The sequence below is a fragment of the Dasypus novemcinctus genome, chromosome 1, assembly GCF_030445035.2.
Source record: "Dasypus novemcinctus isolate mDasNov1 chromosome 1, mDasNov1.1.hap2, whole genome shotgun sequence".
NCBI classification, from domain to species: Eukaryota; Metazoa; Chordata; class Mammalia; order Cingulata; family Dasypodidae; genus Dasypus; species Dasypus novemcinctus.
Genome location: NC_080673.1, coordinates 144246883 through 144535240, shown reverse-complemented (window position 1 = coordinate 144535240; position 288358 = coordinate 144246883). Strand labels below are relative to the sequence as shown.

The following is a 288358-nucleotide window of genomic DNA, read 5'->3' as shown; positions in this document are numbered from 1 at the left end:
GAACTTGGGAGATGTTCTAGGCACAGAGAACAGTATATACTGAGATTTTGGGGAACTTAAATAAGGTCAGAGGGACTGAGCATGGAGAAAGAGGGAGAGTGCCTTTGGAATGGGACTTTAGAGCTAAGAATGGGCTAGATATTAAAAGGCATTTTAGAGCAAGTTCCCAGGTCTCACTACTGAAGGGTTTTAGGCAGGGAATTAATATAATTTTATGTAAGTTTGAAAAAAATTGCTGTACTCTATCGCATTCCCCAATGGAACAGCAACAATCCCCAACTACAGTGGCAAAGACCAATAAAGAAGGATGGTCCAACAATGAGCCCTTGATACTGATGACTATGCTTATGAGCCTGTGTGCCTGAAATATGAACTAGGCCTAGAGCTGCAGGGTGCCTAAGAGTTACCACCTGAGAGCTTCCATGTCACTCAAATGTGGCCAGTCCCTAAACCAAACTCAGCATGTCAATGCATTACCTTCCCCGCAGTGTGGGACATGACTCCCAGGGATGAGCCTCCCTGGTGCTGAGGGATTACTACCAAGCACCAGCTGATGATGTAACTAGAAAAAGGCCTTGAATAAAAGGGCCAATTCAGACCAGCAGAATATCTCAGCCTACATATAGTATCAGGTGGTAAAAACAGCTTTTTGATCTTGAATAAAAGGAGGAAATGAAAAGGACAAATGAGTTTATATGGCTATGAGTCTCCAAAAAAGAGTCAGGAGGTCATCAGAGGTGTGATGCTTATGCACACCTCAGCAGGGTACCAGAGACAGTCAAGGTAGATGGAAACCCAGGTGCTGGTTCTCCTGAGGACTGCAGAGACCCAAGGGTTCTATGGTCATGGCAGATGGCTCTGGAGTTCATTGCCATGGCAGTTGACCCTACTTTGGAGTTTGCATTCCTTGAGTGTGATGGAGTTGGACTCAGATGTGACCTTTCTACACATGCTTTTTCTGTTACTTTTACCAGACCTGTGGTTGACACTGGGGTTGGTGTATACTCAGGAGACTGAATCTCTGGACTGTCCATGTGACAGCCAGGCCCTGATCCTCAGCAGACTTGCAACTCCAATCCTCTGGTTTATTGGGTTTACCCCAGACAGCTAAGAGGGAGGTGAAGAAGGTCAACCACAACACCAGGAAGCCAAGAGTGCCTACAACTGCAAGCAGGAGAATTGCATCCAACATCCATATGGAATCTAAGCCCCCTCTTGATATAGAGGTGGAGTGGACATAACCATCCCAGGGTCCACAGGATGGAGGAATAGAGTATGGATTAGATTGCACATACTGATATTCTACTATGGAACTATTGTGAGTAGTAATGGAAGAAGTTGTAGCATTGATATGGAAAAAGTGGCCATGGTAGTTGCTGAGGGCAGGGAGAGGGAAGAAGAGATATGAAGTAAGAGCATTTTCAGGACTTGGAGTTGTCCTGGGTGATACTGAAGGGACAGATGCTGGACATATGTTCTGCCTGGCCTGCTGGGTGGACTGGGGGAGAGTGTAAACTGCAATGTAAACCATTATCCATGTGGTACAGCAGTGCTCCAAAATGTATTCATCAAATTCAATGAAGGTGCCATGATGATGAAAGAGGTTGTTGATGTGGGAGGAATGCATTGAGAGAGGTGGAGGGTATATGTGGACCTCTTATATTTTTTGAATGTGACATTTTAAAAAAATAGAGAAAAAAAGTAAAAGTATTGGTAAACGAACAAACAAACAAAAGATTGTTGTGAAAATTACCTTTATCTGTTAAAAATCTTTGGTGGTTTCTTACAACCTGATTATTTCCTATAACAAGTCTTCATACTTTCTTCTGTATAACCCTACTGATTAAGAATATTCTATCAAGATTTATTTCCTAAGCCCCCTCTAAATTAGAATTGGAGTGGGCATCACCATCCCAGAATCCTCGGGATCACGGAAGGATTTATGGACTAGAGTGCACTTCTGGGTATCCTAGTATAGACTTATTGTGATTCTAGCAATGGAAGAACTTACATCATTGATGTGGAGGCAGTGGCCCCTGGAGGTTCTGCGGTCAGGGAGAGGGAAAACAGGTGTAATATGGGGGCAATTTCAGCACTTGGAAATTGCCCTGAATGACATTGCAATGACAGATACAGGCTATTATATATGCATTCATAACCTACAGAATTGTGTGGGAGAGAATGTAAACTACAACGTAAACTGTAATCCATGCTTAGTGGCTATGCTCCAAAATGTGTTCATCAATTGCAATGAATGTGCTACCCTAATGAAGGATGTTTTAATGGGTGTAAATGTGGGTGGTGTGGGGGGCAGGGCTTATGGGAATTTCCTATATTTTTCATGTAACATTTATGTAATCTAAATATCTTTAAAAAAATAAAAGAATTTTAAAAAAGATTTATTTTCTATAGTTTTTATTTTGGAGAATAAAGCAAATGTGTATCGACTATGCTTTTTCATATTTTGTAAAGCTCTCCAGTTGTGGATGTGTCCATTACCTCGCCTTCTTTTGCTCCACATTCTTCACCTTTCACACAAAGTATGCTCAATCTCTCTCTATCTCTCTGTCTCTGTCTCTCTTTCTCTCACACACATACACCTACACACACATGGACAATAGGAAAGCAGCAAAATAGACTATAAAGTATAAACTCATTAGGATTTCATTTCAGGTAATCTCCCATCTGCTCTTCAGTTGCTTTTGTAGCCTCATAGTTCACTATGGGCTTCTCTTTGTCAATACTTGATCTCAGCACACATTTTAGAATTCTCTTTATACATTATAAACCTCAGTACAAAAATGTTCAAGTATTTTCAACTGCGTTATTCTATCAACCTACATTAAAAGTTCAGTAGCTATATTAAATTCATTATTGTATAAATAATTTAACCCATGCATTTTCTTTGTCTTACACATTCTTAACTGAGTCTCTTAAATAATTGGTTAGTCTTGATCTCAGAGACATTGCATATATTGTCACAGATTGTAGTTTTCTTTGGGGTTTGCCATTAGAAAGATTATATTTATATTTGAAATCCAGTTTTAGCAGTTCTACTGATCCAATGAGGAATATTGTTATGTAAGTTACTCTTTCTGCTGAAATTATTTTCTCACCCATTTTTTTATTTTGCTAAGTCTACATAAAATATTATTTTCATCATCTGTTACTTCATGTTTCTGTAAAATCTATTACTATGTGATATGCTACAAATTATATGTAAAATGTAACACCCATATAATCACCTATTTACAATAAATATTACATTGCCAGTGCCCCAGAAACCCTTTGCCTGACCTTTTTCATTGACTACTGCTCCCTTCCACCTAAAGATAATGAATAACTTGATATTTAACCAATATTCTGACTTTCATAGGAAACATTTCATTACTTTTATTTATGTTTTTTACCTAAATAATTGGCATCTTTCAGTATGTATTCTTTTCTGTCTGGTTTTTCTTTCAATAAATATATTTATGTGATTTAATATTATTGCATTTAACATTTCTATAGCAGTTAATTTTCATTTATAATGTTCCATTTTATAGCTCTACATAATTTAATTTTCAGTTCAAGTTTTGCTTATTTCGCTTGTTGTCGGATGGGATTATTAAAACATGCTGCTCCAAGTATTTTGCCATATGACATTTGTTTAACATGTGTATTTCTCTCAAACATATAACTAGATGTAGAATTGCTAGGACATATGCATGCAAATCTTCATGTTGAGGAAGATAATACAGTGATAATGTAAAATTATTTTCCAAAATGATTTTATTGATTTTGATCTCATTAGAGATTAGAATTCTCTCAAAAAGAATTCCTTTGTTCCATAACCATGTCTACCCTTAATAATGTCAGACTTAAAAATTTTAGACATTACTGTCATAGTACCCCATTTCCCAAATTCCTAATTAATTTGAACACTTTTTAAAAGCTGAGTTGCCATTTAAATATCTTTATATCCTTTTTTCTTTTTCTTTTTTCGAAATAAGTATCTACATTTCTTGTGCATTTCTCTACTGGTTTTGCTTATCTTTTTCTTATTGCCCTGTAAGTTTCTTTAATATATTCTGGATGCAAACACTTTGTTATTTTTATGCTTTACAAACGTTTTTTCCCACTCTGTAGATAATCTTTTCACTTTCTTACTGGAGATTGTTAAATAGAAATTTTTAATTTTAGTGTAGTCAAATTTCCTCTAATTCTTTTTATATTGTTAGTTGCATGTGCTTGTAGGTCTGTGTCTCTGTGTGTTGTGGGTACCATTTAAGAAATATTTCCTGAAACTGAGATTATAAGTTTTTATTCCTATATTTTCTTATAAAAGTTTTATTCTTTAATCATTGACTGTTTTTATAAACTTATTTTTAATTGTATTTTTTGGAAGATACATAGATCACAAAAAATGTTACATTAAAAAGTATAAGAGGTTCCCATATACCCCACTCCCCACACCCCACTCCTCTCACATCAACAACCTCTTTAATCATTGTGGCACATTCATTTCATTTGGGGAATACATTTTCGTATGCCTATTCTTTCACCTTTACTGAACCTGTGGTTGGCGCTGGGGTTGGTGTATACTCTGGAGATTTGAATCTCTGGACTGGCCATGTGCCAGCCGGGCCCTGAAGCTCAGCAGAGTTGCAACTCTTACTCTCTGGTTCGACTAGTAATGGAGGAAGTTGTAGCATTGATGTGGAGAAAGTGGCCATGGTAGTTGCTGAGGGCAGGGAGAGCGAAGAAGAAATGTGTTGTGGGGGCATTTTCAGGACTTGGAGTTGTTCCAAATGATATTGCGGGGACAGATGCTGGACATTATATATCCTGCCGTAACCCACTGAAAGTACTGGGTGAGAGTATAACTACAATGTAAACTATTATCCATGTGGTGCAGCAGTGTTTCAAAATGTATTCATCAAGTCATTGACTGTTTATGCTTTAATCATTGACTGCATCCATTTTGAATTGATTTTATGCATAATATGAAATAGTAACATTCATTTTTATCTGTATGTAACTTTCCCAACAATTTTTATGAAAAGACCTTTATTCTTCCATTGATTTGCAGTATTAGAATTTTTAAATTTAAGTCTCTATTAGCGATTCTGTTTCAAAGCTCAATTCTCCTTTTCTTAGACAATTTTCCTAATGCTACAGCATTATCACCATTCACCATGTCTGAAATACTGAAACTCTGTGGTAAATGTTGATTCCTCTTAGAGCAAGTCTTAACACAGAGTGTGTTAGTGATCCCTGATCATTTGCATTCTCATATAAATTTTAGAATTTTTCATGATATTACACACATGCACACACACACACACACACAGAATTGAAAAAAATTAACTGGATTTAAGTGAAATCTAAGAATGCAATGGGGAGAATTAAGAATTAGCATCTGTAAAATACTGCATACTCAGATCAATGAATGAATTTATGCATTTTCTATACTTCTTTCTTTTTTTTTTTTTTTTGAGGTACCCTGGAGCCAGGGCTTGAACCTGGGACCTCATATGTGGGAAGCGGGCACTCAACCACTGAGCCACATCAGCTCCCCTGATGTGGCTTTGTTTCATTTGTTTGCTTGTTGTTTTTGTTTTATTTAGGAGGTGCTGAAACAGAGCCTGGGGCCTCCCATGTGGGAAGTAGGTGTTCAGCTGCCTGAGTCACATCTGCTCCCTATTATTATTATTTTTTTAAAGTTTTATCCCCCCCTCCTTTGTGACTCTTTTTTGAATGTTGTCTACTGTCTGTGTATCCCCCTCCCCCCCCCCGCCCCGGCAAAACTGTGGCTTGCTTGCTGTCTGTTCTCGGCGCCCATATGCTGTGTGCTTTTCTGCATTTTTGCTTGTCTCCCTTTTTGTTGTGTCATCTTGCTGAGTTGGCTCTTCATGGTATTTGAGGGCCTGGCAGCACTGTATGGCGCTTGCAGGCCGACAGCTCTCTGCAGCGTGTGGGTGAGCCTGCCTTCACAAGGAAGCCCCGGGACATGAACCCAGGACCTCCCATATGGGAGATGGGAGCCCAACTGACTGAGCCACAGCCACTTCCCTGCTCCCTATTATTTTCACATACTTATATATATGTATAAGATATACATATATATAAAGATATAGGTCTCTCTCTTTTATTGTTTTCTAGATAGATGCCTTTCAAATCAGTCATTAAATTTGTTTCTGGGTATTTCTAATAATTTATACAATTATATGTAATATTTTAAAACTTTATTTATTTTTCTAATTTTTTTCTTATATGGAATGCAGATTTTTCTAGTATAATGTCATTTGGAGATAGAGATAGTGGGCTTCTTTAACTTTGTTTTCAATTTAAAATTGAAAGCTTTTATTATTTCAACTCTAAGTATGAGATTTTGGTATAGGGTTCATTAGTACCTTTTAACAGATTAAGACTTTTGTGTTCTGGTTTAGTTTTTTTATTAGAGAATTTGTTGAGTTTACAAAACTATCATGTATAACCTATAGGGCTTCCATACACGACCCCAACACCAACATTGACACCTTGCATTGTTGTGAAATATTGGTTACAATTGATGAAGGAACATAAAAATATTACTACAGTAACTACAGTACTGCAGTCTGTGCCTTAAATTAGGTGTCTTTTTCCCATAAACCACCTTATTATCAATACTATGTACTAGTATAGTACATGTTTTTTTTTTATTTGAAACTATACAAAATACATGGTTTCTTTTTTTAACTTTTCTTTTTTAAAGATACATAGATCACACAAAATGTTACATTAAAAATATAAGGGGTTTCCATATACCCTACTCCCCACACCCCCCACCCCTCCCATACTAACAACTTCATTAGTGTGGTACATTCATTACATTTGATGGGTACATTTTGGAGCACAGCTACACTGCATGGATTATAGTTTACATTGTAGTTTACACTCTCCCCCAGTCCATACAGTGGGTTATGGTAGAATATATAATGTCCTGCATCTGTCCCTGCAAAATTATTGAGGACAACTCCAAGTCCCAAAAATGCCCCAATATTATACCTCTTTTTCCTCTCTCTCTGCCTTCAGCAACTCCCATGGCCACTCTCTCTACATCAATGATATAATTTCTTCCAGTGCTAGAGTCACAATCATTCTATAGTAGAACACGAGTAAGTCCACTCTAATCCATATTCTATTCTCCATCCTTAGGACCCTGGGATGGTATGTCCACTCCACCTCTACATCAAGAAGGGAGTTAGATCCCACATGACTGATGACTGGAGTTCTCCTGCTTGCAACTGTAGATGCTCTTGGTTCCCTAGTGTGGTGGTTAACCATCCTCTCCTCCCTGTTAGCTGACCTGAGTAAGTCCAGTGAACTGGAGAGTAGGTGTTGCAACTCTGCTGAGGCTCAGGGCCCATATAGTACATATAGTACATTTGCTATAGTTCATAAAAGAACATTTTCATCTTTGTACTGTTAATCACAGTCCATCATCCACCACAGGGTTCACTGTGTTATACAACCTCATGCCTTGTACAGTTCATCAAAACTATACACTCAATGGCTCTCAGTATCATCCCAGAGTTGTGCTATCATCATGTGACAGAGCCCATTTTAGAACATTTTCATTATTCCAAAAAGAAAAATGCCTTAATTCTTTATACCTCTTGCATTAGTAAGCCAAAGGGGTGCTGATGCAAAGCACAAGAAATATGCTGGTTTTTCTAAAGGGTATTTATTTAGGGTAAAAGCTTAACTTACAAAACCCTAAAGAGTCCAACTCAAAGCTGCTTTCTCACCAAATCTGTTGCCACGTGTTGAAGCAAGATGGCAGATGAGCTCCTAAGGCTCTGTGGGCCCAACTTCTTCTGATCTCAGCTGTAGACTGGCATAAGGCTCATCTCTCTTCCTGGGCTTTTGCTGTTCATACTTTCTCCTTCCTGTCACATGACAGGGTTGAAATGACCAAATGCTCTCCTTTTCTGTGTGTCTTCTTGAATGAGAGTTGATTTATGTCACCCCACCAACAGTGTAGGGACTCAACTGGAGTCATACCCTATTGACATGGTTCAATCAAAACCCTAATCTTAACAGGTAATTTAATCAAGACATATCAGCTGAATATAATGCATTCAAAGGGTATCACACCCACAGGAACAGATCAGCTTATAAACATAATATTTTTCTTTTTGGGGATTCATAAATAATATCAAAATGCCACACCTCCCTATTGTTGACCCTTTGCATTGATAAAGTACCTTCCTTACCATTGCTACAAAAATATTACAATATTATTGTTAACTAGAGTCCACAAGATACTCTTAGTTGTATTTTTCCTGCCACAATATTCTTAACACCTTGTAATAGTGAATACGTTTGTTCTAGTTAATGGGAAAACATTCTTGTATTTCTACTATTAACCATAATCCTAACCAAACACTGATTTCACTGTTATACAGTCCCAAGATTATCCCTTCACTTTCTTTCTACTGCTATTTACAACCCTAGATTACCCCTTCACCCACAATCACATTTATAAATTAGTGGAGCTAGTTATACATATTATAATGTGCTACCATCATCCCTATCCATTTCTAAACATTTAAAATCAATTCCCTACATTTTCTTATAGAAGCTTTATGGATCTAGCTTTTATTAGACCTTTGATCTATTTTGAGTTAATTTTGTATGAAGTGTGAGATAGGGGTCCTCTTTCTTTCTTTTGGATATGAATATCCAGTTCTCCCAGCACCATTTGTTGAAGAGACTGTTGTAACACAGCTGGGTGGTTTTGGCAGCCTTGTCAAAAATCACTTGACCAGGGAAGCAGACTTGGCCCAATGGACAGGCCATCCGTCTGCCCGTGCACAGTGCTGATGCACGAAGGAGTGCCATGCCTCTAAGGGGTGTTCCCCGTGTAGGGGAGCCCCACGTGCGAGGAGTGCGCCCTGTAAGGAGAGCCACCCGGCGTGAAAGAAAGTGCAGACTGCCCAGGAATGGCACCACACACACGAAGAGCTGATGCAGCAAGATGACACAACAACAAAGAGACACAGATTCCCGTGCCACTGACAACAACAGAAGCAGACAAGAACATGCAGCAAATGGACACAGAGAACAGACAAGTGGGGGCGGGGGGAGAAATTAAAAAAAAAAATCACTTGACCATAGATGTGAAGGTCTATTTCTGAACTCTCAGTTCTGTTCCATTCATTGATATATCTATCTTTATGCCAGTACCATGCTATTTTCACTGCTGGAACTAAGTTATATACTTGAAAGTCAGGAAGTAGGAGTCCTCCAACTTTGTTCTTTTAAAATATATTTTTGGCTATTTGGAGCTGATTACACTTCCAAACTAATTTGATTATTAGATTTTCTATTTCTTCAAAGTAGGCACTTGGAATTTTGATTGAAATTGCATTGAATCTGTAAGTCAGTATGGGAGAATTGATATCTTAATGATATGTAGTCTTCTAATCCATTAACATGGAATGTCCTTCCATTTATTTAGGTATTTAATTTTTTTAAGCAATCTTTTGTACATTTTTGAATACAGGTTCTTTGTGTCCTTAGTTAAGTTTATTCCTAAATATGTGATTTTTCTAGTCTTTATTATAAATGGAATTATTTTCTAAATTACTTCCTCAGATTGCTCATTACTATTGTATAGAAACATTACTAATTTTTGTGTATTAATCTTGCATCCTGACATTTTGATGAACTTGTTTATTAGCTCTATTAGCTGTGTTGTAGATTTTGAGGAGACTTTCTAGATATAGGATCATATACCTAGATGCTGCAAATAGTGAATGTTTAACTCATTTTCCAATTTGGATACATTTTATTTCCTTTATCTCACTAATTTCTCTTGCTAGAACTTCTAGCACAATATTGAATAACAGTGGTGTCAGCGGGCAAATTTTCCAATTTCATCAGGAAAGACTTCAGTCTTTAACCATTGAATACAATGTTAACTGTAAGGTTTTCATATATGCCCTTTATCATTTTGAGAAAGTTCCCTTCTATTCCTATCTTTTGGAGTGTTTTGTTTTGTTTTCATCAAGGAAGGATTCTAGATTTTGTCAAATGCCCTATCTGTGTAATTTGAGATGATCATGTGACTTTTCTCCTTTGATTTATTAAGGTGGTACATTACATTGATTGATTTCTTGTGTTGAACCACCCTGCATATGTGGGATAAATCCAATTGATATAATTATTTTAATATGCTGCTGGATTTTATTTGCATTCCTTTATTGAGGTTATTTGCATCTATATTCATTACAGATGTATAATAGATATATTTTATATATATATATATAGAGAGAGAGAGAGAGAGATTTCTTTTCTTGTAGTGTCTTTATCTGGGTTTGGTATTAGGGTGATGTTGGCTTCATAGAAAACATTTGTAACATTCCCTCCTGTGAAAATTTTTGCAAAGTTTGAGCAGAATTGGTATTAAATCTCCTTTGAATTATTGGTAGAACTCATGTCTGAAGTCATCTGGTCCTGGACTTCTCATTTTTGGGTGGGTTGTAATGACTGTTCAAATCTCTTTACTTGTGATTAGTTTGGTAAGATCTTCTATTTAATCTACAATCAGTGTAGGTTTTTTATTTTTTTTCTAAGAATTTGTCTACCTTGTCTAGTTTTCCTAGCATTCTCTTATGATCTCTTTTATATATCTGTGAGGTCAGTATTAAATGTCTCCCTTCTCAATTCTGGTTTTAATTATTTTCATCTTCTCTCTTTTGTTTTTTTGCCAGCCTAGCTAAAAATGTGTCAATTTTATTGATCTTTTCAAAGAACCAAATTTTTGTTTTGTTGATTATGTTTTTTTGTTTTTCTCAATTTTATGTATTTTTGCTCTAATCTTCATTAATTCTTTCATTTGCGATTAGTTTACTGTTCTTTTTCTAGTTCCTTCAGGTGTGTAGTTAGATCTTTGATTTTACCTCTTTCTTCCTTTTTAATGAAGGCCTTTAGGGCTATAAATTTCCTTCCCAACAATGCATTTGCTGAATTGCATAAGTTTTGGTATTTGTCTCCAAATACTGTTTTCTCTTGCAATTTCTTTTTTAGTCCACTGATTGTTTAAGAGTGTGTTATTTAACATCCATAAATTTTTGCATTTTCTATTTCTCTGCCTGTTATTGATTTCCAGCTTCTTTATTCCATTATGATAGAAGAAAGTACTTTGAATAATTTTAATTTTTTAAAATTTATTGAGGTCTGATTTGTGACCCAACATGAGGTCTATACTGGAGCCTGATCCGTGAGGACTTGAGAAGAATATGTATCCTGCTGTTTTGGGGTGCATTGTTCTTACATGTCTGTTAGGACTAGCTCATTTATCAAATTATTCAGGGTCTCTATTTCCTTATTCATATTTTCTATATGTTCTATCTCTTGATGTAAGTGGTGTATTGAAATTTCCAACTATTACTGTAGAGACATTTATTTTTTCCCTTCAGTTTTGACAATGTTTACCTCATGTATTTTAGGACACACTGATTAGGTGTATAGATATTTATGATTGCTATTTCTTCCTGGTGGATTGCCTGTTTTATTAATATACAATGTCCTTCTCTGGCTCTAATAATAGGTTTGCTTTTTAAGTATATTTTGTCCAATAAAATATTGCTATTCTGGCTTTTTTTGTTGTTGTTACTGTATGCATGGAATATCTTTTTCCAGCCTTTCACTTTCAAGTTATTTGTAGTCTTGGTTCTAAGGTGCATTTCAATGGCTCATATTTTTTATCCATTCCACCAGTCTGTGTCTTTTGATTGGGTATTTTAATTTGTTTTAATATTCAATATTTTTACTGTAAAAGCATTAGTTACTTTATCCATTTTATCCTTTGGCTTTTATATGTCATATCTTATTTATATCACCGTTTTTATACTTTTAGCTGCTTTTGCTGATAATCTTCATTTCTAGTGTCTCTCTGAAGTCTTGCTTTCCTATCTTTTCCTTTCACCCACAGACTCCCTATATTATTTCTTGTATGGGAGTTCTCTTGCTAATGAACTCTTTCAGTTTCTGTTTGTCTGTGAATATCTTAAGCTATCCCTGGTTTTTGAATGACAGTTTTATCAATTTTAGAATTCTTGACTGGCAGTTTTTCTCTTTCAGTGTCTTAAATATTTCATACCACTGACTTCTCAGCTCCACCATTTCAGATGAAAAATCAGTACTGAATCTTACTGGGCTTCCCTTGTATGTGATGAATCTCCTTTCTCTTTATGCTTTCAGGATTCTCTCTTTAATTATGACTTTTGATATTCTGATTAGTAAATATCTTATGATAGGTCTATTCCTATATATTCTTTTTGTAGTATGTTATACTTCTTGGACATGGGCATCTATGTCTTTCAAGAGAGTTGGGAAATCTTTGACCATTATTTCCTCAAACATTCTTTCTATCCTTCTGGGACACCCATAACACATGTTTTTGCATGCCTTTTGTTATTCCATTCCCTGAGGCCCTGCTCAATTTTTTCTTTTCTCTTCTCTATCTGTTCTTCTGTCTGTTCAATTTCAGAAGCCCTGTCTTCTAGTTCACTGATCATTTCTCCCACTTTTTCAATTCTGCTTTTCTATGCCTCCAGTGTATTTTTAATTTCATTTACAGTACCTCTCATTCCCATAAGATCTTTTATTTTCCTTTGTAGGCTTTAAGATTCTTCTTTGTGTTCACCCAATGACTTCTTAATATCCTTAATCTCTTTAGTCTTCTCACTGAATTTATTAATGTGGTTTGTTAAAACATACCTATACTTAGTTTTCTCAACACCTCTCTCTCACCTCAATAATCAATTTTTTCCTTACTGGGCAAGATCTTGTTTCTTAGTACAGATTGTAGTTTTTTGCTAATATCTCAGCATCTGATTTTCTTGATTTATTTATTCTAGGCTCAAGCTTTCTCTTTAACATAAGCCTTTCTTATTATTTGGCTTCTTGCCCAAGTTCCTTTTGACACTTGGTTCAACTTATTTTAGACATTTACAATAGCTTGTGGTTAACTAATCAGATTGTTTTTAGTCCCTATTCATGGATTCTTGTCTTGTATATATGGTACACTTTTTGTGATTGCCCTGTTGTACACTAGTTTCATCCCCATGAGAAAACTTCCTTTTCCCTGTTCCTCCTTCAGCAAAGTTAAACTGTTCTCATTCTTTCTGATTTACTTATATATATATATTTAAACACTGATTACCTTTTCTCTAGCTGTTAACCTCTGAGGGGGTAATTTTGGAAGTAGGGTCCCCCTGGAGACACACTTCCCAGATCCATTTTCCCTGCCAAAACTGGCCCAGGGACCACAAAGGGGTTGTTGATTATTTCCAATGTGCCCAGAGGAAGAAACCAAAAACGCACTGCTTTAGTTTGCTTAAAGCTGCTGGGAGCAATATACCAGAAATGGGTTCCCTTTTATAATGGGAAATTATTAGGTTAAAATTTTAAGTTCTGAGGCTATTAAAATATCCAATTCTAGGCTTCATCAGAGATTCTTTCTCACCAAAGTTTGACTGTTTCTAATCCTGGACTCCTGCAATGTGGCAAAACACAAATGGACATTCTGCTGTTATGGGTGGGTCTCTGCCTTCTCCTCCAGTCTTAATTTCTTCCCAAGCACAGTTGTAAATGATCAGGCAAATGGCTTATCTCTCCCCTATCCTCTGGACCTCATCTCTTTCAGTCTTTTGTGGGCTTCTTTCTGTGTCTCTCTGTTCTTTCTGTGCCTCTCTGTCCCAAGAGGCCTCAGGGACCTCTTTCTCAACCTCTCAGGGTTTCTTTGTCTCTCATCTTTTTCTTTGTCTCTTCATTTTTCTCCCCTTTATCAAGGACTCCATCAAGAGGACCAAGACCTACCCTGGATCATGCTTCACTGAAGTAATCCCACCAAAGACCCCCAACTGAACTTAATCTAATCAAGGGGCTCCACACCTACAGCAGTAGATTAGCTTCAAAGATGTGGTATTTTCTGGGATCCATAAAAAGCTTCAAACTCTCATTTCAAACTCTCATTTCAGCCTTGAAATTTCTCTTTGATGACTCTCTTAATCTGCAGTTTCTGACATGCCCAGCAGGTGGCACTCTTCAGCCAACTCTTCCTCAGAGCCCTAAGGTGGTGATATACCTTTAATTCTCAACCATTTCAGCTCCAGTTGGGGGCACTGTTGAGACTCTGACTGCTAGGCACGCTGGAATGAAACTGTTGCACGGATCCCAGTCTCTTTGATCTGCATTCTTTAATCAACTGTCACAACCTTTACTGAGCCTTGCCTCCCCTTTTCTTGGAAAAGCTGCCTTCAATAAGCTGTTTCTCACCAGTCCAAGAAGGCATTATGTCTCTTAACTCTGCCCCAGGCCCTCCTCTGCTGGAGGCAGTGTTGATTCAGAGGCTGCTGTTTGGGTAGATTTAAACTGGGTAGATTTAAATTGTCCATGTTTCCCCCCAAAACAGATCAAACACCACCTTCCTTCCTCTCCTGCTTAGTGCAATGTCAGTGGCTACAGATGTCTTTCTGTGTTGTGTGGATTTAAACTGTCCATATTTCTCCAAGAAAATGCTGAAATTTCAGATCTCTCCCTCTCCTGCCATGGGTCCTTTGGAGGAGTCCTTTGAGTTGGGCAGACCAAAACTGACCTTGTAACCCTAGAAATTGATTAAACTCCACCCACCTTTCTCTCCTGTCAGGGGCAGGATCAGAGCAATGGCTGGAGATACCCTTCTGTGGTGAGTGGGTTAAATCTGTCCATATTTACTCAAGTAACTTAGCAACTGCTAACACTTTAGCCCTTTCCTTACCCCATCAAGGTAGGGTTGGAGTCAAAGTTACTATGATTTTTAATGGGTCCTACTTCCATTCCTGTTGAGGTTATAGTTAAAATGGAGGCTGCAAACTTCTGACTGACAGGTTTAAAATATAGCTATGCTCAGAATTGTACTCTAGCTGGCTGAATTTGCTAATCAGTAGCTATAGTCTGTATCCAACTGTGTCCCACTCCCCTGCCTTTGGGAGATAGAGCTTCCAATTCCAGCCAGTGAGTGGTTCCTGATGTGGTCTACCATGCCAGTGGGGGATTGGTATCGGCCTCCACAGTGCAGAGGAATCTACTCAAAAATCTTCACTACATGTTATCAGTCTCTTCCTTCTGTTCTTCTGGTCTTCAGAGCCCCCAAACAGGTGAGTTAGACATTTCCTGCATGAATTCTAGCAGCCTTGGAGGGCAAGCTGAATCTTGGCACTCCTTACTCTGATACCATCTCGGATCTTATATTAGTAAGTCAAAGGGATGCTGATGTAAAGTACAAAAAATCTGTTAGCTTTTATAAAGGGTATTTATTTGGGGTAGAGCTTACAGTTATAAGGCCCTAAAGAGTCCAAGCGAAGGTACCATAAGAGGTACATTCTCACTAAATGTTTGTTGCCACATATTGAAGCAAGATGGCTTTCAATATATACTAGTGTTTAATCTTCCTCTTTCATCTCAAGGCTCCATGGGTCCAGCTTCTTCAGATCTCAGCTATAGATTGGAGGGCTTATTTCTTTCTGGGCTCAGCTACTCTCTTCTCTTCTGTAACCAGTTGTAACCTATCAGGTGAATGTCTCATCATTCTTTCTGGGGCCACAAGATCAAGCTGACAAGTTCTCTCCTCTTCCATGTCTATGGAGCTCTCTCTATTCCTGTCTCTTCTTCTCCCATGCTCTTCTTAACTGAGTGTCTGTATATATAGTCCATCAAGGCAACAAGGACTCAATCCTGAGTCGCCCTAATGACATGGTTGAATCAAAGCCCTAATCTTGGTTTAATCAAGTAAACATAAAACCTTTGAATTTAAAAGGTTATCATGCCCAGAGGAACAGGCCAGTTTACAAACAAGCTATATTTCTTTTTGGAATTCATAAATAATATCAAACTGTTACAGATCTTTTCTAGTTTAATTTTGCAGTGCATTTTTAAAACTTAATATTTCAATTTATCAGATATGTTTCAAGCAAACTTGCATTCTTCTAAAAATCCAACCTGGTTAAGAAGGATTATGCTATGTATGGATATATAGCTAGATTTTGTTGGCAAACAAATTGCTTTGGAGTTTTGCATCTATGTTCATGAGTGAATTTGTAATCAGTTTTACCCTTTTCCCATATTCCTTGTTCATTTTTTTATCAAAGGTATGATAGCCTTATATAATAGGTTGGGGAATAATTATTTTTCTACATAGTCTTTGCCTGTTTAACTTTGTTTCTTCTTTAAATGTTTGGTAGAACTTACTGATCATCATGTTATGAGTACATGGAATTTTCTTTGTGGAAAGATTTTAATTATAGGGTCAATTATTTAATAATTGTGGGACCCTGGGTTTTCTAGTTTTTCTTCTACTAGCCTTGAAAAATTGAGTTTTCCTAGAATTTCAGTTTTATTGCCAAAAGTTTCTTGTAATGAATGCTCTTAACTTTTTAATTTTTATAGGCTCTATAGTAATGCTACCTTTGATTTATTCCTGAGACTTACTATTTTTTTTCTTCTCTCTCTCTCTTTCTCTCTCTCTCTCATAATAATTGTGCAAGACTTTTATCATTTTTTTCACAGAGACAATTTTACACTTTCTAATGTATGCTTACTTTTCATGTCACTAATTTTCACTTCATTTGGTCAAACTTGCTCATTGTTTAATTCTTCTAAGTCATGACTTTTTTTCTGTGACTATTTTGTTAATATCTCTCAATATAACTATAGATTTATCTATTTCTTTTTGTAGATATGCTAATTCTTACTTTTTATAATTTGAACCATGATTCGGTACAAATCTATTCATTAACATCCTTCAGAAATATTTCTGGTGTTTCAAACATTTTATATCTCTGATAAAAGAGCCTTGTGGCAGTTTGAAGCTTTTGTGGACCCCAGAAAATCATGTCCTTTGAGAAAATCCATTTCTGTTCTTGTAAACTTATTGTAGGTGGTATCTTTTGATGAAATTATTTCAGTTGAGGATCTTTGATTGGATTTTGTGGCCCAGGTGGGTCTTAATTCTCTTACTGTAATCTTTTATAAGAGGAGGAATGAAAAAACACAGAAACAGAAAAAAACTGCAGAGACAGGGAAGAACCGAGAGGTTGAGACAGAAGGCCTTCAGAACCCAAAGCTGAAATCAATGGAACACGAAGCTGAGAGGAAGCCACTTTAGCCACAAGCAGAAAGCTGTGAGGAAAGGGTAGAAATAAGCAGATGTCTCCATATGCCTGATCTCCTGATAATGTCCTGATTTAGACATTTTCATGGCTTCAGAATTGTAAGCCTTTAAACTAATAAATCACCATTATAAAAGCCAAACCATATCACAAACTTTTGCATGGGAAATTTAGATCTTCTCGGATAGGCTGTAACTTCTAAAGTATCCAATCTATGGAGAAACAGAGGAAGAGCTTGCATGCTAGGCTTAGGGGTATAAATTGTGTCATTTTTCTTTGTTCGGTGTGCCAGCTATGTTTTTTGGTTGTGTGCCCCTTCTTGCAAGATCGAGAATAAATTCTTTTCTTCTCCAAAAAAAATAAAAAAAAAAAAAAAATAAAATAAAACAGAAACACCTGCAGACTGGTTTCTATGCCCTTAGGAGTAAAGGGTGAGGGGCAGTGAAGAAAAAAACTGCTAGTTGACTCTCAATATCCCTATTTCCATTCTTTGCAATATAATTTTTTTGGTAGGCACATGGCTGGTTAGCAAAACACTACATTCCCCTTCCTTGGCAACCAAGTGAGGCCACATGATAAGTCCTGGCCAAAGGGTTGTGAGTAGAAATAAAAGGTGCAACTTCCTATTTGTGCTCTTAGGATGGAGTGTGCCTGTCCCTTGCCCTTTACCTCTTCCCTCTGGCTTGAATAAAGACGTGGTAGTGAGCCATCTGGAATTATTTCAGAGAAGGGATGGCAGAACCAGATAGAAGGATCTTGGGTTTCTGACACAGAACCACCATTTTAGCTTTGGACTGTAATTTAAGAGAGAAATAATCTGAAACCTTATTTAATTCACCAATATTTTGGGTCTTGATTACACAGTTGAACCTATATCCTAAATAAATTTTTTTCTGCAAATGTATTACTGTTGTAAAGTTGTTAATTGTTCAGCAATTACAGGAAATTTTTTTAAATAAAAAAATATTTACATTTCAAATGAAATTTATTCTTAGTTGATCCCTATAACCCAAGTGCTTACATCCTCATGATTATTATTAATCATTCCATTTTGTCTATTCAACATGTGCATCCTGTATACTTACTAAGCAATTATTTGCACTTGCATTTTCTGTATCAGGTTTACTTTGATGTGTAGCTTCTTAAAAAATCTAACTGAATTTGTCCAAGCAAAAGCCTTATGTTTTTTGGAATACCAATTTTGCCATAGTTTACAGATCTGCCTCCAAAGCTGAATTTAGTTGTTGGCAGCTCCTCAAAAAGTTCAAATCTTTGGCTGAATTCATTTAATAACTCTTCCTTTGTCCAATTGCATGAGGTTATAGTTTAAATAATATATGTTAAAATAATGTTTGACTTAGCAATATGATTGAAAGAAATTTTGAGAAAAAGCAAAAAATCACCTATAATCTCACTCTTCTAATACAACCATCTTAAAATTTGTGTATTATCTTCTGAACCTCATTCACATGCAAATATTTTTTATGGGTTGACATAGCATCTGGTATTCTGCTTTTTATGCCTTAACCTTTATGCTGCATATTCTATGTTTTAACTTTCATAGTTACTTTTTAGTGGTTTTATACCTTATAAAGTGTTTCTGTAAAATAATTTACAAATCCATTGGAGGGGCACATTTTAAGAAATTATTTTTATTAGTGATCTGGTTGTTGATTTTCTGATGAATCTGGTTGGGTCTACCAGTGCCTCTTAAATGCTTAGCTTGAGCCTGGAATATATACTTGGTAAGAGATGAGTATAATAGACACTCATTAAATGTTTGGTGTCATTACTGTTATTGTTATTAGGATTGGACACCATTGTCTCTCCCTAGATGGGAAAGTTGAGAACAAGGTCTGGTTTTGAAATAGCAACTGGGGCAAGTTGTAGGACAATGTTGTACACAACTTTAATTGAGCTGTAGCCAATGAATGCTGATGTGCTACTTTGAAGACATCCAGTTGTAAGATTTGTGAGATGGGCCTATTCTTCAGATCTTCTGGGCTGGAATGCCAGATCAGCCTCCGTCAGTTCCTCCCCTTAACCCATATCACTTCTCCCTTTACTTTCCTTGCTTTGTCTTAAACATTTGATGTTTTCTTTGCTTAATGCTTTTGATGTCTTAATAAAGTCGGCTTTTAAAATTTTCAAAAAAAAAAAAAAAAGCCAAACCATTTCTAGTATATTGCTTAAAGCAAATTTTTAGCAAACTGAAACAATCCTCAAAATTTATTGCCATGTTTCTGAACGCCAAATGTGTTTTCTCTACCACTTTAATATGGTTATATGCATTTCTTTATTAGTTGCATGGTTTATCTTCTTCCATATTTTTTCAAATTTTCTTTATCATTATGTTTTGGAAGTATAATTCATGAACATTATTTTTTGTATACCATAGGACAATATTGTTTTTTAATGGAGTATTTATTCCATGCAATGTAATTAATAATATATTAGGTTAAGTCTTTCATCTTTTTTTTTTAAGCTTTATTTATTTATTTATTTTTCTCCCCTCCTCCTTCCCCCACCCCGGTTGTCTGTTCTCTGTGTCCATTTCCTGTGTCTTCTTTGTCTGCTTCTGTTGTTGTCAGCGGCACGGGAATCTGCGTTTCCTTTTATTGTGTCATGTTGTGTCAGTTCTCCATGTCTGTGGCACCATTCCTGGGCAGGCTGCACTTTTTTGCGCTGGGCAGCTCTCCCTGTGGGGCTCACTCCTTGCACGTGGGGCTCCCCTATGCGGGGGACACCCCTGCGTGGCAGGGCACTCCCTGCGAGCATCAGCACTGCACTTGGGCCAGCTTCCACATGGGTCAAGGAGGCCTGGGGTTTGAACTGCGGACCTCCCATGTGGTAGACAGATGCCCTAAACACTGGGCCAAGTCTGTCGCCAAGTCTTTCATCTTAATACTTACTTTTTATCTTTCTAAGTTCCATAACCTCTTAATTTTTGCTTTGTTTTGAACTGAATATTAGTATTCCATTTTTTCTTCTGTTAATTTGGAAATTATAAACTCTATTGATAATTGCTTTAGTAAATAAAACTTACTCCTCAATGTATCAAATTTAATATTAAATGTGTTCAACTACTCTCTGCATAACTCAGGGAATTTAGAACTATGCAACTGCAATTAAACCTCCCTGATTTAAGTGACATTTTGTGTATTTTAATCATATAAGTGTGTGAGCTAACAAAACATTAAAAGTATTATTATTGTACCAGTTGTCAGGAAAATAATGGCTCAAGATACAAATCTGGCTTTCTTCCTTTTTTATAAATAAAGTTTTACTGGAACACAGCCCTGTCCATTTACCTACATATTGTCTGTGGCTACTTTTATGCTACAGTGACAGAGTTGAGTAGTTGCAACAGAAACAATATAGCCTATAAAGCTTAAAATATTTACTATCTTGTCCTTAAAAAAAAGATTTCTGACCCCTATTTTATACCTTATATTCATTCGTATTTAATCATCTTTCTTTCACCTTTCTTCCATATTTTGTTCCTTACAGGATTATTTTCCTTCTAGCTTAAAAACATCATTTTATAGTTTTACATGTAGGAGTGCTATTGGCATACGAAGTTTATTTTATGAAAATTAATTTCCAAATTTTCTTTCAACTTTGTCAAAAATATAATTGTAAGTTGCACATTATTTTCTTTAAGTGCATTTATCATTCAACTGTTTTCTGGCTTCCATTTTTTTCTATTGGGAAGTCAACTGTCTGCCTCACTGTTGTTCTTTTGAAAGCAAATTGTTATTTCCACTCTCATCCCATGCACAGATGTTTTAAGATAGTCTTTTTGTACTTTTTTATGCAGTTATGATTTAATAGTTCTGGGTATAGACTTCTTGTTGCTTATCAAGCTGGGAAATTTTTCTTTCCTTGGAAACTGGCACTCAACCACAGCCATATCTACTTCCCAGTTTAAAATTAATTAATAATTTAATTTCTAATGTACATATTTCAACAAGTTTTGAAATGTCTCTGCCTTCTTGATATTACTAGTCCTCATTGATAAAAACAAGTTTTGATATAAATGGCTATTTTTTATTATGTAGTGAATATGGAGCTTGAAATTCATTTTAGAAATAATTTCAGGTATAGGATGATATTATCTTCCTCCAAAAATTGTTGCAGTTTGTTATAGTCTGGAAAACTAGTAACAGATCATCTAAATCCAATTTCAGGGCTTGAGATTTTCTGGGCTACTCAAATCACCCAGAGTGTACTCTGAACAAGAGCTGATTTATTTCTGGATCATTCTTATTCTCAGTGTGCCAAACCTTTGGAAGATTTACTTATTAGCTAAGGTTTCAGTTTCCTGGCTGCCAAAGCAAATAACATTGGTGGATTGGTTTAAACAATGGGAACTTATTGAATCAAGGTTTTGAGGCTAGGGAAAGACCAAAATTAAAGTGTCATCAAGGCAATGCTTTCTTCCAGAGACTGTTGCATTTTGGGGTAGACCGATGTCAATATTTGACTTTTCTGTCACATGACCATGCCCATTGGTGGCCTCTCCTGATTTCTCAGTTCCATTGTCTTCCAGCTTATGGCTGTTGCTGCTGGCTTTCTGTGACCTTCCTTATAAAGCATTCAATAATATAGCATTAAGACCCATCCTGATTCATCTAGTCTACACCTTAACTGAAGTAATCTCATCATATGGTCCTACTTATAATGGTTTACACCAGCAAGAATGGATTAAATTTAAAAACATGTTTTTCTGTGGTGCATAGCTCCAAACCACTCAAATAGAGATTGTGGTAGCTTCACCATTGTCTTAAGATGGATTCCAACTTTTGTCCCCTGAGCTCTACAAGTATGTCAAACATTTTTTCTAGCCTCTCTTGCATCTCTTTTGGATTATTGAATGACACCAATATAGAAGTGATCTAATTTTCATGTCTCACATTTCTGAGTTTTCAAATTCTTTGGACTATTGGTCCATTATTCTTTACAATCTTGTAATTTCTTTGAAGTCTTAGAGGTATGTATTATTTTCTATTTTTTTAGTTGGTTTCATTGGGAGCCGTTGTCTAATATACTTAGTTGACCATTACCAGAAGTGAGTCTAACTACTATATATATTCATATATTTCTGCTAACAATAACAAAAGCTTTGTTGAATGACAAGATTATATATGTGTGTGTTCTTCAATCTAACAAATAATTGCAGTGTCTATAGTATGCTAGGCATTCTGCTAATCACTTTAGGATACAGGAAAATAAGAGATTCAGTCATTAAGGAGTTGTTGCCTAATGACAGGACCTACTATATGTATTATACTAAAGTCTGATGGTATACAAGTAGTATATAATGTTATTAAGTTCAGAAACTTTTCAACTGAAGATTGTCATTCAAAATGTTCCTAGGATTGTATTATGATCGCTAAGTTAGTATTTTTAAAGGTCTGTTATCTCTTACTGCCAAAATAAAATTGTAGCAAATTTTGAGCAACAATCAGCATAAAAGGAGGTAGCATAGATTAGTGGTTGAGTACAAGACTCAAGAAACCAAGCAACTTATTTTTATGTTCTGTCTTAGCCATTCATGTGTAGTGTGTCATTGGGAATGTTACTTAAATTGAAGATACCTAAATGTTCTTGTGGTTGTTTGAAGTTGTATGAACCTCCAAAATACTGTTTTTAAATTTAATCCACTTCTGTGGGTGTGAACCCATTATAAGTAGGAACTTTTGATGTGGTTACTTCAGTTAAAGTGTGTGTGTCCCAGCACAATTAGGATGGCTACTTTATAAGCAGAATGAAATATAGTACTTTAAGAGAGCCACAGGAAGCAAGATCCTGAAGTGTAACCTGGAAGAGATGAATAAGCCAGAAGACATTACCATGTTCCTTGACCTGTGATAAGCTAAGGATCCCCAGGATCACTGGCAGTGAGCCCCAAAACACCACTGTCTTTGAGGAGAAAGCATTGCCCTGATGATACCTTGATTTTGACAGTTTTCCAGCCTCAAAACCATAAGTGAATAAATTTCCATTGTCTAAGCCAAACCATTGCATTAATATTTTCTTGAGCAGCCTCAGAAGTTTAAAAAGATATGGTACCAGAAAAGTGGGGTGCTGCTATTGGAAATACCAAAAATATGAAAATGGTTTTGGAACTGGTAAATCAGTAGAGGTTGGAAGAATTGTGAGGTGCCTGGTAGAAAAAAGTTAAATTGCAGTGGAGACCTTTGGCAGAAATATGGTTACTAAACGTACTTCTGATGAGGCCTTAAATGAATTAAAAACTGAAGAAAAGGTTGTCCTTGCTTTAAAGTGACAGAGAGCATGACAAATTTGGGTTCTGCTTCAGATGGTAGGTAGAACATGAAAGCAATGAACTTGAATATGTAGCCAAAGGAATTTCCAAACTATAGGTGCAAAGTGCAGCCTGGTTTCCCCTTGCAGCTTATAGTAAAACATGAGAGGAAAGGAATAGGCTGAGAAGTGAATTCCCGGGCATAAAGAAAGAAGAAATTGTTGGTTTGGAAATTTCTGAGCTTCTAGAAAGTGAGTAACCAGAGAATAGTGCTCCATGTGAGGGTTTAACTGAATATGGAACTAGTCAGCAATTTCTGTCCAAATCAGTACTGGATATTCACTTATCCAAGAAGTATCTGTGGATGGCGGTGGACTTGGCCCAGTGGTTAGGGCATCTGTCTACCACATGGGAGGTCTGCGGTTCAAACCCTGGGCCTCCTTGACCAGTTTGGAGCTGGCCCATGTGCAGTGCTGATGTGCGCAAGGAGTGCTGTGCCACACAGGGGTGTCCCCTGCCTAGGGGAGTCCCACGCACAAGGAGTGCGCCCTGTAAGGATTGCCGCCCAGCGCGAAAGAAAGTGCAGCCTGCCCAGGAATGGTGCCGCACACACGGAGAGCTGACACAAGATGATGCAACAAAAAGAAACACAGATTCCTGTTCCGCTGACAACAACAGAAGCGGACAAAGAAGACACAGCAAATGGACACAGAGAACAGACAACCAGGGTGGGGGAGGGGGAAGGGGAGAGAAATAAAAAAATAAATCTAAAAAAAAAAAAAAGGAAGTATCTGTGGAAAGTCCTAGAGTCTGGTAGTTTGGCTCCTGAGTATTACATGCAAAACTGACAAATATTTTCCTTAATCTTTATGAATTGAACATTTATGAATTCTAGCCTGGATTAAAAGGGACAGAGAAAGGACAAATTTAAGGAAATATCACTTCAAGGGAAGAGCATGGAACTGAGTTCTAGGCCAAAAACACCTTTTCAGGCCAAGAGAGTGGGTCCATCCATGTGTGTGGAGTGAGTGTCTGCCTCAGGCACTTGGAGAGGATGGGCTTTCTGTTCCATTGTTCAGGAAAAGTGTTGCCACAACAATGCCCAGAGAGTATGGAGCCTGGGCCCTGAGGATTGCAGAGAGGCTGTCCCACTACCACAGTGCTCTGAGAGGGTAACCCTATTTCCCAGTTTTAAAGAAGAGCATGGCCACTCGGCAAGCATTTGGAAAAGGTGGAGCTGCTATTGCTTTGGGACCAGAGGACAAAACATCATTCCATCCTTTACTCTTAGACTCTGAAATCTAATGGAGTATGCCCTGAAGGGTTTCAGTATTGCTTGGCGCCCATGGCCCCTGCTTTCTTTCCAATTTCAACCCATGGATTGAAAATGTTTATCCTATGTCTGTCCCTCCATTGTACATCAGAAGCATATAACTTGTTCTCTTGGTTTCCCATGTCCACAAAAGAGGAGACTTGTGACCCAGGACAGATCACACCCATAACCAATTTTGATGAGACTTTGTACTCAACATTCTTTATGTAATGATTTAGATTTTTGGGATATCGTGATGGAATGAATGATTTTTTTTGTGGAAATATCTTGTCTTTTGGGGGTTCAGAGGGTGGAGAGTGGTGTTGTGAAGCTATATGTACCCAGAAAAAGAGGTTCTGAAATTTAATTCATTACTGTGGATGTGAACCTATTATAAGCAGAACCTTTTGATGAAGCTACTTCAGTTAAGGTGTAACCTACCTCAGTCAGGGTCTTAATCCTCTTATTGGACTCTTTATAAGAGAATGAAATTCAGGCACAGACAGAGAAAGCCACAGAAGTAAGAAGCTGAAACCAATGGAACCCAGGAGAGAAGGGAGAGCCCACCAGATGTTACCATATCCATTACCTTGTGAAAGGGGAACAATGGGTCACTGGCAGGCAGCTTCAGAATAGCACAGTCTTCAAGTTGAAAGCATCACCTTGATGATCCCTTGATTTGGACATTTTTTTTGCATAAAAATTGTGAGCAAGTAAATTCACATTGTTTAACCAGATCCATTTTCAATTGTTTAAGCAGCCTTGGAGATTAAAGCTGTCCTCATGTATAAAAGAGGGTTTATAATATTAATAAAAATACTTGTTTCTCATGATGAACATTAAGTGAATTAATATTTATAATTAAATTAGTGTCTAGTACACAAAAGTCCTATATGAATATATGTTAAAGATAATAGTTAGGATTGTGGTAACGTGGTGTTGGATTAGGCAGATAAGACTCAGGGCTCTCACAAAAACAATGGAATCAGAGCCAAAATCTGCCTAAGGGACCTGCTTTGGCAGGTCTGGAACCAGAACAGTACTTCACAACTCTCAGGAAGGTGAAGGACCTAAGGATGAAGAAGCTGAAACAACAAACTATGGGTATTTAAACCTCCCAGCCATAGGAAAGGGTTTCTCTACCCCATGCCCAAGATATTCAGTGGGGGTGAAACTATTGGCACATTGCAGCTGACTGAGAGGAGAACAGATGTCTTCCTCCCTGCCAACTGTTACAAGGGAAAAGAGATGGAGAGTTGGGGGCTTTTCTTCAGTGAATTTGGACAATGAAGCCCACTTGGACTCTTGGCCTGACCAGATGAAAACAAAGGAAAACTGAGAGAGTTACACCTCTCCCAAAAGATGTACCAACAAATGTCATCTGCAGGCTGGTCTGGAAAATACATGAACAAAAACTGCTTTTAGAATCTTTTTACCCCACACCTGGGAGAAAGTCTGAGCCCCAGTAGTGAGTCCCTGGCATGATTTTGGTAACTTAAGCTGGGCAATTTTAAAGATTTAGGATAAGTTGAACCAAATATCAAAGCTGTGAAAAAAATAATAACAGTAGTCAAGAGAAAGAGATATGTTCTCCAACATATCAGATGCCTAGATATCAGCAGAAAATTACAAGCCATACTAGGAAACAGGAAGAGATGGCCCAGCCAATGGAACAAATCAAATACCCTGATGAGATTAAAGATTTAAGACAATTAATCAATGATAATCACACAATCCCTAAATCAATTTAAAGAATTGAAAGAAAATATGACTAGAGAGATAAAGGATATTAAGAAGACACTGGGTGAGCATTAAAAACAATTTGAAAGCCTGCAAAGGAAAGTAACAGACCCCATGGGAATGAAATACATGATAGATGAGATTAAAAATACATTAGCACAAAAGATCAGATTTGAATTGCTTGAAGACAGAATTAGTGATTTCAAGGACAGAATTTCTGAACTGGAAAAGACAGAAGAGAAATAGAAGAGAATGAAAAAAATGAAAAAGTCTCATGGAATTGAATGACAATGCAAAATACAAAAACATACACATTATCAGTATTCCAGAAGAAGAAAATGGAAAAGTGGCAGAAAGAATATTTGAGGAAATAATGGTGAAAATTTCCGTACCCTAATGAGAGACATAAATATCAATATCAAGGACAATGCACTTGAAACAGAATAACCATGAATAGACCTACCCTGAGTCACCTACTATTTGGAAAGACAAATATCAGTGATAAAGAGAAGATTTTGAAAGCAACAGGAGTAAAGCAAACCATCACATTCAAGGAAAACTTGATAAGATTAAATGCTGACCTCTCATCAGAAATCATGGAGGAAAGAAGATAGTGGTATGATGTGTTTAATATTTTGAAAGAGAAAAACTACCAACCAAGAATTCTTTATCTGGCAAAGCTCACCTTTCAAAATGAAGGTGAGTTCAAAGTCTTCACAAACAAAAACTGACAGAATATGTTACCAAAAGACCAGAATTATGACTGATATTAAAGTGAATGGTGCAAACTGAAAGGAAAAAACGAGGGCAAGAGACCTGAAGAAAAGTGTAGAAATGAAGAGTATTAGAAAGAGTAAAAAGAATATAGCATGATACAACAGAAAACCAAAGATAAAAATGGGTGAAGTAATGCCTTTACAATTATAACTGAATGTTAATGGCTTGAATTCCCCAATCAAAAAAACTGATAGAATGGATTAAAAAATGTGACCTATCTATATATTGTCTACAAGAGACTCACCTCAGACATAAGAACACAACCAAGTTAAAAGTGAAAGGTTGGGAAAAGATATTCCATGCAAATAGTAACCAAGGAAGAAGAGGAGTATTGATACTAATATCAGACAAAAATAGATTTTAAATGCAAAATTATTTTAAGAGATGAAGAAGGTCATTGTGTATTAATAAAAGAGGCCATTCAGCAAGAATAAATAACTATTCCAAATATTTATGCACCTAACTTCATTTACAGAAGATATATGAGGCCCACATTGGCAAAGCTGAAGGGAGAAATATATGTCTGTAAAGTAATAGTTGGAGACTTCAATACACCACTCTTAATATTGGATAGAACATCTGGCAGAGGATAAAGAGAACTTGAATAATATGATAGATGAACTAGACCTAACAGATATCTATACAGCATTGCACCCCAAAACAACAGAATATACATTCTTTTCTAGTGCTTATGCATCCTTCTCCAAGAGACACCATAAGTTGCATAAGTTGTGTCACAAAACAAGTCTCAATACATTTAAAAAGATTGAAATTATATAAAGCACTCTCTCTGATCATAATGGAATGAAGCTGGAAATCAATAATGAACAGAAATGGGGAAAATTCATAAATATTTATGGAAACTAAATAACATGCACTTAAACAGTCAGTGGGTGTGTCAAAGAAGAAATTGCAAGAGAATTCAGCAAATATCCTGAGACAAATGAATGAGAACACAACATATCCAAATCTATGCGACGTTGCAAAGGTGATGCTGAGAGGGAAATATATAGACCTCAATGCTTACGTTGAAAAGAAGAAAGAGTTAAATTGATGATCCAACTGCACACCTGGAAGGACTAGAAAAACAACAGCAAACTAATCCCAAACCAAACTGAAGGAAAGAAATAGTAAAGATCAGAGCAGAAATAAATGAAATCAAGAACAACAACAACAACAACAGAAATAGAGTTAACAAAACCAAAAGTTGATTCTTTGAGAAGATCAACAAAACTGACAAACCCTTAGCTAAACTGACAAAGAAAAAAAAAAAAGAGAAGACACACATAAATAAAATCAGAAATGGGAGGGGAGGGATTAAAAATGATCCCATAAAAATAAGAGGAATCATAACAGTATACTACGAATAACATATACCAAAAAACTGGAAAATATAGATGAGATGGACAAATTCCTGGAAACCAACAAACTAGGCCCAAGTCCAGAGAATGAAATAGTCATCAAAAATCTCCCAAAGATGAAAAGCCTGGGACCAGATAGCTTCACAGGTGAAGTCTACCAATCATCAGTGATGAACTAATTCTGATCTTACTCAAGTTCTTCCAAAAATTGAACAGAAAATATTACTACCAACTTATTCTATGACGTCAACATCATCCTAATACTAAAACCAGATAAACACACTATGAAAAAATGAAATTACAGACCAATATCTCTAATGAATATAGATACAAAAATCCCCAACAAAGTACTTACAAATAGAATCCAAAGTCACAGGAAAAGAATTAAAAACCTATAGTTATAATTATAATTATATAATTACAGTCTATCAAGTAGGTTTTACCCTAGGTATGCAAGGGTGGTTCAACACAAGAAAATAAATAAGCCACACTGATAAACTGAAGAAGAAAAATCACATGATCTCAATTGATGCAGAAAAGGCATTTGACAAAACACACACCCTTTCTTGATAAAAACACTCCAAAAGATAGGAATAGAAGGAAGATTTCCTAATATGGTAAAGTGCATATATGAAAAACTTACAGTTAATATTGTACTGAATGGTGAAAAACAGAAAGCTTTCCTGCTGAGATCAGGAACAAGACAAGGATGACAACTGTCAACATTATTATTTAAAATTATGCTAGAAGTTTAGCTAGAGCAATTAGGCTAGAAATAAAAGGTACCCAAATAGGAAAGGAAGATGTTAAACTTTCACTATTTGCTGATGACATGATCCTATAACTAGAAAATCCTGGAAAATCCACAACAAAGCTAATAGAATTAATAAATGAGTTCAGCAAAGTGGCAGGATGCAAGGTTAATATGCAAAAATCAATAGTGTTCCTATACACTACTGGTGTGGAATCTGAGGGGAAAATCAGAAAAAAAATTCCTTTTATAATAGCAAGTACTTTAATATAGTTTTTATATAAACACTTTTATATTGCACCTTTTTATATAAATATTATTTATTAATCAAATATTTAATTTATAAACAATCAAATATTTAGGAATAAACTTAACCAAGAACATAAATGGCCTGTATTCAGAAAACCACAAAACATTGCTGAAAGAAACTAAAGAAGACAGGACATTCTGTGTTCATGGACTGGAAGACTAAATATTGTTAAGATGTCAATTCTACCCAAACTGATTTACAGATTCAGTGCAATCCCAATAAAAATCCCAACAGCTTTTTTTTGTAGAAATCAAAAAGCCAATAATCAAATTCATTTGGAAAGGTAAGGAATACCAAATAGCCTAAAATGCCTTAATAAAGAAGAAAGAAGTTGGAGGACTCTCACATCTTGACTTTAAAGCATATTACTTAGTTACAGTGGTAAAAACAGCATGGTAGTGGCATAAGGACAGACAGATTGACAAATGGAAGTGAATCAAAACTGCAAAAATTGACCCTCACATCTACAGTCTAGTAATTTTTGACCAGGCTGGGCCAAAACTGTCTATTCAACAAATGGTGCTTGGAGAACTGGATAGTCATGTCTAAAACAAAGAAAGAAGACCCTTATCTCACACCTTATACAAAAATTAACTCAAAATGGATCAATGACTTAAATATTAAAAACAGCTTAAGACTCTTAGAAGAAAATATAGGAAAATATCTTCAAGATCTTATGGCAGGTGGTAGTTTCTTAAACCTTAGGCCCAAAGCACAAACAGCAAAAGAAAAAAATGTATAAATGGGACCTCCTCAAAATTCAACTCTTTTGCACTCCAAAGGCCTTTGTCAAAAGGGTGAAAAGTCAGCAACTCAATGGTAGAAAACACTTGGCAATCACATGTCCACTAAGGGTTTAATATCCATGATATATAAGGAGATCATACAAGTCAACAATAAAAAAGTATTCGATTATAAAATGGATAGAAGAGATGAAAAGTCGACCATCCAAAGAAGAAATACAAATAGTGAAGAAACACATGAAAAAAATATTTAACATCACTGGTGATTATGGAAATACAAATCAAAGCTACAATGAGATATCATTTAATACCTACTGGACTGGCCACTATTAAAAAGTCAGAAAACTGTAAATGTTGGAGAGGATATAGAGAGTTTGGAATGCTTGTTCACTGTTGGTGGGAAAGCAGAATGGTACAGCCACTGTGGAGGACTGTTGGGCAGTTCCTAAGGAAGTTGAATATAGACTTGCCATAGGACTGGCAATACCACTGCTAGGTATATACCCAAAAGAACAGAGATCAGTGACACAAACAGACATCTGCACACCAATGTTCATAGCAGCATTATTCATGATAGCCAAAATTTTGAAACAACTTAGGTGTCCATCTAGTGATGAATGAATAAGCAAATTGTGGAATATGCACACGATGAAATATTATGCAGCAGGAAGAAGAAATGAGATTGTGAAACAAAGGACACCATGGATGAACCTGGAGGGCATTATGTTGAGTGAAGCAACCAGACAAAAAAGGACAAATACTGTATGATTGCCCTATTATGAACTAAATATATTATGTGAAATATAAATATATTATATGAAATATGGGTAGAATTGTACACATAAGAATTTTTTCTTTGAAGGTGAACAAATATATTAATAGTACAAAATGTTGATATCAGACAAGAAAACCCCACATTATACTAAGTGAAGGAGACCAAGCACAGAGTACTACATATTGTGTGATTCTGTTTATATAAAATGTAAATATAAATCATTTTATAAAGATGAAAGGACATTAGTAGTTATGTAGGTCTGAGGAAGGAATGTTAAGGGGTATAGAGTTTTTCTTTTTGGAGTAATGAAATTGTTCTAAAATTTTTGAGATGATGAATGTACAATTGTGATTATACAAAAAACATTAATATACTTTGGATAGAATAGCTAGAAACAGCATCTTTGTACAGTGGGTGTAGCATAGAGAGATTGAGAAGTAGGAATTTTCTTGTTTGTTTTTTCTTTTTTTTTTTTTTAAAGATTTATTTTTTATTTATTTTCCTCCCCTTCCCTGCCCTCCCCCTCCCAGTTGTCTGCTCTCTGTGTCCATTCACTGTGTGTTCTTTTTTTTTTTTTAATTGACTTTGTAATAATATTACATTAAAAAAATATATGTGAGGTCCCATTCAACCCCACCCCCCCACCCCCCTCTCCCCCCCCCCCCAACAACACTCGTTCCCATCATCATGACACATCTATTGGATTTGGTAAGTACATCTTTGGGCACCTCTGCACCTCATAGACAATGGTTCACATCATGGCCCATACTCTCCTCCATTCCATCCAGTGGGCCCTGTGAGGATTTACAATGTCCGGTGATTACCTCTGAAGCACCATCCAGGGCAGCTCCATGTCCCAAAGACGCCTCCACCTCTCATCTCTTCCTGCCTTTCCCCATACCCATCGTCCACCATGTCCACTTTTCCCAATCCAATGCCACCTCTTCTATGTGGACATGTTTGTTTTTTCTTTATTATTATTATTATTATTATTGAAATAATGAAAATGCTCTAATAATGATTTAAGTGTGAACCCAAAACTATGTTGTGGCAGTTTGATATTACTGATGAATTCCAAAAAGCAATATTGGATTATGTTTGTAAATTGATCTTCTCCTCTGGGCATATTAGATTATATTGATTCATTGGTTTACTTGATTAAGGAATTGTGTAAACCTCTTGTGCCAGTAGGGCAATGAGACCCCACCTTTTGGTGGGTGGGGACTCACAGATAAAAGGCATGGCAAAGGACAGAGTTGGGGGTTCTTATTGTTGGAGTTTTGATGTTGGAGTTTGATGCTGAAGCCTTAAGCTGGAGCACCAGAAAGTAAGCTCACAGAGGAAAGAACAACAAGCCCCAGGAAGACAGGAACCCTGAACCCAGAGAGAAGCAAGGCCGCAGAAGGAAGGAACCCAGAAAGCCTGAACCCTCCCAGATGTTGTCAGCCATCCATCTTGCTCCAAATAAACTTTGATGAGGGAAGTAATTTCTGCTTTATGCCCTGGTATCTGTAAGCTCCTACCCCAAATAATACCCTTTATAAAAACCAACTGATTTCTGGTATTTTGCATCAGGACCCCTTTGGCTGCTTAATACATATGTGATTATAGCAAATACTTTGATCATATGCTTTGGATGAATTGTATGCTTTATTAATTTGCATCAAAAAATTTATTTGTTTTAAAAAAACCCTATCCTGTCTTGGAGTGAGTGTAACTCAGTGGTTGAGTGACTGCTTCACATGTATGAGGTCCTGGGTTCAATCCCTTGTACCGCAAATTAAAATAAATAAATAAATAAGTACTTAAGTAAATAACACCATTCTGTCTAAAAAAGATATGTATAAAATCTTATGAATTTTAATATTTCCATATATTTTTATTACTTTTCTAATAATGATGATGTGAGATTCAGTACTATGAAATACGGTATAACATTTTAAATTTATTAAGTTGTGCTTCAACCCCAAAATACTGTGGAAGATCATATCTTATACATTCTATTGATAATAACTTGTGCCAGGTCCCACAATCCCTGCCTCCTGTTGTTGATACTCTTTTTCACGTCTTCCTCTTGGATGTGGGAACTGTAACTTTCTTTTAAGCAATCAAATACAGGAAATGTGGTGGGATATGTATGACTACATGTATGTGATTATGTACATAAGATTTTATTGCCTGACTTACTGGTCTCTCTCCCTTTCTGGCTAGGAGGTACCAAATGGTCATTTAGGGAATTCCACATGGCAAGGAACTTCAGGCAGCCACTAGAAGATGAGGACTACCTTCTAGCTGAAGGAAGCAAGGAGCTGAATGTGCTAACAGCCACACAAGCAGGGAAACAGATTTTTCTCCAGGTGAGCCTGGGAAAACCCAGTCCTGGTTTATACTTTATAACACTGCAGAGAAACCAACTAAATCACACCTAAACTCTAGACCCACAGAAACTGTGAGATAATAAATGTGTGTTGTTATAAGCTGTTAAATTTGTGATGATATTGTTATGCAGCAATAAACACCTTATACTATAACACTTTAATTACAATATAATTATAGGAAATACAATACAATACAATATAGGAAAGATTAGGCAAGTTTGGAATCATGACAATAAAATAATTAGTTTTACATAATTTTAGTTATCTGTATTTCTCTATATCCTCAACTTAAACTTCTGGCAACTTTGGATCTGAAACCCTTCCCTGACATCTTTCTTTGATGTATCCCCTCACTACTCTTCAAAAACAGAAGAAGGAAAAGTGTGTTGGATGCTTTATATTCTGTACAAACCGGTTATATCGCAGAATGGGTTACTTTGTATCAAGCTTATTAGTTTACCAGTTTTCCCCAATAAGCTGCAATATTGTGGAAATCAGCAAAGGCATTTTAGTCATTTTGTATCATGACATACCAGGAACACAGTAGGTGTTCAATACATGTAAATTAAATGTAAATATTTAAAATTCAATTGAAAATATCTCAAAGAATATTTGCTTTACACTTAATGCAGGAGACTACAATGTTCAGAAGTAGAATTTTACCAAAAAGAATTTGGATATTTGCTCTCCTTTTTATTGCCACAATAACAATGTATTTTTCAGTGTGCTCTTATAATATTCCAACTATTTTCCACTTTGCTGTTTCAAAATTAGGAAGAAAGCACACTGTTCACCTAGAAAGAAAAGAAAAGAAATAAGGGCAGGACTGAAAATATTTAAATAGTATATGCAATCATTTTTACTAGGTGGCACCATGTCCAAAAATAGTAAAGGATATAATAGTATAATATAATGAGTTTCAAAATACAAGGGAAATCCTTGATATATCAAATATATTAACCTGTAAATGATGGTTATGGCAGTTCATGACTTTGTTTCTAAAGGAAAACTTGGTAACTGTATTAATCAGGGTTCTCCAGGGAAACAGAATCAACAGGAAATATCTGTCAAAATTATGCAATTTTGTAAGAGTCTCTCACTTGACCATGTGGATGCACAAGACCAGGTTCCACAGGCAGGCTGCAAACCAGGGGTTCCAATAAAAGTCCAGTGAAGGTCCTTGATGAGTTTCTGGGAAATGTTCATTGTCCCAAGAGAGCTGGGAAATTCTCTCTGAATGCTGAAATCACTTCTTCTTTTAAAACGTTCAACTGACTCGATATAGCATCACTCATTGCTGACCACAATCTCCTTGATTGATATAGATGTAATCAGCTATCTATGCAGTAAAGTCACTGGTGATAAAAGTCCATAAATGTCCTTGTATTACAATTATTCCAGTGCTTGCTTGACCAAACGACTGGGCACAATTACCTGGCCAACTTGACACATTAGCTAACCATCACAGTAACTTAGGTACTGGACTTCTTTTCTGACAATTTCATCAGTGTCAGATAATATGTGGGTCTTTTCTTTTTAAGAGATACTGTGGAATGAACTGTGGGATCTTGTACATGTGAAGCAGGTGGTCAACAACTGAGCTAATTCTTGTTCCTCTGTCTGTGGATCTTGAGCACCATTTTTATAATGACCTGTCTCACTTACTGTGATAACCAAAGTTGTTCTCTTCAGAAGGATGCTTCTGTCAAAATTACATTAATATTAACATTTCATTGCATCTAATTTGCTGTATGTCTGATTTTAAAGCTTCTTCTAATTTTAATAATGATAGATAAAATTAGTAACAAATAAATTTAGTATTATGTAAGAGAGAGATTTGGCATTTTCACAAAGAGAAACAAATGGAAGTGTTCCATGGTTAGTGAAGGAAGGGAAGGAATGTTTGTTGAGTGTATGTGTAAGTTTGTAGGTGTGTGTATATACATGCATATTTATTTATAAATGGACATATATGTATAATCTGTGCTATACATATGAAAAAATAATAAACATGCAAATTAATTGTAGGAGGCTGGTTTGCTCATTTCCACTTCACCCCAATGGTGAGAAAGTGATTCCTCTGCCCTAAGTAGTATGAGGTGGCCAAACACATGGTATCTGACACTGACCAGATGAGGTTGAAAGAAGTCACATATACTTAGCCTGGGGGAAGGAGGACACTGCACACCTGGAAGGACCACTGGAGGTCACACTTGAGAACAGAGTGAACAGAGGAGCCGTGGGAAGCAGGCTTTATAGTACTGTAGCAGTTTGGTATGGTTATGAGTTCCAAAAATAGATATTGAATTATGTTTGTAATCTGGTCTGTACCTGGGTGTGACTGAGTTATGATTACGGATTTGATTGGGCCCTGTCTTTAGAATGTTGAGTCCCCACCCACCAATGGGTGGCATGGCAAAGGACAGAGTTGAGGGTTCTTAATGTTTGAGTTTTGATGTTGGAATTTGATGCTGAAATCTTAAGGAATTACACCCCAGGAAGTAAGCATACAGAGGGAGGAGAAGCAAGCCCCAGGAAGAAAGGAATCTGGAATCCAGAGAGAAGCAAGACTCTGGAAGGGAGGAACCCAGGAAGCCTGAACCCTTGCAGACATCGGCAGACATCTTGCTTCAGCACGTGGAAATAGACTTTGATGAGGGAAGTAACTTATGCTTTATAGCCTGGTATCTGTAAGTTACTACTTCAAATAAATACCCTTTATAAAAACAAACCAATTTCTGGTATTTTGCATCAGCACCCCTTTGGCTGACTAATACAAGTAAGGTTTGCAGTGCTCTCTGCTTTCCATGAGACAATGTGATTGGTTTGTTTAGAGAATTTTGTGGATTGGCGGGGAAGTGAAATCTGTTAGGTTGAGGTCAGGGTGGAGTGCCACTGGTCCAGCTGATAGGAGAATTAGCTGGATGGGGAACATACCTGGTGAGAGTAGGGGAGCTCATTATTAGACTTTTGGGAATCGTGAGACTCAAAGATATCAAGGCAGCCTGTGAAATTTTAGGCCTTAAAATACAGAGACTGAATAATGAGTTAAGCATAATCCACTTGGTCCATAAAGATATAATTGTCTTATTGGAATAATAACTCTAAGAAAAATGAGTAATTATATGTATGTTTATATTATAATGAATAGTATCTATATTCAATAACTTTGCTCCAGATTCATTTATAAAACAAATTTAAGAAAACAGTCAGGAGTATATGCTAGAAAGCCCAAATAACGGAACCAGTCACAGTGCATTGGACCTTCTATAGGTTTCATAGTTGCTTCATATACTTAATGTGTATGGTGATTACTACATTGAAGCATTAGTTGATATAAGAATTAAGTACAATAATGTTTATACAGTGACCAAAGGACATTATTCCTCCTAAATTTGAGAAGGAACAAAGAGATAAAAAGTTATTTGACAATAAATCTTAATCTCCAATAGCCATATGGTTTTAGTTTAAGAAGTTTTTACACAGATGGAGAAGCTCATTGCCTACATCACATGATTTGAAAGCTGACAAAAATTCTTATGCATGCTATGCAAAAATGCATATCCTACAATGGTAATGTGTAAGTTTTACATTATTTCTTTTGTTTTCAAGACCTTGTAGGCCCTACTAAATAGATAATTTCAGACATTTGAGTCATATCTTAAAATTGGCAAGACCTTTTCACATTTATTATTTAAATAAACCTAATGGAAGGATTTAGGCATTTAGAATTTTTTTTCATGGTTGTAGTTTGTTTGTAGTCTGCCCATTTTAGATCTGAAGCATAAATTCAATTCTTTTAACTCCAATGAATAATGCTTATTTCACCATGTAGTGGCTCACTCTGCAAAAGGTTTTCTTCCTTGAATAATTTAGAGCAAAGTAAATTATTTCCTATTATCAAAGATATATCCCAAGTTTAATGGACATAGAGTAGGTTATTATGGGAAAACAAATCAAGAAAATTCTTTGAGAACAAGGTTTAGAAAGCATATATGAATAAGAGTTTTAGTTATAGAAAAAAGACATAATCTTATCATCAAATAACCCAAACCTGGGAAGAGATTAAAAGGGCAAAGTTTACACAAAAAAGAGCAGTAAGAAATACTTAAAGACGTTTAGTGATTTGGCCCCATCCCAAACTCATACTACTCAATTCCCTGACTTGCATTTTAAAATTTAATAAGAATTTCAAATATTCATTCAACCAATAACTTACTATTTATCATGCACTATTTAAGTAACAGGGGTGCATCTGTGAACAAAACAAGAGGAAAAGTCCTGATGTCCATGTAAATTAAATTATTCTGAGAAACATTAAGATGCTTATGAGTGTCTCATAAACCACAGTCCTTTGACCTATTTTCTCTCCACCTGCCATGCTCTTTCTTTCCTTTTCACCTAAGTAATACTTATTAATCTTTAATACTGTGCTTAGTTCTCAACCTCCTTCATGAAGCTTTGTGGGTTTTTGTGGGCTGGGAGATGTCCCCATATTTTATGTGACTGTATATGCTCTCTAATACACTTAATGTATTTCTTTACCTTTATTGGTTTTTTTAGTTAAAGGCAGGGTTGATCTTCTTTGATTAAGTGTCACCCCAGGACAAACCCTATCTCTTACGCACTGTAAATATGCAGAATATGTGCTTGTTGAATGAAAGAATAAATTTTCTTTGTAAATATATTCAAGAGCCATCCTTCCTTTGTTCAAGATATTTATCTTTTTGCTGATTGAATTTGAGTAAATGTTTACCTAAGTTTTCCAGTTTGTTGGTCTTCATTAGTCAAATGACTAGTTACCTGCCAAATTTCTACTTCAGCTTGGAACCATATAGACATGTTCTTCTCTGTCCTTACAGAACCTTGTAATAGAGAGAAGAATATCTAAAATAATTATGTTGTTAAAAGTATAAGAAGGAATGTATAAAATACAGAAAAATATAAAAATATAAGAATGATACTCATAGTTAATATATTAAATAACTTCTACATATAGCTTTTCATTCCCTCTAGTAATTATAAGATAATTGTGGATTAAATACATATTATATACACATATATAAACATATATATGTACATATATTCACACACACACATACTCACACACACATATATTACCAATGAGTGACATTCTTACTTCCATTTTCAAAGAATTTGAGCAGCACATTAGCCCAAAGATAATAAAAAATGATTAAATTCCTGACCCATTTGGGAGAAAAATTACCTATGGAGTTGGAGTGGATCTGATATATCCAGCAAAATTGGGAATAGCAATTTGAATAATGATCCGGAAAACTGACAGGGTGATTGATAGACTTCTGTAAACCCATGGGGCTCGTAGAGGATTTCTTCGCTGTCTATCTGGAGTCACAGGAACTGGCATGGTTCTTTTAATCTATAGCTGAAGAGTATTGGAATATATGATGAATTAAGGTTGATTTTTCTTTTCTCCCTGTTGATTTTATAAAGGTAGGAAAAATAGTGTTAGACATATGCATTAAGCAGGCAGATATGTATTTTTTAATTATCCTATTATTTTATCTGTGATTTAAGTACTTATCTACTACTCATTCTCATAGGTGAGTTTTATTTTATTATGCTAAATGAGCAGCCAATAAGTAGTTGCTTACAGAATTAATTAGCATATTTCTTTACACTTCTCTCCTTAATTCTTTAGATCAAATAGTCCTTTATTCTTACTAATAACCTTAATACTTCAGAAGTTTTGTGTGCAGTGGGTAGGTGAGCACACCTTGGCTGACTGTGCATAGGGCATCTGGAACTCTTGCAAGCACACAGAAGTTTTAGCTCCTTCCAGGAAGTACAGTTCTTTATGTGACTGAGATTTCACTTAAAATTATAATAATAATAATAATAATAATAATAATAATAATTGTATTACTACAAGCAGAGAGGGAAAGCAAGCATATATATGAAGCCTAATTTTACACATGAATATACTCAGTTACTAGCCAAAGTCCACTTAGCTAGAAAGGCTTAGGGATAATCTTTAGAATTTATTTTGGGTAAACTGCCTATTAAAATACATGGAGTTTTAGATTAATAAAAGGGAATGGCTGGGAAGGAACTAATATGTTCTGGTGCCTAATACATGCCACATTTTGTGCCATGAACTTAATTTCCATTATTTTATGTAATGTCCATCAAAGTCCTGAGTGGTGGATATTTATTCTTTAAGAGTAAATTTAAGCTCATAAAGGTTAAATAACTTACAAATTCTCACCCAGCCTGTATGTGCTGAATTTTATATTATAATCCAGGTAATGATGACTTTGAAATATGTAATCATTCTATTTTAACAAACTGTCTTCCTTGCCTGGAGTAATTTTAGGGATAATGTTTGCCAAGTTCCCCCTTTTATATTAAGTCAAGTAAGAAGAAATCAATTTATTCGAGAGAAAGCCAAACTCATCTTCCTCAATTTTTAGCCTAGTATATGGTCATAATATTATTTTTTAACTTTTATTTGGCTTGTTGCTTTCTTATAATCATATTTAAATATTTCAACAATATTTCTTTATTTCTCTAACATTTCCCCTTATTTATGAGTGTAAGTCCTTAGAGCAGACTTAAGAAATTACTGGGTTTTATCCCCGAGCTATCAGTGTGATATTTGACCACACTCAACTCACTGTTTTTATTTCCTTAATTTTAACTTTGTCTTGTATTTTGAAGAATGGTAGTGAATGATTCTAAAATACTTTGGCAAGTATTAAGTGACAGTAGTTATCATAGCTGCATATCTCTAATAGCCTTGACAAAACCACTTAGAGCTGTTTCAAGTACATCATACAAACTAATATGATTATATACATACATATGTGTGTGTGTGTATATATATATATATATATATATATACACTATCGTGCTATCAAAGGGTCTCTATTTGTCAAAGAGTATGTAATATTTTAATTGACCTTACAAATCACACTTTTTGTTTTCCTTCTATGCTATTTTTTTCTTGGAATTTCCAAAAATTATCCACATTTTCATACCATCAAATCTTTGGCCTGACTGTCTTAGGAATCCTCTAGTTCTTCAAAAGAATACCCAGGAAACTTTAAGTATGGCCCTCTCTTCAGAGTATATGAATTATACTCTGTCATAATGGATGACTTTTAACACAGATGACATCATTTTATCATCATAATAGAACCAAGATTCTTTGTTCTCTCACTTTCAGGCATTAGAAAGTTCATTATTTATAACTGGCCAAAATTTGATAAAACACACTAAAAAGCTTATTACTGATCTTAGGGTTTCTTGAAACATAATGATCTTTCAGCAATCCGTCTCTTTTTGTAATAATGTCTTGTTGAAATCTACCTCGCCAAGTGTGGAAAGGAAGCTTTAGTTATGAATGGTCTATCTGAGGATAGAAATTATCTGCCCTGCTATCTTCTTATATTTAGCTACCCAAAACTTCCTGCACCATTTCTGTTGTAAAGCAACTTTTGTAGCACTGTGGCTCCTTTTTCTCATTCAGTTTCAAGTTATATATTTGATCCTTTCATAAACTCACTCATAAAGTAAGTGATCTCACTCAATACGACTTTTTAAATTAATAATAAAATATGAACAGAAATGCTGAGAACTCAGTAAGTGCTGTCCCTACCTCTGCCTTCTATAAATTTTAGTGTGATGGATTTTTCAGTAGCACATATATCAATTCCTTACTACACAGTATAGGCAGAGAGTTAGCACTAAGTATTATTTCTATAGAATGGGGTCATGATGATTTGAAATTGTGTTTACCTAGAGAAACAAGTTCTTAAATTTAATCCATTCCTGTAGGAGCGAACCCATTGCAAGTAGGCCCTTTCATTGAGACTACTTCAGTTAAGGTGGGGCCCACCTCAGTCAGGATAGGTCTTAATCCTATACTGGAGTCCTTTATAAGAGAATGCAATTTAGAGAGGGAGAGAAATAGAAAGAAACTGAAACAAATAGAACCTGGAAGAAAAGGGAAAGACCAGAATATGTGACCATGTGCCTTGCCACATGACAAAGGAGCCAAGTATAGCTGGCAGCCAGGCCCAGAACACCAGTCTTTGGGGAGAAAGCATTGCCTTGGTGATGCCTCAAAACCATGAGCAAATAAATTACCATTGCAACAAAACAATAAAAATAACAATGAAAAACTGAATTCCCACTGCTTAAGCTGAGTCATTTCATATTTCCTTGAGCAGTTTAGGAAACTAAAACAGGAGTCTTGCTCATGGAATGTGTTCAATACATGACTGAATCAGTCTAAGTTTATTTATATAATTTTGTTCATGAAATGTATTTATGTAAAGCTCTGTATATGATCACATATCAGTGCTACCAAAAGTACTTGTACATAGTCCCATCAACATATAATTTAACTTATTCTAGGAAATAATAAACCATGGATTAATTATGAAATCATTTTTACTTTCACTATTATCTTTTTTTCATTAATTTGAAGAGGTCTTTTTCATATTAAAACTTTGTATTTATATATCTGCTTTCAGGTTTCAAATTAATTTCACCAATAATTTCCTACCCACAACATAGTCTGCAGAGAGGAGAGGTAGGTATTAGTATTCTTATTTTATAGGTAAGGAGATTGAAGATAATATAAACCAATCTGTTATTATTAGTGCTAAGATAGTGAATTATTATTTCTGCAAAAAAAATTTGCCAAATTTTTATGTTTATAAAATTCATGCAACTATTTTTTATACATCCACATATGCTTATTCATTGTAGCACTGAGTGTGTGTCAGAGAGGTCAATTTTAGATCTTTCCAGAACTAGAAAATATCATCATTGTTGTAATCATGAGTATTAATTTTTTCTGTAGTATCAGTCTCCTCCTTCCTTCAGATTCTTTGCTTTCCTGAGATAACATGGCAGCCCTGTTGAGTAAGGGGGCAGCTGTTATACATTCTGGGGAGAAGATGTAAGCTGTGAACTATGAGAGCTGCTGCTGTGTTTTATCTGGCTTCTTAGAGATAAGCACTCTAAGGTAAAGATAAGTTTTTATGCTTCTGTACACTTTATTAATTGTTTTAAATTATGATAAGAGGTCAAAACACAGGGGCTTTCTAATTTATTTCCAAATGAGTGTGTATGTGTCTGTACATATAATGTCTCAGGGAAAAGGTAAACAAACAAAAAAGGAAATGTCATGTATAATGAATTTAAAGACAAGAAACGTAAGAAGAGACATGATGCTTTGACATCCTGACTGATTATTAAAAGTGTGCTATGAGGCCATGTTGGAAGCCGATTGTCAGTTTGAAGAGGAAAAAATCCATGAAATCATTTCATTCACAGTCTTAAACAAATCTGATAGTGAGATTAATTTTTATTTGCATAGAAATCCCATTACTCATACAATTAATGATTTTTATGCACTCTAAAGTTCTACATGTCCTTTTAAGAAATGCATGAAATGCATTGGTTTGTCTGTCTGCAAATATTTAGCTAATAGGAAAGTTTGTCTCACCTAATATAGTTTAATGCCATTTTCATGCTACTATTAACATTATTAAATTTATAATTTTGTTTTTATGCTTGTGCAACATTATACTTTCAATTCTCAGAAATGAACCTATGGCTAAAAACTGGTTTACTGAAGCATAAAAACTGATGAAAAGAGTAACATAATTAGTACAACCCTAAAAAACATCATACACAAAGAGTGAACTGTCTCCAGTGGTGAATATGTAATGTAAATCTGTACATGTTGGAACAAATAAATATGTAATTGTCATGATTTCACATATGTATAGGAAAACAAAAGTGCAAATAGGAAGTACATTATGAATATCTAAACAAAATTGAATTATTTTGAGTGGGAATTCATGTACCAGTATTCCTTAGTTCATTTTCAGTTATAAAGTCTTGTCAAATAGTGGCATACATGTCTGACAAGGCTATTTCTTGAAAGATTAATTGGTGTGTTTCCTCTACTTCCTTGAAAATTCTTTAGCTAGTATTCTGAGAATTTTTTCTCTCCCCTGGATCACATGAGTTAAGGAAGTCATCCACTTCAGAAGCATTAACAAAAAGTATAAGACTTCAGAGAAAAAGAAAAGAAAGAAAAAAAAAAAACAGAAGGAAGGGGAGAAATGGAGAAAGAAGGACAGAGTTTAAAGGGGGAAAAGAAAGAATGGAGATAGGAGAGGAAGGACTCAAAAATCCATGTTCTTCTCTGAGGAACACATAGAAAATACCTTCAAGTTTAGGCATGAGAATTCTGCATTGTTCCTGGCCAACTACTAAACTGTGGCTCTTGTTCTCATAGAGAGTTCTACCAAAAGTTTGACATCAGATTTTTTTTATATGAATACTTCTGTGATGGTTAATTTCAAGTATCAACTTGGCTAGGTTCTGGTGTCAAGCTGTTTGATAAAGTGCTTGTTACTATGATGGTATTTTGTAAATGGGATTTGCATCTAAAATTAGATGATTGCCTTTACAATCCACAAAGGAGATTATCCTCAGCAATGTGGGGAATCTTCTTCTCCTATCAATTGGAGGTTTTTAAAAGTCAGAACTGAGGATTTTAGATTTCAGAAGAATTTCTATCTCAGTTTCAGCATTGATTTTTTGCTGTAATTTCCAGCCAATCACCTTTCCCTAGGAAATTTGGACTAAGGATTTCAATAACACCTTTATGGTAGTTTCTAGCTTGTATCCTGCTCTTTGCAGTTTGGACTTGCCAGGACCCAAGGTCATATAAGCCAGTCTCTGAAGAACATAAAATAAATAATGCAAAGTGACATTTGCATTATTTATTTTCAGTACCATATTAGAGATGATGAAATGATATTCATGCTACTTATTTTTCAAGCAAAACTTTTCTGAATGTGGCAGAATTGTAGTGTCAAATAAAGAACAAATCTGAACTTAGGTAAGGAGAGACTTCTTTCAAAAAGATAATTGCAATTGGGGGAAAGGGACTATTGCAATAAAGGAAACCTTCTGTCCATAAGATCTGCAAGCATCTCAAAGGTCAAGCAGAAGCTGGACCCCAAGTCTCAATGGAGTAGTAACACCTACTCTCCAGTTCACTGGACTCACCCAGGACAACTAATAAGGAGGTAAGGAAGGACAACTACCACAGCAAGGAACCAAGAGAGTCTATAACTGCAAGCAAAAGAGTCCCATCCATCAGCCATATGGAACTGAAGCCTCCTCTCAATTAGAGGAGGAGTGGACATCACCATCCTAGAATCCTCAGGATAGGGGAATGAACGATGGACTAGAGTGGACTTACTAGTATTCTACTATAGATTTATTGTGATTCTAGCAATGGAAGAAATTATATCATTGATGTGGAGGTAGTCGCCACTGGAGGTTCTGAGGTCAATGAGAGGGAAACAGGTATAATACGGGGACATTTTCAGGACTTGGAAATTGTCCTGAAAGACATTGCAAAGACATATTAAGACCACTATATATCTTGCCATAAACTACAGAATTGCGAGGGAGAGAGTGTAAACTACAATGTAAACTATAATCCATGCTTAGTGGCAATGCTCCAAAATGTGTTCATCAATTGCAATGAATGTACCACACTATGAAGGATTTATTAAGATGGGTAAATGTGGGTGGTGTGGAGAGTGAGACATATGGGAATCGCTTATATCTTTTATGTAACATTTATATAATCTAAATATTTTTTTTAAAAGGTGAGTCAGAAAGAACTTTTCTTTTATAAGGAGGGGTAAATAAGCCTAATTTGACCGTGTTGTGTGATCAGATAGCTTATCAGGGAATGTCTTTCCTTTAGGTTCAGTCAATTATTGATTCTCAGGAAGGGCCATTGAGGAGGGTTTGTTTCACCTTCAGATGCTGGCTTAGACCAAGTGTGGGTAAAAGTTCACGGGTCTGGGGCAGGGAGAGAAGTTTAACTAAAGTTTGATCAAGTCAAGCTAGTAGCTATTTTGTCAAGATTGGTCAGTCGATACACACAGTTATGCTAATAATTTATAAGGCAAAGAACAGAAATTTTGAGGGTCTGTCTGTGCCTAACCTTGTCATAGTTAAACAAGGGGGTTATCTGTGAATTTTAGCTAAGTTATATAAGGAAAGGTAGTTATTAATAGAAAACCATTATCTGGAAGACAAAAGGATGGGAGGATTTCTTTTGTGTGTATGTTTTTTAAAACGTATTTATTTTATTGTTAAATATTAATAAAGCATAAATCCATCCAAAGAGTACAATCAGTGGTATTTGATGTAATCACTTATTTGTGCATTCATTACCCCAGTCTTTCCCAGAGCACTTTCATTATTCTAGTAATAATAAACAAACAAACAAAACTCATCACCTCTCAATCTCTCTGTGCCTCACCTGCTATGCATAACTGTGATTCTTTTTCCCTCTCTCTAGTATATTTGTATTTATGTTTTGTAAAAACAGTCTTATATATGTAATATCCCCAATATTTGTGTTTTACATGTTTTACTATCTTATACAGTTTCATGTTATAATTTTTAGATTTCCTTCTAGTAATATACATGAATTAAGTCTTTCCCTTACAACCACTGTCATACCCATACAATAGCTCTGCTAGTGGCAAACACCATGATATACTTTAACCATTTCTATTAATTTCCAAAGATTTACACAACCTTTTTACCAATTCTGCATAGATTAATCCTCAGCTTTCCAGTCTCTATCCTCCTATTTTATGGTGACTTATATTCTAATTATTTACTCCATGAGTATATACAATATGTTTAATTCCTAATAGCACATAAAGTGTTTGTCCTTTTGTGTCTGACTTGCTTCGCTCAACATGTCTTCCAGGTTCATCCATGTTGTCATATGCTTCACAACTTCATTTTTTCTTACCACTGCATAATATTTGTTCATGCATTCATCAGTTTCTGGACATCTGGATTGTTTCCAACTTTTGGCAATTGTGAATAATGTTGCTATGCTCATCAGTGTGCCGATGTCTGTTAGTGTGCCTGCTCTCAGTTCTTCTGGTTGTATATCTAGTAATGGTATTGATGAGTTCCATGGCAAGTCTATATTCAACTTCCTTAGGAAATGCTAAATAATCCTCCACATCGGCTGTACCATTCCACATTCCCACCAACAGTAAATAAGCATTCCTATCTCTCCACACCCTCTCCAACATTTACAGTTTTTCAACTGTTTAATAGTAGCCTCTCTAATAGGTGTGAAATATCACATTGTAGTTTTGAAATTCAGTGCCCTAATCGCTAGTGATGAACATTTTTTTCACATGTTTCATCACCATTTGTAACTCTTCCTTGAACAAGTGCCTTTTCAAGACTTTTGCTCATTACAGGGCTTAGGTATAGTTCAGAATTGTCTGTGTAAACCAAATGATTGTGAAGGACGTGACTCTAAAGAGGAAGACTCAAAGAGTTACTGCAGTTTTACTTAGAAGTATGGTCTCTTGTGAATGAAGTTAAGTTTTATAGCCATAGTTGATGGAGAAATCCTAAAACTAATATGTTATTTGTGGGGTTATAACATGACTAATGATGGAATAAAGTCATTAAACCTAAGCAGCAATTATCAACAAAGCAAAATAATTTCAAAACAAAAACAATTATTCAAAGGAGAAAGTATTGTATTAAAAGCTTATAGAAGTATATTTAATATTTTACCTATTGTTAGAGTTTCCTCCTTACAAGGTTTACAATTATTAACAGGTCATAAGACTGAATGGACTGGGGGAGAGTATCAACTACAATGTAAACTATTATCCGTGGGTGCAGCAGTGCTCCAAAATGTATTCACCAAATGCAATGAATGTGCCACAATGATGAAAGAGGTTGTTGATGGGGAAGGAGTGGGGTGAGGGGGCATGGAGGGTATATGGGAATCTTTCAAATTTTTTTAATGTAACATTTAAAAAAAAAAGAGAGACTGTAGAACCCTAAACGAAACAAAACAGGACATAAGGCTGTGACTCCATTCCGATTGAGCAAGATGCCTACCTGTGGAAGACAGAGTATTTTCCCCCAAGGATGAGCCATATCACAATAGGAATGGATCAGATAAGAACCCTCATCCCTTCCAGACCATCAAACCCCCCACATTCCAAAAATACCCTACCTCTTAGCCCACTACCCCCAAGCCATGTATGAGAATTCATTTGTATAGCCTCTTATTAATCATAGGCTATATTCAGACTCTAATCTTCTCCCCATGGTCTAATGTTTCCCTGCCTATTGATGTAATGTATAAAGTCATATTGACTACCTTCCACAAACAGGCTGATGTCTAATCTTCAGACCCCCTCTTTTGGGAGACCTTCTCAATAAACTTCCTGTTTGCACCATGTCAGTCCCCATGTTCATCAGTGCCATTTTTTCTCTAACATTTTAATAGTGCTTTGCAGGCTTCTAATAAGGTAGCACTTTGCTAAGACTGAAAAATATATAAAATTGCAATGACATTATATTTGCTTAGAAATATTAGATAAATGTGTAACAGAGAAGGTAGTCTATATACCATCCTCTACCTATCCTATAACTTGACATTTTCCAGAATGGGTAATGATAAGGAAGACCATCTCAGAGAGTGAAGCTATTAAAATATTTTTCATTGCAACTTGACAAATGCCCACGTGTGGCTAACATAAGTCTTTAATATATGTGTGATTTGAACACAGTAGTGATGGGAGGAGGAAATATTTTCTCAGCTTCATTTCTGGAGAACACAAGTTACTGTGAAGTAGTTGTTAAATGTGGTTTGGAGTTTAGATTTTTGTAGAAGAGTGTTCTAGGACACAGCTGCAATATCAGAAAACTTTTTGCAGTAGTAATACAGATTAAAGCGTAAGCTTGTGCTAGAATGTAAATCGATACACTGCTTTTTCATGGAAAAAGTTGCTATGAAAATTTATGTGCTTAGTGACATAGAAACATATCTACTACATAAAGGTTAAAACATTAAAATTGAGTTATTATATGTGGCAGTATAGAAGCTGATCGTAAACATCTATTAGTATATGCTAAATTACAAATCTTCTATTCACAATGTTTGAATTGCAGAACATGCCATTAGTATTTCTGCCTCATAAAAATCCATTTGGTTCCAACTTCTTAAATATATAAATTGGACAACTTGTCTTTTTCATTTAGCTGATAAATTCAGCATTTTTAATACTCTTAATGTTGCATGCAAGGAAGGAAGGCAACATTGTTTTCAATGGTAGATAAGATCAAATAGAAAAATTAAAATCTGGAAGAACCATTTCTACAGATTCTTTTTAACATATTCCTTAATTTAAGACCTATTTTCAGTAATGTAGGGGATGATTTGATATTACACATGTGTGAAAAATTATCACTGAGTAACTTAAGAATGTTTTGATTTGAGTTTTCCATCTAAGTAAGATCCACATATAGAAGTCTATGATTCAGATTTTTTTTATCATAAAATAAAGTAAACTATAACTTTACAAGATAAGTTGTTTAAATTTCTATTGATACATCATTGAAGACAGAGAAAATCATCATCACTGGCTTCATTTTGGATAAAAGTTAAAAATTAATATCCTGAGACTGACTGAAGTCACTTTGAATTTTCTCTTCCATTTTCTTCAACAAACTTCTCTGAGACAAGCTTCTCTATCTCTGTTATTAAAATGAAGCATATATGCAGTTTAGATATATAACACTCCATGCAAGAAGCATTATCATCATTCTCACCCAGATTAGATAAACTACCATGCAAGAAGCAAGTTCATTCATCACATTAAATATCTAAAATACTGATATGCATTATATTTTCAATAAAAGTGTTTGTAGGGAAATTTAATATGGGAAATTGTCATTTCACTAATAACTTTTCATTTATGTAGAGTTGTAAAATGACAAAAAAAAAGTGTGAGGCTAATAGTGATTATATTGCCACTTGAGAACATGCAAAGAACAACATGTGTATTTTTTGTAATTCTTTTACTTTATATCTGTGGAAACCAAATAATAAAAATTTGGGCTTGTCTTTCATGTGTATATATTCTTTTAATTTTTCTAGTAATTTATTTTCAGTATATTTTACAAAGTTTTCTATCAATGCCAGATTAGAAGTTAAAAATAAAACTATTCCTTCATTTAACACAGTTGGGGAAAGAACTGTTCTAGAGCATTCTATCCTAATTCTGGATTTATCTCTCTTTCACACCATTCTTATCAACTTTTTGAATTTAAAGTCATTGTCTGATGTTGCAACCCAGGCTGGTTTAAACTTCTCAATGAACTATAAATCATACCTAATTTAAACCCACTTGTGATGATTTACACATTCTCTTTGTAATATTTGACATAGATTTTACCAGCTCCTCAGAAATCAACATGAAAAGGAGGCACAGATTTGCAAATTTAAATATGATAGGGCTCATCTTGGAAAATGGGTTTCTTTTCTTTTATTCTTTATTTTCTTTTAAATGTTACATTCAAAAAATATGAGGTCCCTGTATACCCCCCTCCCCACCCACCCCACCCCTCCCACATCAACAACCACTTCCATCATTGCAGCACATCAAATGCACCTGACAAATACATTCTGGAGCACTGCTACACCACATAGACTGTGGTCCACATTGTACTTAGTCCTCACTCTCCCCCAGTTCACCCAATGGGCCACGACAGGACACACAACTTCCAGCATCCATTCCTGCAGCACCACCTAGGACAACTCCAAATCCTGAAAATGCCCCCACGCCACATCTCTTCTTCCCTCTCTCTATCCTCAGCACCTACCGTGGCCACTTTCTCCACATCAATGCTACAATTTCTTCCATTACTAATCACAATATTTCCGTAGTAGAATATCAGTAAGTCCACTCTAATCAATACTCTATTCCTCCTTCCTGAGGACCCTGGGATGATTATGTCCAGTCCCCCTCTACATCAAGAGGGGGCTTAGATTCCACATGGATTATGGATGCATTTCTCCCGCTTGCAGTTGTAGGCACTCTTGGCTCCCTGGTGTGGTGGTTGACTTTCATCACCTTCCTGTTAGCTGGCTGGGGTAAGTCTTAAAATATACCTAAAATGTTTATTTTTGCCATTTGTAGATATTTTCAAGCCCTCAAAATATAGAAGTCATAGTTGTCAAAAAATATCCAGGCTTTATTGTGTGCTGAAAAAAATATATACATATATGAATATCAAGGTACTCATAAAGTTTATGGTTGAGAAGGAAAAGTAAATATTAAACAAGTTATTATAGATAAATAACATTGATTATGCAAAGACAAGATATTTTCGATTGAGAAAATACATAAAACAAGTATATTGGAGTATATAATAGGGACATGTCTTGGCACACTAAAATGTTCATATCCCAACTCCCAGAATTTATGAATGTTTCCATAAATGGTGAATGGGATTTTGTAGATGTGATTAAATTAAGGGTTTTTGAGACTGAGGGATGTTCCTGGATTATCCAGGAACTAGATGTGATTACAAGTGTCCTTATAAGAGGGGGACAGGGGATCAGAGTCAGTAAGAGATACGTAGGAGGAGATGTGACTATGGAAGCAAGAGGTTTCAAGGAAGTGAGGAAGGAGCTGTCACAATGGTGCATCATAGGAGCGCAGATTCAGGGCATAACAGAAACTTTCAACCAATGATTCTTTTATTGAACAAAATAAAAATTCCAAAAAGGGCAAATACTCTCTTTTTCACTTATAAAGAACAAAATGTCCGAAAGAGCAGGGGATGATGTTTCATCACAGCTGGTCTCCCAGGGTGACCAAAAACTGGCGCAAGTCATGGTTGATAGATCGCAGCTCCACATGCCCTGCTTCAAGACAGAGGAGAGAGGCAAATGAGTACTGTTTGAGTGTGTTTTTTATCCATTTTGAGGGAAGGGGGCCCTCCCACTGAGAATTCCTGTTCTGCATCTGGGGAAACTTTTTTCTGATTTCCAGGATTAAGGCCTGACAATGACTTTTCATTAGATATAATATCTCCCCCAAGTTATAGAGTTGCACACAATATAAAAGGAGGTAGGGGTTGCAGATGACTGGGAGATGGCAGCTTAGTGTGTATTTGTGAAATCCCCAGAAAATGAGGTGGTGCTAGGTAAGGTTGGACAGTGGCTACTGAACAGGCATATGTAATTTCCCCAACCAGGACCAAAAGTAAAGGCATGCTGGTGACCTGCAGATGCTGGGAAAGGAAAGGAAACATATTGTCCCCTCAGAGCTTCCAGAAGGAACCAGCCTTGCCAACGCATTGACTTTATCCCAGTGAAAATGATTTTGGACTTCTGCAAAATCCCCTTTGCCATATAAGATACAATATTCACAGGTTTCCAGGATTTGCCTATGTAGCAGTTTGATATTGTTTACAAATTCCAAAAATAGATATTGCATTATGTTTGTAAATTGGTTTGCTCTTCTGGGCATATTAGATTACACTGGATTCAGAGATGTTACTTGATTAAATAATGATTAAACCTTTGATTGGACCATGTCAGTAAGATGTTGAGTTCCCATCCCCTTGGTGAGCAGAGATTTGCAGAGAAACCACACTGCAGAGAAGGGAGGTTGGAGTTTTGATATTGGTGTGCCAGGAACTAAACACTGAGAGGCAGATACATGAGGAGGGAGAGAAGTCTCCATTAGAAGCAGAGGCCCAGGGAAGAGAGATGAGCCAGTCTACAGCTAGTCTTGTGGAGAGAGAGCAGCTGAGCCCAGGGAAAAATGAGCCCCAGGAAGAGAGGAACCCAGGAAACCTGAACACTGCAGACCTCTGCCGTCATCTTGCTGCAATAGGTGGCAACAGACTTTGGTGAGGGAAGTAAATTATGCTTCATGGCCTGGTAACTGTAGGCTTCTACCCCAAATAAACACCCTTTATAAAAGCCAACAGATTTCTAGTACTTTGCCTCAGCACCACTTCTGGTTGAATAATACAGTCTACGTCAGTGAGTTTAAACATGGAAAGACTGCATTGTCCAGGGATCAAAATATGAGGAGAGAATAGTAACAGATAATATGGAAAGATAACTCATGAAGGGTATCATAAACCATATTAAAGAGTCCAAATTTCACCTCAAATGAAGTCATTATACTTTATTCTAGAAAATCTAGAAGACATCCTAAGAAGTCATTGATTTCTTTTTGAAGCAGAAAAGGTAATTTTGATTTCTGTGTAAGGAACTGATTAAATATAACCCAATAGGAGACAAGTTCACAGGGTACACGATTTGGTGGGATGTAGGTGGTGGGAATAAAGGTGAAAAGAAGTGGATAGATTCAATAAATTTTTTTTTGTGGAAAAACTGAACAGAATTGGTGGGTTTGGAATGATTGATGATTGAGCAAGTTTGGGCATCATGGTGCCTATAAAATCTTGGCATGAATAAATGGAGGCCATAAACTGGGAGAGGAAAACTAGATGAAGAGCAAATTAAGAGTAAGATATCTTAGTTGTAGGGTTTTAGGTACAATAGATAAAGTCAGCTGAAGATAATTGTCTTCACAATTCAGGAGCATGTGTATGAGAATTGGACTGATGCTGACAACACATGAAACTCATAGACATAAACTTATGATAATTCAAACCAGTGGAGTGGAGAATATTGCTTAGGGAAAGAATATAGCATGAGAAAAGAAAAGGGCTGAGTAGTTACAACATTTAATTGAGTAAGAGAAGTCAGAACAAAGGAGACAAAATATTGTCTTATGGAAAGATAGAAAGAAGCTTGAAAAATGACACATCATGAAGACCAAGAGATGAAAATATTTTAAAAATTAGATTTTTAAATGTGATGAAAGTTGCTGAGAGTTAAAAAAAAAAAAGGAAACCAAAAATGTTTATTGAATTTATTAATGAGTGCAAAAGTAGTCAGATTATAGTGGAGAAAGACATGGAGTAAATTGGAGTTTGGTGTGTGGTCTGGAGACTTTTTTATGATAAGCGAACCTAAGTCATCACTCAGTGCAGATGAGTAAGTGCAGGATAGAGATAAGGAAGAGAAGAAAGTTTCCATGGTTCAATATTCCTGAAGACTTTGCTCACAATGGTGCTGCCCAGCTTTAAGGGGAGACTGTAGATCAAGGAAAGTTGCTGGATTTAACCAACAACTTGTTATGAAATTTTCTCCTTTAGAGACCTCTCTCTTGTTCAACCTCCAGTTGATGTCAAGATCTTACATGTTAGAAAATAATTTCAGCAATTGTTTTTATTTCTGAGTTTTAAAAATATGCAGTATTTTAATTTTTAAATCATATTCTTATGCCTTAATTACATTTACTTTTATAAGTATAAATTCTCAGTTGTATCATTGCAAGATTCGGGGCCCAATTAGATTTCCTGCCTTTCTTCCTTTGGCCGGGTGAATAGGGGAAGACAAATTTTCCAGCCCTCCTGCAAAGACGTCAAACCTACTCCTGGGCTGAAGCGGAGGGTATTCTGTCTCACTCCCATCAGCAGATAGTTTGAGCTTCTACTCTCACAAAAGTGTCAGCAAATCTTTGCCTGGGACTAGGAAAGGGAGAATATCCTTCTCCTTCCTCAGTGGCAGTCAGCTTTGTTGTTCACACAAGTTTAAGTCCCAGGCAAATGCTTTGCCTCTCCCTCAGCAATGGCCACTATTGTTTTTTTAAAAAAAGTTATTATTATTATTTTTTTCAGAAAAAGATCTGGGACCTGGGCAGGTTTCTGTTCTGTTTCCCATCAGCAGCTCATCACCACCCAGCACTCATGAAGAGCTTAAAGCTTTAATGTGCTTCTCTAGGAATAGGTATTCTACTCAGACCTTGGCAGGTCCTGCAAACCTGTGCCACCAAAGGGGAATTATTCAGTCTCTTGTTCTGCTCTTTTGCTCTGCCCCCAACCTTTTGGAGGCCTGTGGAAAGAGCTCAACAAACTCCTTATATCCGTGTCTCCCAAGGATTCTAAAGTCACTTTAGCCCAAGTGGGGTTTTGTTACTTTTCAGAAATATATTCATTACTTTGTAACCTTAGCTCCCTGATGAGCTCAAAAATTATGATGTTGTAGATAATCCAGATTTTTCTCATTCTTAGGGTTGGAGTGATGTTATGTTTCAGATTTATATATCTTAAGTGTTAGCGGAACGCTTTTTATTATATCCTGAATTATATTCTTCTCTCTGGTATTTCTGGTATATTCTATAGGAACACTAATCTTTCTGTTGTACTTTTATACCAGATTTTTATTCTGTGTCTTTTTTATTTCTAATATTTTCTTTTATAAGTTTTTCTCCTTGTCCAATTTTTTGTTTTGTACTCAAGATCTCTATGATGATATCCTATCAATAATTTTCTTACTGCCTTAATGTGTATTTTAAGATTGGTTTTTATCCTTCCTCATGTCAAATAGCTCTTTCTAGGTTACACTGTTGTCCTTGAATTTCATATATTGGTTTTCCTTTGTGTACTACTCTCATTGCCTCCTGCTCTTATTTCTTAGTAGCTAGCTCTCCTTATAAAGTAATGAGGAAAGAGAAGAAAGTTCCCTAGCATTTCTTAGGGTTACATTTTAATACCTTTTCCAGAGATAAATAATTTTCTTTTGAGTTTCAGGTTGATGTTCTTTTTCCTGTGTGGTTTAACTCTTTTTTTGTTTTTAGTGTCCCCAAGTTTTGTTTATTTTCAAAGTATTCTTTGCTAGTACTAATGTTTGAACACTGGAAGCATGTATGTGAATTAAAGTTTAGTGACTTGGTTTTAATATTGTTTTACCATTTTTTCTTCTCTCCATTAATGGGCACCTAGGGAAAGTTAAAAAAGCTGACTGCCTGATAGTTGGTTTGAGCTATCAGATATCCACTGTGGTATTACACTATGAATTTCAAAGCTGTGAAGTTTGACAGAGTACTCTTAAAGCAGCACTACTTAAACTGGGCTTTTAGGCTATTACCTAGTTAGATAAAATTTTGTCAATTTTAATCTGTGCTAGGAAAGAACATCTAAATTAAAATCAAACAAAAAATGGTGTGTTCATTCTTCTTTCAGTTTTTCTCCCAATTTAGCAGATATTTTACCTTCTAAAGCTGGAAGATACATCTCATAGCTCTGTGCTCTGAGGTTCAAAGTATGTGGTCTGCATTACTAGGGCCAGTCTCATTAAGTGTGAAATCATCACATTTATGTTATAAAGATCTGATTGAGAGTTTGCTATAAATAGCAATGGGATACCGAAATCCTGGTGAAAAGCAGGCCTGGAAAATGTTTAGATTCTTAGTGATAAATTTGAGCAAACCAGTAGATATGGGATCCCAGAGTGAGCCTGACCTCTCATGTGTATAGCTTTATAATATTTAGCATTTGAATCAAATGGAGTGGGATGGGTAACTAAGCACTGTTAAGCAAATACTTCATCCCAATTTGTTATGTATTAGACCATGCACATCCCTCCATCCATTTCCTACCCTTTGACAGATGATTAATATAGGATGTGAATCATTTCATAACTTGCTAACAGGTGGTAGAGTTACATTTTGCACTCCGGTCCTTATGGTTGCAAAACCTATGTTCTCTCTCTCTACGATTCTGCCTACAAAGTGTAGCCTACCATTTAGATTTCACAGTTAGAAAGGACTAGTTTGACTCTTCAAGGCCTAATCTATAATTGAGGGATTTGGATATATCAGTATGAATATCAAATTTGTATAAAAGGTAGCTCATAAATGCGACCTTCTAAGGCGGAGAACATTCATAACTTTGGCATTTGGAGAAGGTTTTGTGATTTGGCACAAAACAATTATCATATATTAAGTGTCAGATTGACTAGAGAACTTCAAGAGTGGATTCAAATACCAGAAGCAACCAAAAGTATAATTGTAAGCAGAGCAGAAGAATGTGTCATGAACATTATCACCTTGACTAAGGATAAATGAACAAACCAGAAACAGAAGCCTTTATCTATCATATTTCTGTTTTCACTTTAAGTTCTAGATTTAAGAACTGCATTTTAAACATTTAGGTAACTTGGTAAATGTAGTTAAGACAATGGTATTTGTCTGGAGCAGAGTAAAAGTGTTATGTGCATGGAAACAGTTTAAAAGATCACTCAGTACAGGATTTCAGAAGTGAAGAGGAGGGTGACATAGTCATTGACACATAAGCCTTTGATGATCTACACAAGAAGTAACTATTACTTATGAATATTTTTAAAAGTGTAAAATATTTGCCACTAAAGAGAGATGATAAGGAAGGAATTCTAAGAAGGCATATGTGTAATGTGTTAGGGTAGATCAAGAAATAGATAATAAATGCTTTTAAGACAATGAATGCAACAGTGTGCTGGAATGATAGATTAATTTTTAGGCATATTTAAAGACAAGGCAGAAAATTTAAATAGTAGTCAGGCTATGAATGATCAGGGTCAAACTTTTGGATTTTTCATTAGGTGATTGGAAGTAATAAAGCATTTGAGCAGTAAAAATAAGAGTTTCAGTGTGGAAGGTTAAAACTGGCAGAGGTACATTTTATCAAACTGAGGAAAGAGAGCCTAAAGGCAGAATGTTAGTCAGTTTTTGTTATATAACAAATAGCTTCAAAATACCAGTGGCTCACAGCGATATTCATTTATAGTTACTCTCTCATGCTTTTGCAGGTCAGCTTGTGGAGTGCTTTGCTATAGACTGGAGGGTTGGGCTCAGGTTTGCTCTCCAAGTGTCTCATCCTGGGAGCCAGTATGGCATTGGTGTGGAGAAAATGGCCATGGTGGCTGCTGGAGGTAGGGAGTGGGAGGAAAAGATGAGATGTGGGGGAATTTTTGGGACTTGCAGTTGTCCTGGGTGGTGCTACAGGGTCAGTTACCAGACATTGTATGTCCTCCCATGGCCCACTGGGTAGACTGTGGGAGAGTGTGGGCTATGGTGTGGACAATTGACCATGAGGTGCAGCGGTGCTCAGAGATGTATTCACCAAATGCAATGAATGTCTCATGATGATTGAGGAGGTTGTTGTTATGGGGGGAGGAGTGGGGTGAGGGCAGTGGGGGGTATATGGGGACCTCATATTTTTTTAATGTAACATTAAAAAAATAAAGGCAAACAAGCAAAAACTACCTTTTGTCACTTCCTCCCACATTTCACTGTCCAAAGAAAGTCAATAGCCAAGTTCAACAACAGTAGGGTGGGAAACTTTACTTAGCATAGCCTAGTGCCAAGGTCACATGGCAAAGAAAATGGCAATATAACTGTAATTCAGGGAAGGAGTAAAGAACAGGAAGCAATGATCAAATCTTCCACACAGAGACCAGTTGGGGTTGTAGTGATCAATTTAAGCTTGTGGTGAGAGGAACTTTGATTAGTATAGTGAGAGGAGAAATTTAAAGGAAAGGAAGAACTGAAGAATGAGCATTTGCTTACTGACTTGATGTCAGGAATCCTGCGGAAGGAGTTAAAATCAACACAGAGTTCCAACTGTAGGTGATGGAGTGGATGCCTGAAGACAAGCAACTTTTCTAAAGACAGGAAATTTAGAGGTTGAGGAGATAACACTGGAAGCCAAATCTGGTCAAGCCCAAAATTCATAATACCTCCCAACAATTCAATATTACTATAAGCAATTACTGCCAAAACTGAAACACAACATGGTGCAGATGTGTGGGAAATTAGTCAAGTCACCGTTGCTCATAATTGGTACATTGTTAAAAAAATATTTAGTTCATAATGGATACTATACATCTTTGTGAACCAGACTCACACATTCTCTTTCAGAAATAATTGGGATCTGAGATATTGCAAAATGGCTGAAGATAAAAGAGCTTTCCCAAGAAAATTTTAGCTTTTAATCTAATTCTGTTTTAACCCAATTCTATGGGATTCTTTCAGAGTTAGAAAATTAACACATTCATTGATTGTATTACTCTTTCTTTACAGTTTCATTACGTTGTGACCGATGGATGTATCTTAATTTTTCATAATTCCAAGATAATTTTTTCATGTTTAAATAAAAAAAAATTGAGGAAGGTCATAGTACATGGTATGAAAACACATTTAAAGGGATTAATGTAACCATGAGCATTTTATTTTCCTAGCTGCTATATCAAATATCATGCAATGGGTTGGCTTAAACAGCAGGAATTTATTTACTCATGGTTTTGAAGCTACAAGATGCCTACAATCAAGACATCATCAAGGCAGTGTATTCTCCCAAAAGACTATGGTGTTCTGGGCTTGGCTGCCTATAATCCTTAGTCCTTGGCTTCTCTGTCACATGGCAATGTATATGGTGGCTTATCTTGGTTTCTTTCTCTTCTGGGTTCCAGTGACTTCAACTTCTGGCTGCTCCCCGTGACTTTTTTTTTCTTTGTCTGATTTTTGCTCTGTTTATAAAGGTCTCCCACAATTCAGATTGAATCTCAGCCTGATTCATTTGGGCCACACCTTAACTGAGGAAGTAACATCTTGAACAAATCATATTTATAATGAGTCCATACCCACAGGAATGGATTAAGTTTAAGAATGTATTTTTCTGGGGTAAATAGCTCTAAGTCATCACAATGAGATCAGGTTATTTTTTATTTAATGGATCTTAGAATATGACTAAAATGTATAAAACATAAAGCAAACAGTGGGAATTTAAAAAATGTTAAATATATATATTGAGATATTACAATAATGTTTGACAAACTTTTCAAAAAAATCAAATCAATTGCATTGGTTAAATTTAGACATAAATAATAAAAGCTAGTTAAGCAAATTTGTACCTGTTCTTTATAATACAGAAGCTATTATGCCTCTGAACTATGAACCAGATTATTTAGTGGGAAAAAAAAATCCATCAATGTCATCATTTGACAATCTGTGGAGAAACCAATTGATATCTTGAATATATTTTTCAATGCTTTTGTGGTGTTTTATGCTACAGTCTACTAGCACTACAACAAAACCTTTTTAGTGTATGTTTTTCCTCTCTTAGAGATCATCAAGCTACTATTGCTCTACTTCCAATCAATAAATATAATAAAGTTTAAAAGGATGAATATCTTGGCCTATGACATCTATAAACCTTTTAAAATGTATCTTTCCTGTCCAACATAAGGAAGACTAAATATGTAAAAAGCTTATATAAATCATCAATAAGAGGAAAATGATATAATTAAAGGATAACCATAAAAAGACATTCTTTGGAAAAATATAATTAGATTAATATATTTAACACTAATTACTTTATTGTCATTAAGTTAAAATTTGGAAGGGAGTAACCCAAAACTCAGTGGAAATATAATTGGAAATCTAAACATTATAACAGGCACAGAGACCTTAACTTATGTAAAAAATAAATTTTATAACCCTTCTGCACTCTTCAAGAAAGATCTAAGTTGTTTAGTGACTTCTTGTTAAATTTTAATCTCAAACTGAAGAACTTGAATTTATAGTGTAGCACTGATATTCCTTTATAAGCAGAGGAGAAATCCAAAAGAGTTAAAGCAGAAGAGCAGAAATTTATTGTAATGAAAACATCAATAAGCATATGTTTACATAATGTAAGTAGGACTTAAAATTCTTAAAACTCACCACTGGTCAGAAATGAAGTTGTTGTTTTGAGAGGGGGAAAAAAAAAAACCCCAACAACCTCTTCAATTTACAAGCAGTTATATATTTCCTTGTTTCCCTGCAAACTAGGGGATCATCAGTGGAAATGCATTCTTAGAGTTTTCACAGCTGCCATAAATTAAAAATGATCAGAGACTGAATCATCTAAAGGGTTTTAAAAATTTAGATGTTTTATTTTTCATTTGTTTAAAATCTATTAGAATCAGCTAACTTAGTGTACTGATGTATAATTTGAGTATCAAATTGTATCAACTTTTTGTTGGATAGATATGTTAAATTTACTAGTAGGATTTTACCTCTTTTAAATTCCTATCCTTCTTCCAACAATTCTTTTGCTGTATCATAAATGTGTGTATTATTTTAGTTTAATGGGAGGCATTTTGCATTTGAGTTATTGACACAACAATCTGACTTTCAGGAAATATTCTTACCGCTACAAAATTTAGGAACTCCTTAACCAAATAGTGATTAAAAAAATAAAATGTGTTTCAGCCAGTGTTTTTCACAGTCTATTTTTCTATTTATTTTGACTGTGAAATATTATTTTTCAAGTTGTTTTGCATTTGCAAATAATCTTAGGAACAACTCACAATTCATAAAACTTCTTTTAAATTCAGAATTAATTATTCTCACTAGTGATAGCTCCCTTTAATTTATTAAAAAAATGGTAATCTACAGTACATAAAATCACATTGTCTAATGTATGAAAGAAAACTTGCATTAATGAAATTATACAATGCCTGTGCTTTAGATTTTTAGGTCATTTTCTCATTACTCATCATTTCACAACAAATAACCACAGACTTAATTGTTTAAAACAACATACATTTTTTTTTTATCTTATGCCCTCTGTGTATTAGATATCTGGTCATGGCTTAGCTGTGGCCTCTGCTTCAAAATCTCTCAGAAGTCTGCAAGTAAACTGTTCGTCAGGGCTGGGATCTCATTTAAGAGTTTGAGTGGGGACAACTCAACTTTTAAGCTCACATGGTTGTTGAAGAATTCTGCTCCTTTTGAGTAGGTGGGCTGAGGTTCCTCAGTATTTAGCAGACTTTTAGCTGAAGGACTTATTCAGTTTCCTTCTACATAGACCTCTCTAACCTTCATCAAAGCATATAAACCAAAAAAGTTATAGAGTCTACCAACAAGATGGAAGCTACAAAGTTATGTATCCTTTTGTTTTTTGTTTTTAAAGATTTATTTATTTTATTTCCCGCCTCCCTCCCAGCCGCAATTGTCTGTTCTCTGTGTCTATTTGCTGTGTGTTCTACTTTGTCTGCTTCTGTTGTCAGTGACACGAGAATCTGTGTTTCTTTTTGTTGCGTCATCTTGTGTCAACTCTGCATGTGTGCGGTGCCATTCTCAGGCAGGCTGCACTTTCTTTCGCTCTGGGCACCTCTCCTTTCTGGGCGCACTTCTTGTGTGTGGGCCTCCCCTTGTGGGGCACACCCCTGCATGACATGGCACTCCTTGCATGCATCAGCACTGTGCATGGGCCAGCTGCACATGGGTCAGGGAGGCCCAGGGTTTGAACTGCGGACCTCCCATGTGGTAGACGGATGCCCTAACCACTGGGCCAAGTCTGCTTCCCACTTTTGGGTTTTTAATATTAATATTTTTTAACTTCATCCTTTATGCCCACATGATGTGTTCTGAATCAGAGACAAATTTCTTATTAAGTACTTCAGAGAAAGTAATAGAGACTTGCCACCTATGTGTCCTAGTCTGTATCCCTAAAGTGGCAAGATGAAACCATATCAAGAATAACTTGACACCCCATAGTGAGGAATGAGTAAATGAGATCCTGCTGAGATTTGCATAAACATAACCTCTGGAACAACCTCCCAACTCACTTTGAAATCTCCTAGCCATAAAAAATCTAATTTGTATTTACCATTTCACCCTTTTGGTCAAGGTCTTTTTCCAGATGCATTGCTAATAGTTGCTTGGTAATAACCCCTTGATGCCAGGGAGGCTCATCCCTGGGATTCATGCCCCACATCATGGGGAAGGCAGTGCATTTTTATGCTGTTTGGCTTAGAGAGAGGACACATTTGAAGAATAAGGAGGCTTTCAGGATGTAATTCTTAGACAGTCTATAATACTAGGCTAAGTTTCAATTTCATAAGAAAAGGTTCATAATTACAATCACCAATGTCAAGGGCCTGGCATAATGGTCTGTCCACCTTCACTAGACATTGCCCTGCACTCAGGGGATTCTTGTTCTCCTCTTAGAGAATGCAGCAGAACTCCCCAGAATGGGAATTCCATATTCTTTTGGTTATTTTGTGAATCTCTACCCACTGAGACAATGTCCTGTAAGCACTTGAACATATATTCATATGTCAAGAGGCATGTCCCAGGTGAACTCCTTCCCATGTATTGCCCCATCTCTGACATCCTGCATCAGTGATCCTCCCCTATGATGCCATGACCTTTCTGTGATTCAAAATCTTTCCAAAAATGAAGCCAACAAAATAACCAAATAAAATTGATAAGAAAAAAATAACAATTAAAAAATAACCAATAAAATAATTAAAACAATCTAAAATAATAAAAAAGTTAGACATTGTGTCTTCCTCACTGTAAGATCTGTTGTCTTGTGTGTACAGTGACATTTTCTTCCATATATATCCACAGTGTCTTTTTTTTTTTTTCATTTTATCTTCAAAGAAGCTTTATGATGCAGAAAAGTGATATAGAGAATACAGGAGATTACCATATGCCCAACACCCTTCCCCTTGCCCCCTCTTCCTTATTAATAATATTTTACATGCAGATAGTGCATTTGTTACAGATGATGTACAAATATTAAAGTATTGTTACTAACCATGGTCAATGTTTCAAATTATGGTTTACATTTTGGATCATATACTTTTATAGGCTTTGACAAAATTTTAAGTGGCCTATATCCATTACTGCAAGATCATGCTCAACAATTCTAATGCCCTAAAAATGCCCTATATTCCATCTAATCTATTCTTTCCTCCCCTCCCCTTGGAACCTATAGTAATCACTAAGTTTCATTTTTTGACTAATAAGATTCATAATTACTTGCAATAATAGTAAGGGCTTGATATAGTGGTCTGTTTTCTTATTAGGCACTGCCTGTTTTCAAGGGCACTACCTGTCTTCTATTTGAGAGTATAGAAGGACTCCCCAGGATGGGAGTTTATTGTGTTGCTCTCCACCTACACATATAAAGCACTATGACAGAGGAACACTTAGATATTCCATAGAAGCCTGTCCCATGTGTGCCCTATTCTGTATACACCTCCACACCCAACAACCTATAACAGTAACCCTCCCTTGCCATATTTGCTGGATGAAGATTTCTAACATTTTAGGTTTAACCACAAAACTGAAAATCCCCAGAGTTCATTTACCCCTTCCCTTGACCCTGTCCTGAGTCCCATGGATAGCACAACCCAATCTTCCCATCCCACACCCCTTCACAGATCTGCATCACTGAACCCAATCATGTCACTGTATCACTGTCCAGTCCATCCACTGCCCAACCACACCCTTCCACTTTATCATAGATTTGCCCTTATGGGCATTGGCTCACCACTCTCTGCTCCTTTTCTGTCTCCTGTAAATCTATCTTCCAGAATTTAGCTCTGCTCAATTTGCTTAATTTATGTCAGTGACGTCATGTAATATATGTCCTTCAGTGCCTGACTTATTTGACTCAACATATGGTCTACAAGATTCATCCCTGTTATCTTGTCTTAATACTGCAGTCCATCTTAGAGCTGAGGAATACTTTATTGTATATATATACCACAGTTTTCTTATCCTATCTGATGTTGGACATTTGAGTTGCTTCCAACTTTGGGCAGTATGCCAGTATGAATATTGGAGTGCATATACCTGTGTCCCTGCTCTTAATTTTTCTGGGTATATACCCAGCAGAGGGATTGCTGGATCATATGGCAGTTTTATAGTTAGCTTCCTGAGGAACTGCAAAAATGTTCTCCACAATGGCCACATCATTCTACATTCCCACCAGCAGTGGATAAGCATTCTCCTCCCTCCAGATCCTCTCCAAAATTTTTAGTCTTTTGTTTTTGTATTTTGTTGAGGATTTCAGCATCCAGGTTCATCAGAGAGATTGGACTGTAGTTTTCCTTTCTTCTGATGGCTTTATGTACTTTGGTGTTAGGGTGATTTTGGCATCATAGAATGACTTAGGCAATATTCCCTCCACTTGTATTTTTTGGAAGTGTTTAAGCAGGATTGGTGTCAGTTTTTTCCAGAATGTTTGGTAGAATCACCTGTGAAGTCATTTGATCCTGGGTTCTTCTTAGTTGAGAAATTTTTGATGACTAATTCAATCCTATTACTTGTGATTGTTCTGTTGACTTCTTCAATTTCTTCTTTTATCAATGTAGGTGGCTTGTGTGTTTCTAGAAATTTGTCTATTTCATCTAAGTTATCCATCTTGTTGTCATAAAATTTTTCAAAGCTTCATCTTGTGATACTCTTTATTTCTATAGGATCTGTGGTATTATCCCCTTCCTCATTTCTTATTTTATGTATTTGCATCTTCTCTCTCTCTTTTTCTTATTAATATAGTTATGGGTTTGTCAATTTTATTAATATTCAAAAAGAACCAACTTTTGGTTTGGTTTATTTTTCTTGTCCTTTCTTATTTTCAATTTCATTTAGCTCTGCTCTAATCTTTGCTATTTCCTTCTCTCGTCTTGCTTTGGGATTAGTTTGTTGTTCCTTTTCTAATTCATCCAGGTGTGCAGTTAGATCTTTGGTCTTAGCTCTTTATTCTTTTTAAATATAAGCATTAATGGCTATAAATTTCCCTCTCAGCACTGCTTTTTCTGCATCCTATATGTTCTGATATGTTGTGTTGTCATTTTCATTCATTTCAAGGTATTTACTGATTTCTTTTGCAATTTCCTCCTTGACCCACTGATTGTCTAAGAGTGTGTTGTTTAACTTCCATATCTTTGTGCTTAATTTGGTTCTCTGCACCTTACTGATTTCAAGTTTCATTCCATTGTATTCAGAGAAATTACTTTATATAATTTCAATCTCTCTGAATTTATTGAGAGTTGTTCCGTGGCCTAGCATGTGGTCTATACTGGAGAATGATCCATGTGTACTTGAGAAGGACACATATCCTCCTTTATTTGGGTGTTATGTTCTGTGTATATGTATTAGGTCTAGAACCTCTTACATATTATTCAAGGTCTCTATTTCTTAATTGATTCTTTGCTGAGATGCTCTCTCTAATGAGGATAATGACCAATTAAAGTCCCCTATTATAATTGTAGAGGCATCTATTTCTCCCTAGTTTTTCCAAAGTTTGACTCATATATTTTGAGGCACCCTGCTTCAGTACATAAATGTTTATGATTGTTCTTTCTTCTTGATAAATTACCCCTTTTATTAATATATAGCTTCCTTTTTTGGCTTCTACAATAGTTTTGCTTTTAAAATCTATTTTGTCTGATATTAGTATAGCTACTCTCACCATTTTTTGGTTATTGCTGCATGTAAAATTGTTTTCCAACCATTCACTTGCAATCTCCTAACATCCCTGGGTCAAATGTGAGTTTCTTGCAGACAGAATATAGATGGATCATATTTCCTTATACATTCTTCCTCTTGACTGGTGAGTTTAATCCATTAGCCTTCAGTATTATAACTGTCATGACATTACATTAGTCAAGTTTTTTTTAGGTTTATATATGTCATATTTGTTTTTATTTCTCTTTTTCTCTTTTTGACTATTCCTATCAATAATCTTCCTTACTCTAATTTCCACCCTTTCTCTCCTGTTTTTTTTTTTTTTCCTTTCAACCTGCAGAACTCCCTTTAGTATTTCTTGAAGGGCAGGTTTGTTGGTGATAAACTCTCTCAATTTTTATTTATCTGTGAATATTTTAATCTCTTCCTCATTTTTGAATGCCAGCTTTGCTGCATACAGAATTCTTGGCTGATGATTTTTTTCTTTTAGCACCTTAAGTATGTCATAATACAGCCTTCTTTCCTCCATGGATTCAGATGAGAAATCAGCACTTAATCTTATTGTGCTTCCCTTGTATGTGATGGATCTCTTTTCTTTTGCTGCTTTCAGTATTTTCTTTTTGTCTTTTAAATTGGACAATTTGATAAGTAGGCCTGTTAGGACTTATACTCCTTGGGGTGTGCTATACTTCCTGAACATGTATATCCATGTACCTAAAAAGAGTTGGGAAATTTTCAGCCATTATTTCCTTGAACATTTCTTCCTCCTCTGTTCCCTTCTTTTCCCCCTCTGGGGTGCCTATAATGTATATATTGGTGCATTTCATTATATCATTTTTATCTTTTTATCTAACTGTTTTATTATCTGTCTGAATTCAGATGTGCTATTTTCAACATTTTCAACATGATTCTTTCATTTTCTTGTTCAGATCTGCTGTTATGTGCTTCAGTATTTTTTTAATTTCTTGAAGTGTGCTATTCATCCCATCAGATCTGTTATCTTTTTGTGCATATTTACAATTTCTTCAATATTTTCCCTGAGTGCCTTCTTATGTCCTTAATCTCTTCCTTCACTTCATTAAGGTGATTCATTATAATTGTTTGGATATCCTTGACTAGAGGCACATTCTGCATCTCCTACTGTTTTTTAGTTTGCTTATTAGACTGGGTCATGTCTTTCTGTTGCTTAGTATGGCTTGCAAATTTTTTTGTTGGTATCTAGGCATCTGTTTATCTTGGTGGGCTTATTTGGCTGGTTAGCTTCTCTTTCTACTCTGGGGTTTATTTTACTGTTTCTTTGTGTGTGGTAAAGTTCCTTTTTGAAGCTTGGTTTCTCTTATTCTATATCCTTGCAGTTGTCTGTGTTTCTTGGGAAAAAAAAATATGAGGACAAAGAAAAGGAAAAAGATAAGTAGAGAAAAAGAATAATATAAATAATTACAAAAAATAGAAGATGACCTCTAAAAGAGCTAGGAAACTAATAAGTAATATGAGTAAAAAATCATGAAATATACAAAGGAATAAGAATAAAACAATGTTTAATGAAAAAATGAAACAAGAAACAAAACAGAGAGAAAAAATAGAATTAGTTAAATTCCAGACAAATCAGAAGAAAATAAAAGGAGAAAAAAAAAGGGGGAGGGGTAATAAAAAGAAAGATTGAAGACCAAATAAGAAGAGTTGGAATAAAAGAATAAAAGAAAACCAACAGAAATCAGAAGATAGAAAAATGAGAATAAAAAGATACAAGGTAGATTGAAATAATAAGTAAAAGGGTAAAAAAAGGAAACAAAGAAAGGGAAAAGACAACAAAGAAGAAACAAAACAGCAACATAAAAATAATGCAGGAAAAAACAGCCATCCTTTTTGCCCCTAGGGACCTTCTCAGGCTGCTGGTGCTAATCAATTAATCACCCTGTAATCTGTCCTCCACAGATTATATGTCCAGTTTTAGCAAATAAAGAAAATAGAAAAGAAGAAAAAAATACACAAACCAATGGAAAAGAACATATAACAGATCCAAATAAACCTAAAACAAAACAACTAAACCCCAGACTGTACATTCCTTATTATAAGATGCTAGCTGGGTGTCTGATAACTTGGTGGATCACTCTCTGATTCCCTTCTCTTAAGAGCTACCAGGACTCAAACCAGGGACCTTCTACATGCAAGGAAGAAATTCCTTCACTGAACTACACTGGCTCTATAGGTAAATAGATTTCTGAAAGCTTATCTGGCTCTTCCTTCCCGTGTTTCCTTCAGGCAAGTTGGACTTCTAAAAGTTTTCAGGGCCTGACTAGTTAGGCACCAGCTTCTGCCCAGTTCCTGACCTATTTCCTCTCTCACAGGGCAGTTCAGTGTGACAGTCTGCTGATCAGATCTCCTGTCCTCTTTTCCTGGGGCCACCTCATTGCTGGCTGGAGTCCTCCCTGAGATTCAAAAAGGGCTCAGGTGGTCAAACTTACTGAAAAGAAACCTTTCCACCCTTCACCAGATCCTTCTTCCTCCCAGGGAGCCCTCCTCTATCCCACCCAGCTGGCTGGTGAGAACCGGGGTTCCATGGAGGCTATTTGCCATGAGGTTAGGTTTTATAAATTGACAGTTTCCAGCCACAGGAGTGAGCAACTCATGATTTTCCCTTGGTCACTTTGTCTCTTTGTCCTGCTCCCTCCTGGATGATGCTCTGCAGCCTCTTGTTCTGTGGATCTCCAAAGAAGCTCACTCAGTTAGCTTTTTGCCATTTCTCCACTGTTTTTTTGTGAGAGAGCTGAGCAATGCCTACCTACATTGACACTATTTTCCAATTGGAGGTTTTAAAAGTCAGTACTGAAGGTTTCAGAGGATAGAAGAAGAATTTCGGCCTCAACTTCAACTCTGACTCTTTCCAGAATTTCACGCTAGAAATTCCGTTGGGGAATTTGGACCAGGGACTTCCAACATCACTTTTATTGGTCTTTCCAGCCTGTGGCCTACACTATGGAGTTTGGATTTGCCACCCCTATGGTTGTGTGAGCTAATTCCTTATAATAATTCTCTTTATATAAACATATGTACATATACATATCAAATATATCAAATATAGGATAATGTGTGTGTGCATGTGTGTGTATATATAAGAAACCAATAGGATATATATATATATATATCCTATTGGTTTCTTTCCTCTATAAATCCCTGACTAATATAGTTTATGAGGTGCTTATTCTCTTCACAATAAACCTCTGAATAATATAAGGATTTTTTTTGTTTACAGTTTAATTTCAGGGAAACTTAATTTAAGAAAGGTTTTCTAACTTACTCTGTTACTCAGCTACCAAAGGCAAAGCAGTCCTTTAACCTAGGTTTCCAATCTTTGGATCAGGGTTATTTTGTGTGTATCTCATAGTGTTGCTATAAATGAAAAATATCAGTAAGGAAAAGACATTAGAAAGAATTTTCTGAGAAGTATGTATATTTAGCGTTAGTATTCCCTCCCTCCCTCTCTTCCTTCCTTCCTTCCTCTTTTAATTAAAAAAACCTTCCCAAATGAATGAAAAAGGAACTTAATTTGCAAACTGTGTTATTTCTGTCCTTAATATTGATAGGTTTATATGTTAGCCCCTCTTCTTAAAATTACTAACTCTACACTTGAAAATGAGAATTTTATTGAGGATTTCCTTTAGGTTAAATAAGTACAGTGAAATAATGTAAAACAATGATAACATACTTCAAAAAGTCAGGCATTTATATTTATATTTATTATTTTATTTTTAAATTATTTTCAATTTTAAAAGAAGCTTTAGATTACATAAATGTTACATAAAAAATATAGGAGATTTGCATATGCCTCACTCTCTCCACTTCCCACAATTTCCCATATTAACAACATCCTTCATTAATGTGGTACATTTGTTATATACGATGAGCAATATTGAAGCATTGCCGCTAACTGTGGACTATAATTAACATTATCACTTTTTCTCTGTCCCATACAATTTTGTAGGTTATGACAAAATATATAATGGCTTGTTTTTGTCACTGCAATGTCATGCAGGACAATTCCAATGTATCAAAAATGCCCCATATTACACCTATTCTTCCCTCTCCCTCCCCTCAGAACCTCTGGTGGCCACTGCCTTTATATCAATGATAAGTGTTCTTCCATCACTAGAATAATAAATCTATAGTATAATAATAATAAATCTGTATTTATATATTTATATTTATCTCTTTTGGATATTGAGAGTCCCTCTAAGAACTATTCAAAATGTAGATGCAAATCCGGAGAACTATATACCAAAAACAGAGGAGCACCAAAATTAGCACAGAGGCAGATCTTATTTAAAACTGGAGCACAGTTTATTGAAAAGCTATAGTACATAAGAATGTTACTGTGTTTCAGCACCAACATTCCCATGGTCAGTGAATGAAAATCAGGTAGAGTATTCTTACCTAGTATAATTGTAAATTCCATGTTACAGTAGCTGGCAGTGAAATTTCTCTGAAATTTGAAAATATTACAAATAATCTTCACTTTATGGACTGGTAGACAGATAGACAATTGCTCTCTTAGGGCAATTTGACGCCAACCTTTTAAGAATTGCTAAGACGATATGTGTTTTTTTTTTTGTTATTGCTGTTGTTTGTAGAACTTCACTTTCTGAATATAATTATTATTAATATCTATGAATATTCAGATAATGTTATTTTATTAGAATAGCACAGATAATTTTATTTTTTTGCAGTGTCCTAGGCTGATAAGAGGCTGTTCTTTTGGAGGTTCAATTTCTATAACAGTAAAATGAAAAGAACTTCAAAATGTCTAAAGTATCTTTATATAAACATTTAAAATATATTTATTGTCTTTCATTGTTTGAGATTAGTATTTGTCAATTTCTATTATCCTCTTTTTCTTTAATCTTATTGGAATATTGATAATTGAATTTTTCAAAGATGTTAAATGAAACTTGTATTTTAAATTCAATACATTTGGCATAAAAGTTTAAGAAAAATAAACTTCATGTGGATAATAATTTTAATTGATTTAATATATAAGAAATTAAATACATTGAGCTTTATTATATCCATAAAAATACAAAGTTTGTATTTCCCCTTAAGGTAATTCAGGAATGTTGCATTGATTTATCCAAACAATACCCTCTCTTCATGGGAAAATAGAACAGGTTTTGTTGGGTCCAATTGCATCTGTCCTCTATTCTTGATAAAGTCACCAATGACCTCCATGTTCTCAGATCTGTGGGCATCTCTAAATCTTTGTCTTACTTGCTCTTTCAGCAATATTTGATATACTTGAATACCAATCTTTTATCAAATACTTCAGGTTTTCCTTTCTTTACTCTGTCTTCTTTTAAGGCTATTTCTCTTCTGTACAACTCAGCTCTCTATTTCATGCTTTTTACTTTTTTCAAACTATGCCCTTACCATGTCTAGCTCATGGAGTCCCATGGCCTTTAAAAACACTTGTATGTTGACCTCTCATAAAAGTATAGTATCAGACTTGTTTCTCTTTTAAGTTTCAGGACACATAAGCAACAATTTGCTATACATCTGCATTTGGAAATCTTTTGAGCATCTCACTCTTAACATAACCAGAATTAATTCTGACTGATCCCAGCAAACAAGCCTTTTCTTCCAGTATTCACAGTAATAGTAAATGACATCATCAACCACTGGTTGCTTAAGCCAGAAATTGAATTGTCTTTTTCTCTCTCTTTCTCAACCCTTACATATAATTGAATACCAAATCTTGCAAATTCTGTCTTAAACATATATCCTAAATTTCATAACTTTTCTCCATCTCCACCCCACCAGCTTTTCCTAGACACTATAATTTCTTGCTTTACCTTCTATAATATCTGTCTTTTACTCTTGTCCCCAGCCAATCCAATTTTCTAACAGCATTCAGAATGCTCTTAAAATATAATTGTTCTGCATGATATTGCAATGACGGATACAAACCAGAATATATTTTGTCAAAACCCATAAAATTGTACAGCGCAAAGAGTAAATCTTAATGTAAAACATAGGCCATACTTAGTAGCAATGCTTGAATATGTGTTCATCAGTTGTAACAAATGTACCACGTTAATGAAAGGTGTTGTTAATAGGAGAAAGTCTAGGAGGGGGAGGGAGTGGGGTATATGGAAATCCCAATTTAACATTTATGTAATTGAAATGTCCTTTAAAATAAAGAAAAACGTACTTAAAATTCAGGACATGAGACCTCTCTGACTCATTTTTTCCCCAATAGCTTCCCTTTGCATTCAGTATAAAATTCCTGACCTTGTCGTCCTGGTGACCTTTAGCTTTATCCCCAGACACTCTTACTCTTATGCACTCTTTACCGTCCAGTCTCCTGGCTTTCAGTAAATGCTTGTCAAATACTCTTAGGCTTTCATTATTCATTATTCTTTGTGTAAATCACATCTCTCTATTAATCAATACACCTACACTCCATGCTCCATCTGGTCAAATCCTACTATCTATGAGGTATTGGCTTAAAAGTCAATTTCTCAAAAAAATCATCCATGATCCTCTAATCTAAATAAATCCCTTTTAATAACTTCAGAACACCAGTTTCTTTACTTCATAGGCAGTATCAATTTCCAAGTATGGGTGTTTATTTCTGTGATTATTTCCTCCCTTTCTTCTTTCACTGGACAATACATTGTGAATGTTGTTTCTCTTTTGCCCACATTGTGTCTCTAAGGTGTAGTCCAGTAAATAGTACATAATGAATGATGATTATGATGTAACGCACCAAGGAAATTTCATTATTCTCTAAATATAAAAAAAAAAATTCATATGCTTATTTACATATTCACTGTTTTCTTCTGGATCATATCTTTTACATTCTATCTTTTAAAGGCCATCTTATCTCACTAGGATGTGCCTATCAGTTCTTATTAAAAGGATCTTAAATCAGTTTGGTGACCTTTTGCTGGGGAAACTTGCAATAGCTATGAAAAACGATCATCAAGCTTCATTAATTTATAATTCATTTTTCTACCTTAATTTTCCCTTAGCTATGTGCATCCACAAACCTCTTCTATTTCACTTCTTCCTACTTTTCAACCTTGCATTCCATGATTTTCTAATTGATTTACTGATTATTTTTCATTTCTAAAATTTTCATTTAATAAATTTAATTACCAAAATAGCACATGGTAATTTCTCGTGATAATTAACTATTTGAATAATCCCTGTAATTGTATATAAAGGAAATATTTCTCCTTCCTTAACTGAAGTAAATCTGAATTCAACTTTTTGTGTATTATTGTCAGAAAAGGAAGGGAAAAGAGGTTAAAAGATCTTAACCTAATTTCACTTGTGTGTAACTTACTGCAGTGACCACTCATATATGAAGTTCACAACTATTGCTGAAAATTAGGCTTGATTTATTCCTATAGCCAGAGAAAAAAATAAATATGTATTCATACCTACATATATACATATAAATTTTTTTTTTACCAATAGAGTATTTCATTGATCCCCTTAAATGCTAAGTGTGCACCAAGTTGTTTTCTAAATGAAATATTTCTTTCTCTAAGGATGATATCAGAAGTGCTGATTACAAGGGAATCAGGTTTTATGGATAATAATGAAAAGACAGTCAACTGGGGCTGTGAGTAAATTACATGCCTCATATCACATAACACAATTAATTTGGTCAGTTTGTATTTGGTGGTTTTGTCATTAGTTGTTTAAAAATAATTAATTCACAATTATAGATGTCAGAGTCCTGAAAATTTTGCTTCTTTTTAAAGACAGTTTTCTGTAATGTGATATAGTGGCAAGAATAATCTGTAGAGAACATGTAGGAAGAAGGGAAAGAACACAATTCTTGTGCGGGCAAGAAATAATTTGACTTGCATGTAATTGTAGTTTTTGTAATTATAATTTTTGTTGTGAATGTCAATTCATATTTTTTCTTTCATTTATTTTCACTGTATTTATTTTACTAAAATTCATCATGTTCTTTTTTTTTATTCAAATTTTATTTCAAATTCAAAAAATAACAGACAAAAGGTAGCTTAAGAAGTTATAGAAGCATTATCCCAAAAAAGTTTTGTCCAGTACTTTTACCTTATCTAATCCCCAAAACAAACTCAAATGTTCCTTCATGTTCAGAAAGATACACAAATGAACACAGATTAGTTAAATGATGTAACCAAGGGTTCCTTGTTATTGAAGAAGATGAAGTAAAACACAATGTGTGATCATAGCTATATCTCATAAAACCAAACTCCATATTTTTTACCTTTAGTATTAATACAGTGCCTTCTTTGCTTATGCTATGTAAAAAACTTTACAATATTGTTGTTAATTATAGTCTGTAAATTACATAAGTTAGGTTTTTCTCACATATCACCACCTTATTAACACCTTGTAGTATAACTATTTATATTATTAAGCACAATCATCATCTACTGCCAAAATCACTGTTCCACATTCCTTATATTATCCTGAGCTGTCCTGCATCTAAGTTTAATCTCCCTAGGCTACTCATTTCAGCCACAATCACATCCATAAATCAGTAATGTTTGTTATATTCATTATACTATGTTACCATCAATTCTATCCATTACCACATATTTACAATTGATCTTATTAAGCTTTCTACGCATATCCAGCATCAGTTCCCCATCTCAGCACACATTCTATCTCCCACCCACCTAAATTCCATCGTCTAACTCCATATGTCTGCTCATTGTATTTAGCTCATATTAGTGAGACCATACAGTATTTGTCCTTTTGTGTCTGACTAATTTCACTCAAAATAATGTCCTCAAGGTTTCTCCGTGTTGTCATGTGCTTCCCCAAGTGATTTCTTCTTACAGCTGAATAGTATCCCATTGTATGTATACACTATGCTTTGTTTAACCATTCATCAGTTGTCAGACATTTAGGTCATTTCATTCCTTTAACAATTGTGAATAATGTTGTTAAGAACGTTGGTGTGCAAATATATCTGTTCACATCCTTGCTCTCAGTTTTTCTGAATATATTACTAGTGGTGGGATTGCCAGATCATTTGGCAGTTCTTTATTTAGCTTCCTGAAGAACTGCCAAATCATCTTCCACAGAGGCTGTTCCATTTTATATTCCCACCAACAGTGAAGGAGTGTAACTATTTCTCCATATCCTCTCCAGCTTTGGTAGATTTTTCCCTTTTAAATTAATGGCATTCTGTATGGTGTGAAATGATATTTCATTGTAGTCTTGATCTGCATAATGGCTAATGATGTTTAACATCTTTTCATTTGCCTCTTGACCATTTACATTTCCTCTTCAGAAAAATGTCTAACTCTGCACATTTTTAAATTGGGTTGCTTATTGTTTTGTTAAATTGTGCTATCTCTTTATATAACATGGAAATCAAACCATTTTCAAATATGTGGTTTCTGAAGATTTTTTTTCCATCGAGTTGGCTGCTTTTTCACCTTCTTAACAAAATTGTTTGAAATATGGAAGTGTTTAATTTGGAGGCAGTCACATTTATTTTTTCTTTCATTGCTCATGCTTTGGGTGTAATGTCCAAGAAAACACCAACTACCATAAAATCTTGAAGATTTTTTTCCTACATTTTCTTCTAGTTCTATGGATCTAGTATTTATATTTAGGTCAAATTTAACCATTTTGAGTTAATTTTTGTATAAGGTATGTGTGTGATGGTTAGGCTAATGTGTCAACTCAGCCAAGTAGTTGTGCCCAGTGGTTTGGTCAAGCAAGACTGGGCTAATTGTAATACGAGGACATTTATGGGCTTTTGTCATCAGTGAGCTTACTGCAAAGATGGTTGATTACATTCATGACTAACCAGGGAGATGGCTGTCAGCAATGAGTGACATTTTATCCAATCAGTTGAATGCCTTAAAAGGGGAAGTGATTTCGGGATTCAGAGAGAATTTCTCAGTTCATCTTTGGATAGTCAACGTCTCCTAGAAACTCATCAAGGACCTTCACTGGACTTTTGTCAGAGTCCCGGGCCTGCCTGTGGAGCCTGGACTTGTGCATTCCCATGGTCAGGTGGGAGACTCTTATAAATTCTCTTTTTACAGACATCCCCTGTGGATTCATTTTTCCTGGAGAATCCTGACTAATACAATGTGAAATGGGAGTCTTCTTTCTCTTAGATATGGATATCCAGTTTTCCCAGAACCATTTGTTGAATAGGCTGTTCCCACCCAGCTGTGTGGGTTTGACAGCCTTGCAAAAAATCACTTGACCATAGGTGTGAGGAGAACTCTTGATTGATTCCATTGGTCAAAGTGTCTATTTTTATGTCAGTACCATACTATTTTTACCTTGTAGCTAGATAATACTCAGGAAGTGAGTGTCCTCCAACTCCACTCTTCATTTTAAAGGTATTTTTGGCTATTCAGGGACTCTTACTCTCCCAGCTATATTTGATAATTGGCCTTTCCAATTCTACAAAGAAGGCTGTTGGAATTCTTATGAGAATTACATTAAATCTGTAGATCAGTTTGGGTAGAATTTACATCTGGATGATATTTAGTCCTGCAATGCATGAACAGGGAATATCCTTCCATATATTTATTTATTTCCATTTATCTTTGGTTTCTTTTAGCAAAGCTTTATAGTTTTCCAATAAATGTCCTTTATGCCTTGGTTAAGTTTATTGCTAAATATTTTATTATTTTAGTAGCCTTTGTAAATGGCATTTTTTTCTGACATCCTCTTCAGATTGTTCATTAATAGTGGATAGAAACAATATTGATTTTTGCATATTAATCTTGTATCCTGCCACTTTGCTCAGTTCATTTTATAATTTTAGTGGTTTTGTTGTAGATTTTTTGGGATTTTCTAAGTATAGGATCATACTGTCAGAAAACTGTGAGTTTTACTTCTTCATATCCTATTTGAGTATCTTTTAATTCTTTTTCTTATTTAATTGCTTTAGCTAGAACTTCCAGCACAGTATTGAATAACAGTGGAGAGAGTGGGCATCCTTGTCTTGTTCCCAATCTCAGTGGAAAACTTTCAGTCTTTTACAAATGACCACAGAGTGTGTCAGCTGTGGGTTGATTTATATTTACACTTTATCATATTTTAAAAGTTTCCTTCTATTACTATCTTTCAGAATATTTTTAATCAAGAAAGAATGTTGCATTTTATCAAATGCCTTTTCTGTATCTATTGAGATGGTCATGTGATTTTTCTTTTTCAATTTATTAATGTGGTGAATTACAATGATTGATTTTCTTATGTGAACCACCCTTGCATACCTGATATAAAGCCCACTTGATTGTGATGTATATTCATTAGAGAAATTGGTCTGTAATTTTTTTTCATAATATCTTTATTTGGTTTTGGTATTAGGATATTGTTAGCTTCGTAGAATGAGTTTGGTAGCTTTCCTTCCTGCTCAAGTTTTTGGAAGAATTTGAGTAGGACTGGTATTAAATCTTCCTTTACATGTTGGTAGAATTCACCTATGAATCCATCTGGTCCTGGACTTTTCATTTTGGGGCAGTTTTTGATTACTGTTTCAATTTCTTCTCATGATTATTTTGTTGAGATATTCTATTTCTTCTAAGGTCAGTGCAGTTTGTTTGTGTGTGTTTCCAGGAATTTGTCTATTTCATCAATTTTGTCAATTTATATCTTCTGTCTTTTTTGTTGTTGTTGTTAATTTAGCTAATGGTTTATAGATTTTGTTTATCTTCTCAAATTTTAGTTCTGTTGACGTTCTCTGTTTTTTTTTTATTCTGCATTTCTTCTTGGTGAATTTTTCCTTTTATTATTATATAGTAACCTTTTTTCATCTCTTATAATAGATTTTTTAAAAAGTCTATTTTATTCAGTGTTAGTATCACTAATCCAGATCTTTTTTGATTACTATTTGTGTGGAATGTCTTTTCCCATCCTTTCCCTTTCAGCCTGATTGTGTCCTTGTCTGTAAGTTCTCTTGTAGACAACAAATAGATGGTTATGAGTTTTAAATTCATTCTACCAGTCTATGTTCTGTAATTGAGGAGTTCAATTCACTCCTATTCAGTGTTGCTACTGTAAAAGCATTACTTCTTCATTGATTTTATCCCTTGGCTTTCAGTTGACATACTTACTATTATCTCTTTTTAACCATTTAAGTTTCTCTTACATATATTCTTCATTTCTACTCTTTACTCTAGGATTCTTGCCCTTATATTTTCCTTTCAGGACGTAATACACCCTTTAATAACTCTTGCAGACCTTGTCTCTTGGTAACAAACACCCTCAGTTTTTGTTTGCCTGTGAAGACTTTAAACTTTCCTTTATTTCTGAAGGATACTTTTGCCATATAAAGAATTCTTGACTGGCAGATTTTCTTTTTCAGTACCTTAAATATATTGTACACTGCCTTCTCACCTCCATGGTTGCTGGTGAGAAATTGGCACTTAGACTTATTGAGGCACCCTTGTAAGTGATACAGTGCTTTTCTTTTACTCCTCTCAGAATCCTCTTTGTCTTTGACCTTTGATAGTCTGAATAGTAGATATTTCAGAGTAGGTCTATTTGAATTTATTCTGTTTGGTGCACCATTTTGTTGGATAGTGATGCTTCTGTCTTTCATAAGGATTCAACATTTTTTGGTCAGTATTTCCTCAAATATTCTTTCTACCCCTTTTCTGTTTTCTTCTCCTTCTGGGACACCTAGAACACATATGTTTGTGTCTCTAGTGCTGTCATTCAGTTCCCTGAGAACTTGTTCAATTTTTCCTTTTTTTTTTTTTTTTTTTTCTGTTTTCCTATCATTTCAAGTTCAAATTTTCTGTCCTTGATTTCTCTTATTCACCTTTTCTGCCATTTTACATCTGCTGTAATATGCCTCTTCTTTCTTTCTTTCTTTCTTTCTTTCTTTCTTTCTTTCTTTCTTTCTTTCTTTCTTTCTTTCTTTCTTTCTTTCTTTCTTTCTTTCTTTCTTTCTTTCTTTCTTTCTTTTCTTTCTTCTTTTACAGGGCTGGGAATTGTACCTGGGGCCTTATATATAGGAAGCTAGCACTCAACCAGTGAGCCACATCAGCTCCCTTGAGTTGGTTTTTCATTTGTTTGCTTTGTTTGTTTGTTTTTTTGGGGGGTAGGGTGAGGAACCAAACCCAGGACCTTCCATGTGGGAAGCAGGCGCTCAACCACTTGAGCCACATTCACTCCCTCTAATGTATTATTAAACTCATCCATTGTGTCTTTCATACCCATAAGCTCTGTTCCTTTTTTCCCTCAGGCTTTTAAATTGTTCTTTATGCTCACATAATGTCATTTTAATATACTTTATGTCTTCAGTCATATTATCCTCCATTTCCTTAAATTGATTAAGGAGGTTTGCATGAATATCATTGATTAGTAGTCTTAAATCCTGTGTCTCATCTGGATTCTTGGTTTCTGCTTATGATTGGGCTGTATCTTCATATTTCTTAGTATGGTTTGATATGCTTTAACCAGGCATCTGATTATGTTGATGGTTTTACTCTGTTGGTCAATTTTTCTCTCCTGCCTAGTGGTTTTATTTCACAGCTCTTCAATGATTTTTGGTTCAATTTTTTCTAAAATATTAAGATTTCCTTGTTTAAGTTATCAAAACAGAGGCAGGTTGCTCTGATGTATAGACCACATCTATGGCACCTGGGAAGAAACAGGAGAGAAAATCCTATCTTCTTTTATTTTCTTGGTTGACCAACAGTCCTCACAAATCCTTCCATGGAGATGAATTATTCAGTTTCCACAAATTAGCTCTTCTGAATCAGGAATTTGAGTTATGGTGGTTACAAATGCTAAAGACAAACCACACTCAGCCCTCAGCTGCAACCTACCTTTTCCCAGGGAGGAATATATCCTTTCCACTCTCCATTGGCTTATCAGTCACAGGTCTTACCAAGGCTGTTCATCTCCAGGGTGTGGGATGGGTAGCATTCCCAGCCATGGGGGCATCAACTCATGATTTTCCCTTTGGCCTCTTCATCTCTCCATCTACAGTCCCTCCTAGATGATGTGTGCAGCACTCTCCTGGTCTGCAGGTCACCAAAATGGCTACCTTGGACGACTTCTGTGCTTTCTCCTCTATTTTGCAACAGAGCTGCACACTACCTGAGCTACTCCAATGCCATTCTCTTTAAATAAGTGCTGTAAGTGACCCAAATCATCTTGGAGTGACAAGAGTAGCACCTCTTTGTGCTCAATTGATTTAAAAACTCATAGCAAATTCAAATCAATTGCATTTATTTTTAAAAATGCTTGTAAGGATTTAATTTCTTTTCAAATCTCATGGATAAACAGACTATTGAGAATAACCAAATCTTATTCTTTGATAAGAAAGACATATTTTGATATATATTAATGTCAGAGTAAATACATAAAGTAAATAAATTCACTAAATGCATTTGGATAATCCATTTAAAATTCTTAAACAATGAAGGGAAAAAATCCTTGTGGGGATTCAGTCAAGATTTTTCCATATTTCTACTTGATATCGTCTGAGTTGTTCTCCCCAGTTGTTCTGCACTTTTTCTTACTATTGATGCATTTCTGCATGGTTCCCTTTAGAAGGGCCTTAAAGAACTGGCCATTCTTGTGTCTTCTCTCTCTAATATGCTCTGCACAGCTCCACACTTGGTTCATCCTTGGGAATGTGAATATTGAAAAATGAATTAAACCTTAGCAATCTAACAAATATTTTATCCTTTTGTTTCTTTCTTTTTAAAAAAGATTTATCTATTCATTTATTTATTCCCTCCCAGCCCCCCTCCCCCCCACCCTGGTTGTTTGATCTCTGTGTCCATTCACTGTGCAGTCTTCTGTATCTGCTTGTCTTCTCTTTAGGTGGCACCAGGAACCAATCCTAGGACTTTCCAGAGTGGGAGCTCAGCTCCCTGGTCTGCTGCATCTCTCATTGTCTGTCCTCTGTGTCTCTTTTGTTGTGTCATCTTCCTGTGCCAGCTTGCCATGCAGGCCAGCACTCCCATGCAGGCCAGTAGTCTGAGAGGGTCAGCTCTCTTCTCAGGCCAGCTTGCTGCATGGTCAAGTTTGCCTTTACCAGGAGGTCCTGGGATTCAAATCCTGGACCTCTCATATGATACACTGGATCCTAATCACTTGAGGCCCATCTGCTTCCCTCTGTTTGTTTCTGTATCCTAAGTTTTTTTTTCTCTCTCTTTCAATTTTCCTCTCTTCCTCTTTTTCCTTATGCTGGATATTTTTTGACCATAATAATATTCTGCCCCTTGGAATGAAGAGCAGAACACCTCAATTCTCTTTGAATACAAAACATTAATTTCCTTCCTGGATTTCTGGCTGAAAATGAATCATTCATCCTGCTGAAATATTATTACTCTGTTTATATTTCTTGACTGACAGCTAAGTTTAGACATTTTTAAAATTAATTAATTAATTTAATTAGAGAAGTTGTAGGTTTATAGAAAAATCATGCAGAACTTAGAGTTTCCAAATAACTCTCCCTCAGTTTTCTCTATTATAACTTTCCATTAGTGTGGCACATTTGTTATAATTGATAAACCAGTAATATTATAATTATGCTATCAATATAGCCCATAGTCTACATTAAGGTTTACCATTTGTGTTGTACAGTTTTATGGTTCTCAAAAATTTTATTCTGGTAACATATATAGCTCTTAATTCTCTTTTTTAATCACAATCAAATACACAATTCAGTGATGCTAATTTTATTCACAATGTTGTGCTACCAACAACTTTTCTGTCACTCCAAAAAGAAACTGTACCAAGTAAGCATTAACTCCCATTCCCTACATGCAGCTTCTAGTAACCTGGATCTTCCTTACTGGCAGCAGAGTCCAGTTATTAACTGTTCTGTTATTTCTTACCTAGTGTAATGAAGACAACCAATATATGTCTTATGTAAGTTTTCTGTCAATATATAAAAATATGTGTTGCAGATAAATGACACAATCTTTAAAAATTTCCTAGTTGACTAGTAGCAAAGAAACAAAACATTAGTTATAAGTTAACATTTTTACTTAAGTTTTCTGTAGAAAAGACAGTTACTTATAACATGCTTTCAGACATATATATTATACAGTTTGAATAAATCTTAGAATTGAACATTGAACACTTGGTGACTGTGGAACAATCAAATAATAAACCTCTCTTAAGAGCAAAGTCACAGGAAGCAGATGTGGCTCAAGCAATTGGGCTCTTGTCTACCATATGGAAGGTCCAGGGTTCAATTCCTGGGGTCTCCTGGTGAAGGCAAGCTGGTCTGTGCAGTGAACTGACCTGAGTGGAGAGCTGGCCCACATGGAGTGCTGACCCATATGGTGTGCTGGCCTGAGTGGAGTGATGGACTATGCAGAAGTACTTGCCTGTGCAGGAGTGCTAGTCCATGTGGCAAGCTGGTGCAACAAAATGATGCAAAAAAGGAAAAGAGACACAGAGGAGAGACAATAAGGACATAGCAGACCAGGGAGCAGAGGAGGTACAAGAAATTTAGCACCTCTATCCCACTCCAGAAGGTCCCAGGATTGGTTTCCAGGAAAGCCTAAAGAGAAAACAAGCATAGTGAATGGACACAATGGGAGAGTGGGAATAAATAAACAAACAAACAAATAAATAAATAAATAAATAAATAATCTTTAAAAAATAAGCAAAGTGAGGATGGTTGCAAATGCCTTTCACAGTAAGTACTTCTAAATAGTGATTACTAAAAGTTAATTCTGATGATTACTGTGATTTTATCAGGGTAATTTTTATATCCCAGACTAAAAAATAGTGTGGTGCTTTATCCTCAAAGAGAAAAAATATCTTAAAATTGAAAAATATACCAAAGTTTATTTTTATTTAATTATACTTTTTCCTTTACAAATCAAGGAAACTATGAATTGTGGTGGTAATTCAGCAAATACTTGAGATATTACATATCACACTTTTGAAGAAGAAAATTATTAGGAGGAGGTAGAGTTTAAATATTAATTGGTATAGGAATAGGCTATTATATTTTAATATTTAGTTGTTTGTAATCCAATTTTATGGGGAAATATGTGTCAGATAACATGTAATATGTGTGAACATTTCAAAAAATATGTAATTGGGAAGAAAATAATTGAAGAATATATTTTGACATGATTTTATAAGGTAATATATCTTAGCAATACTAGGAAAGGGAGAAAGACTTAAATAGAACAAAAACATAGATAAGGGAAACAGATGGGGCTCAAGCAATTGGACTTCCCATATAGGAAGTCCAGGGTTCAATGACCAGGGCCTCCTGGTGAAGGCAAGTTGGCTTGTGTGGTGAACTAGCCAATGCAGAGTGCTGGCCTGTGCAGAGTACTGTCCCGTGCAGGAGTGCTGCCCCATGGAGGAGTGCTGGCCCATAAAAAGAGCTGGCACAATAAGATGATGCACTAAAAAGAGACACAAAGAAGAGATAATAAGAGATGCAGCAGATCAGGGAGCTGAGGTGGCACAAGAGAATGATCACTTCTCTCCCACTCTGGAAGATCCCAGGATTGGTTCACAGGGCCATCTAATGAGAATACAAGCAGACACAGAAGAACGTGCAGACAAAGAGAGCAGACAAAGGTGGGTCACAGAGAGCAGACAAAGGTGTGGATGGGGAAGGGGGAGAAATAAATAAATTAATCTTAAAAAAAAAACAGATAAAATGAAAAAGTAATATTACACCTTTACAGTTCATACACACTATACTTACACTTAAAGTGCTTTTTACTTAAAGAAATATATAGTAAGGATTTATTGATAATATGTAGGTAAGAGAAAGCATTTTTGCAACCAAAGTCATTTAATAAACTAAAATATGTTGCAATGGTTTGTTGCTTCTCTAAGAATATTGTCCCTGCATCCTCAAAAAGGGTAAGTTAGAAACAAATGTAGAGAATGCAGAAAAAAATAGAGCTCCTGTTTTTTTTATAGAAGACATTTGTTTTTTCAAGTGTCCAAATATCTAAAATATCTAAAGATATCATACTAAAGTTAATTATACAAATGAAAACTATTAAAATGTCATATTTAAAATAAAAGAATTGCTCTGCATGGTGCAAGATATACTTTGATGCTATGAGCTGCATGGTTGCCATGAAAAGATTCATGCTATCACAGTGGACATATTCAAGAAAATGGACAGAGAGATGTGGATCATCTTCATGGTAATGTAGGAATTGTGAGTATTCTTGAATGTTTATTTTTTTTTGGCAGATATTTTTGAATGTGAATTGGAAAATACATCTTCACTGAATTTATAAAATGAGAAGTCAAAAAAGAAGATTGCATTCATAATGTTAGAGATAACCAAGACACAGAAAGAAAAATTGACTGCTGTAGATACCCAACTTTCAGAAATATTCTTAATCCAAAATAATTTAGGAGATAAATTTTTGGGATAAATGAAGTTTCAAGTGTAGACTTTGAACTATTGGAAATTCTATACTATGCAAACTGTTATTAAAGAATATGGTATTAGTCAGCCAATGGGGTACTGATGCAAAGTACCAGAAATCTGTTGGCTTTTAAAAAGTGCATTCATTTGGGGTAAAAGCTTACAATTGCAAGGCCCTGAAGAGTCCAATTCAAAGCTGCTTTCTCACCGAAGTCTGTTGCCATGTGTTGAAGCCAGATGGCAGGTAATCTCTGCCTGGTCTCTCAGGCCTTAGCTGCTCGGTCTCTTCATAAGGTTAGCTGTAAACTACCATGCAAATAGCTTCTCTCTCTTCCCAGGGCCGCAGGATCAAAGCTGACAAAGTTCTCTCCTCTGGTACCTATGGAGATGTCTCTCTTCCCAGGTATCTTCTTCAGTGACTGTCCACTAGGGGGGTGGAGCCTTAACCCTGAATTATGCCCTACTGATGTGGTTGAATCAAAGTCCTAATCTTTCATCAAGTAAACTTAAAACTTTTGAATTTAATACAACAAAGGGTTATCAGATCAATTTACAGCATAATTTTTCTCTTTTTGGGGGATTGATAAATAATACAAAATTTCCACAAATATATCTTCCACCTCAAAATATAATTTTAGCCCCTTAAAGTAAAACATTGTTATTTGTTTAAATGGCAGAAAGTCTACCAGAATATCATCATTATATGAACATGTTCTAGCAATGCATTTTTTTTTTCAGTTAAGAGTGAGGTACATTATATCAATACTAATTTGATTTCATACACACAGTGATTCAAAATTGACTTTAGGTAGTATTTTTCTTTAATAAATACATAGTTTTTTTGTAGTTCAATTAAAACAATTTAGCCAAAATCATGGTTTGATACATTCTTGTATAGGCCTTATGCATTTAAAAATATATGGTTTACTAGGATCAAATTATTATTATTATTATGAATATTTTTTCATATTTTCGTAAGATCCAGTGATGTTCTTTCAGCTAGTTCTATGGATCAAGACAATTTAAGAAGAAAAATATCCTTAAAAATATAAGCTTTCTATTTTTTAAATTTTCACTGATTTAAACAGTATTCAAGATACTGGAATAGTATTCAAGATACTGCTTCACAATTTCTTTTAGTGCAGAATACTACCAAAGAAAGAACTGAGAGCTGTAGAATGTTAATAATAAAAGATTATTGCTTTCATATTGAAAATGATTTTTTTGATCACTTATAAGGTGGTAATTACTCTCTGTGTCATCACTAGTGATGAATATGATAATATAACTATAGTGTAGAAATCAGCTAATAAATCAATGAGACAGAAATCTGCAGGAAATCCTGTGCTGCTCTCTTTATGAACAGTCTTGACAAAATATTGTGGGATGAATGCAAAACAGGCTTGAAATATCAAGCACTGCTCCAGCAGCATAAGGGGATGACTATAACTGTACTTGACAGGTCTTGCTGTTTATTTAAATTCAGGGAATCATTAAATCTGTTAAATTAACTTAGTTTTAGATTTTGCATAAGCCAGACAAATAATCAGATTTTTATCATTTTATGAACACATAGGTGAGAGAAGCAAGAGAAAAGCACATTCCAAATTATTTCTGTATCCAAGTCTTTTGGAAAAGAAATAATATCCCCCTCTCTTCACTGGAAATTTAAAAGCCCTCCTCAAAAAGAACAATTCCTTCTATACACTTTGAAATAATGCCATATTTATATTTTTGCCATTCATCAGCAACTTGCAATATTATTACTAACTACACTATTATTATATAAATGCAGATAGACATTTTTGAAGATCTATTTCTATTTTCCTGGAGGACAGTTTATTGAGAGAAAAGGGAGAAAGGTATGTTGGGATGCTCTACTATTTTTTGCAAAGAGGCCACTAAGACATTTTTGTGTGACTGACACAACTGCCAGGGAATCTTGACCTTTCATCTGGATCTGGGACCAGGACATTGATCTCTATTTTAAAGTGAGAGGATCTTCATGAGGAATAAGATCTGATGACACTTCAACAAGGTACTTTTTGCTAATGGGCAGAATTAGGCAAAATTATTGAATTATTAAAAGGTTGTGAAATCAGAGGCCAAGAAATTATGGAGTCATAAGACTCTACTTCTCAAACTCTTTTAGAAGTATCACCAGTGGCATAGGAAAGTAAACCAGGCGCAATTAGTGGATTGCTTGTTCCGTCATTGTCCCATTGGTGCCCTTTCTTGAAATTTCATGAAAATTTTACAGTTGACTCTATAAAACATCAGCATTTTGTCGTAAAAATGAAGTTTTACATTAAATGCCATATGAGATCCTCTTATTTCTCTTTTGTTTAATGACTAAGATGAATCTTTAAGTATTTGAAAATCTGTTTTGAACTGAGAAACACCACTGCACAGCAGCTTCCTTATCTGGGAAATTCCTTTTGCGAAAAAATATTTGAACTCATATAAACATATAGATATAAATGTGAAGCAATTTCCCCCACTTAATGAACTGTGTCAGTAGAATCAAAGTGGAGCAGTGTTTGGATGATGTTTCCAAAGCATTGGCAGCATCCAACATTTTCATACTACTGTTGACTTTTTCAATAAAAGAATTTTGTTACTGGGAAATTCATTTAATTGTATCATATGCTAGTGAAAATCTCTCCAATTCAATACTCAGTCTCTTTTACTACCTCTGGGAAATTATTTGCAAATGACACTTTATATAAAGAAACATTACTGATGCATTTTTTGAAACTGTGCAAACAACAATTTTTGTCACATATTTTGAAGGGTGAGAAACTACTTACATTATCAATGATCAACTCTCTTCTTCCAATTCTTAATCATAATTTCCATTATAAGGATATTATCAGGTAACTAAAACAGTTCACAGTTTGGTTTACAGTTGTTGAATGTGAATGCTCAGCCTTGAAACTTATCTGCTAAATAATCTGAATTTGTGAGCAACCTGTTAGATAAACAATGAATTCTTTCACTTTATCCTCACATTTATCCTTTGCCAAGTCATCATTATTATACTCTTTGAAGAAAAGCAGCAAATAAATTTTGACTAGTGCATTCTATGTGCCAAACAATGATTTATTCTTATATAAGACAAAGTTTCTAAGTCACTTCAAATTCCAATATAAATATGTCCCAAAACTGTTTAAATTACTTTATTTTTAAATTTACTATTTTCTATCTTATTGAAAATTCTGAGAAAACCAGTATGAAAATAATTTTTCTTTGAGGATTATTAGTGAAAGCTATCTTTCTGTTGCTGGGGTTAGAATACAAGTCCAATACAATGAAGACCTGTATTCTTGCATTTTTGCCTGTTACAATTTTAGCCCCTTATAAGCTTATGTCTCTTTTTTCCCAGTTGATACCAATCTAATATACTTTAAAATTTCTTTACTACTAATTTCAAAGCTAGGCCATTTACATATATACCAAATTTTTATATGTGGGTACAAAACAAAACAAAACAACAAAATGGCCAAAATGCCAACCATTCATTCAAACAATTTGAAGTTGATCTCAGGCTTACAACCAATTACATAAAATACACTTTTGAGTTCATTAAAATAAGGACACATTTTTCCCTGTTTTTGACTGTCTGTAATAAATAAATTGCTTTTTTTTTAAATTAAGTGTAATGGCAAACAAAATAAGCTGGATTTTGAGCATTTTCCTTCTTCTACATAAATGTTTATTCCTACTCTCCATTAATAGGAGCTCTCTATAAAAACCACATAAGGGGAACACCCTCTGATTGGAAGATGGTGTGGCCTTTGTAAACCATCTCTTAGTTTCTGAAGAACATTTTTCTACATTTAACCCCTTCCTCTTTACAGACTCATTCTGATGGTGATAATGATAACTATATCAATCAGAGTAAAGTTTGGAAGTGAAAGCACCTGTCATATAGTACAATAGAATGAATTTAGCATGGGAAATGAGTTGTAAAGGAGGCAAAAGACTTGAAAAATCAAACCATCGATAATAAGACAACTCAGAGCTTAAGAAAAACTGAAAGCTACCATCACCACTATAAATGGCAATGCAATGGTACAAAAAGGTGCTACAAAAGTTCAGGGAATGGTGGTCTCCAAAGGGCTCTCAAACAATGGATGAGAGCAAGCTCCTTGTGAGATCTGCCATGATGCAGAGAGAGTAAAAAGATCTTGACTTCTTCTTTCCTCCCATCCTTCAGCATTATGTACTGAATCATGCTCCCCACAAATACATGTTCAAGTCTGAATGCTCCATTTGTAGATGAAAACACATTTATAAATGGGATCTTTGAAAATGTGAGGCTAACCTTAATCAGCGTAGGCCTTAATCCATTGTGATTGGAAATTTGGACACAAGAATAAAAGACACAGAGAGAGATGGCCATATACCAATCAAAACTTATAAATTCTACTATTTAAATATATCTTGATTCCTCTTGTTCCCCTACTTTTTTAATCTGTTGCCATCTTCTCTACCTTCAGTCTGATCTCCTCCAACCCATTCCCCAAACTCTACTCAAACAGTCTTACTACTCTGATATCATGCTGTCTTTCCTCTGATCCTACATTCTGACTTAGCTAATTAGCAAAAAATTCTCTTTTAGTAAATTCCTTCATAATTCCTATCAGTCTTTTAAGTTTGAGTTTAAATGCCATTATTTCTGGGATACCTTTTCTTACCCACTGATCAAAGTATGCACCCTTGCTGCTTGAGTTCACAAGCTATAAAAATTAACAAATTTTATCTATTCATCAACAAATATTTCTTGAATCCCTACAATGTGCTGAATACTATAAAAGCATCAATGGTGAATAGGAGTGGTATATTTCTTGTCCTCAATCAGCCAACATTAAAGAGGGGAGTGAAACAAGAACAAAAATCAGGTCAACTAACACAAAAATAATATTTAAAATATAAGATTAAAAAAAATATTAGATTGTTGGAGATTTGGACCCGAAGGGTATCGGGAATGAAAGAAAGAGAAGGGGGAAGGAACGAGCGAAAGAGCAGGGATCAGGGGTTCTGCAAGTAATAACTCCTCAGACAATTTTATTGTTTACAAGGGGCTCTCTATATACCCCAATCTACGTGACAACAAGCAGGAACGTGTTCCCTACATGACAAGAAGCAACAACACATAGCCTATGTGACAACAAGCAGCAACATGCAGCTAACTATCAGCATTACCCATAGTGTAAGGAATTTAAAAAAATCTTATCTCAAGGTACAAAGTCTAAGTGTTCTATTCACTACAAAAGGTATATGCTCATCTTTTCTTTCAGCCTTTAACAGCTTCATCCCATTTGCCAGGAACTCTTAATTACCACATTCCTTAGGGTGCAAGTGTAGCCATGGAGACAGCACTAGCATGGAGACAGCACATCTCTCCTTGTGAGACCATTGTGCCTCAGTTTCCAACATCTCACCCTTTTTGTTTTAGTCAAGGTGACCATTCCTGTCTTAGGTTGCCCTCCTCTGAGAGTCTTACCCATAATTGACTACCGGCCAAGCTCTTCAACTTAAGAAAATTATTGAATTGTGCATGTCCCATGGCTGTTACGCTTTGCAAATTTCTTCGAAAGCACTGTCCAGCACAGGCGAGAATCATGAGCAACAAAACAAATATGATTAGCCCTATTCTTAAAGCTGACAGGAAATGCTGTGATTTCCACCAATTAACTGGGTTAAATTTAGTAATATGTGAAATCATATCTGAGAAAATATCCTTATCATTGGCTACATGAATTTGATTGTGAGACATTTCTAATATTTTTCTTTGTAATTCAGTTATTTCCAGAGAGATATTACTTTTATGACCTAGCAAATGATTCTCAATTTTTTCCATATTATATCTGATGAGTTATATGCAAGTGGAGTTATACAGAAATTACTTCCATTCCAATCACACCTCAGTCCCCTTAAGTTTAAATTATACAATTGATCTCCAATATGCAAAACAACTGATTCTAAATCATTAACCCAATTATGTAACTGTTCATCAATGTGCTCTTGGCTATGCCACAAATCACCAGCATTGTTATGCCAATCATGTACATATTATTGTGTTTGTACTTTCATGTAAAGCTACCACAGCAGTAGCAGCAGATGTAATGGTTCAAATTTGTCCCAAAATGCTTATAATAAGCAGTCCAATAAAGCGTTTAGTTCATTTCAAGAATTCTTATGTAACAATAATTGACTTTCAGAAGATGACTGTCAAATCTGCATCATTCTCACCTATCCAGATGCTTTTTCTTCTTCTGGCCATGGCTCATTGATGTTCACCTTTTCAGTGGAGCCACTTTTGCCTTTCTCAGGTTTCAGTGGTAGGGCCCTGGATCTTCACAAAGGCGTCTGTGTCAACAGTCCTAAAAGGGATGTTAGTGGAGTGGGCAGGGACATGACAGTCATCTGTTACTACTAGCAGGTATCCCAGATGTTTTTTTCATAATCTGAGGGTGATTTACAACAGCTCATAATTTCTGTCTTGTTCTTAGTATTTGCAATCCACCCCTGGATAGGGATGGCAGTCTTTAGAGTGACCAGACACTATTGGGTTAAGTCTTTCACTTTTAGCAGTATCTCCTATGCTGTACACAATTGCTTTTTTATATTTTGCTTTTGGCCTCTTTTCAGAATTATGATTAAAACCCAAGGGTTACTTGTTTAGAATTTTGCTTTTGCCACAAACTCCACCGAAAGCCAATATTGGTGCTTGCTACATCCAATTCATAGACTAAGTTAATGTCCACAATTTACCTTCATTTTATTATTATTTAAAGCAGCTTGCTGGAGGTTTTCCTACTTCCATGAAGGACCTTTCCCAATTAATACATACAATGGTTTTAACATTTGAGCTAAATGAGGGTTGAAAGATTTTTAGCACTTCAACACTATTACAAACTCTATTAAGATGAGAAAACATTGTGTTCCATCAGTTATAACAGAGGGCATAGTTTTATCCCACCCAACCAAACCACATTCATGAATTGATAGAGTGACAGGGATTTTGCAGCCTGTCCCTATTGTTTGCCTAGTTCAGTCTCTTAAGATAACATGCTATTGTCTCTGATGTTTCTTGATGTTTCTTTTCATTCTGAAAAAAGGATTACTGGTTAACATAATGTAATCAGTAGAGTTTCAGCCACCAATTTTTTCTACACAGCTAGATTATTGTCACCGTACCAGGACAGATGGTTGGGCTATGCACACAACCTTGGGGAAGCACAGCAAAAGTCCATTGTTGACTTTTCTACAGGTAGGAGAATGCAGGCTGGCTTGACTTGCCTAAGGAAATACTAAAGAAAGTCTTAACACATTTTAAAACAAAGTGATAGTGACATAGTTGGATATTAATTTCTTGCAACAAACTAGCAATATTTGGGACTGCTGCATACTACAGTGTTGTTATTTTAATTTATGATAAGAAGTTGTTCCTGGACACATACCTTTTTATAATAATTAAAACCATAATTAAACCACATTGTACTTCTGTTTAATATTATGCTGAAATATTGGTAAATTTATAAACTCTTAAGTACTCATTTGAAATTTTTACTCATACAACTTTAATTAACAGGGGGTTAAAAATCTTGTTAATTTTATAACACTTTTAAACACTTACTTATATTAGATGAACTCAACTATTACTTTAAATTTTCTTTCATGGTAAAAGAACAAATCTCTTGTAATTAGTTTGCAATAAAAAGCTACTTTTCAGGATTTGATTTTTAGAAAGCAGGTTTGAACATTATGTTCCTTTAAAAGAGATAAGACCCTTTCTTCTTCAAACACTGAGGAAATAATGAGGTTAAAGCACAAGAAGCTATTTTGATAAAACAGGCTTTCTTTGTATACGATTATTCAGGATAGGCACTTTTCATAAACTTTCACCAAAACAAACTAATGATTTGAGAGACTTTGAAAAAGGTCAAAATTTTTAACTTTGCATTAGTATACTACTTGATACTAAACATTTTAAAACTTTATAGACAGACCCATCAATACTTACTCAACTTTAATCATAAAACTTTCTTTTCCACAAACCTTCTACACTTTCAGTATTCATTCAGGTTTTGTCCCACACTCTACTCTTTCCCAATAATCAATCATTTTTTCTTAGGACAAAATCATCTCCTGTTTCCTTAACAATAAAAAACATTCCATATATCCCACATACTAAGTTACCAGGCAAACTTCTTGCAACATATAATTGCCATCGACACTAAACAAGCTTGTTAAAATAATGAACGTTTCTTCACTGTAAATACTTAGTAGCATGTAATACCAGAAACAGTCCCCTAGAAGCAAGATGGCAGGGAAGGCTGGCTGCCAACAAGTTTTCCTGTTATAAAATTACCTTTTATTATTAGTATTATCTATTCAGGTTTTGTTTAATAATGACTTTTTGGAATTAGCCATTTAAACACCTTAATTTAAACAATGCTTCATTAAACTTCTTTTAATTATTTATAACAATATAGACTATACTTATATTATTTTAAGACAAATTGACCTTCACAGAACACATTCCCTTACTTAAAGTTACCACAATACCTTCTACAACTTGCCACATGCATTTAGGTCCCTTGAGTTTATGAAAATTAGCCATCCTATTTTAGGACAAAACACACTTTTTTGAAAAAAACTTATTAAATTTCAGTCAGCATTCCCACAAACTTTTAACCTTCTTTAATATTCATTTAAGTTTTACATCCTTCATTTTATCCTATGAAGAAAAATAAACTATTCATTTCAATCTAGGCAAGAACAACTTTTTATGAAAAGGCTTATAGTAATTTTGTTAAAAGACTATAGGTAATTTTGTTAATCAAGACTTACAATTTTTATCATTGTAGATATTTTATTAACATTTAAACTTATATGTTAATATAAGCACTTATTTAATTTTTGGCCATTTGAATAGAGCTCTTCTAAAAATTTTATTTATTAATTTATATCACCATCCAGAGGTATCAAAATATACACTGACATTGAACAAACAAACACAAAACAAAACACAACAGACAAACACAAAACAATTAAAACAATACAAACATACAGTTTACAATTGACTCATCAACAATGCTTTTGTATTAAAGCAAACAATTCTAGTAATTTACAACTTTTTTACAGGCACCCCGTTAACTTTCAGTAAAGTTTTTAATACTTGCAAATATGCTTCCACAATCCCATTTGATTACCCATTACAATGATGACTTCATGGAAAATGTTACTTACCTAAAAGAAGACTTGAGTCACACTGCTTTGGATGTCACACAACCCTGATGAGGTCTTTTCCACGCTTCCTGATACTGATTTGGAAGACTCACTAACTTCTTCAGGCCCCATGTTGGGTGCCAGATGGAGATTTGGACCCAAAGGGTATCAGGAATGAAAGAAAGAGAAAAGGGGGAAGGAATGAGCAAGAGAGCTGGGATCAGGGGGTCTGGAAGTAATAACTCCTCAGACAACTTTATTGTTTACAAGGGGCTCTCTATATACTCCTGTCTATGTGACAATGAACAGGAACATGTAGCCTACATGACAACAAGCAACAACACATAGCCTACATGACAACAAGCAGCAACATGCAGTAAACTATCAGCATTATCCCTAGTCTAAGGAATTTTAAAAAATCTTATCTCAAAGTCTAAGTGTTCTACTCACTACAAAAGGTATATGCTCATCTTTTCTTTCAGCCTTTAACAGCTTCATCCCATTTGCCAGGAACTCTTTAATTACTGCATTCCTTAGGGTGCAAGCATAGCCATGGAGACAGCACTAGCATTGAGACAGCATATCTCTCCTTGTGAGACACTGTGCCTCAGTTTCCAACATTAGATGATTCAAAAAAATATGGAACCAGGCTAAGAGAAAAATATTGTAAAAGATAAGAGTGGGTAGAATTCAGAGATTATGCTAAGATTTTGGTCTCTGCTCTTAGGAGAGGGTATATCTTCCATTGTTATATGAAGGAAAGAGAATATTAATTAAAGTTTTTAGATTTGTGGGAATTTGTCATCTAGAAACTAGTTTCAATGTTTATCTTCCTATGATAGGAAATCCAAAATAAAAGTTTCTTGAACTTACAATTTATATTTTTTCCCTTCATACAAAATAATTTCAAGGTTGTCAGTCTGGGGTTGTCTGTTAGTTCCATGAAAATGCTCTCTAGTATATTTGTTTTATCTTTATGGCCAAATGGTTGCTATAGCAATCACATCTGATTTACAAGCAACAAAATAAAGGAAATAGAAAAGAGGGCCACATCAATACCTTTTAAGGAAACTATATGGAAATATCATGGAACATTTCTATTGTATACCCTTTGTCAAAACTAATTTATATGGCCACACCCACACCTACCTTCAAGGAAAGCTGGCAAACAAAATCTTTTAGCAGGGTGACAGTGTGCTTAACTAAAGAAGATTTTCTATTTTTAAAAAAGAAGAATTATTTGGATATTGTGAGACAGCAATCTCTGCCGAAGAAGTTATCTTTGCTTGCTTCAGTTTTTCACCAAAATATCAAATAGATCAATAATACTTAATAAAATGGAATTGAGAACGTGGAGAGAGGACATGCTCTATCTTCTCAGAATATGGGAAAACAAATGCACTAGGGAGACAAATAGGAATCACTTATTTTGTGCCCACTTGAGAATGCTGATTATGACTTTAAAATGAAATATGCCTGGTTATATGATTTTCTGTTCCCTAGAAATATTCAGGTGCTCAGTTAGAGCCAGCAAAATAGTATATATTAGAATTCAAAAGGATTTCCTTAGGAGTATATGATAAAGGGAAAAAGAGACAAAGGAGTTTAGTTTGTTTGCAAATGAGTGATTATAATGGCATATCAGGTAAATTAAATGGAAAAAATGAAAACTGGGAAAGGGCTAATAAAATCCAGTGACAGCAAGAGGACTGCAAAGGAGTTGGAAATTGCAATGTCTGAAATTAATTTTTAAGATCTGGCTTAATATCTAATGAAATCAAAGTTTAGTGTCAGAATGTATATCCAAGATAAAGAAGAGATGAGACATCAAGGTCCTGAAAGATTGGGTGTGACTAATTCATCTATGTCAATGTTGAGAATGATAATGATGTGGAGAAGAATTCTCCTACCAGAGAGATGTCTTCAGCAAAAGACTAGTAGCTCAATGGATGGGAACAAGACACATGATGGGTAGTAGAGGAGGACAACCTAAGCATTAAACGTCATTAATTCTTTTAGTAGGAGGAGGAAATTAAAGATCTGAATGTGACATTAAGGAGGAAGAAGGATATCTATTTCAGCTATTGCTTCTGATGTTTGTGAAGGAAGAAAGAAAGAAAAAATATAGATAAGACTTTCTTTTGTGGGATGCAGTAGAAGAGCTTCCACAAGAGACAGCTAGGTTTTAATGAAGTCCAGCCAGTAAAGAGAATATTTAGAAAAAAGTTTGCAGGTGCAGGGAAGTTTTCTAAACACAAATTAGAAGGTTGAAAAGAATATAGGAGAGTGGAAGAACATTAGGCAGCTGAGAGTTTTCAGACAACAGTGTGGGATTATACATCTGGTAGGAAGAAATGGCTCAATAATCTTGGCCTTTTGATGATTATTAACATAAATAGGCCCATAAAGTATCATGGCCTCAAGTCTCTCAGTCTCTAAAATGCAGGTGAATGAAAATTCCTGTTTGCTTGGGCATAAGTTCTTTTTCAAATATTTTACCGAAGAACAACTCCCTGAAATTTCCATTGTTCTGAAGGGTAAGAAGGCAACTTAATTGTAATTGCTTACTGTAATTGTAATTTAACTTTATTAAAATTGCTAATAGTTTTCTCTTTGCTAGATTATAAACTCTATGAAGTCAAGGACACACTTATTACTGCCCACAATTATATTTCCAGAAACTAGTAAAATACCTGGTGTCTGCATAGTAATCACTAAGCTTGTACTACAAAAGTTTGCAGGGGTTAGGATGGTACTATAAACAATTGACAACTGAAATGGTCTGGGTTATGTCTTTTTGTGGCAGAGACTCTTTGCAAAATTTTTTATATTGTCTTATTTTTATAAGTAAATATTTCTCCTTTTTAAAAATGATTGTCTTTATGGGTCTACCTTTGGTTTTTCAATTCTTTATAGACATATAGCTATGAAGAAGTAGTTTTCCAAGAATTAAAACTGTTCTACTCAGAATAAAAAGGGTCTAATAAAGGGCAATTGGGAGAGGCAAAGTCTCATTGAAGAGTGGTCAGAACTATGGTCATATGAAGAGGATATACAGTCTCTAAAGCAAGCAGCTTCTTCTCTATGCTGGCTGATTGTCTCTTCTATTCATATGCTAGTCCTGGTTGCTCAGAGTAAGACAGAATATGGAATGTCCTGATGTTTAAATGTTGGTTCAACTTTTATAAAGGCCAAACACATTATGTTAGATGGCCATATTGGTGTTCTAAATCTCAGTCCAGACTTCTATGTACTCAATGAATATTTGTTGAAAAAAATTAATGAGTGAATGATTCAAAGGAGACAGCTATCTTTAACTTACATCAACCATTTGGTTTTATTTAAAGCAAACTCCTCTTTAAGTAAGCAATCATTAATAGTGCAACCTTCTCTTTTATAGTTTTCTTATTCAAAAGTTGCATTTTTCAATTTCTTAAAGTTAAAATTTCTATACTCAAAAACTTTGTTTAATCCAGAGTAAAGCAAGTGTGACACAGGATAATCACTTCTTTAATATGAAATTATTTATACCTACTTTATGATCTGCCCTGACCTCATCCTAAAGATAGCAATATTTTTTTCATCTAACAAAATTGCTTTTGAAGACCTCATAAAGTTACTAAATTATTTTACATATCAGATTTAATTATTTTTAGTAAAAAAGCAATTTCACAGTAAGATTGCTCTTTTCTTGGATCCTTAATCAATGAATGAAGAACATTGATAGTAAGTTATCATGCTTCTGTTAGATATAATAGCCTATAAAAAATTTCCATTTTGGTTTTGAAAAATATCCTTAAAATATCCCCAATTCAATGTAGCAGAATTGAATCCTCTCCAAGAAACAAACAAAAAACTGAATACGTATGTCTAATTGTCTATTTTATCTGGAAAATTATGCACAAATATATTAAAAAGTATTATTTAATTGCAGCAAAGAAATGTATTTATTGGTGTAGAAATGCATTATGCAACTTATTTACTTAGATTTAGATTATATATTTTGAGGAGTCCTCTATCTCTATAAGGAGTCAGATACTAAATAAACAAAGAGACAGTGGTCAGAATATACATAAAAATAGAACTTGGTGAGGACCCAGGGTTCCTTCTCCCATGTCCTCAACTGTTGGACCTGGACGTAAGTTAAATGTTAACATTCCCATGGTCAGTATGCCATGGCTGGCCTGCTTTTTGGAGCTGCATACCACCACTATATCATTTTAGTAGGATCATGTATCTTCAAAATTCTAACTTAAGTTTACTTCTTCCAGAATCAACACCTTCCTGAGCAAGGTATTAGTCACAAGGGATTTCATCCATTTTCAAACACAGTGCCATATCCACTTTCTCTCAACCTTAATAGAAGAGCCAAAGAGTTTCACACCTAGTCAGGCAGGGTTACTGTCATTAACCATTAGGAAACAGCTACAGAAGAATGACCATTGCCCTTCTACTCCCCCTTACGAGTAAGGTTAAGTTTCTGAGGGGGAAGTTGAGACAGGTTAGTATAGGAAACAGGGAAGATAGCTGATCAGAATAAGTTCTGCCAAATACCATAGTTACAAGGTCAGTTTGAAAGTCCCAGACTACTTTGTTGTCTACTAATGGAAATTTGCTTGTATACTGTTAGATCAGCATGATCTGTCACTTATTGTTCCCCATAAACATTTCTTTTCAGCTACAGCACCCTAGCCAATACCTTTCTTCAGTGGGTTTCAACAGTAACCCATGCCCACAATCAACCTAATGTTGGGTTTCCACAGACTTACCATCCTCAGATGCTACTGGCCTTCCTTGGACCATAACTCCTGCAAATTGGACAGCATGGAACACCTTGCTAGCATGCCAGAGCATTACCCAGTGACAAGTTTGGGACAAGACCTCACTTAGGACTGAGATCCAGCTGCCATCTTCCAGTGAGACTCATAATTATATATTTTTTTCCTTTGTAAGGGAACATGTAATTAAGTCCAGGTCTTTATTAGGCTATGCTGTATATAATGGAATAGGAGGGTAAGTGGTTGAGTCTGTCATCCTAGATTACATTACCTCTGTCCGTATGGAACAAGAGGGAATCCGTGATGTGGGTGGATATCCACTGAGTTGTGTAATTATACTATCAAGGCTAGATATAGAGTAAAGCATGTCCCCTGGTGGTCCTACCCATTGGCCATTTTTGTGCCAGGAGGTGCTACAATTATTACTAAAAAACACATAATGGCTTTAGCCAATCACACTGCTCAAGTTGTTAATGACTCTAAAGAAGCAATTTCCTTACTAAACAAAGCAACTACCCAACTACAAAAAGGTAGTTGTATGAAATAGGATAGCTTTAGATATTCTTAACTACATCACAATGTGATATTTATGCCCTTATTAATGTTCCCTGTTGTGTATAATTACTCTTATTATTCTGTTGTCTTTTATTCTGTTGGTGTGGAATGTGGATGCAGTGATTGTCTTATGGTCAATAAAGGCTAAAACATGGTGGTGGATTGTGGCAACCCTGGGTCCCCCTAAATCCTGTGTGATCTAGACATAAGTTAAAGGTTAACAACAATCCCCAGGGGGAAAGAATGTATATATGTTATCATAAACTATAATATTCCCAAAGCACTAAATGTCCTTGGTAAACATCCTTCTCCAAGTGTAGTGAAACATCACCAGATTCTATGTGTATGCTTCATGTGATCCTAGCAGAAACTATGTTCTCCTACCCTATGGAATGTCCTTTTTCTGAAACTCCTTATATATCACCCCTCATTTTCTCCTCTCTTTGCAAAGTACTATCTTTGTTCTCCGAACTGCCTCCATCAGAGGTGTTCTCCTGTCAGTAAGTCGCAATAAAACTCATGCCTGACTAAATGCCAGATGTGTTCTTTGGTCTTGTGGACTCACCAACTCATACCCTTCAGGAGTTGGGTTGTAACAAACTCCAAACCACAATCTCTGAAGCAACAAGTCCAATGAAGTGCAACCACAGTCTGTGTAGCAAAAGTCAGTTTTGGATGTTATGTATAAGTTTTTGTGTGTGCATCTGTGTGCAAACACAGATGGCCAGCCAGCCAAGAACACAAGAAAAGACAGCTATATTAGATCAAAGAACCTGAAAGAGGAGAGGGGAGAATGAGAGTGGTGGAGAGACACTGTCTTTCCTAACCTAGGCTCCAGCAAGGGATAGGAGAGAGAAGCACTTGTAGGTCCTGGGTGCTTGCTTTTATTATGACCCAGAGCGGAGAAATAGGACTTTCACATGGATACTGAAAATTGGTACTTTCAAAGTATATGGCATGAAAAGCAGAAATGTCAAAGGCTGTTTGGGAAAGCTGAAGGCCACTTCTTATTCAAACCATGTGTGAATTCAGTCCTTGCTAGTAAATTATATGCTATGAATTAGCAAGGGCTATTCAGAGAAAAAGTGGCAGGGGTCAAGTGAGAAGCTAAGAGTAGCTCTTATCCAAACCATTTGGAGGTACAGGATCTGCTGATTGAGGCTACACTCAAGGCAGGGCTGACAGGTGTGGTCTCTTAAAGGGAAACTTAAGACAAAGCCAGCAGGAAGATGAGGCACTAAATATAATTTCTTTTATGCTATTACAAGGGTCATGACTTGGTCAATAATTGTCAGCTTCTCCAATTTTGACTGTGCTTCCCACTTAGGACCAACCAGAGAAAGCTAAATAACTTCTAATCAACCACATAGGATGCTTGTAATGGTAAAGTTCACATGCCCATTTGGCTATGTTAAGGTTACCAGTTGTTTGGTCAAGCAAGCATTGGCCTAATAGTTCCCGTCAGGAAATTTCATGGATTTGAATTATCTGTCAGTTGATCAAATTGACAGTTGATTACATCTACAAATGAGGTTGTCTTCAGCAGTGAGAGAAGTCTCATCCAGTCTGTTGAAGGCCTTAAAAGGAGAATTGATGACTTCAGCAATTATAAAGAATTTCTTTCTCTATTTCAGTCAGTCAGCTTCTCCTGAGGAACTCATAGAAATCTTCACCAGAGTTCCAGCTTGTGGCCCGCCCTTTGGAATTCCTATTTGCTAATCCCAATGCTAATTTGAGCCAATTCCTATCATAATAAATCTCACAGTATTTACATACTTATTTACATTGCTTATCCTGTCAGATCTGTTTCCCTGGAGAACTCTGACTAATTCAAGACTCCTCTTCTATATAGCCTGCCTCCTGCTCCCTCAAGCCACAACCTCCAAACAGGGCATACCTGAAACCTTCCCTTTTCTGCCACAATAAATATTTTCTACTCCCTTGCCTGCCTTTGTGTCACTGCCAAATGCAACTGATGGTGCCTAGCTATTTTGCCATATAGCAGCTCTGAATAAATAGCCTTTGCTTATTCTCTTTTGGGTGGTTTTCATTTATTTCCACAGGAATTTTATGATTTTTGTTTGGTTTTATCAAAAGAACAGAAGTAAGTAAATGGACACCAAATACTTACACTATGTTAGAACATCTACAAGATAAAATAAGAAAATATATTTATATGATAATATATTGGTGTTCTATAAGAAGATAAAAGGATAGGAATCTCTGCCTCTTACATAAAATACTTTCTAAGTGAGTCTTTTACTATGTACCTTAATAGGAATTTTTAAGGCCTAATGAAAGTCTGATATTTTTCCATTGTCAATATTGGAAAAATTGAAAGAAAATTTTCTTAGTGTAAGAGGGAAAAGAATTCAGAGTTGTCTATTAAAAATTCACAGACAACCATAGCATATTTGAACTTCAATTTGTCATTATTTAGGGAGAAATCTACCTTTAGAGACAATATGGACTATGATAGACCATGAGCACCAGAAAGGCTTATATTGATAATAAAACTAAAACAATAAAATAATATCAACTGTTATTTATTGAATACCTAGTATATATTAGTCTGAAGTAATTTTTTTTTCTCATTTAAGTCTGACAAAATTCCTGTGAAGCGTATGTTATCTTTGTTCTAAAGATGAGGTAACTGAAGCTCAGAATATAATAATGATGGGGCAAAATTCTCACGTTGAGCAGTGCAACTGAAATTGAAACCCCAGTATCAATGTCTTCAAAACATATGCCTTTTGCTAGGAATTATGAAAATTTTCATATCCTTTTTGAATAACATTCTTAACAAATACTTTTAAAAACTCAAATTTGAAAGAGGTACTCTATCAAGTTCCTCTATTTATGGTTTTAGTTTTGTTCGAAGGACGTGACAGTAGGCAATAATGTCTTGAATATTTATTCTGAGTGATGCACTCTCCTAAGGATAGGAGATGAATGATAAAAAAAAAAATCCCTTTCATGGAGTTGAGGAGGCATTCACTCAAACTCTTATAAACTAAAAAAAAATAACTCCTAAGTCTTCTAAAAAGAACAGAGCAGGAAAAGAATCAGGAGCCAAGACTCCACATAAGATAAGACAGAGGCCCCAGTACTTGCATTTGTCTCAGGCTGATCTTGATCAGAGGGCTAGCTCTGAAGGAGACCACCAGCCAAATCAAAGTAAATTTGCAAAGATAGTGAAAGATGATTTGGCTTTTGTTTCTTTGTTTTGATTATCTCCTGGCATGCAAGGAAATCTCCCATATCATAGCTGGATACTTAAAGAAGAAATAGCTCAGGGTCTAAATTCCAGAGTTTAACATTTAAAAATACTAAAATGTACAAAATTTTAGAACAACAAATGATTACAGGGTAAATAAACAGGAAATTATTACTCATCCAAGGGACAAGAAAAAAATTCCAAAACCATCAATGAAGAGGACCAGATTTTGAACTTATGGTGATGTGGGCTATGGGTGGGAGGCTCTTTGTCTCTTCAGAGATAACCTAAGCTGTCTGACTTGTGGGTGTGGAATGGTAAGAGGCTGCAGTCCTGCCCTTAGTGACTATGGCAAGGACTCCCGACCCAGGAAACAGTTTAATAATGCAAGGTCTATAAACTTTAAGTATTTAGGGGAAATGCAAACAAAATATGCTAAAAGCTTATCTAGAATGTCTGAAGTCCATGCTAAAAGCTTACCTAAGATGTGGAAGATACATATGCTAATTCAAGTCTATTGAGAACTGAAACAAAAGGATCATTTGGACTTTCCTCTCTGTATAAAAGGGACTCAAAAATCTTGTTCCAGTCTTGGGACTGAAACAGAAAGCTGCTGAGTCTGGCCGGCTGTCAATAAACCATTTTTCCTTCTCAAAATCATTCTTGAGTCCTGGCCTCTCTATACTCAAATAATTGAACCTCTCACTAACAAATTCTACAACATTTTTGTTGACTATGAAGGGACAGCAAATGAAGGCCAGAGACAGTAGCATTTTGCTGCCCCTTCCAAATCCCTGAGGAAGCCAGGAGGACTTGGGTGAACCCCAAATCTGGACACCTCTGGATTAAATTTAATCCAGAAAAGATGTGGGCTTCACCAGAATCTTCCCAACAAAAATCGAGGGCAATGGAAGAGAAGGATTCTGGGAATGAAAAAGAATTCTAAACATGGAAGAAGGTAAGACTCCCAGAGTGAGCACAGTCTGGAAAGCTCTAGCTTTAATTGCTAGGAAGGGGAGGCTGATCACCTCCCAAGAGAACCCTAGTAGCCTCAGAAAAGTGGGGGGAAGCCATTCTCTCTAAGCCTGGGAAAAGGAGAAAAGCCGGGGAAAAGCCCTGGTGTTTTAGGTTTGTCTAACTGCATGTTAAAAGCTGGTACTGGTCTCACATCCACTGAAGGAGTGGAGTCTTGATTTTAATAGGAAAGGCTGTTTATAGGTTTGAGTCCTAATATCCTGCAGAAAAACCGGGAAAAAGCCCTGGTGTTTTAGGTTTGTCTAACTACATGTTAGAATCTGGTACTAGTCTTATATCCACTAAAGGAGTGGAGGCTTGATTTTAATAGGAAGGGTTGTTTATAGGTTTGAGTCCTAATGTCCTGGAGAAAAACTGGGAAAAAGCCCTGGTGTTTTAGGTTTGTCTAACTGCATGTTAGAATCTGGTACTAGTCTTATAACCACTAATGGAGTGGAGGCATGATTTTAACAGGAAGGGTTGTTTATAGGTTCAAGTCCTAATGTCCTGGAGAAACACTGGGAAAAAGCCCTGGTGTTTTGGGTTTATCTAACTGCATGTTAGAATCTGGTACTGGTCTTATACTCACTAAAGGAGTGGAGGCTTGATTTTAATAAAAAGGGCTATTTATAGGTTCAAGTCCTAACATTCTGGAAATTGGTCTAGATTTAAAAAAAAAAACAAAAAATCTTGGTTACAGGAAAATGGATTGGCTTTTCTAGTGGAGCTTGGCCTGGGTGTAAAATTAAACAGTGGAAAAAGTCTAGATGATATCTTTTGTTATGGTGCTAAATTGTGAATGAATTTGCTTCATACCAAATGTTAAGTGTCCTAAGGTTTGTGATGGCTGTGGGGGCAGCCATGCTGAAAATATATATATAGAACTTGTGGTTCAGATTAGTGACCTTTATGCTTCTGTCTGTGCCAGCTCAATGCTAATGCTGGAGTTGTGTGGTTATGTAAAGAATAATTCAGGTGAGCTGGAGCCCTCCCTTGCCATTGGCAAGGGGGTGAAATGATTATGGGGCAAAACAGAGGAGTCTGGATGTTTGCGGAGTCTAGATGTTTGTGCATGCTCTGCTGTCTTGTCTCTGGTCTGCCCCTTTGCTGGGGCTTGGAGGCCATCTGTGTCCACACCACACACCACACCCAAGTTTGTTGGGGATGCCCCAGTCAGGGTGGCTGGGTCCCTGGGACAGTTGCCAAATTTGAGTAGGTTCTGTCTGCCCATTTTGGCTGAAAGCTGGAAAGGGGGGAGCAGCTTGCCCCTTTCCAGTGAGTCCACATCTTCTATTCATAAGCCATATTCCTGTTTGATTGTTGTGCACCCGACTGCCTGGAAGGGGGGAAAGTGAAGGGGGTGAAAAGCAGAATCAGAATAAATGCAGTAAAGTTCTCTCCATAGGGTGTCAAAGCCAAAATATGTTTGCATTCTGCCCAGGTTCTTAGAAGGTATTGTAGTAACTTTAAGTAAGAGAATGTGTTATGTGAAGGTAAAATTTGTCTTAAGGGTATAAATAATTATAAAAGTTTAACAAAGCATTGTTTAAATTAAGGTATTTAAATGGCTAATTGCAGAAGGTCATTATTAAACAAAAACTGAATTGATAATAATAATAATAAAAATTAATTTTATAACAAGAAAATTTGTTGGCAGCCAGCCTTCCCTGCCAACTTGCTTCCAAAAAACTGTTTCTGGTATTACATGCTACTAAGTATTTAAAGTAAAGAAAAGTTCATTATTTTAACAAGCTTGTTTAGTATTAATGGTAATTATATGTTGTAAGAAGTTTGCCTGGTAACTTAGTATGTGGGATATATGGAATGTGTTTTTATTGTTAAGGAAACAGAAGATGATTTTGTCCTAAGATAAAATGATTGATTATTGGAAAGAGTAGAGTGTGGGACAAAACCTGAATGAATACTGAAAGTGTAGAAGGTTTGTGGAAGGAAAATTTTTATGATTAAAATTGAGTAAGATCAGTATACAAAGAAAATCTGTTTTATCAAAATAGCTTCTTGTGCTTAACCTCATCATTTCCTCAGTGTTTGAAGAAGAAAGAGTCTTAATCTCTTTTAAAAGAACATTGTGTTCTAGAAATCAAATCCTGAAAAGTAGCTTTTTATTTCAACTAACTGCAAGAGATTTATTCTTTTACCTTAAATTTAAAAGAAAAATTAAAGTAATGGTTAAGTTCATTTAATACATTATAAGTCAAATGAAAGGTGTTTAAAGGTGTTATAAAATTAACAGGTTTTTAAAAAAATTAATAAAAACTGTAACTAAGAGTCAAAAGCATTTATAAATGCATTATAAAACAGTGAATAGATAATAACTGAAATTATAGCTGAGTGAATTTAGCCTGAAACTATTATTTAAGTGTAAATTCTAAACTAACCTTTCCTTTGTTTATGGTTACTTCAAGCCTAACCTCACCCCTTGCCTTTGCCTATGGTTATTTCATAATAGCTTCTGCCCCTACAGGCCAGAGAAGAGCTGGGACATCACTGTCTCCTGTACTGGTATTAGTAACCCTTTCTCTCATGAATTCAAGTGTACACTAAATAAATTGCTGCCTAATGGAATAAGGTTAAATGACCACTGGAGTTTTATTATCTCCAAAATCAAAAAGGGGGGTGGAGGGGGAGAAGTTTCCTGCCTTGATGGTCAGTGTTCCTAAGAGTAGTAATTCATGAGAGAAACCAATCTGTCTCCCTGAGGCTTCAAATAGCCTCAGTAAATATATATAAAATTAATCTTGTTGTTTACCCAAAATTCTGCTAATTTCAAAGTAAAATATAAAGTTCTAAAACAAAATGGTGCTAAAGCTTTGAGAACATTTTAGTTACAATCCATTAATTAAGAAAGAAAATTCTTGTGTAAAACTGCACAGCCATAGTGCAAATTAAGAAAAGTTTCAGGAATCTTTGAAATGTTTTGCAGTCATGTTTTGTAAAAATTAGAAGTTTGAAGTAAAGTTATGTTCTTATGTCAAACTATTCATGTCTGCCTATTTGCTCAAATTGTTGAGGTTAAATATGCAGTTATATAAGTAATATATATTTCTGGGCCCCAAATTAAGCTAAACAGTATATAAAATAATGCAGATTATAAGTAACATCAATGAGTTGTGTTTCTGTGTCTAACTCTTTGTGTCTGCCCATTTGCTCAGTGTATGTCTTCATACATCAGAATAATAATATCAAATTAGCAAATGAAAATTCTTAAAAGAGCTCTATTCAAATTGTTAAAAATTAAATATGCAGTTATATATGTAAGTAAATATTCTTAAAGCCCAAATTAAACTAAGCAGGATGAAAAGGTCATATAGAAATCTGATTATAGAAACAATTGGGAAAGGACCTCCTCTTTGCAAGAGCTTTAAAGGCAAGACTAGGTGTGGCAGATTAAACCTATCTACTAGGCTAGGGAATTAAGAATCAGTTTGCTTTGTAATTTCCCAGTTTAAACCTTTTGTCAGCCATAAAATGTAAAAAAAACAAAGATAGGTTAATTTTCACATAAAGGAAAAAAAATGTTGATTGATGTAACCTGGTGGCCTGTTGCCTCAGTCTCCCACTCATTGGGTTGGACAGCAGTGGAGGAGAACAGCTTAGGCCAATCTTATGGGCAGTGAAATGATGCCCAAGAAGGAGTTAGGTTGGTGCCATTTCAGCACTAAATTCTATTACTTATTTAACAAAGGGGAGTAGGTAAAAACTAAAATGGTTCGAATGTGATAGAGGAAGCAGTTAAATCACAAACTTTTACACGGGAAAGTTAGATCTTCTCAGATATCTATAACTTCTGAAGTATCCAATCTATGGAGAAACAGAGGAAGAGCTCGCGTGCTAGGCTTAGGAGTATAAATTGTGTCATTTTTCTTTGTTCAGGGTGCCAGCCATATCTGGCTCTGTGCCCCTTCTTACAAGATTGAGAATAAATTCTTCTCCACAACTATTTTCTTCCAGAAGATTTCTTTCCAACAACATAAAGGTAATTAGTGGCTCTATTAACAATTTCAGTAAGTAAAGAAAAGTCCATAAAATCTACGGAGAGATCTTTCTTGGATTATGATTAAACAAATTAAGTAATGGTGTAATGTGTTTTAAAACCTGGTAGTCAGTATGCTTTTAAATTATTCATTTTCATAACTTAAACAAAGGGAAAAAGTTTTTAGCTTCCTGTAAGGGAAAAAGAGAACATTCCTTGCATAAACTATAATGGTTTCAATTTTATTTAACTTGAGTGTAATCTCCCATAGTTAATTTATAAACTAAATTAACATTATATGTACGAAATCTTTAGAGTAATAAAATTATAAGTTCACATTGGTGAAATTAGGCTAGAAGAAAAAAATGTAGATATGCTCTCTTAAATAGAGTAAATTTCTTTTGGTTGGAATTGTAATTTAATAAGTTTATTTAAACATGAGGTGGCTAGTCACTGTGGTTATAGTCAATGATAAAGTGTTTGTAAAACATCTACCAAACTAAAAACATTTAAATAGTTCTAGTTCTAAAAGTCATTGTTAACTAAAACTTAGATTGGTATTGGTTGCAAAAAAAACTTCGTAATAATAAAACCTGTCTGAAGGCCACCACAAGGTACATATTTAAGTAAATGATAATAAAAAGTTATCTTGATTCTATTGGAAATCTTCTGTTTTCATTTTAACAATGAAAAATATTTTTTTTTCCTCTATTACTAAAGTAAAGTACCCACTGTTCTCTTCATGGTAAAATTATGTAAGTAAACAGTCATTTGATATATGATGTGTTGCATATAAAAACAAGGAATAAACTTTAACATTATCAAACTCTTTTGTGCATTCAAACCAGGCCTTGTATACATTTGCTTCTCCATGTGAGTTATTGGATAGGTTGGTCGCTGACCCCTCAATTAAAATATTTGCTATATCAGCCTCTGGTTCTGCTCCTAAAGTCAATGGAAACTACGTTGCAGTTTCAAGCTCCTGCAGCAGCCAATGATGACTCAGTACAGCCAAGTGTACAATGGACATCACCTCCAGACTGGCACTGTTCCATAGTGCCAGAGAGCACTATGCACCAGGCCAGTAGAATACTGGAAAATCTCTCTAGGATCAGCGATGCTGCCACTTGATCACTGCGTGAAGAACATGCTAAGTGGAGCCATGATACCAGGATACTGTAAGTAAAACTTACACACAATTGGCATTATGGTCTGCTCTCATGGAGAGATAACATGTAAAGTATTACAAACCTGAAACTTAAAACTATTAATTGCAACTCTAAATCCTTTGCATTAAGTAATAATACATTAATTAATATTAAGTGCTGTACTCTTATCCTGTACTAAATATATGACTAATAATTATAATGTTATATTTTCTATTTTGGATCAATTGCAAGAGTATATTGGACATGTTAAATTCCTAGTGAATTCATTTTCTAAACAGTTAATAAACATGTCTGTAGAATGGGGTGGCAGTCTCAGCCAGGCTCAATCAACTTACTATATTCTACTGTACTCTACTGTGTAGCAAGAGTGAGGCTTGCTTGCTGATGGTGAGTCACCTATTGAACAAGTCAAAATTACTAGAAATTGTACAATTAAAACCAAGGTGTAGAAAACCTTTATTCTGTAGTTCTGATCACTCCCACAGCTGAAAACTAAGGGAATTTCCTACTTGGTGTTCTAATCCTGAATGAAGCCAGTTGCCCAGGGAGTGCCAGTTCACCAGGAGCATCTGACAGAGCGAATGAGTGCCAGTCATTGAACAGCTTAAAATGTGTCTTCAGACAAAGGCTAAGTGTCTGCTGCAATTTCTCTGTAAAGATAAATAACTTAAAAAGGTATATATATATTGTTCCCACCAGTTTTTTTAAAAAGGAGTGACATCTTTATAAGCACCTAACCTTGTCTACCTCTGTAATCCAATGTCCCTTTTAAAAATGGGTATTCCAAATTTTTAATTAAGTTTGTTTCTTTCAGAATGAACATCTTATTAACCATATGAAACCTTCATCCAACTTTGTACAGAATGCTGGATCCATCTTCCTCCAGTTAAAATAAGAGTTTTACACCTTGTTAGGCAATGACTACAGCCCATGGCCAGCAGGAAGCAGTTACAGAAGAGAGAGATCATCCCCCTTCAGCATCCCTTTTAGATTAAAGGTGTAAACTCTTTAAAGGTAAAACAAAATTAATAGATGGATCTGGAACCTGACTGGAAATCCACGTAAGCACTGGTGGCCCCAGGATCTGCAGGGGGCCCCCGCCCCAGGATTCTGCTCTCCAGAATAAAAACTTCTAAACTTCTAAAACAGTCCTGGATGCTACACTAAAGATTGGTAAATAATCAATCAAAACAACAAACAGCCATCCACCTCAGAGCTCCAACAATAATTATGCCAAAGCTTAGCAAGTTAAACTTTGGCAAAGGGGGGAAATGATGTAGGTTATGGGTGGGAGGCTCTTTTTCTCTTCAGAGATAACCTAAGCTGTCTGACTTATGGGTGTGGAATGGTAAGAGGCTGCAGTCCTGCCCTTAGTGACTATGGCAAGGACTCCCGACCCAGGAAACAGTTTAACAATGCAAGGTCTATAAACTTTAAGTATTTAGGGGGAAATGCAAACAAAATATGCTAAAAGCTTATCTAGAATGTCTGAAGTCCATGCTAAAAGCTTACCTAAGATGTGGAAGATATATATGCTAATTCAAGCCTATTGAGAACTGAAACAAAAGGACCATTTGGGCTTTCCTTTCTGTATAAAAGGGACTCAAAAATCTTGTTCCAGGCTTGGGATTGAAACAGAAAGCTCCCGAGTCTGGCCGGCTGTCAATAAACCATTTTTCCTTCTCAAAATCATTCTTGAGTCCTGGCCTCTCTATACTCAAATAATTGAACCTCTCACAAATTCTACAACAATGGGACAAAGACTTTTTAAAAAATGATGTATAGTATGCTCTAGAATATAAAGGAAACATGGAAAAAGAAATAAAGGATATGAGGAAAACAATGAATCAATGAATGAACAATATGATAATCTTTTTGGGATTCTTAATAGGAACCAAACAGAAATATTGGAATTGAAGAACACAATAATTGGAATGAAACATTCCCCAAACGGTTTCAAAAGCAGATTGGATTTGGCAGAAGAAAGAAATAATTATCTCAAAAGCAAGACAAATGAAATGTTTCAGGCCAAGAAGAAGAAAGAAAAAAAGAATAAAGGAACAAAAAGACAGCAAGAGATCTGTGGAGTATCATCAAGTGTATCAATATATTCATTGTGGGAGTCCCAAAAGGAAAAGGAAGAGAGAAAGGGCAGAAGGAATATTCCAAGAAATAATGTCAGAAAATTTCCCAAATTTAACAAAAGGCATGAAAAGGCACATTCAAAAGTCTAAGGAATCCCAAACAGGATAAACTCAAAGAGAACCATGCCCAGGCACATAGTGTTGTAGAAGTTGAGAGAGGTTCGATTATTTGCTTATAGAAAGGCCAGGACTCAAGAATGATTTTGAAAAGGAATAATGATTTATTGATGCCTGGCCAGACTCGGGAGCTTTCTGTTTCAAACCAGAGTCCCAACCCCCGAGCCCAGAACAAGATTTTCAAGTTCCTTTTATACAGGGTGGGAAGTCAAACGGTGCTTTTATCAAAGAAAACTACTTTCTTTGTTAGTTAAGTCTGTGCCTGAGTACCAGATAGGTTTTGAATTAACATATCGCCCACATTTCAGGTGAACTTGATTTAGCAACTTGCCCACATTCCATCTGGATGCAACTTTGAATACACATTCAGTCTTGCATCCTTTCTGAACATTCAAAGCCTATATCACTTAACTGGATTTCTAGAGATTAGGCACACTTGGACACAGAATTAGATGATTTTGAATTTATGCACAGGCTATATTATATTTCCCATTTGAGGCCAAGTACAAGTTCCCTTAAGCTTCAGCATCACCACCATCAGAGTGTCCCTGGACTGACTTGTATGTATATAGAGTTTGCATTGCTAAATGGCCTCTCTGGACTGGAGTTGTTGCCATGGTCACCAAGGGCAGGACTGCAGCCTTTTACCATCCCACACCCACAAGTCAGGACAGACAGCTTAGGTTATCTACCAAGGGCTGAACAGCCTCCCACCCATAGCTCACAACAATAGAAATAAAGGTGTTCAATGCCAAGGACAAGGAGAGACTCTGAAAACTACAAGAAAAAAGCAACAAATAATGTACAAGGGATCATAATAAAATTAATTACAGATTGCATCAGAAACCATGGAGGCAATATGGCAAATGTATGAAATATCTAAAGTGATGAAAGAAAACAATTGTCAATAAAGAGTTTTATATTCGTGTGACACAACTTTCTTTAAAAAATGAAGGTGCTTTTAAAATGTAATTCATAATGCAACCATTGGCCATAGTTAGTAGCTATGTTTTAATATTTGCATAACAGTTGTAACAAATGTCTCAACCACATATAAAAAAGTTATTAATATGGGAAGGGGGAAAAGATGGAGGATGTTGGGTATATGGGAGTCCCCTGTATTCTCTATGTTACTTTACTGAGACCTAAAACTTCTTTGAAGACAAAATGAAAAAAAGTAAGACGCTTGGGAAATAAATGGAAGAAAATGTCACTACACATACAGGACAAGAGATCTTACACTGATGAAATGCAAAATGTAAAAAAAAAATTTTAATATTTTTCATTATTTTTTAATATCCCAATTTTTGAAATTGTATTTTATCCTCAGTTTTTTGAAAAATTTCTGCATCTTATTTCTTATGTTTAAACCTATCATTATTTCATTTTCTTATTAATTGTATTTAGATATTTTATTAGTTTCATTTTTGAAGAAGTTTTGGATCACAGAAGGGTTACAACTGTGGCAGGGGAGGGTCGTTGGTGTGGGGTGTCAGTGATTGGGGATGCATGGGAAGAAGTTCACCTGGCTATGCGTATAAGGCACATATGTGTTCATATGTTTATGGGGTATTACCACAGTGTGTGGAGATTCACACAATAACCAAAAAAATATCAAATTACCATCCTGGGGAGCTCTTCCACATTCTCTAATGGTGCATCAAGAATCCCCCAAATCCAGGGGTAATGACTAGTGTAGGAGGATGGCCCATTAGTAGGCTCTTGATATTGATGACTATGCTTATGAGCCTTTGCTCTTGAAATTGAAATGTAGCTTAGTGTTGTAGGGTGCCTAAGAGTTACCTACTGGGAACCTCCCTCTTGCTCAAATGTGACCTCTCTCTAAGCCTAACTAAGTATATAAATGCAATAACTTCCACCCAGCATGGGACATAACTCCTGGGGAAGAACCTCCCTGTCATGGAGGGATTGTTACCAAGTACCAATAAGCAATGTAACTGGGAGAAAAAAAGACCTTGACCAAAAGGGGGAAAGGTAAAGACAAATGAATTTTGTGAGTTGGAAGATCATTCCAGATGTAACACTTACACACATATCAGCAGGATCTCATTGACAGCCAAAGTAGATACTACCCCAAATAGCAGGACTCCTGAGGGTTATGGAGACATCAAAACACTAGAGTCAGGGTATATAGCTCAGGAATTTGATGCCTTGCCAGTGGGCACTACTTTGCAATTTATGCTCCCCAGTGTGACAAGATTGGGCTCAGCTGTGGTTTCTCTACCCATGGCTCTCCTGCCCTTCTATTTGAACCTATAATTTGCTCTAGAGTGGGTAGGTGTACAACCATGAGACTTAAATCTTTGGGCTGTCCATGTGCCTGCTGAGCCCTGAATCTCAATGGAATTGTAACACCTACTCTCCAGTTCATTGGACTCACCCAGGACAACTAAGGGGGAGGAGATGATGGACAAACAACATACCAAGGAACTGAGAGTGCCATAACTGCAAGCAAGAGAGTCCCATTTATTAGCAGTATGAGATCAAAGGCCTCTCAATTAAAGGTAGAGTGGGCATCATCATCAGAGAGTGCTTAGGATTGGGGAATGAACCATGAACTAAAGTAAACTTACTAGTATTCTACTATAGAGTTTTTGTGATTCTAGCAATGGAAGAAATATCACTGATGTGGAAGCAGCAGCCACTAGTCTCTAGACATCCCTATTGGGGGTAGGGAGATAGAAAAAGCGGTATAATATGGGGCCATTTTTGGGACTTGGGAATCATCCTGCATGACATTACAATGATAGGTACAGACCATTATATATATCCTTCCATAACCTAGAGAATTGACTGGGAGAAAATATAAACCACAATGCAAACTATAATCTGTCTTTAATGGTAATGCTTCAAAATGTGCTTATCAGTTGCCATGAATGTACCACACTAATAAAAGATGTTGCCAATGTGGGAATATATAGGAAGTGTAGGGAGTGGGACATAGAAGAATCCCCTATATATTCTATGTAACATTTATGTAATCTAAATATCTGTTAAAAATTTTTTTAAAAATCCTTTTGTCCAAGTAAATAAATAAATAAATAAATTCCCAGATAAACAAAAGCTAAGAAAGATCATTATCATTTAAGTTTCCACACAAGCAATACTACGAGGAGTTCTTCAGACTGAAAGAAAATGGCACTGGACAATATGTTAAAGCAGTGTAAAAAAATAAAGACCTCTGGTAAAGTAATGATATAGGTAATTGCAAATGTCTGTACTATTGTATTGCCTTTTTTTGGTGTGTAGCTCCACTGCTTACTTCCTATAGGTGCTAAAATGCAAATGGAAAAATGTAATGATAAATCTATGATTTTGGACATAAAATTCACAAAGATATATTAGCAACCTGTATAAAAAAGGTGGGGAAATATGTATTAAGAAATGTCCTGTTGGATATCTTGGATGTCCAAAATATGTATTTCTTATGGTATCCTTTTGCACAGCAGTCTTAATGCCTCTTGGTGATCAGGGTGAATGACACCTGCCAGGTTATTTCCTGTGAATGAGAAACCTAGAGTCACTGAGTAGCATTTGTAGAATTGATATTCCTAACTTTTTTTTAATTAGAGAAGTTGTGAGCTTACAAAACAATCATGCCTAATGTGCAGAATTTCCATATATCACTGCTCTGCCAACACCTTACAATGTTGTGGAACATTTGTTACAGATTATGAAAGAACATGTTCAGACTATTATCACTAACTATGGTCCATAATGTACATTTGGTATATATTTTCCTTATACTCCCTATTATTAACACTATGTATTAATATTGTACATTGTTTATTGCTCATGAAAGAATACTGTGTAGAGTTAATATTCTTGAAACGATTGCTATGCAACTCTTGGAAGGATTCATCTTCAGGGAACAGAGAATTCTAGAATTTAAAGTTGTAGAATGGGAATCATGAATTTTGCCAGTGGGACATTGCACAAGAGGATGAAAAAAGGTTACTTCTAACTCCATCCTTTGTTCCAGATCTATGTATTCTATCTGTTGTGGATATCATGCCATTCAATGGTCCTTGATTTAAGATGGAAACCAAATTCCAGAGGATCAGGTTTCCAGGTTAGCACTAAAACTGTACATTCAAAATACTGTCCCAATGTTCCATTAAACCAGCTGTCTCAGGGTGGTGCAATATGTGATTAGACCATTGGATCTTAAATTCACATGCCCACTGTCATGTCTTCTTTGCTACAGAGTGGTTTTCTTGGTTTTAGATGATGATATCCATGTTGCTATGCCAGTTGATCAAACATTCTTTAGCTTGCCAAAGTTCTATGGGCAGAAAAGTGAAACATATACTGAAATTTCATGGTAATTCCAGTCAAGATGAATTGCTACATGTTTTAGTTTGCCAAAAGGATGCTGATGTAAAGTATGAAAAATTGGTTGACTTTTATAAAGAGGATTTATTTGTGGTAAAAGCTTGTGTTTCCAAGGCCATGAGAAACCCAAATTTGGACACCATAAGAGGTGCTTATTCTCCAAATTCAGCTACACATGGCAAGGCAAATGGCCACCGATCTCTGCCTTTCTTCTGAACTCTCTGCCTTTCTGCAGCTATAAGCAAACCTGGACAGGGTTTTTCTCTTAATGGGCTTCTTCACTCTCTCTTTCTGGGCCTAAGCAAGCCCTTTGAGCCTCTTGGGGTTTCTCTCTTCACAGGTCAGCTGTGGGATCTTTAAGATGTGCCATCTTTAAGATGGCAGGATCAAATATGGTGGCGTCCTTTTTCTCTGTGTCTGTCTTCTCTGCTTTTATCAGACTCAAAAAGCTGGCAATACTCAACTTGAGTCAAGCCTCACTGACATAATCCAATCAAAATGTCATCACACCCACAAGAATTGATTAGTTTTCTCATTTGGGAATACCTCCTGAGAGCCTCTGTGTTGCTCAAATGTGGCCAGTCTCAAAGCCAAACTCAGCGTGTAAATGTGTTGCCTTCCCCCCAGCATGGGACATGACTCCTGGGGATGAGCCTCCCTGGTGCTGAGGGATTACTACCAAGTACCAGCTGATGATGTAACTAGAAAATGACCTTGAATAAAGGGGTCAACTCGGACCAGCAGAACATCTCAATCTACATATAAAACCAGGAATTAAGAATGCTTTTTGACCTGAATAAAAGGGGGAAATGGAAAGGACAAATGAGTTTATATGGCTATGAGTCTCCAAAAAGAGCCGGGGGGTTATCAGACGGGTTGCCCTTATGCACACCTGAGCAGAATCCCAGAGACAGATAAAGTAGATACAACCTCAGGTATTGGTTCTTCTGAGGGCTACAGAGATCCACAGGTTCTATGGTCATGGCAGATGGAGTTCAGTGCCATGTCAGTTGACCCTACTTTGGAGTTTGTGTTTCTGTGTGATGGAGCTGGACTCAGAAGTGATCTTTGTCCACAAGCCTCTTCTGTTACTTTTATCAGATCTGTAGTTGGCACTGGAGTTTAGTGTATACCCAAGGAACCTGAATCTCTGAACTGACCATGTGATAGCCAGGCCCTGAGCCTCAACAGACTTGCAACCCCTACACTCTGATTTATTGGACTTACCCCACTCAGCTAACATGGAGATGAAGAAGGTCAACCACCACACCAGGCAGCCAAGAGTGCCTACAACTGAAAGGGGGGGAGAATTGCATCCAGCATCCATGTGGAATCTAAACCCCCTCTTGATATAGATGTGGAGTGGACACAACCATTCTAAGGTCCACAGGATTGAGGAATAGAGTATGGATCAGAGTTGGCTTACTGATATTCTATTCATGAACTATTGTGATTAGTAATCAAAGAAAATGTGGCATTGGTGTGGAGAAAGTGGCCATGGTGGCTGCTGGGGGTAGGGAGTGGGAGGAAGAGCTGTGATATGAGGGCATTTTTGGGGGTTGGAGTTGTCCTGGGTGGTGCTGCAGGGACAGTTACCAGACATTGTGTGTCCTCCCATGACCCACTGGGTGGACAGTGGGAGAGTGTGGGCTATGATGTGGACCACTGACCATGAAGTGCAGCAGTGCTTAGAAATGTATTCACCAAATGCAATAAATGTCTCATGATGATGGAGGAGGTTGTTGTTATGGAGGGAGGAGTGGGATGAGGGGGGTGGGGATACATAGGGACCTCATATTTTTTGAATGTAACATTAAAAATAAAGATAAAAAAATTTTTTCTAACTGCCATACTTTCCTTCCCTGAATCAAAGTGGTATGATGCCATTGAGTTGCCACCAATTGGCTGTTTGACTTCCTTAAGGGCTTATTTGCCTAGGTCTGTTCTGGATTTAGCACTGAATATCTTTGATCCCATGAAACTCCCAAGTCCTAGACAAACTGGGTCTGTTGGTCACTTAGGATGGTGCTGTTTCAGGGACTCTCTTTTGTTCTCTATCAATGGCTAGTAGATATTGGGCAGCAACAGCAACTAGATTAGCTTTGGTGAACATGAGCCCATGCTATTGGGTCTATGCATAAGCTCTGTCTCTGTCATCATGCTTGATCATTCATGAACCCAGTCTGCCAGCATTGGGGAAGCCAAAATCAGAAACTGGCTAATGTCAACTGGCCAAGTCATTTTGTCTGTTTGTTTAGGCTTCTTATGTGGTGGATGCTCACTTTTGGACAACAATTTGCAATACAAAGATCACACTTTATACCTACTCTTATAGGTCTCCCGATATGCCTTTACCCTAGACCTTCCTATTACACCTGATCCTTTATTTTCCCTTGATGCCCTTAACAACAAGCAGTTATCGATCAAAGCCCATGACTTGTGTACGAACTTCATTTCCAGTTGCTTATCCCTAAAGTTTTCTTCCCTTTAACCCTACATTAAAAAAAAAAACAAAAAACTTGGATCAATTATTTATTTCTGCATAGCAAATTCCTCCCAAAATTAGTAGCCTAAAATAACTTATATTATTTCTCATGATTCTTCTGGTTGACAGACTTGATCTGTTGATCTCAGCAAGGCTTGACTGACCCTTTCTGGGTTCCTTCAAGCTTTGGTAGTCAGATTATGGATTCTCTGGACTCTGACTTGGCTAGGATGACCTCTGCAGGGATGATCTCATTCTCCTCCACATTCTCCTCCATCAGGTTAGCCTAGGCCTGTTACCATAGCAGTATCAGGAGTCTATGAGAGAAAACAGAAGCATTGAAGGCTTTTATAAGTATCTGCTTCTATCAAAATGTTTCTGCCCATTTAGCCAAAGCCAGTCACATAACCAGCCTAACATTAGTGCAGGAGTACCATTTGCAGTGAGGCATGAAAAACTGGAGCCAATAATGAAATCAGTCAATGTCAGTTATCAATTTGTTTGTTAGGGTTCGATTCAGAAAAGAGAATCAATTATTTATTTTGGAAATGAGAGGTTTCCTATTAGGAATTAAAATTTTACTAGTGCATGAAGTGAAGCTGGCTAGTAAAATAGGGAATCAATAGATGGACCTGGAACTGGGCAGAGAGTCTACATGGACAGCAATAACCCCAAAATAGCTGCTGGAAGACCCCCCACAAGATCTTGCCATCCAGAACAAAGACTTCCTCTGGAAGGCAGGAGAAGCTCCAGATATTCCCCAAAGACTTTATCATTGGGTCCTCACAAGGAATTGATGGGGGGGGGAGGTAATCAATCAAAATAGCAAACAGCTGGAACTCCTCCCCTGCCATTAGCAAAGGGGTGGAACAATTAACAGTTCAAAAAGCAAGTACGATGATTTGAACGAATGCTCTCCCTCTTGCTCTCGTGTGCTATCTCACCTGTAGACTCATCCTGCCCTCTATGCTCCGCTCTCACCATTTTTCCTCTGCCATGTGGCCACACAAGTAAAACGTGGGCATTTATAATCTATAATACAGAATTGTAGTCTGTAAATCAGCCTGCTTTATTACTTTTCAACCCCTTCCTTTCTACCTTGGATGCCTGATCTGTTATTTTCTCCCATTTCTCATTCCTCACTGCCTGAATAAATTCCTGGCCTAACTCGCCCAACCTTCTCTTGAAATTAATTTCTGCAGCATAGTCAGGAACCTAGATAAAATCTGGTAACATGAGGAACTGTGGAAGTGAAGATCTGGAAGGGTGAGGCCGGAGGATCAGAGAAATAGTCACTAACCATATCTAAGTGAAGTACTTGAATGAGTGTTGGGAATATTAGAGAAGGGAAGATGAAAGTGAGAACACAAAGAAGATGCTCATAGAGAAGTATGGAAATTGCCACCTCTGTGGAAGCTGTTGTCAGCAAGTGGCCATGGGTGTGAGACTGATTTTGGTTGATGAAGTCTGCAGCTGGAGAGACTGATTGGACACAGAGCACGAGGTTACTGAAGTCAAGCTGGGACTGATCATTTCACCTCATTTATATATTCAAAAAATGTAAAACATTCTGCAATTCTGTTTCTTTCCTATATTGGCTACCTCTACACAAAGATCATATTGGCATGGACATTCCTTTCCATATTTACTAATCTAACTCACTTTTTATTTATTTGCTAAAAGTATGCTTTTCTCTCCTCCAGTCTCAATATGCTCCTCTCTACATTTTCCTGACTTCATTCTCCAATCATTTTCATTCTACTACTTTGAGCCTGAACTTTATAGATGGCTCCATTTCCCAAATATTTTTTCCCAAATAAATCCTTATCTGACCTAAAGTGAATGGCAACAGGTGACTGTTTTGCATGACTTTGATGCTAATCAGTTAATAAATTGAACCTACCATCAACTGAGTGGCTTTATAGAGAGCCAACATAGGGTTGATTCAAATATGGGTGTACTAGACATTAGTGAACATCAGAGGAGATGCCTTAGTGCATATATGATACTCAACAATTCTTAAGTAATATGAGGCATATAGCCATTAGCCTCACCAGATGGATAACTCTGAGGAAACCATAGGTTGTAATTTTTTAAAAAAGCTACTATGACAAGGGCTGAAATCCCAGGGAATGACTGTTTGTGAGAGAAGAGCAGAATTACAAATGCTTGCATTACTTATCCAGCTGCAAATATGCAAAGTCATAGATGAGGCTGGGTGTTACAGGGTATCACAACAGTAAAGGAGTAGAATATAAAATAATTCACCTTTTTTTGATATATCCCTTTGAAATTCTCAAAAGTCTATTTATATGATGATACACAGAATTATGCACTGGTTACATGAATATTTCACATTGTGTTATAATCTAACAAGCTTCACTGCTGCCCAGCAAAATTCTCCAATTAATGGTGTATGTGTACTTTATTATGTTTCAAAAAAATACTAGCATCTGTGTTGTATTTTGTATCCACCTATGAGGTAGTAAATATTTGTAATAGTATTACAAATTAAGACACAAGATTTATTTTTATATTAATAAATTGTATTAAGGGTGTGCTTTGGAAAGTAAATAGTAAAGAACCCATAGGTGACAATAACTTTCCAAATAGTGGAGCAGAACCAAAGCAAATACAATTTTTCCCATGACAAGCAATTTTAATCCTGTTGTTTAAAACTACAACACTTTGTTAGGTTGAACATATATAGTTTTTGGACTCAAGTCTATTATACTTCACTGTTTATCTCAGTCACAATTTTATATCTGTGCTTGTTGAATAGATACAGATCTCACGAAAACCTGCAAAGTATATGTTCCCCACTGGGGATACCTTTAAAAATGTTATCATTTTAGGGCAGCAGAAAATTTTGTCCAAAGTCAGAAACCCAATATTATTTTAGTCTTTTGTTCAGAAAGATAAGAAAACTTTAGATTACTTTCATATTGTTTATTTCCAACAAATTTTATTCACATGTAAAATTATTGAAAAATAGTTTTTGAAAGACCTGGAATTAGAACACAGCTTTTGTTAGTGTTTACAGTGTAAGAGTGACAGAAGAGCTAATTGTTGACTCATTTTTATGTAGAAAGGCAGTTGAAAGGCATTGCATATAAAATTTTAAAATTCTTAACTATGGATCTTTTGACAAAAATCATGCTGTCATTGTGATTTTATAAAAGGGTGGATACTTTTTAAATGAAACTGAAAAAAGAACTAAAATCCAAAAGAACTAAAGAACTAAAGTGTTGAAAAATTTAGCAATACTAATTAGTAGTTATTTTACATTCTTTAAAAATATAAACATTAATATTTTTGCCAGAGATCTTTTTGAAAACAAAGAGAAATAACACAAATAAAATTAAATTAGAATAAAAACAAGTATTTTTTCTTATCTGTAATACTTATTTTCCCATGTATATACATACCCTTTATCTAGAAATTTCCATACAACTTTAGTATAACTCTGATCATTAATATTATGAGTAATATCTGACAAGAGAAACAAATTATTAACTTTAACAGAATCAAAATGTTGATCACAATTCAGACAGACCTACTCAATTTATCACCATCTTCTAAGAATCTTGCTGTAAAAAATTTATTGTATTCCAAATTACCATGTCATCCCTTTCCTGTCCTTACCTTATTTTCTTCCCTTTCCTTTACAACTAGAGAGAGCTACTACTCTACTCACTTTGTGATTTGTTCTAATACAACAATCCATCAGTATATCTGGTTTTATCAGCACCATTGAGAGTTTATGGGAAATTGTATTGTTTTTGTCGCAAAGATTTTTTCTGAAGCCCTAGATAGACATCTTCAGATTAACTTTTAAAAACAAAACAAAATGAGAATTTTTTTTCTTGTTGGGAAGGTTCAGTTAATATATAATACATCATTCAGTTGTCCTATATGCCATTTTCAGTCTAAGTTGGTACATCATACAATATACATACCTTCTTTTTTTAAATTTTAGCTTGTAGTTGAAGCAAATATGTATAAAGTAAGCTGGGTATGTTTATTTTTTCAGTATTTCTAGTACACCTCAAAAAAATTAATACTAATGAAGAAGAAAACATTACCAGATAGGAGTTACAAATAAGAATTAGTGATAAAGTTACAAAGAGATTTTCATTCTCATATGCTTGTGTACTAATGCTTAATTTTTCATTTTGGTCTTTCCTAAGCCTCAAATAATCTCTTAATAGCTTCCAGTCCTGAAGAAAAATAAATTATAGAGTGCAAAATGAATTACTTAATTTCTTTCACACAAGTGGGTACTATTTGGTTTACTCCCTTCAGAAAAAAAAGAGAGAAAAGATGAATTTGAAGACTTAAAAGTTCAACACAATATGAGAAAAAGAGAAAATAAAAAATAAAGGAGGAAAATCATTGGGCAGCAATGCAAGGATGGAAATGAACCATCTAGAACATACTTTATCCATTTCAACCCCTTCCATAGTCAGGCTGTATGCTTTGTTACTATGAACCTACAAACATCCCAGGACATTGCTATACCCTGTTTCTGAAGTATGATGATTATGCTTTTAATGTCACATCACCATCTTCTAGGAACCAGAGTAGTTTGACAAACAATAACTATATGCTTGTTGCTGGACACTATTTTGACCCTATCTTATTTATTGGTGATTTTATAAAATAACCTTGAGCATAATTAAAGTCCTCTGGTGAGGTGATTTTGTGTTTATCAACTGCCTGTTCTTTTTAAATAAGCATAAAAGGGACGAGGAAAGTAACCTGTGATTAACTGTCTAAGACATTGTCAGTCAGAGGGCTTAGCTTGTGACAAAGTATTTTAAGATATTTATTGCCCAGGAAAGGAGTGTTTCCTGTATATCACTAAATTTGGCAACAGATTAGCATTTTTTAATATGCATTAACATTCTTAGTCCCACGTTAAAGTGTGCATTACCCATGCTTTACTGAATTACAGAGGTTATATACAACTTATAAATATTGACTTTTTATCTGAAAATAAGCACAGTAAAATTTTAAATAAATCCTTATTTTTAAAAGTATGGATATCATGTTATTTTGAAAATTGTGAAGTTATAAAAATGAATATCCTGGAGAACTCACTGCCATCCATGCTTCCCCCAACAATGACACCCCACACCAGTGTTCCTCCCCTGCCATAGTTGAACTCCTCTGTCATCCAAAACGTCTTAAAAAAATGAAGCCTAATATATTGCCAGATTCAATAGGAAAATGAAATAGTAATGATAGGTTTAAATATTAGAAATAGAATACATAATAATTTAGAAAAACTAAAGTAAAAAATAAATTGGGGTATTAAAAAATGAAAAATATCATAAAACTTTGTTTTTGTTGTCTTGCTTTTCATCACTGTAATAGGTGTTGCCCTGTATGTACAGTAGCAAGGCATTCTCTTCCATTCCTTCCTCAGTATCTATGTATATAGGTTATATATAAATATGTTCAGATATTCATAGGGTATTGTCATAGTAGGTAGAGTCACACATGACAACTGATGGAGTGCTGAGTTCCTAGCTGGGGGAGCACTGTCACATTCCCCAGTGGAACAGCAACAATCCCCTAAATGCAAGGGAAAAGACCAGTGATGAAGGATGGTCCAATGATGGGTCCTTGATACTGATGACTATGCTTATGGGCCTGTGTGCCTGAAATTCCAACTAGGCCTAGAGCTGCAGGGTGCCTAAGAGTTACCTCCTGAGAGCCTCCACGTTGCTCAAATATGGCCACTCTCTAAGCCAAACTCAGCATGTCAATGCATTACCTTCCCCCCAGCCGTGACTCCCAGGGATAAGCCTCCCTGGTGCTGAGGGATTGCTACCAATCATTAGCTGCTGATGCAACTAGAAAAAGACCTTGAATAAAAGGGGGAAATGGTAAAGACAAATGAGTTTATATGGCTAAGAGTCTTCAAAAAAGTTTCAAGAGGTCATCAGAGGGCTCACACTTACTCATGTCTCAGCAGGATCCCAGAGACAGCCAAAGCTGTCTGATACAACCCCAGGTAGTGGTGCTCCTGAGGGTTATGGAGACACACAGGTTCTACAATCATGGCAGATGACTCTGGAGTTTGGTGCCTTCCAAGTGGACCTACTTTGTAATTTGTGCTCCTGAGTGTGATGGAGTTGGACTCAGATGTGACCTTTATATGCATGCCTCTTCTGTCACTTTTGCTGAACGTTATATTTTAAATGTAATATTTTGTGTGATCTATGTATCCTTAAAAAAAACAACAAAAAAATTTGCTAAAGAAATGAATACCTGAATTTAGCTTTTTGTTTTCTTTTGTTTTGTTTTGGTATCCTTGCTTCTGTAGTGCTAGGCCAGTAGAATTTTTTTGGTTGATAACATATGGATATCAATCTGAGCAACAAGCTGCTACAATGCCTATGATATCCAGCCTAAATACACAGATAAGTGCTCCTCTTCTTCAATCCAAAATACTATTCTAAAGGTAATGCTAATGGCTTGAACAGATCATGCAATGTGGATGTGCAACTATATGATTTATTCAAACTGTTTGCAGGTAAAGCAGTGAGAAGATGCTGCAGGTATGGTCCATTAACTCAAGAGTGCGCAGGGCTAATTTAACTCCTTTACTCAAAACAAAAGGTCTTTCCTTACTAATACCAACTATTAATCGAAAAAAGAATTTCCATCAGCATATTGGTCTGTAGGAAGGAAACTATAGCTACTTCCAAGATACAGTTCCCTTAGTCTTCAGAGCAACTAAAGAGCCTGGGCCAATTATCCAGCGTTGTTAATTTATCCCAGCATGACATGCAAAAATTATTTTTTATGTGAGCCATGACAAAAAAATCTCAAATCTATTTTCTATGAGACAGACTCTCTTCTATGGAGGAACTTGCTATGCCACATCTTTTACATGAGTAATAACTGCTTAATTTTCATGAAATATTTGTCATTATAATATTATTCTTATAAGTTGGGGGTTTGTGTCTGTTTCCAAGGCAACAATGAACCATAATTGTTCAGGTTAGCTTTACAGAAATCTTAATTCTTTTTTATACTAGAGCAGTGCTCTCGGTTTCCCTTCTGTCTGCATTAGAAAGAATGTAAAATGTGATATAATCTGCTTCAATCCCTATTTCTCTTGTTTCCACACAAAGGTTACACTGATGAGAACACTCTTTTCTAAACTTGCTAACATAACTCACTTTCTTCCTACTCATTAAATGTGATGTCTTTCTCTTCTCCAATATGGTAAGTTATCTTCTCATCGATAATACTCACTCAGTGCTGTTTTTATCCATAGGTCACTAGAAATGGCTCCCCATTTCCCCACCCCTTAACTTTGTTTAATGCTTTTCAAAAACAGAATGGCATAGGTCATAGGTCACTAGAAATGGCTCCCCATTTCCCCACCCCTTAACTTTGTTTAATGCTTTTCAAAAACAGAATGGCATTTTGGATTTTCTAACCTGGATTTAGGCGAAAATAGTTGCTGTCAGTTGTTGGGTACTTGTAATATTGCAGGTATTTTTTGAATTAGCTGTGAAAATTGGTTACTTTTTGCTATTTATAAAACACATCTGCAACAATTAGGTCCAGTTAATAGACAAAGTACAAGACTGGGTTTTGTTTTTGTTTTTCCTTTGATTTGTATCTTCTCTAACTAAATAGCTCTACTGTGCACAGCCTTAAGTACAGTTTTCATAAAAATGAAAATGGCCCTGTCTTGATTGAGTGCTCATAACCATATCCATGACCTATTTTATGTAAGCCTCCATCCTAAGAGGCTTGAGGCCTTTCTTAGTCATATATAACACTTGAAATAATCCTTTTTTGAGTTTGAAACATGAGAGCCACACAGCAGACTTTCTCTCAGAATCATTATTAAAATATTCTTTTTGGCAGATAAATTTAAACTTTGTTCAAAACTAAAGGAATAGTTCCAAATGTAGGATAAGCATGATAAAGACAGTAAGAGACATGCTCAGTGTAATCAAGAAACATTTCAGGGATTTGAAAACTTCCCAGGAAATTTCAAATCTTTGGATGACCCTATTTAGGTGGATGCAGGAAGCAAATTATTGATGTGTGCTTTTTCTTACTTCTTAAGGTGCTAATAGTTCACAGTTAAATTGTAATAGAACCACCGATGTCAGAAAACACAGCATACCAAGGACATGTTATAGTCTTAATGTAACTATCTCTATAACATGTTTTTCAAAGTAATGTGATTCTATATTGCTGTAAGAAGTGTTATGACTTACCCAATAGAATCATTGTAGAGAAGCAGGATTGAAGAAAAATATACGTTGTTAAATTTTCTCCATGTGTAATTTAATACACAAGATAAGTTTTTAATTCTTTAGGACCTATACTGTTGTAGAAGTCAAGAGAGGCTCAATTATTTGCATATAGAAAGGCCAGGACTCAGGAATAATTTTGGGAAGGAAAAAGTAATTTATTTACAACTGACAGGACTTGGGAGCTTTCTGTTCAAAACCTAAGCCCCGAACAAGATTTTCATGTTCCTTTTATACAGAGGAAGGGCCAAATGTTTCTTTGTTCCAGTACTCAAAAAGCTTGAATTAACATATATCTTCCACATGTTAGGTAAGCTTTTAACATGGACTTCATACATTCCATATAAGCTTTTAACACATCTGGTTTGTATTCTCCCTGAATATTTAAAGTTTGTAGAGTTTGCATTACTAAACTGTTTTTCCAGGACTGGAGTTGTTGACATAGTTACCAAGGGCAGGTTTGCAGTTCTCACCGTCCCATATGCATAGCACAAGACACATACAGCTCAGGTTATCTACAAAGAGATGAACTGCCCTCCTCCCCCCCCCCCCCACCACCACCCATAGCCTACATCATTTCCCCCCTTTATGCATGCTTATCTCGCTAAGCTTTGGCATAATTATTGTTGGAGTTATGAGGTGGGTGGCTGTTCATTGTTTTGATTGATTATCCCACTTACCAATTTCCCAGTGAGGGCCCAAAGACAAAGTTCCTGGGTTATATCCAGCATTTATCTTGTTTTCAGAAGTTTTCATCCTGGACAGTAGAATGCTGGGGGTGGGGTCCTCAGCAGTCATCCTGGGAGTTATTGGTGCTTACATGGATTTCTCTCCAAGCTCCAGATCCATCTATTACTTTTATTTTACCTTTAGAGAGTTTACACTTTTAATCTTAAAGGGGTGCTGAAGGGAAATGATCTCTTTTCTGTAACTACTTCCTGCTGGCCATTGGTTGTAGTCCTTACTTACCAAGGTGAATAAACTTTGTTATTTTATTTTGACTGGAGGAAGATGGATCTGGCATTCTGTACGAAGCTGGATGAAGTTTTCATATGGTTAATAAGATGTTCATTCTGAAAGAGACAAACTTAATTAAAATTTTGGAATACTTGTGTGTTTTTTAAAGAGGACATTGGATTACAGAGGTAGACAAGGTTAGGTGCCTATAAAAATGGCACCCTTTTTAAAAGTTGGTGTAGAACAGTATATAAATATATTATATTTATATATATTTTTTAAGTTATTTATTTTTGGGGAGAAATTATAATAGATAACAGTATTAGGTACTTAGCTTTGTTCTGAAGATGCATTTCAGGCTGTTTAATGATTGGCACTCATGTGCTCCATCAGGTGCTTCTGGTGAATTGTCAGCTTTTGGGCAGTTGGTTTCATTCAGGATTTGTGCACCAAGGTGGAAATTCTCTTAGGTTTTTTTAGCTGTGGGAGTGATCAAAACAACAGAATAATTTTTTTTTTTTTTGCATTTTGGTTTTAATTGAATAATTTCTGGTAATTTTGACTGTTTAATAGGTAACTCATCCCTAGCAAGCAAACCATGTTTTGCTACACCGTAGAATACAGTAGAGGAGTAAGGTGGCTGAGTCTGGCACCAATTAACCAGCTACCTATAAGCCACTGGTGGCCCCATTGTGTTCAGCTAAGACCACCACCTTATTTTATAGGCATGTTTATTAACTATTTAGACAATGAAGTTACCAGGAATTTAACATGTCTAATGTACTTTTGTACCTGATTCAGAATAGAAAAGATAACATTATAATTATTAGGCATATATTTAGAACAGGATAAAAGTACAGCACTTAATATTAATTAATCTATTACTTAATACATAAGGATTCTGAGTTGCAATTAATAGTTTTTAGCTTCAGGTTTGTAATACTTTACATGTTATTGCTCCATGGGTACAGGTCATAATGCCAATTGTGTTTAAGTTTTACTTATAGTATCCTGGTAATCATGGCTCCACTTAGCATGTTCTTCACACAGTGGCAAATTGCAGCATCGTTGATCCTGGAGAGAGTTTCCAGCATTTTACTGGCCTGGTGCACAGTGCTCTCTGGCAGTATGGAATAGTGCCAGTCTTAAGATGATATTCATTGTACACTTGGCTGTACTGAGCCATCATTGGCTGCTGCAGGAGCTTGAAACTGCAATGTAGTTTCTGTCAACTTCAGGAGCAGAACCAGAAGTGTGAATAGCAAACATTTCTATTTGAAGGGTCAGTGACCAGCCTAGGCAAATAACTCACAGGGAGAGGCAACCTGCAATTCAAGGCCTTGTTTGAATGCACAAGAGAGTTTGACAATGTAAAAGTTTATCCCTTATTTTTATATATTTTTAAACCTTTTTAATGCAACACATTATATATCAAATGACTTTGTTTATTTTACGTTTTTATGCTTTTACCATGAAGATATTAGCAGGCATTTTATCTTAGTAGTAAAAGAAAAAAAAATTTTCATTGTTAAAATGAAAATGAAAGATTCCTAATGGAATCAAGGTAACTTTCCATTACCATTTATTTAAATATGCACCTTGCGGTGACTTTCAGACAGGTTTTATTACCAAAATTTGTCTTTTTGCCATTAATACCAATTTAGATTTTAGTTAATAATGGTTTTTAGAACTAGAACCATTTAAATATTTCAGTTCAGAAGATGTTTCCACAAACTTTTTACAATTGACCTCAATTATAGATTGGCAAATTTATTCCGGATTACAATTAGCAACCAATGGAATCTACCCCATGCATCTAAGAGAGAGAGGGAGCAGTTTTACACTTAATTTCATGAAATATGAGTTTAGAGTTTCCATTATTCTAAAGATTCAACACATACAACATTAACTTATCAACCTGGTATTTTATAAGCCTAAGAGATAACACTTAAGCCAAACAAGTTGAAATTGTTATTAATTAAATAGGAATGTTGTTTTCCTTTTTACAGGGGGTGTAAAACTTTTTATTTTTGATAATTTTAAAACTAAATAGTTTCAAAAGCATACCAACATTTTTTCTCTCTCTTTAGTTTTTTTAAATGTTACATTCAAAAAATATAAGAGGTCCCCTCATAACTCCTACTCCCCTCACCCACTCCTCTCAAATCAACATCTTTCATCATAATGGGACATTCTTTGGTGAATACATTTTAGAGCACTGCTGCCCCACACGGATAATGGTTTACATTGTAGTTTATACTCCCCCCCAGTCCAACGAGTGGGCCATGGAAGGACATACATTGTCCAGCATCTGTCCCTACATTACTACCCAGTACAACTCCAAGTCCTGAAAATGAACCCACTTCATATCTCTTCTTCCCTCTTCCTACCCTCAGCTGCTACCATAGCCACTTTCTCCACTCAGTGCTACAATTCTTTCATTACTAATCACAATAATTCTATAGTAGAATATCAGTAAGTCCACTCTAATGCATACTCTATTTCTATGTCCTGTGACCCTGGGATGGTTATGTCCACTCCACCTCTATATCGAGAGTGGGCTTAGATTCCACATGGATGGTGGATGCAATTCTCCTACTTGCAGATATAGGCACTCTTGGCTCCCTAGTGTGGTGGTTGACCTTCTTCACCTCCGTGTTCACTGGCTGGGGTAAGTCCAATAAACCAGAGGGTAGGAGTTGCAAGTTTGCTGAGGCTCAGGGCCTGGCTGTCACATGGATAGTCCAGAGATTCAGGTCTCCTGAATATACACCATCCCAGTACCACTTACAGGTTCAGTAAAAGTTACAGAAGAGGCATGTGTAGAAAGTATACCAACTTTTAGGCTCTAGAATATAAAACAATTATTTAACCTATTTTTATTATAATTTAATGAGAATTTCATAGCCTTTTAACAGTTCTATATATTTAGATTTTAAATGACCTTTTATACTATTAGTTTAATTTGGGTTTTAGAAATATATATATATATATATTACTTATATAACTGCATATTTAATTTTAATAAATTGAGCAAATAGGCATTGAATAATAGTTTGATACAGAAACACCAATTTTTAATTTAAAACCTCCCTGTTTTCTAATTTAACTATAAATTTTTAAAATTTAACTAAGTCGAATTGTTAAGGCATGGGCCAGATTTCCAGGTATTACAACTATATGCAGTTTACAATTACCACCACAATAGTTGAAATCCAGGCTACATTTACTCTGTTGCAATAGCCCTAGCTACCAAATTTTTATATATATACACACGCACACATACATAAGGGTACTTATACAATGATTCTAATTCTTAGCTACAGGTTTTAGTATGTTTTTAACCTTAAGATGAATTGGACACCTTTATTAGTTAAGTTACAAGAACCTTATAAGTAATAATCCTGCATAGTTTTCCGGTTTTTTTTGTTGTTGTTGTTCCTGCAGTATTTCATGACCCTTACTGCTGAGTGCTCCCAGACAAACTATTAAAAGGGCTATCAAGTGATTAGAGGTTTATTGTTTTCAGACAATAGCCTCTTTCCTTTAGACCAGGGTATTTTTTTAAACCATTTTGCAGCTTTAAACCTTTCAGAGTATTTCCACATAGACTTACAAAGAGAGAGCTCTCCCTTACTTCCCCCCTTTTCCAGGTTGATCAGTGATTTGATAGGAATGTGGCTTATAAATAGAAGATGTGGATTCATTGGAAAAGGGCAAACTGCTCTCCCTTCCCAGCTCTCCAATTTTCTTATGCCTCCAACTAAAGGGAGGAGGTGATGGTAGCAAGTTCCAAGCTACTATAATGGCTGGGAAGAACTTTTCAAATTTGGCATCATTCCTGGGGACCCCCTGTCCTGGCAGGGTAATGGTTCAAGTCACTGGCTCCACCAGCCACCCTGACTGGGCCAGCTCCAAAAAACTTGGGTGCATGGTGCAGACATGGACACAGACAATCCCTGAGTTCCAGCAAATGGGGCCAAGCCAGAGAGGCAAGATAGCAGAGCATGTGTGCACACATTCATGCCATGGTTTTACTTTATAAACTACAATCAATTCACTCCTTTGCCAATGGCAAGGGAGGGTTCCAGCTTAACCAAATTTTATCACTTTACATATTGTGCAATTTTAACACTAGCATTGAGCTGATTCAGACAGAAGCACAAAGCTTATTAATCTGACTTACAAATCTCTATGTATTTTCCTTGGCACATGTGCCCCTGCAGCCATTACAAACTTTAGAAAGAGAGAACACTTAACATTAACATCTGATATAAAGCAAATTCATTCGCAATTCAGCACCATAACAAAAGCGTCCAGCTAGATCTTTTCACTGTCTAACTTTACACTCAGACCAAGCTTCAATAAAAAGCTGATTCATTTTCCTGTAACCAAGTTTTACAAAATCCAGACCAATTTCTAGGAAGTTAGGACTTGAACCTATAAACATCCTTTCTAATTATAATCAAGCCTTCACTATCTCAGTGGAGACAAGACCAGAAACCAGATACTAGTATACAGTTAGACAAACCCAGAACACCAGGCTTTTCCCTTTTTCTCCCCTTTTCTTTCAGACCTTTAGGAGATGGCTTCCCCCCAAATTTCTGGAGGTAATGGGGTCTACTGGGAGGTGATTGGGCTCCCTCCCTAGCAATTAAAACTAGGGTTTTTCTGACTATGCTCCCTGGGGAGTCTTACCTTCTTCCATGTTTGGAGTCTTTTTCATTCCCAGAATATTTTTCAGACCTTCCATTGTCCTTTATTTCTATCAAGAAGATTCCAGTGGAGCCCACATCTTTTCTGGATTAAATGTAACCCAGGGGCACCCAGATTGGGGTTCATCTGAGTCCTCCCAGCTTCCTCAGGGATCCAGAAGGGGTAGTGAAATGCTACTTTTTCTGACTTTCATTTGCAAATCCTGAATGAGCCCCCCAAAATGTAGAAATCAAGAGAGGTTCAATTATTTGCATAAAGAAAGGGCAGGACTCAGAAATAATTTTGGGAAGGAAAAAGTAATTTATTTTGGCTAGCCAGACTCAAGGGCATTCTGTTCAAAACCCAGGTCCTGAACAAGATCTTTGAGTTCTTTTTATACAGAGGAAGGGCCAAATGGTTCTTTGTTTCAGTACTCAATAAGCCTGAATTAACATATATCTTCCACATGCTAGGTAAACTTTTAGCATGGACTTCATACATTCCATGTAAGCTTTTAACACCTTTAGTTTGTGTTCTCCCTGAATATTTAAAGTTTATAGAGTTTGCATTGCTAAACTGTTTTTCCGGGACTGGAATTGTCATGGTTACCAAGGGCAGGACTGCAGTTCTCACTGCCCCATATGCATAGCTCAGGATACATACAGCTCAGGTTATCTATGAAGAGATGAGCACCCCCTGCACCCATAGCTTGTTCAATACCACACCCACTAGTCCACCTATGAAACTTGACTTTACAGGAAACCACTTTCAGATTATCAGTAGAAAAACAAAAAGGGATTATATAAAAATGCTTACATGAAGGGGAATATACAGCATATAAACTATGCATCTTGAATAGACCATATGATGTTAGAATTAAATCTTAAAAATGCATGATATGTTAAGATTTGAGAATTACCAGTAAAAATATAAATTTACACCATGGAAGATATGATTGTATTCTATTATATTTGTCATTATTAATTTATAATTTGTGTTTTTGTACTTCTGCATTTCATGACTATTGACTGTGAAAGTACTCTGTGCTATGGAATAAGGTGCAGACTGGTAATTTTGACCCAGTTATGCCCTTTAGGGATGCTAATTTTAGTGGGAGTAGGGTGGTAGTACAGGATAAACAAAATCACTAAGATCTCACTACTTTTGCTAAGGGTGAAAAGACATTTATAATCTATCATAGCTCTCTATGTTCAGATAAGTAAGAAAAAGCAGTTGTAGTTGAGGAAGTTTTACAGGAAATGACAAGACTTGATTGGATCCCTAAAGAATGGGAAAGAAAGACCTAAGTAGGAAGATGGGGAGAGGAGTGCAGGAGGTGGGAGGATATCTTTCCAAAAAACAATAAAAGTATAGGGATTTGTGGGGAATAGCTGAGTTAGCTTAAGCAACTGATTTACAATGGTGAGAAGATGGAAAATGCAGACTGGGGCCTAAAATGCCAGAGGGAAAGTGAGGCATTTGTCCACAGGTAGTTGTTAAAGGAACCCTTTCAATACTCCCTCTTTTTTTTTTTTTTTTTCCTTTAGAGAACGTTTTTAATTTGATCCCTCTTTTTCCTGCACTTTCAGGTCTGCTAGAGAAAGTGAAACCAGGCAGGGCTGTGTGAAGATTTATTATTGCTATTGTTTAGTTTTTAATCTATTCAGTGGGTTTCAAATTCTAGAGAGGAAGTTTAAGTGTACATTTCCTTTTAAAAAATCTGCATGGAGTCTTATTACTATTAAAATCTTCCTAACATATCTGGAATATGGGTACTTCTTCTTTTAACAAAGACCCAGGGGAAAATGAAGATTAGTCTTCTTTTTATTATCCTTTAAGAATGAATTTCTTAAGACCTCTTCAAAAGAGGAAACAATTCTCTGTTTCTGAAGACCTAAAGTGTTTCCATGACAACCAACTTCTCACACTTCAAGAACCCTCTCTGTGACCTTGAAGGTCTCAGAAGCACCACTGTTCTGTTACCATGTATTTTCTGCAAGCATATGACTTTGGTATGTGGGTGGATTATAGTTTGTTGATGATGACCTGAGACTGACTAGGGAATCCAACTCAGAACAATTGATTACTTGCCAAACATCATGTAGACCCTCTGACTAGAGAGAATATAGTTAGGAAATACCATTACAGAGTTCTCAGGTTTACCTTGGAGGTGATGAAAAATCAGATGATATGATAGTCCAAAACCAGGGAATAGTTGTATGTTAGATCAGGGGAGAACATCCAGGATGACTTGGTTTAAAGGGTCATGCAAGTTGAGTTTATTAATTCCTGATGACACATGAAAATTAAAGGAAAATCAGAGTAACAGAAGAATAAGAAATTTATAAGAGCAGAGATTTCAAGAAGGAAATGACCAATGCCACAAGCAAAAATAAGACTTAAAAAAAGACACCAAAGATTTTCTGCTGCAATCAGCAATAAAGGTGTCATTATAGTTGTATAGATAGGAGACCTAAAGACATAACAATTGAAAGAGAAGTGAGTGATGTAAGAAAAAATATTTTTAAAATATTCTTTTAAAGTCTTGTAACAAAAGGAAAGAGGAAGATAATGTAAAGAAATAGAGGTAAATAGAGTAAATAGGTATTTCTCTACCTTTTGTTTTGCTTTATTTTTCAGGGTGGGAAGGTCTTGTGGATATATAAAAGCTGAAAACAAGAGCAAGTAAAGTGAGAAAAATGAACAAATAATACAAATGAAAATGGGATAATTGATGGAACAATGCATTTGAAGAGACAGGAAGAAGGTGGGGTTGCCCTTCAGTGGAAATGGGGTGTTAAATTGAGCTATCTTCTTCCAAGACTGGAGGTAAAGAGCTAAAGATAGATTCAAAAGTGATGTGTCTACACCTAAAAGCAGATTCCCAAAATTACTATATAATTTGTATACAAAATTACAAATATTGACAGATTTGAAGGGGGAAATTGACAGTTCTGCATTATTAGTAAGAGATTTTAATATGCCACTTTCAGTAATGGGTAACACATCTGATGAGAAGATCAATAAGGAAATACCCAGTTTGAATGATACTCTAAACCAAATAAACCTAACAAATGTATATAGAACCCTTCACCCAACAAAAATAGGATACACTTTTTTCTCAAGTGCACATGGCTCATTCTTCAGGAGAGACCATATGTTAAGTCACAAATCTCGGTAAATTCAAAAATATTGACCTCATATCGTGTACATTCTCCAACCACAAAGGAATGAAGCTGGTATTAAATAACTGAGGGAGAACTGGAAAATTCACAAATACTTGGAAATTAAACAATGAACCCTTAAAATCCAGTGGGTCAAAGAAGAAACCACATGGGAAATTAGGAAATACCTTGAGGCTACTGAAAATGAAAATACAGGATACTAAAACTTAATGGGTGCAACAAAATTCTCTCAGCGAGTACTGAGAAGGAAATTTATAGCACTGTTTGCTTATATTGAAAAAGAAGAAAGTCTTCAAATTAGAGATCTAACTTTAAAACTAGAAGAACTAGTAAAAGAAGAACAAATTAAACCAAAGCAAGCAAAAGGAAGGAAATAAAGATTAAAGCTGAGATAGATGAAATAGAAAACAAACAACAGAATCACCAAAACCAAAAATTCCTTGAAAACATCAATAAATTTAATTTTAGCTAGACAAAAACAGAGGATACAAATAATAGAAATCAGAAGTGATAAGAAGAACATTACTGCCAAACCTGCTGAAGTAAAAATGACCAAAAGATGATACAATGAACAACTGTATGTCATTAAATTAGATAATACATATGAAATGGACAAATTCTTAGGAACACACAAACTATCTATATTGATTCCAGAAGAAGTAGAAGATCTAAACCTATGAATTACTAGTAAGGAAGCTGAATCAGTTTTCAAAAACCTTCCAACAAAGGAAAGTGCAGAACCAGATTGTTTCCCAGGTGCATTCTACCAAACATAGCAAGAAGAAATAATACCAGTCTTTCACAAAATCTTCCAAAAAATGGAAAGAAAGGAACACTACCTAACTCACTTTATGAGGCCAACATGTCCCTAACACCACAGCCATAAAAAGATACTACAATAAAAGAAAATTACAGACCAATTTTTCTTATGAGTATCGATACAAAAATCCTCCACAAAATATTTGCAATTCAAACCCAAAGCCCATTAAATGAATTTTATATCATGGTAAAGTGGATTTTATTCCAGGTTTGCAGGGGTAGTTCAAAATATGGAAATCATATAACATATTACACCACATTAATGAAGGGGATAAATTACATGATCATCTCAATTGATGGAGAAAAGTCATTTGATGAAATCCAGCATACTTTCATGTAAAAATATTTTGAAAAATGAGAATAGAAGGAAACTTCCAAACATTAAAAAGGGAATATATGAAAAACCAACAGCTATCATCCTACTTAATGGTAAAATGATGAAAGTTTTTCCTCTAGGATATGGAACAAGACAAGGGTGCCGAGTGTCACCACTGCTATTCAACATTGTATCAGAAGTTTCTATCTAGAGCAGTTAGGCAATAAAAAGAATAAAGCCACCCAAATTGTAAAGGAAGAAATAAAACTTTCAGTATTTGCAGATGATATGGTTCTCTCTATAGAAAGTCCTGAAAAATCTACAACAAATCTAATAGAGCTAATACATGAATTCAATAAAGTGGCAGGATACAAGATCAACATGCAAAAATAAGTAGAATTTCTATACACTAGTAATGAACAAACTAAGGAGGAAATCAAGAAAAAAATTCAATTTACAATAACAACTAAATAACTCAAATATTAAGGAATAAATTTAGCCAGGGATTAAAGGATTTATATATGGAAAACTACAAAGTTTGCTAAAAGAAATGAAAAAAGATATATAAATAAAAAACTATATATAAGTGTGTGTGTATATATATATATGAATGGAAGGATATTCTATGCTTATGGATTGAAGGACTAAATATTGTTGAGATGTCAATTTTACTCAAAATAATTTACAGGTTCAGCACAACACCAAAGTTCAAATAGCCTACTTTGCAGAAATGGAATAACCAATTATATAATTTAAATGAAAGGCCAAAACCACCATGTAAAAGAAGAAAAAAATTTGGAGGATTTATATTTCCTGATCTTAAAGCTTATTACAATGCTACAGAGGTCAAAACAGCATGGTACTGGCATAGGATAGATATGCAGACAAATGGAATCAAATTGAGCATTCAGAAACAGACCCTAACCCCTATGGTCAATTGATTATTGACAAGGCTGCCAAGTAGACACAATGTGGAAAGAATAGCCTTTTCAACAAATTTTGCTGGGAGAACTGGATATCCATAAATAAAAGAATAAAGGAGGACCCCTATTTCACACCATATACAAAAATTACCTCAAAATGAATCTAAGATCTAAATATGAGAATCAAGACTCTAATACTTCTAGAAGAAAATATCAGGAGCCATCTTCAAGACCTTGTGTTAGGCAATGTTTTCTTAGACTGTACAGTCAAAACACAAGCAACAACAACAAAAATAAAGGGGACCTCATCAAAATTAAAAACTGTTGTGCATCAAAGGATTTTATTACTAAAATGAAAAGACAATCTACTCCATGGGGGAGAGTATTTAGAAACCACATTTCTGATAAGGGTTTAATATCCAGAATATTGAAAAATTACTATAACTGAATAAAAAGACAAACAACCCAAGTAAAAAAGACAATTTTCCAAAGAGGATATAAAAATGGCTAAAAAGTACCTGAAAAGATGCTCAACATCACTGGCTATTAAGGAACTACAAATCAAAATCACAATGAAATATCATTTCATACCCACTAAATGGCTACTGTTGAAAAAAACAAAATTAGAAATGTTTCAGAGGATGTGGAGAAATAGGAATACTCATTCATTGCTGGTGGGAATGTAAAGTGGCCCTGCTGTTGTTGAAACCAGTTTGGCAGTTCCTCAGAAAACTAAGTATGGAATTACCATATGACCCAGAAATCACTCTACTAGGCACAGACCCAAAAGAATTACAAGCACATCATATCTTAACTCAAGATCATAATTACCAATATATCCTACTTACAATATATCCAGTAGGTCCCCACCTACTAGAATGGAGTGACTTTAAGAACAAACTTTTCTTGGGTACATAAAGCTTCAAACAATCACAATTAATATGAGAAGCATTCTAAAATTTACAAACAAGCACTATGAAACACTATTCTAAGTGAACAGAAATTAATCTTGAGAGCAAGATATGCTATAAAATATGACACATTTCACCAGTAATATTATACCAATATGTTAATCAAATAGTCATTTTATGGGGGCTTAGGACATTTTTTCTTCCTTCTTTACTGGGATTCTATTTTTGTTAATTAATGAAGATTTCTCTTTTTCTAAAAATGATATGTAAATTTAGTGACTTGAAATTTTAAAATTGAAGTCCTTGACTTGTTGGAGTTTAATCTTCTCTTAGGAAACAACTCATGATTAATAACTCCATCCTTTTCTGAATCCTAACTCTCCCAGGAGGGCTTTTCTTGCAGCCTCAAACAGCAAAGAATTGATAGTCCTTAATTTAACAAATGAAAAACTGTACTAATATATGTAATTGTATAGAACCATTTTATTAATTCAAAGAGCTCTTGAGAGTCCTGCAATATGTCAGGGTAAGTAAGCATTATGAATATTTTGATTATCATTGTCTATCAAAGAATAATAAACTAATCATTTGGTTTATATTTGGTTTATATTCCACATCAAGTAAACCTTACCTAATTTATAGAAATCTTATCTAATTTTAGTTCAGCTGATAATACTTTTTTCATTTATCAACACTTTTATACAGCTCATGCTGTATTATTTTAATTTGTATTTTCTGAATCTATTGCATCATTTTAACACCCATACCTGAGTTAGCATTTATTCATTCAATCACTTATTAATTAACTTAATTTTCAGATAATGCCATTATTTTTTATTTCACTGAAGAAAAAACCAGCAATCAAAGAACCTCAATCCGAATTTCCAGCACCAAATCGAGCAACAAACATACCTCTGTTCTCACTGTAGATGCAATTGGGAATACCTCCTATGTGTATCTTGGATCCCAAGAGCAAGCTCAAGGGCATTGCTCCTGTAATTTTCAGGTTCTACTTTACCATTTTCCATCTACTGAATCATAACCTAAACAGAAATACATGCTCCTATAATTTTCAGGTTCTACTTTACCATTTTCCATCTACTGAATCATAACCTAAACGGAAATACATGCTTTAACAATTCCCATCTTAAGAACAAACAAGAAATTCTCCTTGATATCATAGTCCTCTGCAGCAACTGCCTATTTTCCTTGTGAACCCCACAATAAAATCCTCAAAAATGTCAATATTTATTGTGTCAACTTCCTTTTTCAATTCCCCTTTTTTTTGAAAAATTTTTATTTAATTGCTTTTTTTAAGAAGATACATAGATCTCAAAAAATGTTACATTAAAAAATAGAAGAGATTCCCACATACCCCAAACCCCACCCACCCCACTCCTCCCACATCAATAACCTCTTGTAGTACATTCACTGCATTTGGTGAATACATTTTGGAGCACTATTGTACTGCATGGATTATAGTTTACATTGTAGTTCACACTTTCCCCCAGTCCATTCAGTGGGTTATGGCAGGATAATGTTCAGCATCTGTCCCTGCAATAACATTTAGGACAACTCCAAGTCCTAAAAACACCCCTACATCACATCTCTTCTTCCCTCTTCCTGCTCTCAGCAACTACCATGGCCATTGTCTCCACATCAATGACACAATTTCTTCAATTGCTAGAGTCACGATAGTTCTACAGTAGAATACCAGTAAGTCCACTCTAATCCATATTTTATTCCTCCATCCTGTGGATCCCTGGATGGTGATGTCTCTTCCAGCTCTAAATGGAGAGGGGACTTAGATCCAACATGACTGATGAATGTGATTCTCCTGCTTGCAGTTGTTGACACTCTTGGTTCCCTGATGTGGTGGTTGACCATCTTCACCTCCCTGTTAGCTGACCTGCATAAGTCCAATGAACTGGAGAATAGGAGTTGAAACTTCTGAGGCTCAGGGTCTGCTGGCACATGGGCAGTTCAGAGATTGAAGCCTTTGAGTATACACCAATCACAACATCAACCACAGGTTCAGTAAAAGTGACAGAAGATGCATGCATAGAAAGGTTCACATCTAAGTTCAACTCCATCACACTAAAGAAAAAAATTACAAAGTAGGGCCCACTGACAAGGCACTGAACTCCAGAGCCATCTGCTATGACCATAGAACCTGTGAATATCTGTAGTCCTCAGGACACCACTACCTGGGGTTGTATCTACTTTGACTGTCTCTGGGATCCTGCTGAGACATGAGTAATCATGACCCTCTGATGACCTCTTAACTCTTTTTTGAAGACTCTTAGCCATACAAACTCATTTGTCTTTACCATTTCCCCCTTTTATTCAGGGTCTCTTTCTAGTTGCACCAGCAGCTAGTGGTTGGTAGTAATCTCTTGGCACCAGGGAGGCTCATCCCTGGGAGTCATGTCCCCTGCTAGGGGGAAGGTAATGCATTGACATGCTGAGTTTGGCTTAGAGTATGGCCACATTTGAGCAACATGGAGGCTCTCAGGAGATAACCCCTAGGCACCCTGCAGCTCTAGGCCTAGTTGGAATTTCAGGCACACAGGTTCATAAGCATAGGCATGAGTATCAAGGGCTCATCATTGGACCATCTTTCTTCATTGGTCTTTGCTGTTACACTTGGGGGATTGTTGCTGTTCCATTGGAGAATGTGACAGAGCTTCCCTGGGTAGGAACTCAGCACTCTCTCAGTTGTCATTTCTAACTGTAACTACTATGAAAATACCCAACTCTTTAGAAAATATAATGAAGCCAGCACAGGGACAGTCTTCTAGGGAGTGAATAAGTGCTCATTTTGTCATAGTGTGCTAGATCATTGGGTGGAGACCCATACAATGAGTGTGACATCATACCCACATCCTGGGGAGGCCTGATATTCTCCAACAGAGGGAATTGTGTCTCTGGTGAGAATTGGTGTCTCCTAAACTGGTTAAGGCAGTCTAGTAGGTCAAGCCCTCAGCATTGTTGCAAGTATCTATGAATCTTCAAGTCATGAAGATTAATTGTCACTGTGGGCCCTGAGGGGAGGGGGAGAGAGGAATAGAATAGATGAAAGAAGGGTAACTGGGTGGCAATGGAAGTGATCCACAAGATCATGCAAAGATGGATATCAGACATGGTAAATTACACAAAAAATGTATAAAATGGCTAAAATTTAAACCATAATGTAAAACATAAGGTAACTACAAATTTAGAATATTATACAGTCTAAAATATAAACCATAATGTAATAAAAAATGGAAGCATGTTTGGTAGTTATGTTTCAATATCTGTACATCAGTTACAGCAAATATAACATGAACATGTAAAAAGATCATTGCTGGGGAAGGGGGAAATGGGTTTGATGTTGGATATATGGGAGTCCCCTGTATTGTATAGGTTACTTTACTGTGATCTAAAACTTTTTTTGAAGACAAAATTAAAAATTAAAAAAAAAAGATACAGGCACTGAAGAAGCAATCACTTCCCTTTTGAAAGATCTTCACTCATCATTTGCCACTACCACTCTCCTAACACTATTACTGTGAAGAATACCAATAAACTTCTACTCTATTAAATCCCATGATCAATTCTCAGTGCTCATTTTACCAGACCCATCAACATCACTTGATATGTTGTTTTCTTTCCTGAAATATTTTATTTGCTTGTATTCTGGAGTACCAGTTCTTCTTTGTTATCCTTCTTTGTTTTTTTCGTATTCTAGATTTCTAAGTCAGACATACCTGACAGCTCTGATGTGTTTCTTCTCTGTCCCAAATCCAGGCTTATGATTTTAAATTTCATGATATCAATGTCTTCCAAGTTTATATATTTAATCCAGTCAAGTCTCCTTATTTCTAGAGTTGTACTGAAGATATTAATCCTGATAGGCATATCAAACACAGCAGTTCGATGTCTGAATCTTGTTTTCCCTCCCTCAAATGCTCTATCTGCATTTTGTCCCCATCTCAGCATGGGACAAAAATTGCTCAGTCACAAAACTTACCTCACCCTAATGCTAACCCTAATTTTTGACTCTACACTCATACTTATTTGCTAATCATCAGGAAATTATTTCATAGATTTTAAAATACAGTCAGAATTTTGCTATCTCATCACTTTCTCCCTGGCTACTCTGACTGTGTCCTTTTATCTGGTCACTCTAAAACCTATACCTCAAAAGTTGCCAAAGTGATCTCTTAAACATTCCTGCCTCAGGGCCTATACATGCTTCCCTCTGCCAGAAGACATTACCCTGGATGTACAAAATATTCAATCATTCTTTTCCTCCAGGAATTTGCTTGACTCTGATATCAGGAGAGTGACTCCTCCTGTCTCTGTGTAAAAATGTCAACTATACTCACTTCTAATTACTTTCTAACTCCCTGAAATGATGATTTTTAGCTTCACGGTACATGTTATATGATATCACACATCCACACCCACACCCATTTGCTTTACTTAATTATGTTTTCCACCTAAAAATGTCATTTCTTTGAGACTTTTTTCTTAGCCATATCTTCTATTCATCGTTGCATAGCACAGTCACTGCAATGGCATACTTATATAATAAATAGTTTTGAGTGAATGAATAAATGAATACTTGTCTTTTCAAAGATAGTCTTACTCTTCAACTAAAGGTAATCACAGAATACAGCATTAAAAATGAACTGCAATCATTTGTCTCTTCTAGCAAAAGCAGAATGTCCACTAGAATGGCAAGTATTAAAAATAAAACAAACAGAAAATTACAAGTGTTGGAGAGGATGCTGAGAAAAAGGAACATTCATTCCTTGCTGGTTGGAGTGTAAAATGGTGCAGCCACTATGGAAGATAGTTTGGCAGTTACTCAGAAAGTTTGGTATAGAATGACCATATAAAGAGGCAATCCCTTTACTAGGTATATACCCAAAAGATTGAAAGCAGGAACTCAAACAGATATTTGCATGCCAATGTTCATTGAGGGATTATTCACAATTGCCAAAGATGGGAAGCAACCCAAATGTCCACCAAACTATGAATGGATTTAAAAAATGTAGTATATACATCCAATGAAATATTATTGAGCATTTAGAAAGGTTCAGGTTAGGGTTTGGGTCCAGGTTAGGATTAGGGATGGGTTCAGGTTAAAATTAGAGTTTAGGTTAGGGTTAGGGTTAGGGTTAGGGTTAGGGTTAGGGTTAGGGTTAGGGTTAGAGTTAGTGTCCCGGTAGAAAATGAGAAAAGAGAGTGTAGGTCAAAGTACTGGGGGCCAGATTATTTAAGCCAATAATAATAATAAATTGGCTCCTATTTTAGGTGAATTGGCAATTCACTAGATATTTCTGAACAAATGTCATCCACCTGATGGCATGGTTCAACACTGAAGACATGTTGAATGAAATAAGTCAGACACAAAAGGACAAATATTGTATGATCTCACTGATAAGAAATAATTTAAAAAAGCAAATTTCTAGAGTTAGAATCTAGAATCTAGAGGCTGGATTGGGGGTAGGGAATGTGAGTCAATGATTAATTAGTATAGAATTTCTATTTAGGTTGATTCTAAATTTTTGGAAAATAAATGGTGGTGATGGTAGCACAATGTTATGAGTATACTTAACAGCACTGAATTATATATGTGAATGTGATTAAAATGGAGAGGTGAAGAGGATCAACCAACACACCAGGGAACCAAGAGTGCCTACAGCTTCAAGCAGGAAAATTCCAACCATCATCCAGGTGGAATCTAAGTTCCCTCTTAATGTAGAGGGTGATTGGACATAACCACCCCAGGGTTCACAGGATGGAGAAATAGAGTATGGATTAGAGTGGACTTACTGGTGTTTTGCTGGGGAACTATTGTGATTAATAAGGGAAGAAATTGTAGTAATGATGTGGAGAGGGTGACCATGGTGGCTGCTGATGGTAGGGAGACGGAGGAAGAGACACGGTGTGGGGGCATTTTCAGGATTTGGGGTGGACCTAGGTGGCCTGGAGGAGAGTGTGGAATACAATGTGGACCACTGTCCATGTGGTGCAGCAGTGCTCAAGAATTTATTTGCCAGGTGCAGTGGATGTGCCACAATGATGGAAGAGGTTGTTGATGTGGGAAGGGTGATGTGAGAGGGGTGGAGTGGGTGGGGTGGGAGTTATATGGGGACCTCATATTTTTTTAATGTAACATTTAAAAGAAAATAAAGAATAAAAAATGGAACGGTGTATATAGTATATATACTACTAGAATAAAAATGAAAGGATAAAAAATAGGGCTGTACAACACAGTGAACCCTAGTATATTATATACATGATTTTTCTGGAAACCTACTTCTCTAGTTAAATTTAAAAAAAAAAAGAACTGCATTTGTCTTTTCTAGCAATAGTACAACAGGAAGATAAAATGTTACTATAAAAACCATAAATTCAGTCTAATGACCTTTAGACTTTGCAGTCTTTCTTCGTATGATTTTAAATTGCAATATTTTTTGCAGTTTAATTCTTTTCTTAATCAGGGTACAATGAACAATTGTTTAGCATTTGTATTTAGTCTTAATATGAACTCATTTATCTACATTGTGTTCACAATAATGTCAGTGCTAATTTCCTCCACAAGTAGGATTTATGTGCAAATTACTCACATATCAAAAACCTTCTCAAGGGGAGTGGATGTAGCTCAAGTGATTGATCCACCAGCTTGCCATGTACTACGTCTCAGGTTTGATCCTCTGTACCTCCTAAAAACAAAACAAACAAACAAAAATGCTACTTAGGGTTTCTGATGTTGTTCAGTGGTTGAGTGCCAGCTTCCCACATATGAGAGGTACAGGTAATCCCTGGCTCTAGTAGCTCAAAAAATACATATATAATAAAAATAAAAGCCTTCTCAAATTCAATATTGAGAATAGGTAACTATATAGAAAATTTCTGTCTTAAGACCAATATAGAAACTTAAGTTGAACATAAAATAGACCCAACGAACTTACTGTCCAGAAATTATTGGTTAAACTTTGTCTATCTTGGCCCTTAGAGGCAAAGCAGGGACTCTATAAAATAAGAATAAGTACAACAGTAAAACATAAAATTATAACATTATTTGGCAGGCATATTGATATTTTTCTTTGCTTAAAAATAGTTTATTCTAAATGAGATTATTCTAAAAAATGTGTTTTGGCAGCACTACTATCTATAATTGTCATATGATTAGGAGGGAGATTATCATTGTTTTAAATTTTTTCAGGATGACATACTTGAAGTATGCTCAAGTAGCATAATTATATCATCAGGGCTGGCTCAATGTTTTACCTAGCAAACTGAGACTCCTTTAAGGGAAAATTCATGATATAATGATATCAAACAGATGTGATTTAATAAATATTTAAGAATAAAAGCAGTGAACAATTTTAATGGACCGGTAGTTTCAATTCCCAAGTACCTTTCCTTCCTCAACTAATTGGGTAATGACATTGCTAGAATTAATCCAAGGTCATCAGCTTGCACACAATGCAGATGGTTTCACCATTTTATGGGTATACAGGGGATTGAGATTACTGTTGCCTGCTGCTATTCAAACTAATTTTTATTCTTAAAAATCCACATTTTCACTGCAGCTGAATAGCTAAGCCATATGTTGCTTTGTGAATACTTTAAGAGGTCTGGTGTATGTAATTATTACACTAAAACTGGCATGCATTTCTACCTTTCAAATTTATTGTAAAGAAAGGACACTTAAAATACTATGCTTTGAGGGTTTTTTGTTTGTTTGTTTTTGCCCCAAGTACCAAGTGTTAGTTTTAATTATGGCTCCAGTGAAAATTTTAACCTAAAAGCCATTCATTGCCAAATATTCCTGCATAATTCAGAACTTGCCTAATACTATTTGAGACATTATATTAATCTATATCACTGCTAGAAGTCTTGGTTTGGAATACTTTTTCACCTTTCTTCTGTGGTAGCTATGATAGTTGGAAATGAGGTATTTCTGTAGTTTAGTTATAGTTCTGACATGCCATTGACATGGTTGAGAATCTGAGACTTTGAGAAATCTTTTTATGTAATATGATGGGGAAATGTATTATAAAAAATAGTAATAATATTTTGTATTTTTTTAATATTTAATAATTGTCAAAGTGTTTGCACCTGAGGTATCTTTCTTACAGAACATCAGTCTGGATGAAAGAAGGCAGGCATTATCAATATTTTACACATGAAAAATTTCTACCTGAGATATCTTAAATGACCTATTTAAGGTCATGCAGACAATAAGTACCAAAACACAGTCAGAATCTGCTGACCCATCAGTTCTCTTAGAGACTATTCTGCTCCAGAGGGTAGATCTAGTGTCTTTTCTGCTTTATTTTTCTCCTAACTTATTCAAAAGTTAGTAATTTGTATGGAAGAGGCAGATAAAAAATAACCTAAGTTTCTGCTATAATTATATTCTTTCCTATACCACTTTCCTAATATCTATGTACTTTACTAAAAATAATTTCAGTGAACCATTTGTGCAAGTATATAGAATAAATATAAATACGAACAGAATATATATATTTTCAGAAGACATAATCATAGTTAGTGAAGCAAAAAAACCATAAACCTAGAAGATGGAGGATTAGAGAGACACAGGATTCACTTCTCTCCCAGAAATAGCTAAAGGGAGAAACAGCTTGAAAAAGTATTCTAGGAAATAGGCCACCAAGGGAGGACTGGACACCACTCAGAAGATAGAGGGTCAAAGAGAAAGAAAAAGACTTTCAACAGGAAAAGGCAGTCAGTAAAACCTGCAACTGCCACTGCCCACCCTTGGAATAGACAGACTTGAGTCCTCCAGCCTCTGGCAGTTAGCTACGGACATGGCCAGCATGGGACTGAAAAGACTCAATCCTCTCAAACACCCTTCCTACTGACCAGGATTGGTTGTTGAGGACACCGAAGGGAGTGGAATTAATTCTTACCTGGGAAAAGGAAGAGGACTGGTGGCAAAGGGAAGAGACCAGCTTCTGGGAAAGTTTGATTTGCAAGGCTCTGAATAGCCCCAAGACAGGATTTATCCAGTTGGTATTACAGTGAATACATTCTGACCAGGGTTTGAGCGAGAGGTGTGCTGCAGTGTGCCCTCTGCTAGCAGATCAAGGAAATGCATGCAAAGAAAATAGAAGTAAATAAAAGAGGCTTTTAAAATTGTTTTAAATCAAAATAAACCCTGGGGTCAATTTTATTGCTGATCAATTTAGCCTCTTCCTCCCTATGCCCTTGGACTTAGTGATCCAAATCCCATTCAAGGAGGCACAGTGCTTAGGTTCTGCTGGGCCAGAGGCATGGGAGACAACCTGCCTCCAAAGTCTGCCCCTAACTCTAGGCATCCTCTGACATCAGCCCACCATATTGCACATCAAATCATGTAAACATGGCTATGGGAATGACCTGGAACAGCAGTGATGCAGATTGATGTATAAATGGATTTGGGACCAGGACTGTGTCACCCAGCACTACCCCATGCTAAGGCCTATAGTTAAGTCTGGAAAAATATCGGGGCTGGTCCCAAACTCTGGCTCAGATTATGCAACAGTGCTCAACTCCACTCTGTCAGCCACTCTTTCAGATTCTAGATTCTGAGGTCCATCCAACCCTAGGACTCCCCTCCAAGCTTGAGCAGCAGAGAGCATGTCCAGTTTTCTCCCTACTATCCCCTCCTGGAGGTCTTTGGTGCTGGGTCTTCCTAGATGCCCAGGGAAAACTGAACATAGGCAGTGACATTCTGTTCACTGAAAAGGCCCACATCAGCTTTGCTTGCACAGCTGTACTGAAGATCTTCACCATAGTGTGGTGAAGCCAATTGAAGCTTCCACAGCAAGTGAGCTCCAGGGTTCAAGACAACATAGGTAGTGCTGAACTTAGGGCCTGGAGACAGTCCCAGTTCCCAGTTACCTGTGTCATGGCTTTATTTTGCCATCAGGCCACATAGAAGAGTGAAGAACTGTAGAAGACCACAATTGAAAACCCCAACAGGCAAAAGATGAGTACAACCTGAATGATGGCACCAAAGGAGACCAGCTTGCAGAAGGAGATTTGGCCCAGGGAGGCACCCTGAATGCCCTGGGGCATGGCAGCCTCATCAAAGAGTAGCTCTAGGATATGGATGGCTATGTTGAGCACAGATGATTAGATTTTTGTGACACTGACCACAAATGATGCCTGGGTCAAAGGAGCCCAGGTCCTAGGCTTATCTTTGAAACAGCACAGTACTAATAGGAGGCTGGCATCTTGCTATACTGCAGGTCTTAGACTCCATGAGAAAAGTGTTAGAGATGTCTTCGATGAAGTTATCATGGCATGCGGTCACCCCTCGGGCTGAAGTGTGGTTTGCTGGCCTGGCGGGGGAGCGGCTGCGGCAGGCCAAGCCGCTGCCCCCATAATAGGGTGGCTGGTCAGACTCACCGCCACCCCTGAAGGGAGCTCGGCATGGGCGCAGAGTGCCCTCGGGTCTCCCCTTCTCGGCAGCCATGCTTCCGCGGCCGCCCCTCCTCCCAGATAGCGCCACACGATGCCTTCTTTCTCCCTGTGCAGGCGCAGGGCGGAAAATTCCAATCTGCCCTTTTCCCCTCCCCCGACAGCAGCAACAGCCAGGCGTGGGTGGAAAAATCCAGTCTGCCCTTTCCCCTCCCCCGACAGCAGCAACAGCCAGGCACAAGGTGGGAAACTCAAGTCTGCCCTCCACCCCAGCAACAGCAGCCACCAATCCCTAAACCCTGCCCCTTCCCCCAGCAACAGCGACAGCCAATCCCTAACCACCACCCCTCCCCCGTCCAGTACCGCCCACTGACCTTTTGCCGGCAACCAATCAGAACAGGGCATGGCTTCGACCAATCAGCCTTCCCCAGCCCCTATAAAACTGTTGCCTCTCCCTCAATAAAGTGGACTTGCGTGTTTACCTTGTCTCCGCGGTAGTTCTTCTGCCATGCGCCCTCCAGTCCTGAGAGCCCCCGACAAGGGCCTGGCCTCCCTTGTCCCCAGTTCGTCGCCTGCTTCTCTGGGCGACCCCCTCGTCGCCGGCTTCGCCGGGCGACCCCGTCAGCTGAACCGCGCAACCCCTGTGAGACCGATCCCTCGTCTGCTGCCAGACCGACCCCTCGTCCCAAGTGGGACCAACCCCTCATCCCAAGCGGGACCGACCCCTCGTCCAGAGCTGGACCGACCCCTTGTCTGCAGCCAGACCCCACTTCTACCGACCGAGCGAGCCGCCGCAATGGCAGATGTCCTGGAGAGTGGTGATTCTGCTCATCTAATCTTAATTATGAGGCTTGAGCTGGGCATCACACTGACAAAACTCCACTCCTGGTCACTTATACAGTATTCAAAATGTGTGTTAATGGATGCAGATACTTTGATGCTAACAAATAATGATCTTTTTGAGAGAGAAGAATTGTTGGCACAACCAGACCCAGGGTTTAGAGTTTTTGTTTACCAACCTTCAGTTGAATTGAGCGATCGACACTCACACCTTGATTCTAAGCAAAGTAGTTTGATGTTGGGACCAGGGTTTACTGAATATGTTTTAAAGCATATGGTCAACAACAGATATCAGAAAACATCTGTAATTTATTTATAGCATAAGCAGCATTTCTAAATACTCCTACCTTCCAGCATTTAAAGTGTTCAGTACACATGATAAAGTTGTGTATCCCCTGGGATGAAACAAACCATGGAATTATACTTATGACCCCAAAACAAAAAGTGTCAAAAATGATGCCCATGATCCCACCATGATTCATCCAAAGTTTCTTAACCCATGGTGGGACATTTTTATCACCAATGTTTTACCTCTGTATCAAGAATTTGGTCTTGTCAAAGACACCATCTCATACCTAATGTGGAAGATGCATCCGGCATTATTTCACATCTGTCTCTTGGGGAGATCTCAGCTGCAGCACAGCCTTCTTCCTCAGAAGAATGGAAGGAGCCGTAGGAACAGGGCCAGGGTGATTATATGGAAACAGATTCCTTTGATAACCCCAAGAGGAAACTTGACACTTTCTTCCAGTAGAAACTCTGTCATCTTCCTGTGAACACATCTACTTCATGGGCACTTATTTCTGATACTTAATATATAGAACTGAGTTGAGAAAGGTTTGTTACACTTGCTAGAGGCTTTCACTAAAACTCATAAGATGAAGGCTTTTTTACAGGACAACAAGTGAGAACTGGGTAAAAGTTGTAAAGTAGCACTTCTGTTACTTAGGGTTCTGCTTTTTAATCCCACACTTATTCAGTTATGTTTCAGGAATTCTCAATTATTGCTGATTGCCTTCTATGTGGTAAGGGAAACTCAACATTAAGCTATTAAGACATCTAAGTCAACTCTAAATATATGGAACCAGGCTCCAAATCCATCTCCCTTCAAAATAGGGACATGGTGTTTGCCCCTTACTTGCTTGTTACATCTTGACTAGACCTGAGTTTTCGCATTGCCCAGATGCTGCTATAGTGATCATAATTTTGCTTTCAGGTGAAGGAAGCTCATAATAACACTGCTGAGTGGTTCATAAACATTATCAACAAATGGAGTTAACCCTTTTCACTTTCTAGTCTTAGTGTCTGAAGATGCTAACCAGTTTTCTATGTATAATAAAGAAGCATACTAAAATGCTTTTGCTCAGGTTTATATATCTGAAAATAGCAATGTGTTCTATGAATAGCTTCATGCAGTGACACTGTATGAAAAATAAAGACGTATTGCCATTAAAAAAGTCCCTTGAAAGCTGGTTTGCAACCCATTACTGGGTCCATGGCCCAGGTGTGAGCAATTAAATGGGGTTAATTATAAAGAAGTAGAAGAGATTGAACCAAAAATCAAAGAACAGCAGTAACACACAACCTCCCTCCTCTAAATCTCTACATAAGAGAAAGAAAATGAGCATCTGAGTAAACTCACCCTCATAATCAGATGCCTAGACATCAGCAAAAAATTATAAGCCATACTAAGGAGAAGGAAGATATAGCTCAAGCTAAGGAACAAATCAAAGCTCCATCTGAGACAGAATTTGAGAAATTTATTCAATGAAATTCACACAAATCTGCTAAATCAAATCAATGAATTGAGAGACAATAAGTCTAAAGAGATAAAGACATCAAGAAACACTGGGCAAGCACAAAGAAGAATTTAAAACCTGAATAGAAAAATAACAGAGCTTATGGGAAAGAAAGGTACAATGTGTGGGATTAAAAACACAATAGAGGCTCCCGGGCACTGAGGAATTACTACCAAGCATCAATTAGCAATGCACTAGAAAAACACCTTGACCAAAAAAGGGAAAAGGTGAAGACAAATTAGTTTATAGGGCTAAGAGACTTCAAAGGAAGTTGGGAGGCCATTCCAGAAATTACGCTTAGGCACATCTCAGCAGAATCTCTTTGACTTCCAAAGTAGATACTACCAAAAATAGTGGGGCTCCTGAGGGCTCTGGAGACATCCAGACACTACTGTCATGGCAGGTAGCTCAGAAGTTTGGTGTCTTGCCAGTGGGCTCTACTTTGGAATTATGCTCCCCAGAGTGACAGAGTTGGACTCAGTTGTCATTTCCCTACACATGGCTCATCTGTCCTTCTAGTTAAACCTATAACAGATAATAGAGGTGGTAGGTGTATGTCCAAGAGACTTAAGTGTGTGGGCTGTCCATGTGCCAGCTGGGCCCTGAATCTCAACAGAGTTGCAACACCTACTCTCCAGTTTATTGGTCTCACTTAGGACAACTAACATGGAGGTGATGGTGGACAACTACCATACCAAGGAACCAAGAGAGTCTACCACTGCAAGCAAAACAGTCCCATCCATTGACCCTATGGGATAACAACCTTCTCTCAATTAGAGATGGAATGGACATCATTATCCCAGAAACTTCAGGATTGGGTAATGAACTATAGACTAGAGTAGACTTATTGGTATTCTACTGTAGACTTATTGTGATTCTAGCAATGGACAAATTATATCACTGATGTAGAAAGAGTGGCCACTGGAGGTTCTGTGGGCAGGGAGAGGGAAAAACAGGTGTGATACAGGGTTATTTTTGAAACTTGGAAATTGTCCTGAATGAAAATGCAGATATAGGACATTATAAATCTTGCCATAACCTACAGAATTGGGTGGGAGAGAGTGTAAACTACAAAGTAAACTTTCATCCATGCTTAGTGGCAATTCTCAAAACATGTTCATCAATTTCAATAAATGTACCTCACTAATGAGGGATGTTGTCAATGTGGAAAAATGTGGGAGTTGTGGGGATATATGGGATTCCCCTATGTTTTTTATGTGACATCTGTATAATCTAAGTATCTTTAAAAAATAAAATAAAACACCTTAGAGGCATACAACAGCAGACTCAAATTCATAGAAGAAAAAATAAGGGATGCAGAGGACAGAATAGCTGAAATTGAAGATACAGAAGAACAGTGAGAGAAAAGAATTGGAAAAAAAATGAGTAGGGGCTCAGGGAGTTGAATGATAACAGGAAACACAACAACATACATGTTATGGGAGTTTCAGAAGAAGAAGAGAATGGAAAAGGGGTAGAAAGTGAATTTAAGGAAATAATGGCTGAAAATTTGCCAACTCTCATGAAAGAAATGAATTTACATGTCCAAAAAGCACAGCATACTCCAATCAGACAAATCTGAATAGACCGACTCCAAGACACATACTACTAAGAATGTCAAATACTAAAGATAATGAGAAAATTCTGAAAGCAGCAAGAGAGAAGCAACACATCATATACAAGGGATGCTCAGTAAGGCTTAGAGCAGATTTCCCAGAAGAAACCATGGAGGTGAGAAGACAGTGGTATGACATAATTAGAATACTGAAAGAGAAAAATTTCAAGTCCAGAACTTTATAACTAGCAAAATTAGTCTTTTAAATAAGAATGTGAGTTTGAAGTAATCACAAATAAACAGAAACTAAGAGAGTTCATAAAAAGGAATCTGTTTTCACGAGAAACAGTAAAGAGAGTCCTAAAGTCTGAAAGGAAAAGATGGGAGTGAAATGCTTAAGGAGAATGTAGAATGGAAGATTATCTGAAAGGAAAACCAAGAGGATAAAATGACAGATGGAAATAAGATATGACATATGAAAGCGAAAGAATAAATGGTGCATGCAAATAATGCATTTGGAGAGATAGGAATGCTTATTCATTATTTGTGGGAATGTAGAATGGTAAAGCCACTGTGGAGGAGTGTCTGGCAGTTCTTAAGGAAGTTGAATATAGATTTGCCATGTGACCAGCAATACCATTACTAGGTATGTACCCAGAAGAACTGAGAGCAGTGACACTAACATATATCCTCACACCAATGTTCATAGAGGCATTATTCATGATCCCTAAAAGATGGAAGCAACCCAGGTGTCCCTTAAGCAATGAATGAATAAACAAATTGTGGTATATACTTATGACGCAAAATATTACTCATCTGTAAGAAAAAATGAAGCCAGGAAGCATATGACAATATGGATGAACTTAAAGGATATTATGTTGAGTAAATTAGACCAGACACAAAAGGACAAATACTGCACAATTGTGTTATTATGAATTAAATATATTCTGTAGACTCATTGAATTAATAGTAGAACATGGGACCAGAAAACAGAATGAAGTTAAATAGTGAAAAGCTGATATTTAATCTTTGCAGAATTGTTAAAAAGGTTGCTTGTAAATATTTGGAAATGAATATAAATGATGAAAGCACATCATAGTGTTCATACCTAGCAGTGCTATTATATGGGCAAGATAGTGGTTGAAAAGAAAAGTTTAAAGTTCTATATATTACTAGAAAGAAAGCTGAAAAGTGAAGCATGGGACTGTGTAGTGCACAGTGTAGTGAAACTTCATATGAAATATGAGTATGGGTAATATTGCATATATAACACTGTTTTTTTTTAAACAGAACAAATGTACAGTGATCTTAAAAGATGTTTGTATCAGGCAAAAATATGAACAATGAAAATTATGGACAACAATGTATAGTAATATATTAATAATCTTCCATTAACTGTACAAAAAAGGAAACATACTAAAGGAAAAAAAAACTAGATGAAAAGTACTACATATTGTTTGACTTTATCTATACAAAATATAAATACAAATAAATTAGAGTAATAGAAACAGAATAACAGCTATATAGGAGGGGAAGGATAGAAAGACTGAAAGGATAGAAAGATTATTAAAGGGTAGAGATTTTTGTTTATTATAATTTTATTATTATTGGAGAAATGAAAATACCCTAATATTAACTGAAATGAGGAATCCCTAACTCTGATTATAACACATATCATTGATTGTACATTTTGGACGGATTATACATTTTATGAATACATATCAATAAAATTGGATTAAAAATGTAAATCATAATGTAATCACCATGCATCAATCACATAACACAAGAGTCAAAAGAATATATTCTATTCTTATCACAGATGAGGTGAAAACCGATGACTGAACTGGAGTCTGCTTGAAAGCAGCATGTTACTAAGAACATCCTGTCTCTTTCTCCTTAAAAGAAGAGTGAAACCAAAGATCAGGACTGGTATTTCTAGAAGATGTGATGGTATTTGTTGGTCTCTTCAATACACTTATTTTCACAAATATTTCATGGATTCTTTCAGTGAATTACTTGTCCTCAATCAAAAATTTGAAATCTCTGAAATTGTGTTCTTTTCTTTTATTATTTTCCTTTTGGATTCATGCATTTAGTGGAACTGTAGTCATTTTAATAAATTAAATCTCTTAAAGATCCATGTCTTCAGATCATTTTAAAAGTTGAACAAACTTTTTTTAGTGCTTACTGTGATTAAAGAACTGTCCTAAATGCTGGGGATAGGAACATGAATGAGAAGCAGTGCTAGCCCTCAAAGATGTTCCACAGCAGCTGAAGCACTTGCAGTTCATTAAAAAAAAACTAACTATTTGAAAGTCAGCTTCACACACAAGTGCTTGCCTTTCTGACTTCATAAACCTAAAACACACCTGAGCATTCAAATGCCATCCTCTACTTCAGAGTCTCAATCTCAGCACTATTGACATTTTGGGCTGAAAATGCCTTGTGGAGGAATGTTCTACAATTATAGAATGTTTATCAACACCCTTGGCTCTGTGCATCAGATATTAGTAGTACCTCTTAAGTTGTGCCAACCAGCATTGTCTCCAGATATTTCCAAATTGCCCTTAGTTAAGAACCTCTACTCTAATTAGGAGGGTACCAAAACTACAAAAGTCAATTAGAAGAACAAAAATCCACACAAGAGCCTCAAAAAAGCAATCTAGACATAGAAAGAGAAACAGGACAAAGTCTGAGAAATCCAGAGAGGGAAGACTTTCAAAAAGAAATATAATCAGTGTTGTCACCTAAAAATGAAGTCTGAGAATGGAGTTCTAATACAATATTTCAGAAGTGATTTTAACATATAGACCTTTACCACACATACCCCAGTAGCTCTCAAGGGGTCATGCACATATGTGTCATCTGGACATCTCAACTTCCAGAGTTTCAAATTCCATCATTCTGGGGTGTGTCAGGTTGTATATACTTCGGGGGAAAAATTACCTGGGTGATCCTAGAGTGCATTTCTGATTAACAGCTTTTTCTTTTTATCTTGTTTCTTGTTTTCTCTATTCTCTCTCCAATTTTCCTCCTGTTTTGAATAGCATGGGATAGTGTAAAGAATATTGAACTGCATTGTTCTGGTCAGAATTCTTATTCTATATTTAACACTAAGTAAATGTGTTAAATGGATGAAATCTCTTGCACTCTAACCTCAGGTTAATTATCTGTAAAACTGAATTGTACAGAGGAGGGGCAAGATGGCATCTAAGTATACCGTTGTCATCTTTCCTGCAAAGGACTGGCTGAGTGGTGACAAGATCCTACCAGAGAGAGCTGTTTCGGGGATTCTACTAAGCAGGAGGTGTCTGGATGTCTATATGGAGAGACTGCAACAAAATTAGTGCTTGCACAAAATAGAACTGTGGGTTTCTAAAACAGAACTTGGAAGCTGTGGGAAGGTAAATCCCTTTTTCCTAGGGCTAAGGGATGCAGTGCTTCCTGAGCAAGCCAGTCGTGAGGCAGCATTCCCAAACCCCGTGTTCCCTGAACACATGAACCCCAAGTCCATCTGCTCTGAACCCCCACAACCCACATTTCACAACCCTTGTACCCTGAGTCTGCACTCTCCTGGGCCTCTGTTTCCCAAGCTCTAAACTCTAGGAAATCTGGCATTGCCCTAGCCCTCCAGTCTTGGACTAACTCCAAGAGTGGGAGGGTTTAGGTGGGAGGGACAGAGGGGCCCAAGGTATGCAGGTTCAGTTTTCTGGTTCCTTCCTTTTACTGAGTTTGGAGGAGCATATCAGCTGACTTGGGGAGAGCCTAGGAAGAAGGAGAGGTGAATCTGCTGAGAGAGCCTAATTTACCTAAATGGCCTGGGATAGGAAAATTGGTCTGGGAGAAGGTGGAGTCAGGAAATTAACTAGCCCCCCTGTAGCACACCTGAGGGAGAGGGACAGTAGGACATGCTTTGCATGCTTCCAATAGCATATTTAGTGTTCCTGGCAAGGGGTGGGTGCTATCTCTCTCAAGAAATTAAGAGATATTATTTTCTGAGGTGAGTCGGTTCACCAGGGACCCATTTGAATCTCCTACGGGAGCCCACACACAGCCTTCATACTGCCCTGGAAGAGAGGGAAGTGAGGAAAGGAGAAAGGGGGAAGGTCAGATCCTAAACAGTTTGTTAAACCACAAAGGGAATATCTGAATGTTCATTTTGCCAGAGTAGGTTATAACATTGGGTAGAGACCCATATAATGAGAGTGAAGGTAAACCCACATTCTGGGGAGGACTAATGCCATCAAATAGAGGGAACTGTATCTCTCAAGAGAAAGGGTGACTCCCAGGGCCTTAGGTTAGTTGAGTAAGTCAAGCCCTCAACACTGTTGCAAGTATCTCTGAACATGGCTCCTCAAGAAATGAAGATTGACTGTCACTGTAGGGCCCAAGGGGAGGGGGAAATAGATATTGAATAGAGGTAACCAAAGTAAATGTGAGGGCAAAAGAAGTGTTTCACAAGAGTACACAAGAATGGATATAAAACATGTAATATTACACCAAAAACATATAGGGGATGACAGACTAATAATGTAAACCATAATGTAAAACATAGGATAACTAAAAAATTTAGAAAACTGTATAGCCTAAAGTATAAACCACAATGTAAACACAAATGTTACCTTGTTTGAAAGCTATTGTCTCAATATCTGTACATCAGTTTCAGTAAATATGATATGAATAAGTTAAAAGATTATTGCTGTGTAAGGGAAAATGTTTTATAATGGATATATGGGATTACTGTATATTATATATATGAATTACTGTGATCTAAGGCTCTTGTGAAGAGAAGCTCAATAATTAGGAAAAAAGAAAGAAAAAGATAGGATGTAGAATTTTTCCAAATCAATATGTATTCTACATCTAACCTTTAAACTCATTGCTATATTCTATTTTACTAGTAAGGGAACCTGACATTATATTGGGCTTCACTTTTCAGGAAGCTGGAGGGGTACTGGGTTCCCGGCTGGGGGGGCCCTGTCATGGTCCCTAGGGGAGCAGCGGCAGTCCCCCAGGTGCAACAGTAAGGACCAGGAAGGAATGAGGTTCCAACAGGGAGCCCCTGATACTAATGACTATGCTTGTGAACCTATACACCTGAAATAAGAACAAGGCCTAGAGCAGCACTGTGCCTAAGCGTTCCCTCCTGACAGCCTCCGTGTTACTCAAATATGGCCAGTCTCGAAGCCAAACTCAGCATGTAAATGCAATGCCTTCCCCCCCAGCATGGGGCATGACACCCGGGGATGAGCCTCCCTGGCACCGAGGGATCACTACCAAGTACCAGCTGATGATATAACTAGAAAATGACCTTGAATTAAAGGTTCAATGTGGACCAGCAGAATATCCCTGTCTACATATAATAACAGGAGTTAAAAATGCTGTTTGACCTAAAGTAAGGGGGAAACGGGAAGGACAAATGAGTTCATATGGCTATGAGTCTCTAAAAAAGAGTCTGGAGGTTGTCAGAAGGATTGCCCTTATGCACACCTGAGCAGAGTCTCAGAGACAGATAAAGTAGATACAACCCCAGGTATTGGTCCTTTTGAGGGCTAAAGAGACCCACAGTTTCTATGGTCATGGCAGATGGGGTTCACTGCCATGTCAGTTGGCCCTTCTTTGGTGCTGCTGTTTCTGCGTGATGGAGCTGGACTCAGATGGGATCTCTTTTCACAAGCCTTTCCTGCTACTTTACTGGAATTGTAGTTGGTGCTGGGGTTTAAGATATATCTAGGGGATTTGAATCTCTGGACTGACAATATGATAGCCAGGCCCTGAGCCTCAGTGGACTTCAGCTCCTACACTCTGATTTAGGGACTTACCCCACTCAGCTAACATGGAGTTGAAGAAGGACAACCACCACACCATGGAGCCTAGAGTGCCTACAACTACAAAGCAGGAGGATTGCATCCAGTATCCATGTGGAATCTAAACCCCCTCTTAACATAGATGTGGAATGGACACAACCAAGCCAAGGTCCACAGGAAGGAGGAATACAGTAAGGATTAGAGTGGACTTAATGATATTCTATTCATGAACTATTGTGGTTAATAATCAAGAAAATGTGACATTGGTGTGGAAAAAGTGGCCATGGTAACTGCTGGGTGCGGGGAATGGGAGGAAGAGATGAGATGTGGTGGCATTTTTGGGACTTGGAGTTGTCCTGGGTGATGCTCCAGGGACAATTGCCGGACATTGTATGTCCTCCCATGGCCCACTGGATGGAACGTGTGAGAGTGTGGGCTATGGTGCAGCGATGCCCAGAGATGTACTCACCAGATGCAATGTATGTGTCATGATGATGGGGGAGAGTGTTACTGTGGGGGGAGTGGTGGGGTGGGGGCAGTGGGGGTGAATGGGGACCTCATATTTTTTAATGTAATATTTTTTAAAAAAGGAATAAATTGAGTAGAATTTGGAAAAAAAAAAGAGAAGACTTCTTGCCTGAGCCCTTGTCTGGTCTTTTTTGTTGGTTTGTTTTCTTGTTTTTCCTTTCTCTTTATCCCCCATAATCCCTCCTTTTTTCTTTTTTTTTTTTACATTCTCTTTTTCTTGATAGCTTTTTTCTTCTTTCTTTCTTTTTCCTTTTTTTTTAATATTAGGTGCTGCAGGCAACATTTTTATTTGCTGTTCTTCCTCATCCCCAATTTCCTCTTTTCTATGTATAGTGATTTTGGCTACCAGTGCTATCCCCTTTCTTTTACATCTTTCTATCCTCCATCATTTATTGTTTCTCTTACATTCCACCTCTCTTTGTTTATCCCCCAATATTACTGACTATTTCTAATACCTCTATTCTGTTTTCTATCTTTTATTCACTCTTCATGTTATTGTCATTTCTTTTCTCTTTCCCTCTCTCCTGACCACACTGGCCTTTTAATGCATACTATATTCCTCCCCACATTCAGTTTACTATCTCATTATAGGTACACCATATTTTTACTTTTATAACTCTACACAGCTTACATGAGTTCATTATACATTCTCCTAGGTCTCACATAGTTCTTCTGCTAACATTCACTATTAATATTTCCACTATATTTTTCTTTTCTTACCCCTTTTATTTTCTCTGGCCCTAATATTTTCCTTCAAGGGATCTTAGCCAACAACTAGGAAATAGAATAAGAACAAAGTGACAAAGAGAAGACTTAACACACACATGAATAACAACTATACAAACCCTGAGACAAAGAAGCTAATCAAGTAAATAAACCCAACAAGATAAATTGATGATCAGACAGCAACAAAAAACTATAGATCATACCAATAATCAGGAAAACATGGCCCAATCCAATGAACAAATTAAAAACCAGGAAGAGGAGTGGAACATTGAACAAGTAATTAAAGCTCTCAAAACATGTATCATGGACCAATTTAATGAAGTGAAGGATGAGATTAAGCATATTAAGAAAACACTTGGAGAGCATACTGAAGAAATTGTAATCATACCCAAAAAGATAACAGATATGATGGGGATAAACAGCATGATCCAAGAAATAAAATATACACTCAGAATATAACAGCAGATTTGAAGAGGCAGAGGAAAGAATTAGTGATGTGGAAGATAGGACATCTGAAATCAAACAGATAGTAAAATTGATCATTAAAAAGATAGAAAATATCCAGCAGGGACTTAGAGACCTGAATGACAATGCAAAATGCAAAAATATGCACATTATAGGCATCCCAGAAGGGGAAGAGAAGGGAAAGGGGACAGAAAGGGTGTTGGAGGAAATAATAGCTGAAAAATTCCCAAACTTATTGCGGGAGATGCATGTAAATGCCCAGGAAGCACAATGCACCCTGAACAGCATAAAGTCCAACAGTCCTACTCCAACACATATACTTGTCAAATTATTCAATGCACAAGACAAAGAGAAAATATTAAAAGCAGCAAGAGAAAAGAGAACCATCACATACAAGGGAGGCTCCATAAGATTAAGTGCTGATTTCTCGTCTGAAACCATGAAGACAAAAAGGCAGTGGTATGACATAGTCAAGGTACTAAAAGAAAAGAATTTCCAACCAAGAATACTCTATCCAGCAAAGCTAGCATTCAAAAATGATGAAGAGTTCAAAATATTCACAGATAAACAGAAACTAAGAGAGTATGCCAACAAGAATCCTGCTTTTCAAGATATTTTAAAGGGAGTTCTGTAGGAGGAAAGAAAGAAACAGGAGAAGCAAAGTTGGAGGAGAGTGTAAAAACAAATAAAATGATAAAAAGAGAAAAAATATCAAACTACATATGGCAAACACAAATCCAAAGAAAATATGGCTAATAGAAGTGATTCCTTGAAAGTAATAACACTGAATGTCAGTGGATTAAATTCACCTGTTAAGAGACATAGATTGAAAGATTGGATAAGGAAATATGATCCATCTATTTGCTGTCTATAAGAAACACATCTTAGACCCATGGATTCAAGGAGATTGAAAGTGAATGGATGGAAAACGATCTTACAAGCAAATAATAACCAAAAAAAAAAAGGGAGGGAGTGTTATATTAATATCGGATAAAATAGACTTTAAATGCAAAACTATTGTGAGAGACAAAGATGGACACTACTTATCAGTGAAAAGGATAATCTTTCAAGAAGAAAGAACAATCATAAACATTTATGCCTCTAACAAGGATGCCTCCAAATATGTGAGGCAAACACTTGAGAAAGTAAGGGAAGGAATAGATGCCTCTACAATTATAGTGGGGGATTTAACACACCACTATTATCATTGCACAGAACATCTCAAAATAGAGTCAAAAAAAGAAACAAAGACTTTGAACAATATATTAGATGATCTGGATCTAATAGACATATATAGAATATTACCCCCCAATAGAGCAGGATATACATTCTTCTCAAGTGCACATGGATCATTCTCCAAGATAGTCCACATGCTAGGCCACAAAGAAAGTCTCAATGAATTTAGGAAGATTGAAATCATACAAAACAATTCTCTGACCACAGTGGAATGAAACTGGAAATCTGCAATGGCCAGAGATACAGATTTGGAACCAAGATATGGGAATTAAACAACATATTCTTAGAAAAATAGTGGGTCAAGGAGAAAATCTCAACAGAAATCAATAACTATCTTGAAACTAATGAAAATGATAACACAACATATCAAAACTTATGGGATGCAGCAAAAGCTGTACTGAGAGGGAAACTCATAGCCATAAATTCATACATCGAAGAAGAAAGCTAAAATTGAAGAACTAATGGCACATTTGGAGGAATTAGTAAAAAAGAAAAAAAAAAGAAAGAAAAGAAAGAAGAAAGAAATAACAAAGATCAGAGCAGAACTAAGTGAAATAGAAAATGAAAAATGGTAAAAAAAAATAACCAAAACAAAGAGCTGGTTCTTTGAAAAGATCAATAAAATTGACAAGCCCTCAGCTAGACTAACAAAGAAAAAGAGAGAAGATGCAAATATACAAAATAAGAAATGAGAAAAGGGATATCACCACTGATCCTACTGAAAAAAAGACTATCATAAGAGGATATTTTGAAAAACTACATTCCAACAAGGATGAAAATTTAGAGGAAATATACAAATTACGAGAAACACATAAACAGCCTACTTTGATGAAAGAAGAAATTGATGATCTCAACAAAACAATCACAAGTAAAGAGATAGAAAAGGTCATTAAAAATCTCCAAACTAAGAAGAGCTCTGGGCCAGAAGGTTTTACAGGTGAATTCTACCAAACATTTCAGAAAGGACTAACACCAATCTTGCTTAAATTCTTCCAAAAAATCAAAATAGAAGGACCATTGCCTAATTCATTTTATGATGCCAACATTACCTTAATACCAAGGCCAAAGACACCACAAGAAAGGAAAATTACAGACTAATCTCTCAAATGAACCTAGATACAAAAATCCTCAACAAAATACTTGCTAATCATATTCAACAACACATTAAACAAATTATACACCACAACCAAGTGGGTTTCATTCCTGGTGTGCAAGGATGTTTCAACATAAGAAAATCAATTAATGTAATATACCACATAAACAAATTGAAAGAAAAAAATCACATGAGCATATGTATAGATGCAGAAAAAGCATTTGACAATATATAGCACCCTTTCTTGATTAAACACTGCCAAAGATAGGAATAGAAGAAAACTTTCTGAACATGATCAAAGTTATATATGAAAAACCCACAGCTAATATCTTTTACAATAGTAAAATCCTAAAATCTTTCCCTCTAAGATCAGGAACAAGACAAGGATGCCCACTTTCACTCCTTCTACTTAACATTGTGTTTGAAATACTTGCTCAAGCACTGAGACAAGAACCAGATGTAAAAAGGAAACAGATAGGAAAGGAAGAAGTCAAAATTTCACTATTTGCAGATGACAGGATCCTATATATAGAAAGCCCTGAGAAGTCTACAACGAAGCTTCTAGAACTTATAAATGAGTTCAGTAAAGTCACAGGTTATAGGATCAATACACAAAAATCAGTAGCATTTCTATACTCCAATGATGCACAATCTGAGGAAGAAATCATGAAAGAACAATTACAATAGTAAACAAAAAATCAAATACCTAGGAATAAATTTAACTAAAGATATAAAAAACTTATACACAGAGAAGTATACAACACTGTTCAAGGAAATCAAAGAAGAACTAAATAAATGAAAGAATATTCACTGTTCATAGATAGGAAGAGTAAATATTATTAAGATACCTATCCATAAAAGTGATCTACAGATTCAATGTAATCCCAATAAAAATCAGCACAGCATTTTTTAATGAAATAGAAAAAATAACTATGAAATTTATTTTGAAAGGAAAGAGGTTCCAAATGGCCAAAGACATATTGAAAAAGAAAAATGAAATAGGAGGAATCACATTACCTAACTTCAAAACATATTACAAAGCTACAGTAGTGAAAATGGCATGGTGTTGGCACAAGGATAGACACACTGACCAATGGAACTGAATTGAGAGTTCTAATATAGATCCTCATATATACACTCATCTGATATTTGACAAGGCCACCAAGCCCACTCAACTGGGAGAGAATGGCTTCTTCAAAAAATGGTGCCTAGAGAATTGGATATCCATATACAAAAGAATGAAAGAGGACTGTCAACTCACACCTTATATAAAAATCAACTCAAGATGGATTGAAGACCTAAATGTAAGAGCCAAGACCATAAAGACTTTGGAAAATAATGTAGGGAAACATCTCCATGACCTTGTGATAAGAAATAACTTCATGAAATTCACACCCAAATTAGAAACAGAAAAAGAACAAAATTAAAGCCTTTTGCCCTCAAAGACATTTGTCAGGAAAGTAAAAAGACAGCCTATCCAATGGGAGAAAATATTTGGTAACCATATATCTGATAGGAGACTTATATCCTGCATACATAAAGAACTCCTATATCTCAAAAATAAAAAAGACAAACAACCCATTTAAAAAAAAAGAAAAAGATTTGAACAGATTCTTCTCTAAAAAAGAAATATAAATGGCTAAAAAGCACATGAAAAAATATTCCAAATCACTGGCTATTAGGGAAATGCAAATAAAAACTAGAATGAGATACCATCTTACTCCCATAAGAATGGCAGCTATCAAAAAAATAAAAGACTACAAGTGCTGGAGATGATGTGGAGGAATGGAAACCCTCATCCACTGCTGGTGGGAATGCAGAAGGATCCAGCCATTCTGGAGGATGTTTGGCAGTTTCTCAAAAAGTTAGCTATAGATTTGCCATATGATCAGCAATTCCACTGCTGGGTATATACCCAGAAGAACTGAAAATAAGGACACAAACTGATATATGCACAGCAATATTCATAGCAGCATTATTCACCATTGCCAAAAGTTGGAATCAACCCAAATGACCATCAACAGATGAATGGAAAAATAAAATGTGGTATATACATGCAATGCAATACTACTCCACTATAAGAAGAAATACAGTACAAACATATGGGATAACATGGGTGAATCTTGAGGATCTTATGTTGAGTGAAGCAATCCAGGCAATCCAGGCACTCAAGGACAAAAATATGTGGCCTGGTTCTGATATGAAACAAGCAAACCATGCTGTCTCAGAGAACTAGAGACTGAAAGATAGGCTTAAAGGAATTTGGGGGAAGAGAAAGGTAGCAAGCTGATACCTACATGGGTGAAGTCTGTGATAGGCTGGAGGCATGTATTTGTACTGGAAAGGGATAAGATGGGGGCATAGGGATACATTTTGTTGGGGTTCTGTGGGCTCTAGGGGGGCTAGGGTTGGGAGAATGGGTCAGATGGCCCAAGGAATTGGGAGGAGTGCTGGGGGGACCAGTTGAGTATGGGAGACTGTCAGGTATACGGTTGAAACTATAACATTAAGAAACCTTTAGATAATATAATAAGGAAGGATTATGTTTTTAAGGTGCTTAAGGGGGGCATCTGGCACAGGGGCTGACTTCTAGGGAGTGTGTGAGTACTCATTTTGTCATAGTGTGTTCTACCATTGAGTGGAGACCCATAGCATCAGTGTGAAGGTGTACCCACATCCTAGGGAGACCTGATATTCTCAAACAGAGGGAGTTGTGTCTCTCAAGAGAATCGTTGGCTCCCAGTCTGGTTAGGGCAACCTAGTATGTCAAGTTCTCAGCACTGTTGCAAGCATCTATAAGTCTGGTCCCTGAAGTAGTGAAGACTGATTGTCACTGTGGGTCCTGAGAGGAGAGGGAGAGGGGTATAGAATAGATGGAAGAAGGGCAACTGGGGGACAATGGAAGTACTCCACAAGATTATGTAATGATGAATATAGGACATGTTAACTTACACCAAAAGTGTATAAAAGTCTATAATCTAAAATATTAACCATATTGTAAAACATAAGGAAACTAAAAATTAAAAAATGTATATAGCCTAAAATTTAAACCATAATGTAAACCAAAATGGAGCCATGTTTGATAGCTGTGTTTCAAAATCTGTACATCAGCTGCAGCAAATACAACATGAATATGTAAAAAATCATTGCTGGGGAAAGGGGAAAAGGGTTTGATGTTGAATGTATGTGAGTCCCCTATATTGTGTATGTGAATTACTGTGATATAAAACTTTTTTGAAGACAAAATTAAAAATTTGGAAATAAAAAAGAAAGAATGTAAACACTGAGGAAGAAATCAAAGAAAGTGCCTTGCCACTGTACAAACATGGCAATAGCTATTACAGTGATAAAAGGAAAAATGTTAAAAACAAAGCTTTATAATATTTTTCATTTTTTAATACACCAATTTATTTTTACTTTATTTTAGTATCTCTAAGTTAGTATATGTAGCAGTTTAATATGGTTATGAATTTCAGAAATAGATATTGGATTATGTTTGTAATCTAATCTATACCTGGGCCTGATTGAGTTATAATTAGAATTTTAATTGGGCCATATCATTAGGGCATTGAGTCCTCACCCCTTGAAGGGTGGGGATTCACAGATAAAAGGCATGAAAAAGGACAGAGTTGAAGGTTTCTGATGCTAAAGTTTTGATGTTGGAGTTTGATGTTGAAGACTTAAGCTGGAGCTCTGGGATTTGAGCTCGCAGAGGAAAGAGAAGCCAGTCCCAGGAATAAAGAAACCTTAAACCTAGAGAAAAGCAAGCCCCAGGGATGTAGAGACCCAGGAAGCCTGAACCCTCTCAGACATCGGCAGCCATCTTGCTCCAAATAGTCTTTGGTGATGGAAGTAACTTATGCTTTGTGGCCTGATGTCTTGTAAGCTCCTACCCCAAATAAATACCCTTTATAATGCCCAGCAGATTACTGGTGTTTGGTATCAGTACCCCTTTGACTAACTAATACAGTATGTATTCTATTTCTAAACTTTAAACCCATCATTATATTTCAATTTCCTATTAATTGAATCTGGCTACATATTAGGCTTCATTGTTAAAGAAGTTTTGGGCCACAGAAAGGTTCAGCTATGGCAGGGGAGAAACACTGGTGTGGGTTGTTATTGATGGGGCACACATGATTGGGAAGGAGTTCCCCAGGGGGTGTATATAGGGAACATAAAAATGTTCTGATATAGATAGGGTATTTTCAAGTAGTTAAAGTTACAAGCATCAACTGAGGGAGTGCTGAATTCCTACCCAGGGGAGTTCTGTCCCATTCCCCAATGGAACAGCAATAATCCCCCAAGTGAAATGGCAAAGACCTACAAGGAAAAACAGTCCAATAATGAGTCCATGATACTGATCACTATGCTTATGAGCTTGTGTGCCTGATATTCCAACCAGGCCTAAAGCTGCAGGGTGCCGAAGAGTTACCTCCTGAGAGTTTCCATGTTGCTCAAATGTGGCCACTCTCTAAGCCAAACTCAGCATATCACTATATTACCTTCCCCCCAATATGGAACATGACTCCTAGGGATGAGCCTCCCTGGTGCTGAGGGATCACTAGCTGGTGATGCAACTAGAAAGAGACCAAAAAAAAAGATCAGCTCAAACCAGCAGAATATGTCAGGCTACATCTAGGATGATGTGTTGAACAAAAGGGGAAAATGGCAAAGATGAGTTTACATAGCTAAGAGGCTTCAAAAAAGAAATGGGAGGTCATCAGAGGAGTCACACTTCTGCATGCCTCAGCAGAACCCCAGAAAAAGCCAAAGTAAATAAACCCTAGGTACTGGTTCTCCTGAAAACTACTGGGACTCACAGGGTATAAGGTCATAGCAGGTGGATTTGGAGCTCTGTACCATGTCAGAGGGCTCTACTTTGGAATTTGTTCTCCTGAGTGTAATGGAGCTGGACTCAGATGTGAGCTTTCTACACATGCTTCTTCTGTCACTTTTACTGAACCTGTGGTTGGTATTAGGGATGGTGTATACTCAGGGGACTTGAATCTCTGTACTGCCCATGTGCCAGCTGAGCCCTGAGCCTCAGCAGAGTTGCAACTCCTATTGTCTGGTTCATTGGACTTACCCAGGTCATCTAACAGGGAGGTGAAGATGGTCAACCACCACACCAGGGAATCAAGAGTGCCTCCAACTGAAAACAGAAGAATTGCATCCATTATCCATGTGGAATCTAAGTCCCCTCTTGATCTAGAGGTGGAGTAGACATCACCATCCCAGCATCCACAGAATGGAGGAATAAAATATGGATTAGAGTGGACTTACTGGTATTCTACTATAAAACTGTTGTGACTAGTAATAGAAGAAATTGTAGCATTGATGTGGAAAAAGTGGTCACAGTAGTTGCTGAGGGCAGGGAAAGGGAAGAAAGAGATGTGATGTGGGGGCATTTTTGGGACTTTGGCTTGTCCTAAATGATATTGCAGGGTCAGATGCTGCACTTTATATATCTTACCATAACCCACTGAATGTACTGGGGGAGAGAGTGTGAACTACAGGGTAAGCTATTATCCACGTGGTGCAGCAGTGCTCCAAATGTTTTCACTGAGTGTGATGAGTGTGCCACAATGATGGGGGAGGTTATTGGTGTGCGAGGAGTGGGGTGGTGGGGTGGGGGGTATATGGGAACTGCATGTTTTTTAATGTAACATTTTTTGTGATGTATATATCTTAAACAATACAATTTAGAAAAATGATGAGGATGTGGGGTGGGGGAGGTTACATGGGAACCTCATGTTTTTTAATGTAAAATTCTTTGTGATTCTATTACTTTAATTAATAAAGTGTAAAAAAAATAAACAGCTTAGGGAAGCTGATGTGGCTCTGTGGTTGAGTGCTGGCTTCCCATTTATGAGGTCCCAGGTTCAATCCCAGTACCTAAAGAAAAGACACAGGAGGAAAATCCAAAAGAACATGATATTATAGAATTCAAGAAAAAAAAAAAGGTTTCCAGAATGGAATGATCAGCATTGCTAAATGCCAGAGAAATACTGACTAAAACAAAGACCGAAAAATGTCCATTGGGTTAGGAGGTGAAAGGTAACATATGGCCATTTCAGTGGAATGGGAAAGTTCAGATTGTAAATTCAGATTGCAAATGGAAGGCAAGGAAGCAAAGACAGTTGAATTGAAAAGTGAATTGAAGGTAGTGGTATTGAAAAGCGACTACTATTTCAATAAGATATTTGAGAAAGGAGGAAATGAAAGAATCTTTTAGGATTCTTCTATTTTATGATTTTTAAGTAATTTTTTTAAGAAAATAGAATTGTTGGTTATTTGATCTCTGTAGCAGTTTGATATTAGTGATGAATTCCAAAAATATTGGATTATGTTTGTAAACTGATCTTTTCCTCTGGGCATATTAGATTATATTGGACTCAGAGGTTTACTTGATTAAGTAATTAAGTAAACTTCTCGTGCCAGTGGAGTTCCTACCCCCACCAAGGGGTGAGGACTCACAGATAAAAGCCATGGCAAAAAACAGAGTTGAGTTTTTTTTGATGTTGGAGTTTTGATGTTGGAGCTTGATGCTGAAGTCTTAAGCTGGAGCCACAGGAAGTAAGCACATGGAGAATTAAGAAGCAAGTCCCTGGAAGGGAGGAACCCAGGAAGCCTGAGCCCTCACAGATGTGAGCAGCCATCTTGCTCCAACACATGAGAAAAGACTTTGGTAAGAGAAGTAATGTATGCTTTATGGTCAGGTATCTGTAAACTCCTACCCAAAATAAATACCCTTTATTAAAAAAATCCAAAAAACTGAATTGGACAGTCCCTTTAACCTTAACTTTCTAGATATAATTTGACAAATAACCACAGTAAAGAGATCTCTGGTGGGAATATTAGTTAAGCCCATTCTAATCAGATTCAAATATATTAAAATAAAGAGGTAAAGTATAGATTACATGGGCAGATTATTTTTAAAAATGTGATATAGCCATCACACAAGTATGTAATAATATTTCAAATAACACTATATTTTGCAAACAGTTGAAAAATAAATAAAACAGCACATAATATTCTATATGTCAAAATATAAAAATTCTCAAAGCAGCATTCTGAGTGATTGTACAATTCTATACTCTGAAGAATGATCTCTCATATATTTAGATATATTACAGATTTTTCCTTCACATGAAATGACACTGTACACTCCGTTGGTATATTGTTTGTCATGTACATTTACTGTAGTTATTTTATCTCAGTGGGAATTGGCATCTCTGAAACAAGAAGGTGCTGCTGCCCCCACTGCTACCACAACTGCTTCTCAAACACAGGAGGCTGCAGAACTGTCAACCAAAGCTCTAGTTTGTAGTTTAGAAAGTCTGATCACTATCCACCATGGCCATTACTTCTTTATACCTGAAGATGTGCTAATGGAAGCAGGAATGCTGGTATAGGAAAGCTTCACACTTTCCAACTTAGTTTCAAACAGCCAAGAACCTCAAGAGATGGGCTTGCCTTTTTTTTACCTTCCAAAATGACTGAAAATGTATCTTATTAATGGAACATAATCTGTGTCTAGATGAAAGGTACCTTAAAGCTTTTAAACATTCCTCAAAAGAAAGAGAATAGAATGGTATTTGAAAGAATCTAAAGAAGTCACCACATAACAGGTTTCTGAATTTCCTCTTGAAATGGGTAAAAAAGAGCAACAGTATTCTTTTTAAATTAGGCCAACTTTTTATTTTAAAGTATTTTGAGACTCCATTTTATTTATTTTAAAAGTTTTTCAAAAGGCTATTTTAAATGTTTAGTAGATATCTATATGGCTGATCTTACTACTAAATAACTAATCATTAAAATAGTTGATGTAAACTAAAATAAGGCAATGTGGTAGCTAGATGTTCGAACTCTGAAGTACAAATAGTGGATTCAGAAAAAAATAACTTCTGATTGACCAACATTGTGGTATAAGATGCACCAGAGTTCTGTTTCCCCACAGAACAAAACATTTAAACAGCTAGAAAAAACTTGGCATAGGTTTTTCCTCAAAACTCTGCAAAACAGCCAAAGAGCTCCAGTAATTGGGTGAGGGCTGAATCAGTAAAACACAAGATTAAATGGTAGGATAAATGTTGCCCTTGATGGACTCCTCATGTTCCCTCCTGCCATGATGTGGAGCTAGCCTGCACTTTCACTGTGGGTTCCTGACCCTGTTCCAGAGGGAGCAGTATAATCCCTATGCTCATTCTGTATGTCTTTAGTAGGTGTCAGTATATTTGGTGGTAGCTGAAAGTCTCAACCTGGTGAATGCTCTCTAGCTTACGCTCTCGGAACTTGACCTGCAGGCAGAAGCAGCTTGCAGACAGCTAAAGGAGTGTAAGAAATAAATCAAAGTGGTCTGTGGCAAAGAATTACCTGATTGAAGAAATACAATACAGCAGCCCTGAGGGAGTGACAGTCTTTTTTATAGGGAGTTTAAGGGGCACTGAAATTCCTATAAACAGAGGCGTTCCTAAGGCCTTGAGAGAGCACAAGCCCAGGATAAGAAACAGGCTCAGAAAAGATGGAGAGGGCCCAGAAATTCACTTTTACCTTGGGCTGGCCATCATAGATAGGAGGACTAAATGCTGATGGAGAGTATTAGCCATTCAAAGCCAATTTGAAAAGACTGTGAAAGGAGTTTTGCATTGGTTTTATTGTTTCTGTTAGCCCCTAACACTCAAGGAAATCTATGTCACATTACTAATTGGATACAGACTTATAAAACAGAGAACTCAAGGATTAAATCCTAGGGTTAATACTTGAAATGATAAAATATACAGTATGCAACAAAATTTCACAAGAAAAAAAAGAAAGAATAAATGGGTCTTCTAAAGGAATAAGATGAAAATCCAGAAGCTATCAACAAAGACCAGACTTTGGATATACCATAAAAAAAAATCCTAAAAATTTATCGTTAATATTCTCAAGATAAAAGAAAATACAGAGAAAGAACTAAAGTATATTAAGAAAAGAATGAATAACAATGAAAGCTCAATAGAGATAGAAATTTTTTAAAAAAATGAAACATATACTAGAGATGAAGACAACAATAATTGAAATGAAAAATTGCCTAGAGTGATTCACCCACAGTTTGGATTTGGCAGAAGGAAGAATCAATGAATTTGAACACAAGACAATGAAAAGATGCAGTCTGAGGAGGAGAAAAAGAATGATAGAAATTTTGACTTTAAGTAAAAAACTGTTTTGAGGGAAAAAGAAGACAAATATATCCTCATAAATGTGTCAATCCAATGAAAAAACATAACAATTATATTTGCACCTCACAGCAGTCACAAAATAAATAAAACAAATATTAACAGATTTGAAGTTAAAGTAGACAATTCAACAATAATATTAAGAAACTTTAATATGCCACTTTCATAATGATAGCACACCTAAACATAAGATCTATAAGGAAATAAAAGACTTGAATGATACTGTAAACCAACGAGTCCTAACAGATATAAATAGAACAATTCAAAGTAACAAAATTCAAATTTTACTCTACTGTACATGGATCATTACTTGGGATAGACCATATGGTAGGCTTAGCAGTTTGAGATTGTTCATGAATTCCAAAAATAGTTATTGTATTATGTTTGTAAACTGGTCTGTCAAAGCTATCACTTTTAATTTATTAAATTATGATTATGACTTTGATTGGGCCATGTCAGTAGAGCATTGAGTCCCCATCCCTTGGTGGGTAGGGACTCACAGAGAAAAGACATGGCAAAAGACAGAGTTGGGAGTTTTGAGCTGGAGCCTAGGGAAATGAACACACAGGAGAAGAACACAGGAATAGAGATAGCTCATTAGACATGGCAGAAACCACAGGGAGAGAGACAGAGCCAGTCACCTGACAGTCTATAGCTGGCCTTGTGGAGAGAGCACAGCAGCTGAGCCTGGAGATTAATGGAACCCCAGGAAGAGAGGAGACCAAGAAGCCTGGAGTCTTGGCAGATATCAGCAGTCATCTTGAACCAACACGTGGCAATAGACTTTGGTGAGGAAAGTAAGTTATGCTTTATGGCCTGGTAACTGTAAGCTTCTACCCCAAATACATACTCTTTATAAAAGCCAACAGATTTCTGGTATTTTGCATCAAAACCCCTTTGACTGACTAATACAGTAGGTCACAAAACAAATATCAATAATTTCAAAATTTTGAAATTGTACAATGTAACTTCTCTGACTACAACAGAATAAAATTACAAATCAATAACAGAGGGAGAACATGAAAATTGAAAATACGTGGAAATTAAATAATGTGCTCTTAAATATAGATTAAAGAAGATATAATATGGGAAATTAATAAATAAGTTCCACAAAAATCCCACAACATATCAAAACTTATAGAATGCAGAAAAGGCAGTATGAGATGGAAATTTATAGCTCTAAATGCTTCTATTTAAAAAGAGGGAAGATTTCAAATAAGAGATCTGATCTTACAACTGGAGGACCTAGAAAAAGAAAAGCAAACTAAATTTAAGGTGAGCAGAAGGAAGGAAATAAAGATTAGAGTGATGATAATGAAATGGAGTTAAAAATAGCAATGGAGAGAAGAAATGAAATAAAAATGTGTTTCTCTGAACAGGGCAATGAAACCAACAAACATTTATCTAGATTAACAAAGAGTAAAAAAGAAAGAGGACCTAACTAAAATCAGTAAAGATATTACTACAAACCCTACAAAAATAAAAATGGTCATAAGAAGATAAATATTAGATAATCTAGATGAAATGAAAAATTCTGAGAAATAACCCAACTACCTACACTGATTCAAGAAGAAATAGAATATCTCAACAGTTCAGTAACAGAAAAAGATTGAATCAGTAAATCAAAAAGTTCTTAACAAAGAAAAACCCAGGGCCATTGTCTTCACTGGTAAATTTTACCATATACTGCAAGAGATTAACACCAATTTTCTCAAAGTATTCCAAAAATTTCAAGAGGAGGAAAGATTTTCTAACTCATTCTATGAGCGCATCATCGCCTTAATACTAAAGTCAGATAAAGATACCACAAGAAAAGAAAATTATAGACCAATATCTTTTAGGAATAGAGATGCAGAAATTCTCAAGGAAATACTTGCAAACCAAATCCATCAGCATTTTAAAATAATTATAAACCACTACAAATTGGGATTTATCCCAGATATGCAAGGGTGGCTCAACAAATGAAAAGACACCAATGCATTACACCACATTAACATAATGAAGAAAAAAAAATTGATCATTTCAGTTGATGCAGAAAAGGGATTTGACAAAATCCAGCACCCTTTCTTGATGAAAACTCTCAAAACCAGGAATAGAAGAATATTTTTCAACATGACAAGAGATGTAAAAAAAATTCTTCAGCTACCATCACATTCAGTGGTGAAAGACTAAAAGGCTTCTAATTTCAGGAAAAAAGACAAGGATGTTCACTTTCACTGCTGAAATTAAACATCGTACTGGAACTTATAGCAGGAGCAAGTAGGGCTCAAAAGAATAAAAGACATGCCAATTGTAAAGGAAAAAGCCAAACTTTCCCTGTTTGCAGATTATGATTCTATATAAATAAATCCTGAAAAATCCATGACAAAGTTATTATAGGTAATAAATGAATTCAGTAGAGTGATGGAATACAAAATCAACATACAAAGTTTAGTAGGGTTTCCATGTAAGAGTAATGAAGAATATGATAAGAAATTGAAAAAATTCCATTTACAAAAGCAACTAAAAGAATAAAATATCTAGGAATTCATAGGAATACTTTGGAATTTATGCTCCCCAGTGTAACAAAATTAGACTCATTATAGGTTCTCTACACAATTCTTCTGCCCCTTTTATTTGAACCCATAATTAGCACTATACTTGATAAATATATGTCCCAGAACCTTAAGTCTTTGGTCCATCCATGTGCCAAGTGAGCCCTGAATTTCAGCAGAGCTGCAACACTTACTCTCCAGTTCATTGGATTCACCCAGGATGACTTACAAGGAGATGTGATGAACAATGCCCATTCCAAGGAACAGAGAGTATTTGCAACTGCAAACAAGATAGCTCCATCCATCTACCCCATGGGATCTAAACCTCCTGTCAATTAGAAGCAGATGGACATCACCATCCCCAAATCCTTAAGATTGAGGAATAAACAATGGACTAAAGTAGACATATTATTATTCTATGAAAGACTTACTATTATTCTAGCAATGGAAGAACCCTTATCATTGATATACAGGTAGTGACTACCAGAGGTTCTGAGGGATGAGAGAGGGAAGAATAGGTGTAATATGTGTGCATTTTTGGGATATTGGATTTGTCCTGTATGACATTATAGTGACAGATATAAGTCATTGCATATATTGTCATCACTTACAAAATTATGTTGGACAGAGTGCAAACTAGAATGTAAACTGTAGTCCATGGTTTACAGTAATGCTTCAATATGGTTTCATCAGTTGTAACAAATGTATCACACTAATGAAGGATGTTCATTAGTGTGGGGAGGGGGAAGGGAGTAGGGCATATGGTAATTCCTTATATTTTTTATGTAACATTTATGTAATCTAAAGCTTCTTTACAAATAAGAAACAATTTAAAATATCTAGGATATAAAGAACTTATAAATGGAAAACAATAAAGCTTTGCTACAAAGACTAATAAATGGAAGGACATCCTGTGTTCGTGGATTGGAAGACTAAATATTGTTAAGATGTCAATTCAACTGAACATGATTTACAAATTCAACACAATCCCAATCAAAATTCCAACAGCTTTCTTTGCAAAAATGAAAAATCTAATCACCATATTTATAGAGAGTTTAAGGGTCCCAAATATTCAAAATCTCCTTGAGAAAGGAATGATGAAATTGGAAGACTCACATGTCTCAATTTTAACACTGATTGCAAAGCTACAGTAGTAAAAGCAATATGATATTAGCAGAAGGACAAATATATAGACCAATGAAATCAAACTGAGAGTTCAGAAATAAACCCTTACATCTCTGGCAAATTGATTTTTGACAAGGTTGTCAAGTCCATCCAAAGGAAAAAATAGTCTCTTCAACAAAAGGTGCTTGGAAAACATGATATCTATAAGCAAAAAAGTGAAGGGGGAACCTTACCTTGTACTATACAAAAACTAATTCAGTATATATCGAAGACCTAAATTTAAAAACCAAAACTATAAAACCTCCAGAAGAACCCTTAAAGAGGCCTCTTCAGGCCCTTATGTTACCAATGACTCCTTGGACTTTATAACAAAGCTGAGCAACAACAACAAAAAATAGATAAATGGGGCCTCATCAAACTTAAAAACTTTTGAGTATATACCACATACCATTGACTGTAAATTTGGATGAACTGTATGTTTTATTAATATTTATCTATAAATTTGATTTGTTTTAAAAAAGGCTTCATCATCAAAGTGAAAAGACAACCTACAGAATGGGAGAAATATTTGGAAACTACACATCTGCTAAGGGTTTAATATCCAGAATAGATAAAGAAATCCTACAAAAAGGTAAGCAGTCCAATTAAGAACATGGCAAATGACTTGGAAGGATATTTTTCCAAAGAGAATATATAAGTGGCCAAAACCACAACATTACTCATAAGGGAAATGTAATTCAAAACCAAAATGAGATATCATTTCAGAACCACTAGAAGAGGTACTATTTTAAAAAAAAAAAAAGGAATATAAGTTTTGGAAAGGATGCAGAGTAATAGGAAGGCCCCATTCATTGTTCATAAGAATGTAAAATCGTGTTGCCACTGGGAAAAACTGCAAACCCTAATATAAACTACAGACTATAGTTAATAGTACAATTATAATAATATTGTTTTATCAGTTGTGACATAGGTACCACACTAATGCAAAATGTTAGTAATAGGGAAAACTACTTGTGTGGGAGGTATATGGGAATTCTGTAGTTTGTAAATAAGTTTTCTATAAACCTACAACTTCTTCAGTGATTTATTTTAATACAAAAAATCCTGAACTAAAATCCTAGCTTCACTACTTAGCTATGTGACTTCGGATAGGTTACTTAAACTCCTTTTTCCTCAAGTTTCTCATACATAAGATGAGAGCCACAAAGAGACATAAACTAATTGTTGGCCTTATGTGTTACTGTGAGTAGTAAATGAGAAAATCTGTGGATGAGTTGTAACCTTAACTGGTACCTTGTATAAAATAGCTATGACAATAATAATTATGTCAAGCATTATATTTAACAGATCTGTCCAGATTATCCTGAGAGAATTTTTGGAATTATATGGTATCTATCCATTTATATGTATACTATTTGTTTATAGGTTATGGGTCAAACTTCCTATTATATAAATTGCATATGTATTTTTTTCTCAGAATATACTATGGTAATACTGATGACTATATTTTACAACCTGAAATTAACTCTAATTTGTTATTTAATAGTCTTTCAGGAGAAAAATCTGTCATCCAAAAAGATAATTTTTTATCAATGTTATCAATGTTTCAGATCTATGATATCTCTATAGCCATTTATAACTGTATTCCACAGTATTTTATTTGAATTTAAAAAAATTATTTAACATGGTCAAAGACTTCTAGATAGCCTGAAGAGTGGCTTTATTCTCCAGATTATTAGCTCTCTACTATGATTATGAAGTAATAGAAAGTTCATAGAATGATGCTAAGTAATAGAAGTTCTAAGTGATTATCAGTTTCCTTTTATTTCAGCAGTTTCACAAGGGTTTGGACAACATTGCCTTCATCTTAAAATTAATAAGTACACTCAGTAAGCAATGTGATATAATAGAAGGAGCATGTATGTGAAGTTAGACTTAGGTTTTTACGGTGGCATGGTGAATTAAAATAAAATTATGTACTTTTTCACTATCACAATGCCTCAGCATATCAGAAGTTGTTCTACCCCTCAATGAACACCCTTGCCACCTGTTTATACAAGATAAACAGATTCTCCCTCTCTTCTCTATTTCTTACCTGTGTTTGAACCCCTGTGAAAGTCAAATACAAACTCAGCAATTCCCATTCTTCTTTGACCGACCACTATAGCTCCACCAATGAACATTATAGTAACATTTTGTAGATATAGAATCTGGTCCTCTGTAACCTTTGCTTCCTGTCTGCTTAGTTGGGTCAACACTCCTATGTATCCCCCATGTAATCTTATGAGGTCTGCTGCTCCTCTCTGTGCATACTAACATTTTCTTTCATACATGTCTGGTGTCCCTCATCCTTGTCTCATTTAACTATCTGTATAAATATATATACAGCACATGCAAATGATAAAATGATTGAAAATTTCTCCCAACCCTGTATGTACATGTCTTTGTAATGTGACTTTGTCTTTCATGTTATTGAGGCAGAGTACATTTCTCTACCCCTTAGAGGTAGGCACAGCCATATGATCTACTTGACACATTAGACTATAAAGACACTAGAAAATGTAATGTAAACCACCTTAAAAAGTGCATGAACATTGGGGGATTCCCATCTCTTGTTGTGCCATGTGAAAAAACTGGGACTAGCTTCCTGAAGAATGAAAGTCAATATGGAGAGAGATTCCAAATCATCCCAGCTAACATATCCCACCAACTGTCCCAGATATGTGAGTGCGGCCCCTTAGACCATTCTCTTTCTTCCCAACAAACCCAGTCCAGACTGAAAGCCCTATCCTGACATCCTTCAAAATCATGGAAAAATTAAAGTTTACTGTTTTAAGGCTCTTACTTTTGTTACAGTTTACTAAACAGAAAAAAAAAAAAAGGAAATGGAGCACACCATTGACCTATGATTTAATAAGTGTGTGTGAACTTGAACAGGTTACTTACCTTATTGAAACTCAATGACCTTACATAGAAAATTGAGGTAACTTCTGTCCTTACAGGGTTTCAGTAAGAATTAGTAGAAGTTACATGTTTAAATCATTTAGCACAATGGTTGGGGCTCAGCAATATTCATTGCCTTTCCCTTCTTCTCCTGTAGCAATTGTTTTCATGGACAGTGTTCAGGGTCACCATGTTTGTTTCAGTTGTGCCAAGTACAACCAAGTACCAAGCCTAAAGAAAGAGTGTTACTGAAAATCCAGTTCAGGTTTTTTCCATACCCATGGCTTGGAGTTCTGTCTGCCCAGATGAAGGGGTATGTTCATTTAATACACACAGAGGCGTTAAAAGGCATAAGGGTCATATGGGTGGTATGCTTAAAATTTTTTGTTGAATTGAGTTGAATTAAATTATTCTGTAATGGAAAGGATGAGTATAAGTCAATAAAATAGCAAAAAGTTATCCTGACTGATTTCAAGGTCTAGAAAAAAGAAGTCATCCCCAAACCCACCCACATCCTTCCTTGATCTCCATTAAACTTAGTTCTAATCCAATTTAGTATTATATGTATGGCCACATCACAAACCCTTTTTATGGGGGTTACCATGTTTCTTTACTTGAATGAATGGTACAAATAGAAGAAATTGTGGATGTTAATACAAATTAGAGAAAAGGTAAATGTAAAACGAACTTGCATTTACTGCCATGGTCCACAGAAGTCACCAGTGTGGCTTTGGGGAAGCCAGCCTAATGTGTAGCTCTCACCATCACTGTTTACCAGGGTAAGCTTGTCAAGCAATAGTCTATAAAGCCAGATTCTCAAGCCTCCATCTAGTGCAAGTTGGTTATGAGGTCACCTAGTACTCTGATGATTTCACTGCTCATTCAGGTGATAGATCTCAGTGAAGTTACACAAGTGGGAGTACTTTTGTCAGTAGCCAGTTTGAGTTCCCGTAATGACTTATTCACCAATTATTCCCCAAGTGGAATGCTCATTCCATTGCATTCAGCCTACTCTCCCAGTTATCACATCTGGTTTCAGGATATTCCAATAGAAGATTCAAATATCTCATTGGTTCTGCAACTTCATAAGTTTCTCAACATGTTTCCTTTCATGAAATTGGTGAAGAAAATATTTGGCAAGGCTCTTCAAAATCACATCATTACAGTAAAAAGTTGTAAGATATCAATAGGTAGAGATACCAGAGACGTAGGGCTCTAGGTTGATCAGGCAGGTGCTGGCAACTTCCAAGTTCTGGTTGTAGTTCTGGTATTAGTGACAGGGATGTCAAGGTGAGTGGAAGAGGAAAAGCAGAAGTGGCTGCACAGTTCTAGAACCATGGCAAGGAAATATGCTGTGTTCTGAGGGCTGTGTGAGGAGCTGCAGAGGTCTGACTGGGCGTGGATGGTCAAGGAGGCCAAGTGCCAATTCCATTCAAATACCATTGAAGCAGAAAACTGAGGTGACTGTAAAGACATCTGACTCTGAAAAACTTTTTTTTTTTCAGTTGGAGAAGTTGAAGGTTTACAAAAAAAATCATAAAAATATACAGTGTTCCCATACTCCCACTCCCTATTATTAACACTTTGCATTAGTGTGGTACTTTTGTTACAATTGTTGAAAGAATATTCAAATTATACTATTAACTGTAGTCCATACTTTACATTAGGGTGCATTTTTTTCCCATATACCATCCTATTATTAACACCTTGCATTCAACAAATGTTGTATATTTGTTATAATAAATGAAAGAATATTTTTATGATTGTATTATTAACCATAGTCTGTTGTTTAGAGTAGGGTCCATTGCATTGTACTGTCCTATGTTCTATCTTTTAACTTTTATTCAAGTAACATGTATGCAACCTAAAATTTCCCCTTTTAACCAAGTTCACATATATAATTCACTGCTGTTAATTATACTTACAATGTAGTGCTCCTCATCACCATCCATTTACAAAACTTGACAATCAACCCGAAAAGAAACTATGTAAAATGTAAGTATTAACTCCCCATACTCTATGTCCAACCCTGTCCCTAGTATCCTATTCTCTGGATTCTGATTCTATGAATTTGTTTATTGTAAGAGTTTATTATCAGTGAGGTCATACAAAATTTTTTCTTTTGTTTCTGGCATATTTCACTGAGCATTATGCCTTCAAGTTTCACACATGTTTTCACATTAACCAGAACTTCATTTCCTTTTAAGTTTGAGTAATGTTACATTATATGCATATACTAGATTTTATTTATCCATTCTTCAGTTAATGGACAATTTGGTTTCTTCTATCTTTTGACAAATGTGAAGAATGCTATATCAGTGTGTAAATATCTGTCCCTTATAGAGGGTGAATCTTAATCCTCTAACTGGAAACTTTAGTAATAGACTGAAATTCAGACAAAGAGAAAAACACCATGGAAGCAAGAAGCTGGAAGCAACAAAACAAGGAAAAATAGGGAGTGAACAGCAGGCACCACCATGTGCCTTGCCATATGACAGAGGAAAAAAGGATCACTGGCATCCAATCTTCAGGAAGAAGTTTATCATCTTTAAAGTGCCCTGATTTGGACATTTTCATGGCCTCAAATCTTTTAGCTTATAAGCTAATGAATTCCCATTGTAAAAGCCAATCCATTTCCAGTTTATTGCTTTTGGCAGCTTAGCATCCCTGAACACTAATAACCAGTGAAAGGTTTCTCCTTGCTATCTTTGCTTTTTACTCCTCACAAAAACGGGTCCTTGCTGAAACTTCAGATCTTTGAGCTTACAGCAGCTAGGTAATTTAAACTCAATAATCATTAATCTGAAGGAAACAGCTATATAAAAGCATAATGAAAAATTGGTGAGGTACGATTTTACAAGAGAGGTCATATAGATTACCATCTATAGAATCTTTGAATTACAGTATGGGAGAGTGGAGTCAATATCATGGAGATGGATTATTTGAATATTGATTATGTGACTTACTAATTCTGTGGCCTTGAATAAATCATTTAACCTCTCTTAAAATAAGTTTCTTCATATGAAAAAAGTAATGATATGTACTTTTTCATGTGCATAAAATAAATGAAATTTTATATCATGTATGTAGCTGTGTCTGATATACTATAGTTTCTTTGATTTTTTTTATTGTGATAAAATTTGCATCCAATGATTAAATCCTCCAGAACAATTTTGAATAAAAGAATTTTCCCCAATGAGGAGGAAATTGTGTATTTCATCATTTTGTATAAAGTTAGCTGCATATTATTTGTTGATGCCTTTTATCGGATTGAGGAAATTCCCTTTTATGCTTACTTTGCTGAGAATTTTCATGACAGTGGTTGTTAAATTTTGCAAAACTGCTTTTTCTGCCTAAATTAGAAAATCACATAATTTTCTTCTTCATGCTGTCAATGTGATGAGTTATATTAATTGATTTTTGAATGCTAACACAACCTTCTATTCTTGTCATAAATCTCACTTAATCATGATGAATTATTATTTATATAATGATGGATTTGACATTTCAATATTTTGTTAAGAATTTTTGTGTCTATGCTACTGAGGGATATTGGTTTATAATTATATTCTCTTGTGCTGTTTTTGATAGCTTCTACTATCAGCTATGGTGAACTCATAAAATAAACAAGTTTCAAAGAGTTTCCAACTTCTTTTTTTCTGGAAAAATCTAGTATTTTCATTTTTTCTTCATAAATGTTGGATAGAATTCATTAAGAAAATCATCAGGGCCTGAAATTCTATTTGGGAAAGTTTAATATATGTAAAAATTAAATTTATTATAGATATGGTGCTATGGTGATTTTTAAATTATTCTTATGTTTGTTTTGTCAATTTCCTTTAAATTGCAAAATTTACTAGCATAAATATATTGATAATGTTCTTTTATATTTTAATGTCTGTAGTAAGAAGCAATAGGCCTTCTTTTATTTCCAATACTGGAGATTTATATTTCTATCTTTTATTTTTAAGAGTTTATCAACTTTAACATCATTTTTAATGAACCTAATTTTGACTTTGCTAATATTATCTTATATGTCCTATTTGTGCTTTTGGAATCTGCTATTATCTTCATTATACCTTACCTTCTTATTTTGTGTGATATTTGCTCTTCATTTTTTTAGACTGTCAAGCTTAGAAACTTAGGCTATGGCTTTTAAGCACTTCTAATGCTTATATATAAACACTCAAAGCTATAAATACACCTTTCATCATTGCTGTAGCTCTCTACCATATATTTTCATTGTTTCTATTCAAATATAATTTATTTCCAAATATTTTCCATTCTCTCTTGTGATATCTTTGATGAATACATTTTTAAAAAATTTATTCCTCCCCCTTGCAACTTGCTTGTTGTCTGCTCTCTGTATCCATTCACTGCACGCTTTCTATGTTTTTCCTCATCTCCCTTTTGTTGCATCACCTTGCTGAGTTTGCTCTCCACAGCACTTTGTGAGCAGGGACGGCTTTCCATGGTGCTTGTGGATCAGCGGCTCTCTGTGGCATATGGGCAAGCCTGCCTTCACAAGGAGACCCTGGGACATGAACCCAGGGCCTCCCATATGGTAGATGGGAGCCCAAATGATTGAGCCACAGCTGTTTCCCTGATGAATGAATTTTTAAGAAGTATGCTGTTTAACTTTCAAATAATTTGGAAATGTTTAGATTTCTTCTTGTTATTGTTTCAGATTTAATTCCATTTTGGTCAAAGAACATACTCCTTAAAATTTAAGCATTAAAATTCAGTAAAGTGTTTTGTGACTCAGACTACTTTACATTGTACATTTGATGAGCATTTCATGTGCAATTGAAATCAATATTTATCCCACAGTTACAGTATTTATCCTACAGTATTTATCCTACATTTCACATGCAATTGAAATCAATATCTATCCTACAGATAAATAACAAATATGAAATCAGTATTTATCCTACACATTACATCTAAAGTTGTAATGTGTGTAAAATAAATTATATTTGGTGCCTCATCATAAGCTTTCCTCAGCTTTTTGAAATGGACCTTGCTGCTTCTATCTTTCTTGTTTACAATTTAAAACTGTCAATTGCCAGGATCCATGGGAAAGCCCTACTCTTCTCATCTGGGTCACAGTAAAGGTGTGATATCATGACCCATATCTTTCTCTTCCACTGTGCCATTGACCATCACAGAATCCTAGGTTAGGTAAGTCCTGGGCTCCTCCACCATCCTCATGTCCCCTTCTTTCCCTTCAGGCTCTTAGATCATGAACAGAGCTTAAGTCACTTGTGGAACACCATCAAGCACACCAATATATGACTTATAGTAGTTAAGAAAGGAAAAGAAAGAGAAAGGGGCAGAAGAAATTGTCAAAGAAATATGGCAGAAAATCTCCAAATTTAATAAAAGGCATGAATATGCACATTCAAGAAACACAGTAAACTCCAAACAAGATAAACTTGAAGCAAGCCCAGACACATAGTAGTCAAACTGCTGAATGCCCAGGACAATGAGAGAACTCTGAGAGCTGTAAGAGAAAATGTAAGTGTATGTGCAAGAGAGTCCCAATAAGATTAAGATACAAATTCTCATCAGAAACATGGAGGAAAGAAGTATTGGGATGAAGTATTTAAAGTGCTGAAGGAAAACAATTTGTAACCAAGAATTTTGTATCTTGCATGACTGCCTTTCAAAAATGAGTGATTAAAGCATTCCCAAATAAGCATAAGCTGATGGAAATCTTCACTGCAAGCTTGCTTACAAGCAATTCTAAAGGGAATTTTTCAGACTGAAAGGAAAGGGGACTAGAGAATGGATCAAAGTGGCATATAGAAATGAAGTCTGCTCAGGTAAATGAAACCATATGGGTAATTATAAAAACCAGGACTACTATTTTATTGTTTTTTGGAAAGTAAGTCCGCTTTGTACTTCTTATAGTTTCTGACTTGTGACTGCATTAAATGTATTGAAATATAATGTATAAATATATCATTTGTCACAAATACAGAATGAAGGTGGGGGAGGAAGATATATAGGAATAGTGTGTATATATGTTATTGAAGTTAAGTTGGTATTAAATTAAATGTGGTTGCTATAGACTCAGGGTATTAAATTGCAGCTCCATGGTAATCACAAAAAGAAAGAAAAAATATATAGAAGGAAATGAGAAATGACTAAAAATGGTACAACACAATCAAACAAATATTTAAATAGACATTACAGTTAGAAGTGAGATACAAAATAGGTAAAGAATTTACAAAGACCAAAGAGCAAAGTGGCAAGAAAAAAAATGCCACATTGTCAGTAATTAGTTTAAATGTACATGCTTTAAACTCTCATGTCAAAAGGCAGAATGCAAAAAAAAAAAAAAAAATGCATGATCCAACATGCTTAAAAGGGACTCACCTCAAATTCAAGGACACAAATAGGCTCAAAGGGAAAGACTGGAAACAATATTCCATGAAAATAGTAAATAAGAGAGCTAGGATAACTATACTGTGATTGCATAAATTAGACATTAAGTCAAAAACTGTTAAAATGGGCATAGAAATCACTGATAAATGGGTTGGTTCAACAAGAAACAGCAGTTATAAATATATATGCACCTGTTGACAGAACCCAAAAATATATGAAACAAATATTAACAGATTTGATAAGAGAAATATGGTTCTGTATTAACAGCAGGAGACTAATACACCACTAGACAGAAGGTCAATAAGGAAATTGAAGACTTGAATTATATTAATACTATAGACCAACTAGACTTAGCAAACAAATACAGAACATTTCTCCCAACAATAACAAAATGCACATTCTTCTCTAGAGCACATGGATCATTATCCTAGATATCATAACATAGGTCACAAAACAAGTCTCAAGAAATTAAAAATTATGGAAATTATACAATGCATCTTTTCTGACACCTATTGGATGAAACCAGAAAATAATAACATAGAAAAACGGAAAATTAAAAAGTATAAGGAAATTAATGCATTCTTTAAAAAGATATGTGTCAAGGAGAAAATCACAAAAGAAATAAAGAAATATATTTAGGTAAATGAAAGTATAAGCACAACATACCAAATTTATGGGATGCAGCAAATATAGTGCTAAGTGATAAATTTATTGCTCTAAATGTTTACATTAAAAAAGAAGAAAGATCTCAAATAAGGGGTTTAAACTAAAATTAGTAAATTAAACAAAAATCAAGCAAAAGGAAGAAAATAACAAAGATTATTTACTACAAACCCACAGAAATAAAATGTGTTATAAGGGGATACTATGGACAACAGTACACCACCAAATTAGATAGTCAAGATGAAAGGGGAAAAAAAAATCTAGAAACACACAAACTACCTACACTGACTCAGGATGAAATAAAAGATCTCAACCAACCAATAACAAGAAAAGAGATTGAATCAGTTATCAAAAACCTTCCATGAAGAAAATACTAGGGCCACATGGCTTCTCTGGTGAATTTTACCAAACATTCTTACAGTAATTAACAACAAATCTGTTCAAACACTTCCAAAAAATTGAAGAGAAAGAAATACTTTATAATTCATTCTATGAAGCCAGCATCACCCTAATACCAAAGCCAGATAAAGTTTCTAGAAGAGAGGAAAACTACAGATTCATATTCTTTGTGAATACTGATTCAAAATCTCAACAATATACTAGCAAACTGAACCCAACATCACATTAAAAGAATGATATACCATGATTAAGAGGGCTTTATCCCAGATCTACAAGGGTTGTTCAACATTAAGAAGTCAATTAATGTAACACGTCATCTCAATTGATGCAGAAAGGATATTTGACAAAATCTGTTACAGATTCTTGATTAAAATATTCAGACAACCAGGGATAGAAGAAAACTTCCTCAACATAATAAAGGGCATATATTAAAAAAACCCATGACTAAGGCTATAAAATAATTTTTAAAGACTGAAAGCTTTCCATCTAGTCAGGAACAAGACAAGTATGCACACTGTTATTCAACATTGTACTAGAAATTCTGGCCTGAACAATTACTCAAGAGAAAGAAATAAATGTTTCTGAAATGGAAAGGAAGACGCAGTATTTTTCCTGTTTGCAGATAACATTTTCCAATATATAGAAAATCCTGAAAAATCCACAGCAAAGCTACTAAAACTAATAAACAAATTCAGCAAAGTGATGGGATACAAGATTAATACACAAAGATCAGTAGGCTATCTATACACTAGTAATGAACAATATGAAGAATTTAAAGGATATGTATTGCTAAAAGAAATTGCTAAAAGAAATCAGGAAGACCTAATAAATGAAAGGAACTTCCATGTTTATGGATTGGAAGATTAAATATTGTTCAGTTATCAGTACTCCCAAAGCAATTTACAGATTCAGCACAATCCCTATCAAAATCCAAAATCCTTTGCAGAAATGGAAAAGCAAATAAAACTTATATGGAAGGGTAAGGAGTGTATAATAGCCCAAATCATTTTGAAAATGAAAAGCAAAGTTGGTTGACTAACACCTCCAATTTTTAGAACATATTACAAAGCTATAATAATCAAAACATCATTGTATATGGCACATGAATAGACATAAATGTCAATGGATTTGAAATGAATGATCAGAAACAAACCCATCTCCCAGGCCTACGAACCCTCAGCCCTGGGGTTGAGCCATGGTATGCTTGCTGATAAAGCCCTCTGCAAGGATGACTCTTGGCCCTCCCTGGCAAGGGGTGGAGACTCTAGGCTCTCAGCTTTCCTGCTTCTAAGCTGTCACCTCCTCCAGTACCTTGAGTAAATGAAAGGAACAGTGATGATAAAACATACTTCAAAAAGAAAAAAATAATCTATCTATGGCCAATTGATTTTTGACAAGGGTGTCTAATGTACTAAATGGGGAAAGAACAGCCTCTTCAGTTAATGTAACTGGGAAAACTGTATTTCCATATGCAAAAGAATGAAGTTCAACACCTATCACAACATATACAAAAACTGACCCAAAATAAATCAAAGACCTAATTAAGAGAACCCAAATAGATTCTTAGATGGAACCATAGGGAAGCATCACCAAGAATTATGTTAGATAATAGTTTAGTAGACTTTATACCCAAAGAATGAGCAATGAAAGAAAAAAATATATAAATGGACCTCTTTAAAATAAAAAAATAAATCCTTTGTGCATTAGAAGACTTACTCATGAAAGTAAAAAGATAACTATAAAATGGGAGAAAGAATATTGGAAACCACATATCTAAGTAGGGTTTAATATACAGAATATATGAAGAAATCCTACAGTTCAACAACAAAAAGACAACCCAATTGAAAAAAAATTGGCAAAAGTCTTGAATAGAAATATCTCTAGGGTAGCAATACATTTGGCCATTAAGCACATGAAAACATGCTCAATAGCATTAGCTATTAGGGAAATGCAAATCAAACCCCAATGAGATGCCATTTCATAATGGCTAGAATGGCTACTATTAAAGAAAAAACAGAAAATAAGTGTTGGACAGGATGTGGAGAAATAGAAACACTTATTCATTATTAGTGGGAATGTAAGATGGTGCAGCCACTGTGGAAAACAGTTTGGCAGTCTCTAGAAGTTAAATATAGAATTATAATAAAATCCATTAATCCCATTTCTAGGTAGATACCCAAAAGAATTGAAAACAGTCACTTGAGTTTCACATTGATATTCTTAATGGCTTTATTCACAATTGCCAAAAGATGGAAGGAAACCAAATAGCCACCAAAAGCTGAATGGAAAAAACAATATGGAATATAACTTCAATGGAATATTAATGAACCATGAAAAAAGCAATGAGGTTCTGATATGTGCAACAGGAATGAACCTTGAAGACATGGTGTTGAGTGAAATAAGCCAGACAGAAAAGGGCAAAAATTGCATGATCCTACTGATATGCAATAATTAGAATAAGCAAATCATAATGTCAGAATCTAGATTAAGTTATCAGGAGATGGGGTGAGGGTAGAGAATGGTGAATTCATGAGTAATTGTTACAGAATTTCTGCTCGCAACAGTGGAAAAGTTTTGGTAATGGATGGTGGCTATGGTAAATACATTGTAAATATAGTTAACATTACTATATTATATATTTGGTTAATTGGGGAAACTTTGAGTTTTATGTATGTTATTTGGATAAAAAACAATACAAGGCTACATAATCCAAACAGTGGACCCTAATGTAAGCTATGGACTATAGGTAAGAGTATAATTATAATAATATCGTTTCATCAATTGAAAAAAGTTACCACACTAATGCAAAGTGTTAACTATAGGGAAAATTTGTGTGCACATATAAATGTTGGAACTCTGTATTTTCTGCATAATTTTTCTGTAAATAGACATCCCTCATTAAAAAAACTTATTGAGCTACAGGAAAAAAAGACCCTAATTTCTATCAACTGTCTCTGAAGAATTCCGATTAGTATTTTAGAAGCTATCTAAATACCTAGTTAATTATCTTGAAATCCTCATGTCTTGCTTGTACATTTTAATAGATCAGCTTTATATTTGTTTTGTCATTAGCTCCAGAGTGAATTTCTTCGAATTGGCAAATAATCATCCTGATTTTTGCGTTTCATTGGAAAATGTAAGGTCTTTATCAAACATGTTAAATGTATCAATTTCTGTCTCTTTGTTGTTGTGTGGCTACATGTTGTTTTTCTCTGGGTTCCTTGAGGTTTCCCCCAAGTATACACAGTTTCTGGGCCCTTTGTATACAGGCTTTGGGACCTCAGTATTGTGTGTGCCTCCATTTCAGTTTTCAATTCCAGTCATTCTGACAGCAACAAACTTGTCTTATGACTCTTCAAACAAACCAATAAGTCCATCATTTTTTTTTTTCCTGAAATTTTAGCTATCCCATGCTATTCAGACTTGGGAAGGCCCTCAAGGGAAAATTTATTTATGTAATCCAATGTGGTTCCCTTCTCTTAAGGGTCAAATCTCCTCCAATTTCTGTCTGATTTTGATAACTCTAGAGTGCCTTTTATATTTTGTCCAGATGTTATAATTATCTGCAGAGGGATGAGTTAAGTAAAAGCTACTCCACCATTATTAGTATTTCTTTTTTATAATGATTATTAATAGTATTTGCATTGTCATTAATATTTACTATTTTAGGCAAATGTTTAAAGACTGGACATTTAAGCTGCTACATATATGGAAAGACTTTCTTTTAAAAATAGAATGTGCTGTTGTAGACTCTCTCAATTCCTTGGGATAGTCATAGTGGAGTGGCACCACCATCCCAGAATGCTCAGGATTTGGGAATTTACTATGGGCTAAAGTAGACTTACTGGTATTCTACTATAGACTTACTGTGATTCTAGCAATGGAAGAACTTATATCACTGATGTGGAGGCATGGCTACTGGAGGTTCTGAGGCAGAGAGAGGGAAAAATAGGTGTAATATAGGGACATTTTGTAGACTTAGGAATTGTATAGAATGACATTACAAGGGCAGATACAGACCATTACATATCTTGCCATAACCTACAAAATTGTGGGGGAGAGAGTGTAAACTACAGTGTAAATTATAATCCATCTGTAGTGGCAATGCTACAAAATATGCTCATCAATTGTAACAAATGTACCACAAAAATGAATGATGTTGTTAATGTGGGAAAATGTGGGAGATATAGGAAGTAGGGCATATGGGAATCCCTTATGTTTTTAACATATAACATTTATGTAATCTAAGTATATTTTTTTAAAAAAAGAAAAAATAGAGACTGTGCTACCTCATAAGTATTAAGAGATTTTAGATTACATTGAATGTACTAGATAACTAAGAGAACTAAATTTTAGTTAAGCAAAATTTAGTCTACTATTTCAAATAATGTCACTCATGCAAGTACACCATTAGGAGAAATTAGAGATTAGCAATTGCATTGATTTCTCTTTAAGTATTTGTAGCAATTTGATATTATTGGTGAATACCAAAAAGAAATAGTGGATTATGTTTGTAAATTGTTCTTTTCCTCTGGACATATTAGAGTGTATTGGATTCAGAGGTTTTACTTTTACTTGATTAAATAATAATTAAGGCTTTGATTGGGCCAGGTCAGTAGGATGTTGAGTCTCTGCCCCCTTGGTGGGGAGGGACTTACAGTGAAATTACACTACAGAGAAGGGAGGTTGGGGTCTTAAGCTGGAGCTCCAGGAAGTAAGAACCCTTCTTTCCTTCCTTCCTTCCTTCCTTCCTTCCTTCCTTCCTTCCTTCCTTCCTTCCTTCCTTCCTTCCTTCCTTCCTTCCTTCCTTCCTTCCTTCCCTTCTTCCATTCTTCCTTCCTTCCTTCCTTTATTAATTAAGGGAACTTGAAAAACATAGAATAGCACTCTCATAGTTTTAAAAAAAAAATAATTTATTGACGTATATCACTCATACATAAACATACATGAACAATAAGTATATAATAAGTTATGAAATTACATAACAAACATATGACACATACAGAACTCTCATAACTCACCCTATCACCAATAACTTGCATTGTTGTTAAACCTTTTTAACTAATGACTAAAGGGCATTGTCAAAATATTACTACTAACCAAAGTATTTTTCCCCCAACCAACCCTATTGTTATCTTTAGATCATTTATATATGAACATATATAAACAATTAAGTGTATAATAAAAGGTATGAACTTACAAAGCAAACATGCATAACATCATACAGGGGTCCCATACATCAACCCTCCACCAACACCTTGCATTGTCATGAGACGTTTGTCACAAATTACGAAAGAATATGGTCAAAATCTTACTATTAATCATAGTCCTTATCTTACATTTGGTGAGTTTTTCCCCAACCCACCATACCATTATTTTTAAAATTTATTTTTTATGACAGAAGTTGTAAACTTATAAAACAATCATGGACATATGCAGAATTCCCAAACAACACCCCTCTATAAACACACCAGAATGTGGTAGAATATTTGCTATAGATAAGATAATATCATCTGATTGTTATCATGTCCATAGTGTACATTTGGCTCACATTTTCCATACTGCCCCACTACTAACACAGTACATCTTTTGCATTTGCAAGAATATTATATTATTACTACTAACCACAGTCCATAGGTCACTCCAGCTATATTTTTCCCATGCTTCTCCACATTCCCAACACTCTGCAGTAGTGATACACATTTGCTCTAGGTCACAAAGGACACTTCTGCATCTGTACCATCAACCACAATTCTCATCCACCTCTTGGTTTATTGTGCTATTCAGAGCCTGAAAAGAAAAGACAGAGGGAAACAGACTTTGGCCCAGTGGTTAGGGCATCCGTCTACCATATGGGAGGTCCGCGGTTCAAACCCCGGGCCTCCTTGACCCGTGTGGAGCTGGCCATGCGCAGTGCTGATGCGCGCAAGGAGTGCCATGACACGCAAGGGTGTCCCCCGCGTGGGGGAGCCCCACGCGCAAGGAGTGCGCCCGTGAGGAAAGCCGCCCAGCGTGAAAAGAAAGTGCAGCCTGCCCAGGAATGGCGCTGCCCACACTTCCCGTGCCGCTGACGACAACAGAAGCGGACAAAGAAACAAAAGCAGACAAAGAAACAAGACGCAGCAAATAGACACCAAGAACAGACAACCAGGGGAGGGGGGGGAATTAAATAAATAAATAAATCTTTAAAAAAAAAAAAAAAAAAAGAAAAGACAGAAGAGAGAGGCCTGGAAGAGAGTCTGGAAATGAAGATTATAGCAATAAAAATAACTGAAAGAGTCAAAAGTGGTGAAAATAAAATATGACAGATAAAACTCAGTCAGGAATAAACTTAACCAATGATGTAAAGCACTTGTATTAAGAAAACTGTAACTCAATGTTAAAAGAAATTTTAAAAAGTCTTAATTAACTGGAAGAACATTCCATGCTCATGGATTGGAAGACTAAATATCATTAAGATGTAATTTCTACTCAAATTGATATACAGATTCAATGCAATCCTGATAAAAATTTCACCAGCATTAAATAAAAAATTGAAAACACAATCATCAAATTTATTTGGAGTAGTGGGGTATCCTGAATAGTCAGAAACATCATGAGAAGGAAAAGCAAACCCTCATCTCCAGACTTTAAATCTTATAACCTAGCTATAGTGGTAAAAATAGCATGGTGCTGGCCTACAGACAGACACAATAGACCAATGGAACCAAGTTGATTGTTTGGAGACAAACCCTAGCATGTAGAGTCAAGTGATTTTTGACTGTTATATCTTAAATATATCAGTCCACTCTCTCTTTGCCTCCATGGCTTCTGGTGAGAAATCAGCACTTATCCTTATTAGATATCCCTTATATGTTATGCACTGTTTTTCTCTTGCTGTTCCCAGAATTCTCTCTTTGTCTTTGACATTTAACATTCTGAGAGTATGTGTCTTGGAGTTGGTCTATTTGGATTTTTTCGGATGGGAGTGTGTTGTGTTTCTTGGACGTGGATATCTACATCCTTCAATAGGGTTGGGAAATTTTCTATCATTATTTCTTAAAATATTCCTTCTGTCCCTTTTCCCTTCACTTCTCCTTCTGGGACACCCATGAAATATATGTTTGCAAGCCTTTTGCTGCCATTTAGTTCCCTGAGACTTTGTTCATTTTTTTCCATGCTTTTCTTCATCTGTTCTTCTATATGTTCACTTTCAGAGGCCATTTCTTCAAGTTCACCAATCCTTTCTTCTGCCTTCTCAAATCTGTTATTATATCATTTCAATGTTTTTTTTAAAAATTTCATTGATTGCACCTTTCATTCCCATAAGATCTACTGTATTTTAATGTATGCTTTCAAATTCTTCTTTGTGCTCATCCAGTGTCTTTTTAATATCCTTAATCTCTTTAGCTATCTCAATGAATTTATTAAGGAGACTTGTTTGAATATCTATGATTAATTATCTCAGCTCCTTTATGTCTGGAGTCTTATCTTGTTCTTTTAACTTGGCCATAGCTTCCTGTTTCTTGGTGTGGATTGTAATTTTTTTTTGTGTCTTTGCATTTGACTTATTAGAGTATTCTGGGTGCAGTTTTTCTCTTTTCTCTCCCTTGCTGGTTGTGCAGTAGAAGCCAAGCATGTAATTGGTGCTGTAAACTGTGGAAGCTCAAGCTGCCCTCATTGTGCCAGGGATCAGTGAAGCTTCTTTTAACTTTCTCCTTTGCCAGGGGTAGGGACAGAGTCACAGCTGTGTGGAATAATCCAGTCATGCAGGGCTAGTCCGTAGTTGCCCAGAGAAACTGATGAAGCTTCCTGCCCCTTTCTCCCCTGCCTGTGGCAGTGATGAAACTGCAGGTGTGGGCAGCAATCTAGGCAGTGCTGGTCCAGGATGACCACAGTTGTCCTGGTAGACTTCTGATTTTTAATCTATGCCAGCCAAAGTTAACTGTAGTTACCTGGATGACTGGTGCAGGGCCTGCCAGCCTCCTCCCTGCCAGAGGCGGTGCTGCAGCTAGAGTTGCAGGCTGTACTGGGTAAGAGAAACTGGTTCTTACTCTCACTGAGATTTTCAATCAGCCTGGCTTCCCCTTAGGCTGGGAGCAGAGTTAAAATGGTGGCCACTGGCCTCTTTCTGACTTGGACTGATTCACACCCTATCTGTTCTCAGGGTTATATCTTAGCCAGCCAAGTCTATCAATCAGTAGCCAAAATCAGCAGCCAATCATCTCTTCCTCCCCTGTTTTTGGGAAATGGAACTTCCAATTCTAGCCACAGACTAGCGCCTGGGGCAGTTTGAGCCACCAGAGTAGGAAAATCACCAGCCTCCTTGGCTTGTCCAGAAATTTTCTGGAGAGGCTGGCACAGGGCCCCCAGCTTCTTCCCTGCTGGAGGTGGGGCTGGGGCCTAGGCTGGAGCTGCAATCAGACCTAGATGGAAAGATGCTGGTCCCCACCAGCACTATGATTTTCAGTCTGCCCTGCTTCCCCTTGTGCCAGGCATGGGGTTAAGATGGTGGCTCCTGGCCTCTTCATGATTTGGATAGGCTCAAACTTCAGCTGTTCTCAGGATTATACTGCAACCTGTTGAATTTAATCCTCAGTAGTTGAAATTGGTGCCCAAACACCTCTTCCTCCCCTCTTTTTGGGAAATGGAGCTTTCAATTCCAGCTGTGGAACAGCTCCTGAGGTGGCTTGTACCTCCAGTGGAGGATGGGTACTGGCTTCCATGGCATGGAACCCTCTACTTATGAGTCTTCTCTGCAGATGTGCAGTCTCCAGCTTCCACTCTCCCAAGGACATTGGTGGATGCTCTTCTTGCCTCCCGGAGCCCCCAAACAGGTGCTTCAGCTAGCTCCAGAGAGCTCTGGGTGTTTGCTAACTACCCTGTAGCAGGAACTGACTCTAGGAGCATCTTACTCTGCCCCCATCTTGCTGGTTCTCCACTCTCATAGTTTTTTGCTGAATGGGAATACTGAATGAGTTGTTTAATCTTGTACATCATACTCTGTAACACTGCATTATTGTTCCAGTAGCTGTCTCCAGCTATGCTTGGAACTGTGAGAACCTCACAGCAAGCAACATTTACCCTGTATATTTGTGAAGTTCACTCTTTATCCAAAGCTTAAATGACACCCAAGTTGCAGGTGTAAAATACAATTTTTCTATTATTTTCCCCCTAAATTTTGTCTACTTAGCCATTTTGACAGCCAAAAGTCCCAGAAAAGATTTAAAGGGCAGATTTTAAGGATTTTAGAGAAAATACTTTCTCCCTCCCTTTTTCCAGGCAGCTTTTACTATACCTCTGGGTCTTTGGATAATTTATTCTGTGAACCTCTCTGGCACACATTTTCTTTGGAGCTGTACCTTTGGCCTGGCCACATGCTGTCATTTGACTCCTGTACACTAAGCAAGAAGAAAAGAAGTTCCTGTCTCCTTTTGGTATAATATTAACCTTTTATTACTTAAATACTCACAGTATTGGGTATAGCAGCCAAAGTTCATTGCTGTTATACTTTCCAGAGCACACATGAATTCAATTTTAAATCAAATAGCTGGAATTGGAGGAAAAAAACAAGATATTTTGGATGTATTTTGTTTCAGTGGTAGTGAAGTTGGACTGACAAGGCTTCCTTGAGTTCTCAAGTCAAGTTAAATTTTTCTTGAAGGAGAAGTAAAGAATATGGGTATTGATTGCATTGTTTTTGCTATGTGGAAATTTATCAAAGAAAAATAGCATAGAACTTTCTAATTGCAGATTATTATTTGCCAGACATATTTCTACTAAGTAGAAATATGTTTGTCAATTAGTAAAAAACCTTTTGGTAAGTGCGTTATATTGAATATGCTCTAGAGATTAATTTCTAATATAATTTTAGAAGTTTGAGTCATTTTATTTGAGAAAATTAAAATCCTTTACTAGTATTTTGACTAGAGATACCCGGGCCTTTTCTTTCTCAAAGATCTCTTCCCCTGAGCAGCAGAGCTGAAAGTTCCAATGTTAGGATCTCTCTCAGTCATTTTTATCCTTTGAACTTGCCAAAGGATGTGTTTATTGATACATAAGAGAGTTTGCTCTTTGAGTTTATGTATTGGAGTATATTTTAAAACTCATTTTATCAATTTTCCTATGTTAGTTTTTTAAAAAGGCTTTTACATTTAAAAAGTAGGGAGACAGAGCATGAAGTTACAGTGAAGAGAATAAACCTAAAATTAGGGATCTGAGGTTCTTACCTTTCCTTCTGAAACTGGTTCTGTGGTAGACACTCAAGGAACTGTAAATTTTTCAATGAAATTTTTAATCAAGACAAATACATTTAGAGTTATTTTTTTAAATTGCTGAGTCCAGTAACCCCAAAATAAAAATTAAAATGCAGGTCAAAATCACTATCACCAAACTTAGAGGACAGAAAAAATAAGTTTAATTCTAAGAAAACTTCAGGACCATTTATCTTAATTTATGTCAAAAGCAATTCCTTTTCTTTCTGAACAAATGTATTAGCTTTGCGACCCATTACTTCAGCAATTTGAGAGCAGCTTACAATAGATAAGGAGATGGAAATGGCTGGATAATCTCATCCAGAGACAAAATCCAGAGTGTAACTCTTCTAATTTTACATAATACTTCATGGAAAAGACACACCAGAAGAATCATAATCATATCACTACCGCTTTACTTTGGGCTGTACTTTACATAAACCTCAACAAATTGCTTTTCCACTATCAATGCAGGACTTCAAACAGATAATTTTAGGGTATAGGTTTTATTAATGTTCTTCTTAAACAGAAGTTGGCCTGAGTTGGGATTATACGCCCTGGCATACAGTCTTTGATAATGAATGTTGATTTTATCTTTGCACCTTTAACTTAAAAAAAAAATCCTCAGGGGACAGTAAGGTTTTCACTAGAGCAGTGACACTCAAGACTTTTGCTTTTAGAATTTATAGTCTTAAAAAAGAGAGTGCCCCAAAGAGCTTTCATTAATTACTAATATTTATTAAGTTGGAAATTTAAAGCAAATTTAAAAATTATGTATTTATTCATTTAAATTTAACAATAGGAAGTATATTTTATGTGAACATATATAATATATTAAATAAAATAACTATAATTCTAGAATAAAAATAGTGGTAAAATTATTTAAAAAATATATTTGCAAATTTTTCTTTATACTTAGCTTAAATGAAGATACATGGATTTTCCTACCTGCTTCTAAATTCAACTTGTTGCAAATGTTATTTTGGTTGAAATAAATGAATGATATCTGCCCTTAAACTGATAAGTAGTTGGAAAGGGAAAATTATGTCAACAGTCTTTTCAGATATTTCGAAGTATTTGATTCAACATCAAACCTAAAGTGGAAATTTCTGAAAGGTCAATTGCTATGAGGAACATTAAACAATATCAATGAACTTTTCATATTCTGTTACCTTAAAGTCTGTGTCTATCTTGCATTTTAAAAGCATCATTTAACCATTTATGATTTTGTAACAACACACACTGGTTATTTCAGAAATATTGTTCACTGAATTCTGGAGATCTTCCAAATGTTGGCATATTTCATTGTATAAATCAAATTTCAAAATATTGCCTTCATCAGTAGCACCCCACTCTTACAAGAAAATTCCTTAACTATTGTCAAATTGTAAATTGTTAAGCTTCTGGTAACAGATACATATTTTTCCAGATTCAAATTATTATTTGACATCTTGGTAGCATAATTTCTAGTTGTTTTCCTTGAAATGACAGGCTCATTGTTAATTTTTAAGAAAATATCTGCAAAACACTCAAGTTGAAATAATCAGAGTTTGTGTTAGTCTTTCTTTCACATAACAATGTAACAATGGTGCTCTATGAAAAAAAATTCTTATTTTGCCCAAGACTCAGTCACACATGTACACAAGTTTTTACACACATTTTCTGTGAGCCACCCATTGTCTTTATTTTATGTATACTTCTCATTTCAATACACAGAAAATTAAAAATATATGTACTCAAATTTTGATATGTAGCAAAATAAGTATTTTTATTGCTTCTTCAAGGACATTCTTAGTTGAAATTTGCATTGTTTTTCTCTGTAAATACATGTCATTGAATAATGCAGTGACTACTGGTACAGTTTAGAGCTGATGCTTTTCTTTTTAAGATTTATTTTTATTTATTTCCACCTCCCTATCCCTCCTGTTGTCTGATTTCTGTGTCCATTCACTGTGGGTTCTTCTGTGTCTGCTTGTATTCTCATTAGGCAGCTCTGGGAACTGATCCTGGGATTTTCTGGAATGGGAGAGAGGCAATTTCTCTCTTGTCTCATCTCAATTCCCTGTTCTGCTATGTCTTCTTATTTTTTTTCCTCTGTGTCTTTTGTTGCATCATCTTGCTGTACCAGTTCTCCATGTCAGCCAGCACTCCTGTGCAGGACAGGTTTCCCAAGCTGGGTGGCACTTTTGTGCAGGGCAGCATTCCTGCATGTGCCAGCACTCTGTGTGGGCCCGCTCACCACAGGCCAGCTTTGCCCTCATCAGGAGGCCCTGGGAATCAAACCCTGGACCTCCTATATGGTAGATGGGAGCCCAATTGGTTGAGCCACATCTGTTTTCCTAGAGCTACTGCTTTGATTCATACTTCAGTCACAGGTGTTTTACCCAGTGTCAACACATTGAAAAAGACAAATAATGTCAGTATTATTATGAAAATAATTTTGATCTCATTATCAAACCCCTGGTTGTCTCAGGGATTACTTAGCGTCTGGAGCCACACTATTGGAACTGTTGAACTAGAGCAGGAAAAAACAGAAAAACAGACATCTAAATCAGCCTTAAATTCTAAAATCCAGGGATAAAGGTTTTAAAAATAATTGGGCTGGAGGTACTACCACTTAAAAAATTTCTTTCTCTGACAGTATGATTCAGAAAATTATTTCCCTATTACTGTATTTTAGAAAAGATTTCCTAAATCAAGCCAGGGGACACAAACCAAATATTTCCATGAGAATATATTAAAATAAAAAAGTCACAGAGTTTGTATATTTGATCAATATGGATTATGTATAAATAAAATTAATAAAAATACCAAAAGGAAAGAAATAAGAAAAATGTCATGGAGATAATAGATTTTAACATAAACTCAACAAAATATTATGTTGATACTTTGGCTCAGTTTTGGAAGTCTCCAATCAAAAGACACTGGAGTTCCATACTAAATGCTTGCTTTCAATTTGATATAATACTGAAGAAGAATAACTTAAATTGTATTTTTATTGCATTTTTTTTCATTTTGTTATTCCTACCTTCAACATTTGACAAGTACTCATAACTAGACTATTAAAGTTCAAAAGAGAGGATAGTGTCAAACATGTGGTGCTTACAAACAGCATATTTATTTTTCTAAAATTCATTTATCAGTCAGAAATGATTTAAAGACCTTTTTGTTCTGTAGAGATTTATTTCCCCTAAAGATCAATCCACATACTTTCTAATTTTGGAAAATAATGATCTATGATTGATAAAACATTTCCACTGAATTATCTCATTTGATGCTTATTGTAGATAGGGAAAGATAATCTCCCTGTTTTTTGGAAGATATCTTAAGGCACAAATAGTCTAGGACATTTTGTCAGGAGCACATTGGTACCTAGCTGAAGAACTGGGATTAGAATTCAAGTTTCATTTATTTACATTTTATCCATTCTTTCAATAAAGAGACATTATATGGGGACTATGATTTTCTTAATCCCTTTGTAATGACTCCCTCTTTAGATCAGATTGAGATAGATATTTTGTTTGGAAATTTTAGGAAAGAAATATATTTATCTTTATTTCAAAAACACCCAGTTAGATAGCAAGAGTTACAGAATGAGAAAGCAAGGAGAGAGAGAGGGAGAGAGAGACATAGACCAGAGAAGATAAATTAGATGGTTCCTTAAATCCTACTGTGGAAAGAAAGAAGTTCCTACAGCAGGAACTGATAGTCAACAAAACTTCATCGCCAACTAAATGAAAGGATATAAACTGTAAAGATTCCTCTTCCTATGGAGCAGCTTGCAGAATCCTTCATATCAAAATCCCTGTTAGGAAAATGCCTTATTGTCACTCCTTTACTTTTTAACTACTGAAAAGTACTAGGGCAAGATTCTAAGACACCATGACTTGTTCTTCATTTACTACACTCTCTCTATTGTTTGTGAGAAATTGTGTTTAATTGTGTTTTGGAAAGCAGGAAAAAAACCTTGAAAGGAGCTTAGACTCCGTATTTGATTCTTGATTTTAAGTAGTTGGGGTTAAAAATGGACAGTACAGGGGAAATTACTAAAAACATTAATTAGGATGTGTATTAGTCAGTCAAAGATGTCCTGATGCAAAATACCAGAAATTGGTTTGTTTTTATAAAGGTTATTTATATGAGATATGAGCTTACAGATACCAGGCCATAAAGCATAAGTTACTTCATTCACCAAAATCTATTTTCACGTGTTGGAGCAAGATGGCTGCCAAACATCTGTGATGGTTCAGGCTTCCTGGATTCCTCCCTTCCAGGTTTTGCTTCTCTCTGGGTTCAAGGTTCCTGTCTTCATGGGGCTGGCTTCTCTTTCCTCTGTGAGCTTACTTCCTGGGACTCCAGCTTAAAGGCATCAGCATCAAACTTCAACATCAAAACTCCAACATCAAAAAGCCTCACACCAAAAGCTTCATTTGTGAATCTTCACTCACCAAAGAGTGAGGATTTAATGCCCTAATGATGTGTCCCAATCAAAGCCCTAATCATAATTCAATTATACCCAATAACAGACCAGAATGCAAACATAATCCAATATCTATTTTTGGAGTTCATACCTATATCAAACAGCTACTAGATGCAAAATAGTGGCATACAAAATGAATGGAAAATTGATGACAAAAATTAAAAAGTTATATAGTTAACAGATTTTTAACAAAATAAAATGGGTTATTCTTTGTGGAATATTTTAAATAATTCTTGAATGAATACAAAGGATTATATGTTTGATGGTACAGAGGGAAACATAAAATAGGGTGCTCAACAGATTTGTCAATTAAATAATATCTTTGTGCAATATATAACATGAGGTTATAACAACAACAAAAAAAAATAGGGGCAGGAGATCTACATTCTTTAAAATTTTGTTTAAAAGTAAGGAATATTAGTGGCATGAGGAAGATGTAGGTAGGTATTTATAATTTTAGGATCCACTGGGTTCAAACCTCAACTAGCTTTCTCTGATAACTGAACACTAGATGACAGCCAACTTGGGGAAGGTTGTTAACTAAGGATATAACAGCTCCTTCTAAACAGAGGCATTTTAGTTACTTCCAGCTAAAATGTCAAACTTCTAGGCTCGTAATCTTGCAACTACAGTAGGATCAATAAACTGAAAATAAATCAAACTATCTTTGCTCTGTAGGATGCAAAAAAATGGAAAGTACAACAGCCAGCAACACAGGTAGTCCCTGTTATCACTGAGCTGTCCACTGGTAAAGACAGATTCTGAGCAAGCATAGACTTGTGAAGTGTAATATCAGGAGTAGCAGAATTGGTTAAGGGAGGATCTAGAAGACCTTTTCTCCTAGATAGGGTAAGGTCAGAAAAGCCTTTGTGCTTAAGCTAAAAAACATTATTGATGTGTATAATTAACTCATAAAATGGGGTAATAGCAATAGGTGCTGTAAGGAGAAGGAAGAACATATGTAAAGATGAGAGAGCTGGCATTTCTATGAGAAACTGAAAGGAGGTCAACAAGCTTGAGGGTCTTGTAAGAACCATAAGAAAAAGTAAAAGACAGTAGGGAATTAGAATGAGGGCCCATAGTTTTAAAAGTCCTGAAAGTCATGTTAAGGAATTTGGAGGTTATTTTCTATTTTCAAAATATCTCCTTAGTCCCACAATGGATCTGTCCTTTTCTGTTTTTCTCTGCTCTGATTTATATTTTAGGGAGCTGATCAACACAGACAAGATCATCTAGGCTCCTGACTGACTGTTTTGTTTTTAGACTTGATCAACAAGTTGTACTGGCAGAAACTTGAAGTGGGAAGGAGAAGAGGGGCTTTTGAGGTATTTCTTCCCTGCTTCCTTCTTTACAATGGCATTTCTACAATTGACTATGTCCCTTCACAGTGTAGGACATACAGGTTTATATCTTAGTACAAACTCTAAAAACAGACAGGGAGGGATTTGAGCATGCTATTTATTGAGAGAATGAGGAAAACAGGAAAGACCTAGGGAAGGAGTTGGGCTTCAGTCCACAGGGAACATTGGACAGGTACTGACTATAGAGTTGGTGGGACATTGAGGCAAGAGGGCAAGACTTTTTTTCTGCATATAATATCATTATCTGATTTAAGCTCTACTTGGCTGGTGAGAACATATTCTTTCAGGCTCCTCTTCAGTCAGAGAAGGCTGAAGCTGTAAGTTATCATAGCAAAAATTCATAGCACCTGAGGAATGGGTGCACTGATACAATCAATAAGAGAGAATGGTGCAGGACAACATCAGTCATTACCAGAGTCCATCTCTTGAACTTCTCAGAACCATTTCCTCACATATGTTCACTCCATCCAGACATTGACATCATATGTCTCATATATACATGTGTGTACATATACACATAAATACTATATATATATATATAATCAGAGAAAGTATATAAATACACATTTTTTTTGGCTTATTTTGTCATTTCCTGACAGATGTGTTAAAATCTCTTTCTATGGGTTCATTATTTTTCCTCGTAGTTCTATTGATGTGTTTCCATCAAACATTTTGAGTATGTGTTACAGGATGTGATAAAATTTAGAATTGTTACAAGTTTTCTTGTGATGTCTTATTTTCCCCTGGTAAAATTTCATACCTGAATATAATATATGTTTTTCTGATATTACTAGAGCTACAGTAGTTTTACTTTGGTTAGAATTTGCATGACATCATTTGTAAGCTACTTAAAACTTTTTTCTGTATCTTATACTTCAGCTATGTCTTTTTTTAAAGAACATAAAAACTGAATATAAATCATTTTATGCATACTGAAAATCTTTTTCTTATTTGTAATCAGATCATTTATCTCATTTATATTTAATGTAACCATTTATTTAAATTTACTATCTTAATAATTGTTTTTACTTTGTTAAGTCTGTTCTTTTTTATTTTATTTTGCTTTGCTTTCTGTAAGATTATTTTATTAAACCATTTCCCATTCTATAACTTATTGGCTATATAATATTTTACTATTTATTTAATGGTTAATATAGGTATTATAACAAGCATTTTAAGGGATAAAAACCCAATTTAAATAGAATCTTTATCTTCCCATATACAAGCAAGGACTTAGAGCATTTTAATTTCAGTTACACTCCTTCCCAGTTTATATGCTCTTATTATGGATTTTAACTCTGTACATTTTAAAATGGAAGTGATAACGATAGTATTCTTATAGATAGTGAACATTCTTTTAATTTATCACAGATTTATGCTTTCTTGAATATTTATTTACTTTTGTATCTCTAAACTAAGTACATTTGGAATTATTTCCTTTATATCTAAAGGAGACACTTAAGTTTTTCATAGAGTAAGATTTTGATGGTGAATAATTGCATTAAATATTTTTATTTCTTTTTTATTCTTGAAGTATACCTTTTTGAGGATATGGAAATCAAGGTGAGCAATTCTTTGCTTTCAGTATTTTGAAAATATTATTTTATTATCTTCTCATATTTTTTTGAAAAGTTAGGTGTTGATCTTAATTTTTTCACTGAGGGTAATCTGTCAAATTTTCCCTTTTAGCTTCTTTTGAGACTGTTATCTATTTCTTTGATTTTTCAGCACTTTTACCATTTTTGTTTATATGTGGTGTATATTCAAAATTGCCCACTCTCTTTTTCTTCATTTTTTTTCTCTGGATATTTTATATGGGTCTATCTGTTTCACTTATTTTGTTTTTGACTATGTCTAATTTAATGTTAAAATAATCCATTGAGGTATTAACTTGCTATTTAGTTTTCAGTTCTTTATGGTTATCTATTATTTCTAATTTCCTGTTGAAATTCTTAATCGTGCTCTTTTAATCTGTGAACATATTCAGCACAACAATTAAATAACTCTTTCTGATAAATCCATTATCTGAGTCACCTGTGGGTCTTTAATATTGGTTTTCTCACATTGAAAAATGTGTTTTTGCCTATTTGAAAGTTTGATTACTTTTTATTGAATGTCAATATATATAAAAATTGTATAAATATTTGAGACCTAGGATAACAGCATCTTCCTCCACTGAAGATTTATGTTTGCTTCTGAGAAATAGCTAGACATATTGGGGAAACAGATTTGCTTTTTCCAGTTTCCACATTGAAGCCATTTGATGCTTGCCTTTAGTTCTTGGATGGACTAGCAGTTTCCCCCACTTCTTTGGATCCAAACCAAATGAGAATATGTATGACAGTGGGTAGGGAGTTTCAAGGGCATTAGGTATCAGCATCCCATGCATACTGGAATGTTCTTTGGTCAAATATACCACCTGTCTCATTGCACTGTCCAAATTGTTCTCAAATTCTCAAAACCACCTTCTCTGTAATACATATATACAACTAGGTTTATTTATTTGTTTGGATCTTCATCCTATAATTTTCCTCTTTTTTGTTAGCTTTCTGAAACTTTTAAGAAATAGATTATTTTTTTGCCCATACTTTCTAGTTCTCATTGTGAGAGTTTGTACAAATTAGCTAGTCTATTTTATTAAAGCAAAATCTTTTCTCCTAATTTTGCAAAGTCTCTATCAATGGCTCACAAAAACTCAAGTATAAGGCTTTGTAAAGCACATCCCATTCTAAATAACAGTTTTTCACTAATGTGATGTTCTTTTAAAATGCTTCTTTTTGGGAAAAATACATCATAGCTTTAGCTTAAAAAGCAATGATATTTGGTGATAGATTGCATATATTTGTGGAATTTGGGGTAGAGGTGATGAAAATGTGTTTTGTGACAGTTGACAATTAAAATGTACCATTGAAACATTGTTTTCTACCTCAAGAAGAACCTTCAATTCTTTGTACCTTTTGAGCTTCAAACTGTCAACTCACATAAATAACTCTTTTATGAAAGGTATCAAATTTATTATACAGAAAAAATGACTTCATCTTTATTCTGCAGTACTAGTTTTTACTTGGCTTTATTTACTTTTAACATTTATCCCATTCTATTACAATTAGATAAGAAGTGTCTTAAGGGTAGTTCATATCCATCTTTCTGTCCACATTGGTTAACACAGAGTCCTATTATAAGTTTGTTAAATGAACAAATGGATGATGAATGGATACATAGAAATGACAGAGGTGGTGAGCTATTTGTTCTAATCTCATAAGTAAACTTCTAGAATCAAACTAATTCATACATTTCTTCTCTAAATATTCATTTACTTAATTAAAAATTGTTTTCATTTTTTCTTCATTAAAATTATATATGATAAATGTTCCTGTCCAACAGTTTTTGAGAGAGGCTTTGTTCCCAAACATGTATTGATAGAGCATAGAAATGTTGGAATCACTTTTTCTGCTAATGTAATCAGAAATGTGTAACTTGGTCTTGTTTTCATAAGAAATAGTAGCAAAAAAAAACACAGGAAAAATAGTAAATGTAGTCAAAATATATGTATACACTAAGACAGATTTTTGTGTTGTTTGAAATCAGACAAATGTGAGTTTACATTTAGCTTAGTTAAATTATTTGAGGAAGTTGCCAAATCTGTAGATCTCCCATGTCTTATCTACACAAAGGGATTAACAATAGAGCCTATAACAAAAGGATATTATCAGGATTAAGGTCATTACATATGTAAAATTCTTAGTAGAACGGCTGGCATAATATATGAACCTAATACAAATAATAATTTAGCTTGCTAATTTTCCAGACCAATTTCTTCTTTGGTTTGAAAATCTACTGACATATATCAGGGGCTAGTGGATTTAAGGCATCACAACTGTTCATTGTTACGCTCTCAATTTGCAAAGATAAAACAGAGTTTGCCGGGCTACTATCACAACTACCACAAACTTGTTAGCTTAACAGCATGAACTTATTGTCTCATTTTTTTTCAATACTAGCATTCCAAAATCAAGACATCGGCAAGGTCATATTTTCTTCCAGAGTCCATAGAGTTCTGGTTATGGAAATCATCCATCACCTGGCAATTTCTCTTTCTCTCCATTCTGGTTTCTACTTCTGGCTTCTAGCTTGTTTCTGTGACTATCTCTGACAGACTGCATCAGAATTTCCTCTCCTTTGAAGGTTTCCAATCATACATATTAAGAATCATCTTGATTCAATTTGACCACAACTTAACTAATAACATCTTCAAAAGGTCCTATTTATGTATGGGTTCATGGTTATGAGAATGCAGATTAAGATTTGGACATGTCTTTTGTGGAGGTGTTTGATTCAATTATCAAAAATAGCAAGATTATAAGAGTTACCAAGGCATTCATCAGTTTACCATCAGTGTTTTACTTGTGGTTAGAAAGTATTTATGAATCATTATGCCACCTCCTCATTGATTCAACTTGTAGTTTAAAAACTTCAAAAACTGAATGAGTGGAAATGGTCTTGAAGGTATCAGATTTTCATTCCAAGTTTTATAAACTGAAATACAAATTCAGTTCTCCTTTCATATTTTTTTGGCAAATATTTTCAGAGGCTATTATTCTTCAATTTTGTGATAAGCATCAGTCTGGGCAAAATTGAAGAAGATATCACCCTTGTCTTGAAGGGTGCACATTTCCATTTATTACAAACATATTGATGAAACTTTTAGAAAAACTACAACCCCATGCTGCTAGCATAGTAAATATGAATGGTAGCATCTCTCCCTCTACTAAAAATATCTTTATTTTCTATTCTAAACCAGGGGTTGCTTAAAAAAGCACTTGATCTTTTTCTGTAGTGCAAGAAAGTACAATTTAGTATCAACTGGAAAGAATAAAATTATTGCATCTAGATCATCAGGTATATTGTTATACAATGATAAATGGATACCAATACTAGAACACTTCTACTTGGTCAATTTACTAAGTTAACAGGTGATAAATCTTACAGTTGACTCATTCTGGCAAGATTATCCAGGAAGCATGATTATTCAAATTCATACATAAAGCTAAAAATCTTATTTTATAAGTTCTGTGGCACAGAAATCTAGGAACTCAAAATATGTATGTGCATTGTTTGTGGAGGCCTAAATATTTTCCTTCTTCAGAAAAAGTAAAATTCACTATGCTATCAGGTCTTCCATTAGAGACAGGTGGCCTTCTTTGAGGAAGGAATATAAATTATATTTATTGAGTTTCATAACAAATGTCTACCTTGTTACCTGCACATCTGGTATTCAAATTATATTGCTTTTCTTCAATTGGGAATACCTAACAGTTATTTTCTAAGAAGGTTATCAAATAGTTTAATCTGAAATATTATTCAAATTCCTTCAAAATCTAACAACAATTGATGTTCATGAAGAGGTATACTATGACAGAATTTTATGAATCCATAAAGATCACATTCTTAATCTATTCCAGGAGGTTTGGTATCTTTGATTGTATTATATTCACTTTAGAACACTTAATTAGATTGCTTTTGATTGGCCTATATCTGTGAAGCTTGAGCCAATTCGTGTATCTGCCCTTTTGCTGGGTCAATTATACATGGAGACACAGAAGACAATGAAGCTACCATATCGATTTGACATGTTTGAGAGGACTGCAGGAAAACAGAGAAGCTGGAGGGCTGAAAGATGTCCCAGAGTCTGAAACCAGCAAACTCACATTCTCACAGAAAGAGGTGCCCAAGGGATTGGGCAGGCTGAGTCTCAAGACTCAGGAAGTGGGCACTGCTGTATGCCTGGCAACTCACTGCTGAACTCAGGGAGAAAGGAGAGCAGCTGATGCTGAGAGAGTAAGCAAGGCCTACACCTGGTTGCTCACAACTGAGCTCTGGGAGCTGGGTTCTGAACCTGGAAGGGAAGGCAGAGACCTAGTGAGATTACCTTTCATCTTGCTTCACCATTTGATAGATGATTGAGGTGAGAAAGTATCTCTAATGGTGCCTTGATTCAGAAATTTCTCAGAACTCAGAACTGTAAGCTTTTACCCTAAATAAAATTTCCACTATAAAATCCAATCCATTTCTGGTACTTTCAGAACTGTAAGCTTTTACCCTAAATAAAATTTCCACTATAAAAGCCAACCCATTTCTGGTACTTTCCATCAGCAGCCCTTTGGAAAACCAAGACATATAGCTAACATGGGAATATGCTTCTGAGATAAAGTTGTAAAAATGAGATAAAAATTGTATGTAGTTCAAACAAATCTAAGAAAAAGAAAGAGGGATTCCATAAAAATATAAATTCATTTGCTGCTTAAAATTAAATAGCTTGTGGTAATAGCACAAATGAACCAAAAACAAATAAAATGCAAAATTTATGGCTGACAGAATTCATAAAGTTAATATAACCAGAGTTCCTTCTAAATGATGAGAAATAATTGAGCCAAAGAAGAAAATAGATAATCCATAAAGATACATTTCAAAAGACATGAAATCACTTACCAATATAATATATAAAAACTTGTTTAACCTCATTAAGGACAAGGAAATGCAGATAAAAATAATAATATGATACATTTTTCAATCATCAGGTTAGGAAAAAAAGAAGACAGTAACTTCTATGACAGATGTGGAAAAAAGTACTTTTGTACACATTTGGTGGGCAAGTAAATTGCTATAACCTTTCTGGCAATTAATTTGCCAGGATTATGGTCTTAGTGCTGATAAATTTTTGTCACATCCCTCCATAACAAAGGAAGGTGGGGTAAAATTCTTTATACAGATTTTTACTTGGACATGAACTGGAATTTTTAGCATCTTTCCATGAGTTCAATGATCCTTGATATATATATCTATTATAATTTAAAATATGCACAAATTTTTACACATGTATTTCATTTGGTGATTCTTAAAAATAAAAAACCCTCATTTATCTATGCATATGTGTATTTTTGCTTCTAAATTAATATTCTCACACATACATGTATAGGGTATTTATTGCATATTATTTATGGAAGCAAAAATGAGAAAATAATTTTGAGGCCTATCAATTGATAAATTACATATATACATATGTATGTTTATATATGTGTATGAGTGTGTTTGCCTATTTGTATACATAGATATATAAATTACTTGTAGAAATATCAGCCAGCAATTCTATCAATATATTGATTATGCAAACATCTATGTGTGAATATATGTGCATATATGTATGTGAGAGTCTGAATTTTGTGAATCCCAGAAAAGGATATTTTTGAAGCAATCCATCCCTGTGGGTGTGGGGCCTTTTTGATTAGACTGCATTAGTGAGGTTTGAGCCAGTCTGCCCTCTTGCTGGGTGTGTTATAAAAAGGTACACAGAGTGAGAGAAACATAGAGAAAAAGGAAGCTGCAATATTTGATAAGGCCATGTGGGGGAATGCCCTCCAGGTTTGCTCACAGCTGAGCTCGAGGAGAGAGTCCCTGAGAGGTTCAAGGAGCTAAGTCCCATGGAAAGATGACTGGTCAGCCACAGTTGATGTCAAGGACAAAGTAGCAAGAGACTGGAAGACCGGCCGTCTTGTCTGATCACCATCTGGCAGGATGCTAGGATCACTAGTAGCTGACATTGGTGAGAAGCATCTCTGATGGTGCCTTAATTCATACATTACACAGTCTTGTAACTGTAAGCTTTTATCCTAATAAATTTCCCATTATAAAAGGCAACCCATTTCTGGTACTTTTTATCGGCAGCCCTGTAGCAAACTAAGACAATGTATCTTGGTATAGATTACATAAAGAAATTAATCTATGAATGTATTACTTTACATCTTCCTTCTTATTTATTACCTGTTTTGCTTTACCTATCATTTAATAATAAATAAAAATTTATGTATAATGACTTGTAATTTTATCTTCATATAAATTGTAGGAATACAAACGGAAACTGAGTATAACTTGAAAAAAATTCAGTAGCAACTTAGAAAGGGATAAATCTCTATTAATCTATTCTGCACATATCTATACAAATACAACCATACATGCATGTGTGTATATTTATGTATATATGTAAATACACACAGAAATTCATGGAGATTGTGTTTACATACAAAACTCTCAACCTAACTATTCCTTTTAAATTTCCTTGCATCTTTATTTCATCAATACTTATATTTCTATTTTTAGCAAGTATTGCTCAATGAAAGTATGATGCATATATACATATATATTTACACACTCAAATATATATATATGCACACACAAATACATAAATATATATGGTAAATGAATAGACATAAACCAACTACTGACAGTGATGATAGTAGATAGTCTCAGGAGTAGATTGATATAATTTGAGGAAAAGGATTATTTTTTTCTGTATATATAAAATTAGCACTTGTTACAATAAGAATATCTTGTTGTATAATTAAAAATGAATAAAAAGATGAAAACAGGAAAATGGGTGTAAATTATTTAAAATTTCAATATGGGATTGTGTAGGTGAGTTTGGCTATATATTCATCTCAAGTACTAAATTAAAGTCTCCAAACTTCAGTTGCTTCCTCAGGCATTCCATGATATTTTCAGTTATGTTCAGAAACATAGGAGAGGTTCTGAACAAGAATGAATTTATACAGACATACCTCATTTTATTGCACTTTGCTTTCTTCATTTTGTGGAAAGTGCATTTATTTTTTCAAATTGAAAGTTTGTATCACCCTGCATTGAGTAAGTCAATTGGCTGCACTTTTCCAACAGAATGTGCTCCACATACCTGTGTCATGTTTTGGTAATTCTCCCAATAGTTCCAACTCTAAGATTATTATTAAATAGGTTATGGTGATCTATGACCTTGGTCTTTGATGATCCTATTGTAATTATTTTGGGGCACCATGAACCATGTCTGAATAAGATGGTGAACTTAATCTATAAATGTTATGTGTGTTCTGACTGCTCCACTGATCGATAATTCCCCCATTCTTCTCCTATTCCCTGAAACAAAACAATATTGAAATTAGGTCAGTTAGTATCCCTATGATGGTGTCTAAGTGTTCAAGAGAACGAAAGAGTTGCATGTCTAGAAATGCTTAAGCTTAGTGAGGAAGGCATGTCAAAAGGCAAGATGGTATAAAACCTAAGCCTCTTGTTGCAAACATTTAGCCAAGTAGTGAATTCGAAGGAAAAATTCTTGAAGGAAATTAAAAGTACTACTCCAGCGAACACATGAATGATAAGAAAGTGAAACAGCCTTATTACTGATATGGAGAAAGTTATAATGCTCTGGGTGGATCAAAACAGCAACAGCATTTCCAGAGAAAGGCCCTATCTTCAATTCTATGAAGATGAGGGAGGTGAGAAAGCTGCAGAAGAAAATTTTGAAGCTAGCAGAGGTTGACTGATGAGATTTAAGGAAATAAGCCATATCCATAACAGAAAATTGAAAGGTGATGCAGCAAGAGCTGATATTTGAAGTTGCAGCAAGTTTTCTAGAAGAGCTAAGATAACTGATGAAGAAGGCTACATTAAGTAATAGATTATCTGTGTAGATTAAGCAGCCTTCATGACTTTCACAGCTAGAGAAGAGAAAATGCCTGACTTCAAAGCTTCAGAGAGCAGACTGACTCTTGTCACAGGCTAATGTAGCTGGCGACTGTAAGCTGAAGCCAATGCTCATTTACCATTCTGAAAATCCTAGGACCCTGAAGAATGGATGCTAAATCCACTTTGTGCTCTATAAATGGAACAACAAAGCTTGGATGATAGCACATATGTTTATAGCATAGTTTACTGAATATTTTAAGCCCACTGTTGAAATATATTTTTGAGAAAAAAATATACCTTTCTAAATATTATTACCTATTGACAATGTACCTGATCTATCCAAGAAATCTGCTAGGGATGTACAGTAATATTAATATTCTTTTTATACTTGTGGTAGCAGTTTCATATTGTTATGAATTCCAAAAATAGATATTGGATTATTTTTGTAATCTGGTTGGTACCTGGGTGTGATTAAGCTATGATTAGGGCTTTGATTGGGACATGTCATTAGTGCATTGAGTCCCCACCTCTTGGTGGGTGGGGATGCACAGATAAAACACATGGCAAAGGACAGAGATAGGGGTTTTTGATGTTGAAGTTTGATGTTGGAATTTGATGCTGAAGCCATAAGCCAGAGCCCCAGAAAATAAGCTCACAGAGTAAAGAGAAGCAAGCCCCAGGAAGAGAGGAACACTGAGCCCAGGAAGAAGCAAGCCCTGGGAAAAGAGGAAACCTGAACCTAGAGAGAATCAAGACCTTGGAAGGGAGGAACCCAGGAAGCCTGAACCCTCACAGACATTGGCAGTGATCTTGCTCCAACACATGAAAATAGACTTTGGTGAGGGAAGTAACTTATCCTTTATGGTCTCGTATCTGTAAGCTCCTACCCCAAATAAATACCCTTTATAAACACTAACCAATTTCTGGTATTTTGCATCAGCACTCCTTTGGTTGACTAATACAGAATGTGGTAGTGAGGAGTGGGGAAGTGTTTTGGCAATTATTAAAATGCTGGAATGGTTTTATAAATGGGTAAGGGTTTATTTTTTTTTTTTGAGGATTTGTGAGATGCTTGGAAGAAAAGACCTACAGTGCTTTGAAGAGACTGTTGATAGGAATATGGATGCTAAAGAGACTTTTTAAGATGTCTTAGAAGTAAATGATGAAACTATTACTGAAAACTGGAGGAAAGGCAATTTGTGTTTTAAAGTTGCAAAGAACTTAGCAAGATTAACTCCTGGTGTTTCATGGAAGGCAGAATTTGAAAACAGTGAGTCAGGGCATTTAGCTGAAGAAATTTCCAAAGTAAACCCAGAGAATGTAGCTTAGCTTCTGCTTGCAGCTTATAGCAAAATGCTAGATGAGAGAGATATATGGAGGACTGAACAGTCAGGCACAAAGAAAACAGAAAGTAATTCTGGAAATTCTAAGGCTCTGGAAATCAAGCTCCCAGAAGAAAGTGCACCATTGGAGGATTTAACTAAACTTGGAACTTGTAAATCAGGATTGAAGATGCAGTTATCTCAGAGAGACTTGTGGAAAGTCTTACTGTCTGAAGGCTTGGGCCCCTGCTTCTTGCATGCTAAATCAACAAAGGTTTTGAAAGAACTGTATGAACAAAACCACTGTCAGTTTGAATTAAAAGGGACATGGAAAAGAGAGATTGAAGGAGAAACAGCTTTAAGAGGAAAACCATGGAAGCTGAGATCTGGAATTAAGACATCACCTTGGGCCAAGAGACGACCACCACCCACATGTACAGAGAGGGTGAGTTTGCACCAGCAGTTGAAGAAGGTGGATGTTCCCACCTGATGTTCGAAGAGAGATTTGCCACCCCTTAGTACCGAAAGGGTAGAGCACATTCCCTGAGGCTTAGGGCAGTTAAGGTCAGCACCCCACAGGTCTGAGAGGGGTGCACCTACTCTCCATGGATTAGGGAAGGCCAGGTGGTCAACTAGTTGCTCTGAGAGGGTTGAGCCTGTTTACCAAAGGTTAGGAGGAATGTTGTCTTCATGCGACTATACTAGGATGGTTAAGTCTCTAATCCAAAAATTAGGTAAGGTGTGGCAATCACCCCAACACTCTTGGAGAGTGAGATCAGGAGCTTGGTTGACACCTAGATGCTTGATGAGGGTGAAACCAAGAATTGACCATTGGACAAGCTTGTGGAGAGGGTGGATTCACATAAGGCACCAAGGAAAAGAATCCTCCATCTTAAGAATGTCTCTCAGCCTTTGAAAATCAAATGGAGGATGTCCTGCAGGTTTACTGAACTGTAGGGGACCTGTGATTCATGTTTCTCTTCCAATTTCTCCTTAGTGTAATGAAAATATTTATCCTTTTTCTGTCCATTTGTGTATTGGAAACAGATAAATTGTTTCAGAAGTCTATAGCAGACACGATTTTGCTCCAAAGCACACTGTATTTCTTTAAACTGATTTTAGTATGATTTTGTACTTTCATTGTTACTGATTTAAGGGTTTTTTGAATATTGTAATGTCTTTTTGGAATTCAGAGTGTGGAGTGTAGCACTTTGATATGTTTATGAATTCCAAAAATAGATATTGGATTATGTTTGTAATCTGTTCTGTACTTGGGCATGAATATGCCACCCCCTTAGGAGGTGGGGACTAATAGATAAAAGGCATGGCAAAGGACAGAGTTAAGAGTTTTCGGTGTTGTAGTTTTGATGTTGGAGTTTGATGCTGAAGCTTAAGCTAGAGCTCTGGGAAGTAAGCTCACAAATGAAAGAGAAGCAAGCCTTAGGAAGAGAAGAACCCTGACCACTAGAAGCAGCCATCCCTAGGAAGAGAGAAACCCTGAACCCAGAGAAAAGCAAGACCCTCAAAGAGAGGAACCCAGGAAGCCTGAACCCTGGCAGATGTCAGCAGCCATCTAACTGCAACATGTGAAAATAGACTTTGGTGAGGGAAATAACTTATGCTTATGACCTGGTATCTGTAAGCTCCTACCCCACATCAATTCCCCTTTAAAAACCAAGCAATCTTTGGTATTTTGTATCAGCACCACTTTGGCTAACTAATACAATTCTTTTACTGACTTCCAGCTTAGTTCCATTGTGGTTAAGGTACATTGTATGATTTCAATATTTTTTAATATATTGACTTGTTTTATGACCTTCCCATATGGTCTATCCTGGAGAATGATTCATGTGTTATTAAAGACGAATACATTAATATATTAATATATTCTATTAGAGAAGAATACATTAATATATTCTATTGCTATTGGGTGAAGTGTCCTATATATGTTAGGTCTAATTGCTTTAGAATATCAGTTAAGTCCTCTATTTCCTTATGGAGCTTCTCTATAGAAGTTCTTTTCTTCACTTAAAGTGGTTTAGTAAAGTCTCCTACTATTGATGTAAAACCATCTATTACTTTTCTCCAATCAGTCAATATTTGATTTATATATTTGGAGACTCTACTGTTATGTGTGTGTATATTTATATATATATTTGTAATTGTTAGGTCTTGTTGAATTGTACCTTTTACCAGTATATAATGACTGTCTTTGTCCCTCCTAACTGTTTTTGACTTGAAGTCTTTTATATCTGATATTAGTAAAGCTAATCCAACTTTCATTTGGTTACCACCTGCAGGTATATATATATTACAAATTTTCACTTGAAACCTACTTATAACTTTGAATATAAAATGAGGCTTTTGCAAAAAGCATATAGTTGGTTCATACTTCTAAAACATTTTGTCAATATACACCTCTTGACTGGAAATTTTATCCCATTTACCCTTTTTATTTGTCTTGTTTTTTTTTATTAGAGAAGTTGTTGGTTTACAGAACAGAAATAAAATACAGGACTCCTATATAACACATAATTTTAAAATTAATTAATGAATTATTTTAAAAGAAGCTTTAGATTACATGCTATATAAAAAATATAGGGGATTCACATATACTCCATCCCCACATACCTTCCCATGTTAACATCTTTCATTAGTGTGGTACATTTGTTGCAATTAATGAGCACATATTGAAGCATTGCTACTACCCATGGACTATAGTTTACATTATAGTTTGTACTTCGTCCCCCACAATTCTACAGGTTTTGACAAAATGTATGATGGCCTGTATCTGTCATTTCAATGTCATGCAGGATAATTTCAGTGTTCCAAAAATGCTGCCATTTTACACCTATTCTTCTCTCTCCTTCCCCTCAGAAACTCCAGTGACAACTGCCTTCATATTAATTATTGCAAGTTCTTCCATTGCTAGAATAAAAAGTCTATAATATTAATAAAACAACAGAATAATCATAAGTCCATCTTAGTCCATAGTTCATTCCCAATCTTGAGGATTTAGGGATGGTGATGCCAATTGGTTTCTGACTGAGAGGGGGTTTAGATCCCAAGGGGCAGATGGATGGAACTGTCTTGCCTGCAGTTTAGGATACTCTGTTTTTTGGGATGGGCATTGAACATCATCATCTCCTTGTTAGTTGTCCTGAGTGAGAGCAATAAACTGGAGAGTAAGTGTTGCAACTCTGCTGAGATACAGGGTTCAACCAGCACATGAAGAGACCAAAGATTTAAGTCTCTGGGACATATATTTAACTAGTGCTAATTATAGGTTTACATAAAAGGACAGAAAAGCCATGTGTAGGGAAACTATAAATGAGTCTAAGTCTGTTACACTGAGAATGTAAATTCCAAAGTAAGGCCCACTGACAGTGTGCTAAATTTCTGAGCTTATCTGTCCTGCTTATAGTGTCTAGATGTCTATAGAGCCCTCAGAAGCACCACTGATGGAAACACTGTTTTCTGTGACAGTCAATGAGATCCTGCTGAGACGTGCATAAACATAGCCTCTGGAATGATCTCCTAGCTCATTTTGAAATCTCTTAGCCATAAAAACTCATTTGTATTTAATATTCCCCCCTTTTGATCTTTTTTTCAGATGAACCACTAGTTGGTTCTTGGTAATAGTCCCTCGGTGTCAGGGAAGTTCACCCTGAGGAGTCATGGCCCATGCCAGGGGAAGGTAGAGTGTTTCTATGCTAAGTTTGGCTTAGAGAGAGGCCACATTTTAGCAATAAGGAGGCTTTCAGGAGGCGGTAACTCTTAGGCAATATATAATAGTAGACTAAGTTTCTATTTCACAAGAAAAAGTTCATAAGTACAATCATCAATATCAAGAGCCTGGCTTAATGGTCTGTTTTCGTTCACCGGGCATTGCCCTGTACTTCAGTGATTCTTGCCACCCTATTAGAGAATGTAGCAGTACTCCCACGGATGGGAATTCAATATTCTGTGGGTTATTGTTTGGGTCTTCCCCCACCATGGCTCACAGTTTTGAGGTTAAGAGAAGTCCAAAATTGAGTCATCATCAAAGCGATGATTTCTCCCAGAAGAATATAACATTCTGGGGTTGGTTACTAGCAATCCTTGGTCCTTAAGTTTTCTGTCACTTGGTAATGTATATGGTGTCCTTTTCTGGCTTCTTTATTACAATGACTTCCAGCTTCTGGCTGCTCCTTTGACTTTTTGTGTGTTTGAATTTCATTCCTTGTATAAAGGACTCCAGTAATAGGCTTAAGACCTATCCCGATTCATAAATGAAAGTGAAAAGCAGTTATTAAAATAAAAAAAAACATAATAGATGGAGCAAATTATTTTGAACACAGTAAAAAGAGAATTCATAAATTAGAGTACTAAACAAATCAGAATTCAAATCAAACAAAAGGAATAATTACATAAGTTTTTAAAGAATAATTAAATGACATGGAGGAGAAACTGAGAGACTCTGGACATAGAAAACTGAGAGAATTTCAGAGAAGCAATATTTCTGAAAATAGTTAAGAATCTTCAAGGGCCTTCCAATAAGCCAGTGTTAACAAAGTAAAATATTAGAAAAATAATCACACTTTTAATAGAATAAAATCTATTATAAGAAAAGGAGGCACATTCTTACCATTCCTGTTGAACATTTCCCTGGGATGTGGCCTATGATAACAAAAGAAAGTATATATTAAAATTGAATATGAGGATAAAAAGGTTTCTTATTGCTTACAATAAGACTGTGTATGCAGAAAATTTTTAAAAAATCTAGATCTCTATCATTAGAACTAAGAGTTTTAAAGCTATGGTAAAAAAAGATTATACAACATTCAAGAATATTCCTATATCATAGTACTAATTAGCTAAATAATAGAAATATAATACCATCATGAAAGGAAGAAAATCAATATATTGTTAATAAATCTAAAAAATGTAGAATATTTTAAGTGGAAATTTAGAAATGTATACTATATTGCAGGTTTTTACTCTATGAGTTACTTCTAATTATTTCAAATCAGTGATATCAAAATATTTGCCCTTTTGCATCTGGCTTATTTCATACAACATGATGTCTTCAAAGTTCACCCATGTTGTCACATATATCAGAAATTCATTCATTTTTAATAACTAATTAATATTCATTGTATATATAAGCCACATTTTATTTACTTCTTCATTACTGATAGACATTTGGGTTGCTTCTATTTTAAAAATTGTAAATAATGCCACCATGAACATATGTACAGATATCTATTTGAGTTCCCGCTTTCAATTCTTTTGGGCATATACCAAGTAGTGGCATAGTTAGTTGTCTTACTTTGCTATAGGGCTTCCAATACAAAGTACCAGAAATGGGTTGGCTTTTGTAATTGGGATTTTATTTAGGGTAAAAACTTACAGTTCCAAGGCTGTGGAATGACCAAATCAAAGCATCATCAGAATGCTTTTTTACCAAAATCAGCTACTCATTATCCCATTACGCCACATAGTGAAGATGGTGGCTGATCTCTGCCGAGGTCCCTACCTTCCCCTCCAGAATCTACCATCTCCTGGAGTTATCCTGTGGGCAACAGTCCTATGGCTTATCTTTTTCTGAACCTCCTCACTCATTCTCAGCTGCTCTGCTTTCTTTGCAGGTTCAGTTGTGGGCTATCAGACAAAGGGCTCTTTTTAGCTTTGAGCAGCTCCGTAGTCCAGCCTTTTGCAGGGTTCACGTGTAAGTTTAGAAGCTAGTGATCCTTGAGTCCTCTCCCACATGACAGGATCAAAAATGTCAGAGATCCCTTTTCCTGTGTACATCTCTCTCTGTGTTTCCATTTATATCTGCCAAGCAAGAGGGCAAAGACCCACGTTGGCTCATGCCTCACTGATATAGTCCAATCAAAAGCCCTAAATAGATCTTATCAAGTAATTTAATCAAAGGCCCTTCAACTAATATAATGCAATCAGAGGGACCCACTCCCATAGGAATGGATTAGTTTAAGAAAACAATCATTTTTTGATATTCATGAAATTCCAAATGTTACAATCCACCCTCTGAATCCCCAAAGAATATGTTCTTTCCATATGCAAAATACACTCATTGCACCACAATATGCCAAAAGGTTTACATTATTTTAGTAGCAATGCTAAGTACAAAATCTCATAAAAATCAGTTGTAGGAATGCAATTTTTCTTGGGGCAACATTCCCCTCCAGCTGTGGACATGTGAAACTTAGGAAAAAAGCTGTCTGTCTCCAACAAAGGAAGGACAGTCACAGGATAAATATTTGCATTAGTGTAAGGAGAAAATGGAAGGAAATCAGGCATCATAGTTCCCAAACAGTTCTAAAAACATGAAGAGCGTTCTCCATTAGATTTCAAAATCTGAAAGTCATCCATAGAATTATATCTTCTTCTCCTTGGAAGAATCTTGACTTGCTAGGAAATGGCTTCCTGGTACCATGTTCAATTAAATACTCATATGGGGTGCTATTCTCTGGGGGATCAGTCTCTGGGAGTACATTACTCAGTCAAAGAGGTGCTGATGCAAAGTATCAGAAAACTGTTGGCTTTCATAAAGGATATTTTTGGGGGTAGCAGCTTACAGTTACAAGGCCCTACTGAGGCCGACTCAAGGTTATTTTTCTCACCAAAGCCTATTGCCATATGTTAAATCAAAATAGCAGGCAACATCTGCAAGAGTTCAGCTTTCTTCTTTCTTCTTAAGGCTCCATGGGCCCAGCGACTTCCAATTTTATCTTTAGGCTGTCATAGGGCTAATGGTTTTGTCCTCTTCAGCTGCAAACTATGAGGTGAATGGCCCATCTCTCTTCCTGGGGTCACAAGATCAAAGCTCTTTCCTCTTCCATGTCTCTGAGCTCTCTTTGTGAGTATCTTCTTCTGTCTTTTTGACTGAATGTTCATTTATATAGTCCACCAAGGGGATGAGGACTCAACCCTACATGACCTAATGACATTGAATCAAAGTCTTAATCTTGATTTAAACAAGTAAACATAAAGCCTTTAAATTTAAATTAAATGGTATCATGCCCAGAGGAACAGAGCAATTTACAAACAGAATAAATACCTCTTTTTGGAATTCATAAATAATATCAAACTGCCAAAGGAAACTTGAAATTTCCAAAGCCATCAGTTTCTGGTTTATTTGTGCCCAGCGATTTAATTTTCAGCTTATCTCTTTCCTTTCACATTTTTGCTATAAGCTGCAATGAGAAGGCAGGCCACGTTTTTCACATTAAGATTGGAAATCTCCTAAACTAATATCTAAGCTCATCATTTTCAAAGTCTGCCTTCCATCTAACATCAGGAGTCAATTTCACCAAGCTCTTTGCCACTTTAAAGGAAGGATCATTTCCTTTCCAGCCATCATTTCTGCCTAAGTCCTCATTGGAAATACCTTTAGGTTGCATATTGCTACCAACTCTCTCTTCAAAGCAATCTAGCCCTTTTTTTATCATGAATCTCACAATTCCTCCAAAAATTACCACTTACTTATTTACAAAGCTGTAACAACATTTTTGGTAGTTGTAAGCAGGATGAACCCCACTTGGGACAAATTTCTATCTTAGTTTGCCACAGGGCTGCCAATGTACAATACAGTAAATGTGTTGGCTTTTATAATGGAGATTTTATTTAGGGTAAAAACTTATAGTTCCAAGGCTATGGAATGTCCAAATCAAAGCACCATCAGAGATGCTTTCTCACCAAACTCAGCTATTGGTGATCCTGGTATACCACATGGCAATGATGGTGGCTGATCTCTGCTAAGGTCCCTGCCTTCTCCTCCAGAATGAAGATCCATGGACCCAGTCTCTTACAGACTTCATATTTAAGCTTTGGAAGCTAGTCATCCTTGGGTCCTCTCTCACATGTAAGAATGAAAAACGGCAAGCTCCCTTTTCCTTATGTATCTCTCTCTTTGTCTCCATGTACATCTGACCCAGCCAGAGGGCAGAGACCCAGAGTGACTCATGCTTCACTGATATAGTCCAATTAGAAGCCCTAAAAAGTTCTTATCAGGTAATCTAATTAAAGGCCCTTTTACTGAATGTAAGGCAATCAAAGGGATCCACACCCAAAGGAATGGATTAGTTAAGAACACAATCTCCTGTGATTCACAAAATTGAAACTGTCAAATTAGGTCATGTGGTAATTTTACACCTAGCTACCTGAGAAGTGTCAAACTGTCTTCCATAGCAGCTGCATGATTTTACATTGCTCCCAGCAATGAAAGGTTGTTACTATTTCTCCAATTCTTTTCCAGCACTTGTTATTTTCTTTGTTTTTAAAATAGCAACCATTTTTATGGGTGTGACGTGGTATCTCATTGTAGTTTTGATTTGCATATCCCTGAAGGCTAATGATATTGAACATCTTTTCATGGGTTTTCTGGCCATTTGTGTATCTTCTTTGGAAAGATATCCATTCAAGTTTTCAGCCCATTTTTATATTAGGTTGTTTGTTGATAAGGTGAAGGATTTCTTTATATATTTTAGATAATAATCCTTTATTGGATATGTGGTTTCCAAATATTTTCTCCCAAGTATATAGGTTGTTGTTTTACTTTTAGAATAAAGTCCCTTGAGGTAAAAAAGTTTTTAATTTTGATGAGTTCTGATTTATCTATTTTTTCTGTTGTTGTTTGTGTTTTTGGTGTAATGTCTTAGAAACTGTTGCTTAATACATGGTCCTGCAGATGCTTCCTTATGTTTTCTTCTAGGAGTTGATAGTTTTGACTCTTATATTAAGGTTTTTGATCCATTTTGAGTTGATTGTTGTATAAGGTGTGAGGTAGATTGGCTTTTTTTTCACAAATGGAGAGACTGTTTTCCCAGCATCATTTGTAGAAGAAGCTATTCTTTCAAAATTGTGTGGTCTTTGTCCCCTCCTTTTCAAAAATCAATTGGTCATAAGTATGGGGCATGATTTCTGAGCTCTCAATTTGATTGTTGGTAGATAGGTCTATCTTTGTGTCAGTACAAAATTGTCTTGATCATTTGTGGCTTTGTAATAAATTTTAAGATCAGAAAGTGTGAGTCCACTGACTTTTTTGTGACCAAAGGTAAGTTTTATAATGTAAAATGATCCATGTGACCTTAAGAAGACAGTGTATTTCATTTTGTTGGGTAAAGTATTCTAAATATGCCTGTTAGGTGTAGTTGCTTTAGATTATCAGTCATGTATTCCTTATTGATCATCTGACTAGATGTTCTATCCATTATCTTAAGTGGTATATTAAAATCTCCTAATCTTAATGTAAAACCTTCAATTTCTCCCTTCAAATCTGTATTTGCTTCATATCTTTTGGGCTTTGCATTAGATGCATATATTTATAATTTTCACATCTTCTTGTAACAATATATCTCACTACATACTGACCACCTTTGCTCCTCATAATTTTTTTTTCCTTAAAGTCTATTTTATCTGGTATTAGTATTGCTACCCTAGCTACCCTAGCTCTCTTTTGGTTAATACTTGCATGGTATATTTTTTTCATTCTTTCATATTCAGCCTCCTTGTATCTTAGAATTTAAGGTGAATTTCTTGCAGACAGCAGATAGTTGGGTAATGCTTTTTTATCTATTCTACCATCCTCTGCCTATTGACTAGAGAGTTTAATCCATTTATATTTAAACTCACTGCTGATAATGCAGAACTTCCATTTTGATAGTTAGCCTTTACATATCTAATATCATTTTATCTATCAATTCTTCTGTTAACACCTACATTTATATTTATTTGATTTTTTTGTTGTACAATATCGAGTGCCTTCACTTTTCTATCTGTGATATTTTTCATCTATTGTCCTTCTTGGTTGCAATGGGGTTAAAATTTAGCATCCTAAATATATAAAATTCATATTTGGTTTGATACCAAATTAATTTCAATATCATACACATATATTTTCCTATGCCCTTTTGCTCCCTACCTTTTTTTTTGTTCTTGTATCACTTCTGTTTTTGTATATTGTATGTCCTTAACCATGGATTTATCATTATTTTTATGTACTTGCATTATACTACCTATTGGAAGTAAGAAGTTGTGTTACACACCAAAAAATAAGCTATGATAATACTCACATTTATAATTACCCAATTGGTTAGCAGGTCTTTATGTCTACATGCTGCTTTGAACCACTGTCTAGTGTCCTTTCCTTTCGTTTTGAAGAATTCCCTTTAGCATTGCTTGGAGGGCAGATCTAGTGGTTATGAACTCTCACAGCTTTTGTTTATCTGAGAATGTCTTAATTTCTCCCTCATTTTTAAGTCTTTTAGCACACTGCCTTCTTTCCTCCATGGTTTCTGATGAGAAATTGGCACTCAATTTTATTGGGATTCCCTTGTACATAGCATATTACTTTTCTCTTACAGCTTTCAGAAATGTCTTCTTATCCTTTGTATTTGATAGTGTGATTAGTTTATAATGGGGTGTGTTTTTCTTCATGTTTGGTGGTCTCTGAACTTCTTGCATGTGCAGATTCACATTTTTTGCTAAGTTTTTGAAGTTCTCTTCTGAGGCCTCCTGGAAATTTTTTATTTCAGTTACTGGGGACTTCAACTCCAGTAGTTCTGTTTGTTTCATTTTTTATTATTTCTATCTCTTTACTGAGTTTCTCATGTTGCTCATTATTTGCTTTCCTGGTGACCTTTAGTTCTTTCTCTCTCTCTTTTTTTCATGTCTTGAGCATTTTTAAGATAATTTTACAAAAGGATTTTTCTCTATGTCCACATTCTGGTCTTCGTCAATGGTATTTTCTGGATTTTTACCCTCTTCCTTTGGAAGGGTCATTATTACCTGTGTCATTGTTTGTCTTTTATTGCACACACAAAATATATTTTAATATTTTAAAGTGTTTCTCTGGGATTTATCCCTGAGAGCTATTTCCTGATTTTATAACCAGATGGTGATAAGATAGAGATTTTCTTGAGCTTCAGCCCTCCTATCAGGAAGATCTTCCCAAGGTGAATGCAATGCACAAGGTTTCTCTGTCTTTCTGGGCCTGTGCTTTGTTCTGGGTTTTTTTCTTGTTCTTGTTTTGGATTCCCCTGATTATAGAAGTTTGGTTGTCACGTCTGTTTCCCAGAAGATAGACTTTCCTCTCCCAGGTGTTTGAAATCAGTAGACCTATGCCCCAGAATGTCCCTTTCTACAGTTTCTCACTCTCCTTTCATTGGCTCAAGTAACTGTTCCCCCTAGCCCTGTGGAAGAATAACATGTTTAAGTTCCTCCCTTCTGTGACAATTGTCCAGGGTAGATAGAAACAATGGCTGCTACTGCCTTTTCCAAAGTGGGTTGAAACAATGACCACTCTAAGAGCCCTTCCCCCAATGATCCAAAGTTGGTAATTAAAAGCAGTGATAAGTGATCAGCTGTATTCACCCTTGATCTTGGGAAAGAGTATTTTAATGTCCCTTTCTATCACAACTGAGCTAGCCAGGGGATGGACTCCATAGCAGCCTATCATGAGAGCACCTCTTCCTCCTCTTCTTCCTGGATTTAGTACAATGGTCTTCTGGCCTCCAGAGTTTCAAAATCATTGTTTCTGATACTTTCTACCTATTTAATTGTTGTTTTGGTAGAAGAACTGAGTCTTGAAGTTCCCTACTCCACCATTTTCCCAAACTCCCTGATAATACGTTTACATTTGAAGTAACTACTGATAATGCAAGTCTTTCTTCTGCCATTTTGCTATATAGTTTTTGTAAGTCTTATACTTTTTTTGGTACCTCGATTCATCCTTTATTGCCAATTTTCTTATTTAATTGATTTTTTTATTATACCATGTGGTGGTTTGAAGCTGCATGTACCATAAGAAAACACGTTCTTATATCTAATCCATTCCTGTGGGTGCAAACTCATTATAAGTAAGGTCTTTTGATGAGGCTATTTCAGTTAAGGTTTGATCCACCTCATTTAGGATGGGACTTAATTCTATTACTAAATTCCTTTATAAATGGAATGTACACAGAGAGAAAATGAAAGAGGGAGAGAGGAGAGAGAGAGAGAGAGAGAGAGAGAGAGAGAGAGAGAGAGAGAGAGAGAGAGAGAGAGAGACATAAAAGCAAGAAGCTGAAATCAATGAAACCCAAAAAGAAGCAAGACATAAGCAGATGACACATGAGGTTTTCCATGTGGCAAAGGATGCATGGATTACTGGCCACTGTCTTCAGGAAATGAGCATTGCTTTGATGATGCCTTGATTTAGACATTTCCTCTGCTCAAATCTGTAAGCTAATAAATTCCTCTTGCTCAAACCGAACCATTTCTTGGTATTTCTTGGTTCTTAACTAGCCTAGGAAATTAAAATATACCATATGCAGTAATTTCTAATTTATTTCTGAATATATTTTCATATATTTTCATTGTGATTACTATGGTGTGAAAATTTAACATCCTAAATATATAACAGTCATATTTGATATACTATCAATTGGACTTCAATAACACAAACATACACTTTTCCTGTGTCCCTCCAGTCCCCCAATATTCTTGTACTTTTTACAAAATATTTTTGCCCATTGTACACCTAACATCATATACATACCATTCATTTCTATGCACTTGCATTTTAGAATCTAAAAGAAGTGGAATTACATGCTAAAAATACAATTCAATAATACTTGAATTTTTAATTACTAATAGTGTTACTTTACCAGACATCTTTATGTATTTATACCACTTTGAACCACTGTCTAGTGTTCTTTCCTTTCTATCTGTAGAACTACCTTTAGCACTGCTTTTAGGGCAGGTCGAGTGGTGATGAACTGCCTCAGCTTTTTTTTTTTTTTTAATCTTTCTATTTTAGAAAGAAAGTCTCATTGGCAATTGTTTTCTCTCATCATTTTAAGTATTTCAGTGTGCTGACTTCAGGCCATTATGGTTTCTAATGAGAAAAAAGTACTTAATATATTTGGGACTTCTTTATATATAACACATTTCTTTTTCTCTTGTAGCTTTCATAACTCTGTCCATTTCCTTTGCTTTCAACCGTTTATTCAGTATATGGCAGGGCATATTCTCTTCATGATTTCCTTTTTCATGGTTGTGCATATTCATTACTTACTAAAGTTTGGAAAGTTTTCTGTCATTATACTTTGAACATTCTCCCTGCCCCTTTCTTTTCTTTCAACAATTCCCATGTGTATATTGGTATGTTTGATGATATCCCACAGGTCTAGTAGACTATTTTCACTTTTTTATTATTCTTTTCCTTTCTAATACTCAGCTTGACTTATTTCAATTGTCCTGTCTTTGAGTTCACTGATTATTTCTTCTTTCAGCTCCAATCAGCTGTTGAAGCCCTCCTGAGAATTTTTCATTTCAGATATTGTGGTCAACTCCAAACTTCTGTTGGTTCTTTTAAAATTTTTACTTCTCTTTGTTGAGATTCTCATGCCATTCATTATTTTTTCTTGATATCCTTTAGTCTTTTCTCTCATTTTACTTCATCTCCTTCAGGATATTGAATAGCATTTAAAAAAATCTTTTTCTGGTATGTCCACAACCTGATCTCCTTCGTTGATGTCTGGATTTTTATTGTCTTCCTTTGAATAGTCCATCATATTCCTGTTTCTTTGTCTTGTAAACTTTTGCTATACCCTGTATATTTTAATAAGATAAAGTGGTAGCTCTGGGATTAATTCCCTCAGGTGGCTGTTTCTTGAATTTGTATCTGGCTAGTGATAGAGTAATTATTTTTTTGAGCATTAGGATCTAACAAAAGCAAGCAAACCTAAGCATAAAACAACTTTCACGATCTTTGTAAAATGACTTTGCCTTGTCTGTTGCTCTCCTTCAGAGTTCATCCCTCCTATCAGAAAAGTTATTACAAGGCAAATACCAAGTGCAGGGTCCTCCTTGTCTTTTCTGGACTGTTTTTTTTTTTTTTTCAATTTTAAAATTTTTATTTTTATTCTGGGGTTGTGCTTGATAGTGTCCTTAGAAATTCCCCTGTTTACAGAAATCTGAATACCTACTCTACTCCCCAGGAAACCACCTTCTCCCTCTCCTGGGTGTTCCATTACAATACACAGAACAGGTAAGTCTTTGTTCCAGGTCACCTGACTCAACAGTTTATTTGCTTTAACTGTGTCAAGCTGCTTTTGCCTAAAGGGTGAGTCTAGGAGCACACTGGAGAGGAATTTCCCAAGGCAGTCTTTCCCAGTCAGAACTAAGTGAGGGACTCACACAGGAGTGCCATCTGGCTCCAAATTGCCTTGGGGAGAGATAAGTAAAGAGTCATGAAAGGTGCCAGGATTTTCTCTTATGGCTCCTCAAAAGTGAGCTTTCTTGACTTATACCTGCCCAGCAAATGCAGCCCATCAATTATCCTCCATAGGTCTGAGGAAGCATAATATTTTTAAGCTTCATCCATCACCTTTGTCTTTGATGGGTTGAAACAAAGATCATCCTCAAAGCCAGCCCCCTAACAATCTGAAGTAACTAATCAAAAGCATTGATCCATGATCATACTATATACTTCCACATCTTGGGGAGCTAGAGCTTTTTGTCCCACTTTGGCCACCTTGGCATGCTATACCAAGGACCAGGTCTGAGTACCTCTCTTTGTTGCTAGCTGTGAGACTAGGAGATGGGTGATGGTAGTTGCCACAGGCAGAGTGGAATTCACAGTTATTTACTTCAGTTTACTAGCCTTTTTCTCCTTTTCTGCCCCAAATGCTGCACAATGTTCAGCTGGTCTCTGACATTTTAAAATAGTTGACTCAGAAAGTTCCTGCTTGTCTAATAGTTGTTCTGATAGAGGGACTATTTCCTGGAGCTGCTTACTCTGTCATCTTTCCCCAAATCTCTTTAGTGGAACACTTTGCATCTCTGTTTTCCTGCAAGAATAAAGTTCCCTTCTGTTATTGCCTTTTTTAAATTATGGATTTCAGGAATGGTATAGCTAAATCTTTGTACATCCAGTCAATTTATACCTCAATGAAGATGTTTATCCTTTTTTTTCCTCTTCAGCCACTTCACTTGGTGACTCTTTTGGTACTTTTCCATTTCATTTTCTGGTTTGGAGTAAAGATGCAGCACAAAGTATGACTTTTTGGTATCATTTTGGTCAAAGGATGATTCTGCATACACTTGAAATTACTCAGTGATTTCTAAGTCAATGATACATATGTCTGGAAAGAGTTGTGAATGATACCACAGGAAACAGATGGTTACAAAGAAGTCATTAGGTATTGTCAGTTGTAGTTGGAAGTCTCTTTCATATTATAAATGTCAAAGTATTTTCTTTGCATGCCCCTAATAAGTGTTGAGCAAGAAAAAAAAACAACAATTTGATAATATTTATTATGTAAAAGTAGATATATTTGTCATTGAGTTGCCCTCCACTACCAAAAAATAATTCACACCCCTTCATTTCTAGAAATACAGTTTATAATTTCTAAATTATTTTAGGATCACCTTTTCTCATAAGAGTGTTACAGCATGAACTGATGCATGACAGTCTCTTAAAATTACACATTAACTGTGATTATTTTTATTATTAGTCATTATGATCTCATTAAATAGCTGTAAAGCTTAAAAAGATCTTGTTCTAGATGTGTTATAATGATAATTATACTTTTAAAATATGGTACCACAGGAGTCACCTCATCTCTTCAGCACTGGCTGAATACTAGGCAGCAGCTTTCAGACTTATAACATCCATCTTGTTTCTATGAACTCAAATGTTTGACTCAGGAAAAGGAATATTATATTTCTCCCAATTAGTTCCTTGTTTGACATATCTTAAATAGGAAAATGGATTTCATCTCATTTGCACATATAAATATCTATATGCAAAGTTACTAAAGACATTGGTAAATTATTTATTGTTACTATGAGGTCTTAAAGAAAACAAATAAATAATTTTCAGTATTGTCATATTTGAAGCTGAGAAACATTTATTGGCAGCATAACAGATAACTAAAGTGTTGCACTATTTTTATTTTGGAGGATGGGCAGGTTGGGGACTGTGGCAGTTTGATATTATTGATGAATTCCAAAAATAAATACTGATTATGTTGTAAACTGATTTATTCGTCTGGGCTAGTGATACCCTTTGATAGTGTTAAATTCAGAGGTTTCACCTTTACTTGATTAAATGATGATTAAAGCTTTGAGTGGACCACATCAGTAGGACATTGAGTCCCTTCCTCCTTGGTGGGTGGGGACTGACAGAGAAAACTACAGAGCAGAGGAGTTAGTTGGAGTTTTTTGTTTGTTTGTTTGTTTTTTAATGCTAAAGCCCTGGGAAGTACATACACAGAGAAGCAGAAACATGAGGAAAGAGAGAAAGCTCCATTAGATATGGCAGAGGCCCCAGGAAGAGAGATGAGCCATTTGCCTGATAGTTTAGAGCTGGCCTTGTGGAGAGAGCAGAGCAGCTGAGCCCAGGGAGAAATAAGCCCTGGGAGAGAGACAAGACATCCCAGACTACAGCTATTATTGGAAGGAACTGGGACCACAAAGGCTTAAAAGGAGGAGGAAGAGGAAGCCTGAAACAATTAGAGACATTGGCAGCCATCTTGCTTTAACATGTGGCAACAGACTTTGCTGAAGGAAGCAACTTATGCTTTATGGCCTCATAACTGTAAACTTCTTCCCCAAATAAATACTCCTTATAAAAGCCAACAAATTTCTGGTATTTTGCATCAGCACCCCTTTGGTTAATACAGAATTTGGTACTGGAGAGTGGGGTAGTGCTTTTGCAATGACCAAAATGCTGGAATGGTTTTATAAATGGGAAAGGGGTATTTTTTGGAGGAATTGTGAGGTGTTTGATGGAAAAGTACTTTGAATAGGCTTTTTACGATGCCTTAGAAGTAAATGATGAAACTATCACTGGAAACTGGAGGAAAGGCAATCTGTGTTTTAAAGTTGCAGAAAACTTAACAAGATTAACTTCTGGTGTTTTATGGGAGGCAGAGTTTGAAAATGGCAAGTCTGGTAATTTAGCTGAAGAACTTTCCAAAGTAAACTCAGAGAATGCGTCTTAGAGCAAAATGTTAAATGAGAGAGATAAACTGAGGACTGAATTATTGGGTGCAAAGAAAACAGAAACTGATTCCAGAAATTCTAAGCCTCTGGAAATCAAGCACCCAGACAATAGTGCCCCATTTGAAGAATTGACTAAACATGGAATTTGTAAATTAGGATTGAAAATGCAGCTATCTAAGAAAGACTTGTAGAAAGCCTTAATGTCTGATGGCATGGACCCCTGCTTCCTGCATGCTAAATCAACAAACTTTTTGAGAGAGCTGTGGGAAAAAATCACTCACAGCCTGGAATAAAAGGGACATGGAAGGCAGAGGTTGAAGGGGAAACAAATTTAAGAGGATAACCATCAAACTGAGATCTGGAATTAAGACATTGTCTAAAGCCAAGAGAGAAATCCAACCCATGTGTACAGAGAAGGTGAGTTTGCCCCAGCTGTGAAGAGGGTGGATGTTTAGGAGAGTTTTACTGTCTCAGGGTACAGAAAGGGTGGATCATATTCCTCAAGGTTTAGGGAGGTTAAGGTCACCACCCCATAGGTCTGAGAGGGATGGGCCTGTCCCCCATGGATTAGCAAAGGCCAGGTTGCCAGCTCATCACTCTGAAAAGATTGGGCCTATGTGCTGAAGGTTAAGGAGGATGTTGTCTCTACTTCACTTTACTATGGGGGTTAAGACTCTAACCCAAAGATTGGATAAAGTGTGGCCATCACCCTAATGCTCTTGGAGGGTGAGGTCTGGAGCTTGGTCCTCACTCAGATGATTGGTGAGGGTGGAACCAAGAAAATGGCCATTGGGCAAGCCTGTGGAAAGGGTGGGCCCCATGTGACCCCAGGAAAAGAAACCATCATCTTGAGAAAGACTCTCAGACTTTGAAATTTAATGGAGTATGCCTTGCAGGTTTACAGAACTGTAGTGGACCCTTGACTATTGTTTCCCTCCAAATTTCTCTTTATGTTAATGCACATATTAATCCTTTGTCTGTCCCTTTGTATATTGAAAGCAGATAAATGAATTTGGAAGTTTCAAAGTCCTACAGTCAGATGGATCTTTGTCCTAAGACAAAGTGCATTTCTTTAAAATGATTGTGATATGATTTTATGCTTAGCATTGTTACTGATTTAGGGGTTTTTGAATATTGTAAATTCTTTTTAGAATTCACAAGATAGAGTGTGGCAGTTTGATATTACTGATGAATTCCAAAAAGAAATATTGATTATGTTGTAAACTGGTCTATTCCTTTGGGCTAGTGATACCCTTCGATTGTGTTAAATTCAGAGGTTTCACTTTTACTTGATTAAACAAAGATTAAGGCTTTAATTGGCCACTTCAGTAGGATGTTGAGTTCCTGCCACCTTGGTTGGTGGGGACTCATAGAGAAAACTATGTGGTATGGGAGTTAGTTGGAGTGTTTTTTGTTGTTGTTGTTGTTTTGTTTTAATGCTGGAGCCCTGGGAAGTACATACAGAAAAGTATACATATAAGGAAATATAGAAGGCTCCATTATACACGGCAGAGGTCACGGGAAGAGAGATGAGCCGTTCACCTGATAGTTTAGAGCTGGCTGTGTGAAGAGAGCAGAGCAGCTGAGCTCAGAGAGAAATAAGCCTTGGGAGAGAGGGATGAGGTTTTTCTCATCCTACAGCTGATATCGGAAGAAGCGGGGACCACAGAACCTTAAGAGGAAGAGGAAGCTGGAACTGTTGCAGACGTTGGCAGTCATCTTGCCCCAACACATGGCAACGAACTTTGTTGAGGGAAGTAACTTATCTTTGGGCCTGGTAACTGTAAGCTTCTATCCCAAATAAATACCCTTTATAAAAATCAACAGATTTCTAGTATTTTGCATCAGCACCCCTTGGGCTGAATAATATAGGGATAGAACCAGTTTAATAGTGAGATGAAGCTATACCAAGATACAGAATTCTATGTAAATAGGAATAGGTGGTACTGTTTCCTTCTAAGAGGTACAATCAATATACTTTGTCTTAATTTCCCATTGTTTCTTCTCATCCATTCCTCTTTCATCACCTGTTGGCCTTCCACTTTTTCTTCTGCTTTTATGCTTTATTTATTTGCTATTTCTCTTTTTAAAAACATTTCTCTTCACATTCTGTCTTCTCTTATCATAATTCTAAGACAAAATTATATGTTGGTAAAGTAGAAACTTCATGACAGAATATTTTATTAACAAATTAGAGCTTTCTAACTTGAGGATTCTTTTATTCTTTTCCTCACTTATTAATATCAGTGATTTCCCCCCATCTGTGTAATTGTCATAGAAGTTACCACGATGCTACTGAGAAAAATCTCCTTCTTTTCCCAGCCTGATTTTGACTGTGACAGTGAAAAATGCTTTTAGAATGTCACCTTTCAGTACTTGACTGATCAATCTCTTAATAACACACTGTAAGTTATGTCTATTACTTCTTTTCAGGTTAATTCCTTAAGACTGAGTTATGTTGATTTATAGCATGGAGTTCTTTGTCTTTAGGGAACGTCTCTATTAAAACAATGGGAATAAGTCAAAATTGCATTGGATGAAGAAGAATTTCTCTTAACTCTAAATAGTTAGAATATATCTGGTCCAAATATGCGTATTTTCTTAGCGAAAAAATTGTTCAGCTCAATAATGCCTTAAACCATCTTCCTGAGTAATCTCTTTTCTTCTCCTTGTGACATATGTTCTATCAGCAAGTGTTGGTTCAGGGCTTTTCAAAATTTTTTTACACATGGAGACTCTTCAAATCTGAAAATAATTTCAAATGAAGTAGTAGATAGGTGCAACTGTGCTTTTATATCCATTGAATGAGACTTATAATGACAAACTTATAATGACTATAGTTACACTGTACAGCTGGTTTATTTATCAATATATCACCTAAATGTGTTGAAAAATTATAGTGTATACATGGCTTAGAAATACTTCTACTCTACAGGCAATGCTTAATGAACTTTATTGTATTATAAAACCTTCCCCTTTCAATAACACTGTAGCCTTTCAGGAGTCTGAATTACAAAGAATATGAATGGCCAGTTGATGGGAAAAGCCTGAAGCTAGAAAATAGTATTTATTAGCAAACATTTCTAATAATTCTGTGTTATGTTTTTTCCTCTACACAAAAGGGAAACGAGTCTTTACTCTATAAATTTCAATTAATAATGTAAGAATCACATGAAATAATATATATGCAAAACATTTGGCAAAATTGTTATTACTGAAAGTAAGCAGACTTTTCTCTCCATTCTTTGACTAATTTTTACAGAATGTTGAATACAATGTTGCTTGAACTGTTTGATGATCATGATAAATAAGATATTATGCAATAAATTTTGTTAGTGAGAGCTTGTTTTTTTTAGAGACATTCAGAAGCATTAAAGGTTTGCTCAATATCTTGTTTTTTACTATTGAAGCTGAGCCAAATGCAAAGATCCTTCTGGAAGTCAATGGGAGTTCTGAAAGCTAGCCAGAGAAAGATGAAAAAAATTAAACAAAATGAGAAACTGGCTTAAAGTCAACAGTTAAAAGAATGAGAGTAGAACTTTCTAATATGCTCCACTAATGGTAGATAATTTTTATATTATATTTTAGATGGTTTTCAAAGTGCCTTATCCATTCATTAGTCAGTGAACTTTATAACCTATGAATAGGACTTGTCTTTTGAATTCAGTTAAGCTGAGTGTGGGTAATACCAGGACCATTGAGAGATTTAACCCACTGCCTTTCATGGAATTTATAACGGAGGGAAAAGGAGCACTAATAAAAGGAGTGCATAGGTCAGATTTTAATTTTCCTTTGCTATGCTGAAATATTTTCTAAAATAGATATTGAGAAAATAATTGGCCTTCTTACCATCCAACATTCCCTTTCCCATCCCCATTTTAATATTTTAAACTGAAAACTTAACTCATATAATGGTAAAAAAAAAAAAAAGTCTTAAATTCTGCAGCACCAAAGCTTAATTTCAACAACTTGTTAGTATTTCAATCTGGAAATAATATGAGGAAACAGACTGATTACAATTTTTACCTCCTCCATATCCATATCAGAGAAATATTTAAACAATTTCACATTTGTTATACCTGCTTTTCAGGAAGGTATCTTATACAAAATTAAGTTAGCTCTTGTTGCCCAGTGGTGTTCAGTATGACAGTGAGTCTTTCAATGAACTACAGATATAAAGACACTGTGAATCTGCCTGTTCTCCAACATCTAGGAGTATGTAAGACATCAGTTACTCTTCTTAACTGGCACTCAGGCATGGTACAGAGAGCTGAAGAAACATCACAGTCTGGGAGAAAAAAAAATAGAATAATAAAAACTATCACGATGGAAATTAAATGAGATATTATACAAATTTTAATACAGAGGGCAAGGTAAAATAAAAATATTAAAAAATATATTTTTAAAACAATTAAAAAAAAGTTTGGGAAAATTTATCTTCATTTCAATATTGAAGGGAAATGAAGGAAAACATATTTGAAAGGGACAGTCATGGCATGAGCTCTGAAAATTTCAGTGTAAATAACCCAATTTTGAATTTTTGTGCAAGCAAAGAATTTTCAGTGATGTAAAGATAAAAATGTTTAAATTCTGTATTCACTATTAGGAAATCAAGTGAAATATGACAGAAAAGAAAGATAATTTTCAAGTTGGACATCTATTTTTTTATTAAACTGACATTTATTTTCAGTTTTAAATTAGAAAAGTCGATGGAGTTTAAAAGAAAATAATATTCAATCATTGCCACCATACCAAGAAAGAACTGTTTACTTTTTAGTGTATTTTTTTTCTGTTTTTTCTAAGCCTATCTTTTACATAATGAAGTAAGTACTGTGTGAACAAATGTCTGTCCTACTTTGTACATTTAATGCATTGTGATGGGTTTTAATAAAATTGTGCAGATATTTTAAGACTCTTTGCTACACTTTTATTGATACCAGGTGTTATTCAACAAAAGCACCTATATTTATAGAATAATTCTAATCTGTAAAAGTTTACTTAGACCTTAATTTTATTTTAGATGAACAACCCATTAAAACAGGTAAGGCAAGAATTGCTATCCTCCTTATTTGTTAGAAAACTGAGACATTGGGAATATAAGTTATCATGATAGTAAGATCTAAGGCTTCTAAATATTTGCTAAGAGCATTTCTCTCAACACCATTAAATACTTCACTGGAATTCTAACAATTAAAACTTTCTGGATGGGATCCAAAGGGAACATACCTCATACTGGAATAATATAATGCAGAAGTTCAAATATGGATTCATATTTTTGAACAGAAACAATATAATAAAAAAAAAGGATTTGGGCTTAACCTGACTGTATTTTGGTCTGCTTTAAAACACCAATCAAATACCAATAAAATGTTTTGAACAACAGCATCCAAAAAAATTATTGAGAGTTTTTCAGTGTTGGCATCTTTCCAAGCAATTTACTCTTTCTGGCAGAATACACGAGGCAGTTCCTTCTCTTTGGTGACTAATATTTTAAAATGTACATTTTAACTTCTTTTCCTAATCCAAATAAAATAGAAATAACTGCAATTTTGAAAAAGGGAAAGAGTGTGGAAAAAGCTAACTAAACTTTGGACAGAAAGCTCATAAAATTGTTGTTTTATAGAGAATAAGTATGTTATTCACATTTAGCACACTTTTTCATAATAAAAGAAAACTCTTTAAGGGAACATACCATCTGTCATGATGCCACAGACACAGCTGATCCGAACTTCAAAGGCTAAAAATGTTGGGTCTTATGTAATACGGTTTTACAATATTTTAAGATAATTTGTTAACAACATTATTTGCAAATGTGCAAGAATTGTCTGTAATCTCTATTTTAAAAAAATTTTCTTAGTGATCTCACTGCTAATTCAATTAAAAAGTTAAATTTACTGCTGTATTGTTTCTATCAATGAGAGTATATCCTATTTGTTCTAAGTCATAAAAGCACAAGAATTTTAGCCTAGAGTTGGATTAAGAAATAAAAATAATTATTGAAGAACAACAGGGCAAGTAGTATCAGAAGAGTGAAGAGAAAACATACAATTTTTACTGTTTAGTAAGGTAGCAAAGATTATGTCTTTTCAGAGTGATAGTCCAATATCTAATACATGCCTAATATATAGCAGATTCTAAATAAATATTAGTTGCTTGAATGAAAAAAATGTGTTGATGCATCAGCTTATAGAAATACTGTTTCAAAATTCCGCTAATGTGAATTGGTAGTATTTGCTATCCGTTTCTTTTGATTGATATTTAGAGGAAGAGATACGAAAGTTAAAGAATAACCTAAATGAATCTAGAAACAACCAAAATGAATCAAGAGAAACCCTTTTGAAAGGAAATAGAAGGGAAATTATAGCTTCAGGTTGGAGTAAGAAAGGGGAAGAAGTGAAAAAAAAATATGGTTGTAGTAAGGAGATTACTATGGTGGAAGTATGTAGAGACAAATTGCTAAACTAATCCACTGCCCATTTTTATATTGTTCCATTTTTCAAAATTATGTGGTTTGCCAAAACGTATCTGTGCTAAGCTACTGGCACAATTCACAATATAATTTTTCCCTTAAAAAGTCTAAAAACTATTCTATCATTTTTATAGTATAGATCTATAATATCCAAACAAAATTTAGGGGTATTGAATGTCCATGATGATTTTCCCCAATATTCAGCTAAAACATACCTAGAAAGGTTATGGTCAGACAAAAAAATATTGTATCCAAACTGATTCTCCTGTTTTTGTTGGTGGTGATACTATTACTATCATATTAGAAAAAAATACTCGGAGAAAGAGATTGAGTGGGAATTCAAACATCTCAATAATATACTTTATAATGTATTTCTTGAAAAGAATCTATAATATATGAATGCCATCAATTATCTTTTTTTAAAAGATAATTCCAGTAAAAAAAAGGTTCTCTATGGAGCAAGTTATGAAATCATATCAAGCCAAAGCAGCTTACTGCCTTAGGAACTGGAAAGAGCAGCATTCAATATCTGATTAAATATATGTAGTTAAAGCATATGTTTTATTGAAGCATGGCATCTAGTAGTCAGTTCTGTTTCCCTGTTTGATATGGATGTAGGTGTTTTTAAAATTTCTAATGACTTGGTATTTTTTTAGAAAGCAGAGTACATGACTAGTTTTGTAAAATTTTTAGTAATTCTAAGACATGATTTTGACATTATCTAAGAACAATAAATTGCCACATTTTGTACTATAAAACTCTAAACATTAATTTTACCATCACATTTTTTTAAAAATGTGAGCTCTCAGATTAGGGAGAAGAAAATGAGTCAATGTTGTTCTAACCAAGGAGTCCAGAATGATTCTAAGAATCATTGCTTTTTATAATGAATGATGGTTATTTTGACATATTCATGAAATTTAGAACTAACTAAAGGCAGGCATTAGGCTTTCAAGAGAAACAGATTATCTAAGTTCAAACACTAGCTCCGTCACTCACAAGTGATGAGACTTTGGCTTATTACTGAAGTGCTCTGTTTCTCAGGTCCACTTGTGTAAAATTAGAGAAATTATACTGTATCTCATTTTATGTGTATGCAAATATTAAATGAGATCATCTATGTGAATGAATTAGTACAATATCTGGTCCAGTGTAACAAATGAATAAATGTATAATGATAGCTATTATTTTTAAAGGGGAAGGGATTAATGATTAGAGAATTTTCTAAAGTGGATTTTTTTGGAGGATACTTGATAGCGAATAGAAGGATGTCACCTCTGAAGAATGAGGGTTCTTAGGGTTATATTTCTGCAAGACCAGTAATATACAGTGCAAAGTAAAAACAGTAACCAATTGAAAATATGCCTCATCAATTTTTTCTGTCTGTCAAGAAACTTGAACCAAAGCCCACATTTCTATACTTAATGTGAATATGTCTGTATGTTAGCTCCATTAGTGAGTACAGAGAGTTCACAAGTAACCTAAAGTAATTACAAAAGATACATTATTTGACTCATACTTGAATTTGGAAGAATATTACAGCCAGAGAAATCAATGATATTTTAGTTTTGCATCATTGTTTTTTGCCCACAGAGAAAGCATATGCTGCAACAATTATTTCATTGTATTTCAATAGATTGAGTAAACAAAATCCACATTCTTTCTATGACTTCAGAATTGTTCTAGGCACTGGGACAATTTCTACCATCATAAAAACTGGAATTAAGTGAGAGAGGCTTATGGTAAACACATTGTTAACAATAGTGAAAATGTCAGTTTGGGTAATCTTTAGATAATCTAAAAAAACAACTTTATTTATTAAAAAAGTCTTAGTATTTTATTGGAAAACACATTTGAGGTGCCTCAGTCAAAAAGATGTTCATCTCTCTGATTAACAAACTAAATAGTAAATATAGGTTTGTCAAAAGGTGTAAACCACAATATAAATTATAGACCATGCTTAGTAGTAATGTTCCATTTATGTGTTCATCAATTTTAACAAATGTATTGCACTAATGAAAGATTAGTTAAGGGGAAAGTATGGGAGAGGGAGAGGGTGTGCATTTAGACTCCCCTGTATTTTTGATGTAACATTTATGTAACCTAAAGCTTCTTTAAAAATGAAAAGAAATGAATGGTAAATATAAATATAACAAGCAGTGAGTGTATTATGTGCGTATTATTTTAGTCATGATCCTTTCCTTTTAGACGCTTGCAAACTATTGAATAAATAGATAAAAACATTAATATTTTAAGTGCAATATGAGTAAGAAGAAGGTGGAAAGTTGTGGTATATTTCGTAGAAGAGTTGAGATTGCTAACTCCACCTTTGAGGATGTATAGGAGCTCAGCCACAGTGAGACTGGAGAAGGGTGGAAGTTATAAACAGAGAGCAAGTGGAAGAAATGGCTGGAAATGTAAGATTACAGTGTGAGTTAAAAAAAAAATACAATATACTTCTACATTTCACATCCACATAGATGAATTAAATAAAGTACAGGCAATAATAAGTGTTGGTGACAATATGAAGAAACTGGATTCATACATGACTTGTGGAATTGTAAAATAGTACAACCACTTAGGAAAATATTTTGGCAGCTCCTCGTAATGTTAAACATAAAGTTACCTTATGAATGAGCGATTTTACTCCTGCATTTATATGCCAAAGAACATGAAAATAAATGTCCACACAAAAAATTGTAGAGGAGTATTCACAGAAGCATTATTGACAATAGTCAAGAAGTAGAAACATCCCAAATTTTCATCAACTTATAAATGTATGGAATATTATTTGCCATAAAAAGGAATGTAATTCTGATACATACTAAAACATGGATGAAACTTGAAACACTGCTATGTGCAAGATGCCAGATGCAAAAGGCCACATATTTTATAATTCTCTTTATATAAAATTTTCAGAATAGGCAAATTTCTAGAGACAGATAGAGGCAGGGAGGGAATGAGGAGTTACTACTAATTAGTATCCTGTTGGTATTCAGGGTGATGAAAATGTTCTACAACTAGAGAGAGGTGAAGTTTGTCCAGTTTTTCAATGATTTTGAAACCCACTGAATTGTACATTAAAAAGGGTGAATTCTATGGGATGTGAATTATATCTCAATAAAACTGTAATGTGAATAGAATATAAACTGGTAGTGTTGTAGGAAGAGTGGAGTCTATACTTTGAGATACATTTACTGTGAAGGGTAGATCAATTCAAATTGTGGAGATTCCACGTAAGAATTCCACATTTACCTCTGTATCCTGTAGGAAACAATTATATATTTTTCAAACAGGTTGCAGGTATTAATAACTAACATTTATTGAGTGTTTAAAATTTCCAGACACTGTTAATAAGTATCCTACATGAAATAACTCTTAATCTCTTTAGTAGTTCTATGGTGTAGGCAATATTATAAATAGTCTCAAATCAGAAAGAACTAAATAGAATCATAGAGGCTTTAAATATATTGGTAACAGATGAGAAAACCAAGATCTGAGCACCCAATATTAACATCTATGTGACAATGCCTTTTGAAAATATCAGAGCTGTATTTTATAAAGAACATTCTGGGTGGCACACTTAAGATTAAGTTTAAGGAGCAATTGGATGTTGACAGCTACAAGAGTCCAAATCAGAAGATAGAAACTAACTAATGGTACCAGCAGGAGAAAAGCTCTACCAAAATAGTTTAATGTAGACCTATTCTTTAAGTGAGGTAAAAGCATTTACCCAGAACAGAAATAGTATTCGTAAAACTAGATCTGATGTGATTCAAAATTAAGTCCAGATTGACCAAATGGTTTATATTTCTATTCTGTAAATAATAACATTTCTAGAATCAAGATTTTGAGAGCATGGCAAACTTAGAAAAACTGGCTATTGGTGGCTATTTTTTTAAAAAACACATGCTTTGCTATTAAATATTCATAGTTGAAGGAATGATCCTCTTTTGCCCGCTGAACCATTATGCTGCTCCTAGTAATTAAGATCCACCTATTTTTTTGCTACTCTATCCTCTGTGGGTTGTTTTAAATGCTTTTCTTAGTAGGGTGGAAACCTCATAAGCTTTAAGCTATGACTTTGTAATGACACAAATGTTTTCTTAGACTTTAAAATGCTTTGGGGAATGCTTAAAATTGCATCATTGACTGTTTGAAAAACCAATCTGATGTTAATTGTTAATGTGCTATTTCACACTGCAGCTTATTGTGTTAGTGCCCTTAAATAAACACCCCCATTGGGGGGGAAACAAATTAAGTTGGATTATGGAGGAACTGTAGCTTCTTTACTAAAGTATACAAACATTAAATACTAGAAACCTCCCTGTATTCTAGATATGTGTCTTCTTTTCAAGCTGAGAAGAAGATGGTATCCATATCAAAGAACCCTCTGAGTAAGGGCCCAGAATCTCAATCAATCATTTCTATAGGTAACATCAAAAACTAAAGAATAAAAACTTGAATTATTTTAACAATAGGAAAAAAAAATGGGCAGGGAGAAATAAAAAATCAACAAGTTTAGGATTTTTGTTAAAATGGAGAAGAAAATATCCAAACCAGAACCTTGAGCAAGTTTTACTTATGACCAAACAGCGAGTCACAAATTCATTAAAAGATTTTCTTCTCTGGGATGCTATAGCACTTTGGGTTAAATGCTATCACTACACATGGATTAAATTATCACAGTTTTGTTTTGTGCAATTCTTAATATACCTGAGTACAATCAGACTTTACAAGATAATCGAAATACTTCTCCTGTTATCAACACTATTCTGGGAGTTTACCTGATAATAATTCACCTATTCAAAAACACTAAGCATGTATGTTGCAATAGGTATTGTGATAAAACACTGGGCATATGGAGTTAAAATGTTCAACCTCTATTCTCTTGCTGTTCACCACTTTACAGGAGAGCTGGGCCAGTAAATATTTATTTCATTGCATGATAAGAATAAGGATAAAGGTATGCATGTGCCTGAGTGGTCATATTGGAAAAGTATATAATTCCATCTGAGGGCTGGGTGGGTTGAACTTAAAGGAACCAAATTTTTCAGAATCTGATGACTATTGAACTGAGTGTCTAAAGTTATACAGTAAGGAGTTAGTGTAAACAAAAATAGCTAAGAGAAAGTATCTAGTTCTAGGAAGCTTGGTTTATTTATGCAAAAATAAGAAGAGCATGGTTTGATAATTAAGAATAATTGGTAATAAAATGAGGTAGGGTTTTAAGCCACTGGTGTTTCAATTCCAAATCAGTTATACAAAATATAGAATTATCTGGCATTTTAAATTTTTTTTAAAATTCCTTAACTAACGGTTGCCATGTTATATTTTCAAAATTAATGCTTAGAGTCATCAGAGTTGAATCTATATGCAAACCTTGACTGATAGTCTTTATTATAGAAGAGAATATACATGAATACTCACATTCGGTAAATGGAGTATTTTTAAAAGTTAAAACTATATATAATTTTCTTTCAGTTGTGGTTTCATTTCTGTTTTGCCCTTTGGACTCAGAGGTGGTTCAGCGTAATATAATTTTTTATTCCTTGAAACTACCTGATAGTGTCATCCTGCAAGATCAGGCATCTCTGCCTTAGGAATGGATGATTCTGTTTCAACTTTCACTCAAACTTGAAAATGGCTTTTTCCTTTGAAACAGCTTAAGAAATCCTCCCTCTATTAAAAAATATTAATGGTGCAAGCAGACGCCTGGGAGGATGTCCTGATACAGAACACTTGGATTAGAAAGAGGACTGTTGCATCATTATGCACTCAACCCTGGGATTAACAAAATGGTAGTTGGAGCAAAGCATGTGCAAAGATTGAGATGCATACATAGGAAATGAGAAACAAAATGAATTTCACTGGAGGCAAAACCACATAGAACTTTCAACAGAAGATGCAAATTCAACTAAAGCTAGTTTCTTAACTACACACAGTTAATATAAGCAAAATATACTGAAAGCAATATTTATTTTAAACAAGGCTTATTTTTCTCTAGATGTGCTACTTGTTACAATATCTCTGAATACAAAAGTATTCAGAGATAATATAACTACAAATACAAAGTAAATCTTTGGTATCTTAGATTTCCTTGGCTAAAAAAAGCTAAAGAAAGAAAGGAGGACAATAATGGAAAGTTATCATTGTTAACGTTGAAGAGATGTTTTGTATAAAAAAACCTCTTCTGTTCTCATTCTACTATTACCCCACCAGGTAAAGAAACATACTAATATAATATCTATGAAATCATCTGACTACATAATTATCTACTTAAGGTAAAAAATTATAAACATTAAATTATCACCAAATTGATAAGAATAAAATATGTTAATAATGAAAAATATCTCAATTGATAGGAATAAAATATAATTTTCATAATGAAAAATCTGATTAATAAACTATTTTCTTTGGCCATTTAGCTTTTATATTTAGAGGTTTATTGCTATTAGTCCCTTTTCTACTCAGAGCATTCTCCAAAGCAGTATCATATTCTTCTTTCCATTATAGTTACTTTGTTGCAGAAGATATTCAGGTGTATATCCTAAAAAATGTATCAGATTAAGGAGTTAGATGTTTGCTTTTAGGATTATGCCATATGGCTAAACATAAAAGAAACCAGAGATAGACTTGTAAAGGAAACCAGAAGAATGCTTCTTACCTTTTGGTCCTTGGTTTTTCTCCCTTTTGACTAAATGGGAAAAGCTAGAACAGGAGAAACGGTCAAGGCTAATGGTGAAAAAGTGGAGAAAACTGGAAGTTTCAGAAACTGAGACTCTATCCAGAATTTACCAATTATTTCGCCATCATGATGTACCCCTTGGAACTAAGAAAGCAAGCCTCAAGTGTTTATTGAAAAACAGACAATACATAACGTTGTATAGACTGGCCAAGATTCTTTCTTTGGCAAATGGAATCTTTATATTGAATTAATATGATTATTTGGACTCTAAATTCTCTTCTAAATCTAATGACATGCAAATTTTAAGATTTCTTCAATTTTCCATATTTCTTCCACTTAGTAATTTCTTAGTTACTTTGATTGTGATGAGAGAACATGCTTTCTATGATTTTTATCTTCTTACATTTATCCAGACTTGTTTACAGCCAAGAATATGGCCTATTTTGATCAATATTCCATGTACAATTGAAAAGAAAATGTACCTTGCTGTTGTATAGTGCTAGGTCCATGAATGTCATTTAGATCAAGTTGGATAATGGTATTTTTCAACGTACTTTCTGATTTCCTGTCTATTTTTCAATCATTTTCTGAGAGAAGAGTGTTGAAATCTGAGTTTCTAATCATGGATCTATTTCTTTTTTTCAGTTCAATCATTTTTTGCTCTGTACCTTACACTGAAGGTCTGCTATTACTTACGAGCTTGCTCATGTAGGATACTTTGGTGCTTTTGATGAATTAACATCTTTATATTTATAAACTGTCCCTCTTATTTTCTGATAATATTCATTAATCTGAAATAAACCTTGTTTGAGATTAATATTGACACTCACTTTTCACTTCATTAGTATTTTCCTGTACTTCATTTTCAGCAATGTGTGTTGTTTTTTTTTTTTTATTCTAGTTATGGTGATTGTAGAGTAGCATAGTTTTAAAAAATGTATTGATAAAGTCCAGTCAGTTTTTCCTTTTTTGGTTTATGATAATTGTTTTCTAAGAAATTTTTGCTTTCCTTGGGTTGCAAAGATATTTACCTATGTTTTCTTGGAGAAATTTTATAGATGCATTTCATACATTTAATCACAAATTATTTTTGTATATGGTGTGAAGTAGGCCTACAAATTATTTTTCCATACAGATATGCAACTGTTTAGTATGACTATTTGAAAATATCCTCCTTTTCACATTGTATTACCTATCTTGGTGCTTTTGCCAAAAATCATTTGACCATATATATATATATATCTATATCTCTCTCTCTATATATATATCTGTATCTAATTCATTGATCTATTTGTCTCTCCTTACATGGATACCACACTGTACTGATTATGCAGTGATATAGTAGGTTCTGAAATAAAATAGTTTGTTCTTTTACAAGATTAATTTAGCTCTTTAGTTTCCTTTACATTTCCATATAAATTTTTGAATATAATAATTTCTACCCAAAATCTGATGGATACTTTTGATTAGGCTAGTAATAAATCTAGGTTAATTGTAGAGAAGAGACATCTTAGCAATACTGAGTCTTCCAAATCATGATTATATTCTATTTATTTTGATCTTCTTAAATTTCCTCTGTGATATTTTATACTTTTGTATAAATGGCCTGAATGTTATGTTACATCTATTAGTAAGTAATGTATGGTTTTTATGTTATTGTGAATATTTTAAAATTTTATTTTTAACTGGTCATTACTCATATATAAAAATACAATTGATTGTATTAAAAGCCTATAATTATCTCTGTTAGTTTTTTCTGATAGAATTCTCCATATTTTTTATACAAGTAATCATGTGATTTGTAAATAAAAATAGTTTTACTTTTTCCTTTCCCAAGTTTTAGTCATGTTATGTCATTTTCTTTCCATATTATAAGGGCTGAATCCTTAAGTACAATGTTGGATAGCAATGAAAGCACACATCCTTGCCCTACACTCAATCCAAGGCAGAGCACATCCAGTACTTTACCATTTTGAATAAGACTACCTAGAGATATTTCATAAAGGCCCATAATAATTTCTGTCTATTCCTAGTATGCTAATAATTTTTCAATCATAACTGTATACTATATTTTGTCAAATCTTTTTTTTTTTTAACCTATTGAGTTGATTAAACACTTTTTGCTTTTATTTCTGGTAAAGTGTTACATATTTTGACTTTTGAATGTTGAACAAATTTTGCATATTTGGGATATGTTTAAAATGTATTATTCTTGTCATATAAAATGCTGGATTTTATTTACTAAAAATTTCTTATGGATATTTGCATCTATGTGCTTAAGTGATATTTGCCTGCAATTTTCTTTCTTGTAATATCTTTGTCAGGTTTGTATTGAGGTTGTGGATATGTTCATCTTCTAAAACAAATTGAGAAGTGTTCCATCCTTATCTTTTGTTTGAGTTTATACAATACTGGTATTATGAACCCAGCACTTCATCCCTGGGAAGCAAGTGCTCAACCACGTGAGCTACAATGGCTCCCCATTTCTTAATTTTTAAGTTAATTCACCATAAACCAAATAGACATGGAACTTTTTTGGGGGAGAGATGCTTAAATTATAAACCTAATATCTTTAATCATGCACACAAAAACATTTAGATTTTCTACTTCTTGTGCTCACTTTTGAAGAGTTGTATTTCTCAAGGAATATGTCCATTTCTACAGAGATGTTGAATTTAGTGACTAATATGTGTTGCTATTAATTTCTAAAGTTTGTAGAATCAGCTTACTAAAGTAGAAGTTTAGATCTTTTATTTAAAAGTTTATTTATCTTAATATAAGCATTTGAAGCAAAATTTCTCTCTAAGCACTTCTAAATTCAGAATACATATATCTTTGATTCACAAATTATTTGAAAGTCTGTCATGTAATTCCAAATATTTGGGTATATTTTTTATTTTTTTCAGTATTGCTTTCGTATTTTATTCTGTTATGATCAGATAACATAAATTGCAGGATTTCAATCATTTGAAATGTATTAGGCTTATTTAATGGCTCAGCATGTAATTGATATTGGTGAATGTTCCATGTGTACTTTCTGTGCCTATATTAAGTAGTGCTATATGCCTATCAATGAAGTATTGTTCAAATCATCTATAAATATGGATTTCATCCAGCAGTGTTTCCTTCCGCCAGTTTTAGCCCACTCTGGTGTTCCTCATTTCCTTCCAACAGAATGAAGAGCAAAATTGACCAGTGCTTATAATTGTTATTGGTCGGAAAGTTAATTGATTTAAACTACTACTGGATGCTGTGACTCTTGCTATTCCCTTTTGAATTGTATTTCTTTACTAAATACACAAATTTGAATTTAAGAGAGGCTTAGAAAATAGTTCTAAATAGTTCTATCTGCAATTGGCATGGAAACATTTCATCTCGTGGTAAGAGACAGTCCTCGTGTGGTCTGATACCTTTCCCGGTGCTCAGGATCAGGTGTGTCAGCCTACTGGACAAAAGACAACCCTCTAATAGATAAGGGGATTAACAGTACATTCCTTGTTCTGAGTAAATATGCAAATATTCACTGGATACAGTCTGATTCTGGTGGGCATATTTTATGGCACCCAACTCATACCCCAGTAGTATATCTGTTCCCAGCAGGTAGGGAGCAGCTTTCCTCCTCTACACAACATAAAAAAGGGGTGCTGCATGCAGAACATTTCCCCACCTCAGCCATGGATTGAGACTCACTATGGGGAACCAGCACCCACAAGTGAAACTGACCATGTTCTTTCTCTTCTATGTGAATTAAACAACTTTCATTAGAGGCTGTGTGGGTCATGTTTTTGCCTGCAAACAGACACCTGACAATACAGGGGGCTTACATCTCTTCATATCTCTCCTTCTGACCCACACATCCCCATTTACTAATATATTCTTGAATAACTAAAAAATGCTTATTTTAAGGTAGTACAATTGATATTTGAATTGAATGAATAATTGCAAAGTGCTTAAAAAAGCAAGACATTGAGAAGAAAAAAAAAGCAGTAATTCGAATATTCTCATGGGAAAATTACTTATTCCAACCCAAGTGCAATAACAACCCCTTTCCCCCAGAAAAACTAAGATGACTGCCTAGCTGGGATTTTTATGGATGACTGACCATTAGGTAAGCCACACTCTCTTAGGAAGGATATAAGAAGCATATCTGGAAGGGAGAACTAATAAAAGAAATGGTTATGTGGTTAATGTTCATCAATTCCATGTGTTTCTTCAGTCTCTCATCAAACACCTAGCATCTACGTAATTTTATATCTACCATTAGAAAAAAAAATGTCTTCTGTAGAAAAGTATTAATAGATTCTGTTGTAATTATACCACATATTTATTCTCCTTGAGTCAGTGTTGCTCAAGGTCCCTATGTTCAGTTTACCTCAACTGAGGCTCATATTCAGTTATATTATTAGGAAGTTGGGAATGGATGTACTCCAAATCTCAAACAAGTCTCAGAGCATTGCAAAGTTGTTGATTTTATAAACACTAGGAGAACTTGTTAATTATTTTTATACATTCTTTGAATAAAATTATTGATTAGCTTTCATTTTTACTTTAGAGAATGCAAAAATACATACTTGACTAAGAATCTTATGAATCCACTGTGTGTATTTAATGTTTGAAAATAATTAAGCTCATGAGGCATTTAAGAAATGGGAAAATAATTTCAAAGTGGCACTAGAAAATTTCTATTTCATATTTAAAACTATAGTTAAAAAATTGCACTATTCTGAAGTCTAATTTTTCCACTTTATTGGATAAGAAACTTTAAAAAATAAAATTCATTTATTAATTTATGTTTATATATTAATAAACATTCTTATTTTATGAAATTTATATTTTATGCAGCTACGTTCAATTTCTCTTTTAGAGAAATTTGTTTCTCTAAAATCTGTTGCTTGTGTTTTAATACATTGTTCAATAATTACAATGTATTAATTACATTAGAGTAATACAATAATTACTTTATATTTCCACTGTCCTTAGTGAACTTCCCAATATCTCGCAGTCACAGCTTCTAGCTAATCACTTAACTTCTTTAAGCTTCTTTTTCTTTTTTCAAAGTGAGGCTACACATCCATAGTAAATATTAGTTTTATGTACGTATATACCTAGCCCATTTTTTACAAGTAGTAGTTTGTTCAATAAATATGCATATTAAGTATTGTTATTAAAATAATTTTATAATATCTTAAGGGAAACTAAAATATTCCTTGAGAAATGTCAAGAAAAGTTGGAGAATCAGATATTTTGTTAACCTATCACAGCAGGTTTTTTTTCTTCCTATCAAAAGTTGTTAAATACACTATAATACTGGGTACAATATGGAAAATTTTATTCTATGCATAGAAAGATGAGTCAATTGATTTTGGGTTTGGTTGAGCTACTTTTTAATTGTTTATTTTTTTATTTTATATTTTTTAATGTAAACTTTTCTCTGAGTATGGATGACTTATCTCTCTTCCCTTACTTATCTAGTCAATCCTTTGGTCAGAAGCACATATGTCTTAGATGATAGACAAAAGTGAGAATGATGTGTACTAGGCATAGAAAACAAGGCTAAGATGCAACAACATGTTTGAGATGGGCCTGCAATTAGCAGTAAGCAATAGAAGCTCATCAACATGAAACATAACTGAGTTTTTTAGTAGCTCCTGTGATTTAACAAAGTCATTTCATGACAAAACATTTTTATCTTTGCTGGGTTTCACAACCTTCACAGAGCATAGCATATTCAAAACAATCAGACAGATAAATGCTGAAGCTCATGGAGATGTATATCATTGTGTTAAGGATGCCTTCATGTAGCCCAATTAAATAGCACACCTGAGGGATTGGATTGATAAATACAGAGTAAGTATAGTTTCTGAAACAGAGGAAACTCCAGGAGACATATGAATAGTAACTTCCCACTTTATATGAGCACAATAGCCATCACAAGTAGAGGGAACAACCACTGAGGTGTTTTTAATGAACTGTCTCAAGTAAAAATGTCTGATCCATAGTTACAAAGCAAAAAAGTTACAGCAAAACATTCTGGATTCTTCTGTTTTTATATCACAAGAGAATGTCACTAGGATGTGACTTTGAGACTCGTTAGCTAATATGGTTGTCTCTTAATCATGAAAACTGAATTTAGTGACTTTAAGAAGGAGCATATGTGAAGCACACTTTGCCCAGTGGTTAGGGCGTCCGTCTACAACATGGGAGGTCCCGGGTTCAAACCCCGGGGTCTCCTTGAACTGTGTGCAGCTGGCCCATGCACAATGCTGATGCGCATGTGAGGAGTGCCATGTCACGTAGGGGTGTCCCCCGCATAGGGGAGCCCCACGGGCAAGGAGTGTGTCCCATAAGGAGAGCCGCCCAGCGCGAAAGAAAGTGCAGCCTGCCCAGGAAAGGCACCGCACACACAGAGAGCTGACACAACAAGATGATACAACAAAAAAAGAAACACAGATTCCCATGCCGCTGACAACAACAGAAGCGGACAAAAGAACACGGAGCAAATGAACACAGAGAACAGACAACTGGGGCAAGGGGGAAGGGGAGAGAAATAAAATAAAAAAATAAATCTTTAAAAAAAAAAGAAGGAGCATATCTAAACAATAAGATATTTTTAAAACCAAATTTTAAAATTATTATGGTGTATCTCTGGCAGCACAAAATAGAAACTATATATACATATTTAAAATATTTAAATCTATATTTAAAATATAAAATAAAGCAAAATCAAATGATGGAAAGTTAAGGACATATAAGGAAGTTCTGAATCTCAGAAAAGAATAGAAGAAAACCATAAAAGTACACTCTGTAGTATTTTGCATGGTTTTCCATATGGTTTTATGTATAATGATATTAACAGATATTACAGATCAATAGTGCATTCCATTTGCTCCTAAAGACAATCATGGGAGTTAAGAAATTTATAACACTCAGTTCCCTGCATCTCTTTCTTTTTATCTTTTCCTAGTGTTCTCTAGATAGATCAGAGGTTGTGTTTTCACATGGCTGATAAAATTGTTTTTTGTATATACGAAAATATTCATAATCTTATACTCAAACTTTGTGTTAGTTATATACAGAATAAACTCATTCTTGCCTTGAATTGCATCTTTTCTTTCAATTTCAGTACCTTGATATCTTTAAGAAGAAAGGAGGTGATCCAAAATGGTAGAATTGGGAATGGCAGGTGACTCTTCTCCTCCAGAAACGGTGGGAGGTATGCAGGCAGGCTGACCTGGCAGAAGGGAAGTCACAGGACTTCCGGGGCAACTGGAGGGGACATTTAGAGAAGGGGACCCAGTTGACCAGAAGCCCTGGGTGATAGGAAAGGCAAGCCGGCACCCAGCCTGCTGCTCCTAGGGAGAAGGACGCCTGAAAGTGACTGGCTGGAAGACCAGCGCTCAGCTGGCTCTGAGGGAGAGGAAAGCCACTGGGTGACCAGGGGCACATCCGAGTGCCCTGCCGCCTCTCCAAGTGGGTGGTAGGGGAATGGGAGCTGCAGGAAAAACTGGACTGGGGACAGGCTTGGGGACTGGAGCTTAGCTAGCTAAGGGGGAGAAAGGAGCAGAAGGGAGAGGCGATAGGGAGGGCTGATTGGATCCCAACTAGTTCCCAGGAAAAGGAGAGGCACGAGCAAGCAAGGAAGAGGCTGCAGGGAGAAGGGAAGGAGTCGCTGATCAGGCCGGCTGTCACAGCTACCTGCTCTAGGAGAGAGAGGAACTGGGTCAGTGAGGGGGTGGGCTGACAGGTGCCCACCTGCCCAGGGGAGAGGGTAGTTGGGAGAAGCAGCCTCAGAGCTGCCAGATGCCCAACTGGCCTGAGGGAGAGGGGAACTGTGAGAGTCAGCCCGCAAGCTGTCAGGCGCCCAACCAGCCTGGAAGAGAAGGGAGCCAGAGGGTGATCCTGCAGGTTTTCAGACACCCAGCCTGAAAACCCTGGGGGAGGGGAAGTTGCGGGACAAGCAACCTCATGACAGGGAACTTAGACTGAGATTTCTTTTTTGGTTATTTTATTTTTTATTTCTATAATTTTTTTCTATACATCCGGGTACCTTACTATGGAGAAGGGCCCGTGGGTGATTGATTGATTGGTGAACAGGGGCAGTCAGAGATGATCGCTAGTGGCCTGAGTGGGAGGCTCGGTTTTTCCCTTTGTTTTTTCTTTTTTCCTTTTTCTCTTTCTCCTTATTTTCTTTATTTCTTTTCTTTGCTTTCATCCCACCTCTTGTTTGGTCATCATTTTCTTTTCTCATCTTTCTAGTCTTATTTAATTTTTTCCTGTTCTTTTCTTCCACATTTTAAAAATTCTTATTCCTTTTTATTTTATTTTTTTATTTTTCACTCTTATTACTTATTTTTCCTGGCTTTTTTCTGGTTCTTTTCCATCCTTTTAAAAAATGTATTATTTTTCTCTTCTTTTTTCTTTACTTTTTTATGGACTTAATATTTTTTTCATGGGAACACAGACAACAATGAAGATACAGAATAATGGGAACCAAGTGTCAAAGATGACCCTTAGCACACACACAAAAAACTAAGTAAAACCCTAGGTTAGGAAAAACTGAACAAGTCTATCAACGTAAATGGATGCATACACACCAGCAAAAACTACACGCCATGCTAAGATTAACCAACTGAATAAGTCCATCAAGATAATTAGATGCATAGACACCAGAAAAATACTATAAGCCATACTAAGAAACAGGGAGACATGGCTCAGTCTAATGAAAAAACTAAAAAACAAAAGGAGATGCATAACATGGAAAAAATAATCAAAATTACGAGTCAACTTAATGAAATGAAGGCAGAAATCAAGCATATTAAGAAGACATTGGGGGACTATACAGAAGAAATCATAAACATATGTAAAAAGATACCATATCTGATGGTGATAATAGGGACACTGCAAGTAATAAGTTAAAAATATTTTGGATGCAATAACAATCATAAATATTTATGGATCTCATCAAGTGCCCCAAAATGCATGAGGCAAACAATGGTAAAACTAAGAGGAGAAATAGATGCCTCTACAATTATAGCGGGGGAATTTAAAACACCATTATCACCATTTGACAGAATACTTCAGCAGAGGATTAATAAAGAAACAGAGAACTTGAATAATACATTAGAGGAACTAAATCTAATAGACATATACAGAACATTATACCGAAATACAGCAGCATATGCATTCTTCTCAAGTACAGATGGATCATTCTCCAGGACTGACCACATACTAGTTCACAGAACAAGTCTGAATGAATTTAGAAAGTTTGAATTATACAAAGTAATTTCTCTGACCACAATGGAATGAAGCTAGGAATTAAAAGGGAAGAGAACAAGAATAGGTACAAATACATGGAAGTTAAACAACACATCTTAATCAGTGAATTGAGGAGGAAATTGTGAAAGACATCAGTTAACTACCTCAAAATAATGACAATGAGAACAAAACATTTCAAAATTTATGGGATACAGCTAAAGCAGTGCTGTTAGGGAAATGTGTAGCCATTAATACTTACATGTTTTTTTATAAAAGAGCTGAAATCAGAAACCTAACTTCACATCTGGAGGAACTAGAAAAAGGACAACAGACTAATCCCAAAGCTAGAAGAGGAAGGAAATAACAAAGATTAGAGCAGAATTAAATGAAATTGAAAATAAATGAACCACTAGAAAAAAATTAACAAAACCAAAATCTTGTTCTTTGAGAAGCTAATAAAATTGACCTTTAGCTAGATTGACTAAGAAAAAAAGACAGAAGATGCAAATAAATAAATTAAAAATTAGGAAAGAAGATACCACCACTGATCCCACAAAAATAAAGAATATCATAAAAGAATACTTTTGAAAAATTATGTGTCAACAGGATGGATAACTTAAATGAAATGGATAAATTTCTAGAAACATACAAACAATCTACATTGATTAAAGAAGAAATAGAAGAACTCAACAGACTTATCACAAGTAGTGATATTATTGAATTAGTCATAAACAATCTCCCAACCGAGAAAAGCCCAGGGCCATATTGCTTCAAGGGCGAACTCAATCAATCATTCTGGAAAGAACTAACACCAGTCCTTCTTAGACTTTTCCATAAAATAGAAATGGAGGGAACATTACCTAACTTATTGTATGTTGCCAACATCACCCTAAAGCAAAGCTACATTAAAGATGCCATAAGTAAACTACAGACCAATCGCTCCAATTAACTTTGATGCTAAAATCCTCAACAAAATACTTGCTAATCATATTCAACATCATGTCAAATGAATTATACTCCATGATCAAGTGGATTGATGTGTGGGAAAGAGTGCATCTAGGGCATGCTTATATGGAATATGAATGTGTTCATTTTCCCATAGGATTTTGTCTCAGTGGGTGAAGACCCACACAATAAACAATAAAATTTAAACTCCCATCCTGGGGAGTCCTGCTACATTCTTAAATAGAGGGGCAAAAATCTCTCAAGTACATAGGCAAAGCCTAATAAAAGAAAGCACACCAATATGCCAAGCCAGCCATATTAAAGCATGTGGCTATCAACCTTCTTCTTATAAAATTGAAACTTAGCCTAATAATAACTATTGCCTAAGAGTTACCCCTGAAAACCTCCTTGTTACTCTAATGTGGCCTCTCTTTAAGTCGAACTCAACAAATAAACTTAATGCCATTCTCCCAGTGTGGGATATGACTCCTAGGGATGAGCTTTCCTGGCACCAAGGGATTACAACCAACCAGTGATAAATTGGGGAAAGACCTTGACCCAGAGGGGGAAACATCAAATACGAAAGAGTTTTTGCAGCTAAGAGACTTCAAAGTGAGTCAACATGACCTTAGAGAGGTTACCCTTATGCATGTCTCAGGCAAATCTCACTAACTGCCACTGTGAACAAAGCTTCACAGAGGAGTGCCCCCTCTCAACCCCTTGAAATCAGCACCCTGCCATGCACCTTATCTTGGAATACATGACAGTCTATTTCCCCAATGTAACAGAGTTAGACTCATTTATAATTTCCTTACAAAAGATTATTCTACCCCTTTTCTTTTAGCCTATCACTAGCACTATGCCTATTAAATATATGTCTTAGAAACTTAAATCTTTGCCTGTTTAGATACCAGTTAAGCCCTAAATCAGAAGAGTTGCAACCAACACCTACTTTCCAGTTCATCAGACTTGCCCAGGACAACTAACAAAATGATGATGATGAACAGCACCCATCCCCCCAAAAAAGAGAGAATCTATAACTACAAGCAAAACAGTTCTTTCCATGTGCCCCATAAAATCTAAACCCCCTCTCAATCTGAGGAAGAGTGGGCATCACCATTCCCAAATTCTCAAAGATGTGTAATGAACAAATATGAAGGGAGAATGCAACCATGGCCAAAGTAAACTTCCTTTCTAAACTTTTTTACAGATTTATTTTTTATTTCTCCTCCCTTCCCATCCCCTGCCCCCAGTTGTCTGTTCTCTGTTTCCATTCATTGTGTGTTCTTCAATGTTCTCTTGTATTCTTGTCAGTGGCAGTCGGAATCTGTCTCTTTTTGTTGCATCATCTTGCTGGATCAGCTCTTCATGCGTGCAATGCCTCTCTTGGGCAGGCTGTACTTTTTTTGCACTGGGCAGCTCTCCTTATGGGGTCACTCCTTATGTGTGGGGCTCCTCTATGCAGGAGACACCCTTGTGTGGCATGACACTCCTTGCATGCATTAGCACTGTGCATGGACCAGCTCATCACATGGGTCAGGAGGCCTTGGGTTTGAACCCTGGACCTCCCATGTGGTAGGAGGATGCTCTATCCATTGAGCCAAATCCACTTCCCTAAGTAAACTTCTTAATATTGTTGTAATGGAAGAAAACATAACATTGACATATAAAGATAGTGGTTACCAGATTTTCTGAATGTGGGGAGGAGGGAATAATAGGTGGAACACTGGGCATTTTTAGGACTTTGGAATTAGTGTAAACCACAATGTAACTGTAGGTCTTGGTTAGTAGCAATGATTCAATATTTATTTATCAATTGTAACAACTATATCACACTATTGTAAGATGTTATTACTAGGGGAAGATGTGGGAAGGGATGGAATGGGATATAAGGAAATCCCTTATATATTCATGTAACTTTTCTGTAATCTAAAACCTCTTTTAAAATAAAGTTTGTTATATTTTTAAAAAAGAATGAATGACATATTCTTTCTTAAATAACTGACTAAATCAAGTTTAAATATGCTTCTATAAAAAGAGTCTCCATTAAATTTTTTTCATGCAATATGTACCTTTAGCATTCTTTGTGTTTCTGGGGAATTGAAGAATTGTGGATATAAAGAAAGTAGCAGATCAAGCAATAAGAATTTTTTTAAAAGATGCAATAACATAATAAATATAAAAGTAAAGATAAAAAGATTTTTAAAAGATAAAATTTTATTGAACGGTGGACATTAGATTTAATTTTAAAATTTAAATTTTTGGAAGTACTACTGCTTTAATAAAAATAAAATATTTTTCCCTGGGAATTTGAGATGCTCTGATGCATATCACATCATGGGAGAGTAATTTGGTATTTTATTTTCAATTAAACTCTATTTTAACCTCATTAGTTGCACAATAACAACTCAGAAACTTCAACACTGTAATAGAGAGGCTAATAAAAAATTCAGGTTATAATAAAATTATTTTTAGTTTTGTGCTCATATTCAATTATCTTCATTTATTTTTCTTTTGTTCCTGGTGTTTTAAAAACAGGATGTATTAAGAAGGGATCAACTGCATGGACTTGAGAAATAAAGCAAATTCTGCCTCCAGTTCACTGGTTTCCAACTATGCATTGTCTAATAAGGTAGCCAATAATCAGATGAAATGAAAAATAAAATAAAATATAAATACCAATTAATCATTAACAATAAAAATCAGTGTGTGAATTGACATGTGGTAGAAATATATACACTGAATTTTGGAGACAGTATAAAAATGTAAGATAGCACCTCAATTTCTTATTGAGTCTAGGTTTAAATGAAAATAACTTATATATATATATTTGATTAAGTAAAGCTATTATTAAAATTAATTTCACAGAGGGGCTGTGGGAAAATAGTGGGTAGTTAGACCTGAGATTCAGCCCTTTCATGAGAACAACTAATAAATGGGCATGAACTGTCTGAAACAACTAACTGAAACTCCGGAGGCCAGTAGAACACTGTACAGCATCCAGGGAACAGCAGGAGGTAAAGGCAGTAAATTGCTCTCTGTGGATGGTGGTTACCACCACCCGTTCTCCATGTTCACATCAGGCCACTGTGAGATCCAGTACCTAGCTGTTTGCTGGTGACAGAAAGGGACATAAAAATCCTCTTCCCTAAGACCAGGGTGGCTGATCATGGCTTTTTTTTTTCTTCTTCAGTTTTCTCATACTATTTATTTCCAGGAATACAAGGGTATCAAGAAGGGAGAAGGGTTAAATTTTAGATGGAATGAAGTGGAGTTTGGCATACAGCAGCAGGTACCAGTGCATGTGTTAAATGGGATGTAAACTGTGGTACTTACAGTGGATGTAAGAAAGTCCAGTGGCCATCACAGCCCTAGTCTAGTGGCAAGGTTCTGCTCATGTCCACAGAAGAGGATGTGTTTACTACAGGAAGAACAGCTACTTCTGAAGGAGAAACATTACAAGAAGGCATTAGAGCAGGAGAGACCACCTCACTCTTAAATAACTTTGTTCTCTTGAATGACTAAGGACACTCAGGCAAGAGCTGGGGTTCTGAGCTGGAATACCCCCATGAAAAATTTTGACTCCCAGCTGCTTTCTAATCTATTGGTAGAAACACAACAGCACCTAGTCACTAATGTTGGAGTTAAATCTGCCCACCAAAGCTCACAAAAGCTTCACAGGTGCTGTGGACTATCATTCACTATAACAGAAGGAAAAGGCATGGAAGACAATTAAAATTGCATGGAGTTGGGAGTAGAGTCTAGGGCATTTTCAGAAAGAACAGACATCAATAATACTGAAAAAACACTTTTCCTATTTAATTTAGATTTTTACATGTGCAGAGTAAAAATTTCCAACACTCGAACAATTACTTTTCTAAGTGTCAAAATGAAAAATGTGGCTGGAAATAAGAAATATCTTCAATGACCTTTAAAAACATATTTACATCTGTGAAATAATTTCAAAAGATCTTTATAAAACATAAAAACCTCAAAAGCATCTTTCCCTATCAAATGAGGGATTTTTTTTACCTCTATTGTACATTAAAAAATTAGATACTGACTTTCTCATATGTCCCTCCCACATATTAAAAAAAATATTTTAAAATTAAATTTAAATTTGTGTTTAACAAAGAGAAAGCTATTTGACTGGCAATGACCTGCAATGAAAAAAATCCCTCTGGCCTCCTCTTGGGGTAGAGGAAAAGGGCGGAGCATTACCTGTGCTTGGTCCTTGGGTATGGGCCCAGCCTACAGTAAGCAGGAACCTGAGTAGCTGCTCTGGCTCCTTCCCCAGCTCCATGGTGATTGTGTGGACATCTAGCATGGACAGGGTGAGGAGAGGATGAACTCCATAATGGCAGGGATGCAGGGCATCAGTTCAATTCATGAGGCTGAAGACAGCTGCTCTAAGGATATCCAGGGAGTTCACCAGGATGAGTTTCAATTAGGTGTTTGCAGCACTTTGTAACGGGGCTTTTCATCTTGTGGAGGCCAATATACAGCTCCTGGATGACATCCCAGTAGCTGTTTCAGATCTAGTGGCTCCAGGTTAGTAAGAAGTAATAAGCCAGTTTCCACATGGCTTCACTGTCCCCTTCCCCATTCCTGCCCTTTTGCGGAGACTCATGCATTTCTCTGTTGCTTAGATATCTTGGCAGCATTTTCAACCAGCTGCCTCCTACAATGAACCATCTTGTCAGCTATGGTCAGGAGCACAAAGTCCTGGGGAAGTTTGAACACCAATCCCTGGCAGTCCATTTTCAGTAAGACCATTATTAGTTCCCTCCGAAAGGATTTTCTGTCTTTGTTCTCCATATTGTTACAATTCTCCATCAACTTTCCCAGAAGAGACGCCACCCACTCAGTCTAACTATCAAATTCTGCTTGGCAAAAAAAAGGTGAGTATGGATCATTCTCCAAGATAAACCATATGCTAAGCCACAAGGAAAGGCTCAATGAATTCAGAAAGATTGAAATCATACGAAATAATATCTCTGACCACAGTGGAGTGAAGGTGGAAATCTGCAAGGGCCAGAGGCCCAGATTTCACACCAAAATATGGAAATTAAACAGCACACTCTTAGAAAAACAGTTGGTCAAAGAGGAAATCTCAAGAAATTACTAACTACTTTGAAACTAATGAAAATGATAACACAACATACCAAAACTTATGGGATCAGCAAAAGCAGTACTGAGAGGGAAATTTATAGCCATAAATTCATACATCAAAAAAGAAGAAAGAGCAAAAATTGAAGAACTAACTGCACATTTGGAGGAATTAGTAATAAAAACAAAAAAGTAACCCCACAGGAGGAAGAAAGAAAGAAATAAAAAAGATAAAAGCAGAACTAAATGAAATAGAAAATAAAAAGGCACTTGAATAGATAAACAAAACCAAGAGCTGGCTCTTTGAGAAGATCAATAAAATTGACAAACCCTTAGCTAGACTAACAAAGAACAAAAAAGAGAAGATACAAATACACAAAATAAGAAATGAGAAAGGAGCTATCACCACTGACCCAACATAAACAAGGACTATCATAAGAGGATATGTTGAAAAACTATATTCCAACAAAAATGACAATTCAGAGGAAATGGACAAATTCCTAGAAACACATAAGCAGCCTATACTGATGAAAGAAGAAATTGATGATCTCAAAAAACCAGTCTCAAGTAAAGAGATAGAATCAGTCATTAAAAACTTCCCAAATAAGAAGAGTCCTGGGCCAGACAGCTTCACAGGTGAATTCAACAAAACATTCTGGAAAGAACTAACACCAATCCTGCTGAAACTCTTCCAAAAAATCGAATCAGAAGGAACATTACCTAACTCATTCTATGATGCCAACATTACCCTAGTACCAAAGCCAAACAAAAATACCACAAGAAAGGAAAATTACAGACCAATTTCTCTAATGAACCTAGATGTAAAAATCCTTAACAAAATACTTGCTAACCATATTCAACAGCACATTAAACGAATTATACACCATGACCAAGTTGGATTCATTCCAGGTATGCAAGGATGGTTCAACATAAGAAAATCAATCAATGTAATACCCCATATAAACAGATTGAGGAAAAAAAAATCACATGATTATATCTATATGCAGAAAAAGCATTTGGCAAAATACAGCACACTTTCTTGATAAAAACACTGCAAAAGATCCGAATACAAGGAAATTTTCTGAACACGATAAAGAGTATATATGAAAAACCCACAGCCAACATTGTTTACAATGGTGAAATCCTAAAATCTTTCCCTCTAAGATCAGGAACAAGACAAGCATGCCCACTATCACCTCTTCTATTTAACATTGGCTTAGAAGTACTTGCTTGAGCACTGAGGCAAGAACCAGATATAAAAGGCATTCAAATTGGAAAGGAAGAAGTCAAAATTTCATTATTTGCAGATGACATGATCCTATACATAGAAAACCCTGAGAGGTCTACAACAAAGCTTCTAGAACTCATAAATGAGTTTAGTAAAGTCACAGGTTATAAGATCAATGTGCAAAAATCAGTAGCATTGCTGTACACCAATAATGAGCAAGATCAGGAGGAAATCAAGAAACAAATACCATTCACAATAGTAAATAAAAAAAATCAAATACTTAGGAATAAATTTAACTAAAGAGGTAAAAAACTTATACACCAAGAACTATACAAGACTGTTCAAGGAAATCAAAGAAGACCTAAATAAATGGAAGAATATTCCTTGTTCATGGATAGGAAGACTGAATATTATTAAGATGTCTATCCTACCAAAACTAATCTACACATTCAATGCAATCCCAATAAAAATCAAGACAGCATTCTTTAATGACCTAGAAAAACTAGCTATAAAATTTATTTAGAAAGGAAGGGGACCTCAAATAGCCAAAGACATATTGAAAAAGAAAAACAAAATTGGGGGAGTCACACTGCCTGACTTCAAAACGTACTACAAAGCTACAGTAGTGAAAACAGCATGATATTGGCACAAGGAGAGACACACAGACCAATGGAACCGAATTGAGAGTTTTGATATAGATCCTCATATATATAGTCATATAATATTTGATAAAGCCACCAAACCCTCTCAAATGGGAGAGAATGGCCTATTCAACAAATGGTGCCTGGAGAACTGAAAATCCATATGTAAAAGAATGAAAGAGGATTACCATCTCATTCCTCATACAAAACTCAACTCAAGATGGATCAAAGACCTAAATATAAGAGCCAAGACCATAAAGACTTTGGAAAGCAGTGTAGGGAAGCATTTACATGACCTTGTAATAGGAAATGGCTTCATGAACTTCACATCAAAAGCACGAGCAGCAAAAGAACAAATAGATATATGGACTTCCTCAAAATTAAAGCCTTCTGCACCTCAAAGGAGTTTATCAAGAAAGTGAAAAGAGGGGAATGGACTTTGGCCCAGTGGTTAGGGCATCCGTCTACCACATGGGAGGTCCGTGGTTCAAGCCCCAGGCCTCCTTGACCCGTGTGGAGCTGGCCCATGCGCAGTGCTGATGCGCGCAAGGAGTGCCCTGCTACACAGGGGTGTACCCTGCGTAGGGGAGCCCCACGCGCAGGGAGTGCACCCATAGGGAGAGCCGCCCAGCGCGAAGGAGGGAGCAGCCTGCCGAGGAATGGCACCGCCCACTTCCCGTGCCGCTGACGACAACAGGAGCGGACAAAGAAACAAGACGCAGCAAAAAGACACAGAAAACAGACAACCGGGGGAGGGGAGGAGAAATAAATAAAAATAAATCTTAAAAAAAAAAAAAGAAAGAAAGAAAGTGAAAAGAGAGCCTACACAATGGGAGAAAATATTTGGTAACCATATATCTGATAGGAGACTTATAACCTGCATATATAAAGAACTCCTGTATCTCAAAAATAAAAAGACTAATAACCCATTTAAAAAATGGGAAAAAGATTTAAACAGACACTTCTCCAAAGAAGAAATACCAATGGCTAAAAAGCACGTGAAAAAATGCTCCAAATCTCTAGCTCTTAGGGAAATGCAAATCAAAACTACAATGAGATACCATCTTACTCCCATAAGATTGGCAGCTATGAATAAAACAGACTACAAGTGCTGGAGAGGATGTGGAGGAATGGGAAAACTCATCCACTGCTGGTGGGAATGCAAAAGGATCCAGCCATTCTGGAGGACAGTTTGGCAGTTTCTCAAAAAACTAGCTATAGATTTGCCATATGACCCAGCAATTCCACTGCTTGGTATATACTCAATAGAACTGAAAACAAGGACACAAACTGATATATGCACACCCATGTTCATAGCAGCATTGTTCACTATCACCAAAAGTTGGAATCAACCCAAATGCCCATCAACAGAAAATGGATGCATAAAATGTGGTATAAACATACAATGGAATACTACTCAGCTTTAAGAATGAATACACTACAAACACATGTGATAACATGGATGAATCTTGAGAACCTTATGTAGAGTGAAGCAACCCAGGCATTGAAGGACAAATACTACATGACCTCAATGATATGAAATAAGTAAACCAAATTGCCTCAGAGAGCTAGAGACTGGATGATAGGCTTAAAGGAAATTGGGAAGTAGAGGAAGGATGTAAGCTGACACCTCCATGGGAGAAATCTAAAATAAGCTGGAGGTAAGTATTTGTACAAGGAAGGGCTAAAAATGGGGGCATAGAGCTACTTTTGGGTGGGGCTTTGTGGGCTTGAGGGGTGCTAGGGATGGGAGGATGGGTAATATTGCCCAAGAGACTGAGGGGAGGGTAAGGGAACATATGAACACAGGAAATTATCAGATATTTGGTTGAGAGTATAATGCTGAGTAAACTTTTTCAAAAATATAATAAGGAAGGTTTCCTGTTTAAGATGCTTAAAGGGGATAATCTGATGCAGGACAGACTTCTAGGGTGTGTATGAGTGCTCATTTTGCCATAGTGGGTTATATCATTGGATAGAGACCCATTTAATGAGAATGAAGGTATACCCACATCCTAGGGAGGACTGATGTTCTCAAATAGAGGGAATTGTGTCTCTCAAGAGAAATGGTGGCTCCCAATGCATTAGGGCAGTTGAGCATGTCAAACCCTCAACATTGTTGGAAGTATCTCTGAACATGGCCCTTCAAGCAATGAAGATTGACTGTCAGTGTGGGCCCTGAGGTGAGAGAGAAAGAGGTATTGAATAGGTGGAATCAATGTAACTGTGTGGGCAATAGATGTGTTCCACAGGATTATGCAAGGATGGACATAAGACATGTTAAATTATACCAAAAATGTATAGAGGCTGATAGGCTAAAATGTAAATCATAATGTAAAGCATAAGATAACTAAAATTTTAGAAAATTGTTTAGTCTAAAATATAAACCACAATGTAAACCCAAATGTTACCTTGTTTGAAAACTATTGTCTCAATATCTGTACATCAGTTTCAGTAAATATAGTATGAATATGTAAAAAGATTATTGCTGTGGAAGGGAAAAGGGTTTTATGTTGGATATGTGGGAGTACTGTATATTGTATATATGAATTACTGTGATCTAAAACTTTTGTGAAAACAAGCTTAATAATTAGGGAAAAAAAGGAAAAAGAAAGGACATAGACACTGAGGAAAAGATGGAAGATATTGCCTTGCCAATTTGCAAACAGGGCAACACTTATTGCAGTGATGGAAGACAAAACATCAAAAACAAATTTTTTGCATTTTTGATTTTTTGATACCTCAATTTATTTTTACTTAATTTTTTAAATTAATATGTATTCTATATCTAACATTTAAACTCATCACTACAGTCCATTTTACTATCAATTGAACCTTGCAATATATCAGGCTTCACTTTTGGAGAAGTTTTGCATCACAGAGAGGTTCAACAACAGCATGGGAGGAATACTGAGGTGGGATGTTATTGACAGGAGACAAATGGTTGGCAGGGAGTTCTCCAGGGCATACATCTAGGGTACATAAAAATGTTGGGGTATTTTCATAGTGGTTTCAGTGTTGTTAAAAACAACTGAGGGAGTGCTGAGTTCCTAGCCAGGGGAGCTCTATCACAGTCCCTAAAGGAACAGCAACAATCCTCCAAGTCCAATGGCAAAGACCAAAAAAGAAGGAAGGCCCAGCAATGAGCCATTGATACTAATGACTATGCTTGTAAGCCTGTGCACCTGAAATAAGAACAAGGCCTAGAGCTGTAGGGTACCTAAGTATTACCTCCTGAGAGCCTCTGTGTTGCTCAAATGTGGCCAGTCTCAAAGTCAAACTCAGCATGTAAAATTGTTGCCTTCCCCCCAGCATGGGACATGACTCCCAGGGAGGAGCTCCCTGGCACCGAGGGATTACTACCAAGTACCAGCTGATGATGCAACTAGAAAATGACCTTGAATAAAAGGGTCAACTCGGACCAGCAGAATATCTCAGTCTACGTATAATACCAAGAGTTAAAAATGCTTTTTGACCTGAATAAAAGGGGGAAATGGAAAGGACAAATGAGTTTATATGCCTATGAGTTTCCAAAAAGAGCCAGGAGGTTATCAGAGGGGTTGCCCTTATGAACACCTGAGCAGAGTCCCAGAGACAGATAAAGTAGATACAACTCTGGGTATTGGTTCTTCTGAGGACAACAGAGACCCATAGGTTCTCTGGTCATGGCAGATGAAGTTCAGTGCCATGTCAGATGGCCCTACTTTGGAGTTTGTGTTTCTGTGTGATGGAGCTGGACTCAGATGTGATCTTTGATCACAAGCCTCTCCTGTTACTTTTACCAGATCTGTAGTTGGTGCTGGAGTTTAGTGTATATCCAGGGGACCTGAATCTCTGAATTGATCATGTGATAGCCAGGCCCTGAGCCTCAACAGACTTGCAACTCCTACACTCTGGTTTATTGGACTTACCCCACTCAGCTAACATGGAGGTGAAGGTCAACCACCACACCAGGCAGCCAAAAGTGCCTACAGCTGAAAGTGGGAGAATTGCATCCAGCATCCATGTGGAATCCAAGCCCCCTCTTGATATAGATGTGGAGTGGACACAACCATTCTAAGGTCCACAGGGTGGAGGAAGAGAGTATGGATTAGAGTGGACTTACTGATATTCTATTCATGAATTATTGTGATTAGGAATCCAAGAAAATGTGGAGAAAGTGGCCATGGTGGCTGCTGGGGGGTAGGGAGTGGGAGGAAGATATGTGATGTTGGGGCATTTTTGGGAGTTGGAGTTGTCCTAGGTGGTGCTGCAAGAACAGTTATCAGACATTGTATGTCCTCCCATGGCCCACTGGGTGGACTGTGGGAGAGTGTGGGCTGTGGTGTGGACCATTGACCATGAGGTGCAGTGGTGCTCAGAGATGTATTCACCAAGTGCAATGAATGTCTCATGATGATGGAAGAGGTTGTTGTTATGGGGGGAGGAGTGGGTTGAGGGGGTTGTGGGGTATATGGGAACCTCACTTTTTTTAATGTAACATTAAAAAAATAATAAAAAAGGTAAGTGACAAGATTTTTGTAGCCTAGGGCACCTGCAAAGAATCATCAGCTACTGATATTCTCCATAAGTAAGATCCTCATGGAGGTGTATTAGTAGATACAGTGAGGAACTTGCAGGGTCTCAGAATCTTCTCTAGCAGTACCGTAATACTCAACTTGAGTCTGGAGGAAACGTTTGGCTTAGCCTTGCCAACCACCAGCACGTTCTTGGTGAACATGAGATCGATTATTCCCTGGTAGTACTCCTTAGTCCAGAGCTGCCCTTTCAGCCTGAGCTCCTCACTGAGCAGCACAATCATGTCACCCTTCTTGGATTCCAGGAGGTAATGCTTCTTGAACACCACTGTCTTAATTAACTTGCTGAATTTGAGAATGGAAATGTGGCAGCCCTGAAACATCAGGTACTTTGTGGAGGAGGCAAATTGGGGCAATATGATCTTACCAACTTTGTTCTTCTTGAGGAACCTTCTCTACTTCGACAATTTGATGGCACTTTTGGGTGGTGGCTGAGGTGCCTAGATGCAGAAATGGGTCAAATTGACCTACTGGCCATCTTTCCCTGGATCCTCTAAGTGAAATCAGAGAGTTTGTTAGGGTTGTGGGAGGTGATGTGAAGGTGAGGCAGCTCACCTTGCTCAGCTTCATTTGGAGTCCTCTCATAAATTTGGTTTGTTTGCTGAATTTCACTTTGTAATTTGTCATATTGGAAACATAAAAATATCGAGATCTTGGGTCCTGGACAAAGTGAATTGATGCTTACCTCAGAGTTGCAGTGTCATTGGGACAGGGTAGGGGGCTGGCAGGGTACCTCACTGACCAGCAGAGCCTTGGGGACACAATCATGCCCAAAGGGCCACCATGGTTTTGAAAGATGGGTGAGTGTGTTTGGGACCATAAAGATCCACTGTTGCATTTTCACTGATGAAGTCCCAGACAGTGGAAGAGTAGAGAATGCTTGGATCACTGTATGTACAATCACCAGGTACATACAGGGTTCCAGATTCTCCAGCTATACCTGGACTGTGTCCCCATAGCTGTAGGTGAGAGGGATGGAGACATATGGCCCATCCTTTTAGTCACTCCTTGGCATTGGAGGCTTAGTGTGCTTTTGCTAAAAATGTCATTTTTCACCTAGATGAATTTTTCATCTGCAACATGATGCAAGACTTCACTTCCAGGTTGCTCAGTTTTACCTCCAATACAAGGCTGGCATGGCTAGATTCATCACAGTTGAGTTTTAGTGGTTCAGCAGAGCTTTCATAGAGATCTTCTGTGATTCCTAAGGAGCTATGTGACCCTTCAGACACGTGGATGTTGATGTTGGTGTCGGGAATTTGCAGGACTCTCCTAGAAATATCCAGCTTGCACCTAATGTTAGTTTCCACAGTTTGTGTCTGGCCCCAACCAAGGCTCTGGTCAATCAAGTCCAAGTCATGGCAAGACCAGCCAGCTTCTGGTGGTTCAGCCAGGCTTGAATTTGCTTGTGGACAGGAGATTTCAAACCAGTGAAAAGCACCAATAGCTGGTGCTATTGGTGTTTGCTAAGCTGGATTCAGTGAAGGAGGACATGCCTGTATCAAATAGCAGTGATCCCAGTACTTTGGAATTCAATTCATCCATAATGGGCATCACCAGCATGTTCCCACTCAGAAATGGGTTTGTTTGGGTCCCACTCCAGAAAGGGTTGTTAGGTTTTGCTCAATTCTTTCTTTTCTTCTCTCCCTCCTCCAAGGAAATCTAACTCTTCAGCTGCTTCATTTGGGCTGTTGGGAAGACTGTCAGTCATCCTGCTGTCTCTTAATGTTGAGTTATGGTAGTTTAAGGACTGGACATAGGAGGAAGGGTTGCAACCCATCTCTGTAGTGTTGTATGCTTACCATCTCTCACTGCCCGCTGTGTTCAGGACACAGAGATTGTCACCCTGGAGAACTTGAGGGTGGTAAAGTTAGCTGGAAAATAGTCCTTGATTGTGATCACTTCTTTTGCATTTCCAAAAGCGGGTGGAATTGTCTACAAGCAAACCACAGGGAGAAGGCACTTTGACATCATTAAAGATAGTCTCTGCAAATCCTTTGCTCAGGTCAATCAAGGTCCCCTCTGACCTACACCAGGGAGGCCACTGGAGTTGGCAACTTGGATCTACTAGGCCACCATCTGGAATCTCTTTTCTGAGTGAAGCTGTTAAGATCTCATATTTCTCCTACCAATTATTCAAGCAATTGATGGAGCTTCTGTCTCAAGCAACCAAGGTCCCCTGTGGTGTCCACTTTGCAAAGTACTTCTTCCAGGTAGTCTGCCAGCTTTCAGATTTCAGAGGAAAAGCTGCAGGCCTGAATCTTCCAACCAGGAAAGAAGGGAAATGCTGGCACGCATTATGTCCAAGCAGATGCCCATAGATCCTTCTGATGGTCCCTCAACTTGGCCTGGCCAGGAAGGCATGCAGCTCTGAGGGAATCACTGTGAGGGCACCTACAGTACTCGGGCCCCTACCTCTCTGGTCAGAAGAGCTGATTTTGGCTTTTAATTAGCAAATTCAGAACCCCGAGGACCTGGCTCTGAGGGTGGCCTTTGTTAGAACACACCCCAGGGAAAAGTGGTGTTGAAGGAGTCTTAGGAGGAATTGTTTCCTCAGTGCTCCAGAGAACAAATTCAAGGGGTGAATTTGCTGGGCAGTTCAAGAAAGCTCAGCTTTGGGGAATAGAAGAGGAAACTCCTGTCTTACTTACTGATCCCCTCCCCAGGACACCTAAGAGTTGGACTATGATCCCTTTGTTGGTCCCTGACCCTATTTCAGGTGTGAAAGACTGATTTGGGAAACTCCTTTCCAGTGCACTCCTCTGCTATAATTTGTCATCCAAGCAAAAGCAGTTTGATACAAGGAAAGAAAGTATGGAGGATGACAGCCTGGGGCAAAGGCTTGCCTTCTTTAAATACATGGAAGAAGAAGGTCTGTTTCTTCAGAAAAGGAAGGGTATTCAAACTCTTACAAAGAAAGGAATGTGAAATCAACTAATAAACACAAGCTTAGTAAAAGACACACCCTGAAAAGAAACAGAGAGGGCCCTGGACACTGCATTCACCTTGGGAAGATCTTCTAGATATGAAGGCTGAAGCACAAGAAAATCTCTATTCTACCACCAACTGATTATAAAATCAGAAACAAAGTTTTCAGGGAATATATCCAGAGTTAATATTTTGAAATATTAAAATTTACAGTGTGCCAGAAATGAGTAGAAGACTAACAAAGAAACAGGGAATTATAACACATACAAAGGAAGAGTTTAAAAATCCAGAAAACACCAGCTAAAATGATAACAATGTAGACAAATCAAACAAAGCCCTTTAAAAAAAAGATCTTAAAAATACTCAAGGAGATGAAGGAAAATACAAAGAAAAGATTAAAGGATATCAGAAAAGCAATGAATGAGCAATGTGAGAATCTCATTAAAGAGATAGAAATTTAAAAAGGAAGCAAATAAAACTACTGGAGTTGAGGTCCCCACTAACTGAAAGGAAAAATTCCCAGGAGGGTTCCAAGAGCAGATTGGAGATAGCAGGTGAATTATACAATGCAGTAGAATAAAAGATACAAGTCAAGTGAAGAGCAGAAAGAAAACAAAAATTGTTAAAAGTGAAAATAGCCTAAGACACCTCTGGGACACTACCAAGTGCACCAAGATATGCATGATGGGAGACCCAAAATTTGAAGAAATAGAGAAAATGGTAGTAGGCATATTTAAGAAATAATGACAGAGTACTTCCCAAACTTAGGGAAATGATGTGAACATGCACATCCAAGGAGGATAGAGTACACCAAACAGAATAAATACGAGGAAAAATACACCCCATCATATATTGATCACACTATTGAAAGCAAAGGATGAGACAGTTCTAAATGATGAAAGAGAAAAGCAGCATGCTATGTACAATGAATCCCAATTAGACTGAATACTTATATCCATCAGAAACCATGGAGACAAGAATTTGGTGGGTTAAAATATTTAAAGTACTGACAGAAAACGACTGGCAACCAAGAAATTTATATCTGCTGTGACTTTCTTCCAAAAATGGAGGAAAGGTTAAGACATATTCAGATAAACAAAAGCTCAGGGAGTTGATCACCACTACACCTTTCCTATAAGCAATGCTAAAGAAAATTCTTCAAACTGAAAGATGGTTCAAAGAAGCTTAAAGAAATAAAACTTGTAGCAAAGGGACAAAAAAGTGTAAGTATACAAAGACTAAATATAAACAGCAAAAAGGCAGAAGAAATTCTGCATTATCAGTAGTGATTTTAAATGTAAATATATTAATCTCTCCTGTCAAGAGACAAAGATTGTCACAGTGGATAATAAAGCATGGCCTAACTCTTTGTAATCTGTAAGAAACTCATCTTAAATTTCAAGATACATGTACTTTGAACATGAAAGAATGGAAAAAGTATACCATGGAAGTAGTAATCAAAAGAGACCTAGGGTAGCTATACTAATACCAATTAAAATAGACTTCAAGTTAAAAGAGTTATGAGAGACAAAGACTGTCATTATATGCTGACAAAGGAGTCAATTCAACAAGAATATGTAAAAAAATTATAAATAAATACATGTTCACTTAACAGTAGAGCCCCAAAATAGATGAAGTTATTATTAACAGATACAAAGGGAGAAACTGATGGTTCTACATTAATCATAGGAGACTTTAATACATTGCTTTCAGTAATGGCTAGGACGTCTAGTCAAAAGATTAAAAGGGAATAGAGGATCTGAACAATATTCTTACCCAACTAGACTTAATAGATATATGTACATTCTTCACAAGTGTACATGGATCATTCCAACATAACAGGATTCACATTCTTCTTGGGTGAATATGGATCATTCTTCAGGATAGACCATATTTTAGGTAACAAAATAAGTCTCAATAAATTTAAAATCTTAAAATCACACAAGATATTTTTCCAATCACTAGAGAATGAACTTAGGAATAAATAACAGAGGGAGAAATGGAAAATCTACACTTATATGGAACCTAACAGGATACTCTTATGCATGCATACTCCTTAGTGACTTAAAAAGGAAATCACAATGGAAATTAGGACCTATCTTGAGGAGGATGAAAATAAAAACATAACATACGAAAATTATCTGATGCAGCAAAGGCAGTTTTCATATTGAAGAGACACTCAGAGACAGACCTAAACTCAAAACTGGAAGAACTAGGAAAAAAAAAAAAAGAGCAAACCAAATTCAAAGTGAGCATATGGATAAGTTTATCTGGTATGGCCTTGGCAGAATCTAGGGTTTCAATTTCCACACCACCATCATTATCAATGCATATGTCCCCATTCCAACTTTCTGTATCCTTTTCTTTTTCAATCAATGCCCTCACTTTAATAGCAGGCAGGTTGAGATTTTAGTTTCCATTGGAGCTCTGCTACTTGTACAATGAGTTTCTGGGTCTGTTTTCTAGAGATCTCAAGTCCGTGGCTATAAGAAACAAGATTTTCTTTCAAGGTACACTTAGAAACTGTCATTTCATTCATGTGGCACTGTAGTTGCAAATTTGAAAATTTCAGTTCATCCCTGTCTTTTGTAACTATGTCTAATGTATTTAGGAACAATCAGGCAAATTCATTGTACTTTTATTTCCAAAAAGCTGTTATTGTGTCAAAAACATTCTCACCCAGGGTGCCTGCTCTCTTAAAAGCATGGAAATAGTTTATTCCAGTGATGATATTTTGCATGTTTCTATTGCCAAATCATGCTAACAAATAGTCCATGGACTATCATGGGCCTCTTGATTAATGGAAACACACGTAACTGCGAAAACCCCCAAACCTATTCAGGAATCCCATTTTTTAAGATTCTTTTTTTCAATAACCACTCCTGATACCAAGCTGTATGAGGATTCTCAAGGGAAACAGAACTGACAGGAGATAATGGTAAATATTATGAGATTTTATAGAATTGTCTCATGCAACCATGGCAATGCAAAAGCCAGAAACTGATAAAGGTGCTCAATGACTTCCTCAGGAGAAACCTGGCTCCCTGAAATAGAGATGGGAATTATTTCTCTCAAAGTCAAAATCTTTTCTCCTTCTAAGGTTTTCAGCTGATTGGATGAGATGTCTCTTATTGCTGAAGGCAATCTTGTCATTTGAATATATAATCAGTCATAGATGTAATCAACTCAGTGATGATTTAAGTCCTTACAGTACAACTAGTCCAATGTTTGCTTGACCAAACAACTGGACATTATTGCCTGGCCAATTTGACACATTATCCTTACTATCACATAAAGGAAATAAAAATTAGAGCATAGATATGTGAAAAGGAAAACAAGAAAACAATAGAGAGAATTAACAAAACCAAAATTTAGTTCTTTGAAAAGAGTAATAAAGTTAATAAACCTTTGGCTAGAATGAATAAAAAGGGTTGATACAAAGAAGAAAATCAGGGTTGAAAATGGGGGCAATACTACTGATCTTACTCAAATAAAAATGAAAATGAGGATACTATGGACAGCTATCTGTCAATGAGTTAGTTAACCTAGGTGTGGTGGACAAATTCTTAAGAAATACACAAACTACACAGTACAGTGACTCAAAAAGAACTAAGATCTCCTACAAACAGGGAACTAGTAAAGAGATTTAATCAGTAATCAGAAACTTCCCAAAGAAGACAAGCCCAGGACTGGAAGGCTTCATAATACAATTTTAACAAACATTCCAAGAAGAATTAATGACACTTCTGCTCAAACTTTTCCAAAAATTATAAAAGGAAGGAAACAATACTTAATCCATTCTAAGAAGACAACATCACATTCATATCAAAGTCAGATAAAGGTACCACAAGAAAAGAAAATCACAAACCAATATCTCCTGTGAATTTAGATGTAATAATCCTCAGAAAATACTACTAAAAACAATCCAACAGCATATTAAAATATTTCTACATATGATCACATGGGATTTATCCCTGGTATGCAAGAGTGGTTCAACATAAGAAAATCAGATCATGTAGTATACAATATTAATGGAATAAAGGAACAAAACCACATGGTGTCTCAATTGATGCAGGAAAGGCATTTAAAAGATCCAGCAGCCTTTCTTGATAAATACTTAATAAAAACTTGGAATAAAAGGAAAATTCCTCACCACAAGAAAGGGAATATATGGAAAGCCCAAAGCTTACATCCTACTTCATGGTAAATGACTGAAATTTTCCCCTCTAATATCAGAATAAGACAAGTTTGCCCACTGTCACCATTGTCATTCAACATTGTACTGGAAACTCTTGCCAGAGCAATTAGACAAGAAAAAGCAATAAAAGGCATACAACTTAGAAATGAAGAAGTAAAACTTTCCATAATTAGAAATGGCATATCCTATATACAGAAAATCCTGATAAATTCAAAATAAAGCTCTTAGAACTAATAAATGAATTAACCACAGAGCCAGGGTACAAGATTAACACCTAAAAGTCAGTAGTATTTCTATACACAAGTAATGAACAACTAGAAGAAATCAAGAAAAAAAAATCTATTTACAATAGCAACTAAAAATAATCAAATATCTAGGAATAAATCTAACCACGTCTGTAAAAGAGTTGTACATAGAAAACTATAAAACAATGCTAAAATATCAAAGGAGACCTAAATCAGAAATTATGATCATAAGCTCAAAGCTTCTTATTATTGATGATGTGCCATGAATAGTAAACTTCTTTGTGACTGACCCAAGAGTCTCATGTATTTTGCTAGCATCCATAAAATTGTGGCAGGTTAATTTGTTAGCTTGCAAGTAGAATAAAATATCAGGCTCTTCAAAGCTCTTGACAAACTAAAAACTGTAACAAATAAAAGCTTAGAAATAGTTCTTAAATTCAGAAAAGAATAATGGAATGACAGCTAGAGTTTAGGGGTATAGAGATTATTTGAGATGGGTCACTAAATAAGGAGGTGATAAATATTTGATTTATGAGCATAAAAATATGTATATACAAAAATAGTTCTATTTTAAAAAGCTTGTTACCTAATCAAAAAGCAAACATGTTATTGTTCTAACTCCAAGGACAGAGTAGTTCATATAAAGCATGCTATATAAATAAGAAAAGAGAAAGCTATTAATATTCTTAAACTTCCCTTTAGCAAAAATGTATCAAAAAGTTGAGGTTAGTTGGTAAATATACTTATTTTGCTTTGATAAAGCCACAGTGTCTCCAAATCTTGCTCAATTTATTTTCCTTAATGGAAAATACAATTTTATATTTCTGTAGAAAACATTAATTAAGATTAAAAGAAGCTTTTTTCTAGACAGTTAATTTCTTACTGTCATTTGTACAGAACATTGAGTGAAATAATAATTTTGTTCATGGTTTAGCTTACTGATTTTGAGAGAAAATGACAGATAATTGTAAAGAAAAAATAGTTTAATTCTGATTTTAGTGGAGAGTCACATATATATACTAATATGGACATTTTGTTTCATTCTCACATGAATAAATTCTGTCCTCTGTGACTTATTTTTCTTGATTAAATGGTTTAACATGTCAAGTTTATGAACATCAACTACATTAGTGAAAGTGAAGATCACAATCTTTAAAACTAGAAAATTTTAAAATGATATGATATGATATGATACGAGATAAACTATTCGAGATAAACTATAGCACTAACCGTTTGTACAGAAAATGCACCATTTTGGAAATTGATAAGGGAATTTGGAATATAATCTCAATTTGAATTGAGCCCCTATATCTTTATTATTAACAAATAGATGTTTCCTTACTGCTTTGTCTGTTATTTGGGCCCTTGAACAACATCAAATGAAATAATATAAATTAGTTATCATTGATATTTATTGTAAAAAGAAAAAAATATTTTATACTCCAAAGCCACCTCTATTTTTTTACAATGTTATATACATATGAAGACTATGAATAAGTATGTCAGTCTAGGTGTATAAATGAAATATGTAAGCCTGCTTTTAAGGTAGTGCATCCAATTTACATTTTTATGATATATGCTAGATTAGTAAGAAGAAGAAACTATAATGAAACAGAGAACAGGGAGAAAATTCATCCAAGGTAACAGTAAAGTGAATATAACTATGAAAAATAACTCTTAGCATACCATGAATCTGAGTTTGAGTTCATAAATTATGATTATCTTTTCAATGAGCTATTAAGAATTATGACCTTTTTTTAAATTTATTTTTTATTGATTTTGTAAAAATATTACATTTTTATTGATATTTGTAAAAATATATATGAGGTCCCATTCAACCCCACCACCCCACCCCACCACCACTCCCTCCCCCCCCCCCCCCCCCAGCAACATTCACTCCCATCATCATGACACATCCATTGCATTTGGTAAGTACATCTCTGGGCATCTCTGCACCTCATGGTCAATGGTCCACATCATGGCCCATACTCTCCCCCATTTTTTTAAATGCTGTCTCCTTACTGTGAAACTGAGACATACATATATATCAGTCAGCAGATTAAAACTTAGGAAATAAACACCATTACCAAACATTCACTCATGCAATTTAGTAATAATTAATTTCTTGATTATTTCATTCCACAAATACTACCAGAGTAGGTTTCCCATTTGCTAAGCTCCTGGAAGTCTTCAACTTTGCCTTCTTTAGAAACTGCCTCACATTAATTTGTACAATTCAGCAACATTCTGGAAAAAAGTCCAGCAACTATTTATAGAGCTTTAAGTGTTAAATATATCTGGCCCTTTTTTCCAAGCAGAAAACTTTATGCTGAGTAGTAAAACAGTGGATTTTCTCTGGAATTGCTGTTTTGCCTGTGTAATAAATCTCTTTACTCAAGAAAATGTACTAAATCAGAAGTTTTACTTACAGTCATCCATTCACAAATGGTTATAGTACCTTCATTTCCTCTGTTTCCCATACTCCCAGTTAAAAGTATTGACAATGCTGATATCTCTTTTTGGGCATCTTAAAGACATGTCCATGCTTTCTAAAAAAATAATCAGTTAAATATTGACTTTGTATGAACTTTTTTCAGTTGACAAGAGAAGCCAACTTGAGTAGAATATTTTTTTAGATTTACAATAAGGAATGAAATCATGGTAACAATGTTACTTCTATTTAATTTTCAAGTATTTTTAATTTTAATAAAATATACAAATGTGTAATTTTAGACAAAATATAGTAAAATTAGCTTTATTGTTTGGATGACTTTGTCTCATAAAAAATAATCTACCTGTTGATGGGTATTTGGGTTGATTCCAACTTTCGGCAATAGTGAACAATGCTGCTATGAACATTGGTGTGCATATATTGTTTCGTGTCCTTGTTTTCAGTGCTACTGGGTATATACCCAGCACAAGTGCATTGAATGTCTCATGATAATGGAGGAGGTTGTTGTTATGGGGGAGGAGTGGGGTGAGGAGAGTGGGGGTATATGGGGACCTCATATTTTTTTAATGTAACATTTAATGTAACAGAAAAATCTACCTTCCCTTACATGTAGGAAAGCAGGATCTTATATGAAAATGCAATATTTTCAGGAATTTACAGAAGTCTTGGATAGGACTTTAGAGTACCACAAAGAGGTAATGAATGGGAAGAGATTTGCAAAAATAAGTCAGTTTTACATGGCTTTTGAGAGGCTGGGAGCCTAGCTGGCAGCTAGAATGCAATCTTTTCATTTGACTCACCATTTACTATCTGCTTTTCTGTAATAGAAAAGTACAATGCTTTGTAATATTTTAGTACAAATACTTTTCAAAAAGAAACAAAGTTTTGTAATTTTCTCTTCAGTTGATATTACAGGTAACAAAATCTTTCTCTAGATTAAATGACAAGGATCTTCCCCTGCTTAGGTCATTCTTTTCCACTACAGCTCAGAAATGTGAAAGAACAGCAGATTTCTCTCATTTGCATCCTCAATTTATTAAATTTCCCTTGGTATTTTCTAAAACCACATTCCATAATTATCTTCTTTTTCCTTTATTGGGTTTTTCAATTTTTTTATTCTAGTAACATATACATAAAACCTGAAATTTCCAAACAACAGTTATTTTTTTAATGTATATATATATATATATTTTTTTAAAAAGATACTTAGATTACATAAGTTGTTACAGAAAAAAATATAAAGGATTCCCATATACTCCACTCTCCACACCTCCCACCCTTCCCTACATTAACAACTTCTTTCATTAGTGAGGTACATTCATTGCAATTGATGAACACACTTGGGGTATTGCCACTTAGCATGGTTCATAGTTTACATTGTAGTTTACACTCTCTCCCACTCAGTTCTGTAGGTTATGGCAGGATATATAATGGCCTGTATCTGTCATTGCAATGTCATTTAGGACAATTCCAAGTCCTGAAAATGCCCCATTTTACATCTCTTTTTCACTCTCCCTGCTTTTAGCACATCCAGTGACCACTGTCTCCACATCAATGATATATTTTCCATTGCTAGAATACCATTAAGTCTATAGTAGAATACCAGTAATTCCACACTAGTCCATATTTTATTTCCCAATCCTGAGGAATCTGGGATGGTGATGTCCACTCCACCTCTAATTGAGAGGGATCCTTGATCCCATATGGCTGATTTATGGAACTCACTTGCTTTCAGTTGTAGACTGTCTCGGTTCCTTGCTATGGTGGTTGTCCATTCTCACCACCTTGTTAGTTTATCTGGGTGAGTCCAGTGAGCTGGAAACTAGGCATTGCAGCTCTGCTGAGGCTCAGAGCCCAAATGGCCCATGGATAACCCAAAGATTCAAGGCTCCTGGAGGTACACCTACCGACTCCAGGTTCAAATAGAAGGGACAGAAGAGGTATGTGTAGAGAAGTCACACATACCAACTCTGTCACACTCAGGAGCACAAACTCCAAAGTAGGACCCACTGGCAAGACACCAAACTCCAGAGTTATCTGCCATAACCATAGGACCTGGGTGTCTCCAGACCCCTTATGAGCCCCACTATTTGGGGTAGTATTTACTCTGGCAGTCTATGAGATTCTGAGATGTGCGTAAGTGTTACCTCTGCAATGAACTTCTGACTCACTTTGAAGTCTCTTAGTTATATAAACTCATTTGTCTTTACCACTTCCCCCATTTACTCAAGGTCTTTTTCCAGTTGCACTGTTCATTGGTGTTTGGTGGTAATCCCTCAGTGCCAGGGAGGCTTATCTCTCAGAGTCATGTCCCACACTGGGTGGAAGGTAATGCATTTATGTGCTGAGTTTGGCTTTGAGAGAGGTCACAGTTGAGCAACATGAGGCTCTCAGGAGGTAACTTTTAGGCACCATACAGTGCTAGGCTAAATTGCAATTTCAAGAGCAAAGGCCCCTAAGCATAATTTTCAATATTAAGGACCCATCAATGCACCATCCTTCATCACTAGTCATTGTCCTGCACTTGGGGGATTGTTGCTGTTCCATTAGGGAATGTGGCAGAGCTCCCAGGAGGGGAATTCAATATTCTTTCAGTTATTGTGTGAATCTCCATCTACTGTGACAATGCCCCATGAAAACTTGAACACATTTATGTACCTTATAACTTCTTCTCATGTATCCCCCGTCACTGACACCCCACACCAATGATCCACCCCTGCCATAGTTGTAATCCTTCGGTGGTCCAAAACTTCTTAAAAAATGAAGCCAAGAATATTGCCAAATATAATTAATAGGAAAATGAAATAATAATGTAAGGTTTAAGCATAAGAAATAAAATACATAATAATTTAGGAAAGCTAAAACTAAAATAAAATTTAAAGTTGGGATATTAAAAATTAGCGAAAAATATTTAAATTTTTTTTTTTATATTTTGCCTTTCATCACTGTATCTCATCCTGTACATACAGTGACATTTTCTCCCATTTCTCCTCTAGTGTCTTACTTTTTTTCATTTTGTCTTCAAAGTTTTAGGTCACAATAAAGTCACATTCAGGACACATGGAACTCATATACCCAACATCATCCCCCTTATCCCCCTTCCTGTATCAATAACCTTTTTACATGTGGATGGAACATTTGTTACTACTGCTGTACAAATATTGAAATATAGGGAAACGGACTTTGGCCCAGTGGTTAGGGCGTCCGTCTACCACATGGGAGGTCCGCGGTTCAAACCCTGGGCCTCCTTGACCCGTGTGGAGCTGGCCATGCACAGCGCTGATGCGCGCAAGGAGTGCCTTGCCACACAAGGGTGTCCCCCGCGTGGGGGAGCCCCACGCGCAAGGAGTGCGCCAGTGAGGAAAGCCGCCCAGCGTGAAAAGAAAGAGCAGCCTGCCCAGGAATGGCGCCGCCCACACTTCCCATGCTGCTGATGACAACAGAAGCAGACAAAGAAACAAGACGCAGCAAATAGACACCAAGAACAGACAACCAGGGGAGGGGGGGAAATTAAATAAATAAATAAATCTTTGAAAAAAAATAAAAGAAATATAGTCACAACCATGGTCAATGGTTCACATTATGGTCTACACTTTAGACCATACGCTTTTGTAAGTTTTTGATGAATTTCAACATGGCCTGTATCCATTATTGCCCCCTAAATGCTCCCACTTCCATCTACTCTATTCCTTCCTCCCCTTCCACATGGGGCCCACAGCAACTGCCAGGCTTCACTCCTTGAAGGACAAGATTCTTAGTTACTTGCAACAACACTGATGATCTGACATACTGGTCTGTCCTCCCCATTAGGGACTGCCCAAACTCTCAAGAGGACAACAACCCCTCTGCTTGAGCACATAACTGCCCCACCCCGAATGAGAGTCTAACTCCTTTCTGCTCATTATGTGGGTCTCCACTCACTGAAACAATACACAACACACTATTCCAAAGTAATGACTCACACATTCTCTAGAAGACTGCCCAGGTATGCCCTGTCCCCCATCCAACACCCTAACATTTTGTTGTCATATTGTCAAAAGAGCTTTCCTAACATTGTAGTTTCAACCACGTGCTTACCAATTCCCAGTGTTCACCTGCTCCCTCCCCCAACCATAACCCAGTTCCATGGATCATCCAACCCATCATCCCCACCCGATCCTCCCGTCAAACTTGCACCACCCAACCCAATAGTATCACTACAACCCTGTCATATTCCTTCACTGCACAGCCATGCACTTCCACCTTATCATAGAATTCACACATATAGGCATTTGTTCACAACCTTCTTCTCCTTTTCTATTTCCTGCAGACTTGTCTTACAGACTCTAGCTCTCTAATGAGCTCAATTTGCTGAATTCATATCAGTGAGGTCATGTAACAGTTGTCCTTTAATGACTGGCTTGCTTCACCCAACATAATGCCCTCAAGTTTCATCCATGTTATCCCATGTGTTAGTACTGTATTCCTTCTTACAGCTGAGTGATATTCCATTTGAGGTGTAAACTACATTTTGTTTATCCATTCATCTGTTGATGGGCATTTGGGTTGAGTCCAACTTTTGGCAATTTTGGTGAATAATGCCTCTATGAACCCTGGTGTGTATATATGATTTCGTGTCCTTGTTTTCAGTTCTTCTGGATATAAAGCCAGCAGTGGAATTGCTGGGACATATGGAAGATCTATAGTTAGTATCTTGAGGAACCACCAAACTGTCCTCCACAGTGGCTGGACCATTTTACATTCCCACCAGCAGTGGATGGGGGTTCCCATTCCTCTGCATCTTCTCCAACACTTGTAGTCCTCTGTTTTTTAATGGCTGCCAGTCTAATGGGTATAAGATGATATCACATTGTAGTTTTGATTTGTATTTCCCTAATAGCTGTTGAGCAAATTTTCATGTGCTTTTTAACCATTTTTATTTCTTCTTTGGAGAAGTGTATGTTCAAATCACTTGCCCATTTTTATATGGGTTTTTTGACTTTTTATTTTTGAGATATAGGATTTTTTTACATATGCTGGATATTAAGTTTTTATTGGATATATGGTTACTAAATGCTTTCTCCCTTTGTGTAGGTTGTGTAGGCTGTCTTTTCACTTTCCCGATAAACTCCTTTGAGGTGTGAAAGCTTTTAATTTGGAGAGACCCCATTTATCTATTTTGTCTTTTGCTGCTTGTGCTATGGGTGTGAAGTTCATGAAACCATTTCCTATTACAATGTCCTGTAATTGTTTCCCTACATTATCTTCCAAGGTCTTTATAATTCTGGATCTTATATTTAAATCCTTGATTCATATTGAGTTGATTTTTGTATAAGGTGTGCGATGGTGTTCCTCTGTCATTCTTTTGGATATGGATAACCAGTTCTCAAAGCACCATTTGTTTTAGAGGCTGTAGCAGTTTGATATAGTTATGAATTTCAAAATAGTTATTGGATTATGTTTGTAATCTGGTATGTAAATAGGCATGATTAAGTTATGATTTGAGCTTTGATTAGGCTATGTCATTAGGGCATTGAGCCACACCCTTTGATGGGTGGTGACTCACAGATAAAAGAAATGGCAAAGGACAGATTTGAGGGATTTTGATGTTGGAGTTTGGTGTTGGAGCTTGATTCTGAAGTCTTAAGCTGGAGCCCCAGGAAGTAGGCACACAGAGGAAAGAGAAGCAAGTCTCAGGAAGAGAGAAACCCTGAGCCCAGGAAGAAGCAAGACCCTGGAAGACAGGAACCCAGGAAGCTTGAAATCTTGCAGATGTCAGCAGCCATCATGCTCCAACACATGAAAATAGACTTTGGTGAGGGAAGTATTTTATGCTTTTTGGTCAGGTATCTGTAAGCTCCCACCCCAAATAAATATGCTTTATAAAAGCTAACAGATTTCTGGTATTTTGCATCAGCACCCCTTTGGCTGACTAATATAGAAGCCATTCTCTCCCATTTGAGTGGGCTTGGTGGTCTTGTTGATTATCAGATGACTGTATATTTGAGGATCTATATCAGAACCCTCAATTTGGTTCTATTGGTTGTTATGTCTATCCTTGTGCCAATAACATGCAGTTTTGACCACTGTAGGTTTGTATTATGCTTAAACGTCAGTTAGTGTGAGTTCTCCAATTTCATTTTTCTTTTTCAATATGACTTTGGCTATTTGGGGTCTCTTGTCCTTCCAAATAAATTTCCTAATGTTTCCAATTCATTAAAAAATGCTGTGTTGATTTTTTATTGGGATTGCATTAAATCTGTAGACCAGTTTGAGTAGGATGGACATCTTAATGATGTTTAGTCTTCTCATCCAAGTAAAGGGAATATTCTTCCATTTATTTAAGTCTTTTTTGATATCCTTTAACAGTGTTGTATAGTTTTCTGTGTATAAGTCATTTACATCTTTAGTTAAATTTATTCCTAGGTATTTGATTCTTTTAATTGCTATTTTTTTCTATATTTCTTTCTCAGAGTGCTCATTATTGGTGTACAGAAATGCTACTGATATTTTTGCATTGATCTTAGAACCTGTGACTTTATTGAACTCATTTATAAGCCTAGAAATTTTGTTGTAGATTTCTCAGGGCTTTCTATGTATATCATCATGTTATCTTCAAATAGTGAAATTTTGATTTCTTCCCTTCCAATTTGGATGCCTTTTAAATCTTTTTCTTGCCTAAGTGATCAAGGAAGTACTTCTAATACAATGTTAAATAGGAGGATAGAGAATAGGTGTCCTTGTCTCATTCCTGATCTTAGAGGGAAAGCTTTAGGATTTCACAATTGTATATCATGTGAGCTGTGTGGTTTTCATATATATCTTCTGTCATGTTGAGGAAATTTCCTTCTGTTCTTATTGTTTAAAGCATTTTTCTCATGAAATGGAGCAGTATTTTGACAAGTGCTTTTCCTGTGTCTATAGAGATGATTATGTGATTTTTTTCCTTTTGATCTGTTTATGTGGTGTATTACACTGATTGATTTTCTTATTTTGAACCATCCTTGCATACCAGGGATGAAACCCACTTGATCATGGTGTATAATTCATTTGATGTATTGTTGAATATGATTAGCAAGTAATCTGTTGAGGATTTTAGCATCAAGTTTCATTAGAGAGATCGGATTGAAGTTTTCTTTAATTATGACATCATTGTTTGAATTTGGTATTAAGGTAATTTTTGCATCATAGAGTTAGTTAGGCAATGGTCCTTCTACTTATAATTTTTGGAAGAGTTTATGTAGGATTGGTGTTAGTTATGTCCAGATTTGTTTGGTAGAATTCACTTATGAAACCATCTGGTCCTAGGCTCTACTTAGTTGGGAGGTTTTTAATGACTAATTCAATCTTGCTACTTGTGATTGGTTTGTTGAGTTAATCATTTTCTTCTTTCATCAATGTAGGCTGCTTGTGTTTCTAGGAATTTGTCCATTTCCTCTAACTTAACTTTTTTGTTGGTATATAATTCTTCAAATTATCCTCTTATGATACCCTTTATTTCTATGGTGTCATTGATGATATCCCCTTCCTCATTTCTTATTTTTTATATTTGTGTCTTCTCTCTCTCTTTCTTTCTTCCTTTCTTTGTTAGTCTATCTAAGGGTTTGTCAGTTTTTTAGATGTTCTTGAAGAACCAGCTTTTGATTTTGCTTGTTTTTTTGTAGTGATTTTTTCTTTTCTTTTCTTTTTTTTAAGAATTTGAAAAGTTTAATGAGTAAAAAAACATACAAATAGAAAGAAGTCCACTTTGTTTAATGTACAAAAAAGTATGAGTAGAACTAAAAGTGAATTAAGCATTATCACAATTGTTTACACCACTATTGAGTTCTTCATATTAACTTTGCTATTCAAACAACAGAAAGTAGGGGGCAATTTTAGGGACTGAGAAAGAGATTAAACAAACAAACAAAAAAACAACCTTTTCTACCATGTTTATTCTTCTATACTGTATAGCTGTGCTCACAGATTTGGCTTCTTTTACTTCTCCACTGTGCAGAAATTTAGTTGTATATAAAATTGTACCTACTCAAAAGCTGAGGGAGACTAGAAATAATGGGTCCATATCCTGGTGCATTGTCATACAATTCAACACAATGGTGCAACTATCAGTTTGTAATTTTTTGGGACTGCAAACAAGGCTTTCTCTTGAAGTTGAACCAGAAACAACTTCTTATGTTCATTAGGCTTTGTAATATGTGCAGGAATATATGGATACTGAGGAGGTTCAAAATTTGGTCTCCACCAGTTACCAATGCAGTCATCAATGACCCAGTCTTGCAGGACTCCATCCTGATGACCCAGTATCTCTGTCATTAAGCATTTTAGTCCTTCAACTTCATCTTCTCCTGAATTAAGTTCACCACCAGGTAACTTGAAGAAAGTTGTTCCCAGTTGTAGCAGTAACACATGGGGTAGCTGGTGCTCATGTACAATCAAAACTCCTACAGTCCACCTCATTCCAATTTTATCAAACTCCTCCCTCATGCACTGAAATCTGACTGCAACAGAGTTGTCCTTCTCATAGAGGGGTTCTTTTGTACCAAATGTATAATGGGTAAGAGGGTACATGTTGATGGTGTGTTCCAAGGTGAGGGGCTTGGTCTGCTGGATGCACTTGTTGCCAAACTGGTTGACTCCCTGGGGCCAGCCAGTCTGCAAATGATTGGGCAGCACCACAGACTTGCTGGTGAGCACAAACGCTGGTGGCGAGCAGAAAGGAGGCAGGCTACACTCCCCGTGTGGACAGCGATTATCCTGCTCAGCAGCCTCCACCTGCCATTAACATGAGAGTGCAAGAGGAGGCTACACACCTTTATTTTCTATTTCATCTAGTTCTTCTCTAATTTTTGTTATTTCCTTCTTTCTACTTCCTTTAGGGTTACTTTTTTGTTCTTTGTCTAATTCTTTTAGGTGTGCAGTTAGGTTTTTGATTTTAGTTCTTTCTTCTTTTTTGATGCATGCATTTAAGGCTATGAATTTCCCTCTCAGTACAGTTTTTTCTGCATCCTATGCATTCTGATATGTTGTGTTGTCATTTTCATTCATTTCAAAGCAGTTAATGATTTCTTTTGAAATTTCCTCATTGATCCTCTGTTTGTCTAAGATTGTGTTGTTTTACTTTCATTTCTTTGTGCCTAATCTAGTTCTCTGCCCCTTACTGATTTCCAGCTTCATTCCATTGCAGTCAGAGAAATTACTTTGTACAATTTAAATCTTTCTGAATTCATTGAGATTTGTTCTGTGACCTAGCATATAGTCTATCTTGGAGAATGATCCATGTGCACTCAAGAAGAAAGTATTATTCTTTATATGTCTATTAGGTCCAGATCCTTTAATGCATTATTCAAAATCTTTGTTTCCTTAATGATTCTCTGTTGAAATGTTCTGTCTAATGATGATAATAATGTATTAAAGTCCCCCACTGTAATTATAGAGGCATCTATTTCTCCACTTAGTTTTTCCAATTTTTGCCTCATATATTTTGAGGTGCCTTGGTTAGGTACATAAATGTTCATGATTGTTTTTTCTTCTTGAGAGATTACCACATTCATAATATATAGTGTTCTTCTTTGTCTCTTAAAATAGTTTTGCACTTAAAGCTCATTTTATCTGATATTAGTATCACTACTGCCACTCTTTTCTAGTTGTTATTTGCTTGTAAAATTGTCTTCCAGCCATTCACTTTCAGTCTCCTTGAATTCCTGGGCCTAAGATGGGTTTCTTGTAGATACCTTATAGATATGTCATATTTCCTTATCCATTTTGCCAACCTGTGTCTTGACTGGTGAGTTTAAGCCATTAAGATTGTGTTATTACTCTCAAAGAATTACTTATATTAGCCATATTTTCTTTGGGTTCATATATGCCATATATTGTTCTTATTTCTCTTTTTTAATGTTTTCTTGCACTCACCTCCAAAGCTCTCTCTTCTATTTTTTCCTTTCAATCTGCAGCTCTCCCTTCATATTTATTAAAGGGTAGTTTTCTTATTGGTTTACTCTCTTAATTTCTGTTTAGCTGTGAATATTTTGAGTTCTCCATCATTTTTGAATACCAGCTTTGCTAGAGAGAGAATTTTTGACTGGAAGGTTTTTTCTTTTAGCAGCTTAACTACATTATACTTCTGCCTTCTTGCCTCCATGGTTTCAGATGAAAGATAAGCACTTAATCTTATTGTAGTTCCCTTGTATGTGATAATTCTCTTTTCTCTTGCTTCTTTCAGTATTCTCTTTTTCTCAAGCATTGAACAGTTTGACAAGTACATGTTTTGGAGTAAGCCTGTTGGGATTTATACCATTTTGGGGGTACTCTACTTCATGAACATATACATCCATCTCCCTCAAGTTTTCAGTTATTATTTCAGGTATTATTTCCCCCCAACACACCTTCTGTCCCTTTTCCCTTCTCTTCTCCCTTCTCCAATTGCCTATAATTGCCAGTAATGCATATCTTTGAGAATTTTGTGTGGTCTTTCAGGTCCTTGAGTCCTGATGGATTTTTTCTATCTTTTTACCTATTTCTTCTACTATCTGTTTGATTTAAGACATATTGTGTTCCATCTCACCAATTCTTTCTTCTGCCTGTTCAAATCAGCTATTATATGCTTCCAGTTTATTTTTTATTTCTTCAGATCCGTTATGATTTTATGTATGTTTACAATCTCTTCTGTATTTTCTCCCAGTGTCTTCTTAATATCTTTAATCTCTTCCTTCAGTTCTTTAAGTTGGTTCATGATATTTATTTGGACAGCTCTGATTAAATGTTCCATGTTTTCCATCTCCTCCTGGTTTTTAGTTTGTTCATTGGACTGGGACCTGTCTTTCCTGTTTCTTCGTATGGTTTGTAATTTTTTGTTGGTGTTTAGGCATCTCTTTATCACGATGGGTTTATTCAGTTGCTTAGTTTCTTTCTCTACTCTAGGTTTTATTTAGTTGCTGTTTTTGCATGTATGTAAGTTTTCTTTTTGACACTTTGTTCCTCTTATTCTATTTCCTTACTGTTGTCTATGTTCTCTTGAAAGAAAAATACTAGGTCCAGAGAAAGGGAAAGAGGTAAAAAAAGAAAAAGGATAACACATATTAATAGTAAAAGGTAGAAGAGGAATCTCATAAGACCTAGGAAAATGAATAATTAACTCGCCTAAGAAGTGCAGAGGAATAAGAGTTAAAAAGTGGGGTAAAACAATGAAATGAAAATTCAAATAGAGAAAAATATCTAAAATGAATTAAAAGGATAGAATGATAAGATAAAAAGGAAAGAGAAAATAAAAGATGATAATAAAAATTAAACAAAGGAAACAGATTAGAGAGATAAAGATTAAAAGAAAAATTGAAGACTAAACAAAAAGAGGTGGAATGTAAGAACAAAAACAGAAAGCAGAAGGCAGGAAGATGAAGGAAAGAAAAGAAATAATGTAGATAGACAAAATTGGTATGCAAAAGAAAAGGGAGACAAGGAAGGGGGAAACACAGCAAACAAAAAACAAGACAGCAGTACCTAATTTAAAAAAGAAAAAAACAGAAAAGGGGGAAGGGAGAATAAGGGGGGAAAAGAGCAAAAAACAAATACTCAAGCAAACAATCAAAGAAAAAAATTAGGAATATTGATAGTTTTCAGCACTGGAGCAGTCAACTGCCTGCCTCCACCCTCTCACAAACCAGGCTCCTCTCTCTCAGGTTGACTAGGTAAAACAGGTTGATTGAACAGATTTGCTTCTCCCCTTTTCCTGGGGCCACCTCTTGCCAGCTGGTATGCTCCCTAAAGTTCAGAGGGGATCCAGGTAACCAAACCCACAGAAAGTAAACCCCTCTTCACCCTTCCCCAGAATCCTCTTACTCCTGGAGAATGCTCCCTCCTCCTCAGTGGCTGATGGGAGTCTGGGGGTTTGCAGCCGTTTTTTGCCTTGAGGGTGGGGTTTAGCCACCTGCTGTTTCCAGCCACTTGGTTGGAAAAAACATGGTTTTCCCTTTTTTTTTTTTTGTCTCCTTTTCCTGTTCCCTCCAGATCTATGCCTTGAAGCCTCCTGCTCTGTGGGTTCCCAAAACAGGTCACTCAGGCAGAATCTTGTCCCTTTTTAGCTGTTTTTTTAATTTGTGAGTGCCCACTTAAACTAATGCCATCTTGCATCTTCACCCCATAATTGTCTTAAAGAAACAAAGCACTAAAACTAGTAGTGAATCTCATTAATATTTACCTCCCCAACTGAATACAAGTGAGTAATATCACTTTTGTAATAATGAATCATTATGGTTTATTATAAAGATTAGAACATCACCCAGAAGCAAGAGGAAAACTGCTGATGATATACACCTGAATTTCTGAGGTATGCCAGAATTTTGCTTCTATTCTACAACCCTTTAAAAATATCAGATATTGACAATACTCTACCACATTTATTCCCACCTCTAAACCTTTCTCCTCTCAATCTAAGTATTAATCACTATTTACCAGGCTGGAAATGTGGTTTTGGCCTATGTAAAAAAGCAAAATCCTTTATTCTCTTAATTAGACTATCACAGGGTTTTATACAATTTTTTCCCTAATTTGATTTTCACCCATTACTATTCACTACCAACAAACTGTACTATTCTCTTAGATGTTTACAATTTCTATTAAGTGCATTTCTAGCCTAAGTTTGCTCAGGATGCAGATACAAATTTCTACAAACTAGGTGGCCAAAAACAACAGAATTTTTCATTTCATAGTCATGGAAACTAAAAGTCAGAAATCAAGACTTTGGCAAGATGAGGCTACCTATTAAACTTGTAGGGGAGAATCTGTCCCATGCTTGCTTCTTGGCTTCTGGTGATGGCTTGCAGGCAATCCATGGTGTCCTGCCTCAGTTGTCACTTAGGATTCTCCTTTCTGCCTTTCTGTGCTCAAGTTTCCTCTTATAACTACACAAACCATATTGGATTAAGGACTCACCATACTCCATCATGACCTCATTTTAATTTGCTTAATTCTATCTGTAAAGGCCCTATTCCAAACAAGGTGGCAGTCTGAGGTACTGGGGAATAGGAATTACCATAACCTTGTGGGGGACTCAGTTCTTTCCATAACACATTGGGTAGCTAAAAGCTAAACAACTTCCTTTAAGATATCATATAGTGTATTTGCTGGTGATCAATCTTTTAGTTTATCATTTTCTGAAAATTGCTTTCAGTTTTGAAGGATATTTTCACAGTATATAGAATTCCAGACTGATATTTCTTTTTCTTTCAGCACTTTATAAATGGCTCATTAAATTCTGGCTTGCTTTATTTCATATAAGAAGACAATAATTACTATTATCTTACTTTCCCTGATGCCTTGTTCTTCATCTACTTCAATAATTTTCCCTTACCAATAGTGTTCAACAATTCCTATATTGGGTATTTTGGTATGGTTTTCTTTATATTTTTACCTCATGGAGTGTGTTAAAATTCTTAGTTCTGTGGGTTGATATTTTTCAACAAATCTGAAAAATGGTGATTATGTATTCAAATATTTTTTCTACACTTCCTTCTCTCCTGTCCTGCAAATTCAATTGTAAATATATTAGTTTGCTTGATATTGCTCCTTTACCATTGGGTCAGTTCAGTTGTATCAGTCTTTATAACCTAAGTGCTTTGTTTGGGATGTTTCATTAATGGATCTTCAAATCCACATAAATTTTCCTCACCACTGTCTAATCAGTTGTTAAGCCCATCCAAAGAATATTTTTAATCTAAAGTATTTTGTTTTTCATTTCTAGAATTTGCATTACATTTAAAAATAATTTTTATTTCTATTCTTACTCTATTTGTGTTTTCTTTTAATTTTTTGAAAATATTTACAATAGATCTTTTAGTGTACTTGTTTGCTAATTTAATCACCCTATCATTTCTGAGGCTATTTCAATTGACTTATTTTTCTCTGTGTTATGGCTTATTTTTCTGCTTCTTTGCATGTCTGGTAATTTTTTATTGGGTGCCAGATATTATTAATTTTATGAATGTTAATTTATTAAGTAGTTAATCATGATTCTAAGTTGTGATGATTTGGAAGTTTATATTGAAGATTTTTGGGGGCATTCAACACAATCTTATTCATTCTCGTGAGAACTCAAATAGTGTATTGAGAATAGACTCAATATTTTTATATAAAGGATAAAGAATTGAATCGTAATTTATTTTATTCTTCCAAAATAATATTTAAAAATACATGTAGATTCTTATCCAATTAATAAAAATATTTGAAAGGTATCAGGGTTCTCATATATAGGAGAACATGAAATGCCCTTATGTTACAATTAACCCATTGCTTTCTTGACTAAACAATTTGGCACCATTACCTGGCTGAGTTGACACATTATCCTAACCATCAGAGTATCTTAATGAGAATATATTAAGTTTCTTTTTGAGGATTATGGTAGAATAACACAACATATACAGAAAATGAGAAATGGAAAGAATATACTGTTCTAAATACAAATTTGAAGCATTTCATCATATTAAACAAAACTGACATCTTCATTTTAACTTTTTAAAATTAACTGACAGAAAAATTCAGTACTTTCAGTGTACAGTTCTATGAGATTTAGCAAAGACAATAAAAATTCATAACAGTTCCATCACTCAAAAAGGAACTTGTAAAAGTAAATATATATAAATACATGTCTATATATGTATAGACATATAGATAGATATGAAAATAAATATATGTATGTTTGTATATATTATATATGTGTGTATTTAGATATGCACATTAAATATATGTAAATCTCTTACACTTTTAGATAATAAAAGTCTGAAATGGCCCTCACTGGGTTAAAATCAATGTATTAGCAGGGTTATATT

The 288358-nt window shown here is 35.7% G+C and overlaps 1 long non-coding RNA gene and 4 pseudogenes across 1 annotated transcript; all 5 read right to left on the bottom strand.

Annotated features, from left to right (window-relative positions):
- Positions 1-34248: 34248 nt before the first annotated feature.
- LOC131278519 (uncharacterized) lies at positions 34249-40684 on the bottom strand. The gene is made up of 4 exons (XR_009185857.1): positions 40624-40684; positions 38832-39059; positions 38361-38469; positions 34249-34398 (listed from the first exon to the last, which is right to left on the bottom strand). It is a non-coding gene; the product is annotated as an uncharacterized lncRNA (long non-coding RNA).
- A 106065-nt stretch (positions 40685-146749) lies between these two features.
- Positions 146750-256485, bottom strand: LOC131279783 (protein LMBR1L-like; annotated as a pseudogene).
- A 78-nt stretch (positions 256486-256563) lies between these two features.
- LOC139436186 (SH3 domain-binding protein 4-like) lies at positions 256564-265160 on the bottom strand (annotated as a pseudogene).
- LOC101446496 (SH3 domain-binding protein 4 pseudogene) lies at positions 265160-265816 on the bottom strand (annotated as a pseudogene).
- A 15680-nt stretch (positions 265817-281496) lies between these two features.
- Positions 281497-282141, bottom strand: LOC101446050 (cleavage and polyadenylation specificity factor subunit 5 pseudogene; annotated as a pseudogene).
- Between the last annotated feature and the right edge of the window lie 6217 nt (positions 282142-288358).